At 44.5% G+C, this 288,358-nt stretch overlaps 2 protein-coding genes across 2 annotated transcripts; one reads left to right on the top strand and one right to left on the bottom strand.

Moving 5' to 3' along the window:
* The first annotated feature begins 34,913 nt into the window (after window positions 1-34,913).
* LOC124551014 (gamma-interferon-inducible lysosomal thiol reductase-like) lies at window positions 34,914-78,307 on the top strand. Its single transcript, XM_047125859.1, has 6 exons — window positions 34,914-35,054; window positions 43,835-43,984; window positions 55,006-55,176; window positions 70,425-70,571; window positions 75,555-75,614; window positions 78,163-78,307. The coding sequence occupies exons 1-6, from the start codon at window positions 34,995-34,997 to the stop codon at window positions 78,211-78,213; spliced, it is 639 nt and encodes a 212-aa protein (XP_046981815.1). The 5' UTR covers window positions 34,914-34,994; the 3' UTR covers window positions 78,214-78,307.
* Window positions 78,308-100,914: 22,607 nt separating this feature from the next.
* Window positions 100,915-270,540, bottom strand: LOC124551151 (organic solute transporter alpha-like protein). The gene is made up of 7 exons (XM_047126116.1): window positions 270,413-270,540; window positions 189,597-189,752; window positions 157,967-158,118; window positions 139,881-140,122; window positions 122,796-122,892; window positions 117,840-118,086; window positions 100,915-103,197 (listed from the first exon to the last, which is right to left on the bottom strand). The coding sequence occupies exons 2-7, from the start codon at window positions 189,688-189,690 to the stop codon at window positions 103,013-103,015; spliced, it is 1,017 nt and encodes a 338-aa protein (XP_046982072.1). The 5' UTR covers window positions 189,691-189,752; window positions 270,413-270,540; the 3' UTR covers window positions 100,915-103,012.
* Between the last annotated feature and the right edge of the window lie 17,818 nt (window positions 270,541-288,358).

The raw sequence follows: 288,358 nt of genomic DNA, 5'->3' as shown, positions 1-288,358 counted from the left end.
TGTATCGAAGGATTATGTTGCTTACAGAGAGAAAGCGGAAAAACGTCATCGCTGAAGTCTCGGTGCGGACGAAAGAGTGTTATTGTCACAGACGGTCATTTGCAGAGGACTGTCACGAAAAATGACAACCGATGCAAAAATCACTGCACAACTGAATGTTACACTCGCGAATCGTGTCAACTCGAAAACAACACGAAGGAAACTACGTAAGTTGGTAATTCGAGAGTAAGCTGGTATTTCAAAACCGCACATCATTGACGCAAATGCTCGTATCAGGAAAATGTAGTCCCGAAGCCACAAAACTTGGACTATGCAGAAACGGAAGAATCATTTTCTTGGATGTAACTTATTCTACACTGTTTCCAACTCCTGGCCGAGTTTACATCTGTTTCTGAAGCCTATGTTGCAGACTCCTTACTGCCCAGAGTGAAACGTGAGGAGAGGTGCTCGGTGATTATTTGTGCAGCCATATTCTGATGTTGGCAACGGCCTTGTCGCAGTGGATGCACCGGTTCCCGTGAGATCACCGAAGTTAAGCGCTGCTGGGAGTGGTCGGCACTTGGATGGGTGACCATCCAGCCGCGCTGTTGCCATTTTTCGAGGTGCACTCAGCCTCGTGATGCCAAATGAGGAGCTACTCGACCGAATAGTAATGGCTTCGGTCAAGAATACCATCATAACGACCGGGAGAGCGGTGTGCCGACCCCACGCCCCTCCTATCCGCATCCTCCTTGAGGATGACACGGCGGTCGGATGTTCCCGGTAGGTCACTCGTGGCCTGACAACGGAGTGCGATATATTGTGGTGTTAGTGTACAATGTCACATTACTGTCAAGGATTAAGTGACCATTTTGCCTTATCAGGCCTATCAATATTCGTCCCCCAATGTTGCTGGTGTGGTCCTAGACGATAGGGTTCCATCACAGTCATCAGATTTCAATATACTACTGTCCTTTGGGGGAAGCATTCGTAGTGCCTGAGCCGTGGTGAGCTGGCGCCAGTGTTATTTTGTTCATGTATCGTTGAGATTGATTGTGGTTGAGCTAAGCTATCTTTGCTTTTCGCGTGTGTTATCTTCCGGATTGTTGGGCGAAGCGAGTTGGTTGTTAGCCTTCGACGGGTAACCCTCGAGATCTCGTGACATTCGCGGGGAGACGAGTGTCAACGGCTGCCGAAAGAGTTTGATGACCGTTATATGTCGTGGTGTGAAATTGATCGGGCGTTTGGGCGACATGGGCAGCTTGGAGATACAAGCTCTGTGACTTCGCTGGGAACAAAATTTGAAGTGAAGCAGTGAAGCTGTGGAACCGGCTGCCTCGTATTGTGTACATGATATGAAGTAAGTGGTCGTAATTGTTTTGTTGACCGACGCACTCAGAGCCATTTAAACTTTATTATTACGGTGAGGCTTTCGTAGTCGAACTTCAAGATGGTGTGGAAGAGTTCTGTTGGCCTAGTTAAATGGTGGCCGTTATTTTAAAGATTTGTCAGAAGTTTAACTAGTGTTTTGCGTCCCTTGCAATCAAACGATTTTATGTTGGCGTTTTCAAAGCTAACTCTATTAATACAGTAGTCTATGGGTAAAATGCTTAAGGTCAAAGCTGCGATTTGTCAGGAGTGTCATGTGTTCCTTTACACGCTTTCCCATATATGGAGTCAAAGGTTCTGCCGAATGTTTCTATGTTTCAGAGTTATTGGAAGGTCTTTGTGATTCGGGCAGGAACTTTTGATTGTGCCAGCGCCTTGGCGGGGAGTGAAATGTCGTCCGATGTCTAGGTCTGGCAGTGTTTAAGAACCTGGCCACTACCGGGAGTTGTTCACATATAGCCTTCCAAAGTTTAGTATTTATCTTCCTTCCGCCAAGGCGGATTAAGCTGGCAGGTATATACATATATATTGTATGTAACCTGTTCCTATATGAAACTGTTTCCTTAAATATTACGGATTGACATCAGGCTAAACCTTAAGCTGCATAGCATCCGCTGAGTTCCTTGTGCAGCTCTTTCTAGTAATTTTTTAATAACACATCTCAGCACGTGAACATTTGTTTTTAAAGATCAGTATTTCTGCACTAGTTTTTATTTAAGTGGTTCTATCATGTGAAAATTACCGAACTATCACTTTAATAAGTCACAGCTGCAAAATACTAACACGAATTCTTTACAGACGAATGGAAAAACTGATAGAAGCCAACCTCGGTGAAGATCAGTTTGGATTCCGTAGAAATGTTGGAACACGTGAGGCAATACTGACCCTACGACTTATCTTAGAAGAAAGATTAAGGAAAAGCAAACCTACGTTTCTAGCATTTGTGGACTTAGAGAGAGCTTTTGACAATGTTGATTGGAATACTCTCTTTCAAATTCTGAAGGTGGCAGGGGTAAAATACAGGGAGCGAAAGGCTATTTACAATTTGTACAGAAACCAGATGGCAGCCATAAGAGTCGAGGGGTATGAAGGGGAAACAGTGGCTGGGAAGGGAGTGAGACAGGGTTGTAGCCTATCCCCGTTGTTATTCAATCTGTATATTGGGCAAGCAGTAAAGGAAACAAAAGAAAAGTTCGGAGTAGGTATTAAAATCCATGGAGAAGAAATAAAAACTTTGAGGTTCACCGATGACATTGCAATTATGTCAGAGACAGCAAAGGACTAGCAAGAGCAGTTGAACGGAATGGACAGTGTCTTGAAAGGGGGTATAAGATGAACATCAACAAAAGCAAAACGAGGATAATGGAATGTAGTCGAATTAAGTCGGGTGATGCTGAGGAAATTAGATTAGGAAATGAGACAATTAAAATAGTAAAGGAGTTTTGCTATTTGGTGAGCAAAATAACTGATGATGCTCGAAGGAGAGAGGATATAAAATGTAGACTGGCAATGGCAAGGAAAGCGTTTCTGAAGAAGAAAAATTTGTTAACATCGAGTATAGATATAAATCTCAGGAAGTCGTTTCTGAAAGTATTTGTATGGAGTGTAGCCATGTATGGAATTGAAACATGGACGATAAATAGTTTGGACAAGAAGAGAATAGAAGCTTTCGAAATGTTGTGCTACAGAAGAATGCTGAAGATTAGATGGGTAGATCACATAACTAATGAGGAGGTATTGAATAGCATTGGGGAGAAGAGGAGCTTGTGGCACAACTTGACTAGAAGAAGGGACCGGTTGGTAGGACATGTTCTGAGACATCGAGGGATCACCAATTTAGTATTGGAGGGCAGCGTGGACGGTAAAAATCGAAGAGGAAGACCAAGAGATGAATACACCAAGCAGATTCAGAAGGATGTAGGTTGCAGTAAGTACTGGGAGATGAAGAAGCTTGTACAGGATAGAGTAGCATGGAGAGCTGCATCAAACCAGTCTCAGGACTGAAGACCACAACAACAATATCATGTTATATAAGTGTCATTAAGTCAACCTTTACTTGTAATTGTTTTCATTTCTATAAATGCCTGGCACATTAAGTTTTGTTATAACTATCTCTTAAGGGACTGTTTATTTGAGTACTGAGTACGTTGGGTTTATAATTGTATTTGCAAAGCTTTATCTAGTGGTTCGTCCACAATTTGTTATTGTCAAATTCCGTAAAAGGTGTAATGTCAATAAATTGTTTTAATTATAAATTGTGACCACCAGCCATGATTCTGGTGTGTAAGTGTGGTACGAAAAGGCGCCCACGTACCAGTTCCTATCCACTTCCATAGTCGTTAGCTGAACTTGTCACTATTTCGCAAGAAGAATGGTATAAAAGTCTCGCGAAAACCATGAAGAACCTGTATTTATCCATTCCGAGACAACTGAAAGCTGTTTTAAATGCCAACGGTTTTCCTATATCGTATAAAGCATGGCAGCGTGTTGTGTTTTTTGTTGTTTCCATATTCTTTCTCGCCCGCTGTAGCTCCGTCACTGAGACTGCTATCGACAGTTTGCAGTTATGTCATAAGAAATGAGGCCGTTGTTATGTAACGAGAAGATTAAGAATAAAGGACTTCTAGACTGAACTATCCAGTAACACACACCTTATGCCCAATAGCCTCTTAACGCTCGTCATAAGCGGAACACAGTTGTCATCAATAGTGTTTTATTTATTTATTTTTTTTACTTTATTGTTATTTTGACACCTGAACAATCAGGTAGGCTGGCAGCAGCACAATACGCCGCTCTTCAGCCGAAGAGAGTACAATGAGATAAACAGAGAAGAGACATCACGTAAAATATCGGCGGGAAAAAACAGTAGACACATGAACATAAAAACACAAGAAGCCGTTCACACTCGATGACAATCCACACGACGAACGGTTGACACGATGCACAAACACGGAAGAAGACGACGGCACTGGTGAACGATGGAGTGTGCCGGTGAAACACTGAACACTAAACATGACAGCACACACGATACACTGACGGCGGTGATCTCCGGCGCGCGAATGTCCACTGAGCGTGTGCGAGTCCGGGGACCTGCCAATAGAGGAGGAGGAGGAGGAAGGGGAGTGGGAGAGCGAGATGGGAGAGCAGAGATGCCACGGGCAGGGGAGAAAGGGGGGAGGGAGGAATGGAAAAAGGAAGACCGGGGGAAGAGGGGTGGAGGGAGGGGACAGTGGAAAAGGGAAGAGAAGGGAAGGGAAGAGAAGGGAGGGAGGGCGCCGAAAGGAAAGGACACCGGGAGAGGGGGGCGGGGCAGTGTCAAAGTTGATAGGAGGGATAGATGGAGGGGACGAGGACATCATCAGGGAGAGGGAGCTGGCGGAAGCCACCTTGGGAGAGGGTAAGGAGGGTGGAGAGATGGAGACCGGGTGGGACGTGGGAATACAGGCGCGGCAGCGGGCGGGGGTGGGAGAGGATCGGGGACACGAGCGGGTGAGGAGGATCAAGTTTACGGGAGGTGTACAGGATCCGTATCCTTTCAAGGAAAAGGAGGAGGTGGGGGAAGGGGATGAGATCATACAGGATCCGCGTGGGGGAGGGGAGACGGATGCGATAGGCAAGGCGGAGAGCATGGTGTTCAAGGATTTGGAGGGATTTATAGAAAGTAGGGGGGGCGGAGATCCAGGCTGGATGGGCATAACAAAGGATAGGGCGGATGAGGGATTTATAGGTGTGGAGGATTGTGGAGGGGTCCAGACCCCACGTGCGGCCGGAAAGGAGCTTGAGGAGACGGAGTCGGGAACGTGCCTTGGCTTGGATTGTCTGGAGATGGGGAGTCCAGGAGAGGCGACGGTCGAGGGTGACGCCAAGGTACTTGAGGGTGGGAGTGAGGGCGATAGGACGGCCATAGATGGTGAGATAGAAATCAAGGAGGCGGAAGGAAGGGGTGGTTTTGCCTACAATGATCGCCTGGGTTTTGGAGGGATTGACCTTGAGCAACCACTGGTTGCACCAAGCGGTGAACCGGTCAAGATGGGATTGGAGAAGGCGTTGGGAGCGTTGCAGGGTGGGGGCAAGGGCGAGGAAGGCGGTGTCATCGGCAAACTGGAGGAGGTGGACGGGGGGCGACGGCGGCGGCATGTCCACCGTGTACAAAAGGTACAGAAGGGGGGAGAGGACGGAGCCTTGGGGCAGACCGGCGGATGGGAAAAAGGTGTAGGAATCGGTGTTATGGATGGTGACATAGGAAGGACGGCGGGAGAGAAAGGAACCGATCAGACGGACGTAGTTAATGGGAAGGGCAAAGGTTTGGAGCTTGAAGAGGAGACCGGAATGCCAGACGCGGTCATAAGCGCGTTCGAGGTCAAGGGAGAGGAAGATGGCGGAGCGATGGGAATTAAGCTGTTCGGAAAGGAGATGAGTGAGGTGAAGGAGAAGATCGTCGGAAGAGAAGGATGGCCGAAAGCCACACTGGGTGACAGGAAGGAGGCGGTGCTGGCGGAGATGCTGGTGGATGCGGCGGGTGAGGATAGATTCTAGGACCTTGCTGAAGACCGAGGTAAGGCTGATGGGACGGTAGGAGGAGACGGCGGACGGCGGTTTGCCAGGTTTAAGGAACATGAGGATACGGGAGGTTTTCCACAGGTCGGGGTAGTAACCGGTGGACAGGACTACATTGTAGAGCCTGGCCAGGGTGGAGAGGAAAGAGACAGGAGCTTCACGAAGGTGACGGTAGGTGGCACGATCGTGACCAGGAGCGGTGTTGCGTTTTGTGTGGAGTGTATCAATGAGATCCTGTGTAGTGATAGGGGCATTGAGTTCCGTGTGTGTAATGTTGTCCAAGTACTGGAAACCAGGAGCGAGGGGAGGGACAGAGGTGTCAGTTTGATCGCGGATATCCAGGAAGAGGGAGTAATCGAACTGGGGATCGTCGGGGATGGGGAAAACATCGGAGAGGTAGGAGGCAAAGTGATTGGCCTTACTAAGGGTGTCAGGGAAGGGGTGATCATCGTGGAGAAGAGGGTAGTAGGGGGAGGGTTTAGTTCCGGTAAGGCGACGAAAGGCCGACCAGAACTTGGACGAGTTGATTGGTAGGGTGGCATTTAAACGGGTGCATGTCTGTCGCCAGTCCCGGCGTTTCTTAGCCGCGAGCAAATTACGAACGTGTCGCTGGAGTTGCCGGTGGCGTCGTAGTGTGTCCGGGTCACGCGTGTGGAGGAAGGCACGGTAGAGACGACGGGATTCACGGAGGAGGAGGACGGCCTGTGGGGGTAAGGTAGGACGGTGGGGGTGGATGGCGACAGTAGGAACGTGGGCCTCCACGGCCTCAGACAAGGTCTGCTGGAGAAAGGAGGCGGTATGGTTGACATCGTCAGGGTGGTGGTAGGTGAGAGGGTGGCTATCGACCTGGGTGGAAAGGGTATCCCGGTAGGCATTCCAGTCGGCTCGGGAATAGTCGTGGACATACTTAGGGGGAGGGTCAGTACGAGGGTCGGGGCGAGGGCGACGACCGCCTGAAACGGTGAGGAGGACAGGGAGATGGTCGCTACCAATAGGCTCCAGGACATCCACCGTTATGCGGCCAAGGAGGTTGGGGGAGGAGAGGATAACATCAGGAGTGGAGTTGAATTCAGGACGGGTATGCCGGGGGATGGGGACGAGGTCACCTTGAAGGGTGGAGAGGAACCGATGCCATCGCCGTAACTGGGCAGCGGAACGACTATGGATGTTGAGGTCGGCGGCGATCACGTAGGAGGAAAAGGTACGATCGACGTGGGAGAGGAAGTCGAAGGGAATAGGAGCGTTGGGGCGGACATAGATGGTGGCGCAGGTAACGGTAAGGCCGGGGAAGAAGAGACTAAGGATCAGGTGTTCGGTGGGGTCGGGAAGGAGAGGTTGGAGCCGAACGGGGATCTGGCGGTGGTGACCAATGGCAACTCCGCCACGCGCAATCGGGAGGGGATTATCGGAGTGGTGGAGGAGGTAGGGCGAAGTGTGAATGGTGTGGTGGGGTTGGAGGAAGGTTTCATTAAGGAGGAAGGCATCCACGCGGTGGGTGGCAAGGGTGTGCAGGAAGAGGTTCCTGTTGGCGGGTAGGGAGCGGATGTTGTTGAAAAGGATACGTTGCTGTCGCGCCATGATAGGGATTTAGACGAGGGTGTCGAGGCGGGAGAAGGTGAAATGGGCCTGGTTGTTGGAGTAGGTGGCGTACATCTTGAGTTGGAAGATGGAACGGGCAGCAAGGGAGATCTGCTGGAGGGTGTGAGGGCGCTGAAAGGGATGAACATTCTGGAGGACGATGGTAAGGAACCTGATGATGTCCTCAGCGGTGGGGGGGGGGGGGGGGGACGAAGGGAATTGCCAGGAGGGGTGGGGGCGTCCAGGGGACGGACAGAGACGGTGAGTTCAGGAGTGGTTGGAGGGGGTCGGGCTTTACACTTTTGGGAGTAGGTGGGATGGGGGAGATTGCAGGTATTGCAGGAAGGAGGGGATTGGAGGTTGGGGCACTGCCTGAGGAAGTGCGCTTGCCGACGATGCGGGCAGGTGGGGGCCTCGCGGCATTCAGCTGTGGGGTGCGCGTTATAGCGTAGACACCTCTGGCAGCGCAGGGATTGAGGAGGGGAACGGGAGGGGTCGACCTTGTACCGCTGGTTAAAAAGGAGGGCACCCTCCTTCAGGAGACGGTCAATGGAGGGGGCGTGCTCAGAAAAAACCCGCATAAGGCGGGTGGGGCCGGCAGCGTTATGTATGCGGCGAACCGCACGCACCTCCAAATGGGGATGCGCCTGGAGCTCCGCCAACACCTCCTCCTCCGTGATCACTGGACTAAGCCGAGTGATCACGGCGGTGAGAGTTGGCGGGCGACGCGGAGGTTGGGGTTGGCGGGAGGGAGGTGGTGAAGGAGCAGGGGTGAGAGAGGCATGAGGGCCAAAGCGGGTGACAGGGATGCGGGAAAGGAGGTAGGTGTGGAGGGTTGGGCTGGGGGAGGAGATGAGGACCGAATCTCGGCGAGGAGTGAGGAGGGAGATGGGGGCACCAGGACAATGCTGGCGAAGGAAGAGGGTGAGGTTCCGGGCTTCAAGGAGAGAGGGATCAGGACGGGAGAGGAGGTAGCGGTAGGAGGAAGGGGGAGAGGAGGAGGATGAGGGGGCAGGGACAGGCGGGGAGACTTCCATGGCATCAGGGGTGGGGGAAGGAGGACGAGGCGCAGCCTTTTTGGAAGCAGAGGAAGCAGGAGTGCCACCGGGGCGCTTGACGGCGGTGGAGGAGGTGTGGGGGATGGGAACAACGGGAATGTGGCGGGGAGGGGCAGGTCCCGGGGCCGGAGTCGGCGCCGGAGATGGTGACGGTGACGGTGAAGGCGAAGGCGACGGCGACGATGACGATGACGGTGGCAGTGGCGGCGGTGATGGCGAAGGTGACGGGGAGAGCTGGGCGTGGGCAGTGGCCCGACGGGCCACCACCCGAGCCGGAGCTGCAGTGACAGGCTGGGGGAGTGGTGGGAAGGGATCAGAACGAGAGGAGCGGGAGGAAGAAGTGGGAGAGGGGGCGACAAAGATAGAGGGTGAAGGGAGAGTGAGGAGAGGTGGAATGGAAGGAGGGGGGTGGGACTGGGCACACCAAGTTATAGTGGTGGAGGCGGCGGAAGGGGAGGTATAGACAATGGCGGTGGTGGTAGTAGTGACAGTGGTGGTGGGGGCGGACATGACGGGAGAGAGAAACAAGAACGAACAGAACGAAGAGGAGAGGACAGAAACTGGGGACAGACAAAGACGAAGACGGACGGAGACGAAGACGGACGGAGACGAAGACGGCCGTAGACCAGGGTCAGGACGGCGGCGATGGCGGCGGGCACCGGCGGCGGCGGCGGCGAGCCCCGGCAGGCGGCGACGGCGGCGGCGGCGGCGAGGACCGGAAGGCGGCGACCAAGCGGCGGCGGCGGCGGCGGCGGCGGCGGCGGCGGCGGCGGCAAGCAGACGACACGGCAGAGATCTTCCACGTCGAAGGCGCACCCTGAGAGTAGCCCAGGCAGTGAAACTCTTCGATGAAGAAGAGAGGGAATCCAACCCTCGAATCGATAGTGTTTTAATAGCAGGCAGCATAAAATACCTACTAAAATTAATTACCTCTAGCAGTAGCGATGTATGAAGAGATATGATTGGCATACATAATTTGTAATTGGAGTATGTACAGAGTGTACAGAAACGGACTCCCTGATTTCAAAGTTAAATATCTAGAAAACAAAGATCGATAGAGGAATGCAGTAAACGGTATGTTTATTGTGAAAGCTGTAAGAAGTTTATACAGCAGTTTGAAATAATAGTTACAAAAGCTGCTAACGGATGGCGCTGTAATCGCCATACGTAATGCCTAGTATAAATAGTGATCCGAAGCCCAGAGCGATCAGTTCCACTATTGAAACGTGAAAGGAGGTTAGCGTACCGAAGGAAGAGATTAAAACCATGTACTCCATTGAACAACGCGTTTTTCTGGTGCTAGAGTACCACAGGTTAGAAGAGAGTCATACGGCAACAAAGCGAAGTTTTCAAGCACGATTTAATGTTCCAAAAGGACCCTATGCGAAAACCATTCGTACGCTCTTCGCAAAATTTCAACAAACAGGCAGTGTAACTGATGATCTAGTGAGGCATGTTGGCCGCAAGGAAACCGCAGTTACGCCTGAAAATATCGCCACAGTTTCTGGAATTATTCAGCGAAATACAATGTCATCCGTCCGTAGTATTGCATCTGAGACTGGTTTGAAGCGTTCCAGCACGCAGAAAATACTGAGAAAGAGCCTACACATGTTTCCATTCAAAATTCAAACGCACCAGGCCATACCCGTACGAGCTGTGCAACAAAGGGTTGCCTTTGCTAATCAGATGCTCACAGTGATTGATAGTGAAGGATTTGATGTTGGCTGCATCTGGTTTACAGATGAAGCACACTTCCACCTGAATGGATACGTGAATAAGCTGAACTGGCGATTTTGGGGTTCCGAAAAGCCATATCGGTGTGAAGCGAAACCCCTGTATTCTCCTAAAGTTACTGTGTGGGCTGCAGTATGCAGCAGAGGCATTATTGGCCCTTTTTTCATTCGAGAAACGGTCACTGGTGCACGTTACGTTGCAATTTTGGAACAATTTGTCGCCACACAGCAAGCGTTAGAGGATCGACCAGGTACTGAATGGTTTATGCAAGATGGAGCCCAACCACATCGGACCCAACAAGTGTTTCGCTTTCTTGAGGAATACTTCGGGAATCGAGTCGTTGATTTGGAATATCCCAAATTTACTGGTGCAGACATGGATTGTCCTCCATATTCGCCGGATTTGACTCCCTGTGACTTTTTTTCTGGGGCACAACGAAAGACATGGTCTACCCGAAGCATCCCGCCTCTCTGGACAAGATTGAATCGGCGATCTCTGTGGCTTGTGAATCCATTTCGGTTGAGACACTACGAAATGTGATGGCGAATTTCATTCTTTGTTTGCGCCACCTCTGTAGTGCCAATGGTGAACATTTTGAAAATATTGTGATGTGATTGTTTGCAAAGACTGTTTTCATACGATTATTTCACTTATGTATGCTGATATGAGATGTACAGCGTACAGCGCCACCTGTTAGCAGCTTTTGTAACTATTATTTCAAACTGCTGTATAAACTTTTTACAGCTTTCACAATAAACATACCGTTTACTGCATTCCTCTATCAATCTTTGTTTTCGAGATATTTAATTTTGAAGTCAGGGAGCCCTCTTCTGGACACCCTGTAAAATACAAAAGAGACCGAAAACATTACATGAACTTGAAATTGTTGCTTACTTTCCGCTTCGATTAATTCAAAGATCTTTGAATTATGATACCTATAAATGTATTTGTAAATTAATTAGACTTTGTGAATGCGATCTTAAATGCTACTTCGATTTTGTACCTGCTACCGAATTCGTTAGTGAATTTAAGTATTTTATGGATGAGCTTAATTTTGAATGACGCAGTATACATGTTAACAAAGAGTACAAACACTAATTTAACAAATTCCCGTATGTTCACATATGATGTAAAAAGTAACTGCAACTCAATTTTGTCTTGTGTTTCGGAATTTCATGTTCGTCTATATGAGCCAATGCCATTTGAAATAAATAAAATTGTACTTTGTTCGTCATAAGAATAAACCTGACGTAAACAAACGCAAAATGACTGGCTAGTAGCAGTAGTATACGTACACTGGTGTTGTTACACTCTTGGAAGTGAGTCCTACTTGTATGCTGGATATCTTATTACAATGTTACGGTAAAAGGAAATGGGCGTTTGGCGTCATCGGCCGGGAGGCCCCTTTACGGGACAGGTCCGGCCGCCTTGGTGCAGGTCTTACTACATTCGACGCCACATTGGGCGACCTGCGCGCCGGATGGGGATAAAATGATGATAAAGACAACACAACATCCAGTCCGTAAGAGGAGAAAATCCCCGATCCAGCCGGGAATCGAACCCGGGCCCGTAGGACGGCAATCCGTTACGCTGACTACTCACTATCGGGGCGGACGTTACGGTAAATGAAACTTTTACATATTCTAATATACCGGGTGATCAAAAATTCAGTATAAATTTGAAAACTAAATAAATCACGGAATAATGTAGATATAGAAGTACAAATTGACACACATGCTTGGAATGACATGGGGTTTTATTAGAACCAAAAAAATACAAACGTTCAAAAAATGTCTGACAGATGGCGCTGCATCTGATCAGAAAGCAATAATTAACCTAGCAAAGTAAGACAAAGCAAAGATGATGTTCTTTACAGGAAATGCTCAATATGTTCACCATCGTTCGTCAACAATAGCTGTAGTCGAGGAATAATATTGTGAACAGCACTGTAAATAAAACATGTCCGGAGTTATGATGAGGCGTTGGCGTCGGATGTTGTCTTTCAGGATCCCTAGAGATGTCGGTCGATCACGATACACTTGCGACTTCAGGTAACTCCCAAAGCCAATAATCGCACGGACTGAGGTCTGGGGACCTGGGAGACCAAGCATAACGAAAGTGGCGGCTGAGCACACGATCATCACCAAACGACGCGCGAAAGAGGTCTTTCACGCTTCTAGCCATATGGGGTGGAGCGCCATCCTGCATGAACATCGTATGTTCCAGCAGGTGTTTATCAGCCAGGCTGGGGATGATGCGATTCTGTAACATATCGGCGTACCTCTCACTCGTCACGGTAGCAGTTTTGCTGTCCAGCGCCATCTGTCGGACATTCTGTTATTTTTTTTTTTTTTGTTCTAATAGAACCCCATGTCATTCCAAGCATATGTGTCAATTTTTACCTCTCTATCTACATTATTCCGTGGTTTATTAAGTTTTCAAATTTATACTGACTTTTTGATCACCCTGTATTAATAGCCGTCCAGGTGTTTCTTAGACACTCTTCAGCTGTGTAGTTTTTATTTCAAAAACAGTGCACAGTTACAGCCTCTGCACTGTTGTGCTCTGATTGTCGCGCTGTTAATACTCTGTATGAAAATGACTGAGGCTGCTTCGTGTTCCGTGGTGAAACACGTGTATGAGTTAGAAAGTGCCGAGAAATAGGTTGTTCTTAATGTTTGTCACAAGCTTTCAGAGAAAAATCAGCTTTGAACTTTTCAAAGAAATTGTATTTAATTAACGAGTTTTTCAAAACGCAATGCACAGCTGTGTCGATGTTGTTTGTTGTTGTGGTCTTCAGTCCTGAGACTGGTTCGATGCAGCTCTCCATGCTACTCTATCCTGTGCAACCTTCTTCATCTCCCAGTACCTACTGCAACCTACATCCTTCTGAATCGGCTTAGTGTATTCATCTCTTGGTCTCCCTCTACGATTTTTACCCTCCACGCTGCCCTCCAACGCTAAATTTGTGATCCCTTGATGCCTCAAAACATGTCCTACCAACCGATCCCTTCTTCTAGTCAAGTTGTGCCACAAACCTCCCCAATCCTATTCAATACCTCCTCATTAGTTACGTGATCTACCCACCTTATCTTCAGCATTCTTCTGTAGCACAACATTTCGAAAGCTTCTATTCTCTTCTTGTCCAAACTAGTTATCGTCCATGTTTCACTTCCATACATGGCTACACTCCATACAAATACTTTCAGAAACGACTTCCTGACACTTAAATCTATACTCGATGTTAACAAATTTCTCTTCTTCAGAAACGATTTCCCTGCCATTGCCAGTCTACATTTTATATCCTCTCTACTTCGACCATCATCAGTTATTTTACTCCCTAAATAGCAAAACTCCTTTACTACTTTAAGTGTCTCATTTCCTAATCTAATTCCCTCAGCATCACCCGATTTAATTCCACTACATTCCATTATCCTCGTTTTGCTTTTGTTGATGTTCATCTTATATCTTCCTTTCAAGACACTGTCCATTCCGTTCAACTGCTCTTCCAAGTCCTTTGCTGTCTCTGACATAATTACAATGTCATCGGCGAACCTCAAAGTTTTTACTTCTTCTCCATGAATTTTAATACCTACTCCGATTTTTTCTTCTGTTTCCTTTACTGCTTGCTCAATATACAGATTGAATAACATCGGGGAGAGGCTACAACCCTGTCTCACTCCTTTCCCAACCACTGCTTCCCTTTAATGCCCCTCGACTCTTATAACTGCCATCTGGTTTCTGTACAAATTGTAAATAGCCTTTCGCTCCCTGTATTTTACCCCTGCCACCTTCAGAATTTGAAAGAGAGTATTCCAGTTAACATTGTCAAAAGCTTTCTCTAAGTCTACAAATGCTAGAAACGTAGGTTTGCCTTTTCTTAATCTTTCTTCTAAGATAAGTCGTAAGGTCAGTATTGCCTCACGTGTTCCAACATTTCTACGGAATCCAAACTGAACTTCCCCGAGGTCGGCTTCTACCAGTTTTTCCATTCGTCTGTAAAGAATTCGCGTTAGTATTTTGCAGCTGTGACTTATTAAACTGATAGTTCGGTAATTTTCACATCTGTCAACACCTGCTTTCTTTGGGATTGGAATTATTATATTCTTCTTGAAGTCTGAGGGTATTTCGCCAGTCTCACACATCGTGCTCACCAGATGGTAGAGTTTTGTCAGGACTGGCTCTCCCGAGGCCATCAGTAGTTCTTATGGAATGTTGTCTACTCCCGGGGCCTTGTTTCGACTCAGGTCTTTCAGTGCTCTGTCAAACTCTTCACGCAGTATCTTATCTTCATCTACCTCCTCTTCCATTTCCATAATATTCTCCTCAAGTACATCGCCCTTGTATAAACCCTCTATATACTCCTTCCACCTTTCTGCCTTCCCTTCTTTGCTTAGAACTGGGTTTCCATCTGAGCTCTTGATATTCATACAAGTCGTTCTCTTATCTCCAAAGGTCTCTTTAATTTTTCTGTAGGCAGTATCTATCTTACCCCTAGTGAGACAAGCCTCTACATCCTTACATTTCTCCTCTAGCCATCCCTGCTTAGCCATTTTGCACTTCCTGTCGATGTCATTTTTGAGACGTTTGTATTCCTTTTTGCCTGCTTCATTTACTGCATTTTTATATTTTCTCCTTTCAGCAATGAAATTCAATATTTCTTCTGTTACCCAAGGATTTCTATTAGCCCTCGTCTTTTTACCTACTTGATCGTCTGCTGCCTTCACTACTTCATCCCTCAGAGCTGCCCATTCTTCTTCTACTGTATTTCTTTCCCCCATCCTGTCAATTGTTCACCTTTGCTCTCCCTGAAACTCTCTACAACCTCTGGCTCTTTCAGTTTATCCAGGTCCCATCTGCTTAACTTCCCACCTTTTTGCAGTTTCTTCAGTTTCAATCTGCAGTTCATAACCAATAGATTGTGGTCAGATAGCATTGCCAAATAGTAACTGATTACAATCCACGGATCGAAGGTTAAAATTTAGCTCGCTTTGGTCGTAATTTCTTTCGTTCAATTAGAACACGTACATCTTTTAAATGTAAAATTCATTAATTATATGCTACTTAACGCATACCTAATCATTATTTTTAGTGAGAATGCAGGTAAGTACGTATTGTACACAAAATTACAATTGCATTGCAGTTATAAATTCTTAACTATACAGGGTGAGTCACCTAACATTACCGCTGGATATATTTCGTAAACCACAACAAATACTGACGAATCGATTCCACAGACCGAACGTGGGGAGAGGGGCTAGTGTAATTGGTTAATACAAACCATAAAAAAAATGCACGGAAGTATGTTTTTTAACACAAACCTACGTTTTTTTAAAAGGAACCCCGTTAGTTTTGTTAGCACATCTGAACATATAAACAAATACGTAATCAGTGCCGTTTGTTCCAATGTAAAATGTTAATTACATCCGGAGATATAGTAACCTAAAGTTGACGCTTGAGTACCACTCCTCCGCTGTTCGATCGTGTGTATCGGATAGCACTGAATTACGTAGGGATCCAAAGGGAACGGTGATGGACCTTAGGTACAGAAGAGACTGGAACAGCACATTACGTCCACATGCTAACACCTTTTTATTGGTCTTTTTTACTGACACACATGTACATTACCATGAGGGGTGAGGTAAACGTACACACGTGGTTTCCGTTTACAATTACGGAGTGGAATAGAGTGTGTCCCGACATGTCAGGCCAATAGATGTTCAATGTGGCGGCCATCATTTGCTGCACACAATTGCAATCTCTGGCGTAATGAATGTCGTACACGCCGCAGTACATCTGGTGTAATGTCGCCGCAGGCTGCCACAATATGTTGTTTCATATCCTCTGGGGTTGTAGGCACATCACGGTACACATTCTCCTTTAACGTACCCCACAGAAAGAAGTCCAGAGGTCTAAGATCAGGAGAACGGGCTGGCCAATTTATGCGTCCTCCACGTCCTATGAAACGCCCGTCGAACATCCTGTCAAGGGTCAGCCTAGTGTTAATTGCGGAATGTGCAGATGCACCATCATCCTGATACCACATACGTCGACTCGTTTCCAGTGGGACATTTTCGAGCAAAGTTGGCAGATCATTCTGTAGAAACGCGATGTATGTTGCAGTGCTCTCCGATAGACACGATCGAACAGCAGAGGAGTGGTACTCAAGCGTCAACTTTAGGTTACAATATCTCCGGATGTAATTAACATTTTACAATGCAACAAACGGCACTGATTACGTATTTGTTTATATGTTCAGATGTGCTAACAAAACTAACGGGGTTCCATTTAAAAAAACGTAGGTTTGTGTTAAAAAACATACTTCCGTGCATTTTTGTATGGTTTGTATTAAACAATTACACTAGCCCCTCTCCTCACGTTCGGTCTGTGGAATCGATTCGTCAGTATTTGATGTGGTTTACGAAATATGTCCAGCGGTAACGTTAGGTGACTCACCCTGTATATATATTTTATAAAAGATTTTTAGTAAAGGTTGTTTAAATAAAGAAAACATAACAAATTAAATTTTTGAGACAAAGATGAGAAACCAAATTCTCCTTATTTGGACTTTGTCCTTCGTATTATACCACAGATGTGGTCTCGCACGAGCCAGAGTGATGTGATCGGAACATGGACAACAATTTTCACAGCATCCGAGTACACCATAGAGTTGCTACATTTTTACAGTCGCCACTGTACTACTGCAATATGAACCCAAGGAGCCAAGTTAAGGGAATTTTCGGGAGAAATGACAAGACATTTAATCTCTCAGAAGTACTAGAACTAATGGACCAAGGTCTGCCAAAATCACTGCCGAATTGTGGTGGGATAGAGAACGTAACGTCATAAGAGAAGAGGAGAAAATGTGACGCATCGAGGGTTTCGAGAATTCTGTTGATGAACTCGTTTTCAACGTAGCACATAACAATTCCAGTACTGAAACAAGATTCCAATATGGAAGAAATTGAGAGATTACCAGACGACTGAGAGTAAGTGATACGTTTGCTGGGTTCAATATTTAACTTCACTGTGATATTCCTGCCTTTTTTTTTTTGCGTCAAACAAATCTCTCGCAGAAAAATTACCCTTTGTTTAAGTTTGGAACTTTTATCGTTTCTAGCAGGAACGAGAGCATCTTATGGTCTCCGTCTGGTCCTCTAGGAGGCGTGCAGTATTACTGGAGTTTTACCGAATATTATTTCATTCTCTTTAAAAATTAAATGACGTTCGAAGATTTACTGTTTCTGTGCTAGTGTCTTTTTGCGTCGTAACTGCAGCTGCAGGTCACGTGGACCTGTTAGCTGACCTTTGCTCTCCAAGTTACATACGCCCGTAAAGCTGTTGTCCCGTCGATGTGCGCATAACGCACACCATAAAACTTATCCTCATTATAGTACTTGACTGTGTACTCGAGACAGCGTGGCTTCCGCTTCACGTGAAACGAAATCCAATGAGTTTCTAGATAACGCGGAAGAATACACGGTGTAATGTTTACATCAGGTCTATTCTTATGGTTAACACAATATAGAAGAAAACAGCCATATAGTCACAAATAGATCTTTGAACTTTCATGTCTGCAGGAAAAAATTCCAGCTGGCAAAGCTTTTTTCCAAAGGCAGATAAGCCTGAATATCATTACTGAAGACAGACCGGTTTTCCTCAATTGTATAATGTCAGTTTAAAGTGGTGTTATCGCCAATAACCGAATGCCCCGCGTGATTTCTTTTTCAGGGCACAAAAAAAATGGGCATTATCCTTTCCAGTTCAAAGAAAAAATTTTCACTTCGTTTTTCAGTTTTCTAGTTTTTCCTTTTACAATTTCCTAGAATTTAGCTGCTTACTGGCTAATTAGTTAGCTTCATATTCCATGGACCATTTGCACGTTAAATCGTAATGATGTGCAACGAGTCGTTCTTCATTCACATCGCAGTTTAGTTCTTAAATATTGCTGCATGCTGAATGGTTGGTTCAAATGGCTCTGAGCACTATGGGACATAACGTCTGAGGTCATCAGTCCCCTAGAACTTAGAACTACTTAAACCTAGCTGACCTAAGGACGACACACACATCCATGCCCGAGGCAGGATTCGAACCTGCGACCGTAGCGGTCACGCGGTTCCAAACTGAAGCGCCTAGAACCGCTCGGCCGCTGCATGCTGAATATTTACAATTTTTTTAACATACAGATGTGAGGTACTGATTCCTACCAAGCACCTTCTTCTATACATTACAATAACAGAAATTCATCTGCGAAATACGAGCTGTCAAGGAGAAACATTTTCAGTTTGTTTTCAAATTTTAATTTGCTGTCTGTTGTCACTGGATAAGTTACCAAAAATTTTGTTTTCAGCATTGTACATCCCTTTCTGAGACAAAGACAGCATTAATGTGGAGTAATGAATGTCATTTCTCCTTCTGATGTTGTAATTATCTACATCACTGTTTATTTTGAACTATTGTGTATTATTTATAACAAGCAGTACTCAGAATACCAACTCCTTAAAAAGATGTCTACAAGATGATCCTGGGTGAGCACCTTTTTCATGATTCGAAAAGCAAATGGCGCTGAACTAAATTGTTTTACAAGTTGCAAAATGTGCTTTTTCCACTTTAGATTATCATCAATGTGGACACCTAAGAATTTTGAAGTTTCCATGAAATTTATTATTCGCTCGCCAACTCTTACACTTACCACTGAGTATGCAGGACTCTTTATGTTGTCTTTTTAAAAGTGAGACTAAGGCTATTGGCAGAAAAACGATCGGTGGCGGTATTAAGAACAATGTTTACCATTTCTTTTGTTTCTGTATCTATGCCTCCATTGATTACAATACTAATGTCATCTACAAAAAGAAATAATTCTGCTTTTTTCTATATATTTAACTTAAGATCGTTAAATCCATATGTGATTGCTCCCCAGTAAGAATAACGTCCCTAGATCACACAAGTTGTATTACTAAGTACAGATTTGTGCATTATCTTGGTTATGTATGACATTATCCATTGGTTAGCTGTACCATCAATCCCATAGAACCAAAATTTGTATTGATGAGCGCTGTGCTACACACAGCCCAGTGCCTTAGATAACGCCTTAGAAAATACCAACTGGCGCTATTTATTATTAAATGTTTGTAAAGTTTGGTGACTCATGTAAATGGCGTTCTCAGTAAAACAATCCCTCAGAAATCCAAACTGTGATTTGCCAAAGATATTATTGTTGCTTAGGTGAGATACTAATCTAGAGCACATCACCTCAGAAATTTTGGAAAATGTCAGTGGTGACACAGGTCGGTAGTTATTCACTTTTTTCTCGTAACTTTTGTTAATGAGGGGTTTGACAAGGGTACATTTCAGTACCTCTTGAAAAATGCCTAAGTCAGTGATACATTGCATATTTAAGTTAAGACAGGGTTTATTGTACGGGAACAAATGTTTAGTACCCTATAGAAAACACCACCAAACCCAGATGAGACTTCATTGTTGAGCGTATATACAACGTTCTTAAATGCAGAAGGAGAAGTTGGTGATAGATTCACACTACTGAATTTTGTGAGAGTTGCTTTTACAACACAGTGATTTTTCTCTTGCACTGTGTTTCCCTATACTGTCTGATATATTTACGAAATGATAATTAGTTACATTTCCTAACTGTGACTCATCATTTATAGCCCTTCCATTCAGTTTGGTAGTGACGTTACACCATTCTGTGGCTGGTTGTCGTGTTAGTCATTTCCTTACATTCCATACAGCCTTAACTCTGTCGTCAGATTAATGATTCCTGACATTATGTGTGTATTCCTTGATTTCTTAATGACTTATCTTAGTAATTTTGATTTGTTTTCGTAGTTTGCAACTACCATAGGATCTCTACCTGTTCTTGCCAACACATACATTTCCCTTTTCCTTTCATAAGCTGCTTTAATCGCTTTAATGATCCACAGCTTTTTTATGTGGTTGTTTAATGTCTTTCCTGATCAGCTTATGTGGAAAGCTAATTTCAAACTATAATTAGTTATCATTAAATAGGTTAAATTTTATGTTACTATTTGGTTAATTATAAATATAATCTCTTGTAAAGTATTTTCAAGGACATTTGTCCTAGGGTCATTAATTATTCTGATTTCCACTAAGGAGTATCTATACTTCAAGGCACTATCTTACTTATTCTAACTGTGAATCATAATCAGAGAGAGTGTTTATTACTGAATAAACAATAATTTTCTTACTTTGAGCTTTAATGAAGAAAACATAACACTTAAGGCCTTACTGTCTTTATCCATCTGTTGGAAAGTTAATTACTGAGATTAATTTTTAGGACCCAAATAAGGTTTCCATATCACTTTTCCTATCAGAGCCCTTTAGAAGATCTACACTGAAGTCACCACAGACTATTAACTTCTTGCTGTTGTCTGACAGACAGCATAGTAAAGAATCTAGATTCCTCATAAACTGTTCAAAATTTCCCAGTGGGGATCTACATGCAGTTACAATCAAAAGTGAATTGTTTTTCAGTATTAATTCACAAGTATACACTTATATGTGCTGATCACCACAAAATCTACTTTTCTCTACGTTTCTGAACTTGTGTTCTATGTAAATATGTAACTACTCCTCCTTCTCCCATATTAGTTCTGCGTGAGTACACCGCTACAGTGTAATCTTTTACGTGTAAACCCATGATTATGTGTTGCTCAGTTAGGCATAGGATTATTTTTCAGAGCTCTCTAAATTTTCCTAGTAGACAAAAAGCTCTTCTTACCCACTCTTCTAATATTTTGACGAAATAAGCTAACCTTACTTCTCTGTACATTCTTAAGCATTTTTGGAGCTCCCCTGCTATTTTGAATTCTTTTAAAACATAATGCATAAATACTGATTCTAACCTAAAACCTCTCTGGCACCAGTCATTTTAAATTCACGTCGCAAATTAATTCGTAAATATGGCTATTTGCTGAAAATTTGAGTTTTTTAATATACAGATTTGAGTTAGTAATAGTCTCCCATATTAAATTTCACGCACCACTAAAATAGAAAGTCTTTTACAAAATAGCAGTTGTCAAGGAGAAACTTAACTCCAAGTGTACCTTACTATTTAGGCACTTAAACAGTAACTTATGTGTAACATATCGTCATAAAATTGGATTATTTTCATTTCTGTCCCCCTTTGTCAGATAGAAAGTCAAATAATTTGAAACTTACCGAATTAAAAGGTTCCATTATTAAACTCAAAAGTAACCCAAGTTTCCTTCCAGCAAGTTTAATAGACAACACATTTTTATTGAATAGGTCTGCTTCTACCTGCTTCGACTAAAAGCTTTTAGAGCACTCAGATATTATCGTAGAGGGGAATAAGTTGCTTCTTCTTACACTATTTTGCACCAGAACAAGTTTCAGCAATTTATTTTCGTTATGAAAGTGTCTATGTAGAACTTATTTTACAATACAGTTCCCCTGTTCTAAAAAAAAAAAAAAAAAAAAAAAAAAACCTTAATGTGGTGTCACCGCCAGACACCACACCTGCTAGGTGGTAGCCTTTAAATTGGCCGCGGTCCATTAGTATACGTCGGACCCGCGTGTCGCCACTGTCAGTGATTGCAGACCGAGCGCCGCCACACGGCAGGTCTAGAGAGACGTCCTAGCACTCGCCCCAGTTGTACAGCAGACTTTGCTAGCGATGCTACAATGACAAATACGCTCTCATTTGCCGAGACGATAGTTAGCATAGCCTTCAGCTTCATCAATTGCTACGACCTAGCAAGGCGCCATTACCAGTTTATATTGCGATTGTAATTATGTAACGTCAAGAGCGATGTACACCAATTATGGATTAAAGTTAAGTATTACATCAGCAACGTACCTTATTGGCTATATTAATTACATTGTCCTGTTCCAGACCTCACGCCAGTTTGCGTGAGCTTAAACGTGTGCCTTTCGGCTACCCGTCACCGTGGATTGGCTATCTTGCCAGTCCACAACACTTAACTTGTTTCCATTCTGTACAAAAACAGCCAACTCGAACCTCACTGAGGTGGAAGGACAAGCATCTATTGATCTATTGTTGGCCCTTGGTTGAAAGCTGTACATACAAACACATATACAGGGTGATCAAAAAGTCAGTATAAATTTGAAAACTGAATAAATCACGGAATAATGTAGATAGAGAGGTACAAATTGACACACATGCTTGGAATGACATGGGGTTTTATTAGAACCAAAAAAATACAAAACTTCAAAAAATGTCTGACAGATGGCGCTGCATCATATCAGAATAGCATTAATTAGCATAACAAAGTAAGACAAAGCAAAGATGATGTTCTTTACAGTAAATGCTCAATATGTCCACCATCATTCCTCAACAATAGCTGTAGTCGAGGAATAATGTGGTGAGGCATTGGCATCAGATGTTGTCTTTCAGCATCCCTAGAGATGTCGGTCGATAAGGATACACTTACGACTTCAGGTAACCCCTAAGCCAATAATCGCACGGACTGAGGTCTGGGGACCTGGGAGGCCAAACATGACGAAAGTGGTGGCTGAGCACACGATCATCGCCAAACGACACAGGCAAGAGATCTTTCACACGTCTAGCAATACATTTTTCTTTTGTTCTAATAAAACCCCATGTCATTCCAAGCACGTGTGTCAATTTTTACCTCTCTGTCTACATTATTCCGTGGTTTATTAAGTTTTCAAATTTATACTGACTTTTTGATCACCCAGTATATCCACTGAGGTGACAAAAGACGCTAGATGGCTATATGCACGTATACAGATGGCAGTAGTATCGCGAACACAAGGTATAAAAGGGCAGTGCACTGGCGGAGCTGTCATTTGGACTCGGGTGATTCATGTGAAAAGATGTCCCATGTAGTTAATGACCACTCAGCGGGAATTAACAGACTTTGAATGCTGAATGGTGGTTGGAGCTAGTAGACCTATGGGAATTTTAGTTCGGAAATCGTTAGGGAATTCAATATCCCAGATCCACAGTGTCAATAGTGTGTGCAGAATACCAAAGTTCAGGCATTACCTCTCACCACACTTACCGACCGAAAGCAGCGCCATTTGTGAAGATCTGTCAGTGCTAACAGACAAGCAACACTGTGGGAAATAAGAGCAGTAATCAATTTGGGTGCTACAACGACGGTATTCGCTAGGACAGTGCGGCGAAATATGGCGTTAATGGGCTACGGCAGCAGACGACCGACCGAGTGCCTTTGGTGACAGCAGAACATCGCTTGGAGCGCCTGTCCTGCGCTTGTGATCCTATCGGTTGTACCCTAGACGACTGGAAAAATGTGGCCTGGTCAGATGAGACCCGATTTCAGTTGGTAAGAGCTGACAGGAGGGTTCGAGTGTCGCGCAGACCTCTCCAAGCCATGGACCCAAGTTGTCAAGAGGACACTGTGGTAGCTCCAAACCGGTGTGGGTTGCATGCACTGACCAGGAAAGTAGCTGGGCTCGAACAAACAGATCTGTATGGACGTTTGGTTAGAAGACCATTATGTACCTCTGAATGTGCTGGTGGGTGTCGTTTTTCTGTAAAACTCTGCAGTCGTGCTCTATATATCACTGTAGATGTAATTGTAGACGCCATACGCAATGCAGCAATCTTAACAGTTGCATACCAATGGGTGGGGTCAGTAACTGACACCAACGAAGTTTTTAGGCTAAAACTCCTGACGTGTTCAGTAGTTTATTTAATAAACACATGACATTTATCATAATTATAAGTGCTGCAAGCGACAATAAGAACAGCTTTTGGTTTACACTCATTGTTGAGTTACAGCGATTGTTATAACTGAAGGTGTATACGGTCAACAATCACCACTCGCACTCAACCAGTAAACAGTGTGGTGAGCAGAAGGTAATATCTTTTTGGCATTTGATAGAATGTACAAGAACATGAAATCGACAGATGACGGAATTAGGAATTTGCTTGAGAGTTCAGACAATGAATTTAGTGGTGAACTATCCGAAAACTCAAACAGTACTGGAAGAAAGAAGTACCTGAAAGATCTTGCTTGTGAACTTTGTGACCTCAACATGAAAAGACGCGCTCAAAATGCTGTAGGCCTACACTCAAAATACACTACAGCGTTATCAACTTTTGGGTATGACTGTAATCAAAATCAAGGACTGTGAGCAAAGGAAACAACGTTACGGAGCCGCGACGGAAAGTAACACGTGCAGCTGTGCATAATCTGCCAAAGAAAGGACGCTGTTACTTATGCGCCAGAAGCAAAGACCATAAGTACATGAAGGGTTGCACTTCTTGCAGGAAGTATATCTGCCTTGCAGGAAGTAGTTCGTATTGTAAAGTGTTCTGAATGTGAACTGAGTAATCCTTCTAATTGTGAAATTACTACAAATAACTGTAAAAAACTATTTATTTTTTACTAAAAATGTCCCAGAAACCCTTTCCCAGTAATAATAGTGAACATTTTAATCTTCTAATCTGCCAAAATTATGGAAATACATAAGTAACGTGATTTATCCTAGATAGAGAATGTGTGATAGTTGTGGGGTCAGTCACTGACCCCTCCCATTGGCGTTGGCCAGTCCAACATACAGCATTGGTATGCAACTGTTAACTATAAATGTAAATGCGGAATGTCAATAAAATGCTCCGAGCAATACGAATGACTGAAAAACGCACAGTGAAGAAATGCAAGTTGATCGCATGGCGTATTTGCACATTCTATAATATCAGTGTTGAACGCCACGTCAGTGACACTTTTGAAGTTGTTCACTGGTTCACCAATATCGTAGCCAGCGTTCTGCCACGCGTAACGAAGCATTGGTCTGTATACTCCCGCAGATAACTGATTGTAAATGACAGAATGCAATTTCGGCTGAATATTACTGGAACGTAGTTTAATGAAGTCTGTTATTCTCTTGACATATATTTTATATTGCCTGAAGAAATACACATTCAGAGGTTGTGCATATTTTGTAGTTTTAGGCGGAATGATTTTTAAATCTACATGTTTTCCGCCAGATGCTTCCAGTAGTACTCGTTCATCCTTATGTCCAGACAAAGAGTCACAAAGTACTAATGACTTTCTCGACAAATTTGGATTAAAAACTGACAGAAAAAACGTCTTCAGATGTTGTTTCGTCATCTTCCCACTCACACTTGCATCGACGACGACATTTGGAGGACATCGCCTTTCTATTTCCCTTGACACGCTGGGTCCAAACTTTCTATTGCATTCTTGGAAGCAGATATAGAGTTTGTCTGCCAATCGTCCGTCCATTGATACAGCAACATCGGTCGTGTAACTATGTGTTGCACAGTTAACTGATTGCAACATCGCGACAGTGTTTCTCTCCCCTTTCATGGATAGTGTTCTGTCACAAGAAAGTTCATAGTTGAACTGACTCCGATCACAGTTCCATACAGAACTAATATCGATGTTTTCTCTCATGATATGCTCATTGACGTCAGCAACAAACGTTTGAGCTCTTTCAATCAGCTTTTCTTCGTCATCGTTATCTTTTCGTGCTTGGAGCATAGTGATAAGGCGTGATGTTATCCTAAACTCCTTTTTCAAATTAGTAATAAATCCTAGTGAAGCTGTAAAGTTTGTACACCTGAAATTTCTGGCTACGTCCAATGTCCAATGTTGTAAATGCCAATAATGAACGGCGGAACCGCATTCTCGCGCTTCATCGAATTTCGCCAATACACGCTCCTTGATGGTCTTGAACAGCAGTGTACGATTTCCTTTGAAAACTGTATTTCCTTCTCTTTTCTTTGCCATGTAATACAGTAAGTTTTTAATATTGCTTTTAGACTTCACTTTAGAGTATCTTTTCAGAAGCTTGTCGTATGTGTCGAAACCTCTTACGTAATAATCATCGTACATGTTCTCCAGTGTGTTGTTATCAATCGCCGTGATGATACTTGCAGCTTTATAACGTTCTTCTTGGGAGACGGTATTCACTGTCACTGCTTCCATCGCCTCTTCCCGCACTTGCCGTGGTACTACCGTTTGCAATGAGTTGTCCGTCATTATCATCCCTGTCATCATCATTATGTGTTAGTGGTACAACAGTATCTGTTTCTAACTTATGCTCATATTTCTGCACTATAACAGATACCAGAAAACATGAGAATGATTCGTCTTCTACACCAATACCATCTTCACGAAGAAGGGTTCTTCGTAACTTCATCTCAACCAATCGCAATACATTAGCAGGATTGATTACCAATCGCCGAGCCACCTGACGCTTCAACACACAAATAGTGTCACAAAACGCAACTTCAGAGGCACACTGCACCGTCCCTACTGGTCCCGACTGGCGTACCGGCAGGTCAGTGAGCAGTGCGGCGTGGCATACGAAGAGGCCTCTAACGGACGACTGCAGAGTTTTGCAGAAGAGGAGTATAGTGCAATAAGAGACCTTTACATTATTTCTCACACGATTTTAGTGTATATGTGTTTGTTCGAGACCAAGTACTTTCCTGGTGAGTCCTGTGGTCCGACTGAACCGATCATTGGTTGGTAGTGTTTATATCCACTTGCTTGGAGACCATCTGCAGCCATTCATGGACTTCATAATCCCAACCGTGTCAGCAGGCCCCAATTTTTCACGATTGTTTTGAAGAACATGTCGGAATCATGGGAATAGATTGAACTTGTCTCTTCCACAGAGCACTGTTGAGTTTGCTTGCCGTTGGATTGAAGTGTCCGGTCAAAGTGAGTACAAACAGTCTCCTCCCAAACAGTCGAGGTCCAGTGTTTTAGAAGATACTGATGACAGCGTACTAGAGAACATTCATAAAGACTGTTGAATCGTAGTTTTAAATTCCTATAGCCAACTAATGAGGCACTACAAGTCCATTAAAAGTAAATCAAATTGCAGATTATTTTTAAATTATGCGTCTAGCAAAAGGCGAGCAGGAGATCGTTTCAAAGGAAACTAACTGTCACTATTACAAACCGTAAAATAGCGTGTAATATCCAAATTTGATAGAACAAGATGGTATGCATCTACAATATTGGCATCTGCAAATGTGGGCGCTAGAAGCGTCTAAAATGATTGGCTTGGACAACTTCAAAGCTTCAGTTTGTTTTGTCGTCAGCCGTAAAGCTGAATATGGCAATTGATCAGGCATTATACTACCTTTGGCACCCGCGAGGACATAGAACACAATAATAGCATACGTCAGAAGTCACAACAGTCTATAGAGGCAGTGATCACGCTTTTGACAGAGCAGGCTGTAGTGAAAGGAAATGTTTGGAATAATGACCCGAGTCGATTCCAGTACGAAAGATCTTCATCATCAGCATTGTATCATAGAGGAGGGGAAACTGCAGCTAGTTAGTTGCAGCCTGTGCGTAACTCTGAACACAACTACACAATTGGAGTGATATAAAAACTGACAGACAAGGCGTACATCTGCTTTCAGGAGGGATAAGGCAATTTGCCCGAATGTTTCAAACAAACTTCAAACAACCTGCCCATGAAACATTCATGTGGCGGCAGGCAAAATTGGGAAAATGAATAAAGAACACAATAAATGTTTTCTAACTTCATTCCTTGGCGACCATGCCACAAGTGAAAAGAGCCTGTTGTTGTGTGATTCCTGGTCGGATACAGGTTTCACGAACAAACGTGTTACGCTGAAGATACTGCCACCGAAAACAATAAAATATTGCCAACCATGACGTTTACCTCTTTCGCCAATATGAGTTCTATATCTGGAGGACTGCTGATTTTGTAACGCTACAACGCGCCAAACCACAAGTGAAAATACATGATCGTTATTTCATAATCAAACTTTACTCTCTGATTTACAGTCCATTTTTTGCAGCAAAGAATTCGCAATACGTTTGGCGAAAGGTAGGTAATGACATTGACATACCCCTATCATGATTTGAAAATGTAATTAGTGTGGCTCTTGCTATCGGACTACTTGCTTGCGAAATTGACCTCAAATGTAAAAAATATGGCTTTACTGAGTTGTGGACATTGTTCTCTTCCACTTCATCGAAATTCCACCTATGCACCACGAGGACTAATATAAGCACTATCAGGTGTGTAGGATATGTGTGTTTCCTGCTATTATAATTACTTTAAGCAAAGATCTTAAAGTCAGCGACAGTTTGTAATGGTACTTGAATTACGTAACCATTACGGCACCTCAACTCAACCTCTCGATACCAGCAATATTCTACTGTGTTTCTGTAAAATAGTTAACATTTTTCTGTGACAACATTCAGATTCAATTTCGTTAATGTAGAGGTACTTCGATACATTGATATGTATATATTGCAATGGTATTATTCTTATGTGTATTATTTCTTTTGTCACCTCGATCACTGATGTACTTGCAACTCTGATTTTTGGGCGCGTAAGCGGTTATTAGAGAGTCAAGTTTTGGTCGTCATGTTAAAAAGACGCAAATTGTAGTCAGTTTATGAAATGTGAACTTTAACGGTGAGGAAGATATTTTCAATTATGTTTTATATTGTGAAGTGATATTTTGGAGCGAGTTACGTGATATTGCAACAAAAGTAATAAAAAAAGAAATGTAACTTAAGTTCGGAGTGCTGATTACTTTTTTACATCACCATTGTCCTACCTTGCAAAAGTTTAATCTTCAAGAATGGTCTATGAAACACATCTATAAAACTTTTGAAAGTCGCAGAATAGCACCTAGGCCTCTTTGCATCCGAGCTTGGAATCATCACTACCTAGATTTTCGACGATTGAGCCATGAGTTCACAACGAGACCAGCGTGGAAAACACGGAAAGATGACTGCCTAGTTTATCCATTATTTCAAGAAATGACTTTATTAACTGTGCTCTAATGACACCTGCCACATAATATAACTTTGTTGTTGCCCGAAAATGCAATATTTAGCAGCGTGAGCAACAGTACAATCATAATTAATTTTTGACCTTTGTTATGGTAGGGTTGTTAGAAGTTGCAACGTAAAGTTAAAGCAATAAACATCCCTCGGTCACAAAATGAAGTCTTTTTAACCTAGGTTTCGGCCACTTCGAAGAGTGCCTTCATCAGAAATAAAACATTGAAACTGGCCTATAACATGAGCGCAAAGTTTTAGGGAAAACATGTTTTTATAAGTTTAACTACTGACTAGCAGTATAAAAAGAAAAGGCACAGTACTTACATGTCACGTATAAAGTAAATATTAAGCGATAAAGCTTTAGTCGCAGAATTCTGAAATGGAAACCATAGACGGCAACCCACTGCAGGCTGCTCACGCCTATCGAGCTGCAGTAGCATCAGACTGAGGCGCCCGACAGGTGAACATTACGCCAAAAGTGCCATCTAGTAGCCGCAAATACAAACAGGCTTCTTAACATTCGAAATGTAGACGGGCGAATATTGTGATGAGCATTATTTAATATATGAAGTAAGAGGCAATATTTTATCAGTCAGCAGCAGACATGGTATCAATTTTGTCTACATAAGAGCTTAGAAGTACAGTTTAAAGCCTGAAAACGCCATAAGTATTACAAAGGGATCTGAATAACTCAGCGAGTAGAAATAACGATGTAATATGGAATGCAGATAATATAAACCATTTAATGAACAAGAAATTATAAATCAACTTAGAAAAAATATTTCGGTAACTGCACGAAGGAACACGAAATCAAATATCAAGCAACGGCTTTATACCGTTGAAGAAGCTTCTACTACGTAGTTGTAGCTGCTCATTAAGAAGGAGGCCATTTCGAGAAAGATGTTTAAAAACTTTATAATTCTTCGAGAACATTTAATCTACACCTTTCTTCTCAGTGTGCAGAATGCTTAGGCGAGTGACCTGTAATCAGAAGGTGGTCGGCAAAAGACTAATTCTGAGTGCTAGTACCACTTTTTCTTTAAAGATATTTGTATCTGACTGTAAAAGCACGTCTTGTTTGTCCTACGCAGTAAGAGGAGCAGGTGTCGCAAAGAATTTTGTAGACACCAGAGTCTTTCAAAGGGGAACGGGTCGATTTTAAATTATGAACACATTTTTTTCAAACTATTATTGGTTGAAAAGGCAAAATAACAGTTGTATTTATTATGAAGAAGGCGTTGTATCTGACAGAAGATGGACCCCAAGAAAGGAATAGAGAAGAACTTATTCTTTAGACTGGACTCAATGATAGAGGTGCCGAGTTTAGTAACTCTTTTAACAGTTTTCTTTTTAAGAATGCTATTCACTATGGCAGGTTCGTATTCGTTATTAACTGCTATCGTTTTGATTAAATTAATTCCTTCCTCGAATTTTTCTTTCGACAATAGAACAGAAGCAGCTCCGTGAATAGCCGGGTCAAAGAAAGCGTTCTTATGAGATTGTGGGTGCATAGAAGACGCAGGTACGATCCGATCGGTTTATGTTTCTTTACGGAAAATATTAACTGAGATTTTTGTTTTCTTCTACCGTAAGCGTCGAGTCAAGAAAATTCAATTGAAGGGCCTCGTTTTCGAATTCGCTGGAGAAGGATTTTTCTCGTTCAAGTTCTTTGAAGAGATTGAAAATATGGTTAATGCCATCAAAAACTCCTTTGTAGATGACTAAAATATCATCGACATATCTGAAATAAGAGAGAATGCCTATCGCTGTAGCTGAGAAACGGTTGAAGAGCTTTACTTTTAGAGAGTTAATGAAAATTTTTAAACATCTTTCTCGAAATGATGGCCTCCTTCTTCATGAGCAGCTACAACTACGTAATAGAAGCTTTTTCACCGGTATGAAGCCGTTGCTTGATATTTGATTTCGTGTTCCTTCGTGCAGTTACCGAAATGTTTTTTCTAAGTCGATTTATATATATATATATATATATATATATATATATATATATATATATATATATATTTTTTTTTTTTTTTTTACTTTATTGTTATTTTAAAGCCTGTACAACAGGCAGGCTGTCAGCAGCACACTACGCTGCTCTTCAGCCATAGAATATACAAGCAGAGAAAACAGGAGAAGACACATAAGTTACAGAATGTGGGCAATAAAACAGGAGACACATAGAGACAAACACGGAGCCGTTCACACTCGTCGATAATCCACACTGCTAACTGATGAGGCGACCCACAAACCCTGAAGATGACGATGGCACTGGTGAACGAGGGAGTGTGACGGGGAACACTGAACACTAAACACGACGGCACACACTAGACACTGATGGCGATGATCTCCGGCGCGCGAATGTTCACCATGCGTGTGCGAGTCCGGGGACCTGCCAAGAGAGGAGGAGGAGGAAGGGGAGTGGGAGAGGGAGAGGGGAGAGCAGAGATGCCACGGGCAACGGGCAGGGGAGAAAGGGGGGAGGGAGGAAGGGGGAGGGGAAGCCCGGGGGGAAGAGTGGTGGAGGGAGGGGATGGGGGAAAAGGAAAGAGAAGGGGAGGGAAGGGAAGAGAAGGGAGGGAGGGAGGGTGCCTAAAGGAAAGGACACCGGAAGTGGGTGGTGGGGCAGGGTCAAAGTTGATAGGAGGGGTAGATGGAGGGGAGGAGGACATCATCAGGGAGGGGGAGCTGGCGGAAGCCACCTTGGGAGAGAGTAAGGAGGGTGGAGAGATGGAGACCGGGCGGGACGTGGGAATACAGGCGCGGCAACGGGCGGGGATGGGAGAGGATTGGGGAGACGAGCGGGTGAGGAGGATCGAGTTTACGGGAGGTGTACAGGATCCGTATCCTTTCAAGGAAAAAGAGGAGGTGGGGGAAGGGGATGAGATCATACAGGATCCGCGTGGGGGAGGGGAGACGGATGCGATAGGCGAGGTGGAGAGCATGGCGTTCAAGGATTTGGAGGGATTTATAAAAGGTAGGGGGGGCGGAGATCCAGGCCGGATGGGCATAACAAAGGATAGGGCGGATGAGGGATTTATAGGTGTGGAGGATTGTGTAAGGGTCCAGGCCCCACGTACGGCCAGAGAGGAGCTTGAGGAGACTGAGTCGGGAATGTGCCTTGGCTTGGATTGTATGGAGATGGGGAGTCCAGGAGAGGCGACGGTCGAGGGTGACGCCAAGGTACTTAAGGGTGGGAGTGAGGGCGATGGGACGGCCATAGACGGTGAGATAGAAATCAAGGAAGCGGAAGGAAGGGGTGGTTTTGCCTACAATGATCGCCTGGGTTTTCGAAGGATTGACCTTGAGCAACCACTGGTTACACCAAGCGGTGAATCGGTCAAGATGGGATTGGAGAAGGCGTTGGGAGCGTTGCAGGGTGGGGGCAAGGGCGAGGAACGCGGTGTCATCGGCAAACTGGAGGAGGTGGACGGGGGGCGACGGTGGCGGCATGTCCGCCGTGTACAAAAGGTACAGAAGGGGGGAGAGGACGGAGCCTTGGGGCACACCGGCGGAGGGGAAAAAGGTGTAGGAATCGGTGTTATGGATGGTGACATAGGAAGGACGGCGGGAGAGAAAGGAACCGATCAGACGGACGTAGTTAATGGAAAGGGAAAAGGTTTGGAGCTTGAAGAGGAGACCGGAATGCCAGACGCGGTCATAAGCGCGTTCGAGGTCAAGGGAGAGGAAGATTGCGGAGCGACGGGAATTAAGCTGTTCGGAAAGGAGATGAGTGAGGTGAAGGAGAAGATCGTCGGAAGAGAAGGATGGCCGAAAGCCACACTGGGTGACGGGAAGGAGGCAGTGCTGGCGGAGATGCTGGTGGATGCGGCGGGTGAGGATAGATTCCAGGACCTTGCTGAAGACCGAGGTAAGGCTGATGGGATGGTAGGAGGAGACGGCGGACGGCGGTTTGCCAGGTTTAAGGAACATGAGAATACGGGAGGTTTTCCACAGGTCGGGGTAGTAACCAGTGGACAGGACTACATTGTAGAGCCTGGCCAGGGTGGAGAGGAAAGAGACAGGAGCTTCACGAAGGTGACGGTAGGTGGCACGATCGTGACCAGGAGCGGTGTTGCGTTTTGTGCGGAGTGTATCAATGAGATCCTGTGTAGTGATAGGGGCATTGAGTTCCGTGTGTGTAATGTTGTCCAAGTACTGGAAACCAGGAGCGAGGGGAGGGACAGAGGTGTCAGTTCGATCGCGGATATCCGGGAAGAGGGAGTAATCGAACTGGGGATCGTCGGGGATGGAGAAGACATCGGAGAGGTAGGAGGCAAAGTGATTGGCCTTACTAAGGGTGTCGGGGAAGGGGTGATCATCGTGGAGAAGAGGATATTAGGGGGAGGGTTTAGTTCCGGTAAGGCGACGGAAGGCCGACCAGAACTTGGACGAGTTGATCGGTAGGGTTGCACTTAAACGGGTGCATGTCTGTCGCCAGTCCCGGCGTTTCTTAGCCGCGAGCAAATTACGAACGTGTCGCTGGAGTTGCCGGTGGCGCCGTAGTGTGTCCGGGTCACGCGTGCGGAGGAAGGCACGGTAGAGACGACGGGATTCACGGAGGAGGAGAACGGCCTGTGGGGGTAAGGTAGGACGGTGGGGGTGGATGGCGACAGTAGGAACGTGGGCCTCCACGGCCTCAGACAAGGTCTGCTGGAGAAAGGAGGCGGCATGGGTGACATCGTCAGGGTGGTGGTAGGTGAGAGGGTGGCTATCGACCTGGGGTCGATTTATAATTTATTGTTCATTAAATGGTTTATATTATCTACATTCCATATTATATCGTTATTTCTACTCGCTGAGTTATTCAGCTCCCTTTGTAATTCTGTAATGGCGATTTCAGCCTTTGAACAGTACTTGTAAGCTCTTATGTAGACAAGTTGTTACCATGTCTGCTGCTGACAGATAAAGTATTGCCTCTTACTTCATCTATCAGATAATGTTCATCACAATATTCGCCTGTCTATATTTCGAATGTTAAGAAGCCTGTTTGTATTTGCGGCTACTAGATGGCACTTTTGGCGTAATGTTCGCCTGCCGGGCGCCTCAGTCTGATGCTACTGCAGCTCGATAGGCGTGAGCAGCCTGCAGTGGGTTGCCGTCTATGGTTTCCATTTCAGAATTCTGTGACTAAAGCTTTATCGCTTAATATTTACTTTATACGTGACATGTAAGTACTGTGCCTTTTCTTTTTATACTGCTAGTCAGTATTTACACTTGTAAAAACATTTTTTCCCTAAAACTTTGCGCTCATGTTATAGGCCAGTTTCAATGTTTTATTTCTGATGAAGGCACTCTTAGAAGTGGCCGAAACATAGGTCAAATAATTTTGCGACCGAGCGCTGTTTATTGGTTTAATTTTACGGAGAGGGTTTTTTGCACCGTTGATTGGAAAATGTAATGATACGCTGACGTCATTGAGTAATGCATAATTTTCCTCGTCTGGTACTGATATCTTGTTACTTTGTTTCTCTCTGTTAAGATGTCACCCGTGGCAGAATGCAAACTTTTCTATGGAAATGACACAGGCCAGTCTCTTTTTATGATCGAGTGTTATTCTGTGGTTTTTGCGAGCTTCCGTTCTGGCTTGCCTAAAGGACGGTGCGGTCATTGACAGCGTGAGTCTGCCAGTTGTCCGCTCCACAATGAAGTAAGTCTGCTGACCTCAGTAGCGGGGTGTGTTATCGCCTCGCGAGAGATTACACGTTTTCCTGCTTGGCACGGAGTCACCTCGACGCAGCTGCGTTTCTACGCAACATACGCAACACCCGTCGGTGAGGTTTTGTTTACTTTCCGACGCACACCAGCCGGCGGGCAGCGTATAAATGGACAGAGCTGCCCTTCCCTGGACTGTCGCCGCCGCCACACCGCCAAGATGTTTCTTCCACGGGGTGTTCTCTCTGTGTTCGGTCTCGCCATCTTGTTTCATGCACAAGTAAGTACCTCCCAATGTCTTCTTGCATTCCTTAGCAGGAAATTCGAGAATCACTGTAAGAGTGATGAGCGCTTGTTTCTCCATACAATTTTATCAAGACAATGAAAAAAAAATAATTTACGAGATACTTGATACCTAACAAACGGGTCCTCATGGAATCGCATAATCAAATTTACTTCCTATAGAATTAGATTAGTGCCCATACATCTATTTTCTAATGCAGTATGCAACAGATCTAAAATGAATAAAAACACTACTGGCCATTAAAATTGCTACACCAAGACGAAATGCAGATGATAAAGGGGTATTCACTGGACAAAAATACGAGGGCAGTTCAATAAGTAATGCAACACATTTTTTTTCTCGGCCAATTTTGGTTGAAAAAACCGGAAATGTCTTGTGGAATATTTTGAAACATTCCCGCTTCGTCTTGTATAGTTTCATTGACTTCCGACAGGTGGCAGCGCTGTACGGAGCTGTTAAAATGGCGTCTGTAACGGATGTGCGTTGCAAACAACGAGCAGTGACCGAGTTTCTTTTGACTGAAAACCCGGGCATCTCAGATATTCATAGGCGCTTGCAGAATGTCTACGGTGATCTGGCAGTGGACAAAAGCACGGTGAGTCGTTGGGCAAAGCGTGTGTCATCATCGCCGCAAGGTCAAGCAAGACTGTCTGATCTCCCGCGTGCGGGCCGGCCGTGCACAGCTGTGACTCTTGCAATGGCGGAGCGTGCGAACACACTCGTTCGAGATGATCGACGGATCACCATCAAACAACTCAGTGCTCAACTTGACATCTCTGTTGGTAGTGCTGTCACAATTGTTCACCAGTTGGGATATTCAAAGGTTTGTTCCCGCTGGGTCCCTCGTTGTCTAACCGAACACCATAAAGAGCAAAGGAGAACCATCTGCGTGGAATTGCTTGCTCGTCATGTGGCTGAGGGTGACAATTTCTTGTCAAAGATTGTTACAGGCGATGAAACATGGGTTCATCACTTCGAACCTGAAACAAAACGGCAATCAATGGAGTGGCGCCACACCCACTCCCCCACCAAGAATAAGTTTAAAGCCATACCCTCAGCCGGTAAAGTCATGGTTACAGTCTTCTGGGACGCTGAAGGGGTTATTCTGTTCGATGTCCTTCCCCATGGTCAAACGATCAACTCTGAAGTGTATTGTGCTACTCTTCAGAAATTGAAGAAACGACTTCAGCGTGTTCGTAGGCACAAAAACCTGAACGAACTTCTCCTTCTCCATGACAATGCAAGACCTCACACAAGTCTTCGCACCCGAGAGGAGCTCACAAAACTTCAGTAGACTGTTCTTCCTCATGCACCCTACAGCCCCGATCTCGCACCGTCGGATTCCCATATGTTTGGCCCAATGAAAGACGCAATCCGTGGGAGGCACTACGCGGATGATGAAGAAGTTATTGATGCAGTACGACCTTGGCTCCGACATCGACCAGTGGAATGGTACCGTGCAGGCATACAGGCCCTCATTTCAAGGTGGCGTAAGGCCGTAGCATTGAATGGAGATTACGTTGAAAAATAGTCTTGTGTAGCTAAAAGATTGGGGAATAACCTGGTGTATTTCAATGCTGAATAAAACAACCCCTGTTTCAGAAAAAAAAAGTGTTGCATTACTTATTGAACTGCCCTCGTATTATACTAGAACTGACATGTGATTAGATTTTCACACAATTTGGGTGCGTAGATCCTGAGAAATCAGTACCCATAACAACCACCTCAGGCCGTAATAACGGCCTTGATACGCCTAGGCATTGAGTCAAACAGAGCTCGGATGGCGTGTACAGGTACAGCTGCCCATGCAGCTTCAACACGATACCACAGTTCATCCAGCACGGCGTTCCGAATTACTCTCTTGAACCCACCGATTCCATATTCTGCTAACAGTCATTGGATCTCGATCAACGCGAGCAGCAATGTCGCGATACGATAAACTGCAATCGCGATAGGCTACAATCCGACCTTTATCAAAGTCGGAAACGTGATGGTACGCATTTCTTCTCCTTACACCAGGCATCACAACAACGTTTCACTAGGCAACTCCGGTCAACTGCTGTTTGTGTATGAGAAATCGGTTGAAAACTGTCCTCATGTCAGCACGTTGTAGGTGTCGCCACCGGGTCCAATCTTGTGTGAATGCTCCGAAAAGCTAATCATTTGCATATCACAGCATCTTCTTCCTGTCGGTTAAATTTCGCATCTGTAGCACGACAACTATGTGGTGTAGCAATTTTAATGGCCAGTAGTGAAAAAAAAGGAAGTAAAATGAAAGTACGGAAAAGTCGGAATTGAAGATTAAAAGATTTCCTATCACTGCTAAGTATCCAGCAACCAAAATTGGCGAATGGTTTCTTGATCAGAAATAAAGAAATACGCGTTTTAGCAATTGTGGAAATTGAACTCCTATGGAGGTAAATGGAGTCGTCGTGTGACTAGGGCCTCCCGTGGGGTAGACCGGTCGCCTGGTGCAAGTCTTTTGAGTTGACACCGGTTCGGCGATTTGCGCGTCGGTGGGGATTAGATGACGATGATAGAGACAACACAACACCCAGTCCCTGAGCCGACAAAATCTCCGACCCAGGCCCCTTGGTATGACAGTCCGTTGCGCTGACCACCCAGGTAACTGGGCGGATGTTGTATGGAGGTCTAACTGTGAATGAAAGCTTTCTTGAAAATAAATCATTATTAAAGAAGTACTAGAGCAATTTAAATCAATGAAAATTGGAGTTTGACTTGCAAGTTAGAACTAAAAAATAAGTGTTTCTGTCTATTTCGAAGTTCAACCCTTAAGCTTTTATGGAAATAAAACGTGTCACTACGAAAACATTTTCAAAGCTAAAGCTGTGAAAATTTGTATTGCGCTTGTCAGTTACAAATAAAAAAATATGTTATACAACCTCTGACACAGTGATGTATGCACTCCGTCTTCCGGTCACAAGTGGCCCATCTGGACCATCTGACCGCCGTGTCATCCTCAGTGGAGGATGCGGATAGGAGGGGCGTGGGTCAGCACACCGCTCTCCCGGTCGTTATGATGGTTTTCTTTGACCGGAGCCGCTACTATTCGGTCGAGTAGCTCGTCAATTGGCATCACGAGGCTGAGTGCACCCCAAAAATGGCAACAGCACATGGCGGCTGGATGGTCACCCATCCAAGTGCCAGCCACGCCCGACAGCGCTTAACTTCGGTGATCTCACGGGATTCCGTGTATCCACTGCGGAAAGGCCGTTTCCGACATAGTGGTATAGGGAATGAAATTTTTATGAAAGTTTTTCGTCATATAAAAAGTTTTCTTTTAATTTAAATTTATGAAATTCGGTTTGTGACTTGTAAGAAAACGTATGTTAGGGGATGAGACTTTCTATGCAACTGCCACCACGAGAACTCATAAGGCAAGTTTAACAAGGAGCTCCGGCTCCAGCTACCAGAACCGCTTTTTGGTCAGAAGTGCATCCGGAAAAGACTCTGCTTATATGGCTGAAATTAGCGTGGAAAGTTTAGGTGATGTTGCGTTTTGTGAAAAACATAATTCCATTAAATAAAAAAAAAACTGTTGAGACCATACAGTCTACATAAGCAAAGCAGCGGGTGGTAAGCTAGTTTACTATGAAATGGAAATTTCAACCAAAGATATTGTGTCATAATTGACTAAATGAAGCCGCACGGAGTGCCCGCGTGGTTTGAGGCGCCGTGTCACGGTTTACACAGCCCCTCCCGCCGGAGGTTCGAGTCCTCCATCGGGCATGGGTGTGTGTGTGTGTGTTGTTCATGCATAAGTTAGTTTAAGTAGTGTGAAAGTCTAGGGACCAATGACCTCAGCAGTTTGGTCCCTTAGAAATTCACACACATTTGAACATTTTTGTCTAAATGAAAATAAAATGTTTTTGTTTCCACTCACTAATCGCATGAAAATGAACCACAATTTGCAGAGAGATAAGAAACGATATATCCTGAAAAACGTAGGTAGACAGAGAAATAAAAAAAGTATTTTTTCCATTTGATCTTACACATTTTGGTAAGGAATTTTAATTTGTTTTAACGACTTGCATTTTCATACAGTTAATAGTTGAAATTGAAAAAAATGTTTTGTTTATTAAAAATGATTCAAGAATATGAAGAAATCACATTACGTAACAATTTGATCTGCTTTACAGTATGGTCTATTTTGGTCGAAGATCATTTTCCAGCACGGACTCCTACGAACAGTCTAACATTCTGCGTGGTGTCTGTTTGTTCTAAGTCGTGTCTCCCTACGACTTTCGCGCAACGACGCTCTGAGCGTGTTTTTTAGAGAATTGACTAGTTTGAACATGGGACCTGTTGCTGGTAAGGAGACGCCAGACCACACATGACATGTAGAGTTCAGAAGAGTTCAGTGACACTAGCGATGATATAATCAAATACCTAATGATTTCAGCGTCAGCTCCACTACACTCCCTGCAAAAGAATCTTAATACTAACTAAATGTAGTGGAAGGGGTTCAAGGCTTTCCTATTTTTAGTTAGCAGTTAAGTTTACCATTGGAAATTTTATTCTACTCACAAAACATTGTTTATAAATTGCACTATTGATAAAAGGAAATATTTTAATACAGGATGATAAAAACCAACTGCATTCAACAAAAATTTGAACGAATATTCCCTGAATGGGCTTCCAAGTTCTACAATGGATCGAAGGATGACCTATGCCATATCATATCTATAATCTATGTTTGAGTTAAGTTTCATAAAAGAGAAAACTATCAAAACGGTCTACAGTGACCCTCAATTATGTTTAGTTACTTATTTAACTTGTCGTAAATTACAGTGGCTGATGTGGCTTCTCAATAATTATATAACAGAAAAATCATTGGGTTTCAGATTTTAACTTCTAGTAGCAAATGTGAATACCATGAGCTTTAATTGACGATCGACACTAGTATTACACAAAAAGGGAATGTAACAGATGAGACTTCTGCAGTTCTGAGTGAAGCCTTATGACTCTTATGCGGCATCGCATGTGTTCATTACCTTGTTGTTGGTTAGGCAGCATCAGGGTGCGGCGGGCGGCGCAGCTCCACACACCTCACTGTTTCGGAAGCAACTCTGTCTAACTTCTTCTTACTACAATTTACTGAAGTTGGTTTAAGAAAAGCTATCTGGCTGTGTTTTCAACTGACCAATCACGGTCTCAATGTTAACCTTAAGCTCCGCCTACAAAAGTTCTGTCTATCCAATGAGAAACATATTTTTCGTGGTGGGGAAATGTTTTTAATGTTTGGTACGTAACAGAGACGCGTATAGTCTCACGCTAAAACTTTCAGCTGATGTAGCCCTTTTAGTGTTACAGTAAGATCTATACTGTTCTTCCGGAGGGCTCTATCTTTTAACATGGGCTGGGGGGGTGGTCCTGGCGGTCAGCCGCGATGTGGATGTCCGTCCCTTATCATAGGGCCTTCTAGCTTAACACGGTCTGCTCTTGGCTTCTGTTCTCGTTTCTTCCCTCGGAACTGCGTCTGTTTCACAGTGGGAAGGTATCACATGCATTTAGGCGTTCTTGTGTTAGTCTGTGGTATTCCATTTGCGCACTCGTTGATCGTATTATTTAATGTCAGGATTTATTCGGAGCTATGTGACATACTGCCGGATTTTCTATCATGTCAGGGTTTTCATGGAAGGTGTTGGATTTGCCTGACACCTTACAACAGTTACGTTGGCGTTTTTCGCAATGTCTAGCAGGAGTCAGCCCAAACAAGTACTGCTCATCATGTTTTTCATGCTGCACCAAACTTTGGTCTGTTTCCCAGTATAAACAGAAATCATTTCTTAAAGCAGAATTTTTCGTGCTCACTCGATAGGGCGGCCCAAAATCACCCTAATGCGATATTCGGTTTGGTGACATGCATTAACAGTGACAGCAAAACGAGGAGAGTAGCCGTTACTCCACGACCGACTGTTCAGCGCTGCCATCTGCCAGTGACACTCAGTGCTGGCCAGGGTGGCGTGCGAAACGACCAAACTGCCCGAGGACTGGACCGCTGGAGTTGCAGATGTTCTGCGTACTTTACAGTCAGCGTTACTAAGTATCGATAGAACACGTGTGTCAACAGAACAATTTGGAACCGTTCTGTTGCATGACCACATAAAATTCCGCTTTAAATACAATCTTGTTTCTACCGGGAAACAACTGGAATATGTTAGGAGTAGTAATTACCTGGGCGCACTCTTGTTCCACATTTCGAAAACGAAACTACAACATATAAATCTTGCTCTTGGCAAAAATCTGCACTGGGTAATGGTTCTTCAAAAATGGTTCAAATGGCTCTGAGCACTATGGGACTTAACATCTAAGCTCATCAGTCCCCTAGAACTTAGAACTACTTAAACCTAACTAACCTAAGGACATCACACACATTTTTGCCCGAGGCAGGATTCGAACCTGCGAGCGTAGCGGTCGCGCGGTTCCAGACTGTAAGGCCTAGAACCGCTCTGCCACTCACACCGGCCACCGTCACCGATTTAATCTGCAGCTGACTAGAAGAAGACCTCTACATTCGACGTTTCGTGAAGGAACACAGCGAATCGAGTACGTAACTGCTGCCCAGTAGCCATCCAAGAGCACAAGATTTCTCCAGATGCGCGAAATTGAGGAGATTAGCACGGCTTTTCCGTGTGCAGTAGATGTGAAACTGTTGTGATGATACAACAGACGGTTAAGAACAAGAAACGGATATTCTTTATGCATGGTGGAGCTCCAGACGAACGGAGTTTGCACCCTTTTACGTAAATCATCTGCGGCATCAATTCTAAAATATTATTCTAGTGTATGGGGTCATTATCGAGAAGGTATTAGTAAGAGAGAACATAAACACATGCACTTCTAAGGCTATAAGGTTCTGCATTTAAAACAAGCTATAACGTCAGATCGTTGCGGTATCCGACCTATTACTCGCATGGAATGCAACGCTATTACTATCTCCTTGTAAGAAACGTATTTCCAGCGCATGAGATAAGTTCTCCTTGCAAGTTTCTCTACGCTAAACTACGGTGGAAAACTATGAAATGAAAAACTGCTTCCTTAAAACTTCGATTCTTTGTGATACATGTACAATATAGCTTTCCATAGTGTGTAGCGTCCACTGTTCTCGTCCGATCAAGAATCAGAAACTGCACTACGCTCGCCAAAATGTTCAAATGTGTCTAAATTCCTAAGGGGCCAAGCTGCTGAGGTCATCGGTCCCTACACTTACACATTACTTAAACTAACTTACGCTAAGAGCAACACACACACCCATGCCCCAGGGAGGACTCGAACCTCCGGCGGGAGGTGCCGTGCAATCCGTGACAAAGCGCCTCAAACCACACGGCCACTCCTCGCGGCTACTGTGCTCGTATAAAATGATCGTTAGTAGCGGAGAACACCTTACGCAAAGAATGAGATGATGCGCATTCATGTTACGGCGCGCCAAACGGTAATTTTTTCATAATGGAGTGGTTGCGCCGGCCGGTGTTGCCGAGCGGTCCTAGGCGCTTCAGTGTGGGACCGCGCGACCGCTACTGTGGTGTGCGTACTGTAAGACCTTCGGTACACACACCATCAGATTATTTGACTTGTTGCTCTAACGAAGTAGGCGAATGTCAGCAATATGTCTCGTGGTCTTATCGTGGCGTGTTTATCTTCCCCCATTAGGTCAGACGATTGAAATGCCACTTGCACGCTTAGAGTAGCAGATTGACGGTGACCAACTTTAAACAGAACTTGATTAATTAATTAATACATCCATGCCCGAGGCAGGATTCGAACCTGCGACCGTAGCGGTCACGCGGTTCCAGACTGAAGTGCCTAGAACCACACGGCCACACCGGCCGATGCCAGAGGTTACTTTAACGTCTGTAGACGTCTCTCCATTGATAACAACATGCTGTGTTCTGTTTGCTAAAAACTCTTCAATCCAGCCACACAGCTGTTCCGATATTCCGTAGGCTCTTACTCTGTTTATCAGGCGACAGTGCGGAACTGTATCGAACGCCTTCCGGAAGTCAAGAAAAATAGCATATACCTGGGAGCCTGTATCTAATATTTTCTGGGTCTCATGAACAAATAAAGCGAGTTGGGTCTCACACGATCGCTGTTTCCGGAATCCATGTTGATTCCTACATAGTAGATTCTGGGTTTCCAAAAACGACATGATACTCGAGCAAAAAACATATCCTTCGCGTACTCTGTGTAAAATAGAACTGGTATCCCATCAGGTCCAGCGGCCTTACCTCTTTTGAGCGATTTTAATTGTTTCTCTATTCCTCTGTCGTCTATTTCGATATCTACCACTTTGTCATCTGTGCGACAATCTAGACAAGGAACTACAGTGCAGTCATCCCCTGTGAAACAGCTTTGGAAAAAGACATTTAGTATTTCGGCCTTTAATCTGTCATCCTCTGTTTTAGTACCATTTTGGTCACAGAGTGTCTGGACATTTTGTTTTGATCCACCTACCGCTTTGACATAAGACCAGAATTTCTTAGGACTTTCTGCCAAGTCAGTACATAGAGCTTTACTTTCGAATTCATTGAACGGCTCTCGCATAGCCCTCCTCACACTACATTTCGCTTCGCATAGCTTTTGTTTGTCTGCAAGGCTTTGGCTATGTTTATGTTTGCTGTGAAGTTCCCTTTGCTTCCGCAGCAGTTTTCAAGCTCGGTTGTTGTACAACGGTGGCTCTTTTCCATCATGTATGTGTACTGCCAGTCGTTACGGAAGATATAATGTTACAGGTATTTGCTAATACCACAGCGACAGTTGGCGTCTACTATGAAACGCTAAGCCCAGTGTGCAGAGGATTCTTCATAAACCAGCTGCTTCCGGCTTATAGACAGGCTCCAGATCGTATCACCGTTAGACTGGTCCCATTTGGCAAAACTGTGGTAAGTAACACTTTCTCTCTACTTTCTACTGTTTAAGACGATTGAAACACAGTAAACTACACGTAAAGCTTTATTTCACACCACTCATCAGTGTTACATTACACACACACACACACACACACACCTGCTTCAGAGGACAGCACATTCTACTCTATACACCTACATCTACATTTACATCTACATACATTGCCTCCCAACCACCCTACGGTGCATGGCGGAAGGTATCTTGTACCACTAGTACTCGTTTCCTTTGCTGTTCAACCCGCAGACAGAGCGCTAGAAAAACGACTGCCTATGTGCCTTATAGTATTCACAAAATGAAAAAATTCGACACATTTCAGTCTTAGCATCATAGAAAGAGCTCATTCCTTATCAAGATCAAGCTTACGTCAGAAACAGGCATCTTAAATAACACTTGCTAGGAAATCAGCTGGAACGTTTTGTATTTCCTTTTCCTTTTTAAAAAAATGAAGGTAACATATATCTTCATATCACAGCTTAAAAGGCACTTCCTAAAATACACAGCGAACAGCGCCACAAGTAAAAGCATAAGGAATTGCAAAGCATGAAAATGGGTATTACCCACATAATCAGCCATCTTCCCAATACCAAAACACCTGACTAGTCAAGAAATAAATTACTGTCCAAGGCAAAAGTGGATCCAAACCATTTTCCACAGCACAGCGACGCTCCAGGAGGCTCTACGGTGGGACGACCACTAGCCCAGACACAACTCACTTCAGCCTGGCGAATGCCAAATCCAGCTGCCCGGCTGTACGAAGAAGCACTCCCTGTGTCTAACCACTTAGCATCGAATGGCGTTGCCACAGTGGTAACATCGGTTCCCACCGGATCACCGAAGCTTAGCGCTGTCGGACTTGGCTACCGCTCGGGTGGGTGACCATTTGGGGTCTGCCGAACACTGTTGCCAAACAGTGTGCAATCAGCCTGTGAGGCCAGTGTGGTGTGCGTACTGTAAGACCTTCGGTACACACACCATCAGATTATTTGACTTGTCGCTCTAACGAAGTAGGCGAGTGTCAGCAATATGTCTCGGGTCTTATCGTGGCGCGTTTATCTTCTGCCGTTAGGTCAGAAGATAGAAATGCCACTTGCACGCTTAGAGTAGCAGATTGACGGTGACCAACTTTAAACAGAACTTGATTAATTTTCACACACATTTGTTAAAATAATAAAAAGCATAGACATTACGTAACTTGATTCTGGATGCTGTTTACAATTGACAATCTGAAGTTCCTTTGGTCTTGGTACGTTAATCTTATTCTCACATATCTCTGATACTTGACAAAAGTGTCTATTCATTTATCTTCATAGCTGTGTACAGGAATATGGGTAATCTTATTAGGCACAGACTGAAACTTGACTATAGACTGGTACAGACTGGTGCAGACAAATGCAGACTGGTACAGACTGACTAATCGTAGGTCTGTACACTCGTTATAATACCTCGCGCGTTCATGTATCAATGCGTGAGTGTGATCCGCGAGGAGAAAAGGTGCTACGTTAGCAGTAATCTCATTGGCTGCGTTACATATTAATACACGGATCGGTGGAAGCAAAATTTGGTCCATCTCTAAGGCAGCGCCATCTCGTAGTGCAGAGACGGACGAGCGCTGCGCCTGCACTGTTGTGCTTAGCGGGGCGCGCTCTAGTGGGAAAGTTGTGTACGCGCTGACTACACGGAACTATGTACACGACAGCCAGTTTAATAGCTGCTTGACTGAGAAGTAGCGGCTCTCGTCACAAAAGCTCACAACGGCCAGGAGAGCGGTGTGCTGACCAAATGCCGCTCCACATCTGCGTCCAGTAACGCCTAACGGCTGAGGATGACACGGCGGTCGGTCGGTGCCGCTGTGCCTTGAGAGGCATGTTCATACAGAGTTAGAGATTATTCGCACCCACCACCCATACTCGCCATCTTCCTGTACATCAGCAAACAGCTGTTAATTGCTGCTCGCCCTGTTCGTCGGGACGTTTTTGTGTGTGGAGAATAAGAGTGGTTCACCTACTCTTCCATGGAGGACTCCTGACCATACCCTCGTCTCTGACGATTCGAGAAGCTGGACGTTCCTTCTGCGATATTTCAGCCACTGTACATAATTACTGGCAGCGCTGGTCACGAGAATGTATGACCATGCTCTGGACAGCCACTTGGCACTACCGAGAGGGAAGACCATCGTGTTTGGAGTATGGCTATGGCGCATTGCATCTGCAGCAGAAATCTGAGCAACAGTTGGCACAACAATGGCACAACTGTTACAGATCGGTTACTTGAAGGACATCTCCGACCCGCACGGCCTGTAGCGTGCTTTCCAATGACCCCGAACCACCACCATTTGCGACTTCAGTGGTGCCAAGTGAGTACTCATTCGAGGGCAGGGTGGAGGTCTGTTGCGTTTTTCGATGAAAGCTGGTTCTCTCTCTCGGTGCCAGCGATGGCCATTCGTTCGTTAGGAGGAGGCCAATGGAGGACTTTCAACCAGACTGTCTGCGAGCTAGACGCACTTTACATACACCTGGAGTTACGGTCTGGGGTTCGATTTCAAATGACAGCAGGAGCACTCTCGGGGTCATCCCACGCACCCTGACTGCAAATTTGTACGCAGCCTGGTGATTCGGCCTGTCATGCTGTCATTAATGAACAGCATTCCAGAGAGCGTTTTCCAACAGGACAACGCTCGCCCACATACCGCTCTTGTAAACGAACATGCTGTACGAAATGTCGACACGTGCCTTGACCTGCTCGAACACCAGATCTGTCTCCAGTCGAGCACAGATGAGACACGATGGGGCAGCAACTCCAGTGTTACCCACAAATAGCATTAAGCATTCCTATATGGAACGACCAAGTGTAAAACTGGCGTGGAACTCCATCCTACAAACTGACAACCGCACGTATACAACACAATGCATGCATGTTTGCTTGCTTGCGTTGAACATTCTTGCAGTTACACCTGTTGTTCAAACACCTGCTTTCACAGTTGCAATGGCTTATCTCGCGCTTATATTACCTGTGATCTAGCAATGTTAATCACTTAAATTGTTACCTATACAAATGTGTTCCCGAAATTTCGTTACTCTATTTTTTGAGTTCTAATTTTTTTCCGCCAATGTATCGTCGTGGACAGTGGTAGATAAAACTTCACGATCCGTGGAGGTTTCTTCTGTCTTTAAAGTCAACTTCACCAAAGATATCCGTGCATATTGATATCGGCACAGACATCAAATCACTTGTTTGCGACCTGGTGTCTGGTGTTAACCAAATGACATATAGGAAACTTATAACAGTTACGTAACGGCCTTCCCGCAGTGGATACACCGGTTCACGTGAGGTCACCGAAGTTAAGCGCTGCCGGGCGTGGCCAGCACTTGGATGGGTGACCATCTACATCTACATCTAGATCCATACTCCGCAAGCCAGCTGACGGTGTGTGGCGGAGGGTACCCTATCTGATCTCCCTTCTATTCCAGTCTCGTATTGTTCGTGGAAAGAAGGATTGTCGGTATGCTTCTGTGTGGGCTCTAATCTCTCTGATTTTATCCTCATGGTCTCTTCGCGAGATATACGTAGGAGGGAGCAATATATTGCTTTACTCTTCGGTGAAGGTGTGTTCTCGAAGCTTTAACAAAAGCCCGTACCGAACTACCGAGCGTCTCTCCTGCAGTCTTCCACTGGAGTTTATCTATCATCTCCGTAACGCTTTCGCGATTACTAAATGAACCTGTAACGAAGCGTGCTGCTCTCCGTTGGATCTTTTCTATCTCTTCTATCAACCCTATCTGGTACGGATCCCACACTGCTGAGCAGTATTCAAGCAGTGGGCGAACAAGCGTGCTGTAACCTACTTCCTTTGTTTTCGTATTGCATTTCCTTAGCATTCTTCCAATGAATCTCAGTCTGGCATCTGCTTTACCGACGATCAACTTTATACGATCATTCCATTTTAAATCACTCCTAATGCGTACTCCCAGATAATTTTCGGAATTAACTGCTTCCAGTTGCTGACCTGCTATTTTGTAGCTAAATGATAAGGGATCTATCTTTCTATGTATTCGCAGCACATTACACTTGTCTACATTGAGATTCAATTGCCATTCCCTGCACCATGCGTCAATTCGCTGCAGATCCTCCTGCATTTCAGTGCAATTTTCCATTGTTACAACCTCTCGATACACCACAGCATCATCTGCAAAAAGCCTCAGTGAACTTCCGATGTAATCCACCAGGTCATTTATGTATATTGTGAATAGCAACGGTCCTATGACACTCCCCTGCGGCACACCTGAAATCACTCTTACTTCGGAAGTCTTCTCCCCATTGAGAATGACATGCTACGTTCTGTTATCTGGGAACTCCTCAATTCAATCACACAATTGGTCTGATAGTCCATATGCTCTTACTTTGTTCATTAAACGACTGTGGGGAACTGTATCGAACGCCTTGCGGAAGTCAAGAAACACGGCATCTGCCTGTGAACCCGTGTCCATGGCCCTCTGAGTCTCGTGGACGAATAGCGCGAGCTGGGTTTCACTCGACCGTCTTTTTCGAAACCCATGCTGATTCCTACAGAGTAGATTTCTAGTCTCCAGAATAGTCATTATACTCGAACATAATACGTGTTCCAAAATTCTACCATCCCGGCCGCCATACGCTGTTGCCATTTTTGGGATGCACTCAGCCTCATGATGCCAATTGAGGAGCTACTCGACCGAATAGCAGCAGCTCCAGTTGGAGAAAACAATCATAACTACCGGGAGAGCGGTGTGCTGACCACACGCCTCTCCTATCCGCATCCTCACCTGAGGATGACACGGCGGTCAGATGGTCCCGATGGGCCACTTGTGGCCTGAAGATGGAGTGCTATGCTATAACAGTTACGACAGGCGAAAACTGTTTTCCGTGCATAAATTTACCAATTAATCTTATTAACTTTTTAATTATTCAAGCCGTAGGCCTGTAACTACATAACTGAGATCGTGACTATGTATGCAGTAAGAATCCGCGTTTGGGAACAAGGTGTTTATTTTCTTAAACTCTCTTTCTTTGTTAAGTGTCGCGAGTGGAGAGAAGCTGAGGCCTTTCCACGCGCCTAATACGCCTGAGGTATGTCTGCGTTTCACACGCCGACTTCGTTTACTGCATGTAATTCATTACCACATGAGTGGACAAACGCTGTTCCTCTTTTAAAGACAGGAAAGTGGGAAATCAGCTGTCTCAATCCTCATCCCATCTTCCTGCCCAAAATTTTTGACAGATGAATGCATTCTCACTCTTTCAACAAGAACATTGTAAATCATTTAACCCAGTCTCTCTTTGTAGTTAAGGGCTCGTACAAAGCATCTCCCTCTAACTGCTACTATCCACATATGTCCCTTTCCCACTGTTTCCTTTACCTCCCATTGATTTACAGTATATCCCACTATCGCTCCTATCTCTCTTTCTCTCTCTCTCTCTTACAATGTCTCTTTCTGTCTTTCTTTCCCACTACTATTGTCTCCACCATAAGTTGGTAGCTTAATAATTCTGAGTAGTCCAGCTCCTGCACACGCATCTTTAAATTTTCGGTCCAAAATGCGCCCTCCCCTATTTTACTCCCCAATTTGACGGTCTGGGAGTGTCCAGACCCCCAAGACTATGTATGATCTCCACCAATCTGTATTTTTAAGTTCCACTGTCTGTTGTCTCTTTCGGTCCCAGTGCTCCATCTATTTCTCGTTCTCTTTTACTGACGTCTTTTTCTCCTCCACCACCACCGCCTCCTTTCCCTTCTTTTCACACTGCCACTGCCTCCTCTCTCTGCCGCCGACACCGTCTCTTTGCTACTGTGTTCCAGCACAAAAAGTTTTGGGAGGAAGACGGAATGGGTACTGACTTCCCTGTCAGTCTTTCCGAGAGGAACATATCCACCATATTTGTGCTCTGACAGGAGTATTTTTCTGCTACTCCCCTTCTTTTCCTTGCTATAGTAGTGTGTGCTGCTTATATAAAACGAATTATGTACGTCACCAAAGTTTTGACTGTTTGTTTATGTGCTTGGAAATACTGTATACTTTAATACAAACAGATGACAAATAAGTTCGCATCGTAAGAGATTAAGACAAAATAGTTTGCTTTGCATTTCTTCTGGATACTTTGCTCACCGATCGCAGTTCATCGAAAATTCGCTTTCCAGTCATGCCAATTTTATAAAATTTCTGGCATTGATTTTAAGTTCAGTTTAGGTATGTTAAGACGTTTTTCAGCACATTTTTTCCACCACCACGCTGGGCATATTTGTGCAGGCATGAAGTGTCCACCAATGAGACAGCAAGTCACAAGGTTTTATTCGTGAGGAGATGCCAACTAAAAACTTAGTTTGGTGACGTCCGAACTATTTTGATAAGCCTATAATCCTCGCCATGTATTCACTACGTCAGTTAAAATTACATTTATGCCTAAGACCGAAGATCAGGAACATTTTTTATGTGCGTAAAGTCTGTAATATAGAACATCCGGATCTCGGTAACGGATAATGATTTCGAAAAAAGTTTCAAGGTTCTCAGAACATTGTCTTAAGGATTTATGGTACAAATTTCGACGATCTGCTATGAATATAAATCATAAAAGTTGCCATTGGTACTTTTCGTACTCGAAAATCATGGTTCTTTTAGTGGTTTTCTCACGGACCGCTGATGAACAAATAGCGCCTAAGGTCGGTCTTAGACCGCTCCTAACGCTGAAGAATCAATCGATCTGCCCAATTTGGCTCGACTGGAGAACGTATGTAATGTTTAAATTTTGACCCCGTAATGCAGAACACCTACAGTACGCCCGTTCTTCCGATATATATACAATAGGTCGTTAGGCTAAGGGTTCTCAAAAACATATGACCGCTTATCTCTGTTATGAATAGGAGCCAAGATATGAGACCCTGAAAAGTCGCATCTTCACGCACAGACCGATACGTACACTAGCGGAAAAAAATTAGTACACCCTTTCAGGGATTTCCAATTCACTCAAAATTTATTGTTGCAACACTGTATATGGAGTGCACGAAATGATTACATTTACACATCAATAGCACAGACGGTTCTGAGGTGTGAGGTATCGAGCCATGCTGGAACACCCATATTGGTACGTGGTGCAGTCTACACAGGCGGCAATGCAGGCGCTGAATCTGGCATCCAGTCGATCGTACAAAGGGAAACGTTATGCCACGACTGCTCAGCGTGTTGTTGGTTGATGAGCCGCACCAGTCACTCCTCGTCCCATCGTAGCCCACACGTGCTCGTTTGGAGACAAGTCCGCAGATCGTAGTGGCCAGGGAAGCTGCGGCGCGTCTTGCACAACACGGGCAGCGTGTGGGCGGGCATATCTTGTTGGAGCAATACATTACCTTTCTTTTTCAAAGAAGGCAGAAGAGTAGGTATAACAACACACTGCAAGTACCGAGCGCTGATTAACGTCTCCTCCAAAAACACCACACGTGAGCGACAGTTGTAGCTTAGTGCACGCCACACCACAAGGCCTGGGTTTGGGTCGGTATATCTTGGACGAATGCACTCTAAGAGACAGCACTGACCAGGTCTACGTCGTACGCGCAAGCGACCATCACTTGCGTGCAGGTAGAACCTCTACATCTACGTATATACTCCGCTAGCCACCAAGCGGTATGTGGCAGAGGGCACAATTCGCGCCAAAGTCATATTCCGCAACCTCTGTTCCACTCGGGGATCGCGCGAGGGAAAAACGACTGTCTGAACGCCTCAGTACGAACTTTAGTTTTCCTTATCTTTGAATGGTGATCACTGTTCGATTTGAAAGTTAGTGGTAATAATATACGCTCTACATACTCGGTGAAGATCGAGTTTCGGAATTTAGTGGGCAGCCCCTTCCGTTTAGCGCGCCTTCTATCTGCAAGTGTGTCCTACTTCAAACTTTCTATGAGATTTGTAACGTTCTCGCGATGGATAAATGTACCAGTCACGAATCTTGCCGCTCTTCTTTGGACCTTCTCAATCTCTAGAATCAGATCCTACTGGTACGGGTCCCATACAGACAAATAATACTCTAAGACTGGACGAACTAACGTATTGTCCTTGTTGAAGGACTTCGTCGCTTCAAGATTTTATCAAGACAACGCAATCTAGAGTTCGCCTTACCCGTTACTTGTGTAATCTGATCATTCCATTTGAGATCATTTCGAATAGTCACACCCAGATACTTGACGGATGTTACCGCTTCCAAAGACTGAGCATTTATTTTGTACCCGTACATTAATGGGGATTTTCGCCTTGTTATACGCAGTAGGTTACACTTACTAATATTGAGAGATAACTGCCAGTCATTACACCACGCATTTATTTTCTGCAAATCCTCATTGATATGTTCACAACTTTCGTTTGATACTACTTTCCTGTAGACTACAGCATCATTGGCAAACAGTCAATTCCATCAACCAGATCGTTTATATACGTTGCAAAAAGCAGCGAACCTATTACGCTGCCCTGGGGCACACCTGAGGTTACCCTTGTTTCTGTTGAAGTCTCCCCGATCAGGACGATATACTGCTCCCTGTCTGTTAGAAAACGTTCTATCCAATCTCATCGGATAGACCGTGAACGCCCACGTTTTGGAGCAAGCGACAGTGCGGAACTGAGTCGAACGCCTTTCGAAAGTCGAGAAATATGGCATCAACCTGGGAGTTGGTATCTAGAGCCTGTTGTATATCATGCACAAAGAGGTTCAGCTGTGTCTCGCATGACCGCTTTTTCCTAAAACCGTACTGGTTTCTGCAGATCAGCTTCTCAGAGTTTATAAAGGTCACTATGTCAGAACACAACAAATCGATGTCAGTGAAATGGGCCAGTAACTATGTGCATCCGATTTTCTACCCTTTCTTGTAGATTGCTATGACTGGGCCTTCTTCCAGTCCCATGGAACCTTCATTGCTCAAGACCACGGCGCACAATTTCCTCTCCCGAGCGATCTTCTGACGACACCACACGAATCGTGTACCTGTCCCCACTGCTAATAAACAGTTCGCAACAGTTCTTGTTGACACGTCTGGGCTCACAAGCTTTCTCATGAGCCACTTGGTAGCTGTACCATTCGCCTCTGCTGCCCTTGCAATACCACGATCCTGGTGGGCGTCTGCGCTGCGTCAACGTCCAGAATGTCACCTACGGTTCATGAGAACGTTCACGTGACTGCTGATCTCAGCATCGTTACACAACTGACGCAGCACGTCCAACGTGTGTGGTAATTCTCCAAAAGAACCATCCCGCCACAGTCTGATCCCTGTCACTCACGCTCATTTGGCTGTAGGTGGCACGAGAGCCTGTCCGTGGCATGGTTGCCTGCCTGCTTCACACTTTTGCACCATACTGAGCCTTCTGGGTGGGAGCATTCCCGATTAAAGTGTAGACACAGACGGCGCTCTCGTAGCTGCGCCACTTGCTGTGGGATAACATTCAGTGTCAGTACATCTACACTCACGCTCATAAATTAAGGATAACTGAAGAATGTGATGCCACACAACGTGGCACTACGCAAAACTAGCGCTGATAGCATAGGCACATAGAGAATACACACGACACAGATCTGTAAGTCCACGCTATTGGTGATAAGTTGAGAAAACTGTCCAGAAACACATGTGCTACAAAACGCCACTGTTTCCTAAGCGTGTACCCCGACATCAGTATGGGATATGACCACCATGCACACTACACAGGCCGCACAACGGGTTGGCGTACTCTGGATCGGGTGGTCGAGCAGCTGCTGGGGTGTAGCATCTCATTCTTGCACCAGTGCCTGTCGGAGCTCCGGAAGCGTCGTAGGGGTTTGAAGACGTGCAGCGATACGTCGACCGAGAGCATCCCAGACGTGCTCGATGGGGTTTAGGTCTGGAGAACAGGCAGTCCACTCCATTCGCGTGATACCTCCTGTTTCAAGGTATTCCTCCACGATGGCAGCTCAGTGAGGCCGTGCGTTATCATCATCAGGAGGAAGGTGGGACCCACTGCACTCCTGAAAAGGCGGACATACTGGTGCAAAATGACGTCCCGATTCACCTGACCTGTCACAGCTCCCCTGTCAAAGACATGCAGGGGTGTACTGTTCAGACTATACCTGAACTCGTCCATGAACATAACCTAGGACCACTGTTCCAATGACCTTGTACTGTTTTCCTGACACCAGGGGTCAGTGGAATGCACCTTGTAGGTCTCTGGGCGAATAAATTATGTCTGTTCAGTCTTCTGTAGACTGTGTGTCTGGAGACAACTGTTCCAGTGGCTGCGCTAAGGTCCCGAGCAAGGCTACCTGCAGTTCTCCGTGGCCGTCTGCGAGCACTGATGGTGAGATATTGGTCTTCTTGTACACTGTGGCCGTCCCGTACTGTAGCGCCTGGACATGTTTCCTGCCTGCTGGAATCGTTGCCATAATGTTGACATCACACTTTGTGGCACACGGACGGCCTGTGCTACGACCTGCTGTGTTTGACCCCTCCTAACGTCATCAATATGTGCTCTTTGAGCCATTTTCAGCACACAGTCACCATTAGCACGTCTGCACACTTATTCGCTGCACCGTACTCTGACATGCACCAACACACCTCTGCGTATGTGGACTGCTGCCAGCGCCATCGCGCGACGACCGCAGGTCAAATGCACCGCATGGTCTTATCCGGAGGTGATTTAAACCCGCAAAGCGCCCACCAGAGCGTTGTTTCATCATGTACCAGCATTATCTTCAATTTATAAGCATGAGTGTATCCCAGGTCTCATATGCCGTCATGGATGGAAATCGACGTCGTCTTTCCAGGTGTGTGAATTTTTTTCTTTTTTGTTTTTTTAGCAGTGTACAGAAACTCAGACACAGATTCGATGACTTGTTACTAATTAATGAAAAGCACCAAGAACTGACGGAAGATTCTCTTAGCTTAGTTACTAACTTATGCAGTTTTTACTTGCTTGTGTTTATTACAGAATGTGTGTGTCAATTTCTTTCACTTTCACAGGTTAATAGCACGAATCCTCTGACTTTCATATGCGACCACGGTGAAACGGAGTGTGAAGGACTCAAAATCCACTCGTGTGCCGTAGCCCTCGTCCAAGATCAGACCTCGCTGCTAAGGCTGGCGGGGTGCACGATCCGCAACCAGACAGACCCAGAAGCAATTCTGACTGAGGTAAGCCAGCCGTGAATTCGCATCGATTATCGTTCAGTCGACTCAGATTAGCTGAGCTCGGGCGGTGAGAACGACTTAACCAAGCGCTCCCCGCCTTTGTAGCCTTGCAGATATTGCTTCTTATTTTTATAGTTTTTTATCTTCTTATTAACCAGCTGTGGACACGTAATAAATTCAGACCCTCTCCTTTCCTTGTATTCTGTTATTGCAGTAGTCCTTCACCTTCTCCCTATGTTGCCTTCTCCTTTCTTCTTGCCATGTTCTTCCGAATTTCTTATTTTATCTCCACTGAAAGCCTTCTGACTGTAGTATTTTATTGTTAAAAAGATTTCGTTCTGCTATTTCCGATTTTTTATTCTAATTTTTTTCTACTCCTTTCCTTATTTCTATAATTCATGCTGTTGTGATTTCTTCTTCCAGAAATACAGAAACATTTATTTCGCGAGCCACTTCTCATTTACTCGGTAGAGGTGTCCAAAAAAGATTAATCTTCTTGTAACCATTGTTTCTGATATTTCCTTTGTATTTTTGTCGATCTCCTCACTACTTATCATTTTCCAGGTTTCTGTAGTTTGTATTGCGTCCATCATTTTTTTCAAAAATGCATCTTCCACGGACCTCTGTCCTATCCAGCTTACAGTTCATTGTTAGGCATTCAGATCCATATAATATTCTGGTAGTATTGTTGTGGTAATGTATTTTAGTTTTGTTTTTCTAGATATCTATTTCTTGTTGTAAGTTTTCTTTGTCAGATCATATGCTCCCTCCTTATCGTTACCTCTTACATATATTTCAAAATTTTCTAGTCCCTTCTGTTGTATAGCTTCTCCAAGATATTTAAATTTAATTACTCGCTCTATTTTACCTACCTGTTTTTCTATGAATTTTGGTGCATTTTTTTATATTTGTCATGAATTTGGTTTTTTTTCAGCCAAAATTTTGAGACCACATTTTCCACTATTCCTTCCAGAAGATTTATTTGAATAACTGCGTCTCTTGTGTTCCAAAATCGGCTCCAAAAGCCAGGCAGTTTACCTTAATTCCATTTGTCTTCCGTCGTGGAATTATTGATTCAATTTTGTGATCTTTCTAGCTCCAAATTCCAGATCCTTACTACACTACTGGCCATTAAAATGGCTACACCAAGAAGAAATGCAGATGATAAACGGGTATTCGTTGGACAAATATGCTATACTAGAACTGACATGTGATCATATTTTCATGCAATTTGGGTTCATAGAATCTGAGAAATCAGTACCCAGATCAACCACCTCTGGCCGTAATAACGGCCTTGATACGCCTGGACATTGAGTCAAACAGAGATTGGATGGCGTGCACAGGTACAGCTGCCCATGTAGCTTCAACACGATACCGCAGTTCATCAAGAGTAGTGACTGGCGTATTGTGACGAGCCAGTTGCTCGGCCACCATTGACCAGACGTTTTCAGTTGGTGAGAGATCTGGAGAATGTACTGGCTAGGGCAGCAGTCGAACATTTTCTGTATCCAGAAAGGCGCGTACAGGACCTGCAACATGCGGTCGTACATTATCCTGCTGGAATGTAGCGTTTCGCAGGGATCGAATGAAGGGTAGAGCCACGGGTCGTAACACATCTGAAATGTAACGTCTACTATTCAAAGTGCCGTCAATGCGAACAAGAGGTGAGCGAGACGTGTAACCAATGGCACCCCATACCATCACGCCGGCTGATACGCCAGTATGGCGATGACAAATACACGCTTCCAATGTGCGTTCACCGCGATGTCGCCAAACGCGGATGCGACCATCATGATACTGTAAACAGAACCTAGATTCATCCGAAAAAATGACGTTTTGCCATTCGTGCACCCAGGTTCGTCGTTGAGTACACCATCGCAGGCGCTCCTGTTTGTGATGCAGCGTCAATGGTAGCCGCAGCCATGGTCTCCGAGGTAATGGTTCACGCTGCTGCAAACGTCGTCGAACTGTTCGTGCAGATGGTTGTTGTCTTGCAAAAGTCCGTATCTGTTGACTCAAGGATCGAGACGTGGCTGCACGATCCGTTACAGCCATGCGGATAAGATGCCTGTCATCTCGACTGCTAGTGATACGACCCCGTTGGGATCCAGGACGGTGTTCCGTATTACCCTCCTGTAGCCACCAATTCCATATTCTGCTAACAGTCATTGGATCTCAACCAACGCGAGCAGCAATGTCGCGATACGATAAACCGCAATCGCGATAGGCTACAATCTGACCTTTATCAAAGTTGGAAACGTGATGGTACGCGTTTCTCCTCCTTACACGAGGCATCACGACAACGTTTCACCAGGCAACGCCGGTCAACTGCTGTTTGTGTATGAGAAATCGGTTGGACACTTTCCTCATGTCAGCACGATGTAGGTGTCGCCACCGGCGCCAACCTTGTGTGAATGCTCTGAAAAGTTGATCATTTGCAAATCACAGCATTTCCTTCCTGTCGGTTAAATTTGGCGTCTGTAGCACGTCGTCTTAATGGTGTAGCAATATTAATCGCCCGTAGTGTATTTTTCCTAGAACGCAGTGAAACAGTAAACGGGACGAACCGTCCCCTTGTGTAATAGCAACTTTTATTTCAAATGGCCGAGGTAGAGCTCCTACAAATTTATCTTTAGATATCGTCAGTGTTAGTGTTTCAAGAAATGTGTTCGCTGATTTTGCCTTATAGTTTGTTCACTTACTTTTTTGAAAACTCAATTTCTTGATTAATGTAATCATTTGAAGGATGGTTCGATAGTGAAAAGTTTGTATCAATAGTTGTATAACATCGTAGTTCATTGTATTTTAGTGCAATAAAAGAATCGCGGAAAAAATAACTCGCTAAAGCACAGCAGTTGGGCGGCACTCCGCTCGGAAGTAAGCCGATTCAAATCCTAGAGGTGGATGAAATTTTAACTGCCAGTATCTGGGGGCAGTAAAGCGGAGGACAGGTTGTCGCGTAAATTTTCTGGTCATCAGAGTTTGCGCGCCAATGTCCGATATTAAATTCCAAAACCGTGTGTAGTGTCTTATCAAGTGAGGGCATGTCACACTGTTGATGGTACAAAGACTTCTTTTCGTTGTGTAACCACAACTGTATACGCCCATTTTCTCAAAATGGAGTAAAATCGCAACCGTTGGTGAACCAGTAATTTTTTCTTGTTAACTGCGAACATTAAAATAATACTGGGTTAGATAGAGCAGCAATCACTCGTAGAATTAAGTTCACATTACACACCAGTGCGGAATTGTAGCAGTTGTTCGAGCTCAACTGAATGCTTACACAGTTCAACCATTACTGTCGTAAAATTATATGTTGGTTTCACAGTGCACATCGGATTTGCGTATGGCGCCCTCTATGAGCTGCGCCTGAAGTTTACAGTTTTGACGACGTTTTTTGTAATACTTATATTGTATAATAACTAAGTAGTAACATGAAATTGTTATGAGTAAAACTATGTAAAATTGCAATTCTTACTTTTTCTCATGTCTGTAATGTGCTAGATGTTCAAAATTACTATAACACGTAACAGCGACATTTCACGCCTCATGGGCTAAAATTAATTATAAAACTAATATGGCTACGTAAAGTACGTTATAGGAAGTATTGCATATTTTGTCGTGTTGGGACCTGTCTTAACTGAATTAGGTGTTACTTAACGAAAGATATAACGTGAACTTATTTACAAAATGCACTTTGTTGGCGCTAGGAGAGCTTGTAAGCATCATTTCAATACGTCGCTCTTAGTGGCCGAGAAATAAAACACTAACTCATGAGGGTAACTATTAGCAACAATTAATACATAAAACTGTCAGTTTTCAAAATAAGTGTTCACAAGATCACCCTTTATCATATTGTTTATATCTGAGATGGATATCAAGAAGGGACCTCTTATCGTACAAGCAAAATTCTCGGTGCGAGCGAAAACGTTCTACAATGTCTAAAAAATCCGCTTCTGTAGTTTTGTGTTTTACAATAATTCACCTCATTCTGTACATGCTTGTGTCGATTCGAATGCTGTTCGTATCAGACAGGAGTGAACAACAGCATTGAATGCAATAGATATGAATCTTCTGAAAACAGATCTTCCGTCGTTATGTGGAAATAACACTGACCGGAAAAAGACACTTTTTTTAAAATCTAGTAGCTGGGTATGTAACGCCTCACAAAGTTCCATATCCGAAATTTCAAAGGCATTTTAAGGATCTCAGAGTACCTTTGTATAAAAAAGAACATTTTGCGATTACACTGGCGCCAAAGAAGACAAATAGTTCCTTGTTATATGAGAGTTATCAATGCCTACAGATGTTGCCAGTTTATAGTTGGTCATAACACAGAATAATAACATGAAAATTTTGTAAAAAAAGGCAACACCGCATTGACTAATTTCACGCAATCTGGAACCAGTTTACTTGGTTTTAAATTTATGTGTAGTGTAATTTGCTATAGGTCTGAAGGGCTGACCACATAATGTGTAACGTTATCTTAAAAACTCCGTACCATTTGCCAAAGGACGTTTTAAGGACAATATATGTGCAGAAGTTGTCAAACAATGGTAATAAAGTGATACTTTAAAACTCGTTATCTCAAAACACCAATTACCGCAACAAACATCCAACCTGTCACAACTCACTCCTTATTTCTTACAAACTGTTCAGAATTTGATTAACTTCTCATGGTTGGGATTCACAGTCACATAATATTTCTTAAAAGACATCATAGTCGCCGTTGACTGCATAAAATATTTATTGTCACTATTACAATTTCGGCCTTATGGCCATTTTCAAGTAACACTGCAAAGTCACCTAAACTCAAAAATACAAAAGTGAAGCACAGGGTGTATATACATAATTAAGCAAACATTTCATTAAGAAAGTAGCTCAATGACAAAAATTAGAGAGAGATATACATTACTTACATTCTGTCAAAATGTCGTCGTTTTTTTTTTCCTTCTTTATTGTGATTTCATTACCCTGCCCCATATGGGCGGGGGAGGGCTGTCAGCGGCACAATCTGCCTCTCTTCAGCCCAGTAACATGACAACTTAAAATAAGAATAAAATGTTATATACATAAGGCGATAAAGGGGAATTTAGAATAATGGGAGAAAATGGACGTAAAAAATAGACTAACACGGAGATGTTCGTGGAGGACAGTTAAAAAAAAAGGTCACCAGAAAGTTAAAAAACACAGTTGGCGATTCTTCAGAACTCAGAGAAGACACTTAATGGACATGCACACGTTAAAAGTCGGCCACAGTAGTAAAAACACTCCGGAATAACACACTTAAAACCCATTTGGAGCACACACGATGAAGAAAAAAACTGCCAGACGGGTCCTGCCGAGGGAAAGGGCAGAGAGGATGGAAAAGGAGGGGAGAGCATGGGGCAGCAGGGGAAGCGGCGGGGTGAAGAGAGGAGGGGCATCAGTGGGTACATGAAGAGGCAGGAGACACGTGGGGCAGGAGATGAAGAGGGAAGACAGGGCAGGAGAGAGTGCAGAGACACTGAAAGGAGGCAGAAGAGATGGAGGAGAAGTAGGAGGGGGAAGCCGCTCGTGAGGAGGGAGGGGGAGGAGAGGGAGCCCTGAGGAGAAGGCAGGAAGATGGGGTTAGAGTTGGTAGGAACGGTAGATGTCAGGGCGAAGCTCATCATCCAGGAGGGGTAGATGGTGGAAGTTGCGTTGGGAAAGGAGATGAAGGGTGTGGAGATGGAGAGAGGGTGGGACACAATGGGAAAGGTGCGGCAACTGGTTGGGGTGGACAATATATAGTGTGCAGATATGTTCAAGGAAAAGGAGAAGGTGGGGGAAGGGGATGAGATCGTAGAGGATGCGCGTGGGGGACAGAAGGCGGATGTGGAAGGCAAGGTGGAGCGCATGGCGTTCGAGTATTTGGAGGGCTTTATAGAACCGTGGAGGGGCGGAAATCCAAGCTACGCTGGCATATCAGAGGATGGGGCGGTTCAAGGATTTGTAGGTGTGAAGGATGGTTGAAGGATGCAGACCCCACATCCGGCTGGACAGGAGTTTCTGGAGGCGGAGGCGGTTGTGAGCTTTGTTTTGGATGGTAAGGAGATGGGGAGTCCAGGTGAGGTGGCGGTCGAGTGTGAGGCCAAGGTATTTGAGGGTAGGTGTGAGGTAGATAGCACGGCCATAAATGGTGAGGTAGAAATCATGGAAGGAGCGGGTGGTGCGACCTATGATGATCGCCTGGGTCTTGGAGGGATTAACACGGAGGAACCACCGGTTGCACCAAGAGGTGAATTGGTCAAGGTGGGTTTGGAGGGTACATTGGGACCGTTGAAGGGTAGGATAAAAGGCTAGGAAGGCGGTGTCATCAGCAAACTGGAGAAGATGAACAGGAGGGAGAGGTTTGGGCATATCAGCAGTGTACAGGAGATAGAGGAGAGGGGAAAGGACAGAACCTTGGGGCACGCCAGCAGAGGGAAAGAAAGTACGGGAATTGTGCATAGTCACATAGGAGGGACGATGGGAGTGGAAGGAAGCAACGAGACGGACAAAGTCGATGGGGAGAGCATAGGTCTGGAGTTTGAAGAGGAGCCCGGGATGCCAGACACAGTCATAGGCGTTCTGGAGATAAAGGGAAACAAAGACAGCAGAGCGCCAGGAGTTAAGGTGGAGGGAAAGACATGACATTTTTTTTTTTCTTTATTGTATTTCAATTCCCCACTGGGGCGGGCTGGCAGCAGCATAGGCGCTGCTCTTCAGCCGAAAGACGTAGAACAAAACAATAGAAGACATTTAAAAACAGCAAAGGAGAGAATAAGGTGAACATAGATATAAAAAAGGGGGAACATCATGGAAGGCAATACACAAAAAACGGGGTGACTGTAAAATGGAGATAAAAAACTGTTTAAAAGTAGCACACACAAAAAGCCACACACTGCGACGGTTAAAAGAACACAAGGCACAGTACGACAGGAGCATAAAGGTAGCGACGGATGGCATAGCACATAACATAACACTGACAGCGAACCTCAAGGCAGTTCACAATTAAAATCGCACCTCTAGACGCACATGAGAAACAGCACTAAACACAACACTGATGTGGCACACTGATGATGATCAATGCAGAGGATCTGCCAGGCGCTAGGAGATGAGGGAGACCTGAAGAAGGGAGGGAGGGGAAGAGATGGGGGAGTGAGGGGCGCGCAGAAGAGGGCCAGGTAGGGAGGGATGTGGGAAGGAGAGAGGCAAGTATGGGGTGCAGGGTCTCAGGGGAGGGGGGGACGGAGGAAAATCCGCTCTGGGAGAAAGAGGAAAGAGGAAAAGGGGGCCCTGGCGAGGGGGGGGAACAAGGCCAGGTTATAGTTGGAAGGAAGGGTAGATGTCATGGCGAAGTTCGGCATCCGGGAGGGGGAGGCGTTGGAAATTGCCCTGATGAAGGAGATGGAGGGTGTGGAGGTGGAGAGAGGGAGAGATACAGCGATAGAGGTGCGGCAACGGGTGGGGGGTGGAGAGGAAGGAGGAAACCAGAGGGTAGGGGGGGGGATCAAGCCTGCGAACAATGTAAAGGATGTGGAGATGTTGGAGGAACAGGAGGAGGTGGGGGAAGGGGATCAGTTCATACAGGAGCCGTGTGGGGGAAGGAAGGCGGATACGGAAGGCAAGGCGGAGCACATGGCGTTCAAGGATTTGGAGGGCCTTGTAAAAGCGGGTGGGGGAGGAGATACAGGCAACGCTGGCATAACAGAGGATAGACATGACGTCAAAATGCATCCTTTTGACTGTGAGAGTCCCACAAGATCTGATGAGTACGACACTCCTTACATCGTAAAATGTTGTTAAATATGTACTGAACTGTCGATGTTACCATCGTTCTAATAATCTATCACACATACAAGTTCAGGTGCACTGACATGTGGAGCTAAGTCAGTTGGCGCGAAAATACATTTACTAAAGATACTGCCTGTGCACGTAGAAAAGATAGTGCACACCAAGGATACGACTTATAAGCTTTACATCGTAAAGTCTTTTCATCTGTCGACATCACACAGCTTACTAAATAGTGCTATGATTGTAACGGGCAGTAGGATAGGATGGGAATATTTATTTATAACATAATAGAGGAAAATATATGTGTTATCTGTTAATACGCTCTCACATTGACTTAAGTGCCTGTAAATGAAATGAAGACAGAGCTCTGACATACAGGGTGTTACAAAAAGGTACGGCCATCTAGAGGGTTGGATCCCCTCCTTCGAAAGCATCAGATTGCAAAGCCTGGGCTACTCTCAGGGTGGAATCCCCGTCTTCGAAGATTGTGTTTGTCTGTCTGTCTGTCTGTCTGCCTGCCGCTTGCTGCTATCGCTGTTCGTTCGTTCGTCCGTCCGCCTGCCTGCTCGCTGTCGTCGTCGTAACCACTGCCGCCGCCGCCGCCGCCGCCGCTGCTGCCGCCGCCGCCTGCTGTTCGTCCGCCTGTTCGCCGCCGACCATCGCCGACGCCGCCGCCGCCGCCTGCTGCACGTCCGTCTGTCCGTCGCCGTTCGTCTGCAATGAGTACTCCCACCTCCACCGTCATCTACACCTCCCCCTCCCCCTCTCCCACAGTCACTTCCTGGAGTGCCGCCCCTGGCCTCCCTCCTTACACCTCCCCTTCCCTTCCCCCACTTACCCATCCCCCGATCTCCTCCCCTGCTGTATACCCACATCTCTATACCCTTCCTCCAGCCTGTACACCCTCGACAGCTCCCACTACTACCCCCGCCCTCACGTACGCCTCTGTTGCCGCCTCTGCTGCCGCCCCTCAGGTGGTTGGCTTTCCCTCTCTCACCGACCCCGTCGCTTCGTCTTCTGCATCTCCCGCACTCATCACGTCGCGCCGAGCCACCATCGCCACCACTGAACCAGCTGCTTCTCCCGGTGCCTCCACTACGCCACAGGGATCTACCACCTGCCACCTCCCTCTCCTCCCCGTCCCTCTCCCCTCCTCCCAGCCTCCAGAAAACCCCAAAAGCGCGTCCTTACCGACTCTGCTCCCGCCACTTCCCACAAAAAATCAACACCACCTCCCCCTCCCCCTGCCGTCACCATACCTTGGCCCCCACCCTCCACACCTTTGTCCTGTCAACTCCCGATCCTAAGTTCCTCGACGCTCGTACCCTCACCAAGGAAATACGAAAGTACTTACCTGGTGGTCCCATCTCCCAGGTCATTCCCCACAGGGACTCAGTCCTTATCAAGTCCCCATCCCCATCCTTTCACACAGACCTCCTGCGAAAACTCCCACGAGTTATGTTTGGCCCCCACGCCTCTCTGACACTCTTCCTTTCCGATTCCACTCCTCGTCAGCCCCAGCCTCCCCGTCGCCCCCCCCCCCACCTACACCGCTGTGATCACCAAGCTCAGCCCGGTGATCACAGAGGATGAAGTGTTGGTAGAACTGAACTCCCACCCGGACTTGGAAATCCACTCTGCCCGCCGTATCCACAATGCCTCTGGTCCCACCTACCTCATGCGGGTATTCTCTGAGTCCGCCCCATCCATAGACCATCTCCTCACCCAGGGTGCCCTGATATACCACCGTCGCCACCCTGTTGAATCCTCAAAATCCCCTCCCCAATCCTACTGTTGCCAGCGGTGCCTGATGTACAATGACCACCTGACTCCCAACTGCAAAAACCCCCCACCTGTCCCCATTGCAAGGCCTCCCACTTTCTTAAGAACTGCCCCAACCTCGCTGCTCCTCCTTCCTGTAATACCTGCAATGGCCCCCATCCCACATACTCTCACAAGTGTAAAGCTAAACCCCCTCCAGCCACCCCTGAGCTTACAGCCCCAGTTCGTCCCGTTGATCCCCCTGTCCATCCCAACAATTCCCTCTGTCCACCCCCCACGGCCAAGGACATCATCCGGTTCATTACCGTTGTACTCCAAAACATTCACCCTTTTCAGCGCCCCCACACCTTCCAACAAATCTCCCTTGCTGCTCGCTCTGTTTTCCACCTGAACACCTTCGCCACTTACTCCCACAACCAAGCCCACTTCACCTTCACCTGCCTCGACACCCTAGTTTAAGTCTCTTCCCTTCCCTCTCTTCCCCCCCCCCCCCCCATCCTTCCCGTCATGGCACGGCACGAGTCTCACATCCTCTTCCAGAACATTTGCTCCTTCCGCTCCAACAAATACCTCCTCATGCACACCCTCTCCCACCACCAGGTCGACACCGTCCTCTTGAATGAAACCTTTCTCCAGCCCCCCCATTCTATCTGCACCTCCCCCTATATCCTCCACCGCACTGATGCTCCTGGTCCTCGTGCGCAGGTTGGAGTCGCGATTGGCCACCTTAAGCATATCCCCGTCCAGCCACAACCTCTACTCAATGACCCCACTGAACACCTTATCCTTAGTGTCTTCTTCCCCTCCCTCACCATTACCTGTGCTACCATCTATGTCCGCTCCACTGCTCCTCTTCCTTATGACTTCATCTCACACATTGACCACACCTTCTCCACCTATGTGATTGCTGCCGACCTCAACATCCATAGCCGCACTCCTGCTGCCCTTCGGCGGTGGCATCAGTTCCTCTCCACAATCCAAGGTGACCTTGTTCCCCTTCCCCAGCACACCCGACCCGAAAGTGACACCACCTCCGATGTTGTCATTGCCTCCGCCAACATCCTTGGGCGTATCGCTGTCGCCGTCCTTGACCCCACAGGTAGCGATCACCTCCCTGTCCTTCTCACCATAACGTCTGCTCACCACCACCCTCCGGCTACGCACCTTGCACCCCCTACCAAGGTCGTCCATGACTATCGCCGTGCCAACTGGGATGCCTACCGGGATTCCATCTCCACCCAGGTCGAAAACCACCCTCTTACCTATCGCCATCCTGACGACATCATCCACGCCTCGTCCTTCCTTCAGAAGGTAATTACTGACGCTGTGGAGGCCCATGTTCCTACTAAAACCATCCAACCACACCGTCCCACTCTCCCTCCGCGGGCTGTCCTCCTCTTCCGTGAATCCCGCCGCCTCTATCGCTCCTTCCTGCGCACTCGTGACAGGGATACACTCCAACGCCACCGGCAAATACAGCAACATGTACGGAACCTTATTACAGCAATGAAACGCCGCGACTGGTGCCGGACCTGCACGCGACTCAACGCCACCCTCCCTATCAACCCCTCCAAGTACTGGTCCGCCTTCCATCGTCTTACTGGTTCCCTTTCCGCTCCCCACTACCCCCTTCTCCATAACGATCGCCACCTTCCTGACAACCTCAGCAAGGCCATCCACTTCGCTTCTCACCTTTCCGAGGTCTTCTCCATCCTCGATGATCCCCACTTTGATTATTCTCTTTTCCCCACAGTCATGGAACGTGCCGATACCTCGGTCGCTCCACTTACTCCTAGTCTCCAGTACTTGGGGCAGTTGCCCCCCTCCGACGTAAACACTCCCATCACAGCACAAGACATTAAACTTATCCTCCGGTCCAAACGCAACACGGCCCCTGGTCACGACTGTGTCACCTACCGTCACCTTTGCGAAAGCCCCTATTCCTTCCTGACTGTCCTCGCCCATCTCTATAATGTCATCCTCACTACTGGCTTCTACCCTGACCTGTGGAAGACCTCCCGCATCCTCTTATTCCTCAAACCCAACAAACCCCCTTCTGTCGCCTCTTCCTATCGTCCCATCTGCCTCACCTCCATCTTCAGTAAGGTCTCTGAATCCATCCTCTCCCACCGTATCTATCAGCACCTTGCTCAACACCACCTCCTCCCCCTTACCCAGTGTGGCTTCCAGCCCTCCTTCTCTGCTGACAACCAACTCCTCATCCTTGTTCACCTTCTGTCCCTCCAGCTCAACTCCCGTCGCTCTGCCATTTTTGTTTCCCTTGGCCTCCAAAAAGCCTATGGCCGTGTATGGCATCCCAGTCTCCTCTTTAAACTCCAAACCTACGCCCTGCCTATCAATTTTGTCCATCTGGTCACTTCCTTCCTCTCGCACCGTCCTTCCTATGTCACCCTCCACAACACCAACTCCCGTATCTTTTATCCCACGGCTGGCGTCCCCCAGGGTTCTGTCCTCTCCCCTCTCCTTTATCTCTTGTATACAGCTGATATGCCCAAGCCACCCCCACCAGTCCACCTTCTCCAATATGCTGATGACACCGCCTTCCTGGCTCTCTATCCTACCCTTCAACAGTCTCAACATACCCTCCAAACCCACCTTAACCAATTCACCACTTGGTGTAACCAGTGGTTCCTCCGTCTCAACCCCTTCAAAACCCAGGCAATCATCATAGGCCGCACCACTCGCTCCTTTCGCCTCCATGATTTCTACCTCACCCTTTATGGTCATCCTATCCAACTCACCCCCACCCTGAAATACCTTGGCCTCACCCTTGATCGACACCTAACCTGGACCCCTCATCTCCTGACCATCCAGCAGAAAGCCCATTCCCGCCTCCGCCTGCTGAAACTCTTGTCTGGCCGGAAGTGGGGATGGCATCCTTCTACCATCCTCCACACCTACAAATCCCTCATCCATCCTATCCTTTGTTATGCCAGCATCGCCTGGATCTCCACCCCCACCCGCTTTTACAAGGCCCTCCAAATCCTTGAACGCCATGTGCTCCGCCTTGCCTTCCGTATCCGCCTTCCTTCCCCCACATGGCTCCTGTATGAACTGATCCCCTTCCCCCCCCCCCCTCCTCCTGTTCCGCCAACATCTCCGCATCCTTTACATTGTTCGCAGGCTTGATCCCCCCCACCCTCTGGTTTCCTCCTTCCTCTCCACCCCCCGCCCATTGACGCGCCTCTATCGCTGCATCCCTCCCTCCATCCACCTCCACACCCTCCATCTCCTTCATCGGGTCAATTTCCAACGCCTCCCCCTCCCGGATGCCGAACTTTGCCGTGACATCTACCCTTCCTTCCGACTATAACCTGGCCTTGTTCACCCCCCTCCCCAGGGCCCCCTTTTCCTATTTCCTCCTTCCCCCAGAGCGGATTTTCCTCCGTCCCCCCTCCCCTGAGACCCTGCACCCCAAACTTGCCTCTCTCCTTCCCACATCCCTCCCTACCTGGCCCTCTTCTGCGCGCCCCCCACTCCCCTCCCCCATCTCTTCCCCTCCCTCCCTTCTTCAGGTCTCCCTCATCTCCTAGCGCCTGGCAGATCCTCTGTATTGATCATCATCAGTGTGCCACATCAGTGTTGTGTTTAGTGCTGTTTCTCGTGTGCGTCTAGAGGTGCGATTTTAATTGTGAACTGCCTTGAGGTTCGCTGTCAGTGTTATGTTATGTGCTATGCCATCCGTCGCTACCTTTATGCTCCTTTCGTAATGTGCCTTGTGTTCTTTTAACCGTCGCAGTGTGTGGCTTTTTGTGTGTGCTACTTTTAAACAGTTTTTTATCTCCATATTACAGTCACCCCGTTTTTGTGTATTGCCTTCCATGATGTTCCCCCTTTTATATACCTATGTTCACCTTATTCTCTCCTTTGCTGTTTTTAAATGTCTTCTGTTGTTTTGTTCTATGTCTTTCGGCTGAAGAGCAGCGCCTATGCTGCTGCCAGCCCGCCCCGATGGGGAATTGAAACACAATAAAAAAAAAAAAAAAAGGTACGGCCAAACTTTCAGGAAACATTCCTCACACACAAATAAAGAAAATTTGTTATGTGGACATGTGTCCGGAAACGCTTAATTTCCATGTTAGAGCTCATTTTAGTTTCGTCAGTATGTACTGTACTTCCTCGATTCACAGCCAGTTGTCCCAGTTGAAGGAAGGTAATATTAACTTCGGTGCTTGTGTTGACATGCGACTCATTGCTCTACAGTACTAGCATCAAGCACATCAGTACGTAGCATCAACAGGTTACTGTTCATCACGAACGTGGTTTTGCGGAGTTGGCAGATGCCCATTTGATGTATGGATTAGCACGGGGCCAATAGACGTGGCGCGGTACGTCTGTATCGAGACAGATTTCCAGAACGGAGGTGTCCCGACAGGAAGACGTTCGAAGCAATTGATCGGCGTCTTAGGGAGCACGGAACATTCCAGCCTATCACTCGCGACCGGGGAAGACCTAGAACGACGAGGACACCTGCAATGGACGAGGCAATTCTTCGTGCAGTTGACGATAACCCTAATGTCAGCGTCAGAGAAGTTGCTGCTGTACAAGGTAACGTTGACCACGTCACTGTACGGAGAGTGCTACGGGAGAACCAGTTGTTTCCGTACCATGTACAGCGTGTGCAGGCACTATCAGCAGCTGATTGGCCTCCACGGGTACACTTCTGCGAATGTTTCAGCTAACAATGTGTCAATCCTCATTTCAGTGGAAATGTTCTCTTTACGGATGAGGCTTCATTCTAACGTGATCAAATTGAAAATTTTCACAATCAACATGTGTGGGCTGACGAGAATCCGCAAGCAATTGTGCAATCACGTCATCAACACAGATTTTCTCTGACCGTTTGGGCAGGCATTGTTGGTGATGTCTTGATTGGGCCCCATGTTCTTCCACCTACGCTCAATGGAGCACGTTATGATTTCATACGGGATACTCCACCTGTACTGCTAGAACATGTGCCTTTACAGGTACGACACAACATGTGGTTCATGCACGATGGAGCTCCTGCACATTTCAGTCGAAGTGTTAGTACGCTTCTCAACAACAGATTCGGTGACCGATGGATTGGTAGAGGCGAACCAATTCCATGGCCTCCACGCTCTCCTGACCTCAACCCTCTTGACTTTCATTTATGGGGGCATTTGAATGCTCTTGTCTACGCATCCCCGGTACCAAATGTAGAGACTCTTCGTGCTCGTATTGTGGACGGCTGTGATACAATACCCCATTCTCCAGGGCTGCATCAGCGCATCAGGGATTCCATGCGACGGAGGGTGGATGCATGTATCCTCGCTAACGGAGAACATTTTGAACATTTCCTGTAACAAAGTGTTTGAAGTCACGCTGGTACGTTCTATTGCTGTGTGTTTCCATTCCATGATTAATGTGATTTGAAGAGAAGTAATAAAATGAGCTCTAGCATGGAAAGTAAGCGTTTCCGGACCCATGTCCACATAACATATTTTGTTTCTTTGTGTGTGAGGAATGTTTCCTGAAAGTTTGGCCGTACCTTTTTGTAACACCCTGTATAATACTTTGTATGCGTATAAATTCAGCACGATTTATACTTTGTAAATCCATGTGGATTTGTACATAAACGCTTTTATCCCTCAAGAAAATTTATTGTTGTTTATTGTTGGGTTTGTTTTCAGTGTGCCACGACCCTGGGGATCGAATGGAGGCCGATAGCGGACTGCGCCAAGGCGGCAAGGGGCAGCCAACTGCTTAAACTGAACGGAGACAAAACTAAAGAGCTGAACCCGGGAGTTGAGGAACTACCCACCATCACGTTGAACGGGGTGAGTGGGTGACAGACCACGACGGAAATTATCATTTTTATTCGCCTATTTGAACGAGGTTTTATTTTCGGTGAAATTGCTTGGTTACGATGATTACAACTATCATGTGTTCTGCTAATTAGGCAGGTCTATCACCGCACAACACAGCATTCTTTAAGGTTGAAGCACCTGTTTGGGGAGATAATGCTGCGGGAAGAGACTTCCGCCGAGAATGGGGCTCTCGTCCCATTAGCGGCATTTTCGCAGTTGGCAGGTTATTGTCAGCATCTTCAGTCCCAAGAATGATTTGATGAAGCTCTCCAAGCTTCTCCATCCTATGCAAGCATCTTCATTTCCAAATACCTGCTGCAACCTACATCCTTCTGAATCTGCTTACTGCATTCACCTTTTGTCTCCATCTACGATATTTACGCCCCCCCTCCCCCCCACACACACATACTCACACTCCCCTGCAGTACAAAATTCGTAATCGGTTAATGTCTCACAATGTTCCCTATCAATTCATCCCTTCTTCCAGTCAAGCTGTGCCAAAAATTTCTTGTCTCCCCAATTCTATTCAATACCTCCACATCAGTTACATGATGTCAGCCCCGATAGCTGATTGGTCAGCGTGACGAATTGCCGTCCTACGGGCCAGGGCTCGATTCCCGGCTGGGTAGGAGATTTTCTCCGCTCAGGGACTGGGTGTTGTGTTGTCTCATCATCATTTCATCCCCATGTGAACATGTTTACTGATTCTGCTGTAACACCAAATTCGATTGTGATTTTATCTGTTGTTTCTCTATCTCTGAAATGAAATGCTTTCTAGAAGTTATTTATTATAAAGTCATTTCTCATGCAGTGGCTTAGTCAATTTCTTTTGGTCCTCTAAACTGTTTCCAGTATTTGTCTTATCTCGTTCAGCTTTTGTAACACAATAACACTCTTTGCTACATCTGCCCATTGCACACCGCCCATTCATCTCCACTTCTACATCTCAAAAGCTTCTACGTATTTCTACTCTCTTCACCGTATTGTTCATTTTTCGTCACAATAGACGATAGAACTCCATCTAAACTACATATCTTTTCTTTAACTGTTTATTTAAAAGACCATGGAAAATACACCTCCTTGTGTAAGACACAATTCTGCAGTAGCAATCCTTAATTTTATTTCTTGATTAAACATCATGTTTCTAGCAATTTTGCAACCTATGTACCGAAGTTATCAACTTGTTCCACTACCTCATCACTAATTTTTACTTTTAATTTTCGTTGATTGCCTTGTAAAAATTATTGGCTTAGTTTTCTTCACATTAATCTTCATCCATATTCCACACAGCTGGTGCCTAGCCTTTTTTCTGCTCCAGAGCTGGCGCTGACTGTTGTGGACACCCTGCACATTAAAAACCGGTCATATTACTGATTTTCATAACTGTCTTAAACTCCTGTTATCTTTCTATCCACCAGCTGTGCAAATAATTAAAGTGGAATGCATTAAATTTCATATATCATCCAGTGGAGTGGTGCCTTCATTGGAAATACGGAAGCGTCCGATCCCGCCCGTCTGCTTTGACCCATGACGTCACAAATATGGCGGAAACGACCATAAACCATGAATCCAATATGGCGCATATAAAGTCGTTACGTACACATTATGAGGACGAAAATACATCGAAATACAAACACACACACGTTCCACAAAACGCCTAATGACACTAACGGTACAAGCGCGGGAAATAGGGGGTTTTCGGGTGGGAACATACTAAATATAAACAAAATTAGACACCCACCCCAACGCAAAACGACGAAAAACACCGATATCACAAAACTCCCCAAATAACACATCATCATCTGGAAACGAACACTTCCCTTGACCTAGGGGGCGACCGAAGCGTCCGATCCCACCCGTCGGCTTTGAGCAGTAACGTAAGTCTGTTGTGGTGTGTGACGTCACGACGGCGTGGAATTTAGTTTGTGAGAGTGGCGTGTTTGTAGATGTCGTTTTGATACGATCGGTGGTGCTCTCTGGTGGTGCGTTAGGTGACGTTTTTGGTTTAGTTTGCGAGTGTGGTGTCGTGTGTGAATTTTGGTAAATTGATTTTTTTTATGTCTTTGGTAGGTATGGATATGACTGACAGGGTCAACAGTTTTCGGATGTCGGCTATGATGGGGGACAGTGCGTTGTCTCTAATAAAATTTCTTCAACTATTCGAATTTTTGGATGAAGTCGTGTTCAGTATGTCGTGAAGAAATGTGGCTTACTTAAAATTCCGGCGTCTCGGACAAGAAGCGGCGGTATGTGGAGCGACAACCGAAAACTGTTAGGAACCGGGTTTCAAATTGTAAGACATTTCCAGGGGCAGATGTCGATTCTCACCACAATCTATGGTTATGAACTGTAGATTAAAACTGAAGAAACTGCAAAAAGGTGGGAATTTGAGGAGATTGGGCCTGGATAAACTGAAAGAACCAGATGTTGTAGAGAGCTTCAGGGAGAGCATTAAGGAACGATTGAGACGAATGTGGGAAAGAAGTACAGTAGAAGAAGAATGGCTAGCTTTAGGAGATGACATAGTGAAGGTAGCAGAGGATCAAGTACGTAAAAAGACGAGGGCTAATAGCAATCCTTGGGTAACAGAAGAGATATTGAATTTAACTGATGAAAGGAGAAAATATAAAAATGCAGTAAATGAAGCAGGCAAATAAAGGAATACAAACGACTCAAATATGAGATCGACAGGAAGTGCAAAATGGCTAAGCAGGGATGGCTAGAGGACAAATGTAAGGATGTATAGGCGCAAATCACTAGGGGTAAGATAGATACTGCCTAAAGGAAAATTAAAGAGAACTTTGGAAAAAAGATAACCACTTGCATGAATATCAAGAGCTCAGATGGAAACCCAGTTTTAAGCAAAGAAGGGAAAGCAGAAAGGTGGAAGGAGTATATAGAGGGCAATGTTCTTGAGGACAATATTATAGAAGTGGAACAGAATGTAGATGAAGATGAAATACGAGATATGATACAGCGTGAAGAATTCGACAGAGCACTGAAAGACCTAAGTCAAAACAAGGCCCCGGGAGTAGACAACATTCCATTAGAATTATTGACAGCCTTGGGAGAGCCAGGCCTAACAAAACTTTGCCATCTAGTGAGCAAGATATACGAGACAGGCGAAATACCCTCAGACATCAAGTAGAATATAATAATTCCAATCCCAAAGAAAGCAGGTGTTGACAGATGTGAAAATTATCGAACTATCAGTTCAATAAGCCATAGCTGCAAAATACTAACGCTAATTCTTTACTGACGAATGGAAAAACTAGTAGAAGCCTACCTCGTGGAAGATAAGTTTGGATTCCGTATAAATATTGGAACACATGAGGCAATACTGACTCTACGACTTATCTTAGAGGAAAGATTAAGGAAAGGCAAACGTACATTTCTAGCTTTTGTAGACTTAGAGAAAGCTTTTGACAATGTTGACTGGAATACTCTCTTTCAAATTCTAAAGGTGGCAGGGGTAAAATACAGGAAGCGAAAGGCTATTTACAATTTGTACAGAAACCAGATGGCAATTATGAGAGTCGAGGGGCATGAAAGGGAAGCAGTGGTTGGGAAGGGAGTGAGACAGGGTTCTAGCCTCTCCCCAATGTTATTCAATCTGTATTTTGAGCAAGCAATAAAGGAAACAAAAGAAGTTCGGAGTAGGTATTAAAATCCATAGAGAAGAAATTAAAGCTTTGAGGTTCGCCGATGACATTGTAATTCTGTCAGAGACAGCAGAGTACTTGGAAGAGCAGTTTAACGGAATGGACAGTGTCTTGAAAGGAGGATATAAGATGAACATCAACAAAAGCAAAACGAGGATATGGGAATGTAGTCGAATTAAGTCGGGTGATGCTGAGGGAATTAGATTACGAAATGAGACACTTAAAGTAATAAATGAATTTTGCTATTTGGGGAGCAAAGTAACTGATGATGGTAGATGTAGAGAGGATATAAAATGTAGACTGGCAATGGCAAGGAAAGCGTTTCTGAAGAAGAGAAACCTGTTAACATCGAGTATAGATTTAAGTGTCAGGAAGTCGTTTCTGAGAGTATTTGTGTGGAGTGTAGCCATGTATGGAAGTGAAACATGGACGATAAATAGTTCGTACAAGAAGAGAATACAAGCTTTCGAAATATGGTGCTACAGACGAATGCTGAAGATTAGATGGGTAGATCACATAACTAATGAGGAGGTATTGAATAGAATTGGGAGAAGAGGAGTTTGTGGCACAACTTGACTAGAAGAAGGGATCGGTTGGTAGGACATGTTCTGAGGCATCAAGGTATCACCAGTTTAGTATTGGAGGGCAGCGTGGATGGTAAAATCGTAGAGGGAGACCAAGAGATGAATACACTGAGCAGATTCAGAAGGATGTAGGCTGCAGTACGTACTGGGAGATGAAGCAGCTTGCACAGGATAGAGTAGCATGGAGAGCTGCATCAAACCAGTCTCAGGACTGAAGACGTCATTTCTAATATCGTGGCCGGCCGTTGTGGACGAGCGGTTCTAGGCGCTTCAGTCCGGACGCGCGCTGTTGCTACCGTCGCAGGTTCGAATCCTGCCTCGGGATGTCCTTAGGTTAGTTAGCCTTTGAGTAGTTCTTAGTTGTAGGGGACTGATGACCTCAGATGTTAAGTCCCATAGTGCTTGGAGCCATTTGAACCATCTAATATCGTATTTGAAGTTTCCCCTACTTCAGTATTTGTCATTCTTTCGATTTTAGCCCGTCACTATGCTTTCGTGACCAAAACCCTGTTTCACTTCTGTGAAGCATATACAGCACATATTTTCACATTATAAAAATTATTCATTCCTTTTCTTGCAATTTATTCTTTTTTGAATTAGAAAGTGCTGATTTTTGACGGTCGTATATATTTAAATGTAGATTATTAGCTCGACACTAGCGGTGTTTGTAATCATTTTCAACTGACTTCCTTTTTATCTGCTTTCAGAGCCAGAACGATGAAACACAATTACGCACAAACCTCTGGAATGAGATTTGTAAAGTGTTGGTAAGTACTATATAAGAAATAATATTAGTGAACACTTGTTTCATAATCAAGGTAGATTTCATTTGCTTAAGTTTATATTAGACTTACGTTATATTGCTGAGAATATTTAACTGAAATAGACAAATAACTGTAAAAAGTCGATTTTATTGATATTCCCACTATCAAGTTTACTTATTTTGATCAAAATACCAGTATACACACACGCACACACTCACACACACACACACACACACACACACACACACACACACATCCTCTTCTTATCCTCTTCTTATCTGCATTAGGGGCCAGAAGGTTGTCCTCCAGCGTCAGTGTCAACAAACAGGGAGGATATCCGGATCTGCCTGGTGCAATTGGTGTCATGTAAAGTGGGGTAGGTGGGGGCTGCCCCAGAGCTCTGTTCTCAGTAGCGTTTAATGTGAGCACATGGCTTTCGGAGAAAGGATCAAGTCTTAAGAGCCACAAAATGCAGTGCACGCATTTTCTGCCACATAGATCTTGTAAAAGAAAAAAAATTATTGTTCCAAGGTGACCAAAGATTCAGTGAAATCTACCATTTTAAATTCTTAGGACTGTGAATAGATCAAAAATTTAGGTTCAAGACCTTGCGCAGGTGCCGAATGCTGCAATCTCCACTATGTCTCACACTGAAGCATTCTAGCTCCTTTGTTTAATTTTATTATCATACTATTATTTTCTGTGGTATCAAATGTTCGAACAACTCTGTGCACCCATCAAGACTATTCTTCGGGCAAAAAAATGGTATTCAGATTGGTCTAGTGCGTCAGTTCACGAACTTCGTGTAAGACATTGTTCGGGTGCCTCTGAATTATAACTCTACCATCTCTGTACACATATTCCATTACAGGGTTTGTTGTTCATAGTACTGACTTAACTGGATGAAACTGCAACATGCATTCAGTGAATTCTAGGCACTCAGACAACACTTGCATTTAGATACTTCTTTAAGTACTGTACAGAATGCTTTCAGTTTCAATAGCCTTCCAACACAACTGAAAAAATTGAAAAAATTTAATAGTACATCCTAAGCCTTCAGATGTAAGCTGTAAAACTTCCTTGTGAATAACTTCTTCTATTCTGTACAGGAGTTCCTTCTGGTAGATATGAACTTTCCTTTGTAATGTCTTGTTTACTTCTCTACTCTCACAATTTTTCTCTGTCTTTCTAATTCTTTAATTTTATGAATATTGATATTTGTAAATTTTCAAATCAATATTTTATCGTATACATACTGTTTCATTCCATAACGGTGTGTCATGGCTCACATTGTCCAAGCCACTTTAAAAAAAGGGTCACAAAATAAGTACATAATGTAATATGACTAACAGACCCAGTAACGCAGTTGCTAAAGATGTAGGAGAATTCGATACACGTCCTATTCTCCTTCTTCTCCTCTTTCTGTACACCTCCTGCTCCCCCTCTTTCTTTACATTTCCGACTTCCTCCTATTTATGTCCATTTCCTCCCCCTGCCCTCTCTGTCCACCTCCTATTAACACCTGTCCTAGACTCTGAGTGTTGTTTATTGTTATTGAAAGTTCAGATTCCGTAGTAGTATTCTAATCATATGCCGATAAGACATCAATACAAGTTTCCTGTTCTTTGTGAAAACCGAATGTGAGGAGGAAAACAAAACAACAAGTTGTTGTGGGCACAATTTTTGCTTAAAATATGTATAGCGAGAAAATATATGTACGGGAGAAACATTTTGTTTGATGGTTGAAGCGCCTGCTTTTGTAATTAAAACTAGCTGCTAAAAATGAAACAAAACCACACGTTTTCACAGCAGAGCAGAACACTGCACAACATTCTCTTTCTTGCAGTCGCTTTTAATAGAGTGCCTGTACACTGTTGTTTCAAAAAATGTAGTCTATGTTCGACTGAATGATTATTACAGTATCGTGTCAAAATTTTCAGTAAATCGGTCAAGAACTTCTCGAGAATTTCGGTAGCAACACCTCTGTACAGTTGTATATATTTCATATATATATTTGTATGCCATATACATTTAACAATATTTAGCTTAGTTCTACCTGAACACTTATTAGACTATTGCGTTAAAATTTGAAGTAAATCGGTCAAGAACTTTTAGAAATTTTTCATAAAAACATTTCCCCTTTGTGTAGTGCATTTAACTTTATACACCACATATATTTTAAAATGTGTGAGCTATGTCTGTCCGAATATTTATTAAAATATCATGTAAAAATTTGATGTATATCACTCAAGAACTTTTCCAGATTTTTGCTAACAACTTTAAACAACAACTTGTCTTTACATGGTATTATACATAACAATATTAAGAAACGATTTAAAGTGTTTCATATATTTATCAGATTGCTGCCATTGTTACGGAATCGAAGGGTAGATTAGTCTGTTAACTCATTAGACTGAATGAATATGTTAACTCCATCACAATCAGGCAAAGAATCTTTATGTATACACCAAATTTCATTATGTATTGTTATTGTTTGAGAGAACTCTAATGTGTGAAGTACGACTAATTGACAATGTACAAATTGTTCCAGGAAGCGAAGCCTTCAACTTGTCCATTACTTGAATCACGCTCCAGTGGCTAACACTAAGGAATAGAAGACTATGGGGGAGCACGGAATCTGATTGTCAGCCCACATTATATTACTGTATAAAATAAAATTTTATTATGAACATATATATTCATTGTTTCATTCGTTGCTAAATACGGAATTATTCATAAGACCCAAAAACATTTCGTGACCATTCAGATTTTGAATATGATACAAGTAACTGCTTACAATGATGTTAACCAGGACTGAGGAAAGATACCAAACTAAAAAAGAACAGGCGGAGTATGACAAGTGAGCAGTACACCATATAATCCTTTGAAAATGTTACACTGAAACCATTATCAATAGACTAGTTCGACTCACTGGAGCTAAGCCTTAAGTCTCCCTTCACAATTATTACCCTCCCCACTTGCCCAGTGGCACCCACTACCAAACTGTCACATTTTAAAACGCTCCTTCACACCTCAGTATGTGCCCTATCTCTGTGTTTCCCTTTACATTTTAATTTAAGGCCATCCATTCATTATTTTCGAGAATCACGTGTGAAAACTGCATGCACGCTTAATATACTGAAACTTGTTGAAAAACCTTGAGCATAATACCATGTAACATCACATCTATAACGTCTTGGGAAGTAGCGTCATAAAACTCTTTCTCACTATTTAGATCAGTAGATCTTCTATTGTTTCTCAATCTACATGTATAATCTTCAGTAGTCATGTGTAGCATAATATTTAAAACGCTTATGTTGTCATTTTGTTCGTCCTATTTGCTGTCCACATTTTACTTAACACATTAGACTACATTTGGTATTAAAATTACACCTTTAACAAAACATTTTTCATTTATTATTTATGTATACATGTTTCGACACCTATGTGTCATCTTCAGTGGGTCTAGCTTTATTCCTCTAAAATACTTCACAAAAGATTTGACTGGTTTACTGTTTTAGACCTTAAAATATGACTTGTGCATTCCTATCCGAGCAAGATGACATAAGTCTACACACCTGTTACATACATTCAAAAGAGACTTCGTAACACATAAACCACACTGCAGTTCTAAGAGTCGAAATACCTTAATGGAAGGCATTGGCTGAGATGGGAGTGAGACACGGCTGTGACCTCCCCCTTATGTTATTCACTTTCAACACTGAGCAAGCAGTTCAGCAAACAAAGGAGAAAACTTGGAAACCGAATTAATTTTCTGGCAGAAGTAACAGTGACTTGCAGATTTGCTGATGACATTGCAATTCTGCCAGAGACGCAAAAAGAATTGGAGGAGCGGTTTCACGGAATGGATAGTGTGTAGGAATGGAATGGATAGCGTGTAGCACAGAAAGTTTCCGGCTGCCACGTTTCACGTCCGCTTGAGCCATGGGCTGTTCTCACCGATACACCTGTTGGTTGATTCGGCCTTACGTCACTGCAACACGGAGGAGGACATCGACTGTGTTACTGCGACACCACGGGCAGCAGACATCATCTTCCTATCAGTGTGACGTCACTAATCCCACTGCATCGAGATAAATTTCACTTTTTGCAGATGAATGCATCATCGTTTAATTGTTCTGATAAACCATTGTAAACATTTTGTATGAGTCTTACTACTGGCCATTAAAATTGCTACACCACGAAGATGACGTGCTACAGACGCGAAATTTAACCGACAGGAAGGAGATGCTGTGATATGCAAATGATTAGATTTTCAGATTTCACACAAGATTGGTGCCGGTGGCGACACCTAAAACTTGCTGACATGAGGAAAGTTTCCAACCAGTTTCTCATACACAAACAGCAGTTGACCGGCTTTGCCTGGTGAAACGTTGTTGTGATGCCTCGTGTAAGGAGGAGAAATGCGTACCATCACGTTTCCGACTTTGATACAGGTCGGATTGTAGCCTATCGCGATTGCTCGCATTGGTCGAGATCCGATGACTGTTAGCAGAATATAGAATCGGTGGCTTCAGTAGGGTAAAACGGAACGCCGTGCTGAATCCCAACGGCCTCGTATCACTAGCAGTCGAGATGACAGGCATCTTATCCGCATGGCTGTAACGGATCGTGCAGTCACGTCTCGATCCCTGAGTCAACAGATGGGGACGTTTGCAAGACAACAACCATCTGCACGAACAGTTCGGCGACGTTTGCAGCAGCATGGACTATCAGCTCGGAGACCATGGCTGCGGTTACCCTTGACGCTGCATCACAGACAGGAGCGTCTGTGATGGTGTACTCAGCGACGAACCTGGGTCCACAAATGGCAAAACGTCATTTTTCGGATGAATCCGGGTTCTGTTTACAGTATCATGATGGTCGCATCCGTGTTTGGCAACAACGCGGTGAACGCACATTGGAAGCGTGTATTCATCAGCGCCATACTGGCGTGTCAGCCGGTGTGATAGTATGGCGTGGCATTGGTTACACGTCTCGGTCACGTTCGCATTGATGGCTCTTTGAACAGTGGACGTTACATTTCAGATGTGTTACGACCCGTGGCTCTACCCTTCATTCGATCCCTGCGAAACCCTACATTTCAGCAGGATAATGCACGACCGCATGTTGCAGGTCCTGTACGGGCCTTTCTGGATACAGAAAATGTTCGACTGCTGCCCTGACCAGCACATTCTCCAGATCTTTCAATTGAAAACGTCTCGTCAATGGTGGCCGACCAACTGGCTCGTCACAATACGTCAGTCACTACTCTTGATGAACTGTGGTATCATGTTGAAGCTGCATAGGCAGCTGTACCTGTACACGCCATCCAAGCTCTGTTTGACTCAATGCCCAGGCGTATCAAGTACGTTATTATGGCCAGAGGTGGTTGTTCTGGGTACTGATTTCTCAGGATCTATGCACCCAAATTGCGTGAAAATGTAATCACATGTCAGTTCTAGTATAATATATTTGTCCAACGAATACCCGTTTATCATCTGCATTTCTTCTTATATATATATATATATATATATATATATATATATATATATATATATATATATATATATGTGTGTGTGTGTGTGTGTGTGTGTGTGAGAGAGAGAGAGAGTGTTCTCTGTGTGATTAATATGATTGGATGTACCTTTTAAAATCTAACATACTTAAATTATAACATTTCAAATATTTGAGACTGGCTAAATGAATAATGTCTGAAAATAACAATAAACAAAACATGGGGATCGGTAAAAGTAGAACAAGGATGATGTAATGTCGGTGAATGATATTAGACAGTGTCATGAGAATTACACACACATCAAAAAAAGTTTTGCTTCACCTCGGTTCCGAGGGTGCCGGAACTTCCACAGAAAATTAGAATGGAGATCAACATAAACATCACATAAAAACCACACATTGCATGTTGTACCACCATACAGCGAGATGTTCAGAGGTGGAGGTCCAGAATGCCGTACACACCGGTACCTCTAATACCCAGTGAGACGTTCTATTTCACTGATGTATGCCTGTACTCGTCGTGACGTACTATCCACAAGGCACTGTTGGTCCAGACTGTCCCACTCCTCAACGGCGAATCGACGTAGATCGCTCAGAGTCGTTGGTGGGTCACGTCGTCCATAAACAGCTCTTTTCAATGTATCCCAGGCATGTCGATAGGGCTCATGTCTGGAGAACATGCTGGCCACCCTACTCGAGCGATGTCGTTGTCCTGAAGGAAGTCATTCACAAGATGTGCACGATGGGGACGCGAATTGTCGTCCATGAAGACGAATGCCTCGCCAGTATGCTGCCGATATGGTTGCATCATCGGTCGGAGGATGGAATTCACGTACCGTACAAACGTTACGGCGTCTTCCAAGACCACCAACGGCGTCCATCGGCCCCTCATAATACCACCCCGAAACAGCAGGGGAACTCCAACTTGCTGCACTCGCCGGACAGTGTCTAAGGCTTTAAACCTGACCGGGTTGCCTTCAAACACGTCTCCGACGATCGTCTGGTTAAGGGATTTGCGACACTCATCGGTGAAGAGAAAGTGCAGCCAGTGCTGAGCGGTCCATTCGCCATGTTGTTGATTGATCTTGTAATTTTCAATTGGAGGCGCAGCGAAATCTTTATTATTACCAGTTACCACAGATGATTAATTTTTCATGGTAGAATGTGTGTCTGTTTTGCTATTTTTATTTCGCAATTTATAAATTGCTTTTGTTGTTCTGGTTTCTATGAAGCCAATAATAAAGGTCTACGCTGTCTAAGATATTACATGGTGTGTCTGTTCTATGTAAGTCACTCGGATAGATTTTAGACCATTCCAGAAAGCATTTGTTCTTTCCAAACCGCTATGGACTAATGTGAATACTGATGAGCTTTGAATATCATGCAAGTATCCTTGGGGCTGTTCTAATGGTTTTTTATATTACCTTCTTATTGCTGCAACAACTTTTTTAAAATATTTGTAGTTGGTTTGTTAAATGTTTTGGTTAACTTATTAAAAAGCAGTTAACTTTTATGGTATTGGGTTAGAGTTCAGAGTAATTAATTCTACCCTGAGACTTACGAGGGTTGTCCAGAAAGTAAGTTCCGATCTGTCGGGAAATGGAAACCACTGGGAAAATCCGGTAAAGCTTTGCACAGATGTGTTGGGCAGTGTCTCTAGTACGCCCGTCGATCGTGTGGCGTCGCTCTTTTCAGTTTTGAATGAACAGTGAGCACGTAAAGACGCGTATTGAACAGCGTCTCCCGCCAAGTATGACGACCTGGTTAGAGATTTCGCCTGTGTCATGCAGCCCACATAACTGTCGAGCAGTTCCTTCGTCGTGCCAATTCTGGGCCGCACACTGCAGGGGCAATGGAGACGCTCCTGCAACGTTTCCGACCAGAAGTGTTTGATCACCCACAATACAGTCCGTAATTGGCTCCCCCTGAGTCTCATCTCTGCTCACAAGAACCGCTGGCTATGAAGACAAAATTTTTCCACAGACAACGAGCTGCAGACCAGTGCAGAAAGCACAGGCGGCTGCTTTCTATGACGATGATATTGGAAAGTTGATAACACACTACAACAAAACTCCAAGTTGGAAAGGCGAATATATAGAGAAGTAGGAGGAAGGTGTACCTAACTGCTCCAAATAAAACGTTTCTGGTTTTCACTGTGGTTTCCATTCCGCGACCCATCGCAACTTACTTTCTGGACAAACCTCGTATCTATTTGATGCACAGCTGTGTGTTGAAATTCCGCCTAATTAAAATTATCTGTGCTGCGTGGAGATGTCGTTAGCAAGTCTCTTGTCCCCCATTACTCGTGCGTGCTACGCAGGGTCGGGCCCCGCTTACTTACGCCCCGTCGGCTTGCTTAGCCGGGCTCTTCACGTCCTCTGGCGTGCGTATGCTCAGCAGCCCTCGCCGGTGACTGCCTTTCGCGCTGTTTCCTGCAACTGCTTACTGTCGCTGTTCAAGTGAAGTTTATACTTGGAATAATTCTCGATTTGTATCCGTTAGCTTGTGACCTTCACCTTAAGCAAATATTGACCTGTGTTGGGATGCCAACATATACCTTATTCTTGTGTTATAGAAAAAAAAGTGTTTAATCTTCAATTGATGTGTGTTCCTCAGCTTAAAACTGTCATGCCTAGATACTGGAGCTAAATTGTTTTTCATTGTTTCGAGTGTGGTTCCATCGTTTTTTTTTTAATCAATCATGTATAAATCATGTTTTATTTTCACCGTTCGGTAATTAAGGCCCTTCTAATCTCTTCTCGTACTGTTGTATAAATTTACTTCTGCCTTTATTACGGCATAATACTTACTAAATTCTGTATCTTATACAAGGTGTTACAAAAAGGTACGGCCAAACTTCCAGGAAACAGTCCTCACACACAAATAAAGAAAAGATGTTATGTGGACATGTGTCCGGAAACGCTTATTTTCCATGTTAGAGCTCATTTTAGTTTGGTCAGTATGTACTGTACTTCCTCGATTCACCGCCAGTTGGCCCAATTGAAGGAAAGTAATGTTGACTTCGGTGCTTGTGTTGACATGCGACTCATTGCTCCACAGTGCTAGCATCAAGCACATCAGTACGTAGCATCAGCAGGTTAGTGTTCATCACGAACGTGGTTTTGCAATCAGTGCAATGTTTACAAATGCGGAGTTGGCAGATGCTCATTTGATGTATGGATTAGCACGGGGCAATAGCCGTGGCGCGGTACGTATGTATCGAGACAGATGTCCAGATCGAAGGTGTCTCGACGGGAAGACGTTCGAAGCAATTGATCGGCGACTTAGGGAGCACGGAACATTCCAGCCTATGACTCGCGACTGGGGAAGACCTAGAACGACGAGGACACCTGCAATGGACGAGGCAATTCTTCGTGCAGTTGACGATAACCCTAATGTCAGCGTCAGAGTATTGATAGGGATGGGGAGTACGACATAGATGGTGACCTGGAAAAAATAGCCACTCAGACTGGCAACACGAATGTGCATTTCGTGGAACTGTTTCAGCGTCACGATCGGCCTCATCTTAATACAGCTGTCAGGCGTAATAACATGAGACTTGGGGGTGCGCTAATGACAGAAGGCATGAGTCACATTTCAGTGGTGTCGGTGGAGTCTATCAGCAGGACGGGTTTCACTAGACATGGCCTGCACCTCAACAGGTATGGAAAGGGAAGGTTGGCAAAGCGTATAGGTGACAGCATAGGTGGGGGTGGTGGGATCACTCATGGGAAAATTTCGGTAGTTGTGGGTGTTAGAGCTGTACCTTTTTTAGATTGAAGTCAGCTGACAGGTATTCCTGCTTAAGGGAAGTCTCTCTTACAAAGACACCACTTTCGACAAAGCTTAGGTATCCGATAAATGAGGGAATTAGTATATTTCATCAAAACATACAAGGCATTAGAGATAAAGTTAGTGAACTACTTATAGATGTTGACTCTGAAAATATTGGTATATCTGAACACTTCTTAAATAAGGAGATAATTCAGAGGCTTCCTTTACCAGGATACAGTTTGGCTGGCAGCTTTTCTAGGAGCTCTTTGCGGTGTGGGGGAGTAGCCATGTATGTGAAAAACGGTATGCCATTTGAGGCAATTGATGTTTCAAAGTACTGCACTGAAAAGGTGTTTGAATGTTGTGCAGGTGTGGTTAAATTTAGTGGCGCTAAACTTCTTACTGTTGTTATTTATAGATCCCCAGACTCCGATTTCACAAAATTTTTGCTACAGCTAGAGGAGGTTCTTGGTTCACTTTATAGAAATACAAAAAGTTAGTTATATGTGGTGACTTCAATATAAATTGTATAAGTGATTGTGCAAGGAAAAGGATGCTGGTAGACCTCCTTAATTCATATAATCTTATGCAAACCGTATTCTTTCCAACGAGAGTGCAAGGGAACAGTAGAACAACCATAGACAATATTTTTGTTCATTCGTCATTACTAGAAGGGCATTCTGTTAGCAAAATGGTGAATGGCCTTTCAGATCATGATGCACAAATTTTAAGTCTAAAAGATTTTTGTGCTACAACACAGGTTAAATATAGTTACCAACTTTTTACGAAAGCTGATCCAGTTGCTGTAGAGACTTTTGTAAACCTTATCAAGAAACAAGACTGGCAAGATGTTTATAGTGCTGATACAGTAGACGATAAATATAATGCTTTCCTCAAGACTTTTCTCGTACTCTTTGAAAGTTGCTTTCCGTTAGAACGTTCAAAACAGGGTACTAGCACAAACAGGCAGCCTGGGTGGCTGACTAAAGGGATAAGAATATCTTGTAGAACAAAGTGGCAATTATATCAAAACGTTAGAAACAGTCACAATCTAAATGCAGTAGCCCATTACAAACAGTATTGTAAGGTGCTTAAAAAAGTTATTAGGAAGGCAAAAAATATGTGGTATGCAGATAGAATAGCTAAGTCTCAGGATAAAATTGAAACCATATGGTCAGTCGTAAAGGAAGTGGCTGGTCTGCAAAGACAGGTCGAGGATATAGAATCAGTGCGTAGTGGGAATGTCCGTGTTACTGATAAGTCGCATATATGTACAGTATTTAATAATCACTTTCTGAATATAGCAGGTGAACTAAATAGAAACCTAGTCCCAACAGGGAATCATATAGCGCTCGTAGAAAAAAGTGATCCGAGACTGTTACCTGAAATGCTCCTCCATGATACTGACAAGAGGGAGATTGAGTTAATAATTAAATCACTAAAGACCAAGAACTCTCATGGATATGACGGGGTATCTAGCAGAATACTGAAGTATTGTTCCATGTATGTTAGCCCAGTACTTAGCCATATCTGTAACTTTTCCTTTAGGAGTGGTCGGTTTCCTGACCGATTAAAGTACTCGGTAGTGAAGCCATTTTATAAAAAGGGAGACAGGGATAATGTTGATAATTATAGACCTATTTCTATGCCATCGGTGTTTGCTAAAGTTATCGAGAGGGTTGTATATACAAGGTTACTGTAGCATTTAAATTCACATAATTTGCTGTCAAATGTACAGTTTGGTTTTAGAAATGGCTTAACAACTGAAAATGCTATAATCTCTTTTCTCTGTGAGGTTTTGGACGGACTAAATAAAAGGTTGCGAACGTTAGGTGTGTTCTTTGATTTAACGAAGGCTTTTGACTGTTGACCACAAAATATTACTGCAGAAGTTGGAACATTATGGAGTAAGGGGAGTAGCTTACAATTGGTTCGCCTCTTACTTTAAGAACAGAAAGCAGAAGGTAATTCTCCGCAATATTGAGAGTGGTAATGATGTTCAGTCCCAATGGGGCACTGTTAAATGGGGCGTTCCCCAAGGATCGGTGCTGGGGCCACTGCTGTTTCTTATTTATATAAATGATATGCCTTCTAGTATTACAGGTGATTCAAAAATATTTCTGTTTGCTGATGACACCAGCTTGGTAGTGAATGATCTTGTGTGTAATATTGAAACATTATCAAATAATGTAGTACATGAAATAAGTTCGTGGCTTGTGGAAAATAATCTGATGCTAAATCACAGTAAGACTCAGTTTTTACAGTTTCTAACTCACAATTCAACAAGAACTGATATTTTAATCAGACAGAATGGGCATGTTATAAGCGAGACGGAACAGTTCAAGTTCCTAGGCGTACGGATAGATAGTAAGCTGTTGTGGAAAGCCCATGTTCAGGATCTTGTTCAGAAACTAAATGCCGCTTTATTTACCATTAGAACAGTATCTGAAACTAGTGACATTTCAACACGAAAAGTAGTCCACTTCGCATATTTTCATACGCTTATGTCATATGGTATTATTTTTTGGGGTAATTCTTCTGATTCAAAAAGGGTATTTTTGGCTCAAAAACGGGCTGTTCGAGCTATGTGTGGTGTAAGTTCGAGAACCTCTTGTCGACCCCTATTCAATAGTCTGGGAATTCTGACATTGCCCTCACAGTATATATTTTCTTTAATGTCGTTTGCTGTTATCAATATTAGTTTATTCCCAAGAGTTAGCAGCTTTCACTCAGTTAATACTAGGCAGAAATCAAATCTGTGGAATGCACTTCCTTGACTCTTGTGCAGAAAGGAGTGCAGTATTCTGCTGCATCCATTTTCAATAAGCTACCGCAAGAACTCAAAAATCTTAGCAGTAGCCCAAACTCTTTTAAGTCTAAACTGAAGAGTTTCCTCATGGGTCACTCCTTCTATTCTGTCGAGGAGCTCCTGGAAGAGCTAAAAAATTAAGCAAATTCCAGTGATACATTCTTGATTTCTTTATTTAAACTAATGACGTGTCGCCTGAATATGTTTCTTATATTTCATTTTATCTGTTGCTACAATCGTGTTATAATTTCATGTACTGACTCGTTCCATGACCATGGAGACTTCTCCTTAATGTGGTCCCACGGAACAATAAGTAAATAAATAAAAAAATAAATAAAGAAAAGTTGCTGCTGTACAAGGTAACGTTGACCACGTCACTGTATGGAGAGTGCTACGGGAGAACCAGTTGTTTGCGTACCATGTACAGCGTGTGCAGGCACTATCAGCAGCTGATTGGACTCCACAGGTACACTTCTGCGAATGGTTCATCCGACAATGTGTCAATCCTCATTTCAGTGGAAATGTTCTCTTTACGGATGAGGCTTCATTCTAACGTGATCAAATTGAAAATTTTCACAATCAACATGTGTGGGCTGTCGAGAATCCGCACGCAATTGTGCAATCACGTCATCAACACAGATCTTCTGTGAACGTTTGGGCAGGCATTGTTGGTGATGTCTTGATTGGGCCCCATGTTCTTCCACCTACGCTCAATGGAGCACGTTATAGTGATTTCATACGGGATACTCTACCTGTGCTGCTAGAACATTTGACTTTACAAGTACGATACAACATGTGGTTCATGCACGATGGAGCTCCTGCACATTTCAGTCGAAGTGTTCGTACGCTTCTCAACAACAGATTCGGTGACCGATGGACTGGTAAAGGCGGACCAATTCCATGGCCTCCACGCTCTCCTGACCTCAACCCACTTGACTTTCATTTATGGGGGCATTTGAAAGCTCTTGTCTACGCAATCCCGGTACCAAACGTAGAGACTCTTCGTGCTCGTATTGTGGAAAGCTGTGATTCAATACGCCACTCTGCAGGGCTGCATCAGCGCATCAGGGATTCCATGCGACGGAGGGTGGATGCATATATCCTCGCTAACAGAGGGCATTTTGAACATGTCCTGTAACAAAGTGTTTGAAGTCACGCTGGTACGTTCTGTTGCTGTGTGTTTCCATTCCATGATTAATGTGATTTGAAGAGAAGTAATAAAATGAGCTCTAACATGGAAAGCAAGCGTTTCCGGATACATGTCCACATAACATATTTTCTTTCTTTGTGTGTGAGGAATGTTTCCTGAAAGTTTGGCCGTACCTTTTTGTAACACCCTTTATAGAGTATGTTCTGTCGTAAAGAATATTAAGTCATATTGGATTAAAATTTTCTGTAAGTTATTTAAGCTTGCATTGGATTTTAAATGACAGTCTCAGTGCTTGGCCTTTCAATTAACTAACAAAATAACTAAAAGCTTAATTTGCTGCTATGTGATTGAAACTGTGAAATAAATTAGTGTTCTACCAGTGAATGAAGTGTGTAAATTCCCTACTGGTCCAGCCGTTACCGGTTTTCCTTCCTGACTGAATTAAGAGGCCGTAATTATCAGCACTCCAACCCGTTCCTCATTGCCAGTGTCAACTGTACAAATTATCTCTTCAAAAAATAGTTAAAGGAAGCTATGTACTTTGCCCGATACATTTTGTATTTACGGACAGCTAAAATTGTTGACCAAATTAAAGGCCTTCATATACCTCCCGACGCGACCTTGGACCCGTTACGTCTTCGGAATTTATATGTACCGGAGAGGCAAACTATCGTGATAAAAATATCTTATTACAGTATAAAAAAGACAGTATAGGTGAAATTACAGAAGTTGTAGAATTTATCGACGTGGCAGTTTATTTCATCCTTTTCATGTGTCACGACGACACATACTTACGAGTGGGGGTTTTGCTGTACGTAACGGTTTGTTTGGCACCTCTGCAGGCATCTCTTCGAATAACGTTGAAATTAACTTTTTCCAAAATAATCCGTTAGTTAAAAACATGGCTCTTTACTATAAAAGACACACCGATGACGCAGTAATGTTCCACGGGGATGAAGATGACCTCATGTTACACGATGCAGAAATGTGTACAGTGCACCACACACCAAAAATGCAGAATACCTCAAAAAAGCGTCCTCAGTTATCTCAGAATCCAGTGGTATAAACAAATTCAGTGTATTCAGGCTACCGACATGCGCCTATAGTATAAAACTAAACTCCTCCCGAACATGCAATGAAGGCCCAAAGTTGCGGACCGGCCGCCGTGTCATCCTCAGGCCATAGGCGTCACTGGATGTGGACATGGAGGGGCACGTGGTCAGCACACCGCTCTCCCGGCCGTATATCAGGTTCCGAGACCGGAACCGATACTTAAGTAGCTCCTCAGTTTGCCTCACAAGGGCTGAGTGCACCCCGCTTGCCAACAGCGCTCGGCAGATTGGATGGTCACCCATCCAAGTGCTAGCCCAGCCCGACAGTGCTTAACATCGATGATCTGACGGGAACCGCTGTTACAACTGCGGCAAGGCAGTTGGCCACCGATAACGTAGTCCACACGAAATCGTACTATTGAAAACGGTACAATGAAACAAGTTTCATTCCTAGTCGTGTAGGGTGTATGCGTTCATCACAGGGCGGGACTGGTAACGACATTGAGATCTGGAAGTACAGGATGACCTAAGTGTTCGTTAACTTTTGGAAATGCACTACTTCGCGCGGAATAGCCGTGCGGTCTTAGGCGCCTTGTAACGGTCCGCGCGGCTCCCTCCGTCGGAGTTTCGAGTCCTGCCTCGGGCGTAGGTGTGTGTGTCGTCCTTAGCGTAAGTTAGTTTAGGTAGTGTGTAAGCTTAGGGACCGATGATCTCAGCAGTTTCGTCACATCAGACCTTACCACAAATTTCCGAATTTTGCACTACTTCAAGGAATAATGAAGAAAGATTAAGAAAAGGCAAACCTACGTTTCTAGCATTTGTAGACTTAGAGAAAGCTTTTGACAATGTTAACTGGAAAACTCTCTTTCAAATTCTGAAGGTGGCAGGGGTAAAATACAGGGAGCGAAAGGCTATTTACAATTTGTACAGAAACAAGATGGCAGTTATAAGAGTTGAGGGGCATGAAAGGGAAGCAGTGGTTGGGAATGGAGTGAGACAGGGTTGTAGCCTGTCCCCGATGTTATTCAATCTGTATATTGAGCAAGCAGTAAAGGAAACAAAAGAAAAATTCGGAGTAGTTATTAAAATTCATGGAGAAGAAATAAAAATTTGAGGTTCGCCGATGACATTGTAATTCTGTCAGAGACAGCAAAGGACTTGGAAGAGCAGTTGAACGGAATGGACAGTGTCTTGAAAGGAGGATATAAGATGAACATCAACAAAAGCAAAACGAGGATAATGGAATGTAGTCAAATTAAATCGGGTGATCTTGAGGGAATTAGATTAGAAAATGAGACACTTAAAGTAGTAAAGGAGTTTGGCTATTTAGGGAGTAAAATAACTGATGATGGCCGAAGTAGAGAGGATATAAAATGTAGACTGGCAATGGCAAGGAAATCGTTTCTGAAGAAGAGAAATTTGTTAACATCGAGTATAGATTTAAGTATCAGGAAGTCGTTTCTGAAAGTATTTGTATAGAGTGTAGCCATGTATGGAAGTGAAACATGGACGATAACTAGTTTGGATAAGAAGAGAATAGAAGCTTTCGAAATGTGGTGCTACAGAAGAATGCTGAAGATAAGGTGGGTAGATCACGTAACTAATGAGGAGGTATTGAATAGGATTGGGGAGAAGAGAAGTTTGCGGCACAACTTGACTAGAAGAAGGGTTCGGTTGGTAGGACATGTTTTGAGGCATCAAGGAATCACAAATGTAGCATTGGAGGGCAGCGTGGAGGGTAAAAATCGTAGAGGGAGACCAAGAGGTGAATACACTAAGCAGATTCAGAAGGATGTAGGTTGCAGTAAGTACTGGGAGACGAAGAAGCTTGCACAGGATAGAGTAGCATGGAGAGCTGCATCAAACCAGTCTCAGGACTGAGGACCACAACAACAACAACAAGGAATAGTGTAGACAGAGGTAACACCTGACACTCACGCCTACAGTGACACGGGGTTCTATTGAAACCGAAGGCGAGAGCAAAAATTCAGCCACCTGATAAAGCCCCATGAGAACCGAGTACGAGGTGTGTTCAAAAATTTCCGAAATTTTGTCCACACAATTTCTCTACCCTTACCTTTTTCTTATTGTGCATGATCTCTTTCGAAATACTCTCCTCCACAATTGATACACTGCTGCTAACGCCGTTTCCACTCCCGGAAGCGGTCTTGGCACGCCTCGTTCTGGATCGCGCGAAACTCCGTCTGCGAATCTTCTATTATGTCGTCTGTCGTTGCAAATCTTCGTCCTCTCGACGGGGTTTTCAACTTTGGAAACTAAATAAGAAGTCTGCAGGGACTAGGTCTCGAGAGTACGGATGATGAGGGAGCATGATGATTTCGTTTTTTCTGCCACATTCACTCACCAACAGGCATGAATGTGCGCGTGCGTTGTGATTCAGGGGCCATGAAGTGACTTGCCATAGGCTGCTTGCTTAGCTGGGTGGTAACGTGCTCGCCTCCCCTGCAAACGGGCCCGGGTTCGTTTTCCACCCGGGTAGGAGGTTTTTCTCCGCTCGGGAACGGGGTGTTGTATTGTCCTACTCATCATTTCATCCTCATCACCGTCGAGAACAACATACTGTGTTCTGTTATTTAAGAAGTCTTCGATCCACTCACATATCTACGAACTTACTTCACATGCTCGTTTCCATGCCCATGTCCACGAGTGCATCCAGAACTCTTCATCCCTTGATTGTAGGTAGTGTTTGAAGGGCTTCGCTGGCTTCAAAAATAGTGTAGGCGGTCTCTCTGATACAAATGGTTCAAATGGCTCTGAGCACTATGGGACTTAACTTCTGAGGTCAACAGTCCCCTAGAACTTAGAACTACTTAAACCTAACCTAAGGACATCACACACATCCATGGGTATTAATCGAGCGGCCTAAGGCGCTGCAGTCATGGACTGTGTGGCTGGTCCCGGCGGAGGTTCGAGTCCTCCCTCGGGTATGGGTGTGTGTGTTTATCCTTAGGATACGTTAAGTAGTGTGTAAGCTTAGGGACTGATGACCTTAGCAGTTAAGTCCCATAAGATTTCACACACATTTGAACATTTCAACACATTCACGCGCGAGGCAGGATTCGAACCTGCGACCGTAGCGGTTCAAATGGTTGAAATGGCTCTGAGAACTATGGGACTTAACATCTGTGGTCATCAGTCCCCTAGAACTTAGAACTACTTAAACCTAACTAACCTAAGGACATCACACACATCCATGCCCGAGGCAGGATTCGAACCTGCGACCGTAGCAGTCGCGCGGTTCTGGACTCAGTGCCTAGACCGTAGCGGTCGCGCGGTTCCAGACTGTAGCGCCTATAACCGCTCGGCCACTCCGGCCGGCGTCTCTGAAACGTGTTGCCACCATGAAATTACTGCTCTCCGTCAATCTAGGGTGTTCTTCATATCCGGTGCTGAAATTACGTTCCGTCTGATCTATATAAAACCTCTTGCATTCGCTACATTTAATTTTGTAGATCCCAGACCTCGAGAAGGCATTCCCTTCTTTGTTTGTGTGGCGCGTCAACTTACCCAGTGTGTGCTCAGTATGGAAGCAACTGTTTGAATCCACTAATAATAAATGGAATTAACACAGATAAATTAAAGAAAAGTAGAGCGAGAGCTCATACTGACATTACCTTGGCTGTAGAAGACGCAGTAATGAAGAAAACTAAACATGCCTCGGTACCGTATACTTGTTAACATCTCGGATAGAACCACTCGGGTTTTTAAAAGAAGATCAAAAGTAAATATCAGCTACCGTGCCTCTCATCCAAACTCAGTTCCACTTGAGTTCCAGCCCGATCAGCGCCAGTGTTGTTGTCACAGGTTCCGCCCTGTCTACTGGATTTAGCAAGCTGTACACCCGCAACTGAAATGGAAATTTATTAATGTGTTAATGCGTTTTCCGGGCATGTATTGATTGCAATTTTCCTCCCACCGCTCTTTGTCCATTTCCTCCCCCTCTTCTCTCTGTTCATATCCTCCTCCTCCTCTCCCGTTCATCTCTACCTCCCGCCTCTCTCTGTTCATATCCTCCTCTTACCTCTTCCCCTTTCTCTGTCCTTCTGCTCCTTCCCCCTCTATGTGCCCATCTTCTCCCCCCCTCCCACTCTGTCTGTCTGCCTCTTCTTTCCCCTTCTCTCGCCACGCTACCACACTCACGCCAATAGGAGAATGGTGGTTCTTACCCCCACAATATTTCCTCCCGGATGGGAAGTAACTTTTGTACCACATTTGGTTGAAATCGTTTTGAGAAAGGGTGACATTCTTACCAATGACATTGTCCACATACACACAGATCAAAGACAAACATCAAAAAAACGTTTTGCATCACCTCGGTTCCGAGAGTTCCGGAACCTGTACAGAAAATTGGAATAGAGATCAACATAAACATCATTTCCGCCCTTTCTATTGCTCATGAAAACCACACATTCCATTTGTACCACCATACAGCGGAACCTTCAGAGGTGGTGGTCCAGGTTGCTGTACGCACCAGTAGCTCCAATAGCCAGTACTATGTTCTCTTGCACTGATGCATGCCTCTATTCGTCGTGGCATACTATCCACAAGTCCATCAAGGCACTGTTGGTCCAGAGTGTCCTATTCCTCAACGGCGATTCGGCATAGATCCCTCAGAGAGGCAGGTGGGTCACGTCGTCGATAAACACCCTTTTCAATCGATCCGAGGCATGTTGGATAGGATTCGTGTATTGAGAACATGCTGGCCACACTGGTCAAGCGATGCTGTTATCCTGAAGCAAGTCATTCACAAGATGTGCACGATGGGGACGCGAATTGTCGTCCATGATGACGAATGCCTCGCCAATATGCTGCCGATATGGTTGCACTATCTGTCGGAGGGTGGCATTCACGTATCGTATTGCCGTTACGACGCCTTCCATGACCACCAGCGGCGTACGTCGGCTCCACATAATGCCACCCCAAAACAGCAGGGAACCTCCAACTTGCTGCACTTTCTGGATAGTGTGTCTAAGGCGTTCAACCTGACCACGCTGCCTCCAAACACGTCTGCGACGATCGTCTGTTTGAAGGCATATGCGACACTCATCGGTGATGAGAACGTGACGCCAATCCTGAGCGGTCCATTCGGCATATTGTTGGGCCCATCTGTACGGCGCTATATGGTGTCGTCGTTGCAAAGATGGACCTCGCCATGGCCGTCGGAAGTGAAGTTGCACATCATGCAGCCTATTGTGCACAGTTTTAGTCGTAACACGACGTCCTGTGGCTGCATTAAAAGTATTACTCAACATGTTGGGATCCTCCGAGCCATAATCCCTAGGTAGCAGTCATCCACTGCAGTAGTAAGTAGCCCTTGGGTGGCCTGAGCAAGGCATGTCATCGACAGTTCCTGTCTCTCTGTATCTCCTCCATGTCCGAAACATCGGTTTCGTTCACTCCGAGACGCCTGGATACTTCCTTTGTTGAGAGCCCTTCCTGGCACAAGCTAACAATGAGAACGCGATCGATCCGTAGTATTGACCGTCTAGTCATGGTTGAACTACAGACAACAGGAGCCGTGTACCTCCTTCCTGGTGGAATGACTGGAACTGATCGGCTGTTGGACCCCCCCTGTGCTCATGCATGGTTGTTTATATCTTTGGGCGGGTTTAGTGATATATCTGGTCCAAGGGACAGTCATCGTCTCTCTGGAAACCAGGGTGATGCAAAACGTTTCCTAATGTGTGTATATGTCATACATATTAACATATTTTACATGTTTTAGTGCACACATATGGAGGGAAAAAAATCGCAGTACCAAAAACTAATTAATGTAGACAGATGAAATTTCGAGAACGCATTTGTCTAGGTAACAAATTTAAGTGGTTCCTATTGCAAGATCACAGGTTAATGTAAGAGCTAGGTAGGCCATGCTGGTACATTAGTAAACAGTGTAACCTCCAGAATGTTAAATGCAAGCATGCAAACGTGCATACATTGTGCTGAACAGGTGCCGGATGTCAGTGTGTGGGGTAGAGTTCCATGCCCGTTGCACTTGGTCGGTCAACGCAGGGACGATTAATGATGTTAGTGGATGAGGCTGAAGTTGTCATCCGATGATGACCCATACATGCTGGATTGGAGACAGATCTGGTGATCGAGCAGGCCAAGGCAACATGTTGTCACTCTGTAGAGCATGCTGGGTTATAACAGCGGTATGTGGCCGAGCGTTATCCTGTTAGAAAGTACTGCTAGTAACGCTTTTCTTGAATGGCAACACAACAGGTCGAGTCACCAGACTGATGTACAGTTTTGCTGTCAGGGTGCTAAGGATAACCACGAGAGTGCTCCCACTGTCATACGAAGTCGAACCCCAGATGTCGGTCCAATGTGCCTAGCATGCGTACAGGTTGGTTGCAGGCCTTCGTGTAATAAACTCACGGAAATCACTGGCACCGAGGCAGAATCAGTTTTCATTGGAAAACACAACAGACCTCCACCCTGCCCTCCAGTAAGCTCTCGCTTGACAAAGCTGAAGGCCCAAATGGCGGTGGTTTCAGATCAGTGGAATGCACGCTACAGGGCGTCTGGCTCCGAACTGTCCATGAAGTAACCGCTTTGTAACAGTTCATTGTGTCACTGTGGTGCCAACTGCTGCTAATATTGCTGCTGCTGAAGCAGTACAATGCACCAGAGTCTTACCCCAAACACGATGGTCTTCCATCTCGGTAGTGCCAAGTCGCCGTCTGGACCCCGGTCTTCTGGTGACCGTTCATTCTCGTGACCACCACTGCCAGCAGTCATGTACAGCGGCTACATTCCTGCCAAGTCTTTCTTTCTGGAGTATCGAAGAAGGTACATCCAGCTTCTCATAGCCCCATTACACGACCTCCTTCAAACTCAGTGAGCGATTTTTTTTCCGTCAGTGTATTTCACCTGTCTCTCTAGCGACTGTAGCCTTCGAGTTTCATTTTCATGCAACTCAATGCCTATGACGTTGTCTATCCTGAATTATTTGTCATACAATCACATAATTTTGAAAATATCTCCAGTGGTGTATGTACACTATGTGATCAAAAATATCTGGACACCTGGCTGAAAAGGACTTACAAGTTCGTGGCGCCCTCCATCGGTAATGCTGGAATTAAGTATGTTGTTGGCCCACCCTTAGTCTTGATGACAGCTTCCACTCTCGCAGGCATACGTTCAATCAGGTGCTGGAAGGTTTCTTGGGGAATGGCAGCCCATTCTTCACAGAGTGCTCCACTGAGGAGATGTATAGATGTATAGATGTCCGTCCTTTTAATTAAAAGGGGTGCACATTGATGTTATATTCAGCTATTGAACACCAGATGTAAATGCTGAACACAAAATTAATTAAGAAAGTGACTTGGGATTTCAACTACTTGATTGAAAACAGATGCAGTCGATTAACTCACGACCTTCAATCATCACATTACATGACTCTCCTAACAGGCAGGGGTAATAAATTGCATTTGCGTGGAGTAAAGCGCGATAAATCAAAAGTAATTGATGTCGACTGACCCAGGCATAATGCGAAGTGCGAGAAGAATGCTACAATACATGGCCCATGAAACCCTCGTGGAAACTTTGCTGATGTGATCCAACAAATTAATTAGTGGCCGGAGCGGGCGCAATATCACCGAATTTAGCATGGCAGAGCAATGTCGTTGTGCGGACGTCAGCCGACTTCATGGTGGTGCAAGGCTGCGCTCGTCTATTGACTCCTATCTATCTTGCTCAGTATGTAGCTGAACCAAAACTTCCTATCTCCAGGCCCAATCGTTCAATTTGCTAAGTCCTAAACTGCAGAGATGCTCACTCTTTCTCAGGCAAGCTGAGTAAAGAACACTACGTCCGCACTCTAGGCAAGCTGGGAATGGAAGACCACCACGGAGAGTTCTCCCAATCTGCTCTTCGCCTTGGTTTCCCCTCCAGCAAAATCACTTACGCCAATTGCAGCGCAAGTCGCGTTGATTATGTGTCGCTTCCCAGCGCCGAAAAATACCTGCTCTGGGAAGTGAACAAATTCCCACAAAATTTCCTTTCCTCTCAACTTCTGCTATTTAGCTCCTCCCAGGCCACCAATCAAGGATAGCGTCTGCACAAACACCAATTTTTCCGGAATTCTGACTCCCAGGAGAGTACTTCAGATTCCTCGGTCCTACGTTCCCATCGGAGGCCGGCGTATTTCATTCTGTCACTCTTCACCTGATTTACTTCAGACTCTGCAGACCGTGAATTCAGTGTGAAGTTGCTATAGTCATGAACACACATATTTTGACCTCTGTTGACCGCTCCACTGTAGCGTTGCGCGGCTTTCTCACATGTTTCACTGAAAACGGGACGACAGACATTTATCAATAGGTGTACAAGTTCTCCGTCTGCTTACCGGTACACCAGCATGGGGTCAACCACCCACTCACTGTCACTCATCTTAAGGCAGCTGGAGGCCGCGCCCCGTTACCGCTTTCTCAGATCTTGAGCCGTCATAAGCTGCCTATTGTCGCTTCCCTTCGCCACTCCCCCGCCGGCCACAGTCACTCAAATACTTCCCTGGGATAAACTAGCCTCCAGTAAATCGACACGTTTCCACGAAGTTTTCATGTCGTGTGAATTACTTTAAAACCATCACCCAACATTAATTATTCCAATACGTCCATACTATACCGTCTACAAGATGCATTGTACCTTGTCAGTCAATTTTGTTCAGGCATACTGTTCGTTCAACGTGAGTTAGGTGATCTTTAATGACTTCATGTAAGGGGCGTAGTTCTTGCGATCTTACACCACTCTGCCACAGGCCGTGCATTATGAACAGGTGCTCCATCGCATTCAAAGATGCAAGCGCCATCCCCGAATTGTTCTTCAACAGTGGGAAGCAAGAAGGTGCTTAAAACATCAATGTAGGCCGTGCTGTGATAGTGCCAAGCCCCCTCCATGAAAAACACGAGCACACCATAACACCACCGCCTCAGAATTTTACTGTTGGAACTACACATGCTGGCAGATGACGGTCACCGGGCATTCGCCATACCCATACCATGCCATCGGATCGCCACATTGTGTGCCGTGATTCGTCATTGCACACATCATTTTTCCACAGTTCAATCGTCCAATGTTTACACTCCTCACACCAAGCGAGGCAACTTTTGACATTTACCGGCGTGATGTGTGGCTTATGAGCTCGAACATGAAAGTTTTCTCACCTCCCCCCTAACTGTCATCGTACTTGCAGTGGATCCTGATGCAATTTGGAATTCGTGTGTGATGGTCTGGATAGATGTCTGCCTATTACACATTGTAACACTCTTCAACTGTTGACGGTCTCTGTCAGTTAACAGACGAGGACGGCCTTTAGGCTTTTGTGCTGTACCTATCCCTTCACGTTTCCACTTCACTGTCACATCGGAAACAGTGGACCTAGGCATGTTTAGGAATGTGGAAACCTCGCGTACAGACGTATGACACAAGTGGCACCCAATCACCTGACCACGTTCGAAGTCCGTGACTTCCCCATTGTGCTCTCTTACGATGTCTCATGACTACTGAGGTCGCTGATACGGAGTACCTGGCAGCACAATCCACCTACTCTGAAAAACGTATGTTTTTGGGACTGTCCTGATGCATTTGATCACGTAGTGTAGCTACTGTCTGTGAAACGTGTTCTGAATAGTGTTGGTATCAAACAAGTAATAAAAATGGAATGTTGCGCTTCATGCCGCAGTTCTGATTCATGAAGAGCGAAAATGTATCAAGCGATAAACCTTTAATCCATTCATCATTTGTGGGGGTTGTCAGCGAAATGTTGTAAAGTCTTAATATTATGTGTAAAGCTTGTCGCAAGTCACTACGTATTCTCATTCTCAAATACTGGATGAATAAAATGTGGGTATTTGCGCATAGTGGGCTACACTGTCTTTTCATCCCACTCCCACCTCTTTCATAGGCAGGTGGTTTTACCGCTACAGCAGTTCTTTCCAGATAGTATCTGATATATGTACCAAGTTAGTTAAAAATGGTCATGTATTTTCAGTGAAGATGTGGAATTTATATACATTTGTACATATATGCATCCATTATTATAATATGTGTGTATTCTTCTTAACTTAGCTTACACAATAACAAAAATTTCATTATTTCCGTTCGTTTATAGAGTTGCAGTTCGAATGGCCAACAGAGCAGGTAAATCTGAATACTATTCTCTTGTCGCTTGTATTGGAGCTTCTGCATGAGAGGGATTGAACAAGAACAGCAGTGAGTGATGACAAGTCTGTATCAACCTGTCTATGTACTACCGCTCAGAAGATTGATGCTGATTGAACTGGTCTTCACGTAAGGATAGAGTTCAAGCTCAAGAAAACCGAACGAGGTGGCGCAGTGGTTAGCACACTGGACTCGCATTCGGGAGGACGACGGTTCAATCCCGTCTCCGGCCATCGTGATTTAGGTTTTCCGTGATTTCCCTAAATCGCTTCAGGCAAATGGCGGGATGGTTCCTTTGAAACGGTACGGCCGATTTCCTTCCCCATCCTTCCCTCACCTGTGCTTGCGCTCCGTCTCTAATGACCTCCTCCTTCAAGCTCGCCACTGATATGCAAAGACATAAAAGTGATTTAGTAGCGCGAGAAGTCTCGATTTTTGTTGTGTGTGTGTGTGTGTGTGTGTGTGTGTGCGTGTGTGTGTGTGTGTGTGTGTGTGTGTGTGTTTCAGGCTAGTACTATTGTTCAGAACCAAGTCAGTCAAATTCTTTTATATACTTCTAAATGAAATTTTGAGCGAACCAAATATTGTTCTGTTAGCAACTTCCAACTAAATTAGGAACGGTTCACTATTACATCAAAATATAGCAATGTGGTGGTGACTAGGTGGTTGTGGAGGCTTTATCACCGTTTGGGATTGTCTTGCAATCCTCGAAATGGTTTATGAAGCTTTGTCTTGCTTACACAGACGTGAAAAGCTGAAAAATAAGTTTAGACATAAAAAATATAGAAAAGTAGAGGTTTGCAGACAACTATGTGTTATTTTCCACATCTTTACTACAGAAGACAAATACGATAATAAATTAAATTTAGAGCGGTATTGTAGCTTACGAGTATGTATGTATACTGGAAACACAGTCACATGCACATTTTTCACGATGATGATTCCAGTATCTCCATATCCTAAGTCCAGCACAAACACACAGTTTGGCACTTCTTCGTCCTGAAAATGTGTGTTGAAGTGGCTCTCAGGATATGATTTCAGTAACTTCCTTATCAACGTAGACATTTGTTTGGTGTCACGATGTCCCTGGAGTGGATGTATCATCACAACTAGGTAGCCACTGTGTTGTAACTGCTGTGACAGGAACAATCTGTGTCCTGCGTCAGGATAGATTGTGTTATTGTATTACCAGCATCCTGGCAAGGTACTAGCTACTCCCTTCAGAGGAATGGGGGGGGGGGGGGGCGACGAAGGAGGGGGGATGATGTCAATTTAATACAGCGACGCCATCACATTCACTTCATCCCCAGTGATCGCCAAGTGTGGTGACGTCTTTAGAGTAGAGCCACTATTCTGCCTGGGCACCTGCAGTGACGGAGTGCAGCTGAGTCCGGACTGGTGAAACTTTTGAAAAGCAACCAAAATTGCCAAGTGGGTGCTTGTCACGGTAGTAGCCAGCTGTGTCCATTACGGTGATAGCTTTGCAGCAGATTCAGTATCTCTACTGAGCGGTTTTTATTGAGGGGACCAAAAGCAGCTGGCATTTCCATGTCTTTGGAGGAGAGCAGCCACAAGCACTACCTGTTTTTAATGAGGTAAGTCTAGCATGGTGATAACTTTGGTATGGAGTTATAGGCCTTGCTACGTGCCAACTATGACACAGCAAGGTAAGTTGAGTGCGCTGATGCCTGCATAGTAGAACCACTGTCCTCTGCAGGGGTGTCTGAACCTGGGGACTAGCTGTGCCAAGTGTGGGGATGCTTACTCAACAGAGTCAACGTGTCCAATAGGTGGCTAGTGTAACTGGCACCTGCTAAGTCCATCCTGGACTATCCACACTAGACAGCTTCTGTTGTGGGGACCACCTGCATCTGAACTGTCAAGTAAATCACCGACCTTAGGCACCTGCACAGATGGATGTCAGTAAACTCCAACATGATTAGAGTGGAGCTTTTCGCCCTTACTATGTGTCTGCTATTACTGGGACAAGCTACATAAAGTGTTGTGATATATTTAATATAGAGCCACAATTACGGGCAGCCACTATGATGGTGTCCATGTTAGTCTGACTTTATCAATGCCTTCAGAACAGTCATGAACATGCTAGAACACAGCTCAGCCTGTTCATAGTACTCATAGAGTCAACTAATAACCACCACTACGTGGCTACCATGACTGATGTTGATTGAGGGTGTAATGTCTGTGCAGTAGAGCGATCCTCCCTCTCTAGAAAATACAATAACGGAGAAGTTGACAGTCCCATGTATGTCCATGCTGCTTGGCAGGGGTGGTGGTATTGGGCAGTAGAGAATACCTGGTGATATGTGGACAAGACCTGTCATCCACGTAGGCAGTTGCCCAATAATAGCGCCATGGTGTTAGCGAAGTAGAGGATCATTCCTACTATGAAGCTACTATGAGAGACAATAGCGAAGACTGGTGTCATGATGCCTTTGTGGTGGTTCTTCATTCCCTCTACGCGATTGTGGTTGCTGGTTTTGGGTGAGAGTAACTTATTGAGACAGAAAACCAGTTGGATGCTAATATGGAAGTATGCAGCTTTGCCCACTACTAAAACTCATGTAGAGTAGTTTACCACAAACTCTACTGACCAGTTGCAATGTCTGGGTGGGCTAAGTGAGTTTTGTCGACAACTGAAAGTGATATGAAGTGGTTGGCCACCTTTTCTACTGGCTAATTATAATGCCTGGGGTAGGTTCAGTGAACATTGTTGTCATCTCCCCTGTAGTGAGGTCAGGTGGTTATCGTGATCTTTTCTGTCAAGTAGAGGTCCTGCAGACAGCTATGGTGGCAGGTAGTCATTTAAGCCCAATATGGAACAATCTTGCGTGTAGAGGCACCATTGCCAGTTTATATCTGTCACGACAGTGGTGTCTTGCCAGGAGCAGAGCTAGGCGGCTACTATGGCGGGCGCATGTCGGGTGTGGCGTGGTGAGGTCTGCGGCGAAGTGGTGGCGTCCCCACTCAGTCGCCGGATGCTCGTGAGGACGATCTTGGGCAGATCGCGACGGTACAGACCTCGCCCCCACGCAGCCATCGCCAGGTTGATCACCAGCAGCGCCATGTCCACCACCACTGGAACAGCAAAGTCATCACCTACACTGACGGAAATGGAAAGCGTTACACTGTGAACGCCATTACGGAACACTACCGACTGAAACTCCAATATTTACGTGCTGTTTGGATATTTTGATTAAAGTTTCATGCTTATGTGAACTTCAGTACTTACAGTACAGACAAAAAGGCCATCCTACATCAACATGCATAGTGCAGTGCATATTAGACGGCATGACATATCATTACTAGTCATTTCATTTCCGGTTGCCTCGCAAATGGAGTTTGGGAAAAGCGACTAAACGACTGTTTGAAGCACGCGCAAGTGCCCTAATTTCTCGCAGCTTATCTTCGTCATCCCTACGGGAAATGTGCGTTGGCGGCAGTAGAAACGTTCTGCAGACGTCCTCAAATGCCGTTTCTGTCAATTTCCACAGTAGTTCCTCGCGAGAAGAGCGTCATCTTCCCTTGTTCCTTTCTTCCCATTTGAGTTCAAGAAGCATCTCTGTAATGTGTGTATGTATGTATTAAACTGAGGACCTAGAAACGACGGAGAGGCTTCGTCCCACCGTAGCCCTCAGTGGTTCACAACCTCACAACAGGCAACAGCAGTCTACCCCCCCTCCCCCCTACCCCCCCACCGCCACCCCTCACCGATCCAAGGATTACTGTGCGGCTTGGCCCCCAGTGGACTCCCTGAGGAACATCCCATACCAGACGAGTGTAACCCCGAATGTTTGCGTGGCAGAGTAAGTGTGGTGTACGCGTATGTGGAAATGGTTTTTGTGCAGCAATGGTTCAGATGCTTCAAATGGCTCTGAGCTCTATGGGACTTAACATCTTAGGTCATCAGTCTCCTAGAACTTAGAACTACTTAAACCTAACTAATCTAAGGACATCACACACATCCATGCCTGAGGCAGGATTCGAACCTACGCAGCAATCGCCGACACAGGGTAACTGAGGCGGAATAAGGGGAACCAGCCCGCATTCTCCGAGGCAGATGGAAAACCGCCTTAAAAACCATCCACAGGCTGGCCGGCACACTGGACCTCGACACTAATCCGCCGGGTGGTTTCCTGCCGGCGACCAGCTCGCCTTCCCACTCGGTGAGCAGCTCGTTAGACTGCACGGTTAGCCAGGAGGGCTATCTCCTTGATACTTGCGTGCTGGCAACGAACCTAACTGCACGCTCCTGAATTTTTTCGATGTGTTCCTTAAATTCAGCCTGGTGAGATCCCAAACACTCGACCAGTACTCAACAATTGGTGGCACTAGTATTCCACATGCGGTTTCCTTTGTAGATGAGCTGTACTTTCCCAAAATTCTTGAAGTAAACTGAATTCGAACTTTCGCCTTCTGTCCTATTATTGTTACATGCTCTTTCCGTTTCATATTCCTTTCCAACGTTACGGCAATGTATCTAATCGACGTGACTGTGTAAAGCAGCACACCTCTAATGCTGTATTCGAACACTGCAGGTTTCTTCCTATTCATTCGCATTAACTTTCATTTCTCTATATTTAGAACAAGTAAATCATACGAACTAGAATTTTTTTCTAACTCATCTTGCATATTCCTACAATCACTCAACGACGACACATTGCCATATATATATATATACACTCCTGGAAATTGAAATAAGAACACCGTGAATTAATTGTCCCAGGAAGGGGAAACTTTATTGACACATTCCTGGGGTCAGATACATCACATGATCACAGTGACAGAACCACAGGCACATAGACACAGGCAACAGCCGGCCGCGGTGGTCTAGCGGTTCTGGCGCTGCAGTCCGGAACCGCGGGACTGCTACGGTCGCAGGTTCGAATCCTGCCTCGGGCATGGGTGTGTGTGATGTTCTTACGTTAGTTAGGTTTAAGTAGTTCTAAGTTCTAGGGGACTTATGACCTAAGATGTTGAGTCCCATAGTGCTCAGAGCCATTTGAACCATTTTTGAACAGGCAACAGAGCATGCACAATGTCGGCACTAGTACAGTGTATATCCACCTTTCGCAGCAATGCACGCTGCTATTCTCCCATGGAGACGATCGTAGAGATGCTGGATGTAGTCCTGTGGAACGGCTTGCCATGCCATTTCCACCTGGCGCCTCAGTTGGACCAGCGTTCGTGCTGGACGTGCAGACCGCGTGAGACGACGCTTCATCCAGTCCCAAACATGCTCAGTGGGGGACAGATCCGGAGATCTTGCTGGCCAGGGTAGTTGACTTACACCTTCTAGAGCACGTTGGGTGGCACGGGATACATGCGGACGTGCATTGTCCTGTTGGAACAGCAAGTTCCCTTGCCGGTCTAGGAATGGTAGAACGATGGGTTCGATGACGGTTTGGATGTACCGTGCACTATTCAGTGTCCCCTCGACGATCACCAGTGGTGTACGGCCAGGGTAGGAGATCGCTCCCCACACCATGATGCCGGGTGTTGGCCCTGTGTGCCTCGGTCGTATGCAGTCCTGATTGTGGCGCTCACCTGCACGGCGCCAAACACGCATACGACCATCATTGGCACCAAGCAAGAAGCGACTCTCATCGCTGAAGACGACACGTCTCCATTCGTCCCTTCATTCACGCCTGTCGCGACACCACTGGAGGCGGGCTGCACGATGTTGGGGCGTGAGCGGAAGACGGCCTAATGGTGTGCGGGACCGTAGCCCAGCTTCATGGAGACGGTTGCGAATGGTCCTCGCCGATACCCCAGGAGCCACAGTGTCCCTAATTTGCTGGGAAGTGGCGGTGCGGTCCCCTACGGCACTGCGTAGGATCCTACGGTCTTGGCGTGCATCCGTGCGTCGCTGCGGTCCGGTCCCAGGTCGACGGGCACGTGCAGCTTCCGCCGACCACTGGCGACAACATCGATGTACTGTGGAGACTTCACGCCCCACGTGTTGAGCAATTCGGCGGTACGTCCACCCGGCCTCCCGCATGCCCACTATACGCCCTCGCTCAAAGTCCGTCAACTGCACATACGGTTCACGTCCACGCTGTCGCGGCATGCTACCAGTGTTAAAGACTGCGATGGAGCTCCGTATGCCACGGCAAACTGGCTGACACTGACGGCGGCGGTGCACAAATGCTGCGCAGCTAGCGCCATTCGACGGCCAACACCGCGGTTCCTGGTGTGTCCGCTGTGCCGTGCGTGTGATCATTGCTTGTACAGCCCTCTCGCAGTGTCCGGAGCAAGTATGGTGTGTCTGACACACCGGTGTCAATGTGTTCTTTTTTCCATTTCCAGGAGTATATATATATATATATATATATATATATATATATATATATATATAGAGAGAGAGAGAGAGAGAGAGAGAGAATTATTGTTATTTTCGTATCAGGAGGAAGGTCATCTGCTGTGCAGGTGGCTGGACACCGTCGATATTGAAGCATATGTTGAACAGTCTGTTCTTCCCCACAGTCACATTGGGTTTTGTTTTCTTCAATGTATCCCCATTTCGCCGGGTTAACACGTGTTCTGCCCACTCCACTATTCATGGACTTCCACATTGGCCAATTCTCACCTTCACCAGGCGGTAAAAACCCTGAAAATCTTTTATAACCAGGAGGGCTGAATGTCTCGGTCCTCCACAGTTGCACCCTGGCTTTTTCATCAGTGGATGTTGGTTTCTCCGATGCACTGAAGAAACTTTACGTCGATCTTAGTCATTGTGGGTAGTTGCCCATTCATAGGGTGCGTTTTTCCTGCTCCAGTTTTGTCCTTTCTCTGTTTGCTGCTGTTTCTCTTTAAACAGGTGGTGCAGTTCCTGCAAGGTGGTAGAGCCATTCGACAGGAGTTGACTTCAAGCAGCCTGTTATAATCCTGCATCTGTCGTTTACTGCGATGTCTACCTGTTTGGCATGTGCTGACTTATAGCAAACAGGACAGGCATACTCCGCAGCGGAGTAGCATAATGCCACTGCAGAAGTTCGCATGGTTTCAGCTTGACTGCCCCACTGTGATCCGGGCAGTTTTCTCTGTAGGTTGTTCCTGGTGGAGACTTTTGGTTTGAAATTCATGCAGTGTTTTTAAACGTTAGAGACCTGTGAAGTGTATTCCCATCTATTCTGAAGTGTCACAGTCTTCCAATTTAACCCCAGACCATTCTACCTTTAACTTGCAAAAAAAAAAAAAAAAAAAATAAATAAATAAATAAATGTATAGAGAATAAGAGTAGTCTTATCACATTTCCCTAGGGCACTCCTGATGATACCCTTGTTTCTGATGACATTCACCATTGACAACGACGTACTGGGTTCCGTTACTTAAGAAGTCTTCGAGCCACTCACAAACCGTATGCTCGGATCTTCATCAAAAGTCTGCAGTGGGATGCCATCTCAAATGCTTTCCGGAAATCTATGGTTTGTAGGTTTGCTTTCTAAATCCGTTTTCATTTGTGGGAAAAAGCTTTTTCCTCTTAAGGAAGTTTAATTTTTCTTGGACTATGCAACAAACCAGTGTTAATGATATTGATCTGAAAGACACATTGCGCTTTTATCCGGTTGGTATGAACTTTTCGCAATAAACACACGCTCAAATATGGGTCAATGGCGCTGAGTACTCTTTGCAATATCGAACTGGTATTTCATCTGGACATGGCGCCTTATCTGATTTCAACTCTGTCCGCTGCTGTGAAAGACGTGAGGAGATAGCCTTACCTAATGTTACTGGATCGTTTCATATGGAGATCGCAACGCAGTGTGCCCAGAAGCTGTTCAAATGGTTCAAATGGCTCTGAGCACTATGGGACTTAACATCTGAGGTCATCGGTCCCCTAGACTTAGAACTACTTAAACCTAACCAACCTAAGGACAGCACACACATCCATGCCCGAGGCAGGATTCGAACCTGCGACTGTAGCAGCAGCGCGGTTCCGGACTGACGGGCCTAGAACCGCTCGGCCACAACGCCCGGCCCAGAAGCCGTGCACGCGAGATAATCACCATCTACGCTAAAGTTACAGAGGTCATTGGATACATCCTGACATCGTGTCGAACCTTCTGTGGCCCGTTGTAGTGCAGCATCTCGCTATATGATGGTCTCAACAAGTCGTTGGAAGTCACCTGCAAAAATACTGAAATATACGATGATCAACTGAAACCTCAGCTTCCGACAGGTGTTGTTGATATACCTCGATGTGGAAAGCTGAAAATGTGTGCCCCGACCGGGACTCGAACCCTGGATCTCCTGCTTACATGGCAAAGGCTCTGTCCATCTGAGCCACCGAGGAAAACCTGCACGGTCATCAACAGTATCTCGTCTTTCGAGAACAGTTACTGTCGTCATATATACTGAAATATACCGTCCGTAACTGCGAAAGTGTTGCAGTGCAGGATTTTGTGCACGAACTGACCTTTCGATTATGTCTCATAATGTTCGAAGAGATTCGTGTCGAGCTCTCTGAGTGGCAAATCATTCGCTCGAATTGTCCAGTCACCAACAATTGTGGGCTGGTGACATGACACATTGTCATCCATAAAAGTTCTATTGTTGTTTGGGAACATGAAGTATATGAATGGCTGCAAATAGTCTCCAAGAAGCCCAACATAAAACGCTTCCAGTCCATGATCGGTTCACTGGGACCAGAGGACCCAGTCCATTCCATGTAAACACAGCCCACACCATTTTGGAGCCGCCGTCATCTTGCACAGTGCCTTATTGGTAATTTGGGTCCATGGCTTCGTGGGATCTTCGCCACACTCGAACCCTACTATCAGCTTTTACCAACTGAAATTGGGACTCAACTTAGAACTACTTAAACCTAACTAACCTAAGGACATCACACACATCCATGCCCGAGGCAGGATTCGAACCTGCGACCGTAGCGGTCGTGCGGTTCCAGACTGTAGGGCCTAGAACTGCTCAGCCAATCTGGCTGGCAAATCATTTCCAAATTTTAGTAGTTATTTATGGAGTAAAGAATTCAATTAAGTACACTATTTTTTAGGATCAATAGGTAATGAGTCTTTATGACATGGATATAAATGTGTTTTGACAAAGCAAATCACAATGCTACGATATGCGTGATATTTTTCTCTTTGAGAAGAATGATACCTTCTGTTTGCTCGAGTGCACTGACAAGTCGTAATCGAGTGCGGGTCCTCTGTAATGTTTATGAATGGACACATAACTGATTATTCACATCCCGGAGTTGGTTTAGAAAATATTCTAGGGGACCACGGCCAAACTTTGTTACAAACAAATCGCGCGCGGACTTTGAAATATCGGCGCGAAGTGTGAGATATGCGGTAGGCTATCGCACTTTATAGTCGCATGAAGGATTAAGTGACACTCACCACGATTTATTGGCTTTAACTAAATAAGAATCATCAAAAACTTATCGGAAGGGATACTAAGTGTTCTTGATGCTTAAAGCAAGTGTGAGGTGACAGATATTAATCACGGAATAGTCAGTTGGTTGATACGTTGCTTGACAACCCATAAACAGATTGTGACAGAATTATCGGAACAATCATTTCAGTCATTAGTGACTGTTGTCTACACAGTTTTGCGTAGTCAGCGTGTACACAACTTTCCCACTAGAGCGCGCCCCGCTAAGCAAAACAGCACAGGCGCAGCGCTCGTCCGTCTCCGCACTACGAGATGGCGCTGCCATAGAGACGGACCAAATTCTGCTTCCGCCAATCCGTGTATTAATATGTAACGCAGCCAATGAGATTGCTGCTTACGTAGAACCTTTTCTCCTCGCGGATCACACTCGCGCACTCATACCTGAATGCTCGAGGTATTATAACAAGTGTACAGACCTACGATTAGTGAGTCTGCATTTGTCTGCACCACTCTGTACCAGTCTGCATTAGTATGTACCAGTCTGTACGAGTTCTACATTTGTCTGTACCAGTCTAGAGACAAGTTTCAGTCTGCGCCTAATAAGATTACCATATTGCTGTACATAGCCATGAAGATAAATGTATAGACACTTTTGTCAAGAATCAGAGATATATGTGGGAATAAGATTAACGTACCAATACCAAAGGAAGTTCAGATTGTCAATTGTAAATAGTATCCAGAACCAAGTTAAGTAATTTTTATGCTTGTTATTTTAATAAATGTGTGTGAAAATTAATCAAGTTCTGTTTAAAGTTGGTCACCGTCAATCTGCTACTCTAAGCGTACAAGTGGCATTTCTATCGTCTGACCTAACAGCAGAAGATAAACACGCCACGATAAGACCACGAGACATATTGCTGACACTCACCTACTTCGTTAGAGCGACAGGTCAAATAATCTGATGGTGTGTGTACCGAAGGTCTTACAGTACACACACCACAGTGACCATTACACACACACACCAGAAAACTAACTACTCTCGTTGTGAATGACATTTGGAACGGATGAGATTTGTTTCACCTCCTTAGGATCAATAAACTTGTTTCGAAGTTGAAACTTCACAAACTGTGTCGTGTTCCTTCAGTTTGGTAGAACGATAGACATTATAGTCTACACTACTATTTATTTATTTTTTTAAACAGAGCACTTACCTTTTTCTTTTAGAGGAATGTTTCTGCTCCAGTCATCAATCTTCCCAAAACGGAGATAAGGGTGACACTCACACATAGCACTACTTATCGTGATCAACCGCACGCATGTGCCCCCTTTCTCCCTCCCTTTTTTGTGTTGAAAACCTGAGATATAGCCGCGGTACGACGAAAGAAGAAGGAAGAGGAGGAGAGAGAGGGAAGGAAAGGAAGAGAGGGCCAAAAAGGCCGAGTCACAACACAAAATTTTTGCCAGATCGCTACATTACTAAGGGGCAGTAATAACGCCTAACCGGAGAATAAACGAGGGATAACTGTACCTGTGATTCTGGCAGGGTTAGTGAAGTTAACCGGAGAACAAGTTTCGCCAGTGGCAGGAATAGTTGCAGAACTATTGATGACGGGATTGTTTGTTTCAACGAGGAAGGAGAAAAAAAAAATGGCTCTGAGCACTATGGGACTCAACTGCTGAGGTCATTAGTCCCCTAGAACTTAGAACTAGTTAAACCTAACTAACCTAAGGACATCACAAACATCCATGCCCGAGGCAGGATTCGAACCTGCGACCGTAGCGGTCTTGCGGTTCCAGACTGCAGCGCCTTTAACCGCACGGCCACTTCGGCCGGCGAGGAAGGAGAAAAAGGGGGTCGTCACACAAATTACACAGAATCGCCAAAGAAAGTGATACATCCATGCGTATTCAAATAGATATCTAAACAGGCAGAATACGGCGCTGCGGTCGGTAATTTCCATAAAAGACAACAAGTGTCTGATGCAGTAGTTAGATCGGTTATTGCTGCTACAATGGCAGGTTATCAAGATTTAAGTGAGTTTCAACGTAGCGTTATAGTCGGCGCACGAGCGATGGTACATAGAATCTGCGAGGTAACGATGAAGTGGGGATTTTTCCATACGACCATTTCACGAGTGTACCGTGAATATCAGGAATCCGGTAAAACATGATCACTGCGGCCGGCTAAAGATCCTGCAAGAACGGGATCAATGACGACTGAAGAGAATCGTTCAACATGACAGAAGTGCAACTCTTCCGCAAATTTCTGCAGATTTCAGTGCTTGGCCATCAGCAAATGTCATCGTGCGAACCATTCAACAAAACATCTTCGATATGGGCTTTCGGAGCCGAAGGCACATTCGTGTACCGTTGATGACTGCACGACACAAAGCTTACCGCCATCACTGGGCCCGTCAGTGCCGACATTGGACTGTTGATGACTGGAAACATGTTGCCTTGTCGAAAGAGTCTCGTCTCAGATTGTATCGAGCGGATGGATGTGTACAGGTATGGAGACAACATCACGAAACCATGGATCCTGGATGCCGGGAGGGGACTGTTGAAGCTGGCGGAGGCTGTGTACTGGTGTGGGGCGTGTGTAATTGGAGTGATATGGGACCTCCGATATGTCTAGAAACGACTCTGACTTCTGACACATACGTAAACATTCTGTCTGATCACGTGCATCCATTCACGTCCATTGTGGACTCCGACGGACTTGGGCAATTCCAGCAGGACAATGCGATATCCAACACATCTAGAATTGCTACAGAGTGGCTCCAGGAACACTCTTCTGAGTTTGAACACTTCCGCTGGTCATCAAACTCCCCAGTCATCATCATTATTGAGCATATCTGGGACGCCTGTTCAGAAGAAATCGCATTTACGGACAGCCCTGCAGGATTCATGGTGTCAGTTCCCTCCAGCACTACTTCAGACATTAGTCGAGTCCATGCCACGTCATGTTGCCGCACTTCTGCGTGATCGCGGGGGCCCCAAACGATATTAGGCTGATATACCAGTATCTTTGGCTCTTCAGTGTATATGGAAGAATATGACGATTCCAAATTTATATGAAAATTTCAGCATATGAATGAAATGTCAAACAATTTCCTGACATGAAACTTTTTGCTTGTAGTAGACCCAACAGACAATTGGTATGGCACTTCATTAATTATGTTCTGTCATGTTATGTACGTAAATGATGTGCATAAAAATTACAATTTGTACCAAAACAGTGTCCCTTATTTTGCGTGTGTTATAATTGCTGTCAGATTAGAAAGTCCATTTTGTTTTATCCAGTAGACAGTGAGAAAACAGACGTAATCAAATCCAGAAACTACACCAGTCTGGGGTACTATTCGTATTAACAGGTTTTTTAGTATTAGACAACGACATTTCGATTTTCCGCGTAGCGAAACGTTTGACGACCTTTGATAAGGTAATAGATTCTTTCGCAGAACGGAATACACGCCGTGTAAGGCTGTAGCAAGATTAGACAAAAAAATGATGGGACATAAGGACTGAAGAAATGTGAACTGTGCCGCGCGGGGTAGCCGCGCGGTCTGAGGCGTCTCGTCACAGTCCGCGGGGCTCAACCCCATCGCAGGTTCGAGTTGTCCCTCGGGCATGGGTGTGTGTGTTGTCCTTAGCGTAAGTTAAAGTTAGATTAAGTAGTGTGTAAGTTGACCGATGACCCCAGAAGTTTGCCCCGATAAGACCTTCCCACAAATTTCATTTTAATGTGAACTGTCTTGCTTGTCTCTTGTATTTACTGGTTTTATGTTTCTTATATTTAATTTCATGTGACACAAAAGTTATTAGCCGATAAACAATTAAGAGTGCAAATTTTCTGAACAGTTCTGATTTTCCCAGTCATTAATAATCCCACCCAGTATTCATTATGAGTTTTTTTAAAGGGGGGAGGGGGGAGGGGTAGGATGTCAGACCGACCGACTTGGAGTAGAAAAGGCACCACAGGACATTTTAATTTCCACTGTCCTGAATATCGATTTGATGGCTTCCATTACAAAATATACACGTTTGAATTCCACAGTCCGAAGTACAGTGTCGTGAGGTATAGAATGCTGCGTGAAGAGTCTTGGCACTGCACTTTAACTAACATGTCTTACATTTCCTCGAACAAATGTCAAACTCTTGCGCTATAAAGTGAACATATTTTTGAAAAATCGATTTTTTAGAATTTTTGAACTCTTGCTCAAACGCTCGAGGGGGGCGGAGGGGGACCTTCAAGTTTTAGCCCCGGTTCGGAAATATCGTAGATCCGGGGCTGCAGTGAAGTCAGCTGTGACCACGCTTGTAACACTTGCGCCACCGAGAGGAGGAGGCTCATGGTGTAAACTGAATCTCACGAGGCAGCGTCACCATGGTGACATCACATTTTAAGTAAGAAAAGTTATACGTACAAGACATCGGACCCGGCAATCGATCACCTCGCGAATATTTGGGCCATAATTCTGGCAGTACGCACTTACGATCTTCTGAAAGTACAGATTCTAACTTGCGCGTGGACCGGTTGGTTGTTACTCGCTCCGCCACACTGCTGAAGTGTAACGCTAGCAATGGCGGTTATAGCTGAAACCGGTTTTCAGTTATACCGTTTTTTTTCTCCAGTTTATACTGGCTCTTAAAACCGATAAAATAAACCAGTTTTTGAAATAATCAGTCTTTTTATTGCTATTATGTCCAGCAATAAAAGTAGACTGAACAGCGATTGAAAATTTCTATTAAAGGCGAAGGATTACGAGACCTAGGTCGATAATGATGCTGATACTGTGGCAGAAATCGGTCTCAGAGTCTCCAGCAATGATTGAGAAGGCAAAGCAAGCGGTCGGGACGACAGTGACAGCAAAAGGTCACGAACTGATGACTTTCCTACACCGCCCCTTTTAGACTATTTCGCAAGGTTGTGTTTATTTTGGCACAAGACAGTATACTCAGTTTGACCCGCCAGGTTAGCAGAGAGCGCCAATGCGCTGCTTCCTGGACTCAGGTAGGTGCGCCGGCCCCGGATCAAATCCGCCCGCCAGATTAACGACGAGGGACGGTGTGCCGGCCAGCCTGGATGTGGTTTTTAGGAGGTTTTTCACATCCCTCTAGGTGAATATCGGGCTGGCCCCCATGTCCCACCTCAGTTACACGACTCACAGACATTTGAAACACATCCACACTTTTCCCTGATTTCCACTAGATGCAGACCGATGGGGTACTCTGATTCCATCCCAGGGGGTACGGGGTGGCGGCAGGAAGGGCATCCGGCCAACCCTTCAAATTAACATGCCATATCAACCACGCCAACCCCTTGCACAATACGGGACAAAGGCACAAGCGATAGATAGATAGATAGATAGAAGTATACTCAGTTGACAGTAAAGTAGAAACAACGTTATGAATACAGAATGTAAACAACTGCAACATACATAACGATAGGCAAAAAATATTCTTTTTCTCCTTAACGGATTTGTGGCAATGGCCATGTCCCAGTGGATACACCGGTTCCCGTAAGATCACCGAAGTTAAGCGCTGTCGGGCGTGGCCGGCACATGGATGGGTGACCATCCAGCCACCATGCGCTGTTGCCATTTTTCGGGGTGCACTCAGCCTCGTGATTCCAACTGAGAAGCTACTCGACTGAATAGTAGTGGCTCCGGTCACAGAAAACCATCATAACGACTGGGAGAGCAGTGTGCTGACCACACGCCCCTCCTATCCGCATCGTCAGCTGAGGATGACACGGCGGTCGGATGGCCACGATGGGCCATTTGTGGCCTGAAGACGGAGTGCTGCTAAACGTATTTGCACACGGTTTCTGACGACTGGGTAATGTGCTCAGTATGGGATGTGACCACCTCTGGGGGCAATACAGGAATGACACCGACACAGCATGCTGTGAATGACGTCATCAGTCTCATTTTGAGGCAATAACGCCCATTCTTCTCACAGAGCTGTTCGCATCCTTGGAGAGTGGTTGGTGGACACTAACATGATGCAGTCTGTCTCCCTAGTGCATCCCAGACACCTTCTACAGAATTCAAATCGGGAGAGCGAGCAGACCACGACATGAGCGCAATATCTTCCATCTCCAAGAAAACATCAGCCACCCGTGTCATATGGGGTCACGCATTATCTTCCATCAGTAAGAAGTCTGGGCAGTTCTAGGCGCTCAGTCCAGAACCGCGCGGCTGCTACGGTCGCAGGTTCGAATCCTGCCTCGGGCATGGACGTGTGTGATGTCCGTAGGTTAGTTAGGTTTAAGTAGTTCTAAGTTCTAGGGGACTTATGACCACAGATGTTAAGTCCCATAGTGCTCAGAGCCATTTGAACCCATTTTTTAAGAAGTCTGGTCCCACAGCACCTTGCAACAACTTCACATGAAGTCCCAAGATCTCATCGCAATACCTGACGGAAGTTAAATCTTGCTGATTCACCCGTATAATTTCATGAAGAGGAGTTCGAGCGGTCAACATAATCCCTGCCCACACCATTAAGGATCCACCTCTACATCGATATTTCCCGCAATGTTTGGATCGGATTTCGGAATCCACATTCCCTCCAGATGCGAATGTGTCGAAAACTATTCACCACATCAAATCGATACTCACCTGTGAAAAGAACATTGGCCCACCGTTCGACCGTCCAGTCGGAAGGCTGACGACTCGACTCTGGACCTTCCCTTCTGTGAAGACGTGTCGGAGGTACACATACAGCGGGTCTCCAACAGTAAAGGCCACTCTTCTGAACCCTTCTGTACACCGCTTACCTCGAAAAAACACGTCCAGTGGATGCTGTGAGGTCAGATGCCAGTTGCCATGCAGTTCAAAGGCAGTACCATCGCACCCTTACAGCCAAATAATGGTCCTCTTTTTTTGATGTCACAAATGGTCGGCCCTGCCCTGGTCTTCGGTATATAGTTTCGGTCTCTATAAACGGTCACTATACCCCAGAAACAACGGAATGATTCACATTAAGCCACTGGTCCATATCAGTTTGCGGCTGTCCTGCTTCCGTTCTTCCTAAGGCCCTCCACCACAGACAGTCTGATAGGTATCTTCTCTGTGCCACACTGCACCGTCTGTGGATGTGGGACTACCCGGCAAACGCTACCCCATTTGATAGGTGCCCTGACATCATTGCCGTGGTTGTCCATTAAACTGGAATGCCATCTTCCGTGCAAAACACGATCGTACGAACATCTGCTGACAGTTTGTATGATTGTATCGTGAATTAGACACAGGAAGGGGAAATAGCGGTTTGTTGCTTTAATTTTGCACATCAGTGTAGATAGTGCCAATTTTTCAACTTCATATTAAGTGTTCAGATATTATCGCAAGTTTACAGCATGTCAATAAAGCTGTGTGTATACCAATCAAATTTTCCGACTCTTACAAGAGACGTCGTGGATGTTTTATAATTATTTGAAATCTCAAGTTTGCTATGCCCCTCCCGTTTTTAAGTTTTTAAATGAGGCATTATACTCAACTGCTACAGCAGTCTGTAAAATACTGCCAAACTTGGCATGATGTCATTCTGCAATAAAACCTACATCCACTGACGACAGCGAGAAAATACCGTACAGACCAGATGGGGGCAAGTATTCCACGTACACGTACTCGTCCCGAATTAGCCATGAAGGCCCAAAGTACCGACTGGCCACCTTGTCAACCTCAGCCCACAGGCGTCACTAGATGCGAGCATCGGGAATTTGGTCAGCACACCGCTCTCCCGGCCATATGTCGGTTTCAGAGACTCGAGGCACTACGTCCCGATCAAGCAGCTCCTCAGTTTGCCTCACAAGGGCTGAGCTCACCCCGCTTGCCAACAGCGCTCAGCAGACTGGATGGTCACCCATACAAGTGCTAGCGCAGCCCGACAGCGCTTATGTTTGGGGATCCGTGGGAACCGGTGTTACCGCTGCGGCAAGGCCATCGGTGAAGCAATTCAAAGTCAGATTTGTTACTAGTAGGTTCAAACAACGCACAAATTTCACAGAAATGCCTTGGAAACTCAAATGGGAATCCATGGAGGAAAGACGACATTCTTCTAGAGGAACACCAATGAGAAAATTTAGATAACTGGCATTTGAAGCTAAATTGAACAATTCTACTATCACCAACGTACGTTTTGCACAAGGCAGAAGAAGATAAGACAAACTGGGGCTCGTACAGAAGCATATAGACAGTCTGTTTTCGCTCGCTTTGTTTGCGATCGAGGTAGAAGAGGAAACGACTGGTACTGGTACAGAGTATCCTCCAGTACACAGCTTATTGTGGCTCGAGGAGCATGTAGGTGTAGATGTATAATGTGGTTAGGAAATGTAGCAGAGTTACTCGGTGTGTGCTTACTGTGGCAGTAGAGCGCCGGGGTGAGGGGTGGGTAGCAGGCCAGAGCTGCTGCTATTGGCCGGGAGACGGCCTTGAGCATCGCATTCAGGGCTACCACCACCTGCATGGCGACGAACTTGGACCTCACGCGGTGCTCGGCGAGGGCATCCCCGAGCAATGACAGAAACATGTTGGCACCCCACAGCGCCACCATCAGCGAAACCATGGGCACCACCTGCACCCACTGGTATACTGCCTGGTACAGCGCCTGTGGAAATGTGGTTCAGATTATTTCTGACGCACACACAGAATAGTGCAAGAAAGCGAATGTTTCTGAACTGGTCTTCTTAACCTAGAGTAGACTTTACGGATACTACAGTATTCCGAGGAAGATAAATCAATTAACCCAAAAGTTCCTATTATCGATGACACTATTAGCACCATCTGCATCCATTAGCACATCATCAAGTACACTACATAACCATTTGAGAAGCTTAAGAGTAATTTATGTAATCTTAGTAAACTCACACAGTTTCAGGACATCTTTTATCTTCAGTGATGCATGATTGCATTTTGTCAATACAAGCCAGTGCAATGTTTATAAAATTTTTTGAGTTTCAAGTCATACAAATAACTGTTCCCAGTTTTTTAGCATGTCACCATCAGATGAAACAATAAATAACCTCTATATACAACTACAGACTGATTTTACTATTAGAGGTAGAAGTGAAAGACGTTAGCAGAAGACAACAAAACAAGCAAATACTCCTAATAGAGACAGGTCCAGGAATCAATGGTTTCCTTGACAGAACATTTACACAAGTGCAGTCATGCCAGTGTTACCACACTGTTAATGATGTCTGGATGATATTCTTTACAGTGAAAATGTGGGTAGGGTGTACGTGCATGGTAGTGAATCAGCGCACTTTCATGTGGCTGTTTGGCAACCTGCATTCTGAATCTTCGACAATAAGTGTATTGGTGGACGATCACCAATAACATGTCCTCCAAGGACCCCTGACTTGCACCCACCGGATTTTTGTGTGGGGATATTGAAAAGCTATAGTGTACACGTAACGTGTATCCACAGGACAAGTGGCCTGTATTTGAAGAAGTGTCATGATGATCTCTCCATTGGCAAAAGATTCCGGAATAGTCTCCCATTCGGATCTCCGGGAGGGGACTGCCAAGGGGGAGGTTACCGTGAGAAAAAGATTGAATAATCAACGAAAGGATAACGTTCTACGAGTCGGGGCGTGGAATGTCAGAAGCTTGTTCGTGGTAGGGAAATTAGAAAATCTGAAAAGGGAAATGCAAAGGCTCAATCTGGATATAGTAGGGGTCAGTGAAGTGAAGTGTAAGGAAGACAAGGATTTCTGGTCAGATGAGTATCGGGTAATATCAACAGCAGCAAAAAATGGTATAACAGGTGCAGGATTCGTTATGAATAGGAAGGTAGGGCAGAGGGTGTTACTGTGAACAGTTCAGTGACCGGGTTGTTCTAATCAGAATCGACAGCAGACCAACACCGACAACGATAGTTCAGGTATACACGCCGACGTCGCAAGCTGAAGATGAACAGATAGAGAAAGTGTATGAGGATATTGAAAGGGTAATGCAGTATGTAAAGGGGGACGAAAATCTAATAGTCATGGGCGACTGGAATGCAGTTGTAGGGGAAGGAGTAGAAGAAAAAGTTACAGGAGAATATGGGCTTGGGACAAGGAATAAAAGAGGAGAAAGACTAATTGAGTTCTGTAACAAGTTTCAGCTAGTAATAGCGAATACCCTGTTCAAGACTCACAAGAGGAGGAGGTATACTTGGAAAAGGCCGGGAGATACGGGAAGATTTCAATTAGATTACATCATGGTCAGACAGAGATTCCGAAATCAGATACTGGATTGTAAGGCGTACCCAGGAGCAGATATAGACTCAGATCACAATATAGTAGTGATGAAGAGTAGGCTGAAGTTCAAGACATTAGTCAGGAAGAATCAATACGCAAAGAAGTGGGATACGGAAGTACCAAGGAATGACGAGATACGTTTGAAGTTCTCTAACACTATAGATACAGCAATAAGGAATAGCGCAGTAGGCAGTACAGTTGAAGAGGAATGGACATCCCTAAAAAGGGCCATCACAGAAGTTGGGAAGGAAAACATAGGTACAAAGAAGGTAACTGAGAAGAAACCATGGGTAACAGAAGAAATACTTCAGTTGATTGATGAAAGGAGGAAGTACAAACAAGTTCCGGGAAAATCAGGAACACAGAAATACAATTCGCTGAGGAATGAAATAAATAGGAAGTGCAGGGAAGCTAAGACGAAATGGCTGCAGGAAAAATGTGAAGACATCGAAAAAGATATGATTGTCGGAAGGACAGACTCAGCATACAGGAAAGTCAAAACAACCTTTGGTGACACTAAAAGCAACGGGGGTAACATTAAGAGTGCAACGGGAATTCCACTGTTAAATGCAGAGGAGAGAGCAGATGGGTGGAAAGAATACATTGAAAGCCTCTATGAGGGTGAAGATTTGTCTGATGTGATAGAAGAAACAGGAGTCGATTTAGAAGAGATAGGGGATCCAGTATTAGAATCGGAATTTAAAAGAGCTTTGGAGGACTTACTGTCAAATGAGGCAGAAGGGATAGATAACATTCCATCAGAATTTCTAAAATCATTTGGGGAAGTGGCAACAAAACGACTATTCACGTTGGTGTGTGGAATATATGAGTCTGGGGATATACCATCTGACTTTCGGAAAAGCATCATCCACACAATTCCGAAGGCGGCAAGAGCTGACAAGTGCGAGAATTATCGCACAATCAGCTTAACAGCTCATGCATCGAAGCTGCTTACAAGAATAATATACAGAAAAATGGAAAAGAAAATTGAGAATGCGCTAGGTGACGATCAGTTTGGCTTTATGAAAAGTAAAGGGACGAGAGAGGCAATTCTGACGCTACGGCTAATAATGGAAGCAAGGCTAAAGAAAAATCAAGACACTTTCATAGGATTTGTCGACCTGGAAAAAGCGTTCGACAATATAAAATGGTGCAAGCTGTTCGAGATTCTGAAAAAAGTAGGGGTAAGCTATAGCGAGAGACGGGTAATATACAATATGTACAACAACCAAGAGGGAATAATAAGAGTGGACGATCAAGAACGAAGTGCTCGTATTAAGAAGGGTGTAAGACAGGGCTGTAGCCTTTCGCCCCTACTCTTCAGTCTGTATAATGAGGAAGCAATGATGGAAATAAAAGAAAGGTTCAGGAGTGGAATTAAAATACGAGGTGAAAGGATATCAATAATACGATTCGCTGATGACATTGCTATCCTGAGTGAAAGTGAAGGAGAATTAAATGATCTGCTGAACGGAATGAACAGTCTAATGAGTACACAGTATGGTTTGAGAGTAAATCGGAGAAAGACGAAGGTAATGAGAAGTAGTAGAAACTTAACATCAGGATTGATGGTCACGAAGTCAATAAAGTTAAAGAATTCTGCTACGTAGGCAGTAAAATAACCAATGACGGACGGAGCAAGGAGGACATCAAAAGCAGACTCGCTATGGCAAAAAAGGCATTTCTGGCCAAGAGAAGTCTACTAATATCAGATACCGGCCTTAATTTGAGGAAGAAATTTCTGAGGATGTACGTCTGGAGTACAGCATTGTATGGTAGTGGAACATGGAATGTGGGAAAACCGGAACATAAGAGAATCGAAGCATTTGAGATGTGGTGCTATAGACGAATGTTGAAAATTAGGTGGACTGATAAGGTAAGGAATGAGGAGGTTCTATGCAGAATCGGAGAGGAAAGTAATATGTGGAAAACACTGATAAGGAGAAGGGACAGGATGATAGGACATCTACTAAGACATGAGGGAATGACTTCCATGGTACTAGAGGGAGCTGTAGAGGGCAAAAACTGTAGAGGAAGACAGAGATTGGAAATCGTCAAGCAAATAATTGAGGACGTAGGTTGCAAGTGCTACTCTGAGATGAAGAGGTTAGCACAGGAAAGGAATTCGTGGCAGGCCGCATCAAACCAGTCAGTAGACTGATGACCAAAAAAAAAAAAATAATGTACTACAGCCCGTTGATAGTGCTGATGAACTGTGGGAACACGGGGATCGTTGGCAGGGCATTCGGAACAAGCGTGGAACTTTTGGCATCGATGAAGAGACGCACTGAAGCCTACCTTCAAAAGAACAGTAGCCATATGGGACAATTGTGATAATGTGTTTGTCCTCACGTGAATGTAACCAGCATGGATCCTAAGGACTCAGTTATAATGTGTTCATATACTCAGATAAATATTTGCTTGTTTCGTTGTCATCTACTGATGTCTTTCATTCGCACCTAAAGTAGTTACAGACCCTGTTTAGATACTTCAATAGATTACTCAGAAACTTGTCAAAGTACACCAGGGGAGGAGGTATGCTCACAAAGTAAACATATCCACTGTCTGATTGTAGTAACTGATGTCTATGGCTAACCTCATAATAATACAAAGATGATACATTTTAAATCGCAAATATAGTATAAAATATTTACAACATAAAATTTATTTTCAGATATACCGTTCTTGTAGTGAAAATTGGTACAGTATTAGGATGCACTTATAGAACTTGAAGTTTTTATAATTAAAAAAATACCCTCATTAATTGTTCAGTGAACAAAGAGATTCCTGTAATAATGCTTCATTTCAGAGTAATTTCTGATCTATTACGCGACTCTTCGCTCTTTTCAGTAATTCGTTATGTAGTTTGGTTTGCCAAGGTGGTAACTCAAACTTTATGGTTACTTGTGTAAATGTGTGAAGACGTGATTCATGGAGGATGTTGAAGAGGACCTATGACCATCAGCAGATGCCAAATGGCTGACGAAGGTGACGGCTATAAGTGAGAGTGGTTATCTTTTTAGGCACAGCAAATGGCAGTCATGCTTTAGCAAAGCGCCAGGAGACCCACCTGGTCCTCAGCCACGAGGACGAAGAGCACCAGGTCGATGAGCCACTGCACCACTGGCAGCTGCAGGATGAGCACCCGGATTCTCATGAGGCTGCTCCTGGGAACCACAACCAAAGCAAACGGTCAGTCGACGTTAGGCAGCTCCCACACCCTACGTCAGCTTACACTCTAGGATACTGTGAGTAGTGGTTCAACGGCAGTTATTTATTATTTATTTCATTAACAGTACGGAGTAACCCACCACATTGAAATGTAAGGTGGGTCGGATTCTACTAAATCTATTTGCAAAAACTTCTTATTGTTACAATCTTATTGATATGCAGTTTTTAATGCTATTTTAAATACTATAAATAACACAATATATAAAAATTTCTCTGAGTTACAGAGAATTTAATGGTTCACGATTGTTAATGAGGTTGTATATAATTTGTTTCTGCCTGGTTGAAGAAAATATCATTTGTATAATGTAAGTATCAAAAGAAGTGTTGGGCTGTGCTGCGGCTAGCGTTGGTGCCGTTTGTAGGTTTCCGCCCTCTGTTGGAGGCCACACCGTATCCTCTAGTTGTCATGGTTGTGGTTGTTTGTCTTCTTCTCGTTTCGCAAGTGTCGCCTGTCTGTTACTGGCAGTTATCGACATGCAGTATCTGTTGTCCTATCTTTGGTGTGACGTCGTGATTCTTCTGGGTCGTGTGAGTGGGCAGTTTGGTTGGGGACTCAGGAGGAGCCAGGTCCGCACAGCGCGGGAACACGCAGGGACCGCTGGCGGCACGCATGAACTGCCGGATGGAAGGGCTGTGGTCACGAGGGTGCACGGCCTCGTCGTAAACCAAATCCAGCAACCGTTAAGAAGAGAGCATTTTAATGCAAATAGAACAGAGTCAGCCACCTGTGTGTGCCCCATAGTGCGTTTGTGATGTTGTGACAGGTTACCATTGCGCCATCATGTGCAGTTCTGTGGATATGCGTACCGCTTAGTACTTGAAGACCCTACTGTGTTAAAAGCACTTGGCTCAGTAATTAGACGGTGAGGTTACTCAGCTATGAGTTAATAAAGCAGTGAAGAGATTTGTTTCATTCTGCCAACCATCGTCAGTGTTGTCACAGTCAGTTCAGTGTACGTTTGTTTGCCTAATGACCTTGATGACACTCAGTTGGTACTTGGTTTTGGCTCACTTTGCGATTGTTTGTGCAATGACGTGTGGTTTCTGATTCTCGTTGGTTACGTTTCGGTTTTTCTTCGCACGCAAATCGAGTGTGGCTTTAGTTACTGTTAGTTTGGTGTTGTGTACTGCTGATTTTCGGGTTTGTCTAATCGGACGGAAATCTTGTAGTGGTTCCTTTCTCGTTCCAGGCACTCTAAACACTGTATTCTGGGGGGTGTAGTGCAGACCGCCAGTTCCGGCTTTGGCGTGTTGTACCATCGTTGTATTTGGTTTGTCGGACGTCAGGTAGTTTCAGCAAGTTATCACTAGTCATTCGTTAGACTGCCACTAGTCTGAGTTACCATCTGGCGAAGTGAATGCAACTCTTGGCCAGCCTATCTAATCGTTCGCGAAAGTGTTTGTTGCCGGACCTTCTCAGAGGTCGTTCTTGGAGCACCGTCTGGATTAGTTGCTTGTTTTTTTTAAATTAACTTTTGCTATTGTATTTGCTGTTTTATAGAAGGTTTTAAGTTTTTTTAATATTATTGCCGACCCTGGCGTTTAAGGCCTTCAGCCGTGATTGTGGTCATTTGTCTTAAAATTCTAATTTGTACTGGTGTTTTAGCAATAAGCCTTAAAACCTTATTTACTGCCATTCCTGTGTCTGATATCTTCTGCTGTGTTTGTGGCCACTTATCTTTTAATATTTCAATACCCGTAAGTTGTAATTGCAGCGACTTCTTAAACAATCTTAATTTATTGCCATTCTTGGCTTGTAAGACCTTCAGCTGTGATTGTGGTCATTTGCATTAAAATTCTAATTTGTATTTGTGTTTTAGCAGTAAGCCTTAAAACGTTATTTACTGCCATTCCTGGCGTCTGACGTCTAATGCTGTGTTTATGGACACTTACCTTTTAATATTTCAATACCTGTAAGTTGTAATTGCAGGGAGTTCTTAAACATTCTTAATTTATTGCCATTCTTGGTGAGTAAGACCAGTTGTGATCACAGTGGCCTGTTTTCTAACATTATCTGTAACTGTATTTTATAGTGATTTGCAAAAGTGTAACGCAGTTAAACCACTATTATTTGCACAGTTGTTTATTGCTTCGTTAATAACGTGTGGTATTTTTTATTTATTGTTGAGTTTGGAATTACTGTTTTAAAAATAAATGTGTGTAACTGTAAAAGGCAACCATTAGTAACTGAATACGGCCCCGTCCACAAACGTAACCGATTCCTGCCTTCCTTCATAAACCAGGTTTCAAGTGTAATGCAATAAGTGTGGTAAAAATAAGTTGCAGTATGTAGAATAAAGTGATATGCTACCTTTGGATGTGTAATATGGTCTAGGTAGCGTGTTGGTTGATAGCAGCCTAGTTGTACCTACTTCATATGAGAAGGTCTCAGTAGAACCTCGAGCTGTTCTCATCTCAAATAATGTGTGCTTATGTAGGTTTGCTATTCTTGTGTGTATTGATTTATTACTTGGAATTATGCATCTTAGTCACTGTGTGATGTTCAGTAGTTGTTTGTTTGTCTAGTTGTTGGTAGTTGTGCTATATTCTGTGTGATACATCAGATACATACACACCTGGTGTTATACAAATTATATACTGACTGAGCATTTGATACACGGAATACATAAATTTTAGCTTTACGTGAAGAATAAACTTATGGTTGTAAATTTATTAGTAGAAAGAGAATGTAGTTCATTGCTAATTGAGTGCAGTATTTCTTAAACCATACGTTACATTTTCAGTTTTATGCATGGTTTATACAGAAAATATTCGATAAGTAACATAAATTGATTGTAGCTTTACATAAAGAAGAGGGTATACTTCTGCCAATTGAGTGCAGTATTTCTTAAACCATACGTTACATTTTCAGTTTTGTGCGTGGTTTATACAGAAAATATTTGATAAGTAACATAAATTGCCGGCCGAAGTGGCCGTGCGGTTAAAGGCGCTGCAGTCTGGAACCGCAAGACCACTACGGTCGCAGGTTCGAATCCTGCCTCGGGCATGGATGTTTGTGATGTCCTTAGGTTAGTTAGGTTTAACTAGTTCTAAGTTCTAGGGGACTAATGACCTCAGAAGTTGAGTCCCATAGTGCTCAGAGCCATTTGAACCATTTAACATAAATTGATTGTAGTTTTACATAAAGAAGAGGGTATACTTCTGCCTACACATAATGAGACGAATAATACATTACTGCTTGTGTACAGTGTACTATAAACAATACACAATGTGTCATTGGGGAGATGGAGCCTCGAAATAAAAGTTCTTCTAGCCTTTTCCTCCCAAGCATGGTTACCTTATTACTCAAGTATTAGTATGTGGTGTCACTGTTTGTGTCAGCGCTTTTCTTGTTTTATGATTGTTACTCCCTGTTGTATTGTTTGTGGCTGTGTTATGGCATACAGTGTCATGTGTTGTTGGTTTGGGTCACTTAAATGTTGATCCCAACTGAGTCATGTTCACTTAGTGTGTTGGTTCCTTCCTCAGCGTGAGAATCTGTTATTATGCTTGTGTTCTCCAGTGTTAAGAAACAATATCAGATGACGTCAGTGTGTTTCCAAGTTTATTCTGAATTTCTTTACAGATTAAAACTCCTTGCTTGGCTGACTGCTTGAACCCAATATCTCGTCTGTTGGCCTGGATTTTGTGTATTGATACACTAAACTGTTTTGATCTGTAAAAAATATTCATAGCTGTATAATGCTTTCCACTGTTCGGTGGAAGATGTGTGTGTGTGTGTGTGTGTGTGTGTGTGTGTGTGTGTGTGTGGGTGGGGGTGTGTGTGTGTGCGCGCGCGCGCGCCCTAATGCACGCACATGCCTGTGTGTGTACTTGGTTTATAGGCACTCAACAAAGGGGTTACTCACTAAAATAATTAGACAGATGTGGTTAAAACATGTAAAACTTTAATACAATAAAAAAATCCACTTCAGTTGCCAGTAATTTCGTATTTATTGCATGACCGGTTTCTAACCCTAAAGCTCCATCGTCAGTTGCGATCAAATAATTTTATAATGGCACCTGAAAATCTTCCTTCAGGCTTCAAAACTGGTCATGCAATAAATAATACATTACTGGCAGCTGAACCAGATTATTTTATTTTATTAATATGTTCCTCAGTTGCGGGCATTTGCTCCATCAAATATTTGGATATAAAACTTGAGCAGATGCTAAAATACATTCTTATTTAAAATTGCACTCATTTTCCCCAGCCTCAATCATCGACACCACCATGTTTACACTTTTTCGCAACTTCTAAGATTCTGCAAATCTGCTCTCATGTTCCAAAATATTTTTAAACATGGATAACACAAGATAAAATCAACAACAATGAGACAGAGACACATTGCTTGAATAATATACGTAAAAGAACGAATGGATGAACCAACCACCTTGATTCCAAGTTACGTGGTCTACTCTCATATTTCAAAGACCAAGTAGAACACTTCAAAGAATCTTAAAACTGGTACCAAATTCGTCTCACTGTGAGCTAATGCAGACAGTGAATATGCAAGTAAATGAGCCCCTGCCGTCTTGTTTGCCAATGAGAAATGGCCAACTAAAATGTGGCGAACTGTGACTGCATGCCACGTGCCTAACGCTGGAGGGACCTCTTGCAGGATTAGGAAGACATGCATCAGATGGCTGTGTACTAAACATTGGCAAGTGAAAGTATCCTACCTTGTCTGTGTGTTTGTGAGGGTATGTGCCATTGCTGCATTTTTGAGTTCACTACCCTTAGCTTATTGCCCACCACGTCCACCCATCCTTCTTCCCAGCTATCCATGACCCTGTATCTCGGCAGTGAGGTGACAGAACGTGGGATGACAGGTAGAGATCAGAAGTGGGGTCTAAATGCTTTAAACTCGCCAACAATCCTATGATGTTATCTTCATAGTGTCTATTTCCATCCACCTGGAGACTCACCATACTCTGCTGCTGCCCATTTAACTGAAAACTTGTTGCTTGAGTATGTTTTTGGCTACAGGAGGACTATATCAGTGTAGAAATGATAATGAATACATGACTTCACAAGTATATCCGAGAATTCCCAACATTGCCACTAGATAGAGAACTGATGGGCATGACGATTATTTTACCAATGCATTGACCAACAAGTTAGCAGAGAATATTGTAGAATGCTGTTATTCATGTGTATATACTCGCTTTTTCCCTTCAGCTTTGCTTGTTTAAGCATTTGACACCTATATTTTACACATCTCCTCCCCACTCTCTCTGTCCACATCTTCCTCCCTCCTTCCATCTCTCTGTGCATCTCATCTTCTCACCTCCAACTGTCCATCTCCTCATCCCTACTCTCCCTGTCTCTCCATATCCTTCTCGATCTATACCATCCCCTCTCTCTGACCATATTTTGTACACATCCTCCCCACCCTCTCTTGGAACATCTCCCCCTCTTCCTTCTCCACATGCCCATTATCCCACCTTATCTTTCAACTGCCTTAAGCATCTCCTCCTCTCTCCTCTCTCTGTCCATCTCCTCCTCCCATTCTCTGTCTATCTCCTCCAATGTCTCTCTGTGTCCATCTCATCCACCCTCACACTCCTTCTGTCCACTACATCCTCCCACCTCTCTCACTACCCATCATTTCCTGCCTAACTCTTATCTGCATAGCAATGCCCATTCACATGCATAGCTCCTGTACGACATACCAATACATCATGTACAACACACATCCTTTCCCTCTGTGTGATCATCTCATTTCTGTCCACCCATCTCCTGTGCCATCTGTCTTTCCATCTCCTCTTGCCTCCTCTCAGTATACATCTCCTCCTCTTCCTCCCTCCCTCTCTTCGTCTCCCACCTCATCTCTCCTTATTCATCTCCACATTCCACCTGTACTATCCATTCCTCCTGCGCCCATCCCCTACCTATCTCCTCCTCCCCCTCTCCTCATCCATGTCTTCCTACTCTCCCTCTGTGTACATACCCTGTTCTATCCATGTCAAACGTTTCCATTCCGTGTCCATGTGCATGTGTAGCACCTGAAAAATCGGCCCATGAAGCAGCCTAATACTACTGCCACAACAAGCACATTGTGCCTACACATTATTGGCTCAACAATTTGTTTTCCTTTTTTGCTGCGGCATATACACTACTGGCCATTAAAATTGCTACACCACGAAGATAACGAGCTACAGATGCGAAATTTAACCGACAGGAAGAAGATGCTGTGATATGCAAATGATTATCTTTTCAGAGCATTCACACAAGGTTGGCGTTGATGGCGATACCTACAACGTGCTGACATCAGGAAAGTTTCCAACCGATTTCTCATACACAAACAGCAGTTGACCGGCGTTGCCTGGTGAAACGTTGTTGTGATGCCTCGTGTAAGGTGGAGAAATCTGTACCACCAATTTTTCGACTTTGATAAAGGTCGGATTGTAGCCTATCGCGATTGTGGTCTATCGTATCGCAAAATTGCTGCTCGCGTTGGCCGAGATCCAATGACAGTTAGCAGAATATGGAATCGGTGGGTTCAGGATGGTAATACGGAACGCCGTGCTGGATCCCAACGGCCTCGTATCACTAGCAGTCGAGATGACAGGCGTCTTGGTTGTAACGGATTGTGCAGCCACGTCTCAATCCCTGAGTCAACAGATGGGGACGTTTGCAAGACAACAACCATCTGTACGAACAGTTCGATGACGTTTGCAGCAGCATGGACTATTAGCTCGGAGACCATGGCTGCGGTTAACCTTGACGCTGCATCACAGACAGGAGCGCCTGCGATGGTGTACTCAATGACGAACCTGGGAGCACGAATGGCAAAACGTCATTTTTTCCGATGAATCCAGGTTCTGTTTACAGCATCATAATGGTCGCATCCGTGTTTGGTGACATCGCGGTGAACGCACGTTGGAAGCGTGTATTCGTCATCGCCATACTGGCGTACCACCCGGCGTGATGGTATGGGGTGTCATTGGTTACACGTCTCGATCACCTCTTGTTCGCATTGAGGGCACTTTGAACAGTGGACGTTACATTTCAGATGTGTTATGACCCGTGGCTCTACGCTTTATTCGATCCCTGCGGAACCCTAGCAGGATAATGCACGATTGCATGTTGCAGGCCTGGTACGGGCCTTTCTGGATACAGAAAATGTTCGACTGCTACCCTGGCCAGCACATTCTCCAGATCTCTCACCAACTGAAAACGTCTGGTCAATGGTGGCCGAGCAACTGGCTCGTCACAATACGTCAGTCACTACTCTTGATGAACTGTGGTATCGTGTTGAAGCTGCATGGGCAGCTGTACCTGTACACGCCATCCAAGCTCTGTTTGACTCAATGCCTAGGCGTATGAAGGCCGTTATTACGGCCAGAGGTGGTTGTTCTGGGTACTGATTTCTCAAGATCAATGCACCTAAATTGCGTGAAAATGTAATCACATGTCAGTCCTAGTATAATATATTTGTCTAATGAATACCCGTTTATCATCTGCATTTCTTCTTGGTGTAGCAATTTTAATGGCCAGTAGTGTATCGCCGCATGGGATTAGCCGAGCGGTCTGAGGCGCTGCAGTCACGGACTGTGCGGCTGGTCCCGGTGGAGGTTCAAGTCCTCCCTCGGGCATGGGTGTGTGTGTTTGTCCTCAGGATAATTTAGGTTAAGTAGTGTGTAGACTTAGGGACTGATGACCTTAGCAGTTAAGTCCCTTAAGATTTCACACACATTTGAACCATTTGAACAGTAGTGTATCATTGAACTGGGATCCTAGTCTATGCTTTGGATGCATCGCTCACTCAGGGAATGACTTTGTTGATGAACACAGAGAGCGGCGAAACTGACTTGGTGAGTGTTGTTTTAGACTGCTTGTCTCTTACCTTCGTTGTAACACTGTCGGCCGGTTCTGTCCCCACTATACCGTTGAACTGGAAGCCTGGTCGATGCTTAGGATGCATCGTTTTAAATGGTTCAAATGGCTCTGAGCCCTATGGGACTTAACATCTGAGGTCATCAGTCCCATAGAACTTAGAAATACTTAAACCTAACTAACCTAAGGAGATTTCGCTTAAAACTTCCGGGCTGATAGGCCGTGGTCAAAGTATAAAACTCTTCCCTGACGTTTCGTCTCCGACTGCGGGAGCCATCCGCGGAGGTTGAGCTGCGAGCTGCGAAGAGAACTCGAGGAAGCGCTGATTATATAGGCAGTACAGAGGGCGCCACTGTCGATCACGTGGCGTCGGCTATGAGATTGTCTCTGGCAATGCCAACATTCTCGATTGAAAGTAATCGATCGTCACGCTTGCGGTGCAACACTGACATCCAAATTTTATCCAGTTTAACACCTTCGTCTTTCCTGTTAAAATTCACGATGTTTATCAATATCTATAGCCTCTCTATACAAGCGTGCATAATAATGCGAGGTTTTTGATATGACGCTCCTCTCGCTGAATTTTATTTCATGATCACCTTCCTGGTAAACATGTTCCGCTACGACCGATTTATCCGTGTGACCCAGGCGGCAATTCCTCTCATGTTCAACAAGATGGGTGTTCACACTTCTCTTTGTGGTACTGATGTAAACCTGCCCACAACTACAAGGAATTTTACATACCCCCGGTGTAGCCCAAGGGTGTCGTACATCTTTCGCCGACCTTAAAAATTCTTTTATTTTCCTGGTGGGTCTGAAAATAGTTTCCACCCCATACTTGCCTAAAACTTTCCCAATGCGATCTGTGATCTTACTAATGAACGGAAGAAAAACTTTGCCCTTGGACGACTGTTGTTCGTCGTTACTCCTGATTCTCTGCATAGAGCGAAGTGCTCGATCTATATCCTTGCTAGAATAGCCATTCTTCACGAAAGTTGACCGTAGATGTTCAATCTCATCTTTTAAATAAACAGGTTCACAAAGTTTGTACGCCCTGTCTACCAAAGTTTTCATTACACCTCTTTTTTGTCTAGGGTGGTGGTTTGAATCTTTGTGTAGATAACGATCAGTATGTGTGGGCTTTCTATACACCTTATGGCCCAACGTTCCGTCCTGTCAGCTTTAACTTTGTGGATGTCTCCCGCAGTCGGAGATGAAACGTCAGGACAGAGTGTTGTACTTCGACGACGGCCTATCAGCTCGGAAGTTTTAAGTGAAGGCAATACCGGCAGTGAAAGCTTACATTGTATGATCATAACCTAAGGACATCACACACATCCATGCCCGAGGCAGGATTCGAACCTGAGACCGCATCGTTAGCGCTGTTCGAGGCTGAAGCGCCTAGAACCGCTCAGGCACACCGGCCGGCTGCATCGTTTTACTTGCTCAGGATCAGGCATCTTGTCTGTTTGGCTAAAATTGTGGACGTCGTGCTGAGGAGGTTTCTGCATTGGGCAGTTGCTTATTTAACTGTTATTTGCTGGGTGCGCTGTAGCCTCCTACTATAAGATGTGTGGGACGGCGGGTTAATTTTAAATAAGAGCCTGAAATCTAATTTTGCGGTCAGCCAGGAAGCGATGGAGGACAAGTCCACATTCCTCTTACGCTCAATGAAATTAATGTTTCTACACTCTGTTTAGTCATTGGTATCAGGAACTATTATTATAGATAAAAGTTTTGACTTCTGTCTGATTAGTATATGCAGTAAAAGTTCACACGTACAAACACAGTAACATTCCTCATAATAATAATGTCCGTATCATAGAAGCGCTATGAGCAGTTCAGAGGTGACCTCTACGGTAAATTGCTCGCCTTAAAAGTGGAAAATAATCTCGCCACTTGCCCCGCAGTTTGGTCAACATTACTTGCGGCACGCAAACAGTTACTTGCGTGAAATCTGAGCGAGCCAGGACGGTGTATAGTCCTCGCGAGTTCACTTCCTATTTGTATCGAAAATACGCATTTGGTAGCAGCCTGGCTGTGACGTCATTGATATCTGGGTGCGAAGCGTGTCTGTTATTGCCTCGCAGGCCTTACTTACATACGGGCGCAGCGGACGGCCGAAGGGGACACCTGCCTTCATCCGCTCTATCCTCGGGCAGCGGCATCTAAATGGCCGCTTTCACGGACAAGTATTATTTAATAACTCGGTCATGAATCAATTTAATATCTTCATAATGTTTATATCAATGGAGTTAACTTGCCTTTAATTACAGAAGAAGTTTTAGATCGATTGCCGGCGATAATTTTTAGAATGGTACCTATGCCGGAACGTGACCTCTGAACTACCACTTTAAGAGCCTTGTATTGATTGGTATCTACGCCAAAGTCTTGAATCTTGTTGTACCTTTATTACTTAATTGATGTAATCACATGCTGTATCTAGAATTAATATACACTGAAGAGCCAAAGAAACTAGCATAGCCATCCATATTCAAATACAGAGATATGTAAACAGGCATAATACGGCGCTGCGGTCGAAAACTCCTTTATAAGACAACAAGTATCTGCCGTAATTTACCATCCTCCACACCTACAAATCCGTCCCATCCTCTGTTATGCCAGTCCCACCAGGATATTTGCCCCCTGCCCCCCAAATTCTATAAGTCCCTCCAGATCCTCGAGCACCATGCACTTCGCCTCGCCTTCCGTATACGCCTCCCGTCCCCCAAGCGCATCCTCTACGACCTCATTCCTTTCCCCAATCTGCTCCTATTCCTCGAACATATCTGCATACTTTACACCTCCCGCCGCCTTGATCCCCCTCACCCCCTGGTTGCTCCTCTCCAACCCCCGCCCCCTGCCACGCTTTCACTGTTGTGTCCCCCCTACACTCCATCTCTACACCCTTCATCTCCTTTCCCAAGGTGGCTTCCATCAACTCCCCCTCCCGGACGATGCCATCTCTCCCTCCATTTATCCCTCCTATCAACTCTGATCCTCACCCCCCTGCTTTCCTCCGTCCTTTCCCTGGGCTCCCTCTTCCCCTCTTCCATTCCATGTTTCTCTCTGCCTAACCTCTCCCTACCTCCCTTCTCCCTTCTCCCCCCCCCCTCCCCGGAGTCCTTTTGTCTTCCCGTTCTCTGCCTTCCCCACTCCCTGTCACGTCTGCGCAGCACCCCCCACCCCTCTTATGGGTCCTCATCCTCCATTGGCTCCTTTTCCCCTTCCCCTTTGCTTTTCCTCACCTTCCCCCCTATATATTTTCCCATCATCTGACCAGTTTCCCCCCACCTGCTCTCAGCTGTGGTATGTCATATTTTGGTGCAGTGTTCCAGTGACTGTTCAGTGTCGTTTCGTCTTTTCCCGTGTTGCGAACAGAAACTGTGCTGTTGCTGGGTGTGAATTTTGTCTTTTGCGATCAGAAACCAGATTGTCGCTATGTTTTCTTAATTGTCTGTCTATTATTTTACCTGTCTGCTTCGTATGTATTCTATTAGCATCATCATCCCTTTGTTCTCTGTTTTAAGTTCCACGATTTTTTCGCCATGTTACCCTTTGTCTCCGATTTTCTCGCCTGTTTTTTTTATTATATATTATTTTCTCCTTTTTAAAAACAAAGTCTGTAGGCTGAAGAGCGGTATACTGCCAGCCCTCCCTCTTCGGGGTATTCGAAATTCAATAAAGAAAAACAATTGGCATAGTTGTTAGATCGGTTACTGCTGCTACAGTGGCAGGTTATCAAGATTTAAGTGAGTTTGAATGTGGTCGACGCATGAGTAATGGGACACAGCATCTACAAGGTAGCGATTAGATGAGGGTTTTCCGTATGATCATTTCACGTGTGTCTGTGTATATCAGGAATCTGGCAAAGCATCAAATCTCTGGTATCGCTGCGGCCAGAAAAAGATCCTGGAAGAACGGGAGCAACAACGACTGAAGAGAATCTTTCAACGTGACAGAAGTGCAACCCTTCACAAATTGCTGCAGATTTCAATGCTTGGCCATCAAAAGGTGTCAGCGTGAGAACCATTCAACGAAAATTAATTGATATGGGCTTTCGGAGCCGTAGGCCTACTCGTGTACGCTTGATGACTGCATGACACAATGCTTTACGCCTCGCCTGCGACCGTCGACATCGACGTTGGACAGTCTATGGCTGGAAACATGTTGCATGGTCGGACGAGACTCGTTTCAACGGGTAAGGAGACAACCTCATGAATCCAGGGACCATGCAAGTCAGCAGAGGATTGTTCAAGCTGGTGGAGGCTCTGTAATGGTGTGGCGCGTGTGCAGTTGGAGTAATGTGGGACCCCTGATACATCTAGATACGACTCCGACAGGTGACAAGCACGTAAGCAGCCTATCTGATTACCTGCATCCATTCACGTCCATTGTGCATTCCGACGTACTTGGGCAATGCCAGCAGGACAATGCGACACCCCACACGTCCAGAATTGCTACAGAGTGGCTCCAAACACTCTTTTAAGCTTAAACATTTCCGCTGGCTAACAAACTCCCCAGACATGAACATTATTGAGCATATCTGGAATGCCTTGCAATGTGCTGTTCAGAAGAGATCTCCACCTGCTCGTACTCTTACGGATTTATGGACAATCCTGCAGGATTCAATGTTCATTTCCCTCCAGCACTACATCGGACATTAATCGAGTCGTGTTGCGACACATCTGCGTGCTCATGGGGACCCCACACAATATTAAGCAGATGTACCAGCCCTTTGGCTCTCCAGTGTATTTCGTTGAGATATAACGAGTCAGAAGCTACCAGTACCTAGCCCTCCATATTCTCCTTGATGATGGACCCAAAGATGATCCATCAACCCCAGTGTTTATCCATTACACCAATCAAAAATTCAGGCTGTCAGACGGCTGAAGCTCTACTAGTCTGAAAATTCCGTATTTGTCCACTCATTACGACATTCATGCGTCCTCAGCAGTTTGCCAACATCATTCGGCACTGGACTGTCGACGTCGTCAGGTCCACAAGAACTTCAGCGCTACAGTGTTGAGACAGAACAGCTTTCTGCTACAGACGGACAGATAAAACGGGGAATGCCCGATGCTCTGCAGTACTAGCTCGTCACTGTGGGCGATTCTTTCCAAGCAAGCAACACAGCTTCAGCGGCATGCTCGTATAAGCATAGCAGACCTGTGTGGTTCAGACTTATCATTCTGTTTCGTTCGAACTCACTTGTGTCATAATACCGCGTCCTTTAATGTCAGCAGTACATCTCATGTTTTCACCTCCACTCATTCTGAAAGCATAGTGTCTCAGTACTGCAGCTAAACCTTATGAGTAATTATTAATATCGTGTCAGAAACATAGATATAAACACAGTTTACGCAATTTTTGACAGATCTACACAGTTCATACAATCTTTGACCAAAATTGGCCACTTTCAAGGCAATTTTCAACACCTGGTGGAGGTCGACCTACGTTCAGGTGGCTGGACACAGTTGACACTGAATCATATGTTGAAGAGTCTGTTCTTCCCCGCAGTCACATTGGATTTTGTTTTCTTCAATGTAGCAGGTGTTGACAGACGTGAAAATTACCGAACTCTCAGTTTAATAAGTCACAGCTGCAAATTACTAACGCGAATTCTTTACAGACGAATGGAAAAACTGGTAGAAGCCGACCTCGGGGAAGATCAGTTTGGATTCCGTAGAAATGTTGGAACACGTGAGGCAATACTGACTCTACGACTTATCTTAGAAGAAAGATTAAGGAAAGGCAAACCTACGTTTCTAGCATTCGTAGACTTAGAGAAAGCTTTTGACAATGTTGACTGGAATGCTCTCTTTCAAATTCTGAAGGTGGCAGGGGTAAAATACAGGGAGCGAAAGGCTATTTACAATTAGTACAGAGAGCAGATGGCAGTTATAAAGAGTCGAGGGACATGAAAGGGACGCAGTGGTTGGGAAGGGAGTGAGACAGGGTTGTAGCCTCTCCCCGATGCTATTCAATCTGTATATTGAGCAAGCAGTAAAGGAAACGAAAGAAAAGTTCGGAGTAGGTATTAAAATCCATGGAGAAGAAATAAAAACTTTGAGGTTTGCCGATGACATTGTCATTCTCTCAGAGACAGCAAAGGACTTGGAAGAGCAGTTGAAAGGAATGGACAGTGTCTTGAAAGGAAGATATAAGATGAACATCAACAAAAGCAAAACGAGGATAATTGAATGTAGTCGAATTTAATCGGGTGATGCTGTGGGAATTAGATTAGGAAATGAGACACTTAAAGTAGTAAAGGAGTTTTGCTATTTGGGGAGCAAAATAACTGATGATGGTCGAAGTAGAGAGGATATAATATGTAGAATGACAATGGCAAGGAAAGCGTTTCTGAAGAAGAGAAATTTGTTAATATCGACTATAGATTTAAGTGTCAGGAAGTCGTTTCTGAAAGTATTTGTATGGAGTGTAGCCATGTATGGAAGTGAAATATGGACAATAAATAGTTTTGACAAGAAGAGAATAGAAGCTTTCGAAATGTGGTGCTACAGAAAAATGCTGAAGATTAGATGGGTAGATCACATAACTAATGAGGAGGTATTAAATAGAACTGGGGAGAAGAGAAATTTGTGACACAAACTGTCTAAAAGAAGGGATCGATTAGTGGGACACGTTATGAGACATCAAGAGATCACCAATGTAGTACTGGAGTGAAGTGTGGAGGGTAGAAATCGTAGAGGGAGACCAAGAGATGAATACACTAAGCAGATTCAGAAGGATGTAGGTTGCAGTAGGTACTGGGAGATGAAGAGGCTTGCACAGGATAGAGTAGCATGGAGAGCTGCATCAAACCAGTCTCAGGACTGAAGACCACAACAACAACAACCCCCATTCTGCCAGGTTAACCCGTGATCTGCCTACTTCTGACTTCGGCCTATCCAACGACGTCCAGATTGGCCAATTATCATCATGACCTGGAGTTAAAGATTCAGAAAATCTTTTCCTACCAGGAGAGTGGGATGTCTAGGCCCTTCACAGTTGCAGCATGGCATCTTCATTGGTAGTGGTTAGTTCTTCCGATGTTCTGAGGAAACTTTTCCTTGACAGTGGTTGGGGGTAGGGTAGTTGCCCATGCGTGTGATGCGTTTTTTCTTGCCCCGTTTCGTTCTTTCTGTGATTCCTAATTTCTCTTCGAACAGCAGGTGGTGCAGTTCCTCCAAGTAACCTGTTACAATTCGGTATGTGTTGTTTAGGGCAATATCCATCTGTCTGGAATGTGCTGACTTATACCAAACGGGAGAGGCATACTCTGCAGAGAGTAGCATAATGCCGTTGCTGCACTGTGATCTGGCCAGTTTTCTCAGTAGGTTGTTCCTGGTAGAGACTTTTGATTTGAAATTCATGCAGTGTTTTTTGAACTCTAGAGACGTCGAGTGTTATTCCTTGGGATTTTGGAGAGACACAGTGTTCAAATTTAATCCCCGTCCATTCTATCTTTAACTTATGGTGTTTTCCCAATTTCTCACATGGAAAGCACACACTTGTGTCTTTGATGAGATTGGCTTAAGCTGGTTTATTCTGTAGTATTTTGACTTATCTTCAAGAGCACTCTTTATAAATTACTGTGGGGTGTTGTGGAGGGTGAAAAAGGGCAGAACAATTTGTAAGCATACTGTTTATTCCTCTAGTAATGCTCTTTGTGGAACACTCTGCTTGAGGACCACACTTTACAGAGAAATCGCCATTTAAAGTCTCACATGGCCTCGCATTATGATAGGCTACTTGAAAGCTTAGGATATAAGACAGAAGGCATGTTTGATCAGGAATGAAGCGCCGATATATCTCTATCGTATCTGGACCAAATTTCAGAGACTATATCATTCCCAGCACTAGCTTAAGGGGAGGTGTCTATCTCTTGGTTCAAAAAATCGATTTTTTTAAATCGCATTTTTGGATCCATAAAAGTGTTTGGAATCCACCCCGGAAACGGTCTTTCCGAATACGGAACGGAAATGTTTGTTTTTCGCGGTTGAACAAAAAAATGCACCTGCCTAAAATCGGCCTTTTTCACGCACCAGTTTTTTTCCTTCGGAGGGCGACTTATTGTACCGGTGCTTGGGAGGAATCACACAAAATTCAAATGAAAGTTTGAACGAGTGTGTTCGGAAGTTATCCCCCAAGCATTTGCATTCTGTTGCGAAGATTGTGGAGACTGCAAATGCTGAATACCATGACAACGATGGACGTCACCCTGGGACTCTATTCGATGCAGTTCGCCAAGCATTCGGACGACCACTGAATTCAACCGGCCGAGAACCGCTTGTCACCGGCCGTACGAGCGGCTCTGGAGCAGCACAGGATGGCGGCCAAGATCGAGCAGAACGCCCTCTGTGAGGAAGAGGAAGGACTAGTTTATGGACGCAGAATAGCAGATTAAACGTAAGTTGCATAATATTGCATTTATATGTAGTCAAAACTTCAAACGCGTTTTTCTCGCAATGAAATTTTTTATCGCGTGGTATGGGAACTTCAAATCTACTGAACCGATTGGTGTGATTATTTGTTTCCGACGAAGCTAATTAAATTGTCTAGGAGTTGTACCACTTTTATTCCGATCCATCAACTATAAATATTTTTACTTGGTCGATGAAATCGAAAAATGGATGAAAAATTGTTTTTTTTTTTCAAATCATTGCCATTTTTTTCCTATGGTCCAAATAACTTAAGCGAGGTACAACTCCTAAAGAATCTTATATACTTCGCTAACGTCAACTCAATTTTGATTTCAGACGAGCCGGTTGACCTGTGACATGCCGCGCTTGGAGGTCTACATCGAAATTTTGTTTCGTTCCGACGGCACTTCCGCCTTTGCTCTTCGACATTTCCGGTCGAAAAAATTTCAGTTTGTAGAGGAAATATCGATAAACATTTTGACCAAATTCAACATTGATATCTCTAAGACATCCCGAGAAAAAAGGAACGTGCTTTTTTCGAGCCAAAGATAGTAAACCTCTCCTTAATGCTACGTGATTCAGCGCGACTGTAGAAACACATGTTACGACCTGAGGCAAGGTACGAGTCTTGCGTTGAGGTTGAGGCGGTACGCACTTGGAGACCTCTAGCGGCGAGCAGCAGAGACGGCAGCACGGACAGCAGCAGCAGGGCCCCGTGATTGGCTGGAAGGCGGCTGGACGCAGCTTGAGGGTCAGCTCCTCCTCACCGCCGCCGTACGCCACCAGCAAGCAGAAGAATTTGTACAGGCACACCACGAAGGTGCCCTGCAGCACCACCTCCACCAGGAAGTCGGCACGTGGCACCAGCAGCGACAGGAACACGACCACTGCACCCACCTACGGCATCATCACACGTCTTGTTCAATGACTGGACAGCAGACATCATGGACACTATGTGCATCGCCTTCTCCAGGAAGTTCACAGGCGACAGCAATACTGACTGTAACATGGTCGGGACACCTGTCATCGGCTCCAGGCGCCAAATTTGGAGATTGTACATTATGAGGAGCGTCACTTCCACCAACAAGTTAGCTTGTGACTTTACCAACATGAGAACTGTTCCTCGGCACCAGCTCTGCAAATCACCCTTGGTACTCTCCACACAGAAAACATCGTAGAGCATTTTCAGCAGAATACCATCCTCCAAGAAGTTGGCATGAGGCCTCAGCACTGATAGGAACACAAACACCACACCTCTCTCTGGCCTAACAATCCACATTTGGTGACTTGACAGCAGAAACTTGCAAGTAACCAAAACTATTACATCTCACTAAGATGCTGGCAATTGGCATAAGCGCTGAGGGGAGCTTGCTCACCACTCCTACCTGTGCTTCCAAACACCATGTTTGGTAACTGAACAGTTGACAACATGGACATTACCAGCAGCATCAAGTCTGATACGCCCTGCTAAATCCGCGGGACAGGACAGGACACATACAATAAATTGTGGAAAGGGATCAAAATAAGGGGCTGTCAATTACACTGGGAGATGTGATACTGCGTGAAGAGTTTGACAGAGCACTGAAGGACCTGAGTCGAAACAAGGCCCCCGGAGTAGACAACATTCCATTAGAACTACTGACAGCATTGGGAGAGCCAGTCCTGACAAAACTCTACCATCTGATGAGCAAGGTTTATGAGACAGGCGAAATACCCTCAGACTTCAAGAAGAATATAATAATTCCAATCCCAAAGAAAGCAGGTGTTTACAGATGTGAAAATTACCGAACTATCAGTTTAATAAGTCACAGCTGCAAAATACTAACGCGAATTCTTTACAGACGAATGGAAAAACTGGTAGAAGCCGACCTCGGGGAAGATCAGTTTGGATTCTGTAGAAATGTTGGAACACGTGAGGCAATGCTGACTCTATGACTTATCTTAGAAGAAAGATTAAGGAAAGGCAAACCTACGTTTGTAGCATTTGTAGACTTAGAGAAAGCTTTTGACAATTTTGACTGGAATGCTCTCTTTCAAATTCTGAAGGTGGCAGGGGTAAAATACAGGGAGCGAGAGGCTATTTACAATTTGTACAGAGAGCAGATGGCAGTTATCAAGAGTCGAGGGACATGAAAGGGACGCAGTGGTTGGGAAGGGAGTGAGACAGGGTTGTAGCCTATCCTCAATTGTAATTCTGTCAGAGACAGTAAAGGACTTGGAAGAGCAGTTGAGCGGAATGGACAGTGTCTTGAAAGGAGGGTATAAGATGAACATAAACAAAAGCAAAACGAGGATAATGGAATGTAGTCGAATTATGTCGGGTGATGCTGAGGGAATTAAATTAGGAAATGAGACACTTAAAGTAGTAAAGGAGTTTTGCTTTTTGGGGAGCAAAAAAGCTGATGATGGTCGAAGTAGAGAGGATATAAAATTTAGACTGGCAATGGCAAGGAAAGCGTTTCTGAAGAAAAAAAATTTGTTAACGTCGAGTATAGATTTAAATATCAGGAAGTCGTTTCTGAAAGTATTTGTATAGAGTGTAACCAAGTATGGAAGTGAAACGTGGACGATAAATAATTTAGACAAGAAGACAATATAAGCTTTCGAAATGTGGTGCTACAGAAGAATGCTGAAGATTAGATGGGTAGATCACATTACTAATGAGAAGGTATTGAATAGAACTGGGGAGAAGAGGAGCTTGTGACACAATTTGACTAGGAGAAGGGATCGGTTGTTAGGACATGTTCTGAGACATCGAGGGATCACCAGTTTAGTATTGGAGGGCAGCGTGGAGGGTAAAAATCGTAGAGGGAGACCAAGAGATGAATACACTAAGCAGATTCCGAAGGATATAGGCTGCAGTGGGTACTGGGAGATGAAGTAGCATGGAGAGCTGCATCAAACCAGTCTCAGGACTGAAGACCACAACAACAACAACAGTTCCACTCAAACATACAACTTTATTATTTGATCAAACAAGAGTCCAAAAAAATTTTTAATCATACAACTTTAGTCTTTGGGACTTAATTACTGGCTGAAAGCCACTTTAATTTAATAATGGCTAAAGACCAATAACTTAAAACGGAAGCACAATCAGAAATTTAAAAGGCAAGCCTTATCTTAAAACAGTTCTTTAGTTAGGTTGAAGTGAACAAGCTAAATTCAAATTGGGGGAAGGCCGAAGAGTTAAAAATTCAAAAATTTCTAAAATGCCAATGAAACATTAGTTTAAACTAGGCTGAAGGCCTTCAGAGTAAAACAACTCTAATTTAAAACAAAAATCTAGAAGCCTTACAAGTACAAACAACAAGAACAAATTTTTAAAAAAATAAGTCAGTTCACACAAGAGCACCCAGATGTTCGAGGGTCGGCCTGTAATTCAATCACTAATGCTCGTTTAGGTGAGACAGGCAGTCGGGCCAACCATTCATGATCCGACGACAACCCAACCGACCGACAGTCATCGGACCGACCGACAAAATAACTTCACCTGACCAGGGCACAACAGGGAGTTCGACGGAACAGCGTAGAAGATATTGGCGCCCACGACCAATCATACACAGATCTGTCAAACTACAGACCATGCTGGACAGCAAAAACGCAATGAAGAAACTATACTGCCTGAAATTTACGTCAATGGACAGGGCAGGTAACCATAACCAAAAAAAATGTGTGTAAAATCTTACGGGACTTAACTGCTAAGGTCATCAGTCCCTAAGCTTACACACTACTTAAGCTAAATAATCCTAAGGACAAACACACATACCCATGCCCGAGGACTCAAACCTCCGCCGGGACCAGCCGCACAGCCCATGACTGCAGCGCCTTAGACCGCTCCGCTAATCCCGTGCAGCAACCGGAACATTAACGGCCACAAGGCAGAAGATTCCACTGGCGCACTTCAATTCAAATAACCAAATACATTGAAACTCCACCAGAGGGTGGCTAGAATTTTCCAATTTCAAAACCACGTTGGTGCTCTCAGGAATACCCCAACAGCCGACAGCGAACTCCAAACGACACAATGTGAACAGTCTTGACTTGCTGGTAAATCAAAACTCAGCTTTCATGTCCAGGGTCGGTGAGCCACGGACCTGGTAGCAATGGGAACAGCGCCACACACTCTGACACAACGTAGAGACCGCCAGTGGGCCCGGCCATACTATGCCCCACCGAGAATTCCTCACTGCTCCACACCAACCGACCGACTCCTCAGAGCCAGTATGCCAACAACATTTAAAGTAACTTGTCAATCAAAATCACGCAGTTTCACGAACACTTGCACGAAGAATCAGACAATGCCAACTGCAGTTACTGTACAATAACAGGGACGAATCATGAGTCGGCACACACATCCAACCCATAAGCGATCGCCAGCCAAATACACGTCATCCGGCAATACGACCGATCGACGACCAACCAAAGTCGTCGCCACTCCAATCACGTGTGTCGCCAACCGTCGGCCGAGCCATGGCGGTCCCGACCAAACTGCTGCTGCACCCTGACTGAACTTGTGCCACGTGCCAACTCAGACACTGCCAGGTCCCAACTAACTGGTGGCATGCTCCAACTGGCTTCGACACACGACGACCGGGAAGTCTAGCAGTCCCGCAAAGATAATACAGCAGAGCTTATATCGATACGTGCTGCTGATGCCGCTCACGGGCAGGCAAAGAAGCAACTCAGTGACACAAGTAATTCAAACTAACATAACGAGATGGCAGTACGGCAAGAACAGGATGTTAAATAAGAGATGGCAAGAACACGAGCACGCACTGCTCAACGTCCTCCAAGAAGTTGACAGACACAACCAGCAAACAATCAGTACTCCTATACCCTTGGACCCATGCACCACGTTTGCTGAATGGACAGTGAACATCCTGGCCATTACAGCTAGCACTACCACTGACATTACTGTACACAACACTCTCACCTCCAGCTCCACACATGTTCTTTGACTAGACAGAACACATCACTGACTTTACCCACAAACCGGGCTGATTATCAATTTTACCTGTAGCACCAACAGCAACAAGAAGATGATCACCGAATCCACCTGTAACATTAAGCACCTTGCTTGACAGACATTTAGACAGTACACTCACTGAACATTGCATGCGTCACTGTGCCCACCTTGGTCTTGCCCGCGAAAGGCAAAGGTCCCGAGTTCGAGTCTCGGTCTGACACACAGTTTCAGTCTGCCAGGAAGTTTCATATCAGCGCACACTCCGCTACAGAGTGCAAATCTCATTCTGGAAACATCCCCCAGGCTGTGGCTAAGCCATGTCTCCGCAGTATCCTTTCTTTCAGGAGTGCTAGTTCTGCAGGGATCGCAGGAGAGCTTCTGTAAAGTTTGGAAGGTAGGAGACGAGATACTGGCTGAAGTAAAGCTGTGAGGACGGGGCGTGAATCGTGCTAGGGTAGCTCAGTTGGTAGAGCACTTGCCCGCAAAAGGCAAAGGTCCCGAGTTCGAGTCTCGGTCCGCCACACATTATTAATCTGCCAGGAAGTTTCATATGGACTAAGTTCATAGATATATCAGTGGCTCGAAGGCTTCTTAAGTAATAGGATACAGTATGTTCTCCTCGACGGTGGGTGTTCATCAGAGACAAAGGTATCGTCAGGAGTGCCCCAGGGAAGTGTGAGAGGACCATTGTTGTTCTCTGTATACATAAATGATTTGGGTGATAGGATGAACAGCAGTCTGCGGTTGTTTACTTATAATGCCGCGGTGTACGGTAAGGTGTCTAAGTTGAGTGACTGTAGGAAGATACGAGTTAGACAAAATTTGCAGTTGGTATCATAAATGGCAGTTAGCCCTGAATGTGGAAAAATGTAACTTAATGCAGATGAGTAGGAAAAACAAACCCCTGATGTTAGGATACAGCATTAGCAGTGTCATGCTCGATACAGTCAAGTCGTTTTGAAGATCTATGCATAACGTTGCAAAGTCATAACAGGCGAACGAGGTTGTGAGAACTGTGGTAGGGAAGGCAAGTGGTCGACTTCGGTTTATTGGAAGAGTTTTAGGAAAGAGTGGTTCAACTCTAAAGGGGACCGCATATAGGACGCTGGTGCGACCTATTCTTGAGTACTGCTCGAGTGTTTGGGATCCGTACGACATTTAATAGAAGGAAGACATCGAACCATTTCAGAGGAGGGCTACTAGATTTGTTACCAGTAGGTTCGAACAGGTCGTGAGTGTTACAGATATGCTTCAGGAATTGAAATGGGAATCCCTGGAAGGAAGGCGGCGTTCTTTTCGAGAAAGACTACACTACTGACCATTAAAATTGCTACACCAAGAAGAAATGCAGATGATAAACGGGTATTCATTGGACAAATGTATTATACTAGAACTGACATGTGATTACATTTTCACGCAATTTGGGTGCATAGATCCTGAGAAATCAGTACCCAGAACAACAACCTCTGGCCGTAATAACGGCCTTGATACGCCTGGGCGTTGAGTCAAACAGAGCTTGGATGTCGTGTACAGGTACAGCTGCCCATGCAGCTTCAACACGATACCACAGTTCATCAAGAGTAGTGACTGGCGTATTGTGACGAGCCAGTTGCCCGGCCACCATTGACCAGACGTTTTCAATTGGTGAGAGATCTGGAGAATGTGCTGGCCAGGGCAGCAGTCGAACATTATCTGTATCCAGAAAGGCCCGTACAGGACCTGCAACATGCGGTCGTGCATTATCCTGCTGAAATGTAGCGTTTCCCAGGGATCGAATGAAGGGTAGAGCCACGGGTCGTAACACATCTGAAATGTAACGTCCACTGTTCAAAGTGCCGTCAATGCGAATAAGAGGTGATCGAGACGTGTAACCAATGGCACCCCATACCATCACGACGGGTGATACGCCAGTATGGCGATGACTAATACACGCTTCCAATGTGCGTTCACCGCGATGTCGCCAAACACGGATGCGACTATCATGATGCTGTAAACAGAACCTGGATTCATCTGAAAAAAATGATGTTTTGCCATTCGGCACCCAGGTTCGTCGTTGAGTACACCATCGCAGGCGCTCGTGTCTGTCATGCAGCTTTAAGGGTAACCGCACCCATGGTCTCCGAGCTGATAGTCCATGCTGCTGGTTGTCAGATGGTTGTTGTCTTGCAAACGTCCCCATCTACTGACTCAGGGATTGAGACGTGGCTGCACGATCCGTTACAGCCATGTGGATAAGATGCCTGTCATCTCGACTGCTAGTGATACGAGGCCGTTGGGATCCAGCACGGCGTTCCGTATTACCCTCCTGGACCCATCGATTCCATATTCTGCCGACAGTCATTGGACCTCGACCAATGCGAGCAGCAATGTCGCGATACGATAAACCGCAATCGCGATAGGCTACAATCCGACCTTCATCAAAGTCGGGAACGTGATGGTACGCATTTCTCCTCCTTACACGAGGCATCACAACAACGTTTCACCAGGCAACGCCGGTCAACTTCTATTTGTGTATGAGAAATCGGTTGGAAACTTTCCTCATGTCAGCACGTTGTAGGTGTCACCACCGGCGCCAACCTTATGTGAATGCTCTGGAAAGCTAATCATTTGCATATTACAGCATCTTCTTCCTGTCGGTTAAATTTCGCGTCTGTAGAATGTCATCTTCGTGGTGTAGCAATTTTAATGGCCAGTAGTGTATTAAGTAAATTTAGATTACCGGCTTTTGAAGCTGACTGCCGAACAATTCTACTGCCACCTACATACATCGCGCGTAAGGACCACGAAGATATGATACGAGAAATAAGGACCCATACAGAGACACTATAGACAGTCGTTTTTCTCTCGCTCTATGTGCGAGTGGAACAGGAGGCGATGATAAGTGGTGGTACAGGGCACTCTCCACCACGCACCGGGCGGTGGCTTGCGGAGTATCTGCGTAGATGTAGATGTAGATGTAGATGCAGATGTAAACATTCGAGGGAGGCAACTGACCTTCCGATAAGTGTTCACCACAGTCATTATCTTGTGTTTTCTGCCTGTTCGTGAGGAATAAGCACAGCAGAGCTTGTCATTAGAAGTAGCAACGAGTAATAGAATGTCTGTGCGTTAGAATATACAGGGGAACAAGAGACGTCTTACATTTGTCTTCTAATGCGATTAAGGTGTATAGCTGCATGAAGGGCAACGAGGGATAATTAGTATTTCGCTGTGCATCAGAATATACGAAGCAATGAGCGCTGTCTCGCACTTGTTTCTTATCTTGGTTCGAGTATTTGGTTGTGCATCATCGGTCTGAGTCACAGCCAGAGCACTTGACTCTGACAGTGAAAGGGAGAATTGAGGAAATGGGAGATACTCGAAACGAATAACATACAGAATTGTAGAGTTTAATCATTGACATGACAATTATTGAACAACATGAAATAAAATCGTCATAACTTCTAAACGGTTTGCGTTAGGACGTTCAAACTGCACGGTGCAAGGCCGGCCGGGGTGGCTGAGCGATTCTAGGCGCTACAGTCTGGAATCGCGCGACCGCTACGGTTGCAGGTTCGAATCCTGCCTCGGGCATGGATGTGTGTGATGTCCTTAGGTTAGTTAGGTTTAAGTAGTTCTGAGTTGTAGGGGACTGATGACCTCAGAAGTTAAGTCCCATAGTGCTCAGAGCCATTTGAACCATTTTGATGTCCTGGAGGAGCAGTCTGGGGACCGCATTCTGGCTCTGGGGTACCCAGAGTCCACGACTGGCCGCCATAATCTCCGGATCTGAACACATGTTGACATAAAAGTTTTGTGGGTTTGGTACCGCGTCATAATGTAAAAACTACTACTGCTATAGAAAAACCAACGTTTCGGCGACGATTGCAGCGGCTTTCTTCTGGGTCTAATGGTGCGTTCTAGCTATGCAGTGTCCTTTATACACTCCTGGAAATTGAAATAAGAACACCGTGAATTCATTGTCCCAGGAAGGGGAAACTTTATTGACACATTCCTGGGGTCAGATACATCACATGATCACACTGACAGAATCACAGGCACATAGACACAGGCAACAGAGCATGCACAATGTCGGCACTAGTACAGTGTATATCCACCTTTCGCAGCAATGCAGGCTGCTATTCTCCCATGGAGACGATCGTAGAGATGCTGGATGTAGTCCTGTGGAACGGCTTGCCATGCCATTTCCACCTGGCGCCTCAGTTGGACCAGCGTTCGTGCTGGACGTGCAGACCGCGTGAGACGACGCTTCATCCAGTCCCAAACATGCTCAATGGGGGACAGATCCGGAGATCTTGCTGGCCAGGGTAGTTGACTTACACCTTCTAGAGCACGTTGGGTGGCACGGGATACATGCGGACGTGCATTGTCCTGTTGGAACAGCAAGTTCCCTTGCCGGTCTAGGAATGGTAGAACTATGGGTTCGATGACGGTTTGGATGTACCGTGCACTATTCAGTGTCCCCTCGACGATCACCAGTGGTGTACGGCCAGTGTAGGAGATCGCTCCCCACACCATGATGCCGGGTGTTGGCCCTGTGTGCCTCGGTCGTATGCAGTCCTGATTGTGGCGCTCACCTGCACGGCGCCAAACACGCATACGACCATCATTGGCACCAAGGCAGAAGCGACTCTCATCGCTGAAGACGACACGTCTCCATTCGCCCCTCCATTCACGCCTGTCGCGACACCACTGGAGGCGTGCTGCACGATGTTGGGGCGTGAGCGGAAGACGGCCTAACGGTGTGCGGGACCGTAGCCCAGCTTCATGGAGACGGTTGCGAATGGTCCTCGCCGATACCCCAGGAGCAACAGTGTCCCTAATTTGCTGGGAAGTGGCGGTGCGGTCCCCTACGGCACTGCGTAGGATCCTACGGTCTTGGCGTGCATCCGTGCGTCGCTGCGGTCCGGTCCCAGGTCGACGGGCACGTGCACCTTCCGCCGACCACTGGCGACAACATCGATGTACTGTGGAGACCTCACGCCCCACGTGTTGAGCAATTCGGCGGTACGTCCACCCGGCCTCCCGCATGCCCACTATACGCCCTCGCTCAAAGTCCGTCAACTGCACATACGGTTCACGTCCACGCTGTCGCGGCATGCTACCAGTGTTAAAGACTGCGATGGAGCTCCGTATGCCACGGCAAACTGGCTGACACTGACGGCAGCGGTGCACAAATGCTGCGCAGCTAGCGCCATTCGACGGCCAACACCGCGGTTCCTGGTGTGTCCGCTGTGCCGTGCGTGTGATCATTGCTTGTACAGCCCTCTCGCAGTGTCCGGAGCAAGTATGGTGGGTCTGACACACCGGTGTCAATGTGTTCTTTTTTCCATTTCCAGGAGTGTATTTTGTTGTTAGTGTTCACTGCGCATGCCATTACGTCATAATTTTAAAAAAGGGTAGTTAGTTTCATTGGTCACTTAAGGAAGAAGGAGAGGGAACTTTATTTCGATAGGTTATTGCGGTGGAGGGAGAACGTGACCTCCGTTGTCTGTTGGCTCTTGTGTTATGTACCATGACTGGTGGTCACCGTCGAATGAGAAGTCTGCTGCTGTTTACCAGCTGCTGGACGTCGGCAGTTACTCGCCGGTGGTGCCCGTGCCTCGTGTTGACAGTGCGGTCTGTTGGGCTCTGATGGCTGGCAGCCAAGATGGGGCAATCCTGAGTCCATCGTCTCTGCTCATGCTCTTAGGGTGTTTAAGTATTTCGATGGCGTTTCTGATTTTGCGTTTCGTCGTAATTGGCTGCTTGGCCAACACACAGGCTTCGCTGAATTTTATTTCTTTTCCGCAGTCAAGGTGATGTTCTGCCACTGTGGATTTATTGTGTTGCCCTAGACGAATATAACGCTCGTGCTCCCGAATGCGCGTTACTGTTGCCCTACCAGTCCCGCCGATATATGCCTCTCCACATTCGCATTCCACCTTGTAAACACCTGCAGTGTGTAATGCATCCACCTTGTCCTTGGTGGAACCTATCACGTCCTGGATCCTACGACCAGACCACATGCTGGTATATATTAAAGACATGATGTATAACACCAACCCGAAAATCACTGCTGAGCTGAAAACAGCCGTTCAGGAGGTCATCGACAGCATCGGTCTTCCGACACTTCAGCTGGTCATGCAGAATTTCGCTATTCGTCTGCGCCACATCATGGCTAATGGTGCCAGGCACATCGAACATGTCATTACCTGAATCCGAATATCTGTAGTAACGTTTACATACTGAATAAAGTGTGTGCACGCCGTAGTTTGTAACTAATTTATTTTTCATATAGTTCAATAATAGTCACCCTGTAAAAAGCCACTGTAAGATAGCTGTCTGAGCAGGAGTCAGATACTGAGTAAAAAAGTGTTCTTACCCATATTGTACCAGGAGGCGTATGCACCGTTATTCACTTCCTAGATAGGCAGAGAACTTCTCCTCCCCTTTCCAATGTCGGCTCTGCTGAGTATCCTGGGAGACATTCCTTTCCTACTCTATTACAGGTAAATTAGCAGATCTCAGTCCACAGTGTTGTCAAACGTCCTGACTGCGCCACATAGCCCACACCTTCATCCACAGCTGGTGGGACGCGACACCCTTTGACCGAGTGTTTCCAGCAGGTGAGGGGCGTGACGCGGAGAACGTGCTCGCCACGGCAACAGCCGACTGCCGCGAGAAATTATTTAAATAGTTCGGTCAACTTATTCCACGCGGCGGCGCGGTTCCTTCCGTCCCTTTACGACGAACCTGCACCTACCTGTGAACATTGTCTCAGTACATCATCAGTAGGGAAGCCGAGTGAAACCTACTGTACCTCGACGTGAACCAGGCTGCAATTACAGTCACTAATCTATGCTTCGGGAGAAACACGAAATGAAACGTTGGAAATTTTGTCCTCAATTAATATATTCTGAAACTTAGGTGAACAAGTATCACTGCCAAGCCCGTGCTAGTCTTAACACAGTCACTCACAATCCCTTTCACTCACGTTAGCAAGTCTATGGTGTTGCATTTCCCGGAAACGTAATAGCTACAAAAATACTGATTGTTTTTGATTGAGAATGCTCGCCAAATATTAAGTCTGTCGGTACCTAATGCAGTCACAGTTTTTAGCCACCGACCTGCTCAATACGCCACGCGGAATGTATGTCTTTTCTCGTCACAAAATTCACTTAAATATTCCGAAATTTCTACACGCCCATCGGAACAATTATGCAGTCACTTTACAACACTTTTGATGCATGAAACACTGCTAGATACGGAAACTTATCATTTCCATCGGAACTACTACTACACACGTCCGAACTGTTTATGGCTAGGCTCCGACTTCTCTCTAGAATACTCTAAGTCTTCTCTACCAGCAGAGAAAGGCGCGCGAAGAATATTGCTTTACCATTGGTCAGTTTACTCAACAGCCAATAGCGAAACAACATTCTGCCGCGCCAGTCCGTGCTTTTCATCAATAACCAATCGCAAAATAGTAAACCTAACGACCGCACTTTTTACCGACGTAATTTTCTAATATGCTGAAGTTTTGTTTGTGCATAAAGTTATTTACTATTGTTATTTATACCTGAATTAACTGTCCCTTTACCATAAACTTACTTTACAAATCTATTCTACAAAAATCCCCTTTGTCCATATCCATACTTCTTCGAAATGTTCCCACACTAAATCCTACTACATAACTCGTTAAACAATTATCTTAATATTAACCTTAAACCACACTCACGCATCATTCATACTGCTAAAACACATTTATAACATTTTATCCACACAAAAAAAAATAATAACACTTTATGAAAATACTAGAACAGTTTATCAAAAACATTCTATTACTTTAGTGCACTCCAGTGGACGCAATCGAAACTAAAATCACAGTCTCCCTTTCCAATATTGTCCTCTATCGACTGGTACATAAACTACGTGCGCGTCCAATCTCGCGTCACCATCTACCACTCTCCAGCTCTGAGACACTTCTCCCACTTAACCGCTTCCAAGACAGGATCGTTATACTGCACTACGCCTCAACCAGACTTGGAGGAAAATGTGATGAGCAGTGCGGAAGGCGGCCGCCATGTCAGTACCAGGCAGTCGGCCCACCCGTACAGGGTAAGCCACACGACCGTGTGGAACATTCTCCATGACAATTGTTACTACCGTTATCACTTAAAACGTGTGCGGGACTTACTAGCGATAGACTTTCCACAGAGGGAGCAGTTTTGTCACTGATTTCCTCACCAAGCAACCACGATTCTGGGATTTTTCACCTATGAGGCCACCTTTATGCGGAGTGGTATCGTCATCTTTCATGACAGTCATCTGTGGGACAGTATGCTCAACTCCCATGGTATGGTGACAGCGAATCATCATGCAGCCAGAATGTGGGACGGCTTTTTTTGTGGTTTTAGGACGCGCAACTACAGTGGTCATTAGCGCCCAGACTAAACTATGAATGCACTGCGAGGCACAATGTTAAAACAGCAACAAAAAAGGACAACACTATAAAAGCCACATTAACAGGCAAGGCATTAAAAGAAAACAGCATAATCAAATGTCCTTAGACAGGTTTGTCAAGTGGATAAAACGAAGAAAGCGAGCAGCTGCTCCTGGGTCATCCGCTAAAACGGCATCCAGAGTACATGGCAGGCCAAGATCAACGCGCAGTGTATTAAAATTCGGACAGGACGTTAAAATGTGGCGTACCGTCAGCAATTGCCCACATGGGCAGAACGGCGCCAGCGCAGCTGTCAGCAGATGGCGGTGGCTGAACCGGCGGTGTCCAATCCCTAACCGGACCAAAAGGACCTCCTCCCGCCGAGAAGGGCGTGAAGAGGTCGTCCAAACCGCGGGGAGAGGTTTCAAGGCCCGAAGCTTGTTTTCAGTAAGTGTAGACCAATCGGCATGCCACAGGGGAACCGACATGGCCAGGAACCCACAGAAACGTAACCGGAGAACCATCGTCTGCCAGCTGCTGAAGAGAGCGTTGGATCCAGTGCACGAAAGGGTTAACCGGATACGGATCACTGAGGCTCTGGATGGCGCTCAGGGAATCAGAGCAGATGACATGTGCAGCGGCGGATATAAGGAACAGCCTGATAGAGGGCAAAGAGCTCAGCTGTGAAGACCAAACAATGGCCATGGAGCCGGTATTTGAAACTGTGTGCCCCAACAATAAAAGAGCACCCGTCATTTGTCTTAGAGCCATCTGTATAAATGTGGGACAGAATAATTGGCGACCGCATTTTGGGATGTCACCTAACAGGCCGGAATTTTCGACCTTTCTTGCAGGTGACTTTGCCTTCCCCGTTGGGGGAAGTGCCATTGATGATTCGAAGGGTTGTGTGGCTGCTACATGATGGTGCTACAGCCCACTTCGTCGTTAACGTCCAGACGCATCTGAATCATGTCTTCCCTGGTCGATGTATCAGACGATGCGGTCCAGTTGCATGACCTGCTCATGCATCGGATCTCAACCCGTGCAATAACTGGTTACGGAGCTATTTCAGAAGTAACATGTATGCAGAGCACACTCCAGATGTGGAGACAGTGGAGCACCATATTCATGCTGCCTTTGACACTGTTTGAATGCAGCCTGGTTGATGTGAACGTGTGAGACAGGACATGCTATGGCACATACACGCATGCATTGAGGCACATAGAAACCATTTTCAACACGTACTGTAATGGTGGCTGCATGGTACAGCACGTATTAGACCGCAGTCTCTGAACAATGTATAGTTGAATAAATGATCTCTATCAGGGAAACTACGCATTTCCGGACATAAGTTCATTAGACCTTTCTTGTTCCGTATCGTCTCATCTATTAGTCCCTAGAGTTTGTACACTGTGAAAAAATCACCCTGTATAAGAACTGTAGCGACCTTCACGCAACATCCAACCACTTGAAAATGGAAGAGGAAAGCTAGTGGGGAGTTAATCACTTGATGAGGCGTGAAACCCGAGATTACTTTATTTTTCTGAAAAAGTTACGCTTTAACTGGGACTCAGTGCACATCGTATGTGAAGCTGATGAATAACGCTGTCATAATACTAATCGCACACTTTAAACTCAATGCCCTGGAAGCAGCAGCCAGTGCACTATGACCCGATCATAAACTTTCGCTCCCAGCGTCCACCACATAGGGTCCAAGTTAAAATGAGCAGTTAGGTGAGCACAGAATTGTTCGAGGGTTGATCCAGAAGTAAGGTTTCCAAAGAGCTCCAGCCACACTGGAAGGTGTTACGTGAAATCTGTCAACACCGCTCTGTGCGGCTGTTCCCCCACTCTCGATTCCACCCAGCTGCGCTTCACTGCACCCACTCAGTATTGGCTCAGCAGCCACCCATGATGGAGGTTCCCATTGTTGATCTCTCCAAGTACGAGATTCGTTCTGTAATTCGGTTTTTGCACTCCACTTGGGGACATTCGTCATGAGCTGACACAAGTGTATATTCGTTCGATACGTCCGAAAATGGTGCAGGAAGTTTAGTGTCAGTTGGAAGAAGGTCCACGATGAAGAGTGGAGTGGAAGACTTTCAGTGTTGGTGGCGGTTATCGAGATGGTCCAATGCAAAGTGTTTCAAAACAGGAGGATCATCGTCTGTGAACTTGTTGCTCAGATTATTGGGAGATCTTACACTACAGCTGAAAGAACTTTAACAGAAAAATTGGGGCGACACAAGTGTCGCACTCGATGGGTACCGGGTATTTGGAAAGCAGAGCACAAGGAGAAACGCGTTCACTGTACTCGCCAGTTTCTTCAAAAGTGTCAAGAAGATAAGGAAGGATTATTGGACTCCATTGTTACGGGAGATGAAAGAAAAATCCAAATGATGGTGTAAGTCAAAAATGATTCAAATAGCTCTAAGTACTATGGGAGTTAAAATCTGAGGTCATCAGTCTCATAGACTTAGAAGTACTTAAACCTTAGTAACCTAACGACATCACACACATCCATGTCCTAGGCAGGATTCGAGCCTGCGACCGTAGCAGCAGCTCGGTTCTGGACTGAAGGCCCTAGAACAGCTCGGCCACAGCGGCCGTCTATGGCGTCAGTCGGGTTCACCACTGGCAAAGCAATTCAAGCAAAGTCCAGCTGGTAAAACCATAGCCACTGTTTTGGAGGCGCACAGGGATACTGGTGATGTATTTCAGGGAACCTGGAACAATAATCAGCTCAGGCAGTTGGTGTGAAACACTACAGAAACTCAGGCGAGCTATCCAGAAACGTCGGAGGGGATGACTGACAGAAGGTGCAATGCTGCTTGACGATAACATCCGACCTCACATCTCCCCCACACCTAGAAACTTTTGACAAACTTTGCTTGGACTGTCATGTCCAACCTACCTTATAGTCTACACCCCACTTGCTCCCCAAGTTAACCCTTTCGTGGGCAAAATTATTGAGCAGTTTTTTAATGAATGGATAGCAGATAGTAGTTAACAGATAGGTATATTTATCATACAAAATATGAAATTTGCTCCAACTGTGAGGTCACACAACAAGGTGGGAAGTATTCTTCCCACTGCCCTTCCTTGGAGTTAAATAACAAAAACAACTTTTTTTATTTATGTCATATTTATTTGATAAATTTACTTCTCTTGTTACAATGATTGTTCACAATTACTTGCCATGAAATTTTCTGAAACATGGGTCTTTGCAAAGTGGTATTTGACAATATGTACAAACACAGCGAGTGCTCTTTTCTGCAGCTTTGGTACTACAATGACGGCACGTCCAGTAGGTTTCTCCTAAAATGGGTTGATGCTTCCCTACAGCCACATGACAAAAATCTTCAGATACTTTACCCTTTTTTGCCAGAAAGACAGGTTTTTGTCCACGCCTTTTTTGGGATGAGAAGCCAGCAATCAATTGTATGGCTAGATGGATCCTGTATGTGAGCTGATCATGCTGTCCACTTTCTCTTTTGCTTATTTTCCACAGGATAAAACTGTTCACTGCAGCAACGTCCACCAGGAAATAAAATATTTTGTGCCACCATTTTACAGAACGTCTGACAATAGCATACCTTTCTCGTAATTGATCAAACTTATCGACACCACCGATTATTTTGTTGTATTCTGCCACAACTTCAGGACAAGAAATCTCTGCACTAGTACCATCATTGTTTTTCCTTTTCACTGTGGCTGTTTCTCATGGGTCATGAACTGAGGACAGGAAGGTGACTGGACGGTTATCCATCCATTTTACAGTAGAAATGGTTCCTTTTGTTTCAAACTGGTATTCTCCTCGTGTCCCTTCATAAATTTGGGTATATCAAAAGTATTTACCTTATACTACAGCTTTGAGGAAAAAAATCACAAAATGTCACGCAAACAGCACTGAAAGGCTCCTATACAGAGCAACACTCAGTTATACAATGGCTCTGCGCGAAGGTACAGCAAAAACGGCGGGAACTTCCGACTGGAAATAGTACCCTATACTGTTCAGTAGGTGGTAGCACCGTACAGAGGTGGGAACTGTGAGTCCCACGGGACTAGGAGCGAGTTCATTGTAGTGGGAAGCATGTTTCCCACGGCTCATGAAAGGGTTAAAGGAACACATGGATGGCCAACACTCCTGGAGCGACGATGAAGACAAAGAAGAGGTGAAATGCTTCCTCACCAGGGTGGATGTGGAATTCTACATGGAGATACAGAAATTGGAGACACTTCTATAAAAATGCATAGAAAAAGATGGGGATTATGTATACAAATAGAGCTAAATTTATTCTTCCCAACGATGTAAATTTCCATGAGAATAAAGGATGCTGTGTATTTGTCAAAATGAAGGGAACATTACGTCTGGATTTTTTTTCAGCATGTTGATGCGTGCCATATGTACTGGGTGATCAAAAAGTCAGTATAAATTTGAAAACTGAATAAATCACGCAATAACGTAGATAGAGAGATACAAATTGACACACATGCTTGGAATGACATGGGGTTTTATTAGAACCAAAAAAACTACAAACGTTCAAAAAATGTCCGACAGATGGCGCTTCATCTGATCAGAAAAGCAATAATTAGCATAACAAAGTAAGACAAGCAAAGATGATGCTCTTTACAGAAAATGCTCAATATGTCCACCATCATTCCTCAACAATAGCTGTAGTCGAGGAATAATGTTGTGAACAGCACTGTAAAGCATGTCCGGAGTTATGGTGAAGCATTGGCGTCGGATGTTGTCTTTCAGCATCCCTAGATGTGTCGGTCCATCACGATACACTTGCGACTTCAGGTAGCCCCAAACCCAATAATCGCACGGACTGAGGTCTGGGGACCTGGGAGGCCAAGCATGACGAAAGTGGCGGCTGAGCATACGATCATCACCAAACGAGGCACGCAAGAGATCTTTCGCGCTTCTAACAATATGGGGTGGATCGCCATCCTACATAAACATCGTACGTTCCAGCAGGTATTTATCAGCCAGGCTGGGACTGATGCGATTCTGTTACATATCGGCGTACCTCTCACCCGTCACGGTAGCAGTTTTGCTGTCCAGCGCCATCTGTCGGATATTTTGTGAACTTTGTTTTTCTTTGGTTCTGATAAAACCCCATGTCATTCTAAGCATGTGTGTCAATTTTTACCTCTCTATCTACATTATTCCGTAGTTTATTAAGTTTTCAAATTTATACTGACTTTTTGATCACCCTGTACTTTTGGGTTCAGAGTTTTTTTTGCTAAGTTCATTAGGCCTCGGATAGACAGCAATAGTCACAAATATCCTTACAGCTATCATCGCAGAGTGTGGCTGCTGGAGTGGAGTTTGACTACTCACCGGGTGTATGGCGAGCACGGCGGCGGTGTCGCCCTTGACCTCGCGAGGCGCCCGCTGGACGATGTCCCTCATGGTGGTGGCGTACAGGGCTATGGTGCTGGCCACCACAGCCAGGGCGGTGCACACCAGCACGATGATGAGCGGGTCCACAGCTGCGGGCACACACACCACATACCGCCGTTTGAGTCTCGTACAGATCCCCGTATGGAGGACATAGTGATAGACATCCCTGGGGTATTGAAGTAGCAGAATGGGTTGAAAATAAATAAATCGCCAGGTCCTGATGGGATTCAAATTCGGTTTTACAGAGAGTACACTACTGCATTGGCTCCTTACTTAGCTTGCATTTATCGCGAATCTCTTGCCGAATGTAAAGTCCCTAGCGACTGGAAAAAAGTGCAGGTGACGCCTGTATACAGGGTGTTACAAAAAGGTACGGCCAAACTTTCAGGAAACATTCCTCACACACAAATAAAGAAAAGATGTTATGTGGACATGTGTCCGGAAACGCTTAATTTCCATGTTACAGCTCATTTTAGTTTCGTCAGTATGTACTGTACTTCCTCGATTCACCGCCAGTTGGCCCAATTGAAGGAAGGTAATGTTCACTTCGGTGCTTGTGTTGACATGCGACTCAGTGCTCTACAGTACTAGCATCAAGCACATCAGTACGTAGCATCAACAGGTTAGTGTTCATCACGAACGTGGTTTTGCAGTCAGTGCAATGTTTACAAATGCGGAGTTGGCAGATGCCTATTTGATGTATGGATTAGCACCGGGCAATAGCCGTGGTGCGGTACGTTTGTATCGAGACAGATTTCCAGAACGAAGGTGTCCCGACAGGAAGACGTTCGAAGCAATTGATCGGCGTCTTAGGGAGCACGGAACATTCCAGCCGATGACTCGCGACTGGGGAAGACGTAGAACGACGAGGACACCTGCAATGGACGACGCAGTTCTTCGTGCAGTTGACCATTATGTCAGCGTCAGAGAAGTTGGTGCTGTACAAGGTAACGTTGACCACGTCACTTTATGCAGAGTGCTACGGGAGAACCAGTTGTTTCCGTACCATGTACAGCGTGTGCAGGCACTATCAGCAGCTGATTGGCCTCCACGGGTACACTTCTGCGAATGGTTCATCCAACAATGTGTCAATCCTCATTTCAGTGCAAATGTTCTCTTTACGGATGAGGCTTCATTCCAACGTGATCAAATTGTAAATTTTCACAATCAACATGTGTGGGCTGACGAGAATCCGCGCGCAATTGTGCAATCACGTCATCGACACAGATTTTCTGTGAACGTTTGGGCAGGCATTGTTGGTGATGTCTTGATTGGCCCCCATGTTCTTCCACCTACGCTCAATGGAGCACGTTATCATGATTTCATACGGGATACTCTACCTGTGCTGCTATAACATGTGCCTTTACAAGTATGACACAACATGTGGTTCATGCACGATGGAGCTCCTGCACATTCCAGTCGAAGTGTTCGTACGCTTCTCAACAACAGATTCGGTGACCGATGTATTGGTAGAGGCGGACCAATTCCATGGCCTCCACGTTCTCCTGACCTCAATCCTCTTGACTTTCATTTATGGGGGCATTTGAAAGCTCTTGTCTACACAACCACGGTACCACATGTAGAGACTCTTAGTGATCGTATTTTGGACGGCTGTGATACAATACGCCATTCTCCAGGGCTGCATCAGGGCATCAGGGATTCCATGCGACGGAGGTTGGATGCATGTATCCTCGCTAACGGAGGAGTTTCTGTTGATCTATCGGTAAGTCGTTCTCAGTTTACTATTGAGAAACATGTTTCAAATAGGCAGCTTTCGTGGAAAGTGAATCAGGGTAGCGTAACTGCATAGGGAACATATCACTTTTAGAAGGCGTGTTCAGAAAGTAAGTGTACTGTGGCCAAAACAGGGCGTGGTGTTAGCGGGGGACCCTGTGACCACAGCAAGCATCACAGCGACACGGTAGTAGTTAAGGGCGGGGCGGGGGTGCGGGGGGGGGTGGGGGGGGGGGGGTGGTAGGACGTCAAATAGGCACCACAGGATATTTTAATTACCACTGTCTATACTTTTACAAATAAATTCATAAAACTTTGCCAGCATGACCGGGAAGGATTCGGGATTCACACTCATAGCAGTGGATGTTCAAAAACACGAAAAATAATATTTTTTAAATGTGAAATTTCATAATTTTTTTCACTTACTGTTCGCTGCATTTGTTGCTATAGGTACAGTTTTCTTCATAAGTAAGAGAGATTCTTCGATGAATTTTGCACGGCATACAAACCATACTTACAGGTGTATGAAACTCTAGAATATTAAAAAACTAGAAACTCGCCTCGACTGCAAAAAAAAGCACCTAGTGTTAACCTAAGTTTCGGCGTAGATAACTACACCTTCTTCAGAACAATAAAATCCACAAGTGCCTAAGAAGACCTTTGTCAATGATTAAAAGAACACCATAGCTGTACATTTATGAACGAAAAAAAGGAAAACACAAACAGTACATATGTACAAAGTAAAAACCACTACTTAACTTAATGGTGTATGCTCCACCTCACACCAGCCTATGTTCGATGGACCATGACCCGCCTTAAATTGCAGCTACAAACGGTCGCTCACTTCAGTGCAAATTATAATGTCCTGTGGTGCCTCGCCTGCTCCAAGTCGGCCAGTTTCACGTCCTACCCCCTTAACCGATGTAGTGACATCCAGCTGCGTGAAAGATGTCGCTAAGAAATCCAGCCAAGTGCGAGCCACGTGCTGTGGTTCGCTTTATATTCGCGGAAAGAATAGCACAACGAGTGTGTTTAAGTGATGGAGGGAGTTAAGTGAGGCAGAAATAACGTTCATGACAAACAGGGGAGTGAGAGAACCTACAGTTTGACTGTTGAGTTGGCAAAAAAATAGAGCAAACTGTCCGTGAAAACCGCCCCTTGACGGTGGATGAAATTTCTGCCATGTTTCCGCAACTCTCCAGAACTGTCTTATACGAGACACTCACCGAAGCGCTGATTTATCGAAAACTGTGCACAATATGGGTCCCAAAACACTTGACAGAGCAGCACAGGAAAAATCGGGTGAGTAGCGCCCGCGAGGCTCTTGAACGACTCGAATTGGAAGCTGAGGAAATTATGAGCTCTGTTGTGACTGGAGGTAACACATAAGTGGATCACTACACTCCCTAGACAAAAAGACAGCGGGACAATGGCGTCACAGCAGCTCCCCGTCCGCCAAAGAATTCAAAACCACAATTTCTGGCACAAAAATCGTAGCCACTGTTTTGGGACCGGAAAGGCATCATTTAGGTCGAATTTCTGTCTCGGGGAGAGATCATCAACGCACAACGATATTGTGAGAGCCGAAAAATCTCAAAAGCAGCATTCAAAACAAAAGGAGGGCGATGTTGACGAGAAGAGTGTCCTTGTTGCACGACAACGCCCGTCCTCACACTGCCTTTGCAGCCGAGGCGCTCTTGGATTCATTTTGTTCGGCACTTTTCAACCCCTCCCACCTCCCCGCATTCTCCTGACTTGGCGCCTTCGGATTATCATGTATCCACCTCCCTGAAGGCGCACGTGAGTGGAATTATCAACCTACGAGCATGTGCGGAAAGAGGTTGTGAAGTGCTCGAAGGAGCTAGCGGGAGAGTTCTTCGAGGAGGGTTTAAAGATGCTTTCAAGGGTATGCTTATTATGTGGAAAAATAGTTAACAAGAGACTCAACAATATCCTGTATTTTTTTTCAAATACGCTTCTTCTAAAATATAAAAATGTAGAACACTTATTTTCTGTTATACCGGAGACAAAGTAGCGTCTGACGGCCGGCAACCCACATAACACCACAGAGGGCGAGGTTGCCTATACCCAAAGGCGTACCTAAAAGCACCATGGTAAACATCGGCTATTTACACACAAGATAATGCAAGCAGACATTCCGAGAACTACTTCCTGCAGGGGGAGCCACGGCCTGCAGGAAGTATCACTACGACGAAATCTGATTGGCTGGAGACAGCTATTTAGGGGCTAGAACCAGACCCGAAGTTCAGTTCACGCCGGATGCCGACCTCGTGTCCTGCAACCATCGAAAATTAGGTCTTCGTCTCGGAGTTGGACTGTTACTAGTGTGTGAGTGTGTTACCACGAACTTTTGTGGAAAATAAGAAGTTAACTTTTGTTTTCCTCAATTAGGAGACTTTTTTCGTTATTGTTACTTTTCGTTTGTGTATTAAGTTATCTACCTTGCGGAACATCCATCAATAAAAGTTGTGTTGTGAAAAACTGCGAAATGTCAGTCACAACACTTTCTCAACATGTCTCGTATATTATAAACGCCGACGAAAGAGACCATCCAAAGCTTCGAGTGTCTTGCGCCTTTTCCTGAAAGAAGACCTAGGGCTCGTTCATTTCTGCGAAAACGACAACTATCTGTGTCACGTACTTGGATAAGTTGGAGACCTGGCTTTTCACAACAAGGCGAAAGCCCATTACAATGTCTCCCGCACGTAAGAGCATTTCCTAACAGTGGGCTGCCTCAGAGATGGATCCAAAGGAGTGTGCACCACTGGACCTCTTAGGCCGCTTCCTCACACGACATCTGATCTTTTTCTTTTCTTTTCTGACTCTTAAAGAATCTCTGTGTGTGGTTTCCCTTCCAACAACTTTCGGTGAAGTACGACGCCACAGAGCGACGTCAATGAGACATGCTCACCGAAGTATGGGACGAGTTTGACCATCTCTGGATGTTTGTTGCACCTGGTGGAAGGCACGTTGGACATTGCAACGACTGAGTTACATTCGATCTTTTATCTCCTCATCAAATATTAATTCCAAACGTAAGATACGACAGTGACTTGCAAGCGTTTACTGAGTGATGTTAGCAAAATGTTTTTATTGACGTTTTGTGAAAATATGTTTCATGTTATCTTCAACTAACAGCTTCAGAGCTGCAGGTTCGAATCCTGCCTCGGGCATTGATGTGTGTGATGTCCTTAAATTAGTTAGGTTTAATTAGTTCTAAGTTCTAGGCGACTAATGACCTCAGAAGCTAAGTCGCATAGTGCTCAGAGCCATTTGAACCAAGCTTCAGAGCCGCCAATCAGCTTCGAGGTCTTGGAAAAGAAGTACCTCGATGAAGGAAGCGTCGAACAGTCGCCTAACGGCACGGAGACTACACCTGGCTGTTGCCGTGCCCAGGAAAAGGAAAAATGAATTGTATTCCTGCAGGACAAAAGTGTAGAAATCTAAAAAGACATGACTATCGGAAGGACTGATTCAGCACAGTGAAGAATCAAAACAATCGTCGGTGAAATTAAAAGCAACGGCAATAACATTAAGAGCGTATGGGAATTCCACTACTAATGCGGAGGAGATAGGTGGAAATACGCTGAAGAGCCAAAGAAACTGGTACACCTGCCGAATATCGTGTACGGCTGCCGAGAGCACGCAGAAGAGCCGCAGCACGACGTGATATGGACTCGGCTAATGTCTGAAGTAGCGCTGGAGGGTATTCACACCACGAGTCCTTTAGGGCTGTCTATTCACACCACGAGTCCTGTAGGGCTGTCCATAAATCTGTAAGAGTACGAGATCTCTCTTGAACAGCACATTGCAAGACGTGGCAGATATACTCATTAATGCTCATGTCTGGGTAATCTGGTGGCCAGCGGAAGTCTCTAAGCTCCGAAGAGTATTCCTGTAGCTACTCTGTAGTAATTCTGGACCTATTGGATGTCGGATTGTCCTGCTGGAATTGCCCAAGTCCGTCGGTATGCACAATGGGCTCGAATGGATGCAGGTCATCAGAAAGGATGCTTACGTCAGAGTCGTATCTAGACGTATCAGGGGTCCCATATCACTCCAGCTGTGCACGTCCCACACCATTACTGGGCCTCCATCAGCTTTAACAGCCCCCTGCTGACATGAAGGATCCACGACTTCATGAGGTGGTCTCCATACCCGTACACGTCCATCCGCTCGAGACAATTTGAGACGAGACTCGTCCGACCAGGCAGCATGTTTCCAGTCACCAACAGTCCAATATCGGTGTTGACGGGCCCAGGAAAGGCGTAAAGCTTTGTGTCGTCCAATCATGAATGGTACACGAGTGGGCCTTCGGTACCGAAAGCCCATATCGATGATGTTTCGTTGAATGGTTCGCAAGCTGACACTCGTTGATGGCCCAGCAGTGAAATCTGCAGCAATTTTCGGAAGGGTTGCACTTCTGTCACGTTCAATCATTCTCTTCAGTCATCATTGGTCCCGTTCTGGCAGGCCGGCCGGAGTGGCCGAGCGGTTCTAGGCACTTCAGTCTGGAACAGCGCGACTGCTACGGTCGCAGGTTCAAATCCTTCCTCGGGCATGGATGTGTGTGATGTCCTTAGTTTAGTTAGGTTTAAGTAGTTCTAAGTTCTAGGAGACCGATGACCTCAGATGTTAAGACCCGTAGTGCTCAGAGCCATTTGAACCACTTGAACCGTTCTGGCAGGATCTTTTTCCGACAGCAGCAAAGTCGCACATTTGATGTTTTACCGAATTCCTGATATTCACGGTACACTTGTGAAATGGTCGTACAGGAAAACCGCCACTTCATCGCTATCTCGGAGAAGATGTGCACCATCGCTCTTGCGGCGACAATCACATCACGTTCAAACTCACTTAAATCTTGATAATCTACAATTGTATCAACAGTAACCGATCTAACAACTGCGCCACAGACTTGTATTATATAGACGTTGCCGACCGCAGCACCGTATTCTGCATTTTTACATATCTCTGCAATTGAATACGCATGCCTATACCAGTTTCCTTGGTGCTTCAGTGTAGTACGTTGGAGGTCTTTATGAGGGGGAGAACATGCCTGAGGCCGCGATAGAAGAAGAAACAGGAGAGAGGTAGGGGATCCAATACTAGAATCAGAATTTAAAAGAGCTTTGCAAGACGTAAGATCAAATAAGTCACAAGGGATAGATAGCATCCCATCGATGTTTCCAAAATCATTGGTGGACGTGATAACAAAACAACTATCCATGTTGGTGTGTTGAATGTCTACATAATTCCGAAGATAGCCGGAGCCAACAAGTGCCAGAATTATTGTACCATCGGCTTAGAAGCTCAGGCATCCCAATAATATACAGAATAATGGTAAAGAAAATTGAGGATGATTCAGATGACGTTCAATTTGGCTTTAGGAACGGTTAAGTCACCAGAGAGGCACCTCTGAGGTTGTGGTTGATAATGGAAGAAAGACTGAAGAAAAGTCAAGACACATTCATAGAATTTGTTATCATGGAAAAAAACATTCGACAATGTAAAATCGTGCAAGATGTCGTAATCCTGAGAAAAATAGTGGTAAGTTATAAGGAAAGACGGGTAGCACACAATATGTAGAAGAAATAAGAGGGAACAAAAAGACTAGAAGAGCAAGAACGAAATGCTCTGATTAGAAAGGATGTCAGGCCAAGATATAGTCTTTCGCCCCTCCTGTCGGATCTATAAATCGAAGTAGCAACGACGGAAAGTGAAAGTGAAGAAGAATTACTCGAATTGTTGAACTGACTGACCTGTCTAATGAGTTCACAATGTGATTTGAGAGGAAATCGAAGAAAGTCGAAAGTAGCAGAAATGAGAACAGCGAGAAGCTTAACTTCTGTATTGGGGACCACAGGGTTGATGAAATTAAGGAATTCTGCTTCCTATGCATCAACATAACCCGTGATGGACGGAGGAAGGAGGACACCGGAAAAAGGGTATTCCTGGCCAAGAGAAGTCTGCTAATATCAAAAGTAGGCTTTAATTTGAGGGAGAAATTTCTGAGAATGTACGTTTGGAGCACAGCATTGTTTTCCAGTGAAGCATGGATTGTGGGAAAGCAGGAACGGAAGAGAATCGAAGTGTTTGAGATGTTATGCTTCAGTTAAATGTTGAATATTAGGTGGACTCATAAGGCAAGTACTCAGGGAGTTCTCTGCGCAATTGGCGAGGAAAGGAATATATGAAAAACACTGACAAGAAGAAGGGACAGGACCGTAGGACATACGTTAAGACACTAGGGTACTAAAGGGTGCTGTGTAGGGTAAAAGCTGTAGAGGAAGATAGAGACGGGAATTCGAGAAATAAATAAGGACGTAACGTACTGTACGTTCAGAACAGTGGAAAGGTCTCTGTTGGATTCCTTTCATGTTAATTTCTTAAATCTGTTGTCTTTTACGGCATACATTCCACTTCTAAATTTACTGTGGTGTTTCTGACTCTATCTGTGAGGAGACTGAGCAGTGGAATGAGTTACTTTTACACATAATCAAGAACGATCTGTCACACTACTACACTTCAAAACACAGCTCATATGTAATTCATGTCACACAGTCTCATACGGAACCTACATCCGCTTTCTTTATATACTGTATATGGTAAGATACTGTCATCCCCTTTCCCTTCCGTGAGAAAGGATGAATGATCAAATGTATTTCTAGTTGCATGCTTGATGGTAGCAGACAAGCCTGTCTGCTAGACAACAGTAGGACCAACGTCGGAACAGGTACCTACGCTTTCTAAAAGCAAAGAGGTTTCTATTCTCGGTATGGTCCTGTCCGTGCCTTGTCATGTTGGTATAGGAAGTTGCCTCTCTGGTCACTTCCGTTTGTATCTGTGAGGCACCCTCAGGAGGAGCAGTCTGTCCGTGGCGAGCGTCTGAAGTGGTAAGATCTCCGGTTAAGCGCGTCTCTGCTAAGTCCGTAGGACAATGGATTTCTTAAGTTCAGCCTAACTGAAAATTTAATCACCTTTATTTCAGGTTAAATATGTTATCTTAAAGTGCAACGGAGTGTAATTCGAGTGTGAAGTTCAGAATATCTTCTAGTAGTTGCTTCGTCACTACTTTGTGAGTAAAGTGGAACCACGTGTTGATGATCCATAACTCTAACTAAGATCATCAATTGTAAATGCGAACGTCTCGTCTTGACAATATTTTTCAATTTAGCAACTTTTTTTTATGTTCAACCCACGTGGGGTGTACTTTGTGAGACCAGTACCACGTACTTATACAATTGTTTGGCCCATCAGGTTAATAGTAAGACGATAGTAATCAGTTCGAGGTTTTTCTTTTGTAAATTGTGTTTCGATGTAATTTATTTTAATTATCAAAATTATTGTGGAGTAACACTCTTTATGTAAACCAAGTTGACCACGTGAAGCATGTGGTGTAATCATCAAAGTAGCCCTCAGCTATACTTTTCGGGAAGATTTCACAGAGAGTTAGTATGAATTTAGTATACCAGTGTGTGGTAATTTCAGGACGGACAGGATTGCAGTACGAACGTAACATCTTTGGGTGAAAATTGAATCGGTTGGTTGTGGTTAATTTCCTCTTGCATATGTCTCAACGTTCTTCGTGTGTTATTTTATGAATGCAGTGTTGTATGCAGTCTCCCAATCTTGGCTCCGTATTTGATGTGTTCCGTAAGATTACAAACTTACATTTTCACAATCCTAAATAAGACACCATTTTTGGTATGAATCAAGTTTAATATGCTGAAAGTTTAACGGAACAATGATCAATGTTAAAATAAATGTCCAAATACAAACTGATTTATTTCTTTTTATTTAAATTCTCTTTAGATGACTATTAAAAGATTATAATTAATGTTAGTTTGGTTGGGAATTTGGTAAGCTAGACTGGATACCTGGTGAAACACTTGCTCATTAATGCAAGGTTGACTTCCCCAGGTAGCTCACAGCTTTTAACCCGCTTTTATTGTCTTGAATATCAGCACCGCTTTCAGAACAACTTAATGCATCAACATTACACAGTACTGATGCATTACAACAGCGGCTCGATGTGGCGACCACCAAGGTTGTTACAGACACTGTACCTACGAAGCATGTTCTGGTACACACTCTCCATCCCACCTGATACCTCTTCAGTTTCTAGTGCAGCGGCCGGAACCCGTGCCAGCACATCTTCCTCTGTCCCTACAATTAGGTGAGGAGACCGTCTGATTTAGTACACGTCATCCTGTCTACCCTATTGCATACCAGGTGAAGCAACTCTGAGACTTTTCCCTCTCCCTCAGCAGACGTGTACGCGTTACACATCTCAACTGAAGCCGTCGTTAAACGAAAGGGATGCGTCTCCGGACATGGGTTTCTATTCAGAATCTTACGTATTCACTCTCTTCTACAAGTCCAAGAAGTTTGTCACGGGAATTTCCGAACACCCTGTATAAGTCTCCACACATTTCGTTCGCGAAAACTGTTGCAACTGACAGAGGAATAACGCGTGCGACTTCAGAATTTTACTGTCCATACAACCACTTCCATAGCAGCAGATTTAGCAGAAAGCGCTTCTTGACAAATGGATTTTAAAAGGCTTGTGACGATAGATCGCTGGACTGCCTCTTTTTGTGCAGACTGTAACACCACAGTAAGATATTATGTAATTTTTCTTTCTTTCTTCTTCTGATTAATTATGCTTTGCATAAAGTGTATTTTCTTTAATATGTGCTCTTTGATATGTTGTACTATTTAGCAGAAAGCGCTTCTTGACAAATGGATTTTAAAAGGCTTGTGACGATAGATCGCTGGACTGCCTCTTTTTGTGCAGACTGTAACACCACAGTAAGATATTATGTAATTTTTCTTTCTTTCTTCTTCTGATTAATTATGCTTTGCATAAAGTGTATTTTCTTTAATATGTGCTCTTTGATATGTTGTACTATGTTTTCTTTTTACTGACTAATTCCTTTGGTTGTATTTAGAAATGGACGATTTTTGGTTAAATGATTTTGTATTGTGCTTTTTTTATTCCAGTCTATGATCACAAATGAATTCTTTAGACGATGACCGGTTTCAGTCTGTAATGACCATCCTCAGATCTATTTTACACCATATCCTAAAGTGATACGGCCATAATGGCATCGTCAAAACATATAAATATAATCAGCATAGCATCGTCACATAGATTTAAAATATGGTGTAGAATAGGCTACATCGTCCACATAGTGATTATTGCCAACTAGCTACTCAGACTGAAACCGGTCATCGTCTAAAGAATTCATTTGTGATCATAGACGGGAATAAAAAAAAGCATTTTACAGTATTGGATCACTGTTTGTACACGCGATTCTGTCGTAGTTGCTGATTTTGTATTGGTTTGTTAATATGGGTAACTGCAATGTTTGCTTAAAAATGTTTACTTGCTACTTTCTAACCGCTGATCCACACTTAGGGCTCTTGGTTCATGTTATGGTAAAAAGATGGAGTGGTTCCCCTCTACAACGGAAGCCATTTAGCGCGCGCAAATTGCGGTTGGTGCGACTGAAAAGGTGTGCATGAGTGTCAGTCGGAGGCTAGCTACCGTACAGTTGGCAGCTAGTGATTGGAAAGTGCATTGTGCAGGTGCCGAGAGAGGCTTCTAATGCTTGGATTTATTACGCCAAAGACTCGGGCGGATAAATGGATTTAATACAGTGCTCTGTGGTCTGAATTTATTATGAAATCTGATGATCGTCGCCATAAAAAAAATAACAGAGCATATCAATTACAACTCCAAGTCCATCTTCCATCATATACTCGCCACCAGTATTGCGCAATCACTGTGACAAAGAGGAGCAATGATATATTTGTAAAGTGGTGGATGAGCACATCTAGTATGTGCGAATACAAGGTAACTCATACTAAAATTTATGTACCTACCTTGATTTTTTCCCTATCAGAAAACCTATCAGGATCCTCTCCTTTTGAACTATGATTTCCGGGTGTTCAGATTGCGAGAAATGATTATCAAAAAAAAAAAAAGGAAAGACAATAATTTGATTAAATTTGTTCGAAATTGAGTGCAATAGGTTATTTAAAATTATTGTGGACTGAACTTCTTCATTTTAAAGTTTTGTGATCTCTTAAAATTGCTTGCTTAAACCCTGGTTTCAAAAGTAAACAACATATATGATAACAAACAGACAACAAACCATTTTGAGGTCAGTTTAAAGTAAATGTCCTTAATGACTGGTTTGAAAAGCAATACCTAGTGAATATATTGACTGAGAATCTGTTAAAAAATGCACACAAGGTGAGTGAATTTACAAAGAACTGTTTTCCTAAGTTGGCATTCTTTATATTGTTCAAGAAAGTGTGTTTAGTTTGCTTTACCATAGTAGTCAAGATTAGGGGGCCTCCCATTGAAAGTTGCTCAAAATGCACAAAGTACTTGATTATAGAAAGTTCCAACTACTCTTGAAATTTACGTTGAGTTTTGTGCACATTGTATGCTGAAAGGTGTAATATCAGTTTATGAGCACCCACTTACTGTTTTATCCTCACTGACAGTTAAGTTACAGTGAATGTCATTATCCATGAAAACAGTTACTTCTTTGCTTTTAAAGAATAGTATGGATTTTACTGCATGTGAATTTTATTTAAATCTGTATTGTGTAGAAAATATCTGATGAAGTAAGACTAGGCCCATGCCCAAATTCCAATTCAGCAGTGACTTGCTTTTGTAGTGTTGATGAAGTTGTTCAGTTCTGGCAAAGTATTTAATATTGATGAGTGTGACAGCGTCTTTTGTGATTGTGAGAACGTGAACATCTTTCTGCTACTGCTTTTATCCATAACAACTTTTTTTTTCTTGTGACTGGATTCATTGCACTTTCGTGGGAAAGAAGTATAGGCTGAGTTTTTCCACTAAAACTCTTTACTTTTTCAAAAAAAAAAAAAGAAATTTTACACATTTCTGTGCCTAATTAGGCTGGCGACCGTATTCTATTTCATTTGAGCAAGTTTGGTTATTTGAAACAGTTTCTAAATAGGATCAGTTACCTTCAGTGCGTTTACGTAACTTCAATTTGATGTCCGATAAGCAAAACCCTTTAGGCATTTCACGGTCAATTCTGCAAAAGTCCTCACAGAGGGTAACATTATATTGCATCCTAATACCATAATTGGTTATAAATATAGTATCAGTACACAAACGGTGCAGTGTCTCATACGTGGCTTTTCCTGTGACAGGTCTAGTTGTTGTGTTCGGGCATAGTGTGTAGAAAACCAAATTTGCTAATTGATAACGAACACGCTTAGGCACTTTATAAGACAGCTACTGCACCTGTGAACGTCGTTCATACCACGAAGAGAAAACGAAGGGTAAGCAGCGATCATACCACGATTCTGACAAACTGAAGACAGCTGTGAGCTACCGAAAAATACAACACCGCAATCCCAATAAGGGGAGGGTCTGACATGTGGGTCGCCGATTTTGATAAATTTTTGCAAGGAGATTCTATACTGAAAATAAAGAGATGTGTTTCGGCTAGATTTTGGAAAAAAAAAATCTATATCAAGGTCGATGATGGAAAATCGTGTTTTCAACGCTGTGCAGCGAAAGATCGAAGTAATATAATGTGGAGTCCAAAACGAGTAATATAAGAGTTATTAATGTTTTCGTGTTCCCATGCTGTCACTTGGGTTGGCGTCACTGTAAGAATCTAGCAGAGTGGAGTCGGCGGTCGATCGGTCAAAGCATTAGATTAGCAAACCGCTGGCCAGTGTTCGATTCTCTCTCATGACTTTTTTTCCATTCTGTAATATTCTGAGAATCAGAATACTTTTCTTTGTCTTTTTTTAAAAATAAAACATCCCGATGTGCGATCAATAATCAAATAACAATATATAAAACAAGTATTTATAATGTGTTGTCAGCTATTTTCATCGTGATAGATAGTACAAAAGCACACCTACACGATATTATTTCGTAATCCTAACTGATTCTCGCAATCAGTGGGGTGAAACGTATCATAGAAACAGGCAAAACATAAATATTTCTCGCACCATGCGGATCACACGAGTAAAATCTCGTTGCACTGACATGGTTTTCTGTACACTGTTCGTGGAAAAACAGAGCTAAAAACAGAGTTGTCAGATATCACTTAGGATGTGTAAGAAGCCTATAAAACAATATCTAGAAAGACAGGCGCGGATATCTGGTCATGAACCAAAACATGAATTCTCACAGCATCCGCGCTGTCTTGCAGTTCTCTGCCCTGCTGTGATGTGGCATGGTTCTGAAGTCATCCGATGAAATTCTTTACCTCTCGGAAAAAGTAAACGTCACACGGTTCACAAAGACAGGTACATTTCGGAGCTATCACTTTCACGCCGCAGGTCGGTCGAGCAACATCTTCTACAGAAGTCCTATCGTAGTGTGTCATGTATCACAATGACTGTCAGTATGGTATGTATACTACACACATCAATAAATGTTTTTCATCACCCCTGTTCCCAGAACTCATAAAGACAGACGTTGACTGTGGATATCGTGTCACAGGCACAGTGCCATTGACTGTTCAGACATGTCACTAAACCTACCCAAAGACGTAAACAATCATGCATAAGCAGCGCCTATTAGACGGAGGGGTTCCAACAGCCGATCAGTTCCAGTCATTCCACTAAGAAGGAGGTACACAGCTCGTTTTGTCTGTAGTTCAACTATGCTTAGACGGTCAATACCGCGATTCGATCGCGTCCGCATTGTTACTTTGTGCCAGAAAGGGCTCCCAACAAGGGAAGTGTCCAGGCGTCTCGGAGTGAACCAAAGCAATGTTGTTCCAACATGGAGGAGATATAGAGAGACAGGAATTGTCGATGACATGCCTAGCTAAGGCCGCCCAAGGCCTTCTACTGCAGTAGATGACCGCTACCTACGCATTATGGCTCGGAATAACCCTGACAGCAACGCCACTATGTTGAATAATGTTTTTCGTGCAGCCACAGGACGTCGTGTTACGACTCAAACTGTGCGCAATAGGCTGCATGATGAACAATTTCACTCCCGACGTCCATGGCGAGGTCCATCTTTACAACCACAACACCACGGAGCGCGGTACTAATGGGCCCAACAACATGCCAAATGGACCCCCAAGAATTGGCATCACGTTCTATTCACCGATGAGTGTCGCATATGCCTTCTACAAGACAAGCATCGAAGACGTGTTTCGAGGCAACCTGGTCAGGCCGAACGCTCTAGACACACTGCTCAGCGAGTACAACAAGGTGGAGGTCCCCTGCTGTTTTGGGGCGGCATTATGTGGGGCCGGCGTACGCCGCTGGTGGTCATGGAAGGCGCCGTAACGGCTGTACTCCATCCTCCGACCGATAATGCAACCATACCGATAGCATATTAGAGAGGCATTTGTCTTCATGGACGACAATTTGCGCCCCCATCGTGCACGTCTTGTGAATGACTTCCTTCAGAATAATGACATCTCTCGACTAGCATGTTCTCCAGACATGAACCCTATCGAACATGCTTGGGATAGATTGAAAAGGGCTATTTATGGACGACGTGAGCCACCAACCACTCCGAGGAATTTACGCCGAATCGCTGTCGACGAGTGGGACAGTGCCTTGAAAAACTTGTGGATAGTGTGCCACGACGAATACGGGCATGCATCAATGCAACAGAACCTGCTACTGGGTATACAGGTACAGGTGTGTACAGTAGTCTGGACCATCACCTCTGAAAGTCTCGCTGTATGGTGGTACAACATGCAATGCGTGATTTTCATTAACTAATGAAATGATGTTTATGTTGATGTCTGTTCCAATTTTCTGTACAGGTACCGGAACTCTCGGAACCGAGGTGATGCCAAACATCACACCTTCCGATGTTTTACTGAGAAAAGGAAAGAAAGGTATTCCCATTATCAGAATATTATCAGATATACCGACAAATATATCGAATGAAAAAAAAGCCACTTCCAAGACACGGATCAGTAGTGTGACAGTCTCGACTGCTCGACCACCGACCGCGCTCTGCTAGATTTCTTCAATGAGGGATATCCGAATTACAGCATAAAAACCCAAATCGTTGACAGCTAACATTATTAACTTTGGGCCCCGTATTATATTAATTAAAATATTTGTTTTTAGACGATCTTTCGCTATATAGCATTAAAAATACGATTTTTCGTCATTAACTTAGACCTCGATTTTTTTTCAAAACTAGGGAGTGTCTAGAAGGAAGTCAACAAACGTGTCTGTTTATTTTCAATATACAGGGCGAAGAAAAATACGAGCACTCGGACTTCGAAGCGTGATTCCACATATACCAGCAATATAAAAATTTCTATTATATAATTAGGTCCTGCGCGTATTTCGGACAGTAAATGGACGTTAAAGATTGGCAATGTGGCAATGTAATCAGATGTCCGGTAACTACCTCTGTCAGCAGAAACAACAGCGCTGTGCAGTTGGTGCAGTAGATGGCGTTTTGTGTTAGCATGCAGGAAGACTAGGGATCGATTCTGAATCGAGGCTTATTTGTAAAAAGTAGTCTGCGTGGTACGGTATCTGGCTTCTTAATCTTCATACAACGATTACAGTGGGTCTTCTGCAAAATATTTGCAGTTATGTACTACGACACAGAAATGGAAGCACAGTCGTTTTCATTGGTCAGCTTTTAAAGAAGCATATCCCTGAGAAGGAATATTTGTTGCAGTTGTTAGATCTGTTACTGCTGCTACAGTGGCATGTTATCAAGATTTAAGTGAGTTTGGAGGTTTTACAGTCGGTGCATGAGCGATGGAACACAGCCTCTTAGAGGGAGCGATGAAGTGGGTATTTTCCCGTAAGACCACTTCACGAGTGTACCGTGAATATCAGGAATCCGGTAAAACATCAAATTTCCGCCATCGCTGCGGCCGGAAAAAGATCCTACAAGAACCAGACCAATGACGACTAAAGAGAATCGTTCAGCATGACAGAAGTCCAAGCCTTTCCACAAATTGCTCCAGATTTCAATGCTCTTCAATGCTGCCTCATTAACAAGTGTCATCGTGCGAAACATCCAAGGAAACATTATCGATATGGGCTTTTGAAGCCGAAGGCCCGCTCGTGTACCCTTGATGACTGCACGACACGAATCTTTACGCCTCTCCTGAACCCATCAACACCGACATTGGACTGTTGATGACTGGTAACATGTTGCCTGGTTGGACGAGTCTCGTTTCAAATTGTATCGAGCGGATAAACGTGTACAGGTGTGGAGACAATCTCATGAATCCGTGGACCCTGCATGTCAGCAGGCGATTGTTCAAGCTGGTGGAGACTCCGTAATGGTGTGGGGCGTGTGCAGTTGTGGTGATATGGGAGCCCTGATACGTCTAGATACGATTCTAACAGGTGACATTACGTAAGCATTCTGTCTGATCACCTGCATCCATTCATGTACATTGTGCTAGACGGACTTGGGCATTTGCAGCAGGATAATGCGATGCCCCACACATCAAGAATTGCTACAGAGTGGCTCCAGAAACACGCTGCTGAGTTTCAACACTTCAGCTAGTCACCGAACTCCCCAGACATGAATGTTATTGAGCATATTTGAGATGTCTTGCAGCATGGTACTCAGAAGATATCTCCATCCCCTCGTACATGGACAGTCATGCATATTTCAGATTGTCAATTCCCTCCAGCACTACTTCAGAGATTAGTCGAGTCCATGGCACGTCGTGTTGCGGTACTTCTGCTTAGTTGCCGGGGCCCTACACGACATGAGGCAGGTGTGCTAGTTTCTTTGGCTGTTCAGTGAATATCTCATATTCATAAACATACATACAGAAACTGAATAACACATAACTCCATTTCTTATAGAGATACGGTGAGACGAGTGATAATTAAGATATTCTTACCATGTACTGGTAAATGGAAATGTCGTGTGGCTAGGGCCTCCCGTCGGGTAGACCGTTCGCCTGGTGCAGGTCTTTCGATTTGACGCCACTTCGGCGACCTGCGTGTCGATGGGGATGAAATGATGATGATTAGGACAGCACAACACCCAGTCCCTGAGCGGAGAAAATTTCCGACCCAGCCGGGAATCGAACCCGGGCCCTTAGGATTGACAGTCTGTCACGCTGACCAGTCAGCTACCGGGGCGGACACCATGTACTGGTGATTGTGAGGGAACCTGCGTAAGTCACATAACCTTCATAGTTTAAAGTTTTGACAGCATCTCAACAAGCAAGAAATGAAACTAATAATAAACTACTTTCACTGGAACGTGATGTCTACTTCCGCCGCCCCTCTGTAAATTAAAAGGCCGCAGTTGAACCTATTTACGATTAAAAAATAAAATGTCGATATAATAGTGTAACGTTGTTACTGCATAACATCCCTATTTGAAGGCATTCGTACTGAGTTCTTAACTCATTACATTTAATATTTACAAACTACCACACGTGAAATATTATATTTCAATTTTTCTGTCATATATAAATATCTCTGTACTCATTAATTACTGTTCGGTACACTTCTTACATGCAGTATCAAATATTTTATAAGAAACATTGTAGAAAGTTTAGTGAATAGTTTAATCGCCCACAAGGAAAACATTGCCGTGTCCTCAGAGTTGAGGAGAACATGGCGGACGATTCAGCCTATTATATAGGAGCTATACGGCGGGGCAGTCGGCTGTGGTGAGCTTAAGGTGGCTGTTACTTGTGTAGAAACGCAGCCCCGCTTGCAGTTGCACGTGGGTCTCGAAGGGCCCTATGAGCTGATCACGAGGCTGTGCGCTATTTCCAAATTCTGTGGAGCCGACTCTTGTGGAGCCTCCGATGAATAGTGACAATGTGGCAGACTATTATGGCAGATTCGTCAATTAATCTTACTTTGGTTCCCCATCATCACCGTGTTCATTTTAGCTGATGTAGAGCTAAACTAGTAAAGGTGGTTTTCCCCTATCGAGTCCTCCAGAAAGAGGTGAGCATTTTTTTACTGCTTTTACTCTTCCTGCGCTTTAGTTGTATCTGAAAGCCGAGTTAAGTATATTCACATGTCAACGTTTGAGGAGCTGCACTCCCTCATGTTTTAGTTACGCTGGTTGCTTTTGGTAACAAATCTTTTTTTTTTTTTTTGTGGTAAGGTCTTGTGGGACCAAATTGCTGAGGTCATAGGTCCCTTAGCTACTTAATCTAAAACTAACCTACGCTATGCACAACACACACACCCATGCCCGAGGGAGGACTCGAACCTCCGACGGGAGGGGGAAGCCGCGCGGACCGTGATAAGACGCGCAGCTAATCCGTGCGACAACAAATCTATGTTTCAGGTATTTCCACCCAAATGTTCCTCATTGTTAACACATTGTAAAGGCCACCTTGGTGACGCATGCTTTGTTAAAAGCCAAGCAAGCAGTTATTTGACAGCGGGGCTTGTACCTATGAGTTACTATTTGGAACCAGGCTCCTATGCAATTTGGGTTTTAATTAGTCCTGCTTTAAGCTAGCCATTGTTTTAATTTGTCATGCTGCAAGCTAGTCAATGGCAATTATTACTTAGTGTTAGTTACGGAAAGTCGCTTTTTAATTCTAAACTGTCACCACTGTTTCTGACGAAATGCACCAGCTTCTAAAGATAGATACAGTTGAAACAACTGTGTGCCGGAGGTTTACGTTATTTGGTATGTATATATTCAAGTTTTACAATTTGAAGAGTTCAATAGCTGAAGTTATGTAATTATTGTTGCGCCTTTTAAAATCTGCAGTGAACTTTGCTATAACGTCTTTTACAAGCTTTAATAATTTGTATAGTAATTGCGAGTTCATTCTTCTGGAATTGGATTACATCAGAATTAAAGAAGGTTATAACTCAGGCTTCAACTTGCATAGTTGTTACCTAAGGTCCATGGAACTGATTTCAGTTTCGAAACCTTCTTTTCCTGAGTTACAGTCCGTGTGTACAGCTTGTAAATTGAGCTTGATTTCATGTGCATTGCCGTCAAACTCTTAAGCTGTTATTCTTATAGCATAGTGTCATTAGAAACTGTAATATGAAGTAAGGGTATCTGACGTGTAACTGTGCAGGAAAACGAAGTTTTGAGCTTTAATATTAAAATCCTATATTTCTGTATTAACTTTTTTTTTTTTTTTTTTTTTTTTGTGTAAAGCAATTTCGCCCCAGTACGTTACCTCTTCCTCCCTGCTCCTACCCACTACACGAGGTACATGAAAACTGTGGTGTACGAGACACCCGTCCAGTCAGTGCCAAGATCCTGTGACACGAATGCGAGGAACAGCCGGATCGTCCGCGATGCACGTGGAATCTTACAAAGGGGTCGCAAGAGACCATGAGGCGCTACACAAAATGTACTGAAATTGGCTCAAAATGGTGCAAATGGCTCTAAGCACTATGGGACTTAACATCTGAGGTCATCAGTCCCATAGACTTCGTAAACTGCCGTTTCCTGACAGTAGTGTATAATGTCCTCTTTACTCCTTGCCTAGCTTGTGTGGTCCCAATTGCCAGCGCCCTCCTCCGCATTCCAGAGACGCTAGCACGCAAACAACGCGTTTTCCAACGTAAGTTTATTGGCATAATGTGCTCATGTAGTTCGCATCTACCAACAATCACGCTCTGCAGCTCACGTAGCGCGTTCAATAAGTAATGCAACACATTTTACTTTCTGAGATCAAATTAATTTTATTCCGGATTCCCGTACAACACCCAATTCCTCACTCTTTCGACTGAAAACCCAATTTTTCAGTATAACCTCCGATCAATGCGATGGCCTTACGCCACTTTATTGCGAGAGCCTGTATGCCCGCGTAGCATCACTCCACTGGTCGACATCGGAACCAAAGTCTTGCTGCATCAGTAACCTTCCCATCATACAAGTACTCTTCCCATGAAGCGCATCCTTCATTGGGGGGCCAAAGAGATGAAAGTCGGAGTGTGCGAGATCTGGGCTGTAGGGTGGGTGAGGAAGAACAGTCCAGTGAATTATTGTGAACTCCTCTCGGGTGCTATTATGAGGCCTTGTGTTGGCATGGTGAACGAGAAACTTGTTTGTACTTTTATGGCGACGAAGACGCTGAAGTCATTTCTTCAGTTTGCTGAGGGTAGCACAATACACCTCGGAATTGATTGTTCAAACAGAACAACCCCTTCAGAGATCAAGATGAGTGTTGCCATGACTTTACTGCGCAAAGACTGTCGCTTTTTCTTCGGAGGAGAGGTGGTGCGGCGTGTGAGTTAACGAGCATTGCGCTTTCATTTAAGTATACAGACGAAATAGTCAGCCTGCAGGAATAGTGAAACGAACCCTGTCGTCCAGGACCGCGTCCCATAAAGGGCTCAGATTCACCGCGAGATGGGGAAACTCAGAGGCGTCTATTGTCTATTGAGGCCTAAGCGCTGTAGCGTACGAGTGAGACAGACGAGAACCTACGTCACAGGGGAACCCAGTAAAAGCCGTTTGTGGCCAAGGTGACGTAGCAATGTTAAATATGGCAGACGTAAGATCGGTCATAAAGGGAAACATATAAAAACTATTTAATTCTGTAGTAGTGAAGGGAATCAAGCCACAGTAATTGTAATCTGCCATCCTCCATGAATTTTCATGGTGATCTCAATAAAACTTGAATACTGATCATATCTATAACAGTTTAGAATTTACAGCTAAAGTGAAATTAACAAGTTTTGTAACAAAGACCTGAATGCTAAAATCTGAACGCTTTGGTCGATCTTAACGATCGACATTTCATACAGAAGGGCATCATTAGAATGACAAATGTTGCAAATATTAACTCTGTAACTTAATTTGTTTAAAATATATAGTAAATTTAAATTATCAGTATTTACAGTTAAGAATCAGATTGTCATTTCCTCCACACAAAACACACTGAACAATGACAGCATGACACCTTATAGAATCATCAGGTTGTAAAGTTTAATGCATAATAGTTACTTTTGTTCTTTATTTATTTATCAGAAAGCACATTGGTGGAAGGCTACTGGCCGTGACATTCAAAGTTAAGAAGGAAATTGTATTGGTTTTATGTAAAAGAATTTAACAATGGCTATTATTGTTACTTTATTTAGAACGTGAAAGTGGTCAAGCTTTGATTGTTTAAATATGGTAAAATGTAAAATACTGTAGAAAAAGCTTTAGCCAATCAGATGGACGGCTTCAGGCAAGGGAACTGCCCTATATAACGGCACTTTGCGGGCAGGCGTGTCAATTAGCATCATATTAATTAAAATCGGGGATAAATAGGCTTTGTTTTGGAAGAATTAAAAAGGGGAAAGTAATACGAAACTTTAATAACTGCACAGTATTACTAAGAAGAAATATAATGAAAAGTAATAAAAAGCAAAGTAGCACATACCAAGCGGGACAGATAGATATAGGGGTGCGTTTGTTTTTTTAATACATATAAAAGAACATGTAACACATTATTGAGCTCTCTACCTTCAGTTATCGCGATCGGGCTGGTCGATGAAAAAGTGGTACGAGACTGCGAAATTCGTTAAGGAGATTATTTAAAGACTCTTCAAGTACGTGTGACGAAGTGATCAGAGACGTTTATTGTCGGGTGAAGTGAAAATGATTCCGACAACATAATTCGAACTTTGTGTTAGCTGGGAAAAATACTGTTGGGAAACTATTATGGTTGTGGAACCCACGAAAGTTGTACGCAACGGCAAGCTATAGTTTACGTAATTCTGCATTTTATAAAATTGTGAAACGTGTGTGCGCGGAACATTAAGAGAATCTTATCCTTGGACGGTTGCGGGGGTAACTGATACAAACAACGCGCCAGCATAAAAATAGTTCGCATATTAACTACCAGATATTAATTAACGGGGACCAAAAATACTAAAAACAGGGCATACACCGTCAAATTGAACCCTGCGTGTGAAAGACAATCGCATCGAACATTTCCAGAGCGAAGAATAGACATTTAATTGCCGAATTGAGAGCCTGGGTCGTGTCGATATTTGGACATTATATGACACGCTTTATTCGGAACACGATATCGACCATTCTAATACTGAAAAATACGATCATCACCTCCAATCCCGATTCATATTTCATATTTAGTTAGTGAAAAGAAATGTGTTAATAAACAAACTATACTTCAATTTTATCCACGATTTTGGCTTCATTACGTAGCCTTGACTACATGATAAGCAATATCTGTGGAAGTTTTATTCAAAGTATCGTCATAATACACTCCTGGAAATTGAAATAAGAACACCGTGAATTCATTGTCCCAGGAAGGGGAAACTTTATTGACACATTCCTGGGGTCAGATACATCACATGATCACACTGACAGAACCACAGGCACATAGACACAGGCAACAGAGCATGCACAATGTCGGCACTAGTACAGTGTATATCCACCTTTCGCAGCAATGCAGGCTGCTATTCTCCCATGGAGACGATCGTAGAGATGCTGGATGTAGTCCTGTGGAACGGCTTGCCATGCCATTTCCACCTGGCGCCTCAGTTGGACCAGCGTTCTTGCTGGACGTGCAGACCGCGTGAGACGACGCTTCATCCAGTCCCAAACATGCTCAATGGGGGACAGATCCGGAGATCTTGCTGGCCAGGGTAGTTGACGTACACCTTCTAGAGCACGTTGGGCGGCACGGGATACATGCGGACGTGCATTGTCCTGTTGGAACAGCAAGTTCCCTTGCCGGTCTAGGAATGGTAGAACGATGGGTTCGATGACGGTTTGGATGTACCGTGCACTATTCAGTGTCCCCTCGACGATCACCAGTGGTGTACGGCCAGTGTAGGAGATCGCTCCCCACACCATGATGCCGGGTGTTGGCCCTGTGTGCCTCGGTCGTATGCAGTCCTGATTGTGGCGCTCACCTGCACGGCGCCAAACACGCATACGACCATCATTGGCACCAAGGCAGAAGCGACTCTCATCGCTGAAGACGACACGTCTCCATTCGTCCCTCCATTCACGCCTGTCGCGACACCACTGGAGGCGGGCTGCACGATGTTGGGGCGTGAGCGGAAGACGGCCTAACGGTGTGCGGGACCGTAGCCCAGCTTCATGGAGACGGTTGAGAATGGTCCTCGCCGATACCCCAGGAGCAACAGTGTCCCTAATTTGCTGGGAAGTGGCGGTGCGGTCCCCTACGGCACTGCGTAGGATCCTACGGTCTTGGCGTGCATCCGTGCGTCGCTGCGGTCCGGTCCCAGGTCGACGGGCACGTGCACCTTCCGCCGACCACTGGCGACAACATCGATGTACTGTGGAGACCTCACGCCCCACGTGTTGAGCAATTCGGCGGTACGTCCACCCGGCCTCCCGCATGCCCACTATACGCCCTCGCTCAAAGTCCGTCAACTGCACATACGGTTCACGTCCACACTGTCGCGGCATGCTACCAGTGTTAAAGACTGCGATGGAGCTCCGTATGCCACGGCAAACTGGCTGACACTGACGGCGGCGGTGCACAAATGCTGCGCAGTTAGCGCCATTCGACGGCCAACACCGCGGTTCCTGGTGTGTCCGCTGTGCCGTGTGTGTGATCATTGCTTGTACAGCCCTCTCGCAGTGTCCGGAGCAAGTATGGTGGGTCTGACACACCGTTGTCAATGTGTTCTTTTTTCCATTTCCAGGAGTGTATTTAGCCAACCAATATTGTGGGACACCAAAAAATGTAAATGCATGAAATTGTTCTTACAGCGGATGTATAATGTATGAGTGCGACGAACTATATTGAGAAACTGAACATCCATTACGTACTTGCATGTTTATCTGCGAAAATGGTCCTTGTAGGTACATCAGCATAGAGTTCGAATAGAATCGCTGGAACATTGCAAACGATTCAGATAAATCGAACATCTAAATATGTATAATGCTGGTATCACCAGGATGTGATCTTTCTCATCCCCGTGGCAGTAATTGAATTAAGAGTCAGCCGGGAATAACATTTAAATCGATTGACGACCATTGAGCTAGCGTCACGAATTTTCAAACGTCCACTGCCATGTATGAAGGCGAGTGACACCACGAGTGCTAACGTCGATCGAGGAGTGTCTTCGTGATCGCATTGAAGGACATTGAGCTGTCAGGCCTAGTCAGTTGAGCGAGGAGTTTCGCCGCGCGGGAAACGCGGCCGGGGACGAGCAGAGGGAGTTCTGGTCGAGACACAAAAGAGGACAGTTCGGCTGGAGACACCAAAAGGTACAGTTAAGATGCAGAAGCGAAAGCGGACGGTCGGTCTTCAGGGAGCTAGGAAGTAAAACGGATAATTTCGCTTTGTGTGGTATCGCGGGACTTAATCTCTGAGCGGTGAGCAGCCGCGCGCCTGGTGTGAACTCTAACCTTTCGCATAGTTAACGAGGTGGAGTATCGAACTTGTAATTTGCGATGAGACTGTGAATGATCGAACTGTGTCAAATGGATATGCGCACGAGTGTAACAGTAACTCTAAATACGACCACTTTCGCTGTTAGTTTGCTTTCTGAATAAACATTATTCCAGCAAAATCGCAACTGTGTGACCACGTCATTTATGGGTCGTTAATTTAGTTCCCGATATTATTATTACTTTTATTATATGTTACAGTAACTCTGTATTTCGCAAACTTGCCATCAGCTAGACAATTTAACCAAAGGGTCACAAGTGTCTAATTTTGGGCGTCTAATGCGACACGTGCGGTTCAACCCCTAGACGAGTTTCAGCCAAGACATTTCGATGAAGGGGAACCGCATGTGAGCCAGAACATCTTAGGGGTTTTAGCTCGCAGGCGCCACTGCGCTGGTTGCCATTTTGTTTCCCTTTCGAAGTGAGAACCTATGTTTCATCACCTGTTACAATGTTGTACAAAAAATTGTCGCTCTGAGCCTCGTAACATGAAAGCAATTCAGCTCTTTATGGTCTTCGGTTAGGCGGCGAGGTAGCCAGTGGGCACAAGCCATTGAGTACCCCAACTGGTGGACGAGGCTGTCAGCACTATCTACAGAGACGTCCAGTTGAGCAGCGAGGAGTTTGATCGTGATCCATCGATCACAATGAGAGTGTCCGCACGTTCCAACATTGCAGGAGTCACAGCTGTGTGCGGCCGACCGGCACGCGAGAGATCGGACTTGCGCGATCTTGTTGCGATGATGACAGAAGTCTCGCCCACCGACTCGCCGTGCTTTTGTTCACTGCCAGGTCGCCGTAGACATTCTGCAAGCGCCTATGAATATCTGCGATGCTCTGGTTTCCCGTCAAAACAAACTCAATGACAGCTGTCTGCCAGCAACGCAGTTCCGTTACAGACGCCATCTTGAAACTTACGTGTAGCACTGCCAGCTATCGAAACTTAATGAAACGAAAGGAGCTAAGGCGGGGATGACCCGTGCACTCTCACAACAAATTCCACACTTTTTCAACCGAAACTGGCCAAGAAAAATATGTCTTGCTCTACTTATTGAACGCCCCGTGTACCTTCTGATACGCTCTGAATGCATGCAAGTAGACGAATAACCTTGCAGTATTGGATGGTTGTTTTGAAAACAAAGGTTTTGCAGTCCTGCGGATAAGTTAACAATCCGTCCCCAGAAGCTGTCTTCACTCGTGTAGAGGATATAGTCTTGCGAAATCTGATAAATCTTGTAACGTTACGCATATGTAAGCGATGTAATCGGCTGAGGGCTGGCGGGCCCAGGGCATGGGGCATAGGGCGTAGCGCCCAGGGCATAGGGCGCTCTGCGGCCGCGCTGGCTGGATGGCGGTTTCTGCGCACCCCCGACAACGAGAGCGCCGCCGGAAACGCGCAGCTTCCAGAGCTGGAAATTTGGACGGCCTATGCTCGCACTGCCTTCGTGCAGGAAATGGTGGAGTGTCAGACTATCTTACGGATGGATGGAGAACAGCTCTTCGAGACTCTATCAGAATTCACAATCAAATATTAATGCAGAACTGAAAACATTAGTGATCCCAGAAAAATGAGACGCATCCAGTGACACCACAATCTCTCAATATCTTTCAAAACTACACAAGCTAATATCTCACAGTGAACAAACATTTATAAATGGTTCAAATGATTCTGACCACTGTGGGACTTAACTTCTGAGGTCATCAGTCCCCTAGAACTTAGAACTACTTAAACCTAACTACCCTAAGGACATCACACACATCCATGCCCGAGGCAGGATTCGAACCTGCGACCGTGGCGGACGGGGGGCTCCAGACTGTAGCGCCTAGAACCGCTCGGCCACCCAGGCCGGCCAAACATTTATAAAATCAACCTCTGAATTAACAGCTTTTAATCGCTTGATGCGGTTTCAAGATACGATATCTCAGATGATAGCTATAGCTGTCATCCTTGAAAGTTACGTGTCTCTAAGTTATTTACTGATTTACGACGTCCTTTATATCTTTTTCATTATGCAAATGATTGTCAGAACACCGTATTCGCCGGCCGGTGTGGCCGAGCGGTTCTAGGCGCTACAGTCTGCAATCGAGCGACCGCTACGGTCGCAGGTTCGAATCCTGCCTCGGGCATGGATGTGTGTGATGTCCTTAGGTTAGTTAGGTTTAAGTAGTTCTAAGTTCAAGGGGACTGATGATCTTAGAAGTTAAGTCCCATAGTGCTCAGTGCTATTTGAACCATTTTTTGAACACCGTATTCACCAAATTTACACAGAAAATGAATGAAGCACGAATGCCTCACATTTTGTGATACATGTTTCTTTTTTATTATTATTATTATTATTTTGACGAATAGTTTACTACTTGGCAGGTAACTTTATTTTAATGTTGATCGCAAGTGCTATTAAAAAGCTTTGCTAATTTAAAAAGAGGTCAATCGCATGTGTCAGCGGACAGCAACTTTGTAAAAGAATGCCTAAAGACACTTCTCAAAAACAGGCCTAAATAAAAGTTTAAACTACACTATGTGATCAAAAGTATCCGGACACCCCCAGAAACATACGTTTTTACTATTAGGTGCATTGTGCCGCCATCTACTGCCAGGTACTCCATATCAGCGACGTCAGTAGTGATTAGACATCGTGAGAGGGCAGAATGGGGCGCCCCGCGGAACTCACGGACTTCGAACGTCGTCAGGTGATTGGGTGTCACTTGTGTCATACGTCTGTACGCGAGATTTCCACACTGCTAAACAACCCTAGGTCTACTATTTCCGATGTGATAGTGAAGTGGAAACATGAAGGGACACCTACAGCACAAAAGCGTTCAGGCCGACCTCGTCAATTCACTGACAGAGACCGCCGACAGTTGAAGAAGGTCGAAATGTGTAATAGCCAGACATCTCTCCAGACCACCACACAGGAATTTCAAACTGCAAGTACTAAGACAGTTAGGCGGAAGATGAGAAAACTTCGATTTCATGGTCGAGCGGCTGCTCGCAAGCCACACATCACGACGGTAAATGCCAAACGACGCCTCTCTTGGTGTAAGGAGCCCAAACATTGGACGACTGAACAGTGGAAAAAAAAATTATGTGGAGTGAAGAATCACGTTATACAATGAAGCGATCTGATGGCAGAGTGTGGGTGAACGTCATCTCCCAGCGTGTGTACTGCTGACAGTAAAATTCGGAGGTGGTGGTGTTATGGTGTGGTCGTGTTTTCCACCGAGGGGCTTGCACCCCTTGTTTTCCATGGCACTATCACAGCACTGGCCTACATTGATGTTTTATGCACTTGCTTGCTTCCTATTGTTGAACAGCAATTCGGGGATGGCGACTGCATCTTTCAACACTGTCAAGCACCTGTTCATAATACAGGGCCTGTGGCGGAGTGGTTACACGACAATAACATCCCCCTAATGTCTGCACAGACTCATGACCTGAATCCTGTAGAACACCTTTAGGATGTTTTGGAACGCCGACTTCCTGCCAGGCCTCACCGACCGACATCGATACCTCTCCTCAGTGCAGCACTATCCGAAGAATTTGCTGCCATTCGCCAAGAAAGCTACCAGCACCTCATTGAACGTATGCCTGCGAGAGTGGAAGCTGTCATCAAGGCTAAAGGTGGGCCAACACCATACTGAAATCCAGCATTACTGATGGAGGGCGCCACGAACTTGTAGGTCTTTTCAGCCGGGTGTTCGTATACTTTTGATCGCATAGTGTATATTTAACGACAATTCGTTGTCATTTAATTTGAGCGAACTTGCGTTAGAATGCTGGGTTATTTATTTATGAACGAACTATTACCCAAACAATATATACGAAACAGGAGATCCCGGGTTCAAGTCCCGGTCGAGGCACACATTTTCAACTGTCCCCGTTGACTTCTATCAACGCCAGTATGCAGCAAGGATATTTATTTCATTTCTTTGTAATTCCAAAGAAAATGCTTCATCTGTAGGGCCCGCGAGCGCACGACTAATGTTTGCAGTGGTTCTGGAGGGAACTCACACCATGAGTCCTGCAGGGCTGTCCCTAAATCCATAAGAGTACGAGGCGGTGGGTATCTTTTCTGAACAGCACGTTGCAAGGTATCCCAGATTTGCTCAATTCGTGTCAGGGAAGATTGGTGGCCAGTGGAAGTGTTTAAAACCAGAAGAGTGTTCGTGGAGCCACTCTGTAGCAGTTCTGGGTGTGTGGGGTGTCGCATTGTCCTGCTGGAATTGCCCAAGTCCGTCGGAATCCACTATGGACATCAATGGATTCAGGTGATCAGACAGGATGCTTACGTATGTGTCACCTGTGAGAGTCGTTTCTAGACGTATCTGGGTTCCCACATCGCTCCAACACACACGCCTCAAACCGTTACAGAGGGTCCAGCAGCTTGAACAGTCCCCCGCTGATATGCAGTGTCCGTGGATTCATGAGGTTGTCACCATGCCCGTACACGTCCATCCGCTGCATACAATTTGAAAAGAGACTCGTCCGACCATGGAATATGTTTCACAGTCATCAACAGTCCAATGTCGGTGTTAACAGGCCCAGGGGAGGCGTAAAGCTTTGTGTCGTGCAGTCATCAACCATACACGAGTGGGCCTTCACCTCCGAAAACCCGTATCGATGATGTTTCGTTGAACGGTTCGCATGCTGATACTTGTTGACGGCCCAGCATTGAAATCTGCAGCAATTTGCTGAAGGATTGCATTTCTGCCCCGTTGGACGATGCTCTTCAGTCGTCGTTGGTCCCGTTCTCGGCAGGATCTTTTTCCACCGACAGTGATGTCCGACACTTGATGTTTTACCGGATTCCTGATATTCATGGTACACTCGTGGTCTTATGGAAAATCCCTACTTCATCGCTCCCTCGGAGATACTGTGTCCCATCGCTCGTGCGCCGACTATATCACCACGTTCAGTCTCACTTAACTCCTGATAACCTCCATTTGTAGCAGCAGTAGCAGATTTAGCAATTGCGCCAGACACTTGTTGCCTTATACAGGCGTTGGCTATTGCATCGCCGTTTTCTGCCTGTTTACATATCTCTGTATTTGAATACGCATGCCTATACCAGATTCTTTGGCGCTTCAGTGTATATTGTAAATGGTCTGAATGTGACACAATGCTTATAACATTTCTTTATTTAACAATTGTTGTAATATTTTGGTCCGGGAAGTGGCCAAGTGAGTCAAATCATGTCTATAGAGCTTGAGAGCGATGTATTTTTGGTGGAGATTGGCTTCAGCTGGATAGAGACGGAACGTTGTTGGAGTCAAGCGAAGACCGGGCTTCTCGAGTGAAGAATTCAAGGCTTCGATTCTGGACACTTTATGCCGAGTTTTGAAGAATGCAGACCAGCCTGTGAAACAGTGTTTTAGTCGGTCGTGTGGCTGATAGATTCTAGGCGGTGAAGGGCCGCTACCAACTTCTGAAGGTCCGAATGTGCTCCAGAGTTGGACTCTAATTATTTCCACTTGATTTACGGATTTGCTAATAGACAGAGTATGTGTTACTATTCATTGTATCGCATGTGTTAATCTGTGAATCGTTGAACTGAGCTCTTAACAGTTTTTAGCTGGTGAATATTTCGTGTACTGTGACCACGAAATGGATTTAGTTTTCGCGACTCTTTGGTGAATATTTGGTTTTGGATTTTGCTGCCATTCTCGTAACAGTCTCAACGTAGCTTTACTGCATTCGATAAGGGTACTTACTGTCTGCGTTTTACTGAATATCATATTTCGACTTCCCCTTTATCTGAGATGTCTTTTCCTGAATAAACATTATTCAACATAATTGTCTGTCGTCTACATCAATTACATTCGTTAGAACAGAACCCTTGTTATTCATTTTACTTTTATGTCGTATCTCTGCATTTTATTAACTCGCATTTCTAGCCAATGTATAGACTATTTGGATATTTGTGGTAAGGTCGTAAGGGACCAAACTGCTGATGTCATCGGTCCCTGGCCGGCCGCGGTGGGCGAGCAGTTCTAGGCGCTTCAGCCCGGAACCGCGCGACTGCTACGGTCGCAGGTTCGAATCCTGCCTCGGGCATGGATGCGTGTGATGTCCTTAGGTTAGTTAGGTTTAAGTAGTTCTAAGTTCTAGGGGACTGATGACCTCAGATGTTTAGTTATACTACAATGACTACATCGAGCTATTCTATTTAAACAGAGTTGTGCGTAGCCCCAGTACCTTTCTTAACCGCAGGTTAAGAAAGAAAAAGAAAGACTCAACACTTTTGCTCGTATAGACTGCTGTTTAGGAAGAGCAACTACACTAGCAGTAACAGTTAGGTACCCCCGCAGTGTTTTTTGAAACACTCTAAAGTTGAAGATGTCGGTGGCGACTCATCGTGAAGTCCAGCTCCTTCTCATCGGAATACGCACACACACACACACACACACACACACACACACACACACACATACACACATACTCACCTCCATAGTATTCACGCAGTGAAGGCAGAGACTCGGGGTTGCAGTATGTAGTATTCCCGACACTCCACGACTGTGCCGCCATGTCTGAAGCCATGACGGAATCCGCTCACACGCCGAGGGGTGGCCGACTGCGCTGCATTTCCTCCACACTCCGGCCTGGGAAAGGTAAACAACTTTTACACGCATACACTATTGGCCCTTAAAACAGAAGCACAATGAAAGTTGTATGTAACAAGCGTTAAACTGGCATGGCGAGTATTGCATGCTTCGGTATGTAAGTGATTATCATTTCAGAGCAAAATTTGGAAATTTGTGGTAAGGTCGTATGGGACCAAACTGCCGAGGTCATCGGCCCCTGGCCGGCCGCGGTGGCCGAGCAGTTCTAGGTGCTTCAGTCCGGAACCGCGCGACTGCTACGGTCGCAGGTTCGAATCCTGCCTCGGGCATGGATGGGTGTGATGGCCTTAGTTAGATTTAGGGGGAGTTGGACGTCAAACGGGCCGACTTGGAGCAGGAGAGGCACCACAGGACATTTTAAATTCCACTGTCTATTCTTGTACGAAGCTCAAAAAACAAAACACATTTTTTTACATGTGAAATTTCATCATTTTTTTACTTACTACTGGCTGCATTTGTTGCTATAGGTACACTTTTCTTCCTAAGTAAGAGAAATTCTTCGATGACTTTTCCACAGCATACAAACCATAGTTAAAGGTATATGAGACTCTAGAAGTTATTTAATTTATGAAAAAATGAATGAACTGTTACATTTTCAACTTCAGGTTTAGAAAAAACTCAAGTTTTATAGTTAGTTATCTCAATTTTTTCCACAGTTTTTAATAGATTTGGAAATTTTAGAGTTTCATACACCTGCAACTACTGTTTGTATGCTATGAAAAATTCATTGAAGAATCTCTCTTACTTAGGAAGGAAAGTGTACCTATAGCAACAAATGCAGCCAGTAATAAGTGAAAAAATGATGAAATTTCACATGTAAAAAAAGGTGTTTTCCTACGTTTTTGAACTTCCACTGCGATGAGTGTGAGTCCTCAATCCTTCGTGGCCATGGTGACAAAGTTTTATGAATTTATTTGCAAAAGTATAGACAGTAGAAATTAAAATGTCCTGTGGTGACTCTCCTGCTCCAAATCGGCCCGTTTGACGTCCTACCCCCGTTAAGTAGTTCTAAGTTCTAGGGAGCTGATGACCTCAAATGTTAGGTCCCGTAGTGCTCAGAACCATTCGAACCGTTTTTCATTGGTCCCTAAGCTTACGCACTAACTTAAACTGACTTACGCTAAGGACAACACACACACACACACCCATGTCCGAGGGAGGGCTCGAACCTCGTCGGGGGAAGCCGCCCGGACCGTGACAAGACGCCTGAGACGGCGCTGCTAGCCCGAACCGCTATTTCAGCGCAATCTCACAAAAAAGTTAAGAGTGGCGCTATTAACGGGGGTTGGACAAAAAGGTAGGACCACAAACACAACGCATTACCGTGCCCAATATTGTGAAGGAAACAAAATAGACTCCACTCGTCTCGGAATGGGTAAATACAGGCCCTCTACCGTTTTCAAGGGAACCTTATACCATTTTTCCTGAAAAATAGTGGCAAGTTCAGATAACGATGACGGTGGTGCATAGCAATGCAATAAGTAGACCATAAAGGCTCAATAATACTGAGATCTGGTGACTGCAGTGGCAGGAGGAGATACGAAAGCTCACTTTCGTGCTCACAAAACCAGTCCCGCACCATGCTGCCCGTGTGAATAGGGGCTGTGTCGTCGTAGAGCAGAGCGTCAGCATTGGGGAACAAACAAACGGGATGGGCCTGACAACAAAAACCGTCACATAATCCTCGGCAGTAAGTAATGCGACTTTGGGGAACAACCATGGGTCAGATGGAACACCACAGTGCTGGCCAAATCATCACCGAACTCCTCTGTCGAAACGTAACCTCGGACAGAAGTCCGAAATGGCGAGGAAAATTTGAAAATTTGTGGTAAGTTGCTATGGGACCAAACTGCTGAGGTCGTCGGTCCCTAGTCTTACACACTACTTAATCCAACTTTAACTACGAGGGTAGTTTGGAAAGTTCTCGTAACGGAATAGAAAAAAAGTACTTACACCACTGAAACTTTTTTATTTCTCAATGTAGTCTCCTTGCAGATTAATGCACTTTGTCTAACGAAGTTTCCTCCAGGCTTGCAAAATAATTGTCAACTTCGGCTATCAATTCTTAGTTTAAAGTGAATCTTCGTCCACCAAGAAAAATTTTCAGTGTGGAGAAGAGATGGAAGTCTGACGGAGACATATCAGGTAAATGAGGCGCGTGTGGCAACAATGCATACCTTAGTTCGTGTAATTTTGCCATGGCGACGGCACATGCGTGCGGGCGCGCGTCAAGAGTTGCAACACCCACCTTGCAGATATTTTTTTCATTTCTAAATCTTCAGTTAAATGTGATATTGAAACGTCCCTTTAGAAAAATTTATGAATTACTGTGCTGATAAATCTCTTGCATCATTTGATTTTCCACTGCTGGTGGCTCACCTCCAACTGCACAACGCTACGGGCTGTTCACATGCAACTGCCAAATACTACAATGGCGAATATTCCAACAATGCCAACCAGCCACAGACTGCACACAGCACAGCCAGTGATTTTCATACAGAGCGCTAGCTGAGCAAAACTGAACGTACTCAGACATTTCTCTCTTCACTTATTCTGATCATCACTAAACTGACACAATATTTTTAGAGCAACGCAATCTTTCAAAAATCCCTGCAAAAGAATGGCCCTGAGTACCAATAACCTATACCTTTCCTAAATCACTTACCTCACAAAAATCTTCATTACTCGAATTACTGCAATACAGCGAGCGCCAATACTGCCAGCTAAATAAAAGATTCTAACTACTGAAGGCACTAACAACTGATAGGCATAGTTAGCAAATGAAAGATTTTTGATAGAGAACAAACAATGTATTTACCTTAATAGTGTTCAAAAGTCATAATTTATATATATCAGTTCTTGACATCCAGTCTTACAAATTTACTCTCATTGATGGACACACGCCCAGATCATCCGCTCTCAAAATTGTGCCATCTCTCTCCCCACATCCACTACTGCTGGCGGCTCACCTCCAACTGCGCAACGCTACGCGCTGTTCACCCAGTCTTACAAATTTACTCTCTCGAATGGACACACGTCCAGATCGTCCGCTCTCAAAACCCTGCCATCTCTCTTCCCACATCCACCACTGCTAGCGGCTCACCTCCAACTGCCCAACGCTACGGGCTGTTCACAAGCAACCGCCCAACACTACAGTGGCGGATATTCCAACAATGCCAACCAGCCACAGACTGCACACAGCACAGCCAGTGATTTTCATACAGAGCGCTAGGTGACGTTACCAACATAAAAACCTAAACAGCCTACTTACAATTATCCTTTCAGACGACACCTGGCAAGCGTGAGCAATTTCACGAACTTTCAATTGGCCATCCTCCGTAACCATTTTGTGCACTTTTGCAATGTTTCTGGAGTAGTGACACATCTTCACCGACCACTGCGCGGATCATCATCTAAGTCCTCCCGGCACAATTTAAATTCATTCGTGCACTTGGCAACAGTTGAATATGAAGGAGCAGAGTCCCCCCACTGTACTCTGGAGATCGGTATGAATGTCCTTTGCTTTCATATCTTTTTTTTACGAAGTACTTAATCACTGCTCGAATGTCGATTTTTTCCATCATCACCAATCACTACCCGGGAACAACAAGAGCCACATCACCTCCACAGCGCTCTTCCAAGAGCACTGACTGGCACGTGTTTACAGGCAAAAGTCCAATGAATATCACGTGAAAAACTCGTTGCGATAGCGCTGACCTCTTGTGGTTATTCCGAGAACTTTTCAAACCACACTCGTAACTTACGCTAAGGACAACACTCGCACCCATGCCCAAGGGAGGACTCTTAACTTCCGACGGGGGAACCGCACGAGACCGCTGCGTGGTCCGGGGCGCCTTACCACGGTTAGCGCGAAACGGCGTGAAACAAGACCTGCACGTCTACATGAGTTTCTTCCATTACTCCAAGTTTTATGACTTCCGCACCACGTTTTCCTGTTACAGGCATTTGCATTGATGTGCTGTTTTGGAATTCCAATTCCCCATGCAATTCCTTGCTCATGGCGCTCCTCCGCGTTCTTTTGGTGCTGACAGCTTTCGCGCCGAGCGGGATTAGCCGAGCGATCTTGGCGCTGCAGTCGTGGACTGTGCGGCTGGTCCCGGCAGACGTTCGAGTCCTCCCTCGGGCATGGGCGTGTGTGTTTGTCCTTAGGATAATTTAGGTTAAGTAGCGTGTAAGCTTAGGGACTGATGACCTTAGCAATTAAATCCCATAAAATTTCACACATATTTGAACATTTTTGACACCTTTCGCAAGTGCGATATTCAGTACAGCAGCGACTTTGGCTGCTGCCGCCACTTTATTTTTCGTCACAGTCGTCTTCAAGGACCGCCCATCACGATCACTTAACACATACTCCCGTCCGCATTATGTTTTTTCCGCTTTCCATAACTGCGGTATAAATCATCTACAAAGTGTCTCTCGAAACATCTCGTGTCCGTTGGTTACGGAAGCACCCACCATACGTGCAGAGGCCGACAATTTTCCCAGGTTCGAATTCACCTAGGTCCGGCATAATGCACTCACAACTACCCAGAACACAGCCCGCCCGGCTATCCACGCGTTCTAACGCACTGTTTCTTGAGCGGGAAGGCGTGCGGGTTCCCGGCACGAAACTGCCCGGAGGATGAGTGTCGAGGTCCGGTGTGCCAGGCAGCCTCTGTATGGTTTTTAAGGCGGTTTTCCATCTGCCTTGGCGAATGCGGGCTGGTTTCCCTTATTCCGCCTCATTTACACTATGTCGGCGATTGCTGCACAAACACTGTCTCCATATATGCGTCCGCCCCGGTAGCTGAGTGGTCAGCGTGACAGACTGTCAATCCTAAGGGCCCGGGTTCGATTCCCGGCTGGGTCGGAGATTTTCTCCGCTCAGGGACTGGGTGTTGTGTTGTCCTAATCATCATCATTTCATCCCCATCGACGCGCAGGTCGCCGAAGTGGCGTCAAATCGAAAGACCTGCACCAGGCGAACAGTCTACCCAACGGGAGGCCCTAGCCACACGACATTTCCATTTCCATATATGCGTACACCCTAATTACTTTACCACTCAAATATTTGGGGTTACATATCATTGACGTCGGTTTGCTGTAGGGTTTTGGAGCATATACTGTATTCAAACATTATGAATCACCTCGAAGGGAACGATCTATTGATACGTAATCAGCATGGTTTCAGAAAACATCGTTCTTGTGCAATGCAGCTAGCTCTTTATTCGCACAAAGTAATGGCCGCTATCGACAGGAGATCTCAAGTTGATTCAGTATTTCTAAATTTCCGGAAAGCTTTTGACACCGTTCCTCACAAGCGACTTCCAATCAAGCTGTGGCCCTATGGGGTATCGTCTCAGTTGTGCGACTGGAATCGTGATTTCCTGTCAGGAAGGTCAGTTGCAAAGCGATTTAGAATGGTGTGGCAGGTGGCAGTTGACGCTAAATAACGAAAAGTGTGAGGTGATCCACATGAGTTCCAAAAGATATTCGTTGGAATTAGATTACTCGATAAATAGTACAATTCTCAAGGCTGTCAATTCAACTAAGTACCTGGGTGTTAAAATTACGAACAACTTCAGTTGGAAAGACCACATAGATAATATTGTGGGGAAGGCGAGCCAAAGGTTGCGTTTCATTGGCAGGACACTTAGAAGATGCATCAAGTCCACTAAAGAGATAGCTTACACTACACTCGTTCGTCCTCTGTTAGAATATTGCTGCGCGGTTTGGGATCCTTACCAGGTGGGATTGACGGAGGACATCGAAAGGGTGCAAAAAAGGGCAGCTCGTTTTGTATTATCACGTAATAGGGGAGAGAGTGTGGCTGATATGATACCCGAGTTGGGATGGAAGTCGTTAAAGCAAAGACGTTTTTCGTCGCGGCGAGATCTATTTACGAAATTTCAGTCACGAACTTTCTCTTCCGAATGCGAAAATATTTTGTTGAGCCCAACCTACATAGGTAGGAATGATCATCAAAATAAAATAAGAGAAATCAGAGCTCGAACAGAAAGGTTTAGGTGTTCGTTTTTCCCGCGCGCTGTTCGGGAGTGGAATGGTAGAGAGATAGTATGGTTGTGGTTCGATGAACCCTCTGCCAAGCACATAAATGTGAATTGCAGAGTAATCATGTAGATTCCGCCTCAGTTACACTATATCGGCGATTGCTGCACAAACTCTGTCTCCATGTATTACTCTACCACTCAAACATTTGGGGTTACACTCGTCTGGTATGAGACATTCCCAGTGGAAGGGACGGAGGGAGGGGGGATGGGTCCACTAGGGGCCGAACCACACAGTAACCCTGGGTTCGGTGCGGGGCGGCGGTGGTGTGGGCGGACTGCTGTGGCCTGTTGTGGGGTTGTGGACCACTGAGGGCTACGGCCAGACGAAGTCTCCCCATCGTTTCTATGTCCCCAGTTTAATACACAATACACCTAGAACATTGCGCTGTGCAGGGTAGCCACGAAGTCTAGAGTGCCTTGCCACGGTACGCGCGGCTCCCCCATTGGAGGTTCGAGTCCTCCCTCGGGCATGGGTTTGCGTGTTGTCGTTAGTTTAAGTTAGATTAAGTAGTGTGTAAGCCTAGGGACCGATGACCTCAGCAGTTTGGTCCCATAGAAACTTTGGTCAAATTCAACAGTGCGACTTTCAGACTTGGCTGTCACGTGCATTAATGTTCTAGTATGCATTTCTAGCGGTGTTTCCATATTTTCGTCCAGTCCTTGTGGATCCATATGCAGCATAAATTAGTCCCCCACTGTCCTTTTCTGTCTATATGTTCAGACCGATGTCAGGAACTACCAAATGGTTACAATTAAATTGTAGCTACTCACAGAGGTCCAGTGGGGGATGTAATTATCGTATGGCACCAATCTCGGTAGATATTCTAACGCATCAGTGTGGAAACAATTTACACTGGCAAAAATTAGTTCCGATTTTGGCCATCAGATGTAAGCCTGCCGCAGTAGAGTACCTCGTTGGCATCAGCAGTACTTACATTGAACAAACTGTGTAGGTGGCGGTAAATAGCAACTCCAACATCATTCATTTTTCACTTGTTTGACCTTTTCTGCCATCGCCTCGTTCCTAATTCATTACATATGGAAACATTGCTATATGTATTTCTTACATTCACAGTGCTGTATTTGCACCTATTGGCCAAAACGGGAACTAATTTTTCCCATCGTAAATTGGTTCCACATTAACGCATTAGAAAGATAATTACAGCCCACACTGTACATCTGTGAGTAGTTGCACTTTAATTATAACCACCCTATACTAAGGGAGTTTGCTGTTTTTCTGTGGTTTTCACTAATAGATATACAAATTTATGACGTAGATTTGTATACATCATTTACTAGCGAACCTGGCAATGCTTCGCAATTGCTAAACTTGTGCAGGAATTTGATAATTTCCTAAAGTCCTTCGCCCTCTCTCTGCCAACCTGCTCCATCCTCCTCTCTTTGTCAATCTTCTACACCACTCATTCACCTTTCTGTGCATCGACTCCTCCCTACCCCTCCCCCCCCCCCCCCTCCATCACTCTTCTCTATGCATGCTCTCTTTCCCTAGTTAGTTAGTTACGTGTCCATTGATCAATGTCACAGGAACCATTATGATGTGTAATGTGTCAAGTGCATGAGAAATGCACACATGAATTAAGGTTTTTTTAAAATGTTTATTACCCACCCCATTCCCTTAAATGGCACAAAATGCATGTATTATACCTACAGATATATTTATTCCTATTTTGAATTAATCTTTGATATAGAAGGAGTTGTCAAGGAGATGTGGTTGCAATTTATTTTTAAAACTATTCCTGCTGTCTACCCGACATTTTATTTAATCTAGTAATTTATAGAAAAGTTTGATAGAAGTATATTTTACCCCCTTTCTGCGCCAACGATAGGTTAAATAGAGTATATTGTAAATCCTCCTTCCATCTGGTATTGTACTCATGAATGACACTGTTGTTTTTAATCTGGTCCATGTTGTTTACTGAGTAAATGTACTGTGAGGCTGTTGTAAGAATTCCTAACCTTTAAACAGATGCCTACAAATGTACGATTATGAGCCCCACACATTATTCTAACCACTTTCTTTTGAGCAGTGAATACCTTTTGCCTAAGTGTTGAGTTACCCCAAAATATTATTCCATATGATATAAGAGAGAGAAAGTATGCAAAGTATGATAGCTTGCTAATTTCTATATCCTCAAAATTATCAATTATTCTGATTGCAAAAGTTTCTGAACCTAGTCGCTTTAGGAGATCCAGAATACTAATTTTCCAATTAAGATTCTCATCTATATGTACATTCAAAAACCTAATACGCACTACCCTGGCTACTAAGTTCTGTAGATGTGTTAAATTTATTCAAGGTACTGTACTCCTTGCAGTAGATAATTGGATGTACTTTGTTTTTTCAAAGTTCAGAGCAAGCCCATTTGCAGAAAACCAATCAGTAACTTTCTAATGACATTATTTTTCTATTGGAGTTTCTTTTACTGAATTAATAATGATGCTTGTATCATCAGCAAACAGTTTCAGTTTATCTTCTTGTTTCAGATAAGAAGCGATGTGATTAACATATATCAAGAACAGAAGTAGAGCCATGAGCGAACCCTCTGGAACACCTAATGTAATTTCACCCCAATTGGATGAAGTGGGAAACTTCCTTAAATCACTTAAACCGTATAAAGAAAGTTTTCGCTTCCTGTTCTGTAGATATGATTTAAACCACTCATACACTGTTCCATTTATACCATAGAATTGTAATTTCTGTAACATAATGCCACGGTTCACACAAACAAATGCTTTGCATAAGTCACAGAAAATTTCTGTTGGTGACATTTTACTGTTTAAAAACTCTGTTATGTGGGCAGTGAAATTGTATATTGCTGTTTCAGTAGAACAGCAGTTTTGAAATTCAAACTCTGATTTACGAAGCATCCCATTACTGTTGAGATGGCTAACCACTCTTGAGTACATTACTTACTTGGTGATTTTTGAAAACGCTCTAAGCAAGGATACTGGCCAGTAATTATTGACATCTATGGTGTCCCCTTTTTTGTAGAGAGGCTTCAAAATAGCGTATTTTAACCTGTCTGATAATTACTGATTTTGGAAACAAACATAACAACGTCTTGACATGTTTGGCATATTTCCTTTCAGTAATGTCGTACGGAATAATTTTCCGTGCTGAGTAGTGAGAAAGTATTAACTTGCACAAAAGCGATCAGGAAGAAAATTATGTGTTGTTTACCCACGGACGTAATGTAGGCACGTCTTCACGCCATCGTCACAGTACATGTATCCGTTAATGAAATTCGTCGTATGTAATCCATCTCAACTTCAGAAGAATAGTGATGTTCATGCATACAACCCATTGTTAAAGCTGTCAGGGGCTCAGAAAGGAGTTCACAATGCAGCTACAAAAATTTTTGCTGATTTGCCAAGTAACATAAATGACTGACAGGTAGCGAAACAAGTATGAAATCTAATTTAAAATCATTTCTCCTGGAGAAGACCATCTATTCCGTACAGCGAAGAGCCATTCGGAAGTTGCAAATTTCACTTTTTTTATTCGCTCGATGACTAGTTTCGGGCCGGGACCCATTTTCAAATCATCGTACCATGGTTAAGAATGGTATTTCTGAAAATGCAAAAATGTGCAAACGAACAGTTACAGCACATACAGATACTGTACCTCTGTAACAAAGTTATCTGTATGTGCTGTAACTGTTCGTTTGCTCACTTTTGACATGGTTTTTGCATTTTCGGAAATACCATTTCTGACTATGTGATGATGATTTGAAACTGGGTCCCGGGCCGAAATTAGTCCTCGAGTGAATAAAAAGCGAAATTTTCAGCTTGGTACTGGTTTTTCATTGTACTGTTTATCAGAAGTTGCTGACCTGCAGCTATTCCAGCGTGCTGAATGTTCGTCCTTCCATTCCGTTGATGAATTTTTGCTTAAAAACTGGCAGCCAGTAATTCAGTTAAGTGTAGTTGCACGTGTTGGACTAAAATAACAATATGTTGACTAATGGTAACACTAAACATCTATACGTACCCTGTAAAGTGACTCGTTCCACACCATTTCGATAAATGAATCGTCCCTCCACATCACATCTATAGATGAATCGTTAAAATGATCTATGGAACGCATAATTAACTAACTAACTAATTAACTATCAGGATCCTGACCTATCGAGACGGTGGTTCACCGTTATGCAATTCCACCACTCACGCTGGAATCACCCAACTGGAATCGATGGTTGCAGGAGGGCCCTACTTAGGGTCAACGTATTGCAGGATCGTAGCGTCCCTACTAGACTAGCGCCCGAAAGGACAGATATATTGGTCACTCGACAGTCAATTTGTTTTTACGTTATATTGTGTGGACTGAAGTACAATTTATTATTGTGAGCATCGTAAATATTAGTTTAAACCATACTCTATAGTTAGTTGGGTCAAATTTTTTAACAAACTTTGTATTCACAATAAAGGATGACAGCCAAAACAGTTGCGGTCACCCTTTATTGTGAAGAATTTCAACAGTTGCTGTTTCAGCCATGTTTAAAATCTTGATAACTTTGTATGGTACCACTCACTATTTTTCGTTTCCTGTGCTAACAGTGGCAGTTTTATCTAAGATTTCCATTTTGTAATTAAATTACCATCAAACCATACTATTAGCTCTTCCGACTTATTATTTTTTTTCAAATGGATTGAAACTAAGTAACAAAAATGTAAAAAGGAGACAAAGACAAAATTTGAAAAATGAATGAAATAAACTGAATGGTTAAGTCGAGTTCCTGCAACATTTCCATTACGACCAATATTCTCCTTCTTGTTGCATCTCTTCCTTCGGAAGGAATTCTGTACAGTTTTCCTCCCTTTTCGCCTCGAAGCGGAGAGCTAAAAGCAGTGCATTGAGGCATTATTCGACTTCGAAGATACACGCCACATCCTATGCTCATAACGCTTGGGCCCACAATGGCTGCTATTGCCAGGTGACGCGATTTCAGGTAATCCTGAACTGCGGATGTCGGCAAACGCAGGGGAGAAGCATAGCCATACTTTCCTTTATACAGAGCTTTAGATACTATTGTAGAGACATCTAGTGGAACACTGAGGTACTCTCACGAATGTAGAGCATTGCATTAGTCACTTACGACGTTCACAGCAACAGTCAGCATAGATATTGTGCTACGTGATTGTGGCGGATTGTGACAGGTTTCTTTTTTTTTTTTTTTTTTCTTCTAGTAATCATATTGAGGTGATCATTGACAGTGAAAGTAACTATATCTGAATGTACTGTAACGTAAATTTGAGCCTGTACAATTCCTTTTGTAAGTGCTTTCGGAATGATGAAGCCATTGGAGCAGTATGTGCTTTCCATATAAATTTATTAAATTTTAGACCCACTTTTGCTTCTTATTTAGGATGATAATTTGGTTTAGGTTATATTAATCCACTGAAATTACGAGATGTTGGATTGTGTCTAGGAAAATGTGACATTCCTTTCAGGTATAGCTTATGGAATGATGGGTAGTTGAAAACTTTATGTCCCAGTGGTTCGAAAGTTAAACTTCCTCGTGAAAACAATTGAATGTTTCCAATTTGCCATTTTCTTGCGTTTGTTGCTTACTGTGATAATAAAGGTTAATTTAGAGAGAATTTTTAAAATCATATTCCAGACTGAAACCACCAACCTAAAATAATTGTTTCTTTTCTTTTGACATATACGGGGGATAGGCAAAAAAATGTGACCAGTGGTAGTAATAGTATGGTTGTATTTGACGGTCAACAACGCATGTAAGGCACGTGTCGCGCTGGACTGTGCGTGTTCAGTAGGGACCAGGCATCAGTGCAGGCTGCTTACGAGTAGTGCACACTTCGTATTTGCATCCAGAGGCGAAGGTCGACGGGTAAGGAAAGACCTAATAGAGTTCCTAAGAGGGCAGATTGTGGGGGCCCGATTAGCTGGAGCATCAGTAGCAACCAACTTACTGAATGCTTCAAGAGCAAATGTTTCAACAGTCATGACAATCTACACAAAACATGGATAGACATCATCGAGTAAACGTAATAGTGGTCCCAAATCAAAACTAAATGACATAGATCGTCGTACTCTAACACGAATTGTGTCAAAACAACACAAAATTACGGCGGCTAAAGTGACTTCAGAGATCAATAGCCGACTTCGACACTGTCCGCCGAGAGCTCTATAAAGCGAATATTTCTGTACCCAAAACATCAGTGACGACAACCAACGCAAAGAAGAGTAAAACATGGTGTTAGGAGAATAAATCCTGGACGGCTGATCAGTGTAAACACGTCATATGGTCCGACCAGTTTTCGTAATTTCCAACATAGGGCCAGGTTTACGTCTCGAGAACACCAAAAGAAGACTGCAGTCCTAATTGCTTGATTCCAACGGTTAAGCGTGGAGGCGGAAGTGTGATGGTGTGGGCAGCCATATCATGGTATTCTGCTGGCCCCAACATTACTCTCAAAGCCCGTGTTACAGCTAACGATTATGTGAACATTTTAGGTGATCAGGTGCACCCCATGATCCAAATGCTGTTCCCCAACAATGATGCCATATTTCAGGACGACAATGCACCCATTCACACAGCCAGGAGAGTACAATCGTGGTATGAGGAGCATGCAACTGAACTGCAGCGTTTTCCCTGGCCACCACAGTCCCCAGACTTTAACATTATCGTACCCTTGTGGTTGGTATTGGAGGGCAGACTCCGGAGCAGATTTCCGCCACCCATGTCACTACAGGAGTTAGAAGAGGTTCTGAATGAAGAGTGAAATAATATTCCACTGGAGACTATACAATTATTACATGCCAGTATTCCAATAAGAATCACAGCTGTATTACGGGCAACTGGGGTCCAAGCCCGTATTAATTGAAAGCACCACTTCCCCTGCTCGCCAGACTGCACAGTACTCCAAAAGGAGCGAAAAATTATGGGGTACAAGCCCCTGGACCGGCTGACTTTCCAAGAGGCTAAACGTAAATTTGAACGATTGCATCCCATGCGGTTGACATCCACATATGCTGCACCAATGTCTACATCACCCTCTCATGTGCCGGTAGCTCCACACTCCCTGCCACATACAGTGGGCTGTCCGGGCCACCTGAATACATCTACCCCCTGGGTGATAGGGGGCACGTCGTCTTCTGTATGCTCCTAAAGCACCTACTTTGGGAGCAATACCACCCAAACGCTTGGGGCATCGATCCTCTCCCCCCAGCTGGAGACATTACAGCCTCATCCGGCTCCTCTCGTGCACAAGAGGTCCCTTCGGACTCTCCATTCCAAGATCTCTCCAAATGCCACATTGGACACTCAGCTGTGGCAAAATGAGCCACATGCTGCTGGTCGAAGGGCTTCACGACCTTCCTCCATTCCTGAAGCTACTTCAGAGATGACAGATGCCCTCCCAGCAATCCCCTACAGAGAAGTGAGGGAGCAAGCAACTGAAGAAGTCTACTAAGAAACAGGACCCTTTGGTGTCCCCAACACTCCCACTCTCTGCCAGTTCTGCATCTGAGGACCAGGTGGAGATTTCAGTGTCCCCTGGGGATGTGGCTCTCACCGACTTCTCATCCGCAATGGCGACAGATCTCAACTGGTGGCGGCAGGTGTATCTATGACACTACATATCTTCCCCAATTCCAGAAAGCTTCATCCTTCAGTGGAACTGCAGCTTCCGCCCAGCTGAGTTACGTCAACTTTTAAGTGTTACATCTGCTTTTTGCATCGACCTTCAGGAAACCTGGTTTCCTGCAATGCAGACCCCCTGCCCTGCGTGGCAATCGGGGCTACTACAAAACCGTCCTGTCTGTGACAGACTGCCAGGTGGCATTTGCATCTTTGTCCTTAACCTCTGTCTGTAGCGAACCTGTGCTCCTTCAAATGCCTTTCAAAGCTGTGGCTGTCAGGGTGAGGACAATGCAGAAAAGTACCATATGTAATATCTTCCTCCCTCCAAATGGTGGCACACTGCCCCACGTATTGGCTGCACCCATTTCGCAACTGCCCCCAGCTTTTCTCCTTCTGGGTGATTTTAACGCCCATAAACCTTTGTGGGGTAGAACCAAGGTTACTGGCCATAGCAATGATGTTGAGGATCTACTAAATCGACCTTTGCCTCCTAAATACAGATGCCCCCATACATTTCAGTGTGGCACATGACACATATTCAGCTATTGATCTCTCAGTTTGCGGTCCTGGCCTTCTCCCATCTATCCACCAGAAGCACTTGACGACTTGTGTGGTAGTGACCCCTTTCCATGCTCCCTGTCCCTACCCCAGCGTCCATCATCTCACTGCTTGCGAAGGTGGGCTCCTCCCAAGGCTGACGGTACTTTCACATCCGCTACCACCACTGAATCGCTGTTGCATGCCGCCATCGATGAGGTGATTCACACCAATACCATTATTGCCACAGCTGAATGGGCAATCCCTTGTTTCTCCAGTTGCTCCCAGCGGATGTCAGTGGCTTGGTGGTCGCCTGAAATCGCTGCGGCCATTAGAGACTGCAGGCTCTCCAATGTCAAATCCCTAGAGAAACTCATTGCCTTCAAACGGCTTCATGCCCAGGTTTGCTTCCTCATCAAACGAAAGATGCAGGAGTGTTGAGAACGCTATGTCTCCACCATTGGAACACGAACCTCCCCTTCCCAGGTTTGGGCAAAGCTCTGCCGGCTTTATGGCTATCAGACCCCTGCAAGTGTCCCTGGAACTTTCATAAATGGAGCTGTTATCTGCCGATCCAGCTGTAATCACAGAGCGTCTTGCTGAGCATTATGCTTGCATCTCTGCATCTGAGAATTATCACCCTACCTTTCGTCTCCTCAAACAGAGGGTGGAACGACAACACGTCTCTTTTGCTCCTCGCCACCCTGAGCCGTATAATGCTCTCTTCAGTTCGTGGGAATTTGTCAGTGGTCTTGCTGACTGTGCTGACACATCCTCTGGCCGAGACCGCATCCATTCACAAATGCTGAAACATCTGTCACAGGATTCCCAGCGCCACCTCCTTGCCGTCTTCAACCGTATCTAGAGCGATGGTGGGAAAGTCATCCCCATCCCAGTGCTAAAACCTGGCAAGAATCCACTAGATGTTGATAGCTATCATCATATCAGCCTAGCCAACGCTCTGTGCAAGCTACTCGAATGTATGGTGAGCCAGCAGTTGTGTTGTCTCGAGGCCTTTTGGCTCCGTGTCAGCGCGGTTTTCGCCAAGGACGCTCTGCCATCGACAACTTAGTGCACCTGGAGTCTGCCATCCGATCGGCCTTTTCCCGGCAGACAATACCTTATTGCCGTCTTTTTCGACCTGACGTAAGCCCATGATACCACCTGGTGACAGCTCATCCTCGCCACTCTGCATGAGCAGGGTCTCCGGGGCCCGCTCCTGATTTTTATGCAGAACCTTTTGTCGCGCCGCACTTTCAGAGTTCGTCTTGATGCATCCCACAGTGCACCAAATATACAAATGAATGGGATCCCGTAGGACTCTGTCCTGAATTCCCACTTTTTGAAATTGCCGTCAATGGTCTCGCATTTGCAGTAACATCATCAGTTTGTCCCCTTCCGTATCCTGACGACTTTTATATTTCCTTCGGCCCGTCTCCTATTGTTGTGGCCGAACGCCGGCTGCAGGGGGCTATACAGAAGGCACAGTCGCCGGCCGTTTCTCTCGCCGCTTTCAGTTTTCGGCCGCCAAAACTTACATCATGCACTTCTGTCGTCGTCGTATTATCCCTCCCCATCCAGAACTTACTAGATGTGGTGGAGACTTACCGCCTTTTGGGACTGGTATTCGACTCCCATTTAACTTGGCTTCCCCATCTTAGTCAGCTTAAGGACAAGTGCTGGCGGCACCTTAATATTATTCGATGCCTGAGCCACACCGACTGGGGTGCTAATCGTCCTACACTGCTGCAGCTGTACAAAGCCCTTGTACAGTCCCGTATTGACTATGGAAGCGTGGTGCAAGGTGCAGCATCGACCTCCTAACTCCATCTGCTGGACCATATCCACCACTGTGGAGTTTGGCTCGCGACAGGAGCCTTCCGAAAGAGCCCCGTGAACAGCCTCCTTGTGGAAACTGGCGTTCCTCCATTGTGGCTCTGGCGGCAACTATTGCTTGGAAATTATGCTGCCCACATTCGCAGTTCACCTCGCCATCCAAATTACCATCTCCTTTTTCCTAACACGGCGATCCATCTCCCACAACAGAGGCCCAGCGTGTCCGCCCCCTTCTGAATGAAATTGACGCTTTCTCACAACCACCTTTCCTGTGGCTCCACTTATCTCCATGCTCCATACTTCAGCCACGGCTTTGCCTGGACCTATCAGAAGGCCCAAAAGGCTCTGTTCCACCTGAGGCCCTCCACCAACAATTTCTCTCTTTTCTCAGTGAGTTCCAGGGTTTAGAAATAGTCTCCACCACAGACGACGGTCTTGTTGGCTTCGCTGACACTCACGCTGGATATACTGAACAGCACTCCTTGCCGGATGGCTGCAGTGTTTTCATTGCAGAGGTAGTAGCCATTAATCGCGCACTTGAGCATATCCGCTCCTGCGCCGGTGAGTTCTTCGTCATCTGCAGTGACTCCTTAAGCAGTTTACAAGCTCTCGACCAGTGCTTCCCTCGACATCCTTTGGTAACGACCATCCATGAGTCTCTTTATGACCTCTGCAACACTGGACATTCCGTGAACTTCATTTGGACCCCAGGACATTTGGGGATACCGGACAGTGAACCTGCTGACCGCCTGGCCTAACAGGCTACCAGTAGACCATCTCTGGAGATTGTCCTTCCAGAGACCGATTTGCGATCGCAGCAATGTTTTTGCGATCTGGGATACTGAGTGATGCACCCTCAGTACACCAAATAAACTCCGTGTTATCAAGGAGATAACAAATGTGTGGCGGTCATCCACGCGAGCCACTCGCAGGGAGTCTGTTGTCCTTTGCCAGCTTCGCATCAGCCGTACGTGGCTAACACATGGTCACCTCCTCCATCACGAGGACCCACCTCGGTGTCGCTGTGGCTCCCACATGACTGTCGTCCACATCTTGTTCGACTGCCCACTTTTAGCCGGTCTGCGGCGGACTTTTACCCTTCCCAGAGTCCTAACTCCGTTGTTGGACGACAATGCCTCAACAGCAGATTTAGTTTTACGTTTTATTCGTGAGGGGTGGTTTTATCGTACCATCTAAGGTTGGGTGTCTGCCCTTCTTCCCGAGACCTCCACCCCTCCATTTTAACTGTCACCATTTTTTTGCATTTATTTGTCTTGGCGTTCGTCTTTTCCCTATGTGTGTTCATCTCGCCTTGTCTTTTTGGGGTGGACATTTTAGAGTGCTGCAGAATGGCTGGCTCATGATCTTTTATTCTTGTGATAGAGCATCTGCTCTTTGGTTTTCGTACTTCCTTCTACTTTTCGTTATGGTATACGTTTTCCCCCTTTCTTGTTCATTTCTTTCGTTTTCCCTTTCGTTGTGGTTTCCCATTCCTTTTAACCCCGTTTACTTTCTCACACTAAATTTGGGTGTTGTCTTACCTCGCGGCTTGTTTTCGTCCGAAAAAAGGGGCTGATGACCCTGTAGTTTGATCCCTTCATAGCCCAAACCAACCAACTAACCTTTTGCAAGTATAAAACTTTTGTTTTGTTTAATCTCCAAGGCCGGCCGATGGTGACCGAGCGGTTCTAGGCGCTTCAGTCTGGAACCGCGCGACCGCTACGGTCGCAGGTTCGAATCCTGCCTCGGGCATGGATGTGTGTGATGTCCTTAGGTTAGTTAGGTTTAAGTAGCTCTAAGTTCTAGGGGACTGATGACCTGAGATGTTAAGTCCCATAGTGCTCAGAGTCATTTTTTAATGTCCTAATATGTTTCACGACGGTTTTTGCATCTTCGTTGTTATTTCTCTTTGATAATTGCTGAAATATACATATATCAGCGAAAAATTCTCAAATCAGAGCATAAAAAAACTTGAAAATTTTTCCGTTTATTTAACAGATTATAAGATTCTGAATAAAAAATGGAGTACCAGTTTATTCCACCCTCTTCAGCACCTTTAAAAAATTTCCGAAAAATTTTGCATGCAAACAAACTCGCGCCTTTTTTTCTAGCGTGCAACTCACTCAGACTGCCATAAGGTCCCCTAATTGTTGCTCACTCACACCGCCTGGTCCATCGCCGTGAAGCTCTCAATGAACATCCACGCCCATATGCCCCTTCCCACTCACTAGTTCTACCAAATTCATTATCACTATTTTTTTGTGTCTCTGTCACTGTCTCCTATGTCACAACCTCAGTCCCCTTTGTTCTCTCCTGCTACTGCTGTCTCCTCTCTCTGTCACTGTCTCCCTCTTGCTCTCTCTTAATGCTACTACCTCATTCATACCTACCTAGTGCTCTCACTTCCTCATTGTCATTATCACATATCCTGTCTCTCATTATTGACGTTCTCGTCCCACGTTTTTCTGTGTATTCCTATCGCACTGGGATTGATTTCTCCCCTCTTTTCCTATGACTGCTCTGTCACATTCAACCATGTTCCACTGCCACTGTGTCCATCTCTATCATACTGCCGCTGCCTCCTTCGCACTTTCTATACCCCTACCACATCTACACTTACATCTACATGGATACTATGCAAACCACACTTAAGTGCCTGGCAGAGGGTTCACGGGAGCAACATCAAAACAATTCTCTATTATTCCACTCTCGAACAGCGCGCAGAAAAAAACGAACACCGGCATGCGAACTCTGATTTCCCTTATTTCATTATAATTACAGTTTTTCCCTATGTAGGTCGGTGTCAGCAAAATGTCTTCACATGTGGAGAAGAAAGTTGGTAATTGAAATTTCGTGAGAAGATTCCGCCGCAACGAAAAACGCCTTTTTTTTTAATGATGTCCATCCCAAATCCCGTATCATTTCAGTGACACTCTCTCCCCTATTTCTCGGTAATACAAAACGTGCTGCCCTTCTTTAAATTTTCTCGATGCACTCCGTTAATTCTATCTAGTAAGGATCTCCCACCACTCAGCAGTACTCTAAAAGAGGACGGACAAGCGTAGTGTAGGCAGTCTCTTTAGTATATCTGCTACATTTTCTAAGTGTCCTGCAACTACAACGCAGTTTTTGTTTGCCTTCCCCACGACATTTTCTATGTGTTCTTTCCACTTTAAAGTTGTTTGTAACTCCTATTCCTATTCAAATGAGTTGCAAACACAGTTCCCAAATCGTTGGATTGGACGGGTAGAAGATGTGTCGTGGCCGGCTCTTTCGCCAGACTTGACGCCCCTGAATTTTTTCTTGTGGGGATTCGTAAAAGACTTTGTTTATAAAGACGTTCCAACTACACCTGAAGATATGCGAGAGAGAATTTTCAGAGCGTGTGCTTCGGTAAGTGCCGAAGTGATAGGGAATACCACTCAATCCATGATAAGAAGATTGCAGCACTGCATTGATACCAATGGTCATCACATACGAATCTTTCGTCGGGCGAGTGATTGTATATGATAATTAAGTATGGAGTTATTTCATCAGCATATTCTGAAAGGAACACTTGCTTCTGTTAAGTAATTTAAGTTGCTTCATTACTCCCAGGACATTTACTTCTACTTTACTCATGTTCTGTTCTTGATTCGAATTCTGGAATATTTACTTCCTCTTCTTTGGTTAAAGAAATTTCGAAAGGCTGTGTTTAGTAACTCAATTTTAACAGCACTGTCATAGATAGTATTTCCATTGCTATCGCGCATAGAAGGCATTGGTTCTGAAACGTCCCCTTTGAACAATTGTACAAGACTGTTCTTAACCTGACACACAATATTTTTAGCGCAACGCAATCTGACTTTCAGAAATCCCTACAAAAGAATGGCCCTGACTAACATTAACCTATGTATTTCACAAATCGCTTACCTCACAAAAATCTTGGTTACTCGAACTACTGCAATACAGCGAGCGCCACTACTGCCAGCTAAATAAAAGATTCAAACTATGGAAGGCACTAACTACTGATAGGGATAGTTAGCAAATGAAAGATATTAATAGAGAACAAACAATGTATTTACCTTAATATCATCAAAAGTCATAATATATATATATATATATATATATATATATATATATATATATATATATATATATATATAGCAGTTCATCACAAATTACAAAACTCCGCCATCTCTCTCCCCACATCCACCACTGCTGGCGGCTCACCTCCAACTGCGCAACGCTATGCGCTGTTCACATCCTGCTGCCGCTGCCCAACACTACAATGGCAGACAACAATGCAAACTAGACACAGACTGCACGCAGCACAGCCAGTGATTTTTATACAGAGGTGGCGTTACCAATAAAAAAACCTAAACAGCCTACTTACAGTTCAAAAAATGGCTCTGAGTACTATGGGACTTAACATCTGAGGTCATCAGTCCCCTAGAACTTAGAACTACTTGAACCTAACCAACCTAAGGATATCACACACATCCAAGCCCGAGGCAGGATTCGAACCTGCGACCGTAGCGGTCGCGCGGTTCCAGACTGAAGCGCCTAGAACGGCTCGGCTACAACAGCCGGCGGCATTGATAGTGTCTTGCCGCTAGCATACTTTACATACGACCAGAGTCTCTTTGGATTTTCTACCAAGTTTCGAGACAACGTTTCACTGTGAAAACTATTACAAGCATCTCGCACTGATGTTCGCGCTAAATTTCGAGCTTCTGCGAAAGATCGCCAGTCTTGGAGATTTTTCGTTCATTTAAATTTGACATACATTTTTCGTTGTTTCTGCAACAGTGTTCTGACGTGTTTTGTGTGCAAAGGAGGATCAGCTCCTTCGCTTGTTAATTTATTTGGTATAAATCTCTTAATTTCTGTCGATACTATTTCTTTGAATTGAAGTCTCATTTGGTCTACACTTACATTGTTAATTTGAAAGGCGTGGAGATTGTCTCTCAGAAGGCGTCAAGTGAATTTTTATCTGCTTTTTTGAATAGATACATATTTCGTTTATTTTTGGAGGATTTGTCTACTATCTTCCAGTATTTATTACTTTTCAGACTCTTTCCCTCTCCCACTGTCTCCTTCGCCTTTAGCGTAAAAAGCGCCAAAATGTTCGCATGCCAAAGTTGTCGGGAACATTTTTATAGGTGCTGAGGAACGTAGATTGAAGCATGTTTCCACTGGTTCCCTGCTACAGCAGGGCGTGGGACTCGTTTGACAACAAATGCATTGGCCAGTAAAATTTACTTAGGTGAAATTGAAATAACGCAATACTAATTTAACACCCCAGATCGAATTTTGTGTGCAAAAAAATTTTGTATGTGCTTCAGTACTACAACATGGGGTTCCCAGATGATAACGGACAAACTTTACAGCATATTTCTCCGTGCTACGTCACTTTGTAAACTACGTTTTCGTCTCACATCAAATTCTGCGTGCGTATTTTACGTGTACTAGTTGGGTAACTTCGAACCGCTGTATCGCGGAAACGGATATAGATATGAAGAAAACTTGCAACGATGTTCGAGTCCGGGATCTTAGAAATATATCGTAGCCGGCCGGGGTGGCCGAGCGGTTCTAGGCGCTACAGTCTGGAACCGCGCGACCGCTACGGTCGCAGGTTCGAATCCTACCTCGGGCATGAATGTGTGTGATTCCTTAGGTTAGTTAGGTTTACGTAGTTCTAAGTTCTAGGGGACTGATAACCTTAGAAGTTAAGTCCCATAGTGCTCAGAGCCATTTTTAAATATATCGTAAACATCTCACCCATTCGCTGCGTTTAAGCTTCTTGGAATCGTCGAATGGGTTTTGGTCCACTGGCAACGGCGAAAATATGGTAAAAAACCATCTTTTTGCTGTTTTCCGAGGAACCGCCCAACAACTAAAGGTGCCTCCACAAGTGCCATTAAGCTCACCGTAGGACACATCAAATGCAAAAGAACCAAACGATTTTCTCCAGTTGCCTAAGCGGGAGGAACTGTGTAACACTCGTACTTTGACCTTGTACTGTAGCATAGTGACATTAGGACGATTCTTCTGTTGGCTACAAATGGTTCCCAGTCCAAGGAAAATCCAATACACTTGATCCTATGTTCTTATCAGCTATAGAAACCGAAGTATGGCCACCGGAAAATCCATTTTTATGCCGCGATGTTGTGAAACACATTAGGCACGCATGCTGTTGCAAGCATATCGACGAGGAACGAGTTGATATCAGATTTTGTTGTTGTCTAGATTACATATGTACTTTGTCTCATTTTTACATGATATGTGCCCTGTGGGTGCTAACGGAAATCAGCTACAGTGGCCAAGCAGCCAAGTATGTTGATACTAATACAGCATGTCATTTGCTACATAAGGATATTACAGGAACGTTTGAATTTCAGACCACCTCAGTGGAAATAACCACCACCCCAGTGACATAGACGTCCAGATCTTAAAACGTATCATCATCTGCAACGCTTATTAACATTAACAGAATTTTTGCTACCAGTCTTCTGGTTTGATGCGGTCCACCACGAATTCCTCTCCCGTGCCAGCATCTTCGTCTCAGAGTAGCACTTGCAACCTACACCCTCTATTATTTGTTGGATGTATTTCTCTGTCTTCTTCCACAGTTTTTGCCCTCTACAGCTCGCTCTAGTACCATGGGAGTCATTCCCTGACGTCTTAAAGATATCCTACCATACTGTCTCTTCTTATCCTCAGTGTTTTCCATACATTCCTTTCCCCTCCGATTTTGCTCAGAACCTCCTCTTCTCAGAACCGTATGAGTCCACCTAATTGATAACATTCTTCTCTTGCACCACGTCGCAAATTTATGCATTCCCTTCTGTTCCGGTTTTTCCACAGTCCATGTTTCACTACCATACAATGCAGTGTTCGAACCGTACATTCTCAGAAATTTCTTCGTCAAAGTAAGGCCTAAGTTTGATACTCGTAGACTTTTCTTACCCAGAATACCCATTTTCCAGCTCTAGTCTGCTTTTAATGTCCTCCTTGCTCCGTCCGTCATTGGTTATCTTGCTGCCTAAGTAGCAGAATTCCTTCGTTTACATCTTGATCATTAGCCCTGATGTCCTCCCCGATAGCTGAATGGTCAGCGTGACAGATTGCCGTCCTAAGAGCCCGGGTTCGATTCCCGGCTGGGTCGGGGATTTTCTCCGCTCAGGGACTGGGTGTTGTGTTGTCTTCATCATCACTTCATCCCCATCCGGCGCGCAGGTCGCCCAATGTGGCGTCGAACGTAATAAGACCTGCACCAAGGCGGTCGGACCTGTTGCGTAAGGGGCCTCCCGGCCAATGACACCAAATGCTCATTTCCATTTACCGTAACATTGTAATAAGATATCCAATATACAAGTAGGACTCACTTCCAAGAGAGTTACTTTCGTCTTTCTTCGATTTGCTCTGAATCCATATTCTACACTCATTAGAGCGTTCATCCCATTCAGCAGGCACTATAATTCTTCTTCACTTTCACACAGTATTAACCCGTCATCACCGAATATTATCGTTGATATCCTTCCACTTTGAACTTTAATTCCACTCTTGAACCTTTCTTTTATTTCCTTCATTGCTTCTTCGATGTATATGTTGAACAGTAGGAGCGAAAGATTACATCCCTGTCTTGCACTTTTTAAGGGAGATATAATGGATTTTGGTCCAAAAAATCGATTTTTCAAAAATAATATTTTCTTGATCTACACAGTTTATTCTATGTTGTGTGTAAATTTTATCGTGATGGCAGCTTTAGAAATGCCTTTAAATTGTTAAACTGATTAACTCTGCAGTGGCGGCCACTCCCACCTTTTCCGACATTTAGGAAACTGCGTGCTCCAGCGGAATTTTTTGTCAGTGTTAGGCTGTTTTCTTTCGATATTTTTGGATGACATCTATATCTCTGACTGACATCTATATCTTTGCCTGAAATTTTCCTTGCATGTGGTTTATTTACGCTTTGACAATACTAATACATTAGTAGGTGGAAGGTTGAATTCGCAAACCTTTACGTGGAAGTCAAGATTTATGTATAATGGGTGGTGGAAAAACTGTGTTTAGGAAACGGAAGTTTTCGTTAAAATAAAGGAAATAATGGCAGAACTGAAGTGCTGAAGACAGTTGGTATAGATCCTGGTCTGCTTACAACAAAAGCGTTTTACACCATCGACGAGAGCAGGGTCAAGAAAGCTAGCAGATCAGTGTCTTACCTGCAAATACGGGCCAGGCGGATTCAAAGAGGAGAGAAGAGAAACGTCGAGGATGAGGAGTATCAGTATGGGACCTGAATGAAAAGGGGTCAAACATCTCCGTTTAGATTTACCAACCAAAAATAGGAAGCAATTCGAAATGAACAACATAAGCTCTCAGCTTCAGCATCGAAACTCGGAACTTGATGTTGATATGGATTTCACTGGATTCAGACTTATTGATTTAGAGCTTCTCTGCCAGGCTATAAGTTTTCATGTTCATGTGTTAGCTGCGCAAATACGGAACGCATGATTGTTGTTGAAGGAAGAAGAGTGGGAAAGGCTTGTGATTTTAAATTAATTTTTAATTCGTGAGGCTATGGATATTCATTTTCCTCCTCCAAAAAAACTGACTCTGTTACCTATGAAAGCAATTTTAGGTTAGCATATGCCCTGAGATGCCTTGGGCAGGTAGGGTAGGAGGTAATTTATTGTGTGGTTTTTTGAACATGCCTCCACCTTGAGGAAGGTTTGAAAAAATAAATAAAGAAATGTCTGATGCTGTATGCGATACTGCCAAAGTTTCCATGACGAAAGCAGTGGAGCAATTGGTGGAAATAAACCAAAAATAAATAGATCCTGGGCAGATATTCATGACAGTGAATCTCTTACAAATGTTACTGACCTGTGTGTGTGTGTGTGTGTGTGTGTGTGTAGATGGGACCTGAATGAAAAGGGGTCAAACATCTCCGTATGGAATTGCATCCGTTATTGGTATTGACTAAGGTAAAGTTCTAGATGTAAAAATTATGTCTAAATACTGCCACCAATGCGCAACAAAGAAAATGTCCAAAAATGAGGATTGTGAGAAACTATGACAAGAAAAGCATGCAGTAGCTTGCTCTAAAAATTATAGTGGGTCAAGTGACGGTATGGAAGCTGCTGTAGTCGTGAGGATGTTCTCCAAATCTGAGGACCAGTATAGTGTTAGATATACTAAACACCTTCGTGATGGGTACTCCTCTACGTTCAAAGCTCTGACAGGTAAAAATCCATACAATACAATAGAAAAGTTAGAATGTGTTGGCCACATCCGAAAGAAGCTTCGTGGTCGGCTTCGTCGCTTGCTCAAAGACAAAAAAGGTGAAGTACTTGAGGGTGAAAATCACTAGGAGGTAAAAGTAGGATTACTCTGAAAGGGAGAGCTATCTGGAAAAACACACATGATTTAGAGGCAATGAGGCGTGCTGTATGGGCAGTTTTTTCCACAAACTATCCACTGACCAAACATCAATGCACAGTCTGTATCCGAAAGACGATTGGTGTAAGTTCAACAACAGAAATCAGACGTATTCAATAAATATTACCAGAACCTGTTATGAATGTAATTAACCCCACATTCAGGTTTCTTGCGAGCCCTGATTTACTGAGGAAGTGTCTTCATGGAAAGACTCAAAATGCAAATGAAAGCCTCAATAATTTAATTTGGATTGTTGTTGTTGTTGTTGTTGTTGTTGTGGTCTTCAGTCCTGAGACTGGTTTCATGCAGCTCTCCATGCTACTCTATCCTGTGCAAGCTTCTTCATCTCCCAGTACTTACTGCAGCCTACATCCTTCTGAATCTGCTTAGTGTATCCATCTCTTGGTCTCCCTTTACGATTTTTACCCTCCACGCTCCCCTCCAATACTACATTGGTGATCCCTCGATGTCTCAGAACATGTCCTACCAACCGATCCCTTCTCCTAGTCAAGATGTGCCACAAGCTCCTCTTCACCCCAATTCAATACCTCCTCATTAGTTATGTGACCTACCCATCTAATCTTCAACTATTTATCGTCCACGTTTCACTTCCATACATGGCTACACACCATACGAATACTTTCAGAAACGACTTCCTGACATTTAAATCTATACTCGAAGTTAACAAATTTTTCTTCTTCAGAAACGCTTTCCTTCCCATTGCCAGTCTACATTTTATATCCTCTCTACTTCGACCATCATCAGTTGTTTCCTCCCCAAATAGCAAAACTCCTTTACTACTTTAAGTGTCTCATTTCCTAATCTAATTCCCTCAGCATCACCCTACTTAATTCGACTACATTCCATTATCCACATTTTCCTTTTGTTGATGTTCATCTTATACCCTCCTTTCAAGACACTGTCCATTCCGCTCAACTGCTCTTCCAAGTCCTTTGCTGTATTTGACAGAATTACAATGTCATCGGCGAACCTCAAAGTTTTTATTTCTTCTGCATGGATTTTAATACCTACTCCGAACTTTTCTTTTGTTTCCTTTATTGGTTGCTCAATATACAGATTGAATAACATCGGGGATAGGCTACAACCCTGTCTTACTCCCTTCCCAACCACTGCTTCCCTTTCATACCCCTCGACTCTAATAACTGCCATCTGATTTCTGTACAAATTGTAAATAGCCTTTCGCTCCCTGTATTTTACCCCTGCCACCTTCAGAATTTGAAAGAGAGTATTCCATCAACATTGTCAAAAGCTTTCTCTAAGCCTACAAATGCAAGAAACGTAGGTTTGCCTTTTCTTAATCTTTCTTCTAAGATAAGTCGTAGGGTCAGTATTGCCTCACGTGTTCCAACATTTCTACGGAATCCAAACTGATCTTCCCCGAGATCGGCTTCTATCAAATTTTCCATTCGTATGTAAAGATTTCGCGTTAGTATTTTGCAGCTGTGACTTATTACACTGATAGTTCGGAAATTTTCACATCTGTCAGCACCTGATTTCTTTGGGATGGGAATTATTATATTCTTCTTGAAGTCTGAGGGTATTTCGCCTGTCTCATAAATCATGCTCACCAGATGGTAGAGTTTTGTCAGGACTGGCTCCCCAAAGGCTCTCAGTAGTTCTAATGGAATTTTGTCTACTCTAGGAGCCTTGCTTCGACTCAGGTCCTTCAGTGTCAAACTCTTCACGCAGTATCATATCTCCCATTTCATCTTCATCTACGTCCTCTTCCATTTCCATAATATTGTCCTCAAGTACATCGCCCTTGTATAGACCCTCTATATACTACTACCACCTTTCTGTTTTCCCTTCTTTGCTTAGAACTGGGTTTCCATCAAAGCTCTTGATATTCATGCATGTGGTTCTCCTTTTTCCAAAGGTCTTTTCAATTTTCGTGTAGGCAGTATCTATCTTACCCCTAGTGAGACAAGCCTCTACATCCTTACATTTGTCCTCTAGCTGTCTCTGCTTAGCCATTTTGCTCTTCCTGTCGATCTCATTTTTGAGACGTTTGTATTCCTTTTTGCCTGCTTTATTTACTGAATTTTTATATTCTCTCCTTTCATCAGTTAAATTCAATATTTTCTCTGTTACTCAAGGGTTTCTACTAGCCCTCGTCTTTTTACCTATTTGATCCTCTGCTGCCTTCACTATTTCATCCCTCAAAGCTAACCTTTCTTCTTCTACTGTATTTCTTTCCCCCATTCCTGTCAGTTATTCCCTTATGCTCTCTCTGAAACTCTGTACAACCTCTGGTTCTTTCAGTTTATCCAGGTCCCATCTCCTTAAATTCCCACTTTTTTGCAGTTTCTTCAGTTTTAATCTACAGTTCATAACCAATAGATTGTGGTCAGAGTCCACATCTGCCCCTGGAAATGTCTTACAATTTAAAGCCTGGTTCCTAAATCCCTGTCTTACCATTATATAATCTATCTGATACCTTTTAGTATCTCCAGGGTTCTTCCACGTATTCAACCTTCTTTCATGATTCTTGAACCAAGTGTTAGCTATGATAAGTTATGCTCTGCGCCAAATTCTACCAGGCGGCTTCCTCTTTCATTTCTTAGCCCCAATCCATATGTTTCCTTCTCTACCTTTTCCTACTCTCGCATTCCAGTCACCCATGACTACTAAATTTTCGTCTCCCTTCACTACCTGAATAATATCTTTTATCTCATCATACATTTCATCAATTTCTTCGTCATCTGCAGATCTAGTTGGCATATAAACTTGTACTACTGTAATAGGTGTGGGCTTCGTGTTTATCTTAGCCACAATAATGCGTTCACTATGCTGTTTGTAGTAGCTTACCCGTACTCCTATTTTTTATTCATTATTAAACCTGCTCCTGCATTACCCCTATTTGATTTTGTATTTATAACCCTGTATTCACCTGACAAAAAGTCTTATTCCTCCTGCCACCGAGCTTCACTAAGTCTCACTATATCTAACTTTAGCCTATCCATTTCCCTTTTTAAATTTTCTAACCTACCTGCCCGATTAAGAGATCTGACATTCCACTCTCCGATCCGTAGAACGCCAGTTTTCTTTCTCCTGATAACGTCTTCTTGAGTAGTCCCCGCCCGGAGATCCGAATAGGGGACTATTTTACTTCCGGAATATTTTACCCAAGAGGACGCCATCATCATTTAATCATACAGTAATGCTGCATGCACTCGGGAAAAATTACGGCTGTAGTTTCCCCTTGATTTCAGCCGTTCGCAGTACCAGAACAGCAAGGCCATTTTGGTTAGTGTTACAAGGCCAGATCAGCCAATCATCCAGACTGATGCCCCTGCAACTACTGAAAAGGCTGCTGCCCCTCTTCAGGAACCACACGTTTGTCTGGCCTCTCAACAGATACCCCTCCGTTGTTGCAGCACCTACAGTACGGCTATCTGTATCGTTGAGGCACGCAAGCCTCCCCACCAACGGCAAGGTTCATGGTTCATGGGGGGGGGGGGGGGGGGGGGAAATTTGGATTAGATGCTCAAAATTAACATTCTGTGGAATTGAAATACCCAAAATAGGTGTCTATGATGAAGTTTTTGTTAAAATAAAGGAAATAATGGCAGAACTGAAGTGAGTTGGTATAGATCCTGGTCTGCTTACAGCAAAAGCGTTTTACACCATCGACGAGAGCAGGGTCAAGAAAGCTAGCAGATCAGTGTCTTACCTGCAAATACGGGCCAGGCGGATTCGAAGAGGAGAAAAGAGAAACCTGGAGGATGAGCAGTATCAGTATGGAGGATTTTGAAATTGAGGTAAGCTTTTTACATGTAGAAGTACGAGAAGAAAATCTTTGAGCCTCATTTTCTCTGTTTTACATTTTTTACGCTATTAGAAGACTTTCCTCAAAAAGTATATCCGCTAATGCTGCGAAATTTTCAAGAACTGTTCGCAACGTGTTTCTGTCTCCCTGGAACTGAAATATACGAGATCCTGCAATTACATTCTGATTTTTAGATGATTGTATGTAGCAAAGAAGTAAATTTTGAATGTGCAAAATTAAAAACTCCGTTAATGATACAATTTGTACCATGAACTAACAACTGTAGTTCAGTGGTCTTATAACCTTCTCAGGACACTAAAATAAAATTTTCAGTTTAATTGCATGATTAGAATCTGAGTTATGGTTTTTTATAGAAAATACAATAAAAAAATTGAAAATTCAAATTTTTGGCAAACTATTAATCCTGCATATTTTATTATATTTTTCCGTTAACACACAGCTTCTTTTCTTTACATATACAAAATTTTAGATTTGTACATTAATAAATATGGCTGTAACGATTTTTTTAAAAAAATGTTTACATTTTCTGTTACATTCCCCTTTAATTCGAGCTCTTTGTTCGTAGACTTCTATTCTTATTATTGCTTCTTCGATCTCGTGCATGTTGTATATTACCCGTCTATCCCTATGGCTTACCCCTATTTTTCTCCGAATTGTGACGGCGTGGTTAAATACCTAACTCCTTGAAGAGATACCTACATCACATCCGTGGGTGAAAACCCACATACTGTTCTAACTGTATGCTTTTGTGTATTCAACACTTTCTTTCTTACTGATGAGTTTCCCCAGAAAATTATTCCGTACGGTCTTATTGTGTGGAAATATGCAAAATATGGCAGGAGGTTGATACATTTATTTCCAAGATTAGCTATTATACAAAGAGCAAAAGCCAGTAACTTAATTGTTTTAGAAGCTCGTAACATGCCTCTTTCAGTTCAAATTTTCTTCAATACGTAGACCCAAAAATCTGCGGGATTCTACCCAGTTTACTGACTCGTGCTCAAGTGCTTCATTGTTGGTATGACTCTATTTGTTGTATGGAAATGAATGCAGTTTTTTTTCAAAATTTAGGGAAAGTACATTTTCAAAGAATGTCCTAATAAATCTTTGGAAAATATCATTTAGCAAGTCTTTTCCTGCTTTATCTCTATTTGAATTTATTATAACACTAGTATCGTCTGCAAAAATTACCAATTTTTCTTCCCTGTGGCACCCCTTTTTTTATTTTTTTTCCATGGTTAAAGAAGTTTTTTTCCGTTTCCGACGTTGCCTGAATAATTCAGCACAACATTTTTCATTCTGTCTGGCAGTATGGTTTAAACTAGCTGTGTGTAATGCCATCAGAAGTTGATTCTTTTCTTACGGATTACCGAGATCTACGCAATCAAAACGCCTTGGAACGATGGAACGATCACAAAAAATACCAACGGCCCATATATTATTATGTAAAGATTGCACTGTTTGATGGGTGAATGTATAAATAGCATTGTCAGTTGAGCAGTCTTTCTGGAATCCAAACTGTGATATGCTATGTAAGTTTTTTCCACTTCAGCATACGACTACTCTTGAGTGCATTACTTTTTCGAATATTATGGAGAAATATGACTTTTGTATTCCGCCTGGAAGGCGGCGCGTGGGTGCAGGAGCAGGAAACGGTAAAATACGTCGGTACTGCACGTAAGTAAAAGTGCTTTACTTGAGCCTGAATATATACTTTGTAAAGATGAGCACAGTCTCAAGCTGAAGCGAAGTGTCCCGGCCGTCTGCTCTTCATCAAATGGGCCGAGTCTCCAGTGGTGCTCGTAGAGCTGGACTGCGCCTGCTAGAGGGCGCTGTCGGCGTTGTCTGTCGTAGTGCCAACTTAACTGGCAGCTACGCCGTGGTATCCTAGCTATCGATACCACAATGTCAGTAAGAAAACTGGGCGATAATTTTTTAAGTCTGTCTTGTCACCTTTCTTATGAAGTGGTTTAATAATAGCATATTTTTACTTGTCTGTAAAAATTCCCTGTGCCATTGACGCATTGCATGTATCATTAAACACATTACTTATTAAGTTGGAACGACTTTTCACTATTATGTTCGAAATTCCATCAGCCTCACTTTTATACTTGTATGAATTTCAGAGAACGATGTGGCTGCAACTTGTAGTTTTGTGGAATGACATTTTTAACACATTGCCTTGTTTCTTCAATTGAATCATTTAATCCTATATTTACTACTACATTTAGAAAGCCATTGTTAAAAGTACTTGTAACTTGTAGATTATCAGGCACAACATTGTCATTTAGTTTAATTGTTATGGAGTCTTCTTCACTGACGCCTGTCCTATCTCCCATGTTATTTAATGTTATTACTCTGAGATGACGAAAGTCATGAATACCTGCTAATGTCGTGTCGGAGCTCCTTTTTCCCGGCAAAGTGGAGCAGCTGGACATGGCATAAACTCAACAAGTCGTTGGAAGTCCCTGCTGAAATACTGAGCCATGCCGTCTCTCTAACCGTCCATAATTGCGACAGTGTTCCCGGTGGAGCATTTTGTGCACGAGATAACATCTCGATTACGTCCCATGAATGTTCGATGAGATACATGTTGGGTGCAATCTAGGTGGCCATATCATTCGTTCGAACTGTCTAAAATGTTCCTCAAACCAATCGCGAACAGTTGTGGCCTAGTGAGATGGCGCATTGTCATCCATAAAAGTTCCATCGTTGTTCGGGAACATGAAGTCCGTGAATGGTGCAAGCGGTCTCCGAGTAGCTGAATGCCACCATTTCCAGCCAATGATTGGTTCAGTTGGACCAGAGGACCCATTCCATTCCATGTAAACACAGCCAACACAATTATGGAGCCATCACCGTATTGTACAGTACCTTGTTGACAAGTTGGGTCCATCGCTTCGTGAGGGTCTGCGTCACACTAGAACCGTATCATCAGCTCTTGCCAACTGAAATCTGATCTGACCAAGCCAAGATTTTTCAGTCGGCTACGGTCCAACCGATATGGTCACGAGCCCAGGAGAGACACTGTGGGGATGTGGCGCTATTAGCAAAGGCACTCGCTTCGGTCGTCTGCTGCCATAGCCCATTAACGCCAAATTTCGCCGCACTGTCCTAACACATACGTTAACCGTACGGCCCACATTGATTTTTCAGATCATTTCGCGCAGTGTTGCTTGTCTGTTAGCACTGACAACTCTACGCAAACGCCGCCGCTCTCGGTCGTTAAGTGAAGGCCTTCAGCCCGGTCAGAGGTAATGCCAGAAATCTGGTATTGTCGGCACACTCTTGACACTGTTGATCTCGGAATATTGAATTACGTAACGATTTCAGAAACTGAATGTCCTGTGCATCTAGCTCCAACTACCATTCCGCGTTGATAGTCAGTTAATTCCCGTGGTGCCGGCATAATCGCTTCAGAAATCTTTTCATGTGCATCGCCTGAGTACAAATGACAGCTCCGCCAATGCACTGCCCTTTTATACCTTGTGTACGCGACATTACCGCCATCTCTATACGTGCACATCACTATCCCATGACTTTTGTCGTCTCGGTGCTTCTGCATTATTTATTTATTTATGTCGTGACATCTAGTAGTCACTTGCGCATTACATCGGGGTGTCAGCATACTTTTCATCAGATTATAAAAATTTCTTCTGAAATGTTCCCGCTTCCCTCCCCCCCCCCCCTCCCGCCTGCCGGCTCCAAAGCTGCCCTCTGACCTGCCACTGCCACGCCTTTGAGGCTCAGCTCATACTAACAGCAAGCTTTCGCAGCTCACGGAGACCTCAGGGAGGTAAAAACACACACTACACTATGTAGACCACATTTTCACATTACGACAGATTTTGGAGACACATTGGGAAAAATCAAAAAATATAGGATTAATATCTAGATAATTCGTATGATACTGTTGAAAGAAAATAACTTTAGAGAGCACTACATATGACAAACATAAAATACAACAGATGAATAAAGATAACATTTGCCAAGTGAAAGTTGGTAATAAACTTTCACAGAAATTTAGAACAAGCAAAGGCCTTTTACAGGACTGTCCCATGTCACCATTATTATTTAAAACCTATATAGATATTAGCCTCAAAACATGGTCTCGTAAATGTAATGGTATGGGATTAGAAATAAGAGATGGAGTTTACCTACATCATTTATTGTTTGTTGATGGTCAAGTAGTCGTAGCACAAGATGGGGAGGATGCTAACTGTGTGTGCAATCAACTAGCAGTAGCATGCAAAACTTGGGGTTTGAAGATTAATTACCGATAAACAGAAAACTTGACTAATGATTCATATGAGCTATACATTGAAAGAAAGAAAATCAAAAAGCTAAACACTTTGTTATTTGGGATCCATCTTAGAAATCGAGGGAAAATCAGAGTCAGAAATCAATAAAAGAATTAGTAGCGGACGGAAGGTCATTGAGATGCATAACTCAGTCATATGGAGCAGGAATGTAATGAGCAGAACAAAAAATTAATATACAAATCTATATTAGAGAGTATGGTTCTGTATGGAATGGAGACCTGGACAATTGACCTGAAGCACATTAAAAAATTACAAGCGCTAGAGATGGACTTCTGGAGAAGATCGGCAAGACTCTCCAGGAAATAGAAGATAAGGAACACCGAAATAATAAGGAGAATGGAAATAAAAGAAAGAATATGTGACGTAATGGATAGGAAGAAATTACAGTGGTACGGGCATGTACGGCGAATGGAGGAAGCCAGAATACCAAAATAGATACTGGAGTGGAACCAGAGGGGAGAAGAAGAAGAAGACGACGACCTATGACCACCTGGCACCAAAATGTACAGCACACAATGAGCAGAATTGGCGCAGAGAAAGAGGACACACAAAATCGAAACACCTAGAGGAATATTTTGAAAGAACGTTTATTCTTTATATAGTAATTTGCGAGTAAATTATTATGCTGGAGATAAGCCTTTGTAATGAGGAAAAGCTCAAAATAATAAAGAAATAAAATGCTCTGAACTGGAGCGTGTGTGCACAACAGTTACGGGACAAAGAGGTTGAGTAATATACTCCGTTCGTCATAAGGATAAACCTCATGTAAACATTACACTATGTATTCTTCCGCGTCTGCTGGAACCTCATTGGATTTCGGTTCACGTGGAGCAGAACCCAAACTGTCCCGAGCAAAGTTCGATAATGAGGATACATTTTATGCTGTGCGTTACGCGTACATCGCCTATAAAGATAACATTTGCCAAGTGAAAGTTGGTAATTAACTTCCACAGAATAATACGGGACAACTTCGACAGCACTCGCCAGCCACCTGGTCCAACTAACCTGCAGTGATGTGAACAGTTGTGTGATAAAGACCGAAACACTCCCTCATTAGAACTCACCGTTATTGACTCGTTGATTATAGCCTAACAGTTTAGAATAGTCTGACCGTGTGCAACTGATAAAGGCTGATCGGTTAATATTTACACGGGAGTTTTTTCGTATAAAATCCAACAACGCTAATCAGGGTGTCAGGTAGCAACAATCGGTACGTACATTGTTGTTAATGTGTTTTATATTTTGTCTAAACACCTCGAATGAGGCAGTTACTCCCTTCGTTCAAAATGGTTCAAATGGCTCTGAGCACTATGGGACTTAACTTCTAAGGTCATGAGTCCCCTAGAACTTAGAACTACTTAAACCCAACTAACCTAAGGACATCACAAACATCCATGCCCGAGGCAGGATTCGAACCTGCGACCGTAGCGGTCGCGCGGTTCCAGAATGTAGCGCCTTTAACCGCACGGCCACAACGGCCGGCCTTACTCCCTTCGTCTGACAAAATAATAACGGTTCACTCGTTACAGGTGCCTTATTAGCCTAATATCGTCACACGCCAACGGTATTCATGCAGCACTGAGTGCAGAATCCTCACTGCAATCCAAATCGTGGCTGTCCGGCCAACACCACCTAGACTACAGGCCTGCGCGCACACCTGTGACGTCACGTACTGATGGCCAGGTCTGTATCGGAACGTTCCTGTTAGCACTCTGCAGCTACACGAACTTTACGAGTTTCAGAGCTGAGACCGCATAGGGATTCTCGTGCTTTCCTCTTCTACATGGCCTTGTAATGAAAGTATGTAAATTTATATCATTGCGTAAAGTAACTGAACAAAACTGCCTTATGATTTTTCTAGATGTAAAATTATTTTGACGTTATGCCTTAAATACGCGGTTCTGTCTTTTACCTCCGGAGCTGTTTTCTTGCAGTAAAAAATCGGCAATATGCAATAACAAGCAGACGTTTTCGGTTTTAAATAAAGCAGCTGGAGCTCCTACAGAATTTAAGAATTTGTTTCCCTGGTTATTTTCGTAAATTTTCCTCTCCACTTCAAAATTTGCTGACTTCACACGAAACTCAAATCATTCGACGAAATGGAGCGCCTCCTGACGTAATGTTTAATAAATCAAGAAACCCGAAAAAATATTTTATTTCCCTGTTTCTCCAGAACTTTAGAACCTTAAACATGAAAAGATTATTTCTCCTATATCCTTGACTGAAATTCTTGTCACAGAGTGCTCTTAATTTAATCACAATGCACTTACATCGAAATTCTGCTTTCTATACTGCTTAATCTGTCGAACACTGAATTCATTAAAGCCATTTTCTAAGGTAGTTTACTCAAATTGAAATTATTTCCGAACAGCTGTATGTGTACAACTGAACAAAATCATTCTGTAGCTCTTCCAAATAAAAGTACTGGAAACTCAATAATCTGGTAGGAATGATAAGGAATACTAAACATTTTCGAGCCACACTAATTAATGTAACTATTCTGTGTGCAATAGTTGCTTCGTATTGCCCTCGCAGCAATGGTCCAGAATTAAGAAACAAATTATACTGGCACATGATACATGTTGTTGTTGTTGTGGTCTTCAGTCCTGAGACTGGTTTGATGCAGCTGTCCATCCGACTCTATCCTGTGCAAGCTTCTTCATCTCCCAGCACCTACTGCAACCTACATCCTTCTGAATCTGCTTAGTGTATTGATCTCTTAGTCTCCCTCCACGATTTTTACCCTCCACGCTGCCCTCCAATGCTAAATTTGTGATACCTTGATGCCTCAAAACATGTCCTACCAACCGATCCCTTCTTCTAGTCAAGTTGTGCCACAAACTTCTCTTCTCCCCAATCCTATTCAATACCTCCTCATTAGTTACGTGATCTACCCACCTTATCTTCAGCATTCTTCTGTAGCACCACATTTCGAAAGCTTCTATTCTCTTCTTGTCCAAACTGGTTATCGTCCATGTTTCACTTCCATACATGGCTACACTTCATACAAATACTTTCAGAAACGACTTCCTGACACTTAAATCTATACTCGATGTTAACAAATTTCTCTTCTTCAGAAACGATTTCCTTGCCATTGCCAGTCTACATTTTATATCCTCTCTACTTCGACCATCGTCAGTTATTTAACTCCCTAAATAGCAAAACTCCTTTACTACTTTAAGTGTCTCATTCCCTAATCTAATCCCCTCAGCATCACCCGATTTAATTTGACTACATTCCATTATCCTCGTTTTGCTTTTGTTGATGTTCATCTTATATCCTCCTTTCAAGACATTGTCCATTCCGTTCAACTGCTCTTCCAAGTCCTTTGCTGTCTCTGACAGAATTACAATGTCATCGGCGAACCTCAAAGTTTTTATTTCTTCTCCATGGATTTTAATACCTACTCCGAATTTTTCTTTTGTTTCCTTTACTGCTTGCTCAATATACAGATTGAATAACATCGGGGAGAGGCTACAACCCTGTCTTACTCCCTTCCCAACCACTGCTTCCCTTTCATGTCCCTCGACTCTTATAACTGCCATCTGGTTTCTTGGTTCAAATGGCTCTGAGCACTATGGGACTCAACTGCTGAGGTCATTAGTCCCCTAGAACTTAGAACTAGTTAAACCTAACTAACCTAAGAACATCACAAACATCCATGCCCGAGGCAGGATTCGAACCTGCGACCGTAGCGGTCTTGCGGTTCCAGACTGCAGCGCCTTTAACCGCACGGCCACTTCGGCCGGCCCATCTGGTTTCTGTACAAATTGTAAATAGCCTTTCGCTCCCAGTATTTTACCCCTGCCGCCTTCAGAATTTGAAAGAGAGTATTCCAGTTAACGTTGTCAAAAGCTTTCTCTAAGCCTACAAATGCTAGAAACGTAGGTTTGCCTTTTCTTAATCTTTCTTCTAAGATATGTCGTAAGGTTAGTATTGCCTCACGTGTTCCAACATTTCTACGGAATCCAAACTGATCTTCCCCGAGGTCTGCTTCTACCAGTTTTTCCATTCGTCTGTAAATAATTCGCGTTAGTATTTTGCAGCTGTGACTTATTAAACTGATAGTTCGGTAATTTTCACATCTGTCAACACCTGCTTTCTTTGGGATTGGAATTATTATATTCTTCTTGAAGTCTGTGGGTTTTTCGCCTGTCTCATACATCTTGCTCACCAGATGGTAGAGTTTTGTCGTGACTGGTTCTCCCAAGGCCATCAGTAGTTCTAATGGAATGTTGTCTACTCCGGGGGCCTTGTTTCGACTCAGGTCTTTCAGTGCTCTGTCAAACTCTTCACGCAGTATCTTATCTCCCATTTCATCTTCATCTACATCCTCTTCTATTTCCATAATATTGTCCTCAAGTACATTGCCCTTGTATAAACCCTCTATATACTCCTTCCACCTTTCTGTTTCCCTTCTTTGCTTAGAACTGGGTTGCCATCTGAGCTCTTGATATTCATACAAGTGGTTCTCTTCTCTCCAAAGGTCTCTTTAATTTTCCTGTAGGCAGTATCTATCTTACCCCTAGTGAGACAAGCCTCTACATCCTTACATTTGTCCTCTAGCCATCCCTGCTTAGCCATTTTGCACTTCCTGTCGATCTCATTTTTGAGACGTTTGTATTCCTTTTTGCCTGCTTCATTTACTGCATTTTTATATTTTCTCCTTTCATCAATTAAATTCAATATTTCTCCTGTTACCCAAGGATTTCTATTAGCCCTCGTCTTTTTACCTACTTGATCCTCTGCTGCCTTCACTACTTCATCCCTCAGAGCTACCCATTCTTCTTCTACTGTATTTCTTTCCCCCATTCCTGTCAATTGTTCCCTTATGCTCTCCTTGAAACTCTGTAGAACCTCTGGTTCTTTCAGTTTATCCAGGTCCCATCTCCTTAAATTCCCGCCTTTTTGCAGTTTCTTCAGTTTCAATCTGCAGTTCATAACCAATAGATTGTGGCCAGAATCCACATCTGCCCCTGGAAATGTCTTACAATTTAAAACCTGGTTCCTAAATCTCTGTCTTACCATTATGTATTCAATCTGATACCTTTTAGTATCTCCAGGATTCTTCCAGGTATACAACCTTCTTTCATGATTCTTGAACCAAGTGTTAGCTATGATTAAGTTATGCTCTGTGCAAAATTCTACAAGGCGGCTTCCTCTTTCATTTCTTCCTCCCAATCCATATTCACCTACTATGTTTCCTTCTGTCCCTTTTCGTACTGACGAATTCCAGTCACCCATGACAATTAAATTTTCGTCTCCCTTCACTACCTGAATAATTTCTTTTATCTCGTCATACATTTCATCAATTTCTTCATAACTACTTTTAAAAACAACTGGCAAATGTGGTGCAATGAAAACAAATAACACGCTATAAATTTTTTGTCATTTTGCTTAACCGTGAATGATGCGTAGACACAAATTCCTGTCTGGGAATAGCTTCACACATTTGGGAAATCGAAACATGTGCACTTTCATGCCTTTTTGGGATTTATAATTTCCCTGGCAAAAGGGAATGCAACACTTGTACCCCATACTTCGAAGAACTGTAGGCGAATACTTTATGAAATATATATCAATTTCACGTGGTACACACTTTCAACACAACATACACGCCAACATGTCTGCTGACTACAGATAAGATGGCCAACAGTTTGTGACGTCACGTGCAAATATGGCCGATGTGCGTAGGCCTTGTATCTAGAAGGCTTTGGTCCGGCGCGGTTGTCGCGTAATCACTGTGCATAAACGAACACTTAAACGCATCAACAAATCAATGTCATGTCCGTATTTGCTGGAGATCAGGCCCTCGGCGTTGAGTGACACACGCAGCCGTTAAACACTTGCAGCCGCGGTCGGCCGTCGTGCCGAAATCCGCCCTGCACGTATAGCAGTCAACAACTTACTTGCTCGGAGTCTCAACACTGGCTACTTGGCGCACCGGGCGCTCGACTATCGATAGTACGTACTGCGACCTGCGTGAGGCAAAGATATATTGTTCTCAATGTGTAAGGGGCTGTTGACCCCTTACAAGACGTAAAAAGAGACGAGCAGAGAACCATGTGGCCTTGGATATCATTTAATTTTTGAACGGAAGCAAATAATGGCAACATGCAGAAGATACGCTTCTTAGGTGATCTGCTGGAAAACATACCATGCTCTCGACCTTAACTAGCATAGTACTGTAATTAACAATCTGCTGCCTGGCGACACCACAGCGGTGTCCTGGGCGAAATACCGGTCAACACCCGGCGACACCACAGTGGTGTCATGAGCGTAGTATCTCTCGGTGGCCGGTGACAGTACTTTGGTATCTTTTGCATCCAACTGGTGTTTTCTTTAGGTAACAATAAGTTACACACGTCAACAAGTTTTATTTTTGTTTTTCAAAGTACTTGTACACTTTCATCGTGGCAGACGAAAGAGACGACACGATTATTTACGATGAATGCGCGGACGTCTTGTGTGACGCTCCGGACGACTCGGCCGATTGGGAAGAAGACACTGGATGTCAAAAAAATGACAGTAAAGCAGAATCCTTGGAAGATAGTGAAATGCGTCCAAGAAGAATTAGTTGCCAACTGATTCGGATGAATCAGACGAAGAAGACAGTGCATAGTAGTCAGACATTGATTTACTGAGGACCGATAATAAACTTGAATGATCTCCAGGTCCAAACATATTTCCCAAAGATATACAGAGCGTCGAGGATTCGTAGAATTATATATTGGGAACGATCTATTTGAGTATATTAGCAACGAAACCAACAAGTACCACAGTCAAAATTGCAATAGAAGGAAACTGGATTTTAAAAATGCCAAATTTGTCGACGTTACTGGACCCGAACTCAGAAATTTTTTTTGCGCTTGCTATCCTTATGGGAACTGTAGAAAAAGTAAGGATCGATGGTTATTGGTCAACGTACACGTTGATAGACGCGCCGATATTTCGCAAAACGATGTCCCGCAACAGATTCAGACAAATATCATCATTTTCACTTTTTCCGACAGCAACAATAAACTGCATAATGCTGACCAGCTTTTCAAACTGCAATTCGTAATTGATTATTTTTCCAAAAAGTATAAAGAAACGTTTAATCCAAGTCAAAACATCTCAATTGATTAAGGAATGATACCGTTGCTTGGACAATTAAATTTTAAAGTTTAGAATTCGTCGAAAATTACGAAATATGGGATACTCATTCGGATGCTGTGTGATTCGAGTACGGGATACATTTCCTCATTCACGATATACTCCGGGGATGGACAGCCTTTAGCAAAAACAGTGATGGAACTATTGACACCTTTTGATGGAAAGTGGCATCACCTCTGTATGGATAACTATTATAACAGTGTAGAACTTGCAGAGAAGCTATTTGAGAAGAAAATTCGAGATTGTGGAACGATACGGCAAAATAGAGGATTTTCGGAAAAATTAAAGCGCGCAAAAGTCAATGTGTTTGAAGCTTGTCATCAACGGAAAGGTGACAAGCGGCCGGCGACAAGCCAAGTAGTCCGAATTGGCGCTGCCGGCGCCAAGCGAATAAGTTTGTACGAGACGTGCGGACGGCAAAGTGTTAAAAACGAGAGTGGCGAAAATTCCTGACTGGTATTTCTTCTGCATGAGCTATGTGCGGCGTAAAAGCGAACTGTTGGGATTTCACCATGTAGTTAAATATTGAAGCCACTGAAAGTATTAAGAGTCAGTCGTCTGTTAATATTTGAAATCCTTCCATATCGGACTCCGAGGAACAGGGGTACATTTCAGCGCTGCCACGTTGATAACGACGCGATCAGCAATAGAATCTCAAGCTACCAAATATCCACATTTCCTCCTCTTTTATGACTTGCTGTTCTGCATTTAGCCATCGCCCTCCAGTGACGAGTCACAAAGCTTCGTGCATTAGTTGCAGTAAGTTTGCCAGTTTGAATGTCTTGTTATTTCTCGTGATATATCCCTTAACGTGGCTCCAGATCAATTCTGTTGGGTTCAGATAACAGTGCCACGATGACAACTGTAAGAATGGAGCATTTGTACAGTACGCTCGACTCTGTGAAAATTATTGTTCCCCTGTTTCTACGACGCTTATCATTTGGCTCGTGTGATACCACATCTTTTCTATAAAATAATGGGCGTATTCAGGCAAAGAATATTTGATTTTTCATTTTTCTCCAAAAAATTAAATTGTGTCATGTTTCCTTAACTTCAAAATCTTTAACAATTTTTTATAATATATCGATAATTAAGAATGTGTATTTGCAATGGAAACCGAAATCCTGCGTGTGCTATGTAATTAGAAACTAGAAGACGCCCATTCTTATGAAAAAATGATGGTTAAGTATAAGTTATTTACCACATACACAAGTCAAAGAAAGTTTTGCATCACCCCAGGGCCTGCCCCCCCCCCCCCGTCCCAATTGTAAGTTGTCCAAAATGTATAAAGTTACTTGATTAATAAATACACCAACTGCTTTTAAAGTTTATGTTGAGTTTTGTGCACATTGTGTGATAAAAAGTGTAATATCAGATTGGGAGCCCCCTACTTACTGTTTTTATTACTGAAGGTAAAGCTACTATGAGTGCCCTTATTCACAAATACAATTACAACATTGCTTACTAAGGAACGTGTGAATCTTAATGGAAGTGAATTTTAATTAAATTTGTGCTGTGTAGAAATTATCTAATGAAATAAGACTAGGCCCATGTCTATTACTAGTTAAGTAATGAATTACAATTGCTGTGATGATGAAATAATTCAGGTTTGGCAAAGTATTTACTGTTGATGACTTGTAAAGTGTCATTTGTGTTTGTGAAAACTTGAATATCTCACAATAACTGCTTTTATCCACTATAACATTTTTCTGCTTGTGATACGGTTCATTACACTTTCGTAAGAAAGGAGTATAGATGGTGTTTTTCCACCATAACTATTTACTTTCTCATCAAAAGAGATGTTTCTCATTTCTATGCCTAATTTCCTTATCTTTTAAATAAATTTGAATAGTTAAAAAAATTATCTAAATTGGACATGACACTTTCTTTGTTTTACATAACTTTAATTTCAAGTCTTATAAGCAAAAACCCTTTAGGCATTTTACGTTTAAATCTGTGGATATTGTATCACAGACACAATCTCTTTGACTGTTCAGACATGTCACTAAACCCGCACCAACCGGCCGCGGTGGCCGAGCGGTTCTAGGTGGCTGCTGCAGTCGCAGGTTAGAATCCTGCCTCGGGCACGGATGTGTGTGATGTCCTTAGGTTAGTTAGGTTTAAGAAGTTCTAAGTTCTAGGGAACTGATGACCTCAGATGTTAAGTCCCATAGTGCTCAGAACCATTTGAACCAAACCAGCCAAAAGATGTAAACAACCGTGAATAAGCAGCGCCTATAAGACGGAGGGGGTCCGACAGCCCATCAGTTCCAGTCATTCCACCAGGAAGGAGGTACACGGCTCGTGTTGTCTGTAGTTCAACCATACCTTTGTGGTCAATACCGCGGTTCGATCGCGTCCGCATTGTTACTTTCTGCGAGGAAGGGCTCTCAATAAGGGAAGTGTCTAGACGTCTTCGAGTGAACCAAAGCGATGTTGTTCGGACATGGAGGAGATACAAAGAGACAGGAACTGTCGATGACATGCCTCACTCAGGCCGCCGAAGGGCTACTACTGCAACGGATGACCGCTACCGACGGATTATTTCTCGGAGGAACCCTGATAGTAACGCCACCATGTTGAATAATAGTTTTCGTGCAGCCACGGGACGTCGTGTTACGACTCAAACTGTGCGCAATAGGCTGCTTGATGCGCAACTTCACTCCCGACATGCATGGCGAGGTCCATCGTTGCAACCACGACACCGTGCATCGCGGTACAGATGGGCCCAACAACATGCCGAATGGACCGCTCAGGTTGGCATCCCTTTCTCTTCACCAATGAGTGTCACATATGCCTTCCACCAGATAATCGTCGGAGACGCGTTTGGAGGCAAACTGGTCAATCTGAACGCCTTAGACACACTGTCCAGCGAGTGCAGCAAGGTGGAGGTTCCCCGACGTTTTGTGGTGGAGTTATGTGGGGCCAACGTATGCCGCTGGTGGTCATACAAGGCGCCGTAACGGCTGTACGATACGTGAATGCCATCCGACGATAGTGCAACCATATCTGCAGCATATGGGCGAGGCATTCGTCTTCATGGACGACGCCATCATCGTGCACATCTTGTGAATGATTTCCTACAGGACAACGACATCGCTCGACCACGCAGGCCAGCATGTTCTCCAGACATGAAGCCTTTCGAACGTGCCTGGGATAGATTGAAAAGGGCTGTTTATGGACGACGTGACCCGCCAAACACTCTGAGGGATCTACGCCGCTGAGGAGTTGGACAATCTGGACCAACAGTGCCTTGATGAACTTGTGGATAGTATGCCACGACGAATACAGGCATGCATCAATGTAAGAGGACGTGCTATTGGGTATTAGAGGTACCAGTGTGTAGAGCAGGCTGGACCACCGCCTCTGAAGGTCTCGCTGTATGGTGGTACAACATGCAATGTGTGGTTTTATTGAGCAATAAAAAGTGCGGAAATGTTTATGTCGATCTCTATTTCATTTTTTTGGTCCAGTTCTGGAACTCTCGGAACCGAGGTGATGCAAAAACTTTTTTCGATGTGTGTATTTGATAAGATGAATTTCATATTTAAATGATTTAGGCATTCAATCACAACAAAAAGGTATAGATCATAACAGGTTTCGGAATCGCCGCTGACCTGTCCATTCGGTTTTCAATCAACGACACTACCCATCACGCTACAAGTGTACGTCAGATACTGCTCCGTATTTTTAATATATCGTGTCTCTCGAAAAACATCGAAGCTGATTTTTCTTTGTAATGTTGTGAAAAACATTAAGGACACCTTGTTTCTAGCCATTAACGGTGTTTCGCGCGCGTGTTTCACTATGAAGCAGGAAGCAATGTCATCCATTTTCGCGCTACATATGAACAGCGAGACAATCAGAACACATGTAGCGCTTACAGAGACTGTGACTGTACATTATTTTTGAAATAAGAATTACGTTGCTAAAGAATGATTGAGAAACACGTTGTCGGCTGTGATGTCTTAAAGTTTCATTTACAGTAATAATATATCTAATCAATAAGTTGGCTCTACTTCCAAGAGCGGAACAACACTAGTGTACGAGAGTTATGGACGCTGACCAATCATCGCATTGGTGTTTGTTTACATCTGGTTTATTCTTATGATGAACGGAGTATAGTGTGGGACACCTGGAATTTCATGTACCCTAGCTCCTACTCTGAAGGAAGTCTAGACACGCGGATGACAATGTAGCACCACGGCTCAAAAGTAATTTTGCGCAACTCGGCCGTGCGCCATACGTGTCCTCGTTTCTGCACCTGTAACACTGCAAGTGGATTCCTAGAAGTCGTTACGCTGCTGTGTACCGAGCCTACGGTAGGCAAATCTTCAGACGTGACGTCACACTGCGAGCTGCTCAGCGCGTCACCAGATAACGGCCTGCGTTTCTGCCTTCCGCGCATACGGAACGGAGCGAAACTTTCCTTTTCTGTACCGTTTTGAGGACTTACATCCTACAGCATTCAGGGTCTCAAATGGTTCAAATGGCTCTGAGCACTATGGGACTTAACTTCTGAGGTCATCATTCCCCTAGAACTTAGAACTACTTAAACCTAACTAACCTAAGGACATCACACACATCCATGCCCGAGGTAGGATTCGAACCTGCGAACGTAGCGGTCCTGCGGTTCCAGACTGTAGCGCCTAGAACCGCACGGCCACCCCGGCCGGCTTTCAGCTTCTCCTCCACAGCAAATACGGCTACAAAGTATCATTTTCTACTAATAATAGCCTGAAAAATAATCTTATTCGTAACGTGAAACCGTTATTCTCCCTTGTCTATAAAATTAGCTGTGACACATGTCCAGTCTATTATATAGAACAAACAGGATGAGCAAGTGCTGTTAGATATAAAGAATTTCGCCGCGCGGGATTAGCCGAGCGGCCAAAGGCGCTGCAGTCATGGACTGTGCGGCTGGTCCCGGCGGAGTTTCGAGTCATCCCTCGGGCATGGGTGTGTGTGTTTGTCCATAGGATAATTTAGGTGAAGTAGTGTGTAAGCTTAGGGACTGATGACCTAAGCAGTTAAGTCCCACAAGATTTCACACACATAAAGAATTTCTCAACTCTTACTTTGCTGATCATTTATTAATTACAGGTCACAATCCTAAAGGAGTTCAAAACGTCAAACTGAGAAGAAAGGCTCCAGACTTGATGCCCTTGAGGAATTAGAAATTTTCGAACACCCTTCTCTTAATGGCGGTCTCATTCTGAGTGAACACTTCCCGCTACATAACAAAAACTCTTTCGATGGTGTATGTAAAGATCTTACTTCGAAACGCCTAAAATCGACTCCTCTTTCTTGTCAGAGCAGACTCTAAAACATCGCCTTCCTCTCTCTTCTTTTTATTCATTACATTGTAATCATTTTCATTCAAAATGTAGAGAATAACTGCTCTTCAACTGTCTGTATAAATTTCACTTTGCATTATATGGGCTGTTGCCTTGTGAGATGATATTTAAAATATTTTTGTTAATGTAAGCAGCTGATTGCTTTGACCCTCAGTAGATGGCGCCACTTGTTCCGTGTCCACGTTGTGGCAACTTCCGCTTGTGGGCCACTTAGTCCGATGCCACCACCAGTTCCTCTTTCCTCAAACGGCTCTGAGCACTATGGGACTTAACATCTGAGGTCATCAGTCCCTTAGAGCTTAGAACTACTTAAACCTAACTAACCTAAGGGCATCACACATCCATGCCCGAGGCAGGATTCGAACCTGCGACCGTAGTGGTCGCGCGGTTCTAGACTGAAGCGCCTAGAACCGCTCGGCCACACCGGCCGGCCTGTTTCCTCCCTTAGCGGCATACAGTGTGTTACGTCATATAGCTATAATTTTTGCTGGCAGGTACCACTGTTAGGTCAATTCCAATGTCTACATTTTTTATACGGTTTAAATATTTTCTTCTTACAGAGTATTTTATAAGACAAGAACATTTTACTTGTAATCTATTCATTTGTTACTACGTGTGAGTATAGTCACCTCATATACACTGTGTGATCGTAAGTGCCCGGACACCCCCAATACCATACGTTTTTCGTATTAGGTGCATTGTGCTGCCACCTACTGCCAGGTACACCATATCAGCGACCTTGGTACTTATTAGACATCGTGAGAGAGCAGAATGGGGCTCTCCGCGGAACTCAGACTTCGAACGTGGTCAGGTGATTGGGTGTCACTTGTGTCGTACGTCTGTACGCGAGCTTCCCACACTCCTAAACATCTCTAGGTCCACTGTTTCCCATGTGATAGTGAAGTGGAAACGCGAAGGGACACGTACAGCACAAAAGCGTACAGACAGACCTCTTCTGTTGACTGGCAGAGACCGCCGACAGTTGAAGAGGGTCGTAATGCGTAATACGCAGACATCTATCCAGACCACCACACAGGAATTGCAAACTGCATCAGGATCCACTGGAAGTACTAGGACAGTTGGGCGGTAGGTGAGAAAACATGGATTTCATGGTCGAGCGGCTGCTGATAAGCCACACATCACGCCAGTAAATGACATACGACGCCTCGCTTGGTGTAAGAAGCGTAAACATTGGACGATTGAACAGTGGAAAAACGTTTTGTGGAGTGACGAATCACGGTCCACAATGTGGAGATCCGATGGCAGGGTGTGGGTATGGCGACTGCCCGGTGAACGTCATCTGCCAGCATGTGTAGTGCCAAAAATAAAATTCGGAGGCGGTTGCGTTACGGTGTGGTCGTGTTTGTTGATTCGTGTGGCACTATCACAGAACAGGCCTACATTGATGTTTTAAGAACCTTCTTTCCCCACTGTTGAAGAGCGATTCGGGGATGGTGATTGCATCTTTCAACACGATCGGGCAACTGTTCATAATGCACGGCCTGTGGCCGAGTGGTTACACGACAGTTACATCCCTGTAATGGGCTGGCCTGCACAGAGTCCTGACCTGACTCCTATAGAACATCTTTGGGATGTTTTGGAACGTCGATTTCCTGCCAGGCCTCACCGACCGACATCGATACCTCTTCTCAGAGCAGCACTCCGTGAAGAATGGGTTGCCATTCTCTAGGAAACCTTCCAGCACCTCATTGAACGTATGCCTGCGAGAGTGGAAGCTGTCATCAAGGCTAAGGGTGGGCCGAAACCATACTGAATTCCAGAATTACCGATGGAGGGCGCCACGAACTTGTAAGCCATTTTCAGCAAGATGTCCGGATACTTTTGATCACACAGTGCATCAGTTTGGTGTAATAAACATGTACTCTTCGTTTTTCTCAATCTTAATGGTTTTACAATCTTCTTGGATAATTGATTGGATTTGCTGGTCAAGACACCCATAGTCGTGGTCGAAACCAGGTCCAGGTAAAATCTTGTTGCAGCCGGTTGGCTGTGTTGTGCAAATCATATCTTGTACGGTTGCTGCCTCACAGCCATGTTAAAAATTAGACCATTTTTATCGCGCATCTAGCATTTTTTGCGCACTATACATTCAGCGGCATATGTAAATACTGTCTGCGGAATGTGTTGAATAATAAATTTAAATGTCATTCATGACATGGCAGTTTTTCATGCGTGTCCGTGTTTATGACGTGTCGCACAATGACATAATCTTGTAGGTACATTTAGCGGCATATGTGGATACTGTATGCGAAATGTGTTGCGAATACAGTAAGGTTCAAAGAAGTAATAGATTTAAACGTCATGCATCATTCAACTGTTTTTCATGTATTTCTGTGTTTATAAGGTTGTATCACTTGAACTGTGTGTTGGACAATGATATAATTTTCACGTACATTAAGAGATATATGTAGATGCCGTCTGCAAGAATTATTAAGAAGAAGTAACAAATTGAAACGTCATGCCTGAGAAGGCATTTTTCTGCATCAAGAGCGAAAATGTAATAAGCGATCAACTTTTACCCTTACATCACTTCGTGGGGGTTGTTAGCGAGAAAAAGTTTCGCAAGGACTTCAAGTCACCGAGTGCTGTCCTTCTGAAATTTTTTTTTTTTTTTTGTCCTCAGTCTACTGACTGGTTTGATGCGGCCCGCCACGAATTCCTTTCCTGTGCTAACCTCTTCATCGCAGAGTAGCACTTGCAACCTACGTCCTCAATTATTTGCTTGACATATTCCAATCTCTGTCTTCCTCTACAGTTTTTGCCCTCTACAGCTCCCTCTAGTACCATGGAAGTCATTCCTTCATGTCTTAGCAGATGTCCTATCATCCTGTCCCTTCTCCTTATCAGTGTTTTCCACATATTCCTTTCCTCTCCGATTCTGCGTAGAACCTCCTCATTCCTTACCTTATCAGTCCACCTAATTTTCAACATTCGTCTATAGCACCACATCTCAAATGCTTCGATTCTCTTCTGTTCCCGTTTTCCCACAGTCCATGTTTCACTACCATACAATGCTGTACTCCAGACGTACATCCACAGAAATTTCTTCCTCAAATTAAGGCCGGTATTCGATATTAGTAGACTTCTCTTGGCCAGAAATGCCTTTTTTGCCATAGCGAGTCTGCTTTTGATGTCCTCCTTGCTCCGTCCGTCATTGGTTATTTTACTGCCTAGGTAGCAGAATTCCTTAACTTCATTGACTTCGTGACCATCGATCCTGATGTTAAGTTTCTCGCTGTTCTTATTTCTACTACTTCTCATTACCTTCGTCTTTCTCCGATTTACTCTCAAACCATACTGTGTACTCATTAGACTGTTCATTCCGTTCAGCAGATCATTTAATTCTTCTTCACTTTCACTCAGGATAGCAATGTCATCAGCGAATCGTCTCATTGATATCCATTCACCTTGTATTTTAATTTCACTCCTGAACCTTCCTTTTATTTCCATCATTGCTTCCTCGATGTACAGATTGAAGAGTAGGGGCGAAAGGCTACAGCCTTGTCTTCCAACCCTCTTAATACGAGCACTTCGTTCTTGATCGTCCACTCTTATTATTCCCTCTTGGTTGTTGTACATATTGTATATGACCCGTCTCTCCCTATAGCTTACCCCTACTTTTTTCAGAATCTCGAACAGCTTGCACCATTTTATATTGTCGAACGCTTTTTCCAGGTCGACAAATCCTATGAAAGTGTCTTGATTTTTCTTTAGCCTTGCTTCCGTTATTAGCCGTAACGTCAGAATTGCCTCTCTCGTCCCTTTACTTTTCCTAAAGCCAAACTAATCGTCACCTAGCGCATTCTCAATTTTCTTTTCCATTCATCTATATATTATTCTTGTAAGCAGCTTCGATGCATGAGCTGTTAAGCTGATTGTGCGATAATTCTCGCACTTGTCAGCTCTTTCCGTCTTCGGAATTGTGTGGATGATGCTTTTCCGAAAGTCAGATGATATGTCGCCAGACTCATATATTCTACACACCAACATGAATAGTCGTTTTGTTGCCACTTCCCCCAATGATTTTAGAAATTCTGATGGAATGTTATCTATCCCTTCTGCCTTATTTGACCGTAAGTCCTCCAAAGCTCTTTTAAATTCCGATTCTAATACTGGATCCCCTATCTCTTCTAAATCGACTCCTGTTTCTTCTTCTATGACATCAGACAAATCTTCACCCTCATAGAGGCTTTCAATGTATTCTTTCCACCTATCTGCTCTCTCCTCTGCATTTAACAGTGGAATTCCCGTTGCACTCTTAATGTTACCACCGTTGCTTTTAATGTCACCAAAGGTTGTTTTGACTTTCCTGTATGCTGAGTCTGTCCTTCCGACAATCATATCTTTTTCGATGTCTTCACATTTTTCCTGCAGCCATTTCGTCTTAGCTTCCCTGCACTTCCTATTTATTTCATTCCTCAGCGACTTGTATTTCTGTATCCCTGATTTTCCCGGAACATGTTTGTACTTCCTCCTTTCATCAGTCAACTGAAGTATTTCTTCTGTTACCCATGGTTTCTTCGCAGCTACCTTCTTTGTACCTATGTTTTCCTTCCCAACTTCTGTGATGGCCCTTTTTAGAGATGTCCATTCCTCTTCAACTGTACTGCCTTCTGCGCTATTCCTTATTGCTGTATCTATAGCGTTAGAGAACTTCAAACGTATCTCGTCATTCCTTAGTACTTGCCGGCCGAAGTGGCCGTGCGGTTAAAGGCGCTGCAGTCTGGAACCGCAAGACCGCTACGGTCGCAGGTTCGAATCCTGCCTCGGGCATGGATGTTTGTCATGTCCTTAGGTTAGTTAGGTTTAACTAGTTCTAAGTTCTAGGGGACTAATGACCTCAGCAGTTGAGTCCCATAGTGCTCAGAGCCATTTGAACCATTTGAACCTTAGTACTTCCGTATCCCACTTCTTTGCGTATTGATTCTTCCTGACTAATGTCTTGAACTTCAGTCTACTCTTAATCACTACTATATTGTGATCTGAGTCTATATCTGCTCCTGGGTACGCCTTACAATCCAGTATCTGATTTCGGAATCTCTGTCTGACCATGATGTAATCTAATTGAAATCTTCCCGTATCTACCGGCCTTTTCCAAGTACACCTCCTCCTCTTGTGATTCTTGAACAGGGTATTCGCTATTACTAGCTGAAACTTGTTACAGAACTCGTCCCAAACCCATATTCTCCTGTAACCTTTTCTTCTTCTCCTTCCCCTACAACTGCATTCCAGTCGCCCATGACTATTAGATTTTCGTCCCCCTTTACATACTGCATTACCCTTTCAATATCCTGATACACTTTATCTGTTCATCTTCAGCTTGCGACGTCGGCATGTATACCTGAACTATCGTTGTCGGTGTTGGTCTGCTGTCGATTCTGATTAGAACAACCCGGTCACTGAACTGTTCACAGTAACACACCCTCTGCCCTACCTTCCTATTCATAACGAATCCTACACCTGTTATACCATTTTCTGCTGCTGTTGATATTACCCGATACTCATCTGACCAGAAATCCTTGTCTTCCCTCCACTTCACTGACCCCTACTATATCTAGATTGAGCCTTTGCATTTCCTTTTTCAGATTTTCTAGTTTCCCTACCACGTTCAAGCTTCTGACATTCCACGCCCCGACTCGTAGAACGTTATCCTTTCGTTGATTATTCAATCTTTTTCTCATGGTAACCTCCCCCTTGGCAGTCCCCTCCCGGAGATCCGAATGGGGGACTATTCCGGAATCTTTTGCCAATGGAGAGATCATCATGACACTTCTTCAATTACAGTCCACATGTCCTGTGGATACACGTTACGTGTCTTTAATGCAGTGGTTTCGATTGCCTTCTGCATCCTCATGTCGTTGATCATTGCTGATTCTTCCGCCTTTAGGGGCAATTTCCCACCCCTAGGACAAGAGAGTGCCCTGAACCTCTATCCGCTCCTCCGCCCTCTTTGACAAGGCCGTTGGCAGAATGATGCTGACTTCGTATGCCGGAAGTCTTCGGCCGCCAATGCTGATTATTTATCAAAATTTAGGCAGTGGCGGGGATCGAACCCGGGACCGAAGACGTTTTGATTATGAATCAAAGACGCTACCCCTAGACCACGGCCTTTTGAAATTCCGCGTAAATAAAGTCGTGATGCTGTTGCAGAATTATGAAACACGTTTTCTGTTCGCTTATTATGAGCTGTGTTGGGATCGACACAGCATCTGTAAACAACGACTGTGTGAAATCCACCTTTCTGTGTTCGTCCACGAGGTCCAGGAAGCAGTTTGGTGCGACTTCCCGAAAGCTGCAGTTCTGTAGTGCCGCATAGTGAATAGTGAACAAAGCACGAGCGTACAGAATATCGGACCAGCCGCGTGACTGAACAGAGCACATCTTTCTTAATTCCTGTTTGCAATAAACGTAAATAACCCAGCAGGGGTAAAGGTCCGCCTATGCCTATTGTTCATACACGTGTTTTACTCCCTGCGATAAGCTGAAAATTATGCTCCATTTTGTTGTATTTAAGTTTAATTTTGTTGTATTTATTGGCTGACTTTGTGCCTACGTAAATTGAATGTTCCTACACGGATTGTAAGACACATTGACATGAACAGTGACACAATTAACAGAAAAGAGATCGAAATATGGTTCAACAGTTTGTGCACCGAACACTACTGCAATAGACACAAGTGAGCGTGTGTCACTCGTTAACACTTCTCCGTAGCATATAACTTTCGAAACTACAAACAATGGAAACTCGTCATAATGAACAAACATCCTAGAAATGGCTCTGATTTATTACTGGCAGCGAGACCCGGCGTTGTCCTTGTATTGATTTACAGCTGTGCGCCCACGCCTGTACCATGCATGACGTCATGACTCCTCAACTATGTCTACGACATATTTTTGTAAGTATATTCAGCTACATATCTGGATACGGTTTGCGAAATTTTTTGTCAATAGACTCACTAACAAAGATGTAACAAATTTAAACGTCAAATATGATGCAGATTTTCACAAATGTCAGTATTTGACGTCATATCTCATAAATTACGTGTCGGGAAATTACATAATTTTGTAGGTACAATCAGCGGTACGTGTTGGGAATAGAATTAGTGGCAAAAAAGTAATAAATTTAAAGGTCAAGCATGATGTGGCAGATTTTTCCGCATGTCGTGTTTATTATGTCATATCTCCTGAACCATATGTCGCACAAATGATATAATTTTGCAGCTACATTCAGTGGCATATGTGGATACTGTATGTAAAATATGTTTGGAATGGAGTAAGGAGCAAATACGCAATAAATTTAAACGTGCTCCATGGGGCGACAATTTTTCACGCACCTCAGTGTTTTAAATCGTATCTATTGAATTACGTGTTGTACAGCGATCTAATTGTCCAGGTATATTAAGTGGTATACGTGGATACTGTCTGCAAAATGTGTTGCGAGAGGAGCTGGTTGTAAAGAAGTAATAACCCGAAACGTCATCCTTCATATGGCAGTTTTACTGCATGAACAGCGAAAATATAGTAAGCGAAAAACTTCTTCTCCTTTCATCGTTTTGTGGGAGTTGTCAGCGAGAAAAAATTTCTTAACGGTTTGAAATTATGTGTGAAGTCTGTTTCGTTCGTGCTCTCATTCTCAAATGCTGGATGACTGAAAGCTGGGAATTTACGAGTCGCAGCAGGCTATGCTTCCTTTTCACCTCCCCCCTCCCCCGCACTGACGTATAAGTGTACCAAGTGGGGTTGAAATCGGTCCAGTGGATGTGGAAAACACACACATACACAGATTTTTATAATATGTATGAATTTAAGGCTCGACTGACCATAGGGAAGTTAAGACAGACACGTGGTATGTAATGTAAGTCAGGTTGAGAATACAATACTTTTAGTTAATCTAATGAAGTGAAAAATTAACAAAAAAATGGTTCAAATGGCTCTGAGCACTATGGGACTTAACATCTATGGTCATCAGTCCCCTAGAACTTAGAACTACTGAAACCTAACTAACCTAAGGACAGCACACAACACCCAGTCATCACGAGGCAGAGAAAATCCCTGACCGGGAACCCGGGCGTGGAAAGCGAGAACGCTACCGCACGACCACGGCGGACGAAAATTTAACAGTGAATACAGTAATGTAGATCAGTATTCCGAAAATTCTTGCCAACTATAATAAAATGAGTCTAAACTCTGGTAGACCCACATTCAATTGGAAGACTGCAGGAAGCGAAAAAGATTTCCACATCTGGGCAGCTCGCAAAAGCAAGATAAATGTGACAAATATTCAACATTGGTAACAGAGCATAAAAGATGCATAGCCAAAGGAGTTAAATGCGTGCTGCTCGCAAGATGGACCGAGCTGCTGTCTAATCTAAACTTACATTCGTGAAGTACAGCGAAGTGGCATTCGCGAACAGAGGAGAGCAGGGAACCGGCTATAATCTTAACAGACATGCTGCCTCCAGAACACCCACAATGCCTCTGCCTCAGCTCCATTTGGTTGGAGGGGACTGAATGCTGCTGCCAGTGCGACGAACGAATATTTCCTCTTTTCTATGCGGAAACAGAGAAATGCCCAGAAACTCCGCTCTCAGACCTTGCAAAAAGCATCTTTACGTTTCGTGAGGTCGGTACTGGTTTCGAACAGTCACTTTCCATTGTAATTTTTAGTGGCATTGTCAACGATGAAGATAACTGATCTGTCGTAATTTTTATATTAAGGTTGAAAATCTGGCAAGTCAAGATCGCAAATAAAGTTTTATTTTGATTACTAATTTAGCTATCTGCAGATCATAAAAGCATTCTTGATTAGTGCAATTACCATGACGGCACAACACATCACTAAAATCTTCTTTTTTATTTTTAAACTGATAGCTTCCTTACAGAACAATTAGGTAAAATAACTTTCCATCGTTTTTTTTTCAGTAGGTAGGTTTTCATAAATGCAGAGAGAAAAATTTTTTCCTCGTAGACTTTCTTTTATTCTGTTTGTGAAAACATTATTTCTATGGTTACTTCATATTCTAGAAATAAAATGGAGCAAAGAGGCGTTAAGAATCTTAATTCAGGCATACATTGAGGAAAGGTGTACGTGTGACTTCCTGTATCACAATACGATATGTCAGAAATCGATCTTTGTGAGTAATATGCATATACAGCCACACGGTGATTTTCGATTTGTATAGTAATGCCTTACCTTACGAAACTTCACGTTTGTTCTGATTGCAAAAAAAAAAAAAATGGTTCAAATGGCTCTGAGCACTATGGGACAACATCTCAGGTCATCAGTCCCCTAGAACTTAGAACTACTTAAACCTAACTAACCTAAGGACATCACACACATCTTTGCAAAAACAGACATAATGTCTTATGAGATAACGGTGATGTGACGTAGCATGTGAAAGTTGCTGAATTTGGACGGGTTACTCCTGTAACTGAAATATCAGATCTGAAGATGGTTCTGAATGAACCGAAACCGGTCATATGAATAAAAAAAAAATTGGAATCAAGACGGATTTTAAGTAACATTATAACATCACATACATCCATGCCCATGGCAGGATTCCAACCTGCGACCGTAGCGGTCGCGCGGTTCCAGACTGTAGCGCCTAGCACTGCTCGGCCACCCCGGCCGGCTGAGATAGCCTCCCTCATGACGGTGTCTCACTTGCTAAATCTGTCTTCTATCATAAACAGCAGCTTCTCGAAAAAGGCCATGTCCATCCTCTCTAATGCTGCAACTTCTCTGTACACTACAGCATCATCCGCGAAAAGCCGCATGGAACTTCCGACACTATCTGCTAGGTCATTTATATATTTTGTGAAAATCAATGGTCACATAACACTCCCCTGTGACACGCCAGAGGTTACTTTAACGTCTGTAGACGTCTCTCCATTGAGAATAACATGCTGTATTCTGTTTGCTAAAAACTCTTCAATCCAGCCACACGGCTGATCTGATATCCCGTAGGCTCTTACTTTCCAGAATGAGATTTTCACTCTGCAGCGGAGTGTGTGCTGATATGAAACTTCCTGGCAGATTATAATTGTGTGCCCGACCGAGACTCGAACTCGGGACCTTTGCCTTTCGCGGGCAAGTGCTCTACCATCTGAGCAACCGAAGCACGACTCACGGCCGGTACTCAAAGCTTCACTTCTGCCAGTATCTCGTCTCCTACCTTCCAAACTTTACAGAAGCTCTCCTGCGAACCTTGCAGAACTAGCACTCCTGAAAGAAAGGATACAGAGGAGACATGGCTTAGCCACAGCCTGGGGGATGTTTCCATAATGAGATTTTCACTCTGCAGCGGAGTGTGCGCTGATATGAAACTTCCTGGCAGATTAAAACTGTGTGCCCGACCGGGACTCAAACTCGGGACCTTTGCCTTTCGCGGGCAAGTGCTCTACCGTCTGAGCTACCGAAGCACGACTCATATCAGCGCACACTCCGCTGCAGAGTGAAAATCTCATTCTTGTTGTTGTTGTGGTCTTCAGTCCTGAGACTGATTTGATGCAGCTCTCCATGGTACTCTATCCTACTAACCGGTCCCTTCTTCTAGTCAAGTTGTGCCACAAACTCCTCTTCTCCCCAATTCTATTCAATACCTCCTCATTAGTTATTTGATGTACCCATCTAATCTTCAGCATTCTTCTGTAGCACCAAATTTCTAAAGCTTCTATTCTCTTCTTGTCCAAACTATTTATCGTCCATGTTTCACTTCCATACATGGCTACACTCCATACAAATACTTTCAGAAACGACTTCCTGACACTTAAATCTATACTCGATGTTAACAAATTTCTCTTCTTCAGAAACGCTTCTCTTGCCATTGCCAGTCTACATTTTATATCTTCTCTACTTCGGCCATCATCAGTTATTTTGCTCCCCAAATAGCAAAACTCCTTTACTACTATAAGTGTCTCATTTCCTAATCTAATTCCCTCAGCATCACCCGACTTAATTCGACTACATTCTATTATACATTAGGTCAATTTATTTGAAATTTCACAATTAAAAACGTTAACTATTTTTTCATTTTCGTAATATAAAATTCAGAAAAGATCAGTATTTATTAAATGTGTTGTTGTGTGAGTACATAAGTATGAGCGAGAGTGTGTATGTGGCATATACGAAAAAATTCAATACTATTTCGTGTTAAACATTATGTAACTATCTCATGGGAAAGTGTTAAACAAGCAAGTTGCAATGAAAAATGTAATTTCCCCACCGTGCTGATGACGTATGTCCAAGGGTACTTACTTTTATAAGAAGACAGCCAGAATAGCCATTTGCAGAGTAATGATTTTCTAAAGTCATTTCAACATTAGTTTTCCTTTCGTTTGGCTTTGTTAAACATTTTATTAATATTTGCATGATGAAGTGACGTAAATGCATCTTGAGCCGTGGCCCTCGTTACAGTCTCTTGGATGTCCATTATCGATCCTTCGATGTTTCTTATCTTTGCTTGCCGTGTTGTTTTCCGCATTCGCGGGGCGAGGGGCAGTTGACGTTTGCTCGGGCTACCTGCTGAGACGCCGCGAGGTACGAGATGGAAGCAACCACGTATGTGTTGAGTTGGTTGTACGCGGTCTGCCGGTTCAGCATGGAGGATACGTGTCGGCTGCCTGCCTGTCTGCTCTCCTGATTTTGCTCGCCGTGCCTTGCGACCGCCTAGCTTGGGTTGCTGCCTGGTGTATCCTACACGAGCCATACCGGACGTCCAGCAGAAGTTAAGCAGCCTTGTTCCTTTAAAGAAAAGGAGCAAATGTATAAGACCCTTTGTAACCAATTTTGGTGGCCTCTTAAGTGTGGCCTTCGCGTTTACACTGCCTTTGGGGAGAGATAATTCTTATAAATTTAAATAGTTGGGGCTCCCAGTCCTTTATATTCTTTTGGGGGTTTTATTTGTATTTTCTCTTTGGGGTTCCTTCCTTGTGCGTGGATAAATTGTATAGCGGGAAGTGACTCCTGGTTAAAACTCGGAGAAGGTGTCTGATGTTACTGCCGCTTCCGGCATTTGTCTTTTCAATTAAGCGTTGTCATTCCTTCGAGCGACCTGGTGTCACTCCTCGTTCATTAATGCTGGTTTATGTGTGCTTAATTTTGAATTTGCCATTTGAATTAATATTTTGGAGGGCAACCTCATTGTATACCACCTTGTGCCCCGGTCTAGTACCTTAATTTTCAGTGGCACGAGTTAGCCCCACTACTGGTTTACTGATGTGCTCCCTTCAAAATCTTGTCTTGTAAAAGTTTGCCCCATGTGTGTCTGGGAACACAGAGACGAGCTTTAGTATGACTTCAGTGTTAGTCAGTTAATGGAATCTTCATTTTGGCTTTTGGCTGAAGAGTTTGAGTGGAGCGTAGTGTGTTTGATTCGTTATTCATTCAATTACTGTAAGTTTCTTTATTTAATGGGGAGCAAGACATTTAAAGACTGTTGATATTAACTCCCCTAGTTGCGGGGTGTTGCTAAATCGTTCCAAATGGCCTACTACTTATACAATGGCAAGGCTGTTGATTAGTTGGTTACTGTGAGTACAAATTCACGCTATTTATTTGTTACCGAAATTGTTAAAGTCTCTGTGTCGTGATTCAATCACTAGCTACGTGTTTGAGCTAAATTGATGTAAACCTTACATTGCCTTCTTAAAATTTGTTGCCAGCAGAAACCCTTAAGATAACTAAGTTTTGTCACTGCTTATGTTAACCTTTACTGGGAGCAATATTTCATGTAGTTAAATTTTGACTTCAAATGTGTATTTCTCTGATGTAATAAAACAGTGATAAAAGAAAAAAGCAAAGGGGCCTGGTCCTTCCAATTGTGTCCGGTTTGTAACACGTATCACATCTGTGAATGTTGATTCGCGTAAGACAGTTTTAACGCGAAAAAGTTTTAAACCGATTGGCTGCTCATTTTGAACAACCAATCAGAGTTAAGCATTTCCCGCGCATTACAAGTAGTTATAGGCCCTGGAAGGAACGGCAGTGCGTGGGTCGCTGGCTGGATATCGAACGTGCAGGTCATGTTGGACGTGAACGTCTACATTATGAATAAAATGAAGAAATTATTGGTTTCTCGCGTCTGGATTGTATTGCCGTCAAAACAGTTGCATTTACGGACAGATTGTGAAAATTTGAGCTTGGTGAAGCGATTTCTTAGAGAGCTAAACGCTTGTGAACTTTCGGGTTTTGTAAAATTCCGCGTAGCATGTTTCATATTCGTCTAAGGAATATTTGGTGAGCAATTTCTGTATTACAAATCCACTGAAAAAGGACCGAATGTGAAACTCGTTTATTGTAGCAGAGTAATGACTGTAAATCGCGTACGGTAATAATTCGGGTCGAACTTGATAACATTCCTGCTGCCTTGTGTGTGTACGGGATTGAATGAACTGTGAGCTGACGACAGTGACACTATTCGTCAATTAAATACGGGCTGATGGCAAGTGTTTAATTTCGAACCTAAAGAAATAAAAGAATTCGTTGCAGAATTTTGCATTTTTCTAAAGAGATGAAGCAATCGTCCTCCACCCGAAATTTGTTATAAGATATTACAGGATAGCTTGCTACCAGAGTTTACGCAGACTTTGCAAACGTAAGTATTGACGGAGTTTTTCTTCAACGCTGCTTTTAACACAGTCAGGACCGTATCTACGTATGTAGAGAAACGAGCTGGTGATCAGACGCCGTACTGAGGTAGGTGGAACTTTTGTAGTGCACAGTACGACGAGAGACAGCGATCAAACATTTATGCCACAATTCTAACCTGCGCCGCGACACACTTTCTCGAATTTGGAGGACTACAGAGGCAGCATGCCTCAATATTCATGCAGTCGACCTCCAACGATTTGTTGAGTCCATGCAACGTGGAGTTGCCGCACTATGCCTGGCAAAACGTGGTTCCATGCCATGGTATTAGGAGGTATTCCATCACGTATGTACGTGTGTGTTCCACACTCCTGCTAAACCACTGCACCGATTTCAACCAAACTGGGTACATGTGTCACCCACTTCAGGTAACAATCACTGTGGGGATAAGAACCACCTACTTATCCCCGACCTCGGGGAACATAAGTTTGGATTCCGTAGAAATGTTGGAGCACGTGAGGCAATACTGACCCTGAATCTTCCTGGCAGATTAAAACGGTGTGCCGGACCGAGACTCGAACTCGGGACCTTTGCCTTTCGCGGGCAAGTGCTCTACTGACTGAGCTACCCAAGCATGATTCACGCCCCGTCCTCACAGCTTCACTTCTGCCAGTACCTCGTCTCCTACCTTCCAAACTTCACAGAAGCTCTCCTGCGAACCTTGCAGAAGTAGCACTCCTGGAAGAAAGGATATTCCGGAGACATGGCTTAGCCACAGCCTGGGGGATGTTTCTAGAATGAAATTTTCACTCTACAGCGGAGTGTGCGCTGATATGGCTGTGGCTGAGCCATGTCTCCGCAATATCCTTTCTTCCAGGAGTGCTACTTCTGTAAGTTCAAATGTGTGTGAAATCTTATGGGACTTAACTGCTAAGGTCATCAGTCCCTAAGCTTACACACTACTTAACCTAAATTATCCTAAGGACAAACACACACACCCATGCCCGAAGGAGGACTCGAACCTCCACCGGGACCAGCCGCACAGTCCATGATTGCAGCGCCTTAGACCGCTGGGCTAATCCCACGCGGCTCTACTACTTCTGTAAGGTTCGCAGGAGAGCTTCTGTGAAGTTTGGCGGAATTAAAGCTGCGGGGACGGGCTGTGAGTCATGCTTGGGTAGCTCAGTTGGTAGAGCACTTGCCAGCGAAAGGCAAAGGTCCCGAGTTCGAGTCTCGGTACGGCACACCGTTTTAATCAAGTTTCATATCAGCGCACACTCCGCTGTAGAGTGAAAATTTCATTCTAGAATACTGACCCGACGAATTATAATAGAAGATAGATTAAGGAAAGGCAAATCTAGGTTTCTAACATTTGTAGACTTAAGAGAAAGCTTTTGACAATGTTGACTGGAATACTCTCTTTCAAGTTCTGAAGGTGGCAGGGGTAAAATACAGGGAGCGAAAGTCTATTTACAATTCGTATAGAAACCAGATGGCAGTTATAAGAGCAGAGGGGCATGAAAGGGAAGCAGTGGTTGGGAAGGGAGTGTAGCCTATCCCCGATGTTATTCAATCTGCATTTTGAGCGAGCAGTAAAGGAAACAAAAGAAAAATTCGGAGTAGGTATTAAAATCCGTGGAGAAGAAATAACAACTTGAGGTTCGCCGATGACATTGTAATTCTGTCAGAGACAGCAAAGGACTTGCAAGAGCAGTTGAACGGAATGGACAGTGTCTTGAAAGGAGGATATAAGATGAACATCAACAAAAGCAAAACGAGGATAATGGAATGTAGTCGACTTAAATCGGGTGATGCTAAGGGAATTAGATTACGAAATGAGACACTTAAAGTAGTAAAGGAGTTTTGCTATTTGAGGAGCAAAATAACTTATGATGGTCGAAGTAGAGAGGATATAAAATGTAGACTGGCAATGGCAAGGAAAGCGTTTTTGAAGAAGAGAAATTTGTTAACATCGAGTATTGATCTAAGTGTCAGGAAGTCGTTTCTGAAAGTATTTGTCTGGAGTGTAGCTATGTATGGAAGTGAAACATGGACGATAAATAGCTTGGACAAGAAGAGAATAGAAGCTTTCGAAATGTGGTGCTACAGAAGAATGCTGAAGATTAGATGGGTAGATCACATAACTAATAAGGAGGTATTGAATAGAATCGGGGAAAAGAGAAATTTGTGGCACAACTTGAAGAAGGGATCGGTTTGTAGGACATGTTCTGAGGCATCAAGGGATTACCAATTTAGTATTGGAGGGCAGCGTGGACGGTAAACATCGTAGAGGGAGACCATGAGATGAATACACTAAACAGATGCGGAAGGATGTGGGTTGCAGTAGGTACTGTGAGATGAAAAAGCTTGCACGGGATAGAGTAGCATGGAGAGCTGCATCAAACCAGTCTCTGGACTGAAGACTACAACAACAACAACATAGCTCAGGAGAATGACGTCATAAACAATGCATGAGAAACTGCCACATCATGCACGACGTGTAAATTTATTACTTCTTTGCTACTTACTGTATTCGCAACATATTTTGCTGGCAGTATCCACATATGCCGCTGAATGTACACAATTGTATCATTGTACGCCACGTGGTTCAAGAAATATGGTGTCTTGAACACAGAGATAGTGAAAAAATACAGATTCATATGCGAACTTCTTGTACATTTATTCTATACTACTGCGACACTCCTACAGTCGAGTGAATTTGAAATCCTTGATCCCTGGCAGCGCTTTTGCCAACTTTTAACTGCGAAGCGCCAACGGCTGTAGGCAAAATAATAGACGTCTAGAGACGTTCACAAATCACGTTGTAGATATGCGAAGCAGCTGTACCAAGCGTGTACAGAAACTGTACGGAATTACGTTTCTTAATTTGGATACAGTACTCATACATTTCTACATTATGCGCTTTCCTTCGTACGACTGATCTATAACTTTAAAGGTATTTTCACGAATACATGGAAATTAATCTTTTTTATACTTCACTAGAAATACAATCCATATTTTGTTTTTGTTTCTAATTAAAAAAATGGAGGAATAAATATCGGAGCAACGCCGTGTAGGTCAGCTAGTCTTTGATGAAAGAAACTTGCTTTTGTTGGGGAGGAATGAAAGCACTAACTGGGTTGTGTACCCAATACCGCCCACTAACGTGTGTCGAACATAGACCATACGTAGAACGCCCGCGCCTAATTTTCTTTCAGCTTTTCTAATTGTTTTACAGAACGTAAGCCTTCGAAGAAGCCGCATAATGAGAAAAATGGTTCAGATGGCTCTGAGCACTATGGGACTGAACATCTGTGGTCATCAGTCCCCTAGAACTTAGAACTACTTGAACCTAACTAACCTAAGGACATCACACACATCCATGCCCGAGGCAGGATTCGAACCTGCGACCGTAGAAGTCGCGCGGTCCCGGACTGAGAGCCTAGAACCGAAATGTTCTTTAGGTGACCTGGCCCTTTGTATAGCCTCATTCAGTCCCTAGAGGGTTCACTACTTCTTGTTTTTAGGGGGATCTAGAAGGAGACGGTGTAAGAGGTCCATGATTAAAGAATTTGTTGCTAGCGCACTCGAGCAGATGTAATTTCGATGGATTGCTCACGCGCTGCCTGCGATATGTAAGGTATAAGAGAATCTCAGACCAGAGAGCAGTGTTGTACGCAGTAGGAACTGTGTGTCAGTAGGAGTAGTAGTAACTAGCAGTCGTGTGTATCGAGTTGGCAGGGCCGATCGTGTGGACCGATGGCGGTGCCTGAGCGATGTAGTATAAGGTAAAAGCAGCCTCGCACATATGTATTATTTTATATCAACTCCCATGTAAATGTTAAAAAAATCTCTTAATAATAATGTTTCTTATAAAAAAATAACTTTTGACAATCATTCATCGCAATTCAAAGAATTTATTAATTTCTCCAATCCATGGTGATCCTGATTACTGTAAAGAGAAATCAGTTGTTTCCTTTTATACACGACGAATCTATCGGCCAGTATTCCACTGGGATGTGCCAGAAAAATTTATTATAAGAGCAGATATATATATGTGTTATCCGGCGACTTCATTGAGGTAAGAATTTTCTATTTGCTCAGAATGATCTTTCAGGGCCATGACGCAGCACTGCTGACGTCCAAAATTTACCAGTTTAAATTCACAGTCAATTATTGAAAGTTTATAAGTGAGCCACACTTTTATTGAGAGGTTAGTCACATTGTATTTTTGGTAGGTTACTGAATTTATTTATTGGGATGTTACGCTAAAAGTGAATGAAATACATATTTTTGCTGTTGGAAGGTTACACTAAATGTCAATGATATACATACATTTTTTACTGTTACGAGGTTATTATACATATTACTTATCTGTTGGGAGGTTACAACGGATAGCATACGTAAAGAAAGTAATCATTATGAGGTGACACCTAATAGGTATGTAATACACATAACGTAGTGGTAATGCAGGTATGACTTCAACTGGCCGGCCGCTGTGGCCGAGCGGTTCTAGGCGCTTCAGTTCGGAACCACGTGGCTGCTACGGTCTCAAGTCCGAATCCTTCCTCGGGCATCGATGTGTGTGATGTCCTTAGTTAGGTTTTCGTAGTTCTAAGTCTATGGGACTGATGACCTAACATGTTAAGGCCCATAGTGCTTAGAGCCATTTGAACCGTTTTGACTAACTGACCAAGGCTACAACGAAGGCTACCGTAGTGAACGCCTTCTTATGATAGACTACGGTCGCCTACGATTGTTTTACAACTCTATTCATAACTGCCAGCATAGAGCAGCAGTGGAACAGGGACAAAAAATTTGGAGAGCTGAAGTTGATATAGAACAATGAAGGCTCTACGAATTTTTGCAAAAGGAGAAGATGTTTTTGTTCTACGACAGAATGACGCTTTTACAAACATAAGTATTGTAAAAAGACTGAAGAAAACGTGGAATGGGAACAAGGAGATAACGAGGAATGTCTTGCGAAATCTGAAAATTGTTTTCTAGACTAATTTTATTTTCTTCTAAGTAAAAGTTTTTAAAGCGTTATATTTCTTTCTAGCAATAAATGTCAAACGATATGCAGTCGTTTTCGTTTTTGTGCTGATCTATCAAATAAACTGAAATTTTCTACTTTTTTATGCCTGGGAACTTTGATGCATTTCTCGACCCAACACAATTTGAGTCCCATGAGTAGCGGCACGAAATATGACGTCACCCTGACACAGTACAGGTGAGCTATGAGTAAAGTGCGACCACAGCGCATCCTAGTGACGGAAAGTTGCAGCTGTGGTTTCATACCTATCACGGGCATTTCCAGGTGACGTCTTACAGTGGTAGACCAGGGCCCACAGAAACTTGGTAAGAGTGTTGCTCTCTAGGTGTGCAGGGCCCACTTCGTAACAGCTAGAACTGTTACAAATTTTATCGTGTTTTCAGCAGAGACTTGACAATGTCGCGCGGATCAGAATGAAGAAATAGGAATGCTGAATGTTGAGGAAGCGTTTGGTCTACCAAAGTCAACAATTACATACCAACTTAGAAAAATCAGAGTATATGAAAATGATGTAACTGCAGTAGAAAAAAGGAAGGTCGGGAGAAAACCTGTGCTGACAGTACACGGTGTCTCACTCAAACCTCCCTGATTTCAAGGACCCAGGGGAGGAAAACCGCAGTAGATACGAAAATGAAAAATGCACCACATAGTAGAGAATCTCAAAGAATTTATATTCACGCGTCAGATGTGCCAAGTATCGTCGCCAGAGTGCAGCATGGTCGCATGAAGTGAAAATGGCGACTCCACAGCAGTGAGCGCAAGCAGTAGTATGGTTTGCAGAAACAAAATCACCAAGTATTGTGCAAAGAAATTATCGTCGCGTGTATGAATGTGATCCTCCTGGTGTAAAAACAGTTAAGGAATGGTATCAGAAGTTTCTGGCAATGGGAAGTGTTCTGAAATATTCTGGCAGTGCACTTTACGGAGTTTCAGAAGAGACAGTGGAGGACATCAGAGAAATGTTTCTCAGAAGCCACCGTAAGTCAATTCGTCAAGCATTTAGTCAACTTGATGTACCTCGATAAACACTGCATCGTGTAGTTCACCAGTGTCTTCGTATGTGTGCTTTTTTTTTTTTTTTTTTTTTTTTTTTTGGTCATCAGTCTATCAGTCTACTGACTGGTTTGATGCGGCCCGCCACGAATTCCTTTCCTGTGCTAACCTCTTCATCTCAGAGTAGCAGTTGCCACCTATGTCCTCAATTATTTGCTTGACGTATTCCAGTCTCTGTCTTCCTCTACAGTTTTTGCCCTCTACAGCTCCCTTTAGTACCATGGAAGTCATTCCCTCATGTCTTAGCAGATGTCCTATCATCATGTCCCTTCTCCTTATCAGTGTTTTCCACATATTCCTTTCCTCTCTGATTCTGCGTAGAACCTCCTCATTCCTTACCTTATCAGTCCACCTAATTTTCAACATTCGTCTATAGCACCACATCTCAAATGCTTCGATTCTTTTCTGTTCCCGTTTTCCCACAGTCCATGTTTCACTACCATACAATGCTGTACTCCAGACGTACATCCTCAGAAATTTCTTCCTCAAATTAAGGCCGGTATTTGATATTAGTAGACTTCTCTTGGCCAGAAATGCCTTTTTTGCCATAGCGAGTCTGCTTTTGATGTCCTCCTTGCTCTGTCCGTCATTGGTTATTTTACTGCCTAGGTAGCAGAATTCCTTAACTTCATTGACTTCGTGACCATCAATCCTTATGTTAAGTTTCTCGCTGTTCTCATTTCTACTACTTCTCATTACCTTCGTCTTTCTCCGATTTACTCTCAAACCATACTGTGTACTCATTAGACTGTTCATTCCGTTCAGCAGATCATTTAATTCTTCTTCACTTTCACTCAGGATAGCAATGTCATCAGCGAATCGTCTCATTGATATCCTTTCACCTTGTATTTTAATTCCACTCCTGAACCTTTCTTTTATTTCCATCATTGCTTCCTCGATGTACAGATTGAAGAGTAGGGGCGAAAGGCTACAGCCTTGTCTTCCACCCCTCTTAATACGAGCACTTCGTTCTTGATCGTCCACTCTTATTATTCCCTCTTGGTTGTTGTACATATTGTATATGACCCGTCTCTCCCTATAGCTTACCCCTACTTTTTTCAGAATCTCGAACAGCTTGCTTTTTCCTGGTCGACAAATCCCATGAAAGTGTCTTGATTTTTCTTTAGCCTTGCTTCCATTATTAGCCGTAACGTCAGAATTGCCTCTCTCGTCCCTTTACTTTTCCTAAAGCCAAACTGATCGTCACCTAGCGCATTCTCAATTTTCTTTTCCATTCTCCTGTATATTATTATTGTAAGCAGCTTCGATGCATGAGCTGTTAAGCTGATTGTGCGATAATTCTCGCACTTATCAGCTCTTGCCGTCTTCGGAATTGTGTGGACGATGCTTTTCCGAAAGTCAGATGGTATATCGCCAGACTCATAAATTCTACACACCAACGTGAATAGTCGTGAATAGTCGTTTTGTTGCCACTTCCCCCAATGATTTTAGAAATTCTGATGGAATGTTATCTATCCCTTCTGCCTTATTTGACCGTAAGTCCTCCAAAGCTCTTTTAAAATCCGATTCTAATACTGGATCCCCTATCTCTTCTAAATCGACTCTTGTTTCTTCTTCTGTCACATCAAATTTTCACCCTCATAGAGGCTTTCAGTGTATTCTTTCCATCTATCTGCTCTCTCCTCTGCATTTAACAGTGGAATTCCCGTTGCACTCTTAATGTTACCACCATTGCTTTTAATGTCACCAAAGGTTGTTTTGACTTTCCTGTATGCTGAGTCTGTCCTTCCGACAATCATATCTTTTTCGATGTCTTCCTGCAGCCATTTCGTCTTAGCTTCCCTGCACTTCCTATTTATTTCATTCCTCAGCGAATTGTATTTCTGTATTCCTGATTTTCCCGGAACATGTTTGTACTTCCTCCTTTCATCAATCAACTGAAGTATTTCTTCTGTTACCCATGGTTTCTTCGCAGCTACCTTCTTTGTACCTATGTTTTCCTTCCCAACTTCTGTGATGGCCCTTTTTAGAGATGTCCATTCCTCTTCAACTATACTGCCTTCTGCGTTATTCCTTATTGCTGTATCTATAGCGTTAGAGAACTTCAAACGTATCTCGTCATTCCTTAGTACTTCCGTATCCCACTTCTTTGCGTATTGATTCTTCCTGACTAATGTCTTGAACTTCAGCCTACTCTTCATCACTACTATATTGTGATCTGAGTCTATATCTGCTCCTGGGTACGCCTTACAATCCAGTATCTGATTTCGGAATCTCTGTCTGACCATGATGTAATCTAATTGAAATCTTACCCTATCTCCCGGCGTTTTCCAAGTATACCTCCTCCTCTTGTGATTCTTGAACAGGGTATTCGCTATTACTAGCTGAAACTTGTTTCGGAACTCAATTAGTCTTTCTCCTCTTTCATTCCTTGTCCCAAGCCCATATTCTCCTGTAACCTTTCCTTCTACTCCTTCCCCTACAACTGCATTCCAGTCGCCCATGACTATTACATTTCCAACCCCCTTTACATACTGCATTACCCCTTCAATATCCTCATACACTTTCTCTATCTGTTCATCTTCAGCTTGCGACGTCGGCATGTATACCTGAACTATCGTTGTCGGTGTTGGTCTGCTGTCGATTCTGATTAGAACAACCCGGTCACTGAACTGTTCACAGTAACACACTCTCTGCCCTACCTTCCTATTCATAACGAATCCTACACCTGTTATACCATTTTCTGCTGCTGTTGATATTACCCGATACTCATCTGACCAGAAATCCTTGTCTTCCTTCCACTTCACTTCACTGACCCGTACTATATCTAGATTGAGCCTTTGCATTTCCCTTTTCAGATTTTCTAGTTTCCCTACCACGTTCAAGCTTCTGACATTCCACGCCCCGACTCGTAGAACGTTATCCTTTCGTTGATTATTCGATCTTTTTCTCATGGTAACCTCTCCCTTGGCAGTCCCCTCCCGGAGATCCGAATGGGGGACTATTCCGGAATCTTTTGCCAATGGAGAGATCATCATGACACTTCTTCAATTACAGGCCACATGTCCTGTGGATACACGTTACGTGTCTTTAATGCAGTGGTTTCCATTGCCTTCTGCATCCTCATGTCGTTGATCATTGCTGATTCTTCCGCCTTTAGGGGCAATTTCCCACCCCTAGGACAAGAGAATGCCCTGAACCTCTATCCGCTCCTCCGCCCTCTTTGACAAGGCCGTTGGCAGAATGAGGCTGACTTCTTATGCCGGAAGTCTTCGGCCGCCAATGCTGATTATTTATCAAAATTTAGGCAGTGGCGGGGATCGAACCCGGGACCGAAGACGTTTTGATTATGAATAAAGACGCTACCCCTAGACCACGGGTCTTACAAAGTGCGAATTCTGCAACGACAAACCACGCCGACTACAGTTTCTTGCAGATATGCTGCAGCGTATTGATATGGATGCCAGCTTCCTGGAAAGATGTTTATTCTCAGATGAGGCAACCTTTCATCTATCAGAAAGGGTTAAAAGGCACAATGTTAGGATTTAACGTTCGCAAAATTCGCACATTGTCATTGAACATGTTCGTGATAGCCCTAAACTAAACGTCTCGTATGGGCTAATGCATGACATAATTGTTGGACCGTTCTTCCTTGCAATGAGGTCAGTGTATCTGGGCATGTTGTAGCAGTTTCTGTATCCTCAGATGCAAGACTTGCAACCCAACATAATATTTCAACAAGAAGGAGCTCTGACGCTTTGGTCAACGGCCGTTCGCAAGTTCCTGGATAGGAAATTTCCCAAACGTTGGATCGGATGTGGAGGATCCATTGCCTGGCCACCACGTTCACCTTACATTACGCCGCTTGATTTCTTCGTGTGGGGATTCGTGAAGGACCGCGTGTATGCGACCAAAGTGGACGATATTCCTACATTGCGACGTCGTATCACTAATGCGATCGCGACAATAACAGAGGAACTGTTACAAAGAACTTGGCAAGAAATTGAATATAGACTCGATATTCTTCGTGCTACAAATGGTTCACATGTAGAGGTATATTGATGATAAATAAATAAATAAATTCTTTGAGATGCTCTACAATGTGGTGCATTTTTCATTGTCTTATGTACTGTGGTTTTTTTTCCCTGGGTCTTTGAAATCAGGGAGGTTTGAATGGGACACCGTGTAGGTTCAGAAATGGGAGAATGTCATTTCCTGTACTGAAATGGCAAATAATTTTTTTCATGACTTGGAATGACAAAAACAGGATGGGTTTTCCAACTACGGTTTTTTAAATTAAGAAAAATCGTAGTCGAAATCAATTGGTTTTATTTTCCTACAGAGACACAGTAACTAATACAATGAATAAAACAGATCCAAGAATTTCAGCTACGGTACATGTGGAACAGGGTGTCACACGAAGGTGCAGTTTATGACCGACATTATTTCATATACGGGGTGATTCAGATGCCCCTAACGATGTAGTTGTATGCTACCCGCAATGTCGCATCCGACAATCAAAAACCCCAGGCGAGATTTTCATATTCTCTTGCTCGCTACACGCAAACTATTACTATCACAGAAAAAATGAACATGACCTTCCTGTAGGAAATTTAACGTAGTAAAATTTCGTATTGGGATACGTTTTCGTTAGAAAAATGTACAAACGTGACCTTCAAACGCACCCCACTCCCACACTCAGCGACTGCCGGTTATGATTTCTAGTATGTTGTTCATGGCACTCTCTCATACCACTGAACAAGAATGTACGACTGCCCGAATTATTTCCCACATTCCACCTTTTCTGGTCTTCGCTGACCGGCCTTATTATGCTCCCAACTTATCGAGCACTTACAAATTGTAAAACTGATGTTTGTGTAAATTTTGCCTAACAGTTCTGTGTATTTTAACAGCATAATATAAACAGTTACGTCGTTGTATTCTCCAGGTGTTCTGACTACGAAACTGCTGTGCTCGTAAGGGTTAAGTCTGGATCGAACTCTCAATGTAACTAGTTTTAGCGTAACGTTCGCAAAAGTCGTTTTTCTTTCGTTACTCTCACGATCCCGTTGAAATCATAATATTAACGAAATAGCAGACTATGGTTGTAGTGTAATAGCCCAATTACTAGACACCAAAAAAGATCGAATACCAGGAATAGTTCGTGTAGTCGGAAATATTTTTACAGTGGCAGGAGTGAGTGCAACGAACAACGTACTAGAAGTGCTGACTGTAGAGGGATGAGTGTGAGGTTGGAGATGCATTTGAAGATCACTTTAGTACGTTTTTCTTGAATAACTCGGAACCTGTGGCTTCCAGCGAAAACGTATCCCAATACAAAATTTAACTACATTAAATTTCATACAAAAAGGTCCTGCTCATTTTTACTCTAGAAGCATTAGTTTGCGAGTAGCGAGTGAGAGAATGTGAAAATTTCTCTCGTGGTTTCCAAAGGCCAGATATAACATTGCGGGTTGTATAAAACTATATTGGTAGGGGCAGCTGAATAACCCTTTATATATAGACAATATCTTAAGAAGTTGGAAACAAGAAGTACAACCAGGGTTACACATATTGGAATACGGAACTATAAACAACTGCCATTTTTCAGACGATCAGTTATTGTATTTGACGATGAAAATAAATTACAATACGCCGTTCATGAATTGCACCTGCTGGTCAAAGAACGCAATATCGAAGTCTCAATTAATAAAACGTAGGTACCGGTAACGACATTTAAAACGGCTGAGGCAATCATATCTAAAACTGTTTTCAATAACAAAAAAAACTGAACAAGTTAAGAGATTTAATTATTTAGGAAAACAAATAAGTAATTACCATAATCGAGATATAGTGAACAAGCTTCATCAGTCTCAGTGTATAAGTGGTACTATTAACAGAACCTTAAATGACGACGACGATTCGACATTATGGATTACAGCTATTTGGCGACTTTGGAGTTGTCGTTCACTGAAAAAAATGTAATTTTTTCTTATTTCTTCTGGGTTCAATTAATCTTTGGTTAAAAGGACAGGTCCGTGAATAAATCTTGAAATACTTGTCAGTTTTATAACTAGTGTAGCTCAAAGAATAAGGGTTGTAAGCCGATGTAATGGTTATCACCTTTTAACAGATCTTTTGGGAACATTTTGATGAATGAACCACAGCTTCCGGTCACACACTTTTTCCTGAATTGTATTTTGTGTTGCAAGTGAAATAAAGCATGTTAATTATTTATCTACAGCACAGGTACACATATTCCGAAATAAAAACAAAATAGGAGTTTGACTTTTTTCTGGAAGTTATTTCCTTGAAGCAAAATTTCTCTTGATCAGAAAACTATGGAGAATTTTTTAAGACAAAAATATAAAAAAATCGATTTAAGACACTTATCCATGTATTAGTTCTCGAAACATTCCTTCTTCTTGACAGAGGGGCAAACTCAGTACCGTCACGTGCAAGCCGTCTGCATATGCATCTACATCTACATCTACATCTACAGACATCTTACTGTGTGTGGCGGGGAGTACGCTGTACCACTATTAGTTGTCTGCTCTCCTGTTCTACTCGCAAACAGAGCGAGGTAAAAACAGCTCTTTAAATGCCTCTGTATGAGCCCTAATTTTATCGTATCTTACAGTATCTTCGTGGTCCTACGCGAAATGTATGTTGGCGACAGATGGATCGCTCTGCCGTCAGCTTCAAATGCCGGTTCTCTAAACTTTCACAGTAGTGTTCTTCGGAAAGAATGTGTTCTTCCCCCCAGGGATTCGCACTTGAGCTCTCGAAACATATCCATAACACTTGCATCCTGACCGATCAAACCGGTAACAAATCTACACTACTGGTCATTCAAATTGCTACACCAAGAAGAAATGCGGATGATAAACGGGTATTCATTAGACAAATATATTATACTAGAAGTGACATGTGATTACATTTTCATGCAATTTGAGTGCATAGATCCTGAGAAAACAGTACCCGGAACAACCATCTCTGGCCGTAATAACGGCCTTAATACGCCTGGGCATTGAGTCAAACAGAGCTTGAATGGCGTGTACAGGTACAGCTGCCCATGCAGCTTCAACACGATACCACAGTACATCAAGAGTAGTGACTGGCGTATTGTGACGAGCCAGACGTTTTCGATTGGTGAGAGATCTGGACAATGTGTTGGCCTGGGCAGTAGTCGAACATTTTCTGTATCCAGAAAGGCCCGTACAGGACCTCCAACATGTGGTCGTGCATTATCCTGCTGAAATGTAGGGTTTCGCAGGGATCGGATGAAGGGTAGAGTCACGGGTCTTAATACATCTGAAATGTAACGCCCACTGTTCAAAGTGCCGTCAATGCGAACAAGAGGTGACCGAGTCGTGTAACCAATGACACCCCATACCATCACGTCGGGTGATATGCCAGTATGGCGATGACGAATACACGCTTCCCATGTGCGTTCACCGCGATGTCGCCAAACACAAAAAAATGACGTTTTGCCATTCGTGCACTCAGGTTCGTCGTTGAGTACACCATCGCAGGCGCTCCTGTCTGTGATGCGGCGTCAAGGGTAACCGCAGCCATGGTCTCCGAGCTGATAGTCCATGCTGTTGCAAACGTCGTCGTACTGTTCGTGCAGATGGTTGTTGTCTTGCAAACGTCCCCATCTGTTGACTCAGGAATCGAGACGTGGCTGCACGATCCCTAACAGCCATACGGATAAGATGCCTGTCATCTCGACTGCTAGTGGTACGAGGCCGTTGGGATCCAGCACGGCGTTCCGTATTACCCTCCTGAACCCACCGATACTATATTCTGCGAACAGTCATTGGATCTCGACCAACGCGAGCAGCAATGTCGCGATACGATAACCGCAATCGCGTTAGGCTACAATCCGACCTTTATCAAAGTCGTGATGGTGCGCATTTCTCCTCCTTACACGAGGCATCACAACGTTTTACCAGGCAACGCCGGCCATCTGCTGTTTGTGTATGAGAAATCGGTTGGAAACTTTCCTCATGTCAGCACGTTGTAGGTGTCGCCACCGGCGCCAAAATTGTGTGAATGCTGTGAACAGCTAATGATTAGCATATCACAGCATCTTCTTCCTGTCGGTTAAATTTCGCGTCTGTAGCTCGTCATCTTCGTGGTGTAGCAATTTTAATGGCCAGTAGTGTACCAGCTCGCCCCTGAATTGGTTAACACGCAGTTACGTTGCGCCTGCATCCACTAACACATAAGAAAATGACACTAATTTTAATAAAAGACATATTTACGCCAGTGACTGTAACACTATCTTTATTTCACGATTGCAATTTCGGCCTTAGGCCATTATCAAGTGCAGATTTCTGTGGCTTTAAGCCATGTGAACTTAAAATGAGCTGACACATTTATATGTCGTTGTCATTGCTATTAAATACATTCGTCTTTCTACGTATCGGTATCATCCCATACAATACAGACGTAATTACCGATGATTCACGCGTTTCAGCGCTACGCCCGCTACATGTGGTCTTTCCATAACTGCTGAGGCGCCAACTGACTTTGACTCGACCCTCAGTCTAAAGCATTGGTAGCTCTCGACTCGCAGGGGAGTAGGTTTCTAACAAGAGCGAATCTTACCTAACGATCATTTTGATAAGTCATAGTCATAAGCAAGGAACTGACGTCAGTTACTCTATCTATCTATCGCTTGAGACTTTGTCCCACAGTTACGCAGAGTCAGCCGTCGTAAATCGGATTTGGCATGTTAATGGTTAAGGGGTGGCCGGATGCCCTTCCTGCCGCCACCCCATACCCCCCGGGACGGAATTAGTGTACCCCAACTGTCTGTGTCGAGTGTAATCCATGGAATAGTGCGAATGTGTTCAGACGTCTGCGAGCTGTGTAACTGAGGCGGAACATGGGGACCAGCCCGTTATTCACCTAGCGGGATGTGGAAAACCACCTAAAAACCACTTCCAGGCTGGCCGGCACACCGGCCCTCGTATTAATCCGCCGGGCGGATTCGATCCGGGGCCGGCGCGCCTACCCGAGTCCAGGAAGCAGCGTGTTAGCGCTCTCGGCTACCCTGGCGGGTCGAACTGACGTCAATTACGAGGGGCGTTAAATAAGTATTGCAACGGATTTGTTCTCTGAAAGCAGGTTAGTTACATTCTTCCAACATACCATACTATTGCGCATTCTTTTGGCTACAAAACCCTATTTTTTCAGAAATCTGTCTCCAATGCGACAGCCTTCCGCCCCCTTACTGGGAGGGCCTGAATAGCCTCATGGTAGCACTCTTCTGGTCGAGGTCGAAACCAACGCCTTGCTGCAACAGTAACCTCCCCATCGTCTAAGTACTGCTTCCTATGTAGTGCATCCTGCATTGCGCCAAACGTATGGAACTCGGGAGGTGCGAGATCCAGGCTGTAGGGTGAATGGGGAAGAACAGTCCAATGAAGTTCTGTGAGCACCCCTTGGCTGTGCAGACGTCTCTGAGGCCTTCAATTTACGTGAAGAATGAGAAATCCGTTAGCATTTTTGTGGAGACGAACACGCTAAAGTCGTTTCTTCAGTTTCCTGAGGGTAGCACAATACGCTTCAGAGTCGATCGTTGCAACTTGAGGAAGGACATCGAACAGAATAACCTGTTCAGAGTCACAGAAGACGACCATCCGCCAGGGTAGCCAAGAGCACTAACGCGCTGCTTCCTGGCCTCGTGTAGGCACGCCGGCCCCGGATCAAATCCACCTGATGGATTAACGACGAGACCAGCCTGGATGTGGTTTTTAGGCGGTTTTCCACATCCCGCTAGGTGAATACCAGGCTGGTCCCCACGTTCCGCCTCACTTACACGCGTCGCAGACATTTGACACACGTCCGCACCATTTCCCGATTTACACTAGATGCAGACAGTTGGGGTACACTGATTCCATCCTGGGGGGTACGGGGTAGTCGCAGGAAGGGCAACCGGCCATCCCTAAAACTAACATTGCCAAATCCATTATAACCACGACGACCCTGCGATCGCTGCGGGACTATGGCATAAGCGAAAGAAAGAAAGAAGAAAGTCACAAAAGACCATCGCCATGATTTTCCCGGCTGAGGGTGCGGCTTTGAAATTTTTCTTCGGAGGAGAGGTGGTGCGACTCCACTGATGGATTACCGTTTTATTTCTGGTTCGAAGTGTTGAACACATGTTTCATCGCCGTGATGATGTTCGACAAAAAATAGTCCCGATTAGTCTCGTAACGCGCAAGCATTTCAGATGGTCTTTCATTGGTCTTTATGGTCTTCTGTTAAATGGCGAAGAACGCAGCGGGCATACACTTTTGAGTACTCCACGAGTGTGTCAACACTACCAGCAGAGACGTCGAGTTGCAAAGGGCGGTGTTTATGACCCGTCGATCACCTCGAATGAGAGTGTCCACACGTTCCAACACTGCAGGAGTCTGTGTGAGGTCGACCAGCACGCGCCGGCCGTTGTGGCCAAGCGGTTCTAGGCGCTTCAGTCTGGAACCGTGTGAGCGCAACGTCGCAGGTTCGAATCCTGCCTCGGGCATGGATGTGTGTGATGTCCTTAGGTTAGTTAGGTTTACTTAGCTCTACGTTCTAGGGGACTGATGATCTCAGATGTTAAGTCCCATAGTGCTCAGACCCATTTGAACCATTTTTTTTCGCCCGGCACGCGGGTGATCGGACAGGTTTGCGTGACCTGTTTGCGATGATGACAGAGGCCTCGCCTACCAACTTACCTTACTTTTGTTCACTGCCAGGTCTCCGTAGACATTCTATAAGCGTCTACGACCACCTGCTGCGCTCCGGTTTTGCGCGAAAAGACACTCAGTGACAGCTCTCTCCTTGAAACGCACCACCGTTACAGACACAGACTTCCTATTGTGCCGACACCTGTCGGAACTTCATTAAACTGTGTTGGCTAAAGCGGGAGCATTCCACGGTGCCCTACAACAAATTCCGACTTTTTTTTCTATCGAAATTGAGCGCGAAAAAAAATGTGTTGCATCACTGACTGAACGTCCTCGTACTTACAGTAGTATGAGAGACGCCAGGCTCACATCTGATTTTTTGGGGTTCTGGAGAAATCTAGGGGCACACCAGCCAATGGTGACCTTACGACTTGTCTCAAAAGACAGGGAAATCTATATTCATAGCGAAATTACAATGAAATAAATACCCCTAGCTGCATACAGGCGTTGACATTAGTCAACGGGGACAGTTGAAAATGTGTGCCCCGACTGGGACTCGGACCCGCGATCTCCTGCTTACATGGAAGACGCTCTATCCATCTGAGCCACCGAGGACACACATGATGGTGTGACAGCAGGGACTTATCTCTGGCACGCCTCAAGTGAGACCCACATTCCCAGCTTATTGTCCCGCACTATATTCATAGTGCCCCTACCCATGCAAGCAGGAGATCCCGGTCGAGGCAAACTTTTTCAACAGTCCACCTTGACTTATATCAACGACTGTATGCAGCTAGGGGTATTCATTTCATTGTAATTTCATTCTAACGAGCTGCATAGTCACCGATGGTATCTGTTCTTTCGGACATGTCCGAAAGAACAGATACCACCTTCATAGACACGGTGGTCCATTGATAGGTGACTGGGCCTAATATCTCACGAAATAAGCATCAAACGAAAAAACTACAAAGAACGAAACTCGTCTAGCTTGAAGGGGGAAACCAGATGGCTCTATGGTTGGCCCGCTAGATGGCGCTGCCATACGTCAAACGGATATCAACCCCCATCTTTTATTGCATATTCGTGTAGTACGTAAAGAAATATTAATGTTTTAGTTGGACCACTTTTTTCGCTTTGTCATAGATGGCGCTGTACTAGTCACAAACCTATAAACACGTGGTATCACGTACATTGCGCCGGTGCGGACAGTATTTGCTTTGTGATACATTACCCGTGTTAAAATGGACCGTTTACAAATAGCAGAAATGGTCGATATCGTGTTGATGTATGGTTATTGTGATCAAAATGTCCAACGGGCATGTGCTATGTATGCTGCTCGGTATCCTGGACGACATCATCCAAGTGTCCGGATCGTTCGCCAGATAGTTACGTTATTTAAGGAAACAGGAAGCGTTCAGCCTTATGTGAAACGTCAACCACGATCTGCAACAAATGATGATGCCCAAGTAGATGTTTTAGCTGCTGTCGCGGCTAATCCGCACATCAGTAGCAGACAAACTGCGCGAAAATCGGGAATCTTAAAAACGTCAGTGTTGAGAATGCTACATCAACATCGATTGCACCCGTACCATATTTCTATCCACCAGTAATTGCATGGCGACGACTCTGAACGTCGTGTACAGTTATGCCACTGGGTACAAGAGAAATTTCGGGACGATGGCAGATTTTTTGCAGGCGTTCTATTTAGCGACGAAGCGTCGTTCACCAACAGCGGTAACGTAAACAGGCATAATATGCACTATTGGGCAACGGAAAACCCACGATGGCTGCGACAAGTGGAATATCAGCGACCTTGGCGGGTTAATGTGTGGTGCGGCATTATGGGAGGAAGGATAATTGGCCCCCATTTTACCGACGGCAACCTAATGGTGCAATGTATGCTGATTTCCTAGGTAATGTTCTACCGATGTTTCTACAAGATGTTTCACTGCATGACAGAATGGCGATGTACTTCCAACATTATGGAAGTCCGGCACATAGCTCGCGTGCCGTTGAAGCGGTATTGAATAGGATACTTCATGACAGGTGCATTGGTCGTCGAAGCACCATACCATGGCCCGCACGTTCACCGGATCTGACGTTCCCGGATTTCTTTCTGTGGGGAAAGTTGAAGGATATTTGCTATCGCGATCCACCGACAACGCCTGACAACATGCGTCAGCGCATTGTCAATGCATGTGCGAACATTACGGAAGGCGAACTACTCGCTGTTGAGAGGAATGTTGTTACATGTATTGCCAAATGCATTGAGGTTGACGGACATAATTTTGAGCATTTATTGCATTAATGTGGTATTTACAGGAAATCACGCTGTAACAGCAGGCGTTCTCAGAAATGATAATTTCATAAAGTTACATGTATAACATTGGAACAACCGAAATAAAATGTTCAAACGTACCTACGTCTGTATTTTAATTTAAAAAACCTACATGTTACCAACTGTTCGTCTAAAATTGTGAGCCATATGTTTGTGACTATTACAGCGCCATCTATCACAAAGCGAAAAAAGTGGTCCAACTAAGACATTCATATTTGTTTACGTACTACACGAATATGTAATAAAAATGGGGGTTCCTGTTTAAAAAAACGCAGTTGATATCCGTTGACCTATGGCAGCGCCACATAGCGGGTCAACCATAGCGCTATCTGGTTCCCCCCCCCCCCCCCCCCCCCCCCAAGCTAGACAATTTTCGTTCTTTGTAGTTTTCGTTTGACGCTTATTTCGTGAGATATTCGGTCTGATCACGATCAATGGACGTAGTATTCGTAGCATTTGTAGATTTAGAGAAAGTTGTTGACTCTGTTGTCTTCAACAGGCAATTAAGTTATGTGTGTCTGGTGGGGAGGGGGGGAGGGAAGCGGCAAAGAGTCGTTGAGGTAAACCAAGGTTTGATTTTCAGGAAGCTGCTTCTAATGGGCGTAGGTTGCAGTAATTATGCGGAGATGAAGAGGCTTCCACAGGGTACGTTAGCGTGGAGGATTGCATCAAACCAATCTACCTCCTGGCGTACACAGCTTTCAGATAACTTCCGGGAATTCAGCCAGTTAACACTTCCAGCGACCGCCGATATTTCGGCGGGAGAACACCCCGCCATTTTCAAGGCAAACTGCAACGGACAGCCGACGTACATGCAAATTTAAAACCTCGGTTCTCGGGCTGAATCAGGATAGACAACACACACACACACACACACACACACACACACACACACACACACACACACAAAACACTAGTGGCACCAACGATGACCAGAGTCAGAGCTATCGATAGTGAGACTATGAATTAGCAGGTGAGGTAGGATTGATTCTGTCACTGTTTTTTGATAAGGGAGGGAGCCGGATTCCAAACAGAGTTTAAACAGAAACCTCCATCTCTGTTAACGAGGTTGCTCTCTAATTTAATCGCAACTGCCTCCCTAATAACACTGTCCTAATAGCTGGACGTGCATGCCAATATCTCGGTGTTATTATATAAAATGGGGTGACCAGTATCCAAGCAATGTTCGGCAATAGCAGATCTACTTGGCTGCTGTAATCGTGTCTGCCGTTTATGCGCAGTACATCGGTCCTTCACGGTCCTGATAGTTTGACCAATATATGCCATGCCGCAGCTACAAGGAATACGATATCCACCCGCCTTACGCAGTCCAAGATCATCCTCTAATTTTAGATGGAGGTCGGAAAACACATGTCACATCGTATTTCCGTAAAATGCGACCGATCTTATTGGGCGTGTTTCCTACGTATGGCAAAAAGGCGGTAGACTTAGGTGTTGACTCAGAATTATCAATCACCCGATATACAGTTGGTCGATAGCGCAACGCACGTTAAATCTGTCTATCACTATAACCATTTTGACGAAATGTAACTTCAAAATGGGACAGCTCAGCTGCCGGCTACTGCATCCTAGCGTAGCACGGCAAACTAAAGTAGGGCAGCTACTTGCAATGGTTATCGATTTCTCAACTGCGTCCGTCGTCACAGTAGAGAGAAATACCTTACCATACACGGTACTAGGGACACTCACGTTACTAACCGTACTAGAGAAAGTACTGACAAGTGAAAGAGATCGTAAGCTTTGAGTTCTGTAGTCGATGCGTTCACTTACCGAGAACCGTGGAAATAATGAAGTGCAGAGTTCTAATTCCAGCAACGCAAAAGAAGTCACTCTTGAGCCACAGTGTGAAACTGTGGTGGAATGCGGGACCCGCGTGGGCAGCGGCCGTGTGTACAAAGGTGGCGGTTTTACTGCACGCTAGTTACCGCCGCGATGGCCCGCGAGATACAAGCCCAGGGCTTTGTTCGCGTCGTCCCCAAGTAAGGCTGACGAGTCGGCGCTTACGTAACACACTGGTGGAGATAGTTCGCGGAAAAACCTGCACTGTACGTCCCGGCGGCAAAATTACACGTCGTATGGAGACTTCAAACGTAACAACTTCTCAGAATAGAATGACCTCATACGAGACAACATGGGAAGGTGTTACTGAACTTCTCGTACTGTCAACTTCAGCACTAGATTTCATCTCCTAGTCTTCTCATCTTTCGGAAACAAATAAATGACCATCTTATATACAGTGATGTTTCCCCTCTGAACTAGGGGGGCCGCTGCAACTTCCTGGCAGTTTAAAGCAGTGTGCCGCCCGCGGAACCCGGAAGCTAGTCTTTCCCCAGGCTGCTCTGTTCCCTACTGAGCTATCCGGATCCACACATACAGTAACACTCTCCCTTAACTTCCAAATTTCATAGATGCTCTTCACAATACTGGTACGCATTGATAGTGTCAGACTGTGTGTGGTAGGAAAGACAGGGCCAAATGGAGACTGAACGTCATTCGTGTCGTGAACTTTCTGTTTATTTTAACAGAACATACTGAGTTAGATTTATTAAACAACTACTGGAAAAACGCCTCCAGTGTACTGATTACTACGAAACAGAATAATTTACAATCGAAAAACTGTACCAAACTGATTAACAGCAGACAGATGCAATAAAAGAATAAAAACTATAGCAGTATAATAAGAGAGCAAAAAATTCTTTCTCGAAAGAAACTTTAAGATTTACAATCCAAAATGGAATGTACTCCGCAGATAAGCACCACATAAGAAAATAGAAGATAGACGTGCAGATCATGCTGGTATAGTCACGGAGACAAAAGAAGATCTAGAGGAAGTTCTCAGAACAATGGAAAGGATTTTATGCAATCAGTATGGGATGAGAATAAACAAGAAAAAGACTAAAGTGGTGGTATGCAGTACAGAAGCAGAATATGAAACTCTGATAATGATAATTAGAAGAGACAAGCTGGAAGTGATACAGGAAGCAAAATCACAAGGCATGGTAAAAACGGAAAGAAATTGTGAGCACAATACAACGGGCCAAAATTGCAATTAAACTGAGGAGGAACTTACTCACCAGCAATAACATCAGTCTGAAAATAAGGAAACGTATCATGAAAGCTTTCGTTTGGAGTGTGGACTTATACGGATGTGAAACTTGGTCAATAGGAAGAGAAGACAGAAGACGGCTAGAGGCCCTGGGGATTTGTTGCTATACAAGGATGATGAAGATCAATTGGGGAGACAAAGTAACAAATGAACAGATGCTTAGAAGAGGGCAGGTCAGATCTCTGTGGAGGCACATCCAAACAAATAGGGACAAACTTGTAGGGCACATCCTAAGACGCAACAACATCAGTGGAACAACCGATGAAATTTAGTTCAAGAGAAGCCTAAAGGATTTATTGGTGGCCAACTCCTTCTACTCCATTGATGAATTTCTCAGTAGAACCAAATGATTTGTGTATACGTATGTGTATACGTATAACTGTTGCACAATTTCAGTGCAGTAATGTGATCTTTCTAAATAAGTGTGTGTGTGTGTGTGTGTGTGTGTGTGTGTGTGTGTGTGTGTGTGTGTGTGTGTGCGTGCGTGCGTGCGTGCGTGCGCGCGCGTGCGCGCGCGTGCAATCTAACTTCTGCACCATTTTAGTGCGGTAATGTGTTCATTGTAAATAAGTATTATAGTACTTCTATTACATGTTTATTACCTTATAAATAAATAAAATTTTTATTTTAAATTCAGTGCATTAGTGTTTGGAAAACGATTCTTCCGTATAGTGTTCATTTTAAAAAAATGACGATCATTCCACTTGGGACCTGCGGAATGGTACATTAGCTTATTTGTTTGACATGTAAATATTTTTCATGTATTATTGTTTTTCTGACATGTTCTACATCCTGGAGGACCTCCTCACTACGGATCAATTGGAATGAAAGTAAATCTAATCTAATCTAGCGGAAGGAGCTACTGAGGGAAGGAATCGGCGGGGCCGACCAAGGATATCATACATGCAACAGGTCATGAATGATCCCCCCAGGGGATCCACAACTCTTTTGTGGATACGTGCATAGCGAGCACGGGGCCCCGAGCTAATGTGGCCTTCCTTCCTTTCCGGGCTGCATACCTTCCCTTTCCGCATCCTTCCCCATCCCCTGTCTTCGCCCCCCCCCCCCCCCCTCACCTCTGGCTCTTTCCTTCACTTTCTCCCCCTCTGGGAGTATGGTTTGCGCCTACGTCCGGAGACGGACGCTTGTAAATGTACCGCATTCTTCTTCTTCCTTGCTTGTATGTCTTCTTCCTTCCTTTGCCCTTCTCTTTTCCTTACCTCTTCTCTTTAACCTTTTCTCCGCTGCGGCGTTTGAGACCCCCTCTTCTTTCCTTTCCCTTTCTCTTTCTTCCTCCCTGTGCGTGTCTGAAGGCCGACCCACGCACTTCCATGCGTAGCCGGTGACGGGGTAACGCGTAATTCCCCGCCCCGGGTAGACAGGTAGGACACGTACGTACCCCCTGGTAACGGCCAGGCCCAGGGAGGGGTGATTACCCGAGCTGATACCTTCCGAAAGTGCCGATTGGTCCCTCCGTCCGTTTGTCGAGAGGTGTGACCTGAGGTGTGAACAATCACCTAAGGCGGGAGTGCCCTCAGAGAGGGCCCCCACAAGGGAGGAGCGCGCCATTGGAGACGCCGGTAATCATGGGGGATTCTTCCGCAATGGTTTCCTCACCTTCCACTTTGACTGCTCACAAACGAAAGTTCACTGAATCTCAGCCACAGTCAGTTCTTCCATCGTTGCTACAGTTCCTTGTTGTTTCTCGGTCTGAAGGAGGTCACGACTTCTCCATGGTCAACCCTTTCATTATTCAGAAAGGTGTCGACGCAATTGCAGGTATGTAAAGTCTTGTTCCAGATTACGGAATGGCACCCTGTTGTTAGAAACAGTCAGCGCCCTCCAGGCACAAAAATTGCTGCGTACCTCACTACTACACACCTTCCCTGTCCGGGTGGAACCGCACCGTACTTTAAATTCCTCGCGTGGAGTCGTTTATACACGCTCCCTCGATGGCTTGTCTGACGAAGAAATTCAGCACTACCTGTCTGACCAGGGCGTAACGGCTGTTCGTAGGGTTATGAAGAGGGTTGACACAAACATCATTCCAACCCGCACTGTCTTCTTGACATTTGACAAAGTTCAACTCCCATCAAAGATCAAGGCAGGCTATGAGATAATTTCCGTTCGCCCTTACGTCCCAAACCCTACGCGTTGCTATCGGTGTCAGCGGTTCAATCACACCAGCCAGTCCTGTTCCAATCCGGCCAAATGTGTTACATGTGGCAGGGATGCCCATGAGGGTACTTGTCCACCTCCATCCCCTCGCTGCATCAACTGTATGGGTGACCACGCTGCTTCCTCTCGAGATTGTCCCGTTTTCAAGGACGAAAAGCTCATCCAGGAGATCAGAGTAAAGGAAAAGGTGTCGACCTTTGCTGCTCGAAAATTATTCGCCAGTCGACAGCCCACCGTGCCTCAGAAAGGAAAATACAGCACTGTCCTTGCTTCTCCTCGGCCAACAAAGGAGGCGGCCACGCAGACTTGCGACCTCACTTTTAGTGCCACGGTCGTCAGATCGGCCAGCGCAAAGATCGCCCGTTCAACCTCCCCCCTTTCGCCTGCCCACTCTATGGCTCACCCTTCGTCGGGTTCTGCTAAATCTCGAGCCCACAAGTCAGACACGAAGTCTTCGAAAATAGAGCATACTCGTGAAGAGTTTTTACGTACCGCAACTTCACAACCATCGGTTCCTCCTTCCTCTAAACATCATACTTCCAAGAAGGCTACAAAGAAACCCAGTTCCTCTCCTTCTCCGCCAAGGCGTGTCCCATCTACAGCACCACCTGGCGGAAATCGCCCTCGGCCGTCCTCTGTGTCGCCGAGGCGCACTGCTGGTGGCCGGTCAACCGGCCGATCGCTGGTGGCAGGAGCTGCTCATGACCAACCTATGGATCAGGATCTTCTGCCTTCGGCTGAATGCCATTCCCTGCTGTCGGTCGCAAGCTCTGAGCAGTCGTTGAGTTGACAGCGACCTTGGTCACGGTCCTCAATTTTCTGTTCACCCTATGTCCATTATCCACTGGAATATCCGCGGCATTCGAGCCAATCGGGATGAATTGTCGATCCTCTTACGATCCTACTCGCCGGTCATCTTCTGTCTTCAGGAAACAAAGCTGCGTCCCCATGACCGCTTTGTTCTCCCTCATTTTCAGTCTGTCCGATATGAGCTCCCCTCTGTTGAAGGCACCCCAGCACATGGAGGACTCATGATTCTTCTCCATGAAACTCTCCATTATCACCCAATCCCCTTAAACAGTTCCTTCCAAGCTGTCGCCGTCCGTCTTTCTCTTTCTGGATACACGTTCTCTCTTTGTACTGTATACATTCCATCGTCCACACCAATGGCACGAGCTGATCTCCTTCATCTTCTTGGTCAGCTTCCACCCCCCTATTTGCTGGTTGGGGACTTCAATGCCCACCACCCGCTTTGGGGATCTCCACATCCTTGTCCACGTGGCTCCCTATTGCTAGACGTCTTCCACCAAGCGGATCTAGTTTGCCTCAACACTGGGGCCCCCACATTTTTGTCTGCCTCTACGACACATTTATCTCATTTGGACCTTGCGGTCGGTACTGTTCCGCTAGCTCGGCGCTTCGAATGGTTCGCCCTTGATGATACACACTCGAGTGACCATTTTCCATGTGTCCTTAGACTGCAGCCTCAACTGCCATATATGCGCCCGCGACGCTGGAAGTTTGCCCAAGCCGATTGGACACTTTTTTCGTCTCTAGCGACATTCGATGACCGTCGCTTTCCCAGCGTCGACGATGAGGTCACACATATTACCGCTGTTATTCTTACAGCTGCGGAACATTCAATACCACGCACCTCCGAATTGCCCTGGCGCCCCCCAGTTCCTTGGTGGAACGAGGCATGCCGTGACGCACTACGTGAGCGGCGACGTGCTCTTCGCATTTTCCGTCACCATCCTACTTTGGCCAACTGTATCCGCTATAAGCAGCTCCGTGCGCGATGCCGTCGCGTCATCCGCGATAGCAAGAAGGCAAGCTGGAAATTCTTTATTAGCTCATTTAACACCTTCACTCCCTCCTCGGAAGTTTGGAGTCGGCTTCGACGGTTCTCAGGCGCGCCTAGTTTCTCCCCGGTCTCTGGGCTCACTGTCGCGCATGATACCTTAGTGGACCCCATCGCAATTTCTAACTCATTGGGTCAGCACTTTGCTGAGATTTCGAGCTCTTCCAATTACCCGCCAGCATTTCTCCCGAAGAAACGTGCAGCGGAAGTGCGACATCTTGCTTTCTCCTCTGAAAATCACGAAAGCTACAATACTGTTTTCTCCATGTGGGAACTCCAACATGCCCTCTCTTCTTCTCGCTCCTCCGCCCCAGGACCGGATGGTATCCATGTCCAAATGTTGCTGCATTCATCCACCCTTAGTCTGCGTTTCCTCCTTCGCCTTTATAATCGAATTTGGACCGACAGTACTTTTCCCAGACAATGGCGGGAAGCTATCGTCGTTCCCGTTCCGAAACCTGGAAAGGACAAACATCTCCCCTCTAGCTATCGCCCCATTTCTCTCACGAGTAGTGTCTGTAAGGTTTTAGAGCGCATGGTGAATTACCGTTTAGCTTGGTGGCTGGAATCCCGCAGTCTTTTAACACCTGCCCAATGCGGATTCCGAAAGCATCGTTCTGCAGTTGACCATCTTGTTGCTCTCTCCACTTATATTATGAACAATTTTCTCCGGAAACGCCAAACGGTAGCAATATTTTTTGATCTGGAGAGAGCATACGATACCTGTTGGAGGACAGGCATCCTCCGCACACTGTTCTCTTGGGGCTTTCGAGGCCGGCTGCCCCTTTTTCTTCGCGAATTTATGGCAGAGCGCACATTTAGGGTGCGGGTGAACACTACTCTCTCCCGTACTTTCTCCCAAGAAAACGGGGTACCTCAGGGCTCCGTGCTAAGTGTTGTACTTTTTGCCATCGCCATAAATCCAATTATGGATTGTCTCCTTCCTGATGTCTCGGGCTCCCTCTTTGTGGACGATTTTGCGATCTACTACACCTCTCAACGGACAAGCCTTATTGAACGACGTCTTCAAGGATGTCTCGATCGCCTCCACTCGTGGAGCGTCGAAACCGGCTTCCGTTTCTCACCCAGTAAGACCGTTTGTGTTAATTTTTGGCGACGTAAGGAGTTTCTTTCGCCCTCCTTACATCTAGGTCCTGTCAACCTTCCGTTTTCCGACGTCGCTAAATTCTTGGGTCTTATGTTTGACAGAAAACTGTGCTGGTCCTCCCACGTTTCCTATCTTTCGGCTCGCTGTCTGCGTTCCCTTAACACCCTCCGTGTCCTGAATGGTACCTCCTGGGGAGCGGACCGAGTGGTCCTTCTCCGCCTCTATCGCGCCTTAGTGCGCTCGAAATTGGATTATGGAAGCATAGTCTACTCCTCTGCTCGGCCGTCTATTCTTCGGCGTCTCGACTCTATCCACCACCGTGGATTACGTTTAGTGTCTGGAGCTTTTTACACCAGCCCGTGGAAAGCCTTTATGCTGAGACTGCTGAACCTCCGCTGTCCAATCGGCGGGCGGTCCTTCTGAGTCGTTATGCTAGCCATCTGTCTTCCCTGCCTGCTAATCCAGCCCATGACCTTTTTTTCGACGCCTCCTTTGATGTAGGGTATGCAGGCCGCTCCTCCTCCCTACTACCCCCGGGAGTCCGCTTCCGTCAACTGCTCCATTCTCTTTCTTTCCGCTTTCCTAAAACCTTCTTGACAACTTGGGGTACAGCACCGCCTTGGCTCCGTCCCCGGATCTGCTTGCTCCGTGACCTATGTCAATTTCCCAAGGATGGTACCCCTACACTTGTTTACCGTCGGGCATTTGCTGCTCTATGTGCACAAATGACTGACGCCACATTTATTTACACCGACGGCTCGAAAACATCGTTAGGTGTAGGGAGTGCCTATATTGTTGGCGACACCCCAAATCACTTTCGGCTTCCCGACCAGTGTTCGGTTTATACTGCGGAGCTTTACGCTGTTCTCCAGGCTGTCCACTACGTCCGCCGCCATCAGCGGATACAGTACGTAATCTGCTCAGATTCTCTCAGCTCTCTCCTCAGTCTCCAAGCTCTTTACCCTGTGCACCCTCTGGTCCACCGGATTCAGGACTGTCTGCGCTTGCTCCACCTGGGGGGCGTCTCGGTGGCGTTCCTCTGGCTCCCGGGACACGCTGGTATCTGTGGGAATGAGGCGGCCGATATAGCGGCCAAGGCTGCAGTCTCTCTTCTTCGGCCAGCTACTCCATAGATTCCTTTCGGCGATCTACGGAGCGTTTTATGTCATCGTGTTGTTCATTTATGGCACGCGCATTGGTCAACACTTCCCCATAATAAATTGCGGGAAGTGAAAGCTCTTCCTTGCGCTTGGACCTCTTCCTCCCGAACGCGTCGTCGGGAGGAGGTAATTTTAACTAGACTCCGGATAGGGCACTGTCTTTTTAGCCATCGACATCTTTTAAGCGGCGATCCTCCCCCACTCTGTCCCCACTGCTCTCAGCTGTGGACGGTCAGACACCTTTTAATTGAATGCCCCTATTTTAATCAGTTACGCTTCCGTCTACAGCTATCGCCTGATCTATCGTCGATTTTAGCAGATGACACGCGCTCAGCCGACCGCGTTCTCCAGTTTATTAGTGACAGTGAAATGACTTCAGTTATTTGAAGCCTTTTTTGGGGACAACCAACCCCTTTCTGTAGTGGATTTTTAAGCATTCCTTCTGCTTTTAGTTTCTCAAATTTTATGACTTTGTTCCCATTGCTGCTGGTTTTAAATTTCGGTTTTTTCCTGTTTCCTAAGTCACGGGCTGGGCGCTAATGACCATAGAAGTTTTGCGCCCTAAAACCACAAACAAAAAAAAAAAGGTCATGAATGATGTTGGATGTAACACATACGTGGAAATGAAGAGGAAGGCAGACAGAAGAGAGGAATGGCGCTCTGTTGCAAACCAACCTCAGGGTTCAACACTAAAAGAAGAAGAAGAACAAGAAGAAGAAAATAACTGTACCGTCGGATAGCGTAGGTGCACAAAGACACGCAAGAGAAACAACCAGACAAAATTCGTGTTAAATGTTGCGTCCTGAATGGTGCAAACAATGAGTGAGAACCCTCATGAAATTAAAACTATTGTCCATTATGGATGAGGAACACTGCGACTGTGATAAATAAAGATTTATGGAAATTAATGCAGGCAGTCGCCTTTTGTTTTGTTCTTCAATTTTTTTTATTATTCCATTTGCGGTTTCGAACCATGTTTAAAAACAATTATGTAAATCTAGTTATGTAGCCCACTTAGCACAAAACAGTCATTCAGTTACAAACATCAAGATAAACTTCCATATCCTACACTATGCAGCTAATGTAATAAAACTGGATCTTGTGGAAAAATTAGAAATTTTCGCTCGTAAAAATAAGTCTCCCCACACCATTTTAAATGAACAAACAGATTTAGTAAATAACCCATTCTTCCAAAATTTCAAAGAATCATTACACTAAATAACTCAAAAACCTTTCCCCCCGCTCCCCCCCCCCCCCCCCCCCCGCCCCCGACTCTCTCTCTCTCTCTCTCTCTCTCTCTCTCTCCCACATTGGTACACCTACTCAACATTCTCTTTCTCCTTCTCCTCCTCCACTCATTGTTGTTAAAAAAAGGTAATGCTGTGATCTTTATTGTTAATTTCATAAGTGGTGTTTCCTTCCCCCCTGAACCATGGACCTTGCCGTTGGTGGGGAGGCTTGCGTGCCTCAGCGATACAGATGGCCGTACCGTACAATCACAGGGCGTTTGCAATAAATCTGTACAAAAACATGCCCCATTAGCATTTACGAAAATGTTTCTAGTTTCTGACAATTTTGAGGCAAACCAGGCATATTAAATCGTGTCTCGGTATATTGGTGACGATAATTGATGGTGAATTATAGAATGAATTTTTATACAATCTTCCCGGGAATTAATTTCACGATTCTCCTGTAACCATGCGCTGCAATTTTGCAAGCAACAGAAGAAGAAAAAAAAAGGGCCAGAGAAGGAATCGAACACGAGACCTCTGGCGTAGGAGTTCCAGCACTAACCACGTAGGCCAGACGGCGGCTTAGGAATGGACTAAAATTTTATACTCATAAGTCACCTGCGAAACTTTGGATGGATTTTTCTCGGGATTTTCCGAGTAGTGCGTCCTAATATTTTAACTACGTGAGGTGTTAGGGGTCCTCTTTCACCACACACAATTGCGGACAAATCCCCGACCCCACGGTCGTGCCGTCTCCTTGTAAGACACGAATAAATACATCGACGAGCTATACAACCCCGTCCTGGCAGGGCGTAGTGGTCGCGGTTAGATTAAGCGGTACAGGACCACCTGCACACGGCTGGCCGTTGGGCCGAGAGCGGAATAGGCTGCGCTTTCGGACGTTGCGCCTGCTCTATCAGACAGGCTGATTTCACCCAGGTCCTACCTAAAGAAACACAGATGCTAGCCTAACTAACAGAGCAATACAGAATTTAGTACAGGAATTGGGGCAGCAAATCGACAGTAAAAATTATAGCAACAAGAGAAACAAGTAAACAATTTCGCAGTGAGTTAACGGAGTCAAATAGAGATGATGGAAGGAGAAGAAATGAATTAAAATTTGTGCTGCGGTCGAGACTCGAACCGGGGTCTTCTTGCTTGCTAGGCAGAAATACTAACCATTATTTTTTTTAAGCTCATTTTGTTCGTTTTCGTTCGTTGTATCTGCTCGGGGCGGACGTCGCAAGACACCCGTTTCAGTTTGCCGTGGATCCATGAGCTCAGCTTTTTTTTTATTACAGAGAGTGTTGTGGCGTAACAAGCTAGTTACGCCACACTGACAAGGGAGTTGAAAGGCACGCGTACACACACGCCGACTGGCGTCAAGTCTGGAACAGGATACGTTATGACTGCTATAAAGAAAATACGTAGCTTTGGAATATACTTAACTTTATTCTTTGTTGGTTTACAACATTCTTCTGGAGACATTTATACGATAACTCTCAACTAGGTAAGGCTAATGGCGCCTTGCTAGGTCGTAGCCATGGACTTAGCAGAAGGCTATTCTAACTGACTCTCGGCAAATGAGAGGAAGGCTTTGTCCGTATTGTCGCTAGCAATGTCGTCGTACAACTGGGGCGAGTGCTATATCGTATCTCGAGACCTGCCTTGTGGTGGCGCTCGGTCTGCGATCACAGTGGCGACAATCGGGTCCGACATGTACTAAATGGACCGCGGCCGATTTAAGCTACCACCTAGCAAGTGTGGTGTCTGGCGGTGACACCAAAGAGAGCAACTAACCCTCTGACCGAACACGCTGAGTTACCGTGCCGGCAATAACAGACGCTTTGTTACAGGTCAGCACATTACCCCAGAGCTAGCGAAAAGGCATAAATGTTCAAATGTGTGTGAAATCGTATGGGACTTAACTGCTAAGGTCATCAGTCCCTAAGCTTACACACTACATAACGCAAATTATCCTAAGGACAAACACACACATCCATGCCCGAGGGAGGACTCGAACCTCCACCGGGACCAGCCGCACAGTCCATGACTGCAGCGCCTTAGGTCGCTCGGCTAATCCCACGCGGCAAACCATTACACCACCGCCGTACACTGGCACGGCGGTGGTGTAATGGTTAGCATTTCTCCCTAGTAAGCAAGAAGACCACGGTTCGAGTCCTTGCTGACCACAAATTTTAGTTCATTTCCTCTGCTTCGATCATTATCGTAGATAATGAAAAGATTTAAATGTATCAGGGAAACATTTGATTATAAGATCTCCTATGGTATAGGACTTCCCCATTGCGTCCAACGCTGGGTTGCTAGTCCAATGTCAGAGAACCCAGGCAGTAGTGACAATGTAAGGAAAATAAGCAGAAGATATGAAGTTTGCGTTGGGAAGGGCACTCAACTTGGGTAGTTCGTGCAGCACTGTTGACAATTGTGCTGCAGTGGTGTAATGGTTAGCATTTCTGCCTACCAAGCAACAAGACCAGGGTTCGGGTCCCGGCCGCAGCTAGTCTTCTGCTTTCATCGTTATCGTAGATAATGAAGAGACTTAAATGGCTCAGGGAAACATTTAGTTATAAGATCAAATTAGAGACACTTGTAAGTCGGCAAAAATCTAAACACAGTTCCAAATACGGATACGGAGCAGGAATTTCGACTGCCAACCACAAACTGTACCAAAGTTGCACCACGTGAGCGAGGGGTAAACAAACAACAGCCACGCGAAGCGGAGTGCTAAACCCCAAGCAGACGCGTTCGGTTGGCTGAAGAACCCCTGGCTAACGAACCTTTGGAATAACGCTACAGCCACGGATAAGATAGTAGTGACAAACTCAGAACAAAGTCCTCACTGAGAGAGACCTGGTAAGTAAGATAAAGAGACCCCACCCGTGTTGTTGTGGTCTTCAGTCCTGAGACTGGTTTGATGCAGCTCTCCATGCTACTCTATCGTGTGCAACCTTCTTCATCTCCCAGTACCTACTGCAGCCTACATCCTTCTGAATGTGCTTAGTGCATTCATCTCTTGGTCTCCCTCTACGATTTGTACCCTCCACGCTGCCCTCCAACACTAAATTGGTGATCCCTCGATGTCTCAGAACATGTCCTACCAACCCTCTTTTTGTCAAGTTGTGCCACAAGCTCCTCTGTTGCCCAGTTCTATTCATTACCTCCTCATTAGGTATGTGATCTACCCATTTAATCTTCAGCGTTCTTCTGTAGCACCACATTTCGAACGCTTCTATTCTCTTCTTGTCCAAACTATCGTCCACGTTTCACTTCCATACATGGCTACACTCCATACAAATACTTTCAGAAACGACTTCCTGACATTTAAATCAATACTCGATGTTAACAAATGTTTTCATTCACTTTTATGTAGGTTCGAAATTACGAGATTTCAAGTCTACATTACGCGTGGTAATCTGATTGGCTGACATTAGAAATACCGCGAGTATAGAAATGCTCGATATGATCTGATTGGCTGCTTAACATACTAGCCAATAGGAATTGAGCGTTTCTCGTGCGTTTGAGTAGGGCTTCGTGCCTCAGATCTATGAGTCAAGAAAGTCGCTCGGGAGCCGTCTTCTCTTTAACACCTGTATTAAACCGCGCTGATCAAATTTGTACCAAAACAAAGAAATGTGAGCGTTTAATCGGTTTTCGTGTGGCTGACGAAAAGCGGCTACAGTGTTGGCTATTTTGTGAAAGTTTGAGCGTTATGGGTGGTTTATTTTCGGAGAACGTTTCACGTCGTCCATAAAGTCCCCGTGGCGTGTTTCGTCCAGCTTACGAGACATGATGGCGAGAACTTCTTTACAAGAAACTGAACGACTGAATGTGTTAACTCGCAAACAGTCCTGTATTAGTGACTGTTTAGTACAATAAAAATATCGGGTCAGACTAAATACACTACTGGCCATTAAAATTGCTGCACAAAGAAGAAATGCAGATGATAAAAGGGTATTCATTGGACAAATATATTATACTAGAACTGACATGTGATTACATTTTCACGCAATTTGGGTGCATAGATCCTGAGAAATCAGTACCAGAACAACCACCTCTGGCCGTAATAACGGTCTTGATACGCCTGGGCATTGAGTCAAACAGAGCTTGGATGGCGTGTACAGGTACAGCTGCCCATGCAACTTCAACACGATACCACAGTTCATCAAGAGTAGTGACTGCCGTATTGTGACGGGCCAGTTGCTCGGCCATCGTTGACGAGAAGTTTTCAGTTGGTGAGAGATATGGAGAACGTACTGGCCAGGGCAGCAGTCGAAAATTTTCTGTATCCAGAAATGCCCGTACAGGACCTGCAACATGCGGTCGTGCATTATCCTGCTGAAATGGCTTCGCAGGGATCGAATGAAGGGTAGAGCCACTGGTCGTAACACATCTGAAATGTAACGTCCACTGTTCAAAGTGCCGTCAATGCAAGCAAGAGGTGACCGAGACGTGTAACCAATGGCACCCCATACCATCACGCCGTGTGATACACCAGTATGGCGATGACGAATACACGCTTCCAATCTGCGTTCACCGCTATGTCGCCAAACACGGATTCGACCATCACAATGCTGTAAACAGAAGCTGGATTCATCCGAAAAAAATGACGTTTTGCCATTCGTGCACCCAGGTTCGTCGTTGAATACACCATCGCAGGCGCTCCTGTCTGTGATGCAGCGTCAAGGGTAACGGCACCCATGGTCTCCGAGCTGATAGTCCATGCTGCTGCAAACGTCGTCGAACTGTTCGTGCAGATGTTTATTGTCTTGCAAACGTCCCCATCTGTTGACTCAGGGATCGAGACGTGCCTGCACGATCCGTTACAGCCATGCGGATATGATGCCTGTCATCTCGACTGCTAGTGATACGAGGCCGTTGGGATCCAGCACGGCGTTCCGTATTACCCTCCTCAACCCACCGATTCCATAATCTGCTAACAGTCATTGGATCTCGACCAACGCGAGCAGCAATGTCGCGATACGATAAACCGCAATCGCGATAGGCTACAATCCGACCTTTATCAAAGTCGGAAACGTGATGGTACGCATTTCCCCTCCTTACACGAGGCATTACAACAACGTTTCACCAGGCAACGCCGGTCAACTGCTGTTTGTGTATGAGAAATCGGTTGGAAACTTTCCTCTTGTCATTACGTTGTAGGTGTCGCCACCGGCGCCAACCTCGAGAGAATGCTTTGAAAAGCTAATGATTAGCATATCACAGCATCTTCTTCCTGTCGGTTAAATTTCGCGTCTGTAGCTCGACGTCTTCGTGGTGTAGCAACTTTAATGGCCAGTAGTGTATATTCTGGCTGCTATTCGGTGTGAAATTCTTACAGAGACAATCAGTAATACTGCATAATTGATGTCGGGATATTAAATACGGACTTGATACCCATTATCCTTGTTTTAAAGACAGTAAACCAACTAGAAGCAAATTTTTGACATTTTTTTCAAACGACTCATACAAGTGGCCTTTGCGCGCTAGATATTTATTCGAATTTTCGTGAACGCTGCTTTTGTCGTCTAAACCAGTATCTGCCATCGCAGAGTGAAGGGCCAGACTACCTGAAGCTATCCAGGTACTGTAGGGACTGTTTAAAGGATAGTGAGAGATCAACTTGCGCTACCGCATACCGGAGGTTGCGGCGCGACCTACCGAATGCGCAGTGATTGGAATACCTCGGTTGTGCAGCCAGGGCTGGATCCTAAGGGAGGTAGGGAAATCCAAAGGGAGGTAGGGAAGGGATCGGTGAAGGGGGTCATTACACAGGTGTTCCAAAAGGTGTCATACATTCCCACAGGAGGCTGTATTTGTCAGAAGTATGTCCAGGAAGCAATACCTCTTGCAATACGAGCCGTCTTATTTGTGACCAGCAGTGCGTGGTATTCGGCGGTGTAGCCCGTCTCCCTGAACGGTTGTTATTTTGCAAGACAGTGGTGGTGGTACCAGCCAGAGCAGTGTAGCGATCTGCTGCATAAGTCAACGGAAGCTGTGCTACACATGAACTAGGTTAGCGCAACTAGATTAGTGAGTCCACGCAGTAGAGAAGGCTCCGCACGGTGGAGCCCTAATATTCCAGGAGGGTAATAGCATTTAGTGGCGCCAGTAGAACGCCACACCGCCAAGATCAGAGCGGCCATGGCCCACTAGTGCGTCACGATGCAGACCCAGGATATTCGAGATTATACCGTTTATTACTGGAGATACAAGTTGTTGCTGCTTTTTCCGCCCCGAATGGCGGCTACATAATCTGCAGAAGAAACCGCTGAATCCAACAGCAGACTCACGGCTGCCGATGGTGCTGCATCAGCTTGGAGTGGGAATCGATAACTCTTTGAGACGGCGGTTATGCCGATCACTGGCGAGGTAGGCGCTCGGATATGTAGCTCTGCTTCTGATGATGGTGGTGACCATGACGTGTGTTTGACCTCCCAGATCATTGCCCGTGATGTCCCCTCAGGTGGAGTGTGATGTCAGATTCCGTATAGTCGTGTTGAAGACTGAATCTGGCCAGCCGGCACGGTAAACATCTCGGTCTTACTGTACTAACATTTTACAATCCAGTATAGAATGTTTTCTTTATGAACATACATACACTACTGGCCATTAAAACTGATACACCCCAAAGATGACGTTCTACAGACGCGAAATTTAACCGACAGGAAGAAGATGCTGTGATATGCTAATCATTAGCTTTTCAGAGCATTCACACGAGGTTGGCGTCGGTGGCGACACCTGCAACGTGCTGACCTGAGGAAAGTTTCCAACCGATTTCTCATACACAAACAGCAGTTAACCGGCGTTGCCTGCTGAAACGTTGTCGTGATGCCGCGTGTAAAAACGAGAGATGCGTACCATCACGTTTCCCACTTTGATAAAGGACGGATTGTAGCCTATCGCGGTTGTGGTTTATCGTATCGCGACATTGCTGCTCACGTTGGTCGAGATGCAATGACTGTTAGGTGGGTTCAGGAGGGTAATACGGAACGCCGTGCTGGATCCCAACGGCTTCGTATCACTAGCAGTCGCGATGACAAGCATCTTATCCGCATGGCTGTAACGGATCGTGCAGCCACGTCTCGGTCCCCGAGTCAACAGATGGGGACGTTTGCAGGACAACAACCATCTGCACGAACAGTTCGACGACGTTTGCAGCAGCATGGACTATCAGCTCGGAGACCACAGCTGCGGTTACCCTTGACGCTGCAAAACAAACAGGAGCGCCTGCGTGCACGAATGGCAAAACATTTTTTCGGATGAATCCAGGTTCTGTTTACAACTTCATCCGTGTTTGGCGACATCGCGGTGAAAGCACATTGGAAGCGTGTATTCGTCGTCGCCATACTGGCGTATCACTCGGCGTGATAGTATGGGGTGGTATTGGTTACACGTCTCGGTCACCTCTTGTTCGCATTGACGGCACTTTGAACGGTGGACGTGTTACGACCTGTGGCTCTACCCTTCATTCGATCCCTGGGAAACCCTACATTTTAGCAGGATAATGCACGACCACATGTTGCAGGTCCTGTACTGGCCTTTCTGGATATAGAAAATGTTCGACTGCTGCCCTGGCCAGCACATTCTCCAGGTCTCTCACCAATTGAAAACGTCTGGTCAATGGTGGCCGAGCAACTGTCTCGCCACAATACGCCAGTCACTACTCTTCATGATCTGTGGTATCGTGTTGAAGTTGCATGGGCAGCTGTACCTGTACACGCTATCCAAGTTCTGTTTGACTTAATGCCCAGGCGTATCAAGGCCGTTATTACGGCCAGAGTTGGTTGTTCTTGGTACTGATTTCTCGGGATCTATGCACCCAAATTGCGTGAAAATGTAATCACATGTCAGTTCTAGTATAATATATTTCTCCAATGACTACCCTTTTATCATCTGCATTTCTTCTTGGTGTAGCAACTTTAATGGCCAGTAGTGTTTATTATAAAATTTCATTATTTTAAACATTATTTAGCTTTTCCTATACATAAACAGCAGCAGACTGTCTACACATCTAAGCTTAGATAACAGTCCATGTGTGCCACCACGCTTCCATGGAATATTTATACAGGCTCAGCGGTAGTATACCATTCTCGTGGGGACCCTAGGCCACGTCCCATCTATTCCACATCTCAACCAAGAGTGGGGCGCTGCCCAGCGCTTTTAGCAAGCCGGTATCCACATTGCACTTAACTGCAGCATTTCGAAATGAACCAATGGGCATTCAGCCCGTTTCCCGACCGCTAGTCAGGCAACCTCGCCTTTTTATAAATACGGAGTTAAACTCTAAGATTTTTAAAAAGGACGCACCATGAAGGAACCAGCCGAATGGGACGGAGACAGTAGATGTGATGTAGCAGTACAGGCCAAGAAATGATTAGAATATCAGCAAAGTTGGATGATTTATTCAAGAGACAGATATTCACTAACGCACTGACCCACCTCTGGCAATTATGCAAACAGTTACTCGGTTTGGCACTGACAGAGGTTTTAGATGTCGTGGCAAATTCTGTACAATCAGCGCGTTACATCGCCAAAATCCCGACATGGTTGGAGGGATCTTATAACGCTCGCTTGCTGTGACACAAATCAATGTTACTCTCTGGGAGGATTTTAAATTTTGACCGTGCTTGTCTCTAATGGATGGAGGTATCGGACAGTAATTTTGAATATATTGTAATTAATAGAAAAACTAGACAGGTTTTTACTTTGGAGATAATTATAGTTGCAAAGTTCATATATTAATGAAAAATCGAACGGTCACCAGCCCAATTAGGCACGATAATTTGAAATATTATGTTCAAGAAAACTGAATATTAGCTGTTCATTATACTCCCATTTATAGCAAATTATCAGATTTCCTTAGTAGCAATAGTTACCAACCGTGCACAGGCATGGTGACCACTCCAGAGAGCGACCAAATGTTTTAAATTGTCCTGAAGATGACCCCATCGCGGGTTGAAACCGGTTGGCGGGAAAAATAAATAATGCGATTGTGACTGTCATTTTGAATAACTGATAATAATATTCCAATTATCTTTCTAATATGAGAA

The sequence above is a fragment of the Schistocerca americana genome, chromosome 9, assembly GCF_021461395.2.
Source record: "Schistocerca americana isolate TAMUIC-IGC-003095 chromosome 9, iqSchAmer2.1, whole genome shotgun sequence".
NCBI classification, from domain to species: domain Eukaryota; kingdom Metazoa; phylum Arthropoda; class Insecta; order Orthoptera; family Acrididae; genus Schistocerca; species Schistocerca americana.
Note: the sequence above shows the minus strand (reverse complement) of the source record. Positions and strands in the feature narration are given on the sequence as shown.

Coding starts and splice junctions, on each gene's coding strand:
- LOC124551014 (XM_047125859.1), top strand. CDS start 34,995: ATGTTTCTTCCACGGGGTGTTCTCTCTGTGTTCGGTCTCGCCATCTTG. Junction 70,572..75,554: donor CCACCATCACGTTGAACGGG/GTGAGTGGGTGA, acceptor ATCTGCTTTCAG/AGCCAGAACGATGAAACACA. Junction 75,615..78,162: donor ATGAGATTTGTAAAGTGTTG/GTAAGTACTATA, acceptor AAATTGTTCCAG/GAAGCGAAGCCTTCAACTTG.
- LOC124551151 (XM_047126116.1), bottom strand. CDS start 189,690: ATGGCTTCAGACATGGCGGCACAGTCGTGGAGTGTCGGGAATACTACA. Junction 158,119..189,596: donor ACTGCGTGAATACTATGGAG/GTGAGTATGTGT, acceptor GTGTGCCCGCAG/CTGTGGACCCGCTCATCATC. Junction 118,087..122,795: donor TCCTCGTGGCTGAGGACCAG/GTGGGTCTCCTG, acceptor ACATTTCCACAG/GCGCTGTACCAGGCAGTATA.